Consider the following 288,358-nt stretch of genomic DNA (forward strand, 5'->3'; position numbering starts at 1 on the left):
TGAACACTGAAACCCAGATACACAGAAATACACTGAAACACACTCTCTCTCACACACACACACACACACACACAAATTCGAATGCATGCGATTTTTCCTAGATAAACGTGACTCCTGCCACCCAAGTCTTTTAGTATTATTATTATCACAAAGAAAAATTGGATGGCAAAATGTGATCTAGCAGAGATTATGTAAATGTCTATTTATCTATTGATTTTAAATACCAAAATTATGTCACAGGTCAATTTGACTCAAGCAGTACCAAAGGGTCCAAAATGTTAATATAATATATGGGTTAACTCTGTATAATACAAGGTTATTTTCTTACCATTGCTTCTGTTCTCAGTCTTACAAGTCCAACTCAATTAGGTATCTATCTTTATTTATGTTTTTCATGGCTTCTCTATATTTTGGTTTTAGTGACAGAGGAGCCCTCCAGTATCATCTGCCAGGTGTGTCAAACCGTGTGTCTCAGTGCCTGGAGCTTGCTTCAGCATGCACAACACACACACTCCTTCAACCTCTACCAGGTAGATGAGGATGCCAACGCTGCTCACCTTGCCCATCCACCCCAACCCTACCACCCTGCCGCGTTCACCTCATCCGGAGAATCCACCAGCCTGAACTTCTCTGAGCGCCTGCGGGAGTTAGCTGAGGTCAACGGGACGGCGGAGGATGGGGGAACGGGCGGTATGCTCCCGACCTCCGCCTCCCCCCAGGTGGCACCCCCCTTCCCCCACAAATCCCGTGCGCTCCACGCGCTGACCTGCGAGCGCTGCGGTCAGGGCTTCCGCTCGATGCGCAGCCTGCTGGCGCACCGCCGCTCCTGCGAAAGGCTGTACCCCTGCGGCCTGTGCCGTCGCACCTTCTCTCACAGCGCCCAGCTGGCACAACACATGAGGAGCCATCGCGGCACCCTCGCACCCACCGAAGCCTCAGTGTGTCCACAGGAAGATGGCAGTGCCGGCGACGGTCAAATAGAGCAAGGAGCGCTGAGGGAGGAGACGCCTCACCCTTCGGCCGGCCCGGGCCTGATCGTCCTGTCGTCGCGCTCCACGGCGCCCAGCCGGACCCAGCTGCAGTACTTCCATCCCCAGCTGGAGGCGGACGAGGACGGGCAGGAGGAGGCCCAGCAGCCCTCCCCGCTGGGCAACTCCTCCGAGGGCTCCGTGGAGAGCGCGGGCAGCGGCGAGAGCGGCAGCGGCGAGAGCGGAATCGCTAGCGGCAACTGCACACCCAAGGGCCCTGAGAGAACCGAGTGGGAGAGCGAGAGGGATGCGGAAGTGACGACAACAACGACGACGGAGAACGACCGAGGGCGACCCACCGAGGCTGGAGGAGGAGGAGGAGGTGGAGGAGGAGGCTCGCTGCGAAAGAAGAAGGAGGAGGCATGCGACTTTTGCGGCAAGTGCTTTCGGAACAGCAGCAACCTGACGGTGCACCGGCGCAGCCACACCGGCGAGCGGCCGTACCGCTGCAGCCTGTGTAGCTACGCCTGCGCCCAGAGCAGCAAGCTCACGCGCCACATGAAAACCCATGGCGCCCGCGGCACCCAGCCCACCTTTCAGTGCCAGCTCTGCGGCGTGCCCTTCACCGTCTATGCCACCCTGGAGAAGCACCTGAGAAAGATCCACGGCCTCAGCCACGCCAGCGCCGGCGCCTACACGCTCAGCAGCGACTGCATCAAGAAGGAGGAGAAGACGGACTCAGAGCCGAGCCAGACCCAGGAACAGACAAGTCCACGCACCAGTGAGGAGTGCACAGAGGAGAACGTGGATGTTCCAGTCACACAGGACATGAGTGTGCTTGCCTGAAAGAATGTGTGCAAGAAGCTCTCTGTTCAATACACACATATGCTGCCATACACAATACGCAAAACTGCCATTTGGAACACGGGGATAAATGTAATGTCTTGGTCAAATTCAGTGACTGCATGAGCAATTGGGCAAATGAATAAAATAAAAATGGCCACTGTTGGTGCCTATTGTTGTAGTATCTCACTACAATGAACTACCACCCTGTGGTAAACTGCTTTTGCAAGGAACTGTACAGGACCCAGTGGAAGTTAAAGCACTCGGTAGAACTTAAAGACACTCACCACACTGGAATATAGAATGCACTGAACCAGATTCCATGTGAATATCATGTGAATGTTTGGTGAGGTTCCCTCTCCCTGCTAAGTTGATGATTCATAGTAGGGGAGAAAACTGTAAAAATAGCCTAGCACTTTCTTTGTAAGGGTTATTGCTGTTGTTTTGGGGGGATTCCTTATATTTGACTTGTTTACAGGTACAGAATTCGGGTTTGTGTTTCATTACAGATAAAATAACTGTCTGGACCTCAGGAACTTTGATCTAGTTCCCACATACTTTTGTCATTAGTAGAATGAAATGGGTGCTCCATTTGCAGTAGTTTTCTGTGCTTTTTATTGTAAACCTTTTTTGCGGTTAGGTATTATATATTCTAGAATAGTCAAAAGGAAAACTGCAGTAATCTCAGGGACTTTGATGTGTTTACTGTGTTTAATGTGTTACTTTTGTTTTGTGTAAACAAAATGGTGATTCAGTTTTGATCACCAATAGTCAGTTTATGTTGCCTGTATACTTGTGATGTTTAAGCCACTCCTTCCTGTGCCTCTTTTGCTAAAGAGCTCTTCTTAAGTGTATTTGATCGTAGTGAGTACCCGTTTTACAGATATGAAAATATCTGAACTGTTTCATAGAAAACAGGGTGTTGAGCCATTTATAAGCACTTGAATGCTTTTGGTATATGAACGGTAGAGGGTCTGATGCTCACTTTATTTAGTCAGGGACAACATATCTATATATTTTGTTGCTTAGAACTTCAGGGAACTGATACTGTACTTATTAAGCTCAGTAGTTAGTATGGATGTTTTGCATATATTTTCTCCTTTTTTCAGGACAATCCTTTTGTACAGTAGTAAAAAAAAAGTTGTTAGTTGTAAATGTTCTTCATTTGTAAGTTTATATCAGAATTATATCAGTTTCTTCTTCTTGTAATGACGACCATGCTTGAGAGAATTATTAAAGAATGCAAAAAAAAATCTGAGCTTTACTCATGTGTCATTTTGACCAGTGCAGAGACCTGCCCCTGCTTGTCGGGACACTTCCAAGTTACAGCGGTTCCATTCAGCAGCTCAACATGTTTCACTGATGGTGTTTGCCAATTGAAGGGTTAGGCCAGTGGAAGAGACCATGTGAGTTTGATTGCACAACTTATTTTCCCATAAAGGACTTTCAGAGACATTTCTCTGTGTAAAAAGGTAGATTCAGGTGAGAGGGAGGTAAGGCAAGATTATGCAGGGGCATATCCCTCAGTTCTGAATCTGTAGCTGGAATAGTAGTATTGAGTTACCAGAAAATTACTTCATAAAAAACACCAAATCTAACTTGACACCGACATAACAAAAGCTACTTGCATACTCAGGTACTGTATGCTTATATGTTTATATGTATGCTTGATTTTATACACCTGTGGCAAGGGATCTGATGAAACCCATGAATACTTAAAAGGTCTGTGTGATTTTCTTGATTGCTTCTTTTAGCAGGTGCTACAAAAAAAAACTCACATTCCTCATTATTGTTTGCATCTATAACGAGTGTCTCATCTTCTCCCCTCCCCTCCTAATGAGAGGAAAGCTCTGATCTCAATCTCATTAACAGGGTTTGTTTAATTAGCATTCAATCGGAATGCGGAAAGAAATGGGGACCATAGCCCACAGTGATCCTGCAGAATCAGTCCGGTGACATTCCACCACCCCAATGCTTCCATGTAAGTGATTTACACGTTAGCCCTTAGGGATAGCCTACAGCTGCGATGTACTCAGTGACACACCAGTTGGTATCTGTGTGAGGCCCAATCACACGTTGTAATGTGAGAGCGCAGTCGACTGGCCATCCCCCCACCAGTTCTCACCAAACATTCTGACATGGGGGTGTTCCCAGAAGCTCCCGTCCCATTGTTGGGCCTTTACACCTTGGACACAAAGCAACAGCAGTTGCTCCACCCCCAGACAGACTGGCCTTTGACATGGTCATCAACCAATTAAGAAGTTCTTATTATCACTGGTATAGTTAATAAGTAGTTGAGTTGGTCTTGTTATCTAATGAAGCACTTCTTACATCCCTGCCTATTGTGATACAGCCCAAAGAGGATTTGACAGGAAAGAGAGCTGATTATTAGGCATTCTGATGGTAATGGTGGTGGTGGGCCATCTTTTCTCCACATTTGCTTGTGGTTTACCAACCCAATATTTATGCAGCATGTGAGCCATGGGTGCATCAGTGATTGTTCTGAGCTCGTGTGAATTTTTTTTTGAGGAATGTTGCTGGTCAACCACATAGTCAGTTCCATGTATTGTGATTGGATGATCATAACAATTTGCCTACTGATGATACAATTTGTCTACTGATCATAACAATTTGCCTACTGATCATAACAATTGGAAATGTTTTTCAGAAAAACATAGTTGCGCAATGTCAATGGGAAAGTGCCAGAATTATAATACTCAGGAACATTGACCAGCAACATTGCTCATAAAGTTGTCTTCTGTATCACCAGTTTAAGACTTTTCTCTGTGTCGTGCAGTCCCGTTGTCAACAACAGATAAGAGGAATATTGGCACAAAAATACATTAATGATGAAACTAAATTAATTATGAAAATTAATTAAATTAATGATGAAAATAAATTATGTCAGAGTGCTTAAATCTGTACTAATTAATTGTTGTTTTATGCTACCATACAATTCCCAACAACTTTTTCATTAGGTTTTCATTAATATTTTGTGACATAGGCTGAGAATCTGTGTGATCGTGAACCTGGATTTAGTGAGTGGGAAATGTACATCAGAAAATTGATTGAATTGATTGAAGATACTTTTTAAATTCATTGTCCATTAAATCCAAGTACATTGGATGTTATTTGTATCAATTTGGCATATTCGCAAGCTGAACATTAATAACACAAATGTCCTGTTTAGCGAGAGGCCTATCTTAGAACGAAGGATTAGAAAGTACAGATCGTGCTGACCACATGCCTTGCTTAATACCATTGGTGGCCTTTCCAGAGATAAAGAAGCTGTCAGATGCCAAACAAGGATGAAAGAGCCGAAACATATCTGTGTGCTTGACCCACGTTCTAGAAGTTGTGAAGGAACATATTTTATTGTCAACAACAGAACCTTGTGATACTGGACTCAATATTATAAGACAATCGTAAAAGAACATGGAGATCAATAATGTCTGTGTACACATGGGCTTTTGCGCCCTCTGGTGGTGCATGTGCTAACACAGGGAAGGACTATACACTGAAAAATGCTGCTGATCATCAGCTTTGACACTGCACTCAATTCCCAAGAATGTTATGGCATCATCAGTATTTTTTGTTGATTTGACATTTTCATCTTTTAAAACACAGTCGAGTCTGTGTAATACACAGCACTTTGTGTTGTGGGAACACGGCAACAATTTGTTAAAATTGATTAACATTAAAAAATTTTAAAAAATATGCAAATCTGTTCATTTCATATTTCACTCTTAGAAATATTTTTTTCCCACCCCTTATACAGACCTGCTCATACCAATGGTCAACCAGTCTCGATGCCACACAGAAAAGGTCACATCCTGCCTACCATACGCATATGCCCTGAGAGAGGCGGCCAGATGGGCACACGGAGCAGCAGGGGAGGGGGAGGAGGAGGCTGAGGTGACGGAGGAGGTGGAGGTGGTGAGATAGGGGGTGAGAGAGGGGGTGCCGGTGCCACGCAGGAAGGGGGGATTGGCGGCTGGAAACGAGGGCTAATTGTGGAGTGTGAGAACATGGCAGTTTGGTAACATGACAGCTGGCATGGTGAAATTAACAGGAGCGAAGATAGCTTGGGCAGAGACTTTCACAAGGCGATGCTCCTTAAAACGCCTCTGTTCAGACTATCAGACATCAAATGTATTGGAGACAGAGATGTAAGGTAACAAAAACCCAGCAGACAATCCAAGGTGCTGATCTTTCCTCAAGACGAAATATCCCTGCGGCATGCAGAAACCTTAGCAGAAATAGTAGTCATCAGGTGGGAAAGACAGGTAAAGTTGAGTATCATCCGCATAACAGTGAGGCAAATCTGGTTCACCTGAGCTAGTGCTCTGAATAACCACAGCATATAGACCAGAGAGGGTTAAAGCGGAGCTTTAATCAAGGATCTTTGATATAGACCCTTTCAAGAGAGTTCATTATCAGCATCATAGTTGGCCCCACAAGACTTCCTTTTTAACATTCCATATGTTATCTTAATGCAGAGGAAGTAGATTGGGACACCGTATTCCCCTGAACCATAACATGTCATTAATTTCATAGCTATTAAGAGTTATTGTAATACTAAATTGTACTTCACTGCACTGAAGACCTTCAAGTATATGATGTAAGTGGTACACACTTCAGTCTAAAACCTCAACATCTCTGATGTACACCCTGGAAAAGATTACAGTGATTTTAAATGGCACAAGCAAGGCTACAGCCCATAAACAATTCTTAAGTACGTCCTTCGACCATTCACCATGGATTAATCTGTTGATTTAGGGGTGGAAAATTAAACATTATTTCAAACTCTTTGCATATCAGTGTTCCTATGGTAAAATTCCCCTTACAATGGTCGTCCCTATGTCCCTATATACATATACACAAGGTCAAGGTGCATCTTTGTCTACTTCTTGATCTCTTATTTGTAAACATGTTATTTAACATGTCGAATAACAGTCCATCCATCAATAATGCTTCATTTCCAGAAACGCTGCATGCTGTGCAGGCAGATGGTATCCTCTGCTCGACCTGCAGTAATGATCGTGTCTGTTGAGCTTGCCATTCACTTACGTAAGGTTACGCCTCCTCCTGGCCAAGTATAGTAAAGCGCCATCAACTGGGTCAAATTCGAAGATGCCAGAGAGATGTCAGAGATGGGCCATGAAGGAAGATGATATACAAAGAAGTTTTGCTTTAATTTTACATATACCTGTAATCTTGGTAACCTCTACATACAAGTATTAATTCACACATAAATACTTTTTAATTTACCCAGTGATGTCTGTTTTCCCATATAAGTTATATTATAGATATTATATAGTTATAAAAATGGTTATTGTGATTTAAGCACTTAAAGACTATACATTTGCACCAAATTCAAGGTTTGTGGTTTAAACAAATGAGTCATTCCAGGCATATCTGGATTTTTTTGCATAAACAAAACAACATATTCAACCCAAAATGTGTGGTTTATTCCGTTTGGACAGAATTTAGATTATTTAGACTAAGGCTATAAACAGCAGACGGACTGATGGAAGTCATATGCTGTAACCTAAAACCTGTGCTTATACAAGCCCCCTCCTTTGTACATCGCAAGATTAAAGTGCAGCGTTCAATTGGCATTTTTGTGGATTACATTCCTGAATACAGCATAGAAATCCTCCATGTGTGCTCTCATAACAATATTGACGAGCTAAATATAAAAACAGATGATCAGCGTAATACTACTGACACCTTCATCTGCCCAGACACCCCCTTCTCATGCACAGGGGGGGAAACGAGCCACACTGCAGAGGGTGTGAGAGTGACTTGGGGTGATGTGTCAGCAGCACTGCACGCAGCGTCTCTATTCTTAACACACTGACGCCACACACAGCGTCAGCACGCACACTCTCACTCCTCCTCCTCCGCTAGACTCGTCCTCTTCCTCCCTTCCTCCCTCCCTCCCTCACTCTCTCCATCTCATGTCCACCCCCTCCCTTCCTCGCTCTCTCTTTTTTAGTAACAATGTGTCTCAATCATTTCCCCCTCAGCCCCTTTTATACAGTACATGTACCTCCGGAAGATCCTAACTGGCAAACTGGCAGTTGTCCTTCTCCGACAATTATAAACTGGCAATTGTCCTTCTCCGACATCTCTGAAATAGGGCTGCAGCTAACGATTACAATTACTTTAATAATCAATGAATCTGTTGATTATTTTCTCGATTAATCGGGTCATTGTTTGAATACCTTGTTTAGGTCACATGCCAAATATATAAAGTTTACTCCCATGTAAAGCAGAAAATAAATCAGAGGTAAAACCAGAGAATTTTGAGGTCATTTCCTTAAAAAAATTACACAAACCGATTAACGATTACCAAAATATGTTGTGATTAATTCAATAGACAACTAATCGAGCAGCCCTACTTTGACGCAACTCTAGTATTCAGTATATGATGAAATATTACTGGGTCTGACTGGGTACACATTTTATTGTTTGCTTGGTTGTGTTTGTATATTTATTCAACTTCTTTTTTAATGTGTATGTCATTATCCAATCTGTACTGTGGTTAGCTGTTTTTCAATGTATTCTATCAATAACCTTGACCTGATTCACATGAGCAAACAATGTGATCTCATTTAGAGAATAACTGGCATGACTTCTTTGACAAAAAGGTTTTTTTGAACAAAAAGTTAAAAGTCATTGATACTGTGACTGTGACTCAGCATCATAATTAAAATGCACCTGGATTTGCTGATGAAGGAAAGCATGCTCTGATAACTAAAGGTAAAAATATTTGAATGTCACTTCAAACTTATTTAATGTCTATATACATAACTTCTCTCATCACTCAAATAAATGTAAATTAATTTGTCTTAGTAACCATAAGATGTAGGATTTAATAATACCCCAGACAGATGTCATAGTCCTTGTGTCCACTGATTTTCCTCATACTAACTACGCACGTCTTGGTCCCAGTGTGGGCCACTTTTGACATGCAGTGATGCAGTCTGCTGTTGTAAGTCGGGGGTGGGGGCAAGATTAGCATCCGTGAATAGCATGTAGGTGTAGGTGTCTCAGGAATAGGGGGCTGTGGAAGTCATGGAGCCATAATAACCAAACAGATGCAGCCTTAGCCAATGGATTGTATGGAGGTCTTGGAGGATAATTCTGAGTTGATACAAGTCATCAGAACTGATGTGTATAATGGGGATGACCAGATATAAGTAAGTAAGTATAGTAAGTATACTTAGTATAAGTATATATACTATACTATACTTATACTAAGTATACTTACTATACTTAGTATACTTTAATATATAGTATACTTAGTATAAGTATATATACTCTTTTGATCCCGTGAGGGAAATTTGGTCTCTGCATTTAACCCAATCCGTGAATTAGTGAAACACACACAGCACACAGTGAACACACAGTGAGGTGAAGCACACACTAATTCCGGCGCAGTGAGCTGCCTGCTACAACAGCGGCGCTCGGGGAGCAGTGAGGGGTTAGGTGCCATGCTCAAGGGCACTTCAGCCGTGGCCCACTGGTCGGGGCTCAAACCGGCACCCCTCCGGTTACAAGTCCAGAGTGCTAACCAGTGGGCCACGGCTGCCCCAAATATACTGAGACATTGCAACTTGGACTGTCTATCTTGCCTTTAGACTGAATCTATGTGATCTTGCCTGTTTTGTTGTCATGAATGCAGTCACGTTTTGTTTCAATTTGCTCCAGGGATTTAAAAAAAAAAAATATTTAAATCTCAGTTGGACTCTAAATAAAGGACATTAAAAATGTGAAATCCTGGAGGCTTTTGGTACAGTGTTCTTTTATTCTTTATTCTACAATACATATCAAGCAGCATGTTTTGTCTGCTTATTTGTAGTATATAGATAACGTTATCTCGTGAAGCTCAATATGGCTAAGCCATGGAAAAGATTGTGTATGTTTGCGTAAGGACCTGCTCTGGTCTAGACTACATCACCTCTGACTGATATGTTCATGTGTTTCCGCTGCCTATCACAAGCAAAACCATCACATCATTTCTATTTAGAATTATGAAATAGGAGGGATCATAGGGTTATGTATGTATTTAGAAATAAAATAATTCACCACTCTTAACCCTATTCAGCAGATTCTGTTTGTTTATGTTTGCCTACTTTTACAATTATTGCTGCCTGCAGTTTATGTCAAAATAACTTTTTTCTCGAGACCAAAACGAACGTCAATTTCAAGAATTTCATGAGCTGCTGAAATTTTAAGACTGGGCAAAGACTGACTCAGTGAGTGAGTCTGATGTGTTGGACATACTGTCAAGAAATATGGTGAATCTTAATGAATACATCACCACATAGTCCTGTGCTGAAATGTCAAGAGATGACACCAAACAAAGACTCAACTATATGAATCCGACTAATCTGACAAAACTGAACTTTAGCACAATTTGAGTCATTTGCTAACATTTTCTAAAATGTCAGTTAGTTCCCTATCATTTATCAAACCGTTTTCAAGTTTGAAATTGACAGATGTGTACAGTCACATCATGTACAGAACTAAAAAAAAGACCACAAGGTGTCACTGTTGCCCACATATAAATATATTGGCTTGCATTTTTGGAAGCATATGTGAGATGCAGTTAGGGGAAATCACTCACATCCTGACAGGCCATCTGTACATGTAAATGGCCAGAACGGTATCAATGTGTATACGTGTTCTGCATTTCTGGTGTCTTCTAAAATGATGCTCTTCAGATTTACAATTTTGTTACGTGCAGAGTAAAACTGTTTGATAGCACAATGAGCAGATCAGATGGAAGTAATCACTGAACTGACAGATCTCTGATGTTTCCTAATCTGTATTTAACCACTGTTGATGCTATTCAAATGTACATGATGATGCTCTTAAAGATGGTTATGTGTTACTCAAACTATAAAAGGAACTCTTCATTGTAAGTTACATTCTCTGTTGTCTTATGAAAATCCAGGTCTTCTACACTTGATCAAACTGTCATAAAGGCAAAGAGATTGTTCCATGTACCCAGACAATGTAGTCAAAAAATGAATGGAGTTTGATGGCCTAGTTGATTTTTTCAACTAGCCTACAACAATCATACTTCACTTTTGGTCTTTTAGCTTTGTTTTCACAAATATAGACCAAGTGCCAGACTTTCCGATCAGCAGTTACAGAATCCTTTAGTCTTATTTAGACTTACCATTTCTCAAGTCACAAGATGCAACTTTATCACAGAGGCTATTTGGTCCACATCTATGTGGTCAGACTTAACTGGTGATATTGCATGCATGCAAAAAAATGTCCCACTCAAATAAATAGAGTAGTCAATGACACAAAAATAATGGAATAGATACTGAAAAGGAACAGGAGATTAAACTATTTATTAACACATTTTCATTGCAGTTCGGTACAAGTTAATTCTGTGCTTGAAATAGGCCTATACATTCCCGTAATTAGCACAGTATTACTAAAACTAAAACAATCCAAAAATAAAAAATTGTATTGTTCTAAACCATTCTTATTTTAAGTAGACTCAATATACTATCTCTGATTCAAAATGATGACTACTGATTCCTGCCCCTGGTGACAGTGCGTTAAGGTAGAGTAACACTTCACAACACACAACTGAGCCAGCCTAAAAACTATTTGCTGGGATCTAACATAATTGTTTATCAGCATTACAACATGAAGTTCATGTCATCATAAAAATACCCGTCCATGTGGCATGAACATAACATTACCACATACTTGTGCTAGAATTCAATACACAGCGGTGTACAAAATGCTCTGGAAGACGGACATATTGGCTCCATAAGGTATAGGCTCTTGCATACATCTCTGCCCAGTCACAAGGCTGCGTGAGAAACTCTCACTGAAGCCTTACTACTCTATTTATATATATGGTGCAGACCACAGCTGTCACCGTATAACCTGTGTGGATGGCATATTTTGTGAAGCCAGTAGCACAAAGCTGCTTGGGGGACCTTGTAAGATTCATTCAGCTGTTTTACTTATAGTATAGTCTGGCTGACACTAGACCACTTCTCAAATCTGAATTGAGATTGAGAATGGTCTCCCTTTCATTTCCGATTTCCAAGGGGCGTAACCACAAATTAAATTAAACTTAAATTGGTATAATAAACTATTAATCAAATCTTTTCAGTAGAACAGCACATATCTTTCTTGTAAACAAAGGTTTTAAATATGATGACACACTCTCTGTTCAAATGAACTCTCTCCATGTTAATCTCACCACCTAAAATTAATCTGATAAATGTGCTGTGTGGTACACTTTGTAAGCAGTGACTTGATCTGATGGTGGCAACTAAACACAAGTCCACACAGTCATTTCTGTCATTCTTGCACAGCAAAGGGTGAAGGCCTCTGATAACTTGTTACAAACAGGCATTTCCAATCGGGATATCTGAAGAGATAGACAAATTACTAAATTACTCTCCGGCTGGTCAGCACAAATTTGACTGCTCACTAATGTGTGTGTGTGTGTGTGTGTGGAAGGGGTGGAGGTTGAACAAGAAAAATATAGATTTTGATGTTTAGATACTATTACATGTGCCACAATTGAGGGTCATCAACATTAGCGGTATTAAAACATTAAAAACAATATGATAAAATAAAGTACCCACAAGTCACTGCTCATCAGCCACCTTGGTGTTGTAGGACTCCAAGGCAAGCATGTGGTGCAGTGTGGGGCAGGGGCAGATCTGTCTGGGCATGTCTTGGACCAAAACAAAAAACCTGTTTCCTGGCTGCTACAGATTTGGACACCTGAACAGTGTCAGAACAATTAAACTGCAAGTGAGTCAGACCGTAAAAGGCTTATCCCTATACCTTTGCCCAACTGTAGGGATCTGCCATTATCCTTTAATCTTTGTCCATTTTTATTGGTGGTAGGCCTGCAAATTGTGATAAGTGCATACCGCCACCTAATGCTCCTACCATTCCATTGAGTTAAATTCAAGAATTAAAAACATGTCTCCCTAAAAGAAAAGAAAGGACCACAAGCTCCAAATGGCCCCTTCATATTGCAATACTGTAGCCTGGTGAAACTCTGGGCAACCTTCCTCCTGCACCTCTTCGCTCCACCACACCTAGGGTACTAAAACAGGACATGCTGAACTGTTCCTTCTGATGAACATCACACACATTCCCTAACCCATACACATCTGTCTAAAATCAAAAAACACATTCCCCCATATTACAGGCTGTTCAAATGGAAAGGGGGTTTTGCTGGATTTAGGGGACTTCGGGGATAGCTCAATGAACAAGTCCACTCCACATTATATTAAAAATACTGAATCTAAACACAACACACCCTGTGGAGTCTAATCTTCTCTACCTATTCAAGGGCCTTATTTTTTGCGTTCTATTTTGTTTTGTTGTTAATAAGGAGGCACGGGCCACTTGGTGAAAATATTGTCATATAGCAAGATATCTATGTGCTATTACAATAACCTATTTTATCCAGGTAAATATTCCAATAACCGTTCCTTCTAAATGTCAAGTGTTCGTAATCTATCAGTGGAAGGTAGAGATTACTTGCATTCGTTGAGAACTGTTTAGGCTTTGCATGCTTTTTGTTTGGAGTGATAGAGCCTAAACGCAGCCCTAACTGATCACATTTGCATTTGCGTTGCAAACTACATAACATAAAGCATGTTGCTAGGCACTGTATCAACATTGCAATACCCCCAAACAAATGGTACATAACACCTGGCAAAATGCTTTCATGTAGTGACAGATTCTATGCTTGAATAACAAACGTGCATGTAGGGTAATTGAATAGCCGGGTAAGTGTTTACAGTACAACTATTTTCTAGGAACTATTCCTTAACCGGAAACGAGAAAATACATGTTTGACGTTGTTTGTTGGCTGGCCAAACATCACCACGCACAAGTTATTTAGCCAACACAATGATAGGTCGGTTACTATGTAGTACAATGAAACGTTAATAACACAGTGAATAGCTAACGTTACCTTGATAATAACTATTGGCAACGTAATGTATCACACACATGTCCAATAACCAGATACCCCTTGCCTTTCATAAGCTCACATAACAAGATAAGCTAACGTTAAAGTTAGCTGTCGAGACGAATTGTTGTATGTTAGCATAACGTTAGAGTATCATGCTAACGGTAACGTTAGCATTATCGACACTCTAGCTAACTGTTAACAAGCAATACTCGCAACCCGATGTTTCCTTACTGTTGTCTTAGTGTTCACACTTTAAAAACAGCTAGCTAACGTTAATGCTCAACTTTACGTTTAACGTTAACACTTTACGCAATGCGATGACAGCGAATTGCTCTCCTATAAACAAACAAATAATTTGCACTCTCAGTATTCTTGGCCTTCCGTCCAAAAATTCCGCATAAAATGCACAGAAATAAAACAGTGTCTCAGACCTACAGTCGCCTGCATTCAACTTTGATCTTCGATTCTGCTCGTATCAAACACGGGCCAGTAGGCAGAAACAGACAGAACAGGCCTCGGTTCATGTGTCTCCTCCCCTTGCAGTTACCACGGAAACCAGTTGCTAGGCAACAAAACACAAAAAAAGACCAAAATCTGAACGTCCTTCGTCAGACGTGCTGGAACGGCGTTTCCAAGGCGACGGAAAGCCATACACATATTATGCAGAATGGAAGAACCACACTTGCATAGCATGGTTTTGTAACTTTAAGATGACACGACCACATGTTTTCGCATTTGTTTTACTTTATGTACAAAGTTGAGTAGTTCACACATATATGAGACAATCAGCTAGCGAGATATTGTACAGGCGGGAGGGTATTGGTAGTGTTGTTTATTCTAGTCCTGTCACTAGCAAGTAAGTTAGCGATAACATTAACGTTAGTGTAGCCTACACACAAACACTGCTAGCAAGGTAATGTTAACTCAGCAATAATTAGCAGATTAGCAAAAGGTCGCTATGGAATTGTAGTTTTAAATTAGATATAAAAAAAATCTGGTAGCGATATTACTCATCTCCGAGTACTGGACAGAAAACACATCATTGCTGACGTCCTGTCGCTGAGTAATTCATACGTTCCTCGCGCCCAAACTTTGGTTCAGCATGTCCTCACTATGACATTTTATTATAAGGTTTTTGTAATGTCTCCAGATTTTGTTGTCGTATGTCTCTCGTAAACCCCCGTGCGAACTCCCACTGTACAGATTGTCTTTAATTCCCACATAAATGTATGGCAATGAATGAATCATGAGCTGATGATGCTTCCAATGACAGCATTTTTGTAGCCTACTCGTCACGACAGTCCATATGTCCTAGGCTACCGAAGAAATCCCCTTGCTTTGTAAAATAGTATCTATATCTATCTTTCTATCTATCTATCTATCTATCTATCTATCTATCTAGGCTATCTATCTATCTATCTATCTATCCTCTTCGAAGAACATAGGCCTACCTATTAGGTGACATCCAAGGTTGACGGATGGAGCTATCCATTTAGGCTACTGTAGTTCCCAAAGCTATGCACGTTCAGACAAGGGAAGTCCTCGTCGAGTGGCCTGGGAGAATTTTTGTTTGGACATTTACAGTGGGAGTTCCTGATTTTCAAGACTGCCCTCCTCTCGAAGAGTCGCCCAGCAAGCAGTTTCCCACATAATGTCAACATAGGGATATCCTAGGCTACATTCCCGTTGTTCAATATAAATTGCATTTTGCAATTGGTTGTTTTTTTATTTGGGATTTTTATATAGTCTAGTTAACCTAGGGTATGAGAGATCAATCTCGGCCCCTTAACAAGAAATATTACTTTAGACATACTTTCAAGACCAACGTTCTTTTTTATTAGGCTACTGATTTGTGGGAAAATATGTTTCAGGGGAGAATGTTATTGTTAGGCCGGTGATGCATTTAAATGCTACATTCTTTTCCAGGCTCGTGGGATAGACTATATTTTTAGATTTTAAGATAATAATAAGTCAGACTATTTCTTAATAGTGTCTAAGACAATAGTCATATATATCACTGCCGTGGTAGAAAAGTAGCTATTTCTGCCAGCGAGTACTCGATCGGAGAGGGATTCCCTCAACGTCATTACCTAGGATACAGAAAACAAAACAAAGCTAGACAATACCATATTTGGGTATGTACGTCACTTCGGAAATCCCGAGGGCGGGACTAGGGGATACTACTTTACAATAGGCTTACTCCAGCGCTCTCACACACTTTCATTCATAGTTGAACCGCTACAGAACATTGAAATCATATGCTTGCACAGACACAACTCGCGGAATATTATGGAGTTTTAAGAGAAGAGATTCTGAGAAGAAATACCGCGGACATTGAAACGGATGTCTTATTTTCATGCGAAGGGACGTTATCGCAGAGGGTCTGGAATTTTGAGCGAGATTGATTCAGCAAGGAAAGTGGATTGCCTTTTGGGTTGCAACTTTTCGGAAATAAAGCCAATATATCTTGACAAAGAATTTGAAGAACATTTGTCAGGGTAAGTAGCCTAAGTTATATGCAAGAGAGATAATGTGACTGTTGCGAAAACCAAAGACGTTACACTGCTGAAGCTAATGTGTAGGCTAAGCCTTTGGTGTTCGCGACTTAGTGCATGTTGAGTTTTCTTTCTTTATTTTATAAGGGGAGTTCTCATCACATTTACACCTATAATCATAGGCTAGGTGTCCCGGTCTCTCGGCTCCGCCGGGGAAATGTTCCAAGGGTTCCCCGGAGACCTTGATACCGGCTCCCGTGGAAGTTCCTCTCCTTCTCTTGAGTACCTGTCATCTGTGGACTCCTTCGGGAGTCCGCCGACCACTAGCGCTCCTCCTCAAGTGAGTTTTAATTTTTATTTTTTGTCTGATATGCATGTGGTATGTTTCCTGTTGCCATCGAGACTGGTCACTGTTTAGAGGCGAACGTTTGTTGCATAATTTTACATTTACATTAGCTTCTCTGTAGGTTTACCCTACTGTTTGCAAGAGTTGCACACTTCATAGTAAAGCAGTGCGTATTGGCAGCTTACATGGATAGCATTAATAAAGGCCTAGGGCTACAGTATACAGTTCATCAAGTTTATATTTTTGTTTCAAGAGTAGCAAGATGTTGTTTGTGAAATTGAGAGAAACATTTTCCAGGTATGTTAACTTATCTGTTAATCTTCATACAAGTCGCGCTTCGCAACTTCATAGGCTTTAAACACATAAGGTAGGATGACTAGACTGGAACTCCGACGTACTGTACGTACACACCACCCTCGCTGTCCTCGCTCGCGTTTCAGGCTGCGCTATGACGTAAATGCGTTCTATTTTGGAGTGATACGTCGGGTTGCTAAGGGGAACACCGTGGGTGTGACGATGGGAGGAGTAGAAAGGCAGTAAAGAGGAACTACTCCAGAGCAGCGATTGGCTATTGTGTATTCCTCAAAGCTGTACGTCATTGATCCTGACACGTTTTACATGAATATTAATTTAAAAACTGACGCTGGCATCGCCTCAGTTCTAAATAAAGCTGGGACATGTTTAGAAGGCTGTGTGCGTATTGTGTAGTAGTAGGCCTTGCAACCCAGTGGATGTGCCTCTATTTTTAACTGTTGTGCAGCCTGCTTTAATATCCGTGATTTAGGCTATTATATATTTATAATACATAATTCAATTAAGTGGATACATCTAAAATATGAATAAAATGAGATTTCCATATGATATTCTGTGCCATGAATAAACTGAGCTGTTACCCATTTAGATTTAGCAGTAGGCTAATCAAAATGTATTTTAATCAGCTATAATAATTTAAGCCATAACACCAGTGACTTAATAGGCTATTCATCCTCCACATATCCTTAATGTTTCAGTGTTACAAAAAATTGCAGTGCTGCTTTCAAGGTTCTTTGCTTATTTTCCTGTGTCTCTCAGGAGTGTGTATCAACTGCTAGTGGTGTTGGTGCTGGCAGTGGGACAGCTAGCAGTGGAGCAGGGGTGGAAATGCCAGGTTCGTTTGTGCCTACGGTGACCGCAATCACCACCAGTCAAGATCTGCAGTGGATGGTGCAACCCACACTCGTCTCTTCAGTTGCCCCTGGCCAGAGTGACGCAGGAGCGTCCACTATGACCCAGCCAGGGGCCCTGGACCCTTATGATCTACCGGGACCCAGCTTCTCTTCTGGGTCTGGATTCACTCCACCAAGTTCTGACACTCCGGGTCCAGTTCGTCCATCTCGGGCTCGCAGCCGACGCAGTCGGGAGGAGAGCGTATGTCTGACCTAAATGTTTAGGGATCACTGCAAGTAACATAGATGCTAATGTCTGTGACAAGTTAATGAAAGCAGAGGCCTACAGATCAAAGTTGTATTTGATTGTATTTTGTTTCAAATACGAGGGGGTTTATGCATGCATGTTGCTGAAGAAAGGGGGAAGAGGAGTGATGTCAAATGTCTTACTTTCAGTTGACACCAGAGGAGGAAGAGAAAAGAAGAGTGCGACGGGAACGAAATAAACTAGCTGCTGCCAAGTGTCGCAATCGACGGCGTGAGCTTACAGACCAGCTCCAGTCTGTAAGTGATATCGTTCTTTCTGCCAGATGACCACACACAAGTCACCAGAGTGTTCATCAGTAGAATTATTCATAAATACGTCATAAATTACACAAACATACTTGATATTACATAATTGGTAATAGAGGAACATTGTAATTCATGAGTAGTTCAGACACTGTATAAAGATGCTAATGTGAAATATAGATTTACATTATACTGACACTTGTTTGAAGGAAATACAGCCTCCAGTCCAAAAACTGTCCTTTTATCGCCTATATTTTAAATGTTTGCTTGAAGCATGACAATGCAATAATTCAGATATTATCTCTACACCACTGTTTTTGCCATTCCCTCAGGAGACAGACATATTGGAGGAGGAGAAAGCCGAGCTAGAGGCGGAAATATCCGAGCTTCAGAAGGAGAAGGAGCGCCTGGAGTTTGTCCTGGTGGCCCACCAGCCAAGCTGCAAGATCCCCTACCAGGACCAGCCATCAGTGCCTCTCCAGCAGACACCTGTCCACCCGCCACTGACCACCGCCGTCTCGGTGGTGGGCCTGACTGTGAAGGAGGACTCTTTCTACCTGCCCCCTGCCTACTCGTCGCACCACCAGACGTCTACGCAGACGCAGCAGCTGCAGCCGGGGATGATGCAGGAGGTAGCCTTTTCTAGTTCTTTCTATGGGCAAGTTGAGCTGGCACAGGGCAGCCCATGTCCTGTTGCCACTGCTGCTGCTGGTGGTGGTGGTAACAACCCAGACGCCGGCTGCTACAACTCCTCATATACATCTTCATTTGTGTTCAGCTACCCAGAGGGAGCTTGCGGGGCCAGCGCTAACCAGTGGACCAGCAGTAGTGATCAGTCATCTGACTCCTTAAACTCTCCCTCACTTCTAGCTCTCTGAATGATGCCCAGTCTACTTACTCCATATCCCAGAATTCATATGCTCCAGCATACATTATTTTAGCCACAGTGGCTTATGGGAGGAAAAGTGCTGCACTTGGTGAAATTTTAATCCAATGGGTTGATTTTCAGAACCCAATTATTACACCCTATGCCATTGCTTGGCATGCCTAGGTTGACTTCTAGGTTGTCAGGGTAACGTTAGTCCTCTCTCTATTCAGATTTAATTCAGATGCATTTCTGTGATAAAATTCATGGCCTCTCTTCTCACAAGCTGTAGGTACATACACACACAGGCACACAGACACAGACACACACACACACACACACACACACACACACACACACATCCATGTGCTCCTCTTGTTGCCATTTTGTGTTTTCTTCAGTTTACATTATTATCTCCAACGCTGCCTGTTAGCGGAATGTGTTTGATGAGAAGTGAGGAAAAGGGGACTTGTAATTGGGTTATATTGATTTAGGCATCACTTCAAACTTCTCTCTTTGCATCTCTTGATTTGTCAAAGGCTGGAACTTGGAATTATGGGAACATTTTTTCTGCCTTTTTTTCTTGTCTTTCCTTGCAGTTTCTATCTGCCGCATCTCCATCTGTTTCTCCTATCTCCTGTCTTTTTGTCTCTGCTTCTCTTTGAAGTCCTCCACATGTGAGAACCCAACGACTCCCGACAGCCCCTGGGATCTTGACTGAGCTCCAGCCTCCTCAGAACCACTCCTTCCCCAGCATGGACCTGCACACTGAGGATCCTTGGAGCTTTTCACTCCAAACTGACCAATTAGGAACATTAAACCAGAGAGGGGGGAATCCACATCCACAGCAACTGACATACAAAATAGTAGGACTCTGCTACACGATGACAGGTCAAACGGATGAGATGAGATGTTTTCTCTTCATCTCTGGGTCTGCTGGATAGTCACCTTATTTCAACCAGCCAAGCTGATCTGTTTTCACAGATGATGTGAGCATTCCCAAGAAAAATAAGGCTTCAGTAGACTTGGAGCCAAGAATGAAATATAGCAAAAATGAATATATTAATAAAACTATTTTTAAAAAGAAATTATCAATGTCCCTCAGTATCGGGAAAGGCTGAAAAGTTGTGCTGGTCTCTGTGATTTTGTGTATAGTTCTTCTGTGTTGTATATTACTGTTTTCTGTTGTTATTGTGTATTACAATGATAGTGTTAAACTTGACTGAAAAAAAGAGGCATAACAGATGGTTAGGTGTTTCTTTATTGTTACTTCACAAGAGAACCCCTATTTGCTGATTGATTTCATGCAGGTGACATGCTGTGACATGTTGGAAGACAAAAAGTATTTAAGGGGTCTGGGAGAGAGCCCCTTTGCCTTTAGATAGGTGGCCTTTGTGATTCTGTGGTCTATTACAGGTTGCTGTTAACCTTGCGAGTAGATTTTTGGCTCTGCAGTGATTTTCTGTTGCAGGCTTGTAGGCTTACTGAAGTCTATACTTGTCAGTTTATTTCCTCAGAATAATACTCCAATGGTAAACCTAAAAAAAAAACATTTAATTAGAATTGTTAAAGAAACCTTTCTATGTGTGTGTGTTTTGACAAATCCTTGGTTTTAGAACATGAGGTAAAACTGACCTCCCATAGACAGCAACATTATATTCTCGTATTAAACTTCTAATGGCAAGATGTAATATACACACAAACAGTTAGGCTCTCATCACGAACATCATGAGACCCAATCAAGAACTGAATGCATGTAACCTTATGATATGCTCGAGTATTCCTCTGCTTTGCACTCAAATTAATGTTGTGGGTGGTGATATGTGTCTGTATATCCCTTTCATTTGATTTGAGAAGGTGGAATTGATTGGTTGTTGCCAGGTAGACAAACCAGCATAGTAAAAGGTAATTGGAGCAATTAAGCTATGGTTAGAAGACTTTCTGATTCTTGTTTATGCTGCAAGTGTGTTAAAATGTGTATTAATAATTCTGAAATTATAGTCTACTGCTAAGCCATGTTTGAATCCTGTCAATTTTCTCTAACTCTAAAACCATGCATTTGAGAAACTACACCAGAACCATATTATTTTTGTCATGACCACAGAATGACATGTTTTACCTTTGTGTTTAAGATTTAACATTGGAATATTTCTTTAAGGAAGTTACTGAGGGAAAGCGCAAAAAAGTTAGACACAAGAAGGAGAGTGTCTTTAAATATGGATCCTTTATTTTCCTGTGAATTGTTATTATTATTAAGTTTATTTTGAACATTTAAATGTTTGAGTGTTGATATGAAATTTTGTAATACCTTTGTTCCATCCATTTACTTGCGCCATTGCTGCCGAATAGATGATTTTTATTTTTAGCCTTACAGTAGTTTCTTTGTCTACTGTTGTCATTTTTATTAAGATAATTTCATCTGGTTTGGTCTGGCAACTTAAGAGGTTATTTTGTCCACTAAGCCTTTTTATGTCAAAAATATAGGTTTATATGCATGTGTGTATATATTTATATTCACACAAATATGCTAACATATGGTATATATATATTGTAAAAAATGAATATTTGAATATATAAAATTGCTATTTTTGTCAATGAATGAAAAAAAAAATGGGGTAAACAGTTCAAGTTTGTCTGATTTCAATGAAGATATTTTTCTCACAGAAAAAAAGAACTATAACCTCCCCTTTCCTCAAAATGAGAAGCACCACTGCCTTATCCGTCTATGCACAATAACACATATAGCTAGCTATACATTCATGGTTGCATGACATTATTGTCAAAAGTTATAAATGTATATGTGATTTTATACTGCTATCTTTGTTCTCCTGTAAGTTTGGTTTACTGAAAATTGGTCCAGTAGGCTAATATATCTATAGCCTATAACAGAAGAATGGTTAATGACACCGTTAGAATGTGACTATTGTTATTGGAAGATGGGGGGTTTTACAGTGGAAAAATGGCATCCTATAAATGGGTCATTTTGGGTTGAATTTATGGATCAACAGCACACATGCTGACCAAGGTTGAACCCATGTTTTCAGATTGGGATTTTTTCTAGAGGGTTTGCCTCAGATGTTGCCATGTATTTTGGGGCAAAATAAACATAAAAAGACCCTCAATATAACGTGAAGAAATACAAATCCAATTTATTTGGGAGTTTTTTTTGTCAGTTTTTGGAAAGTATTTGAATGTTTTATGTTAAAGACAGTTATTTTTTTTTTCTTCTGTATTACTGTAAAGCATCCTGCCAGTAGGTGTTTGACACAAAAGGACTGAGGGGAAAAAAATGATCTGGGTTTGTTCATCATTATCATTACAATATCTTGGATGGAAAAATAAATACCCATGTCTGGGTTAACAGTACTGCTGATGACACCTTGATACTTCCCTCTCTTCCTATGTGAATAGCACTTAAGTGAACAGATGCCTATACTGTTAAAGGCCTTTTGATATTACAGTCAGAGGTTCAGTGCAGGCAGAAGATTCTTAAGTGGCGCAAAGAACAAAAAGCATTTAGCTTCAGGTGTGGTATCAGGCGCCAGATTGGTGAAGGTTTTAAACCCACTAATTGGTTCACCCAAACTCACATACAAAGATCAATGTGGACAAAAAAGTCCCCCATTTCTTATTTCAAGTCAACAGAAACACATGAGACCTAAGATATTGTGGGCACACAATGGCTACCTCGTGGTTCTTGGAAATCTGACAAGAATCGGAGCAGCCAGCTAATGTTATTTGGAGACATCCCCTTATTTTGAATTCAAAAGCCGATTTTCACTAATTTTCCTTTGATCTTTATTCGATCCCTCTCATTGTGGACCTACTCACATATGCCATCTGCTGCCTTTTTATAGTATTGCAGCAATGTATTTGCACATTTAGAGTGGTCTCCAAGCCCACAAACTAGCTCCCCACTTGTTTCTGAGTAACACAGTCACAGCAGGTAAACCTGAAAAAAATCCTATCAAATTCACACAGAAGGTGAAGGAGTTGAAACGAGTGTTAAAATGCATACAAAGCTTATTCAGCTGTTTTGGGTGGAGATGGGAATGCATGCTATACAATATAAAACATTAGGCTATCAAAGTAGCTTGTCAACGTAGCTCTTGGAGGAACAAAAGTTGGAGATTATTGATTTAGAACATCTTAGTTCATTGCAATTGGTAATGTTTATTTCCCTTATGAGATACTATTTTGTTCCACATCACATCTGGGACAGGATGATCTCTGCGCTTGTCCTAAGAAATGCATATTCTCCAGGCCACTTTGTATTGTCTACAGCCAAAACAATGCAGACAAGTCATACATCACAAGCCTTCAAACTATGTCCACAATCATGTTAAATTATGGTGCAACAAAACTCATAGACATTTTTTAGATTTTTTGCTAAAAGCTATTTTTCCTTTTTCCCTTCTCTTTTAGTTTCTTTTTGCAGGCTTCTTGTAGGCGTTTTAGTTTTTAGGCTTTTAGGCTTCTTGTATGTGTTTTTAGACTTTTTTTTTACTAAAATAGGCCTATGGAGCGTAGAAAAATAACCAGGGTTTACTGCAAGGTAAATTTCTGTATACTAAAGTCATCAGAAATTCTAAAAACTATATTAATATTCAACTCTTAGATCTGAATTTCGACATATAGAGCCTTGAGCCCTGAATAATGCATTCTAGTTTATAAGGGTATTACTGTAAGTGGTCTCAAGTGATGGACCACTGATGCTATTGAAGCAGAAAGTACAGGGAGTTGCTGAAGTGATGCCATTCACCTGAAGGATGCAGTGGTGAGCAAAGCAGTACAATGGACCGACCCAAGCTGGGGTGAAACAGGGTCATGCCCGGGGTGAGAGCAGGTTGGGGCTGAGTCACGTTGTAACAGACTATTTGTGTGGTCTATTTAGTTATGTGCAGTAATACAAATACACATACAACATGATATGTTATGTGCCCTATATCTGATGTTATGGGTATTAGTCTGCCACAGTAGAGCTAACTCTAAGTGTTGGTGCTACATCTTTGCAAGAAGTTAAATAAAGAGTTGAAACGTAACAGAAGACTTGTGAGTTTCTCTTAACTTCACAGTATTCGGATGAAGGGCTCCAGCCTTCCAGCTCAGTGGCAGTGGCCTCTTGGCAGGCGAAGTGATCTCTGTGAAGTGATCTTCCTCAGTGGTTCCTTGTTGGTGGAATGAGTTGCCCAGTGCTCTCTGTTCCTGTGTGAGTTTTGGGTCTTTCAAGAAGGGTCTAAAGACATGTCTGTTCAGCATACACCTAATTAAGCGGTTCTTATGAGTTATGGTTTGTATATTATAGTATTTATTTCATTAGGCTATTGATCAATATCATTGATATTGCATTGACATTATTGTTTATTATTGCAACTCCTTAATGTAGTCTGACCCATTTTTTTAAATTCTGTTCATTGTTCATTTTAAGTATTATATTGTTTTTATTTGTAAATCGATTTGGACAAAAGTGTCAGCCAAATCCCATAACAATAACCATAGGCCAGGGTGCTCACAAGACTTGGTGATGAGCTCACAGGCCTGGAGGTTGAACTTGATCATTGGATCACTGTAGGCCAGGGATGTCAAACATAAGGCCATGGGGTCAAATCAGGTCCACCAGCAGGTTTCGTACGGCCCCTCAGATGTTTTGGGTAGTAAAGGAAAATTTGGGGGAAAAAAAAAGATATTCATCCATTTGTTTTTCAACAATGTGCAATGGCAGTATTTTCATGAATTGATAAATTGATTAAACCTAGCACTATAAACCATCCTCAGGAAGAAAGAGGATGAATAAAACTGACATGGTAGTCGGGTATTTCAAGAGAGAAAGAGCAGTACAGTATATGACAGCAGTACATGATTTATACTTGTTTGCTCATAAGTGTGTATAAGAAGTCATCAAACAACACTCTGATACCCATGCAGAAAAATGATAAGGACCATGACAATGTAGGCCCCCATGATGTCTCACACCAACAAATCCGGCCCACTGACTAAGGGCCCGTCCACACGGAGACGCTTTTTAGGTTAAACGCAGAGGTTTTGCTTCGTCTTGGCGGCGGCCCAAAGCGAATCCTGTAAACGCACTGCCCGAAACCGCACTTTTCTGAAACCTGGTCCCAGAGTGGAGAAATCTGAAACTGTAGCCCGTTTGAATTCGTTAAGACAGCGAAACCGCACATCCTGCTTGCGTATCGATGATGTCATCGCCACACCTCAGCTGCCCTGGACTTGCACTTATAGTATTGCCTAACAATACTAGTTTTCATACATGACATTACCTACGATTACACTCCGTAAAATAAATATCACAACTGGTGCTGCGCAGCGCCGATAGCTTATGACTTGGTGGACTGAACACTGTTTTTTCCCAGTGTTTTTTAATGCATTCTAGCTACTGTCAGGGATTCACGTCAGTGAATATGACTTTGACACCCCTGCTGTAGGCCTTACCTCAAACAGTGATCTTCAGAAAGCTCCAGAGCTTTTCTAAGCTATTCAACATCATTCCATCATTTTTTGCAGGGAATGTGTGTGTGACTGGTCTGTCTGTCTACACTTTTCAGTTATCTCCTTTAACCCTTGTAAGGTGTTCATGTTTTTGTTACTTAGCCAATGTTCCCGGGTCTGGTGGGCCCACCACATTATTAGACTTCTTCATGCATTGTTCTCTCTCTTCATATTGAATAACATAGGTGGCATAGTGGCACTAACTGGGAAGGAGGTGTATTGCACTATACCACATGAATGATTTTCGTTTTTTGTGAGAAATTGAAGAGTAAACAACGTAACAAAAATAAAAACAAGATTTTTGATCGTTATTGATGCTTTTGCTTGAAAAGTAACAATTTTGTAACTTTGTGTGGGAATAGCAAGTGCAGAAAGACAACATTCCCGCACACAGACACGCACACATACAGACACACAAACATAGACACAGACACACAGACACACACACACACACACACACACACACACACACACACACACACACACACACACACACACACACACACACACACACACAGCGGAGGAGGACACGGTTAAGGTACACAACACCAACAGATCCTATGACAGACAATAATCTAGTTGTAACAATCTTACTACACAAGCAGGTTGGCCAGCTAACAGTGAATTAGGCCTACAAGAGTCCAGCAGATAACCATGGCCTGTACAAGAAGTTGTGTGGAATCTTGTGTCAGATAAGGTCTGATCTTGCTATGTTGTAAAGGATAAACCGACATGATTTTGCAATTGAGGCTAGGCTACATGCTCAGAGAAGTTAAGTTGGTCATCAATTAGGCTATGACGCCCAAGTTATATGTCAATCTAGTTGGGGTTAGTGAAGATGAGTTAAGCTGGATATTAATCTGTTGGGGAATAGCTGTTTTAGCTGGAAACACCAAAAATTCAGTTTTTGAGAGATTGAAGGTGCCGATCTTTCATCCAGACTGAAGTATCATTAAATTAAATTAATTTATAAATTATAAAATATGCACCAAGACCATTGTATATTTAAAAACAACCAAGCTGTCGATATGGTAATTAGTTGAAAACAATATTTCAGTTGATTGACACTGATGGGATAAAATACTTTTATCTTGTTCAACCGGAAGTTTGGTCGCTTCCGGAACTGCATTTTTAGCTCCACCGGAAGTGTCTGGGTGCATCAAAGAGTCACTGAGCATTGCAGTGAAGATGGCGTCAGAGAAATCAGGTTAGTGTGGAAAAAAAGGCCTGATTTTCAACACAGTCTCATGGTCAAGTGTTTTATTTGTGGGTTGATTGGTATAGCACAATATCTACACTGTTGAATTAATCTACAGCCATCCAGTTAATATCCAAAATCACAGTTGAAGTTTGAGTGAAACGTGCCATTATCCTGCTAGCGGACAAAGCTATGATACCTCGCTACTGAAAGTTGGTCGAAAAGACCGGCAGAAAAGTGACTTCAACGTTGAACTTTCATTTAGAGAGTATTTAGAATTTATTATTTTGCAGTAACTGCTAACGTTATTGACCTTGTTATCAAAGTTAAAAGTCCTGCCAAAAATCTGTTTATGTGGCTAATACATACAATTACAACTTGGCTAGTGTTAGCTCATTTGGCTGATGTTAACATCCTATTTTGATGACTGTAATGGCAGCTAGCTGGAATCATTTGTTTTGTGTTAATAAGTGGTATGTTAGCGTCAAATAGCAGACGACTAGTGATGCTTTGGGTGTCGTGGATTTAAGTAATAGTAGTAATAGGCCTGCATGTGTTAGTGTGACATGTTAATGGTAGCCTATAAAGCGCATTGTTGATGCTCTTGTTAGATGTGCTTTCATAGATACGTGCTGGGTCAGATCAATTGGTCAGATACGATTTAGGATGTTGGCAGGTGTTACATTCCTTTGGTTTAAAAATAGTCTACTATACTGGTTCTCTAGTAGCTCATGAGTCATGAACTAGCATGGGAGTGGTGATCTGGCAACTGTTCGTAACATGTAAGGGAGGGGGGTCCTACCACCAGTGTACCTAGAGAACAAATTTTGCGTGTATGTAAAAAGTGTAATGTTAGTCGTGAAATTTGTATGTTCCATTGAAACTGCCACAACCCACGTGTTGGTCATGTATCTTCATAGTTCCTTTCGAATGTGTTTGTAAAAATGTATATCTTGCCTCATCTATCACAACATTGGGGGTTGCTTGGTGATTGCTTCTGCTAGCATTTGTCTAGTCTGAAGATACATGACGTTTTGACGTCTTAAGTTTGTGCTGTAAATCCGAGCAGAGCTATTAGGAAGGGAAATGGTGTAGTACGAGAGGAGAGTAGTGTCACCTAACTTTATAAAGTTTATAGCTATCTGAATATTTCTGGGACAGCACAGCTAGCTAAGGATGTTCTCTTCGGATGCTTGTTTAGCTGGTTAGTTTAATGTGAGGTCATTCATTTAGATATCACTAAATAAAGCTTCACTAAATATGGAGTGCCATTTGAGTATTCTAGGGTTTCAACTGCTGTTATGACATTTCAAGACAGTCAATGTAGTATTTGTGTTGCTGTCAGCTGGTCGTTTGCAGCTGTCAGCAAAATAAGGATAAACACAAATTCAGAATTACGCTATGTAAACAACTTTTTCCACGTTGTTCTTCCAGCCACTTCGGAGTGGATTCAGTTCTTCAAAGATGCTGGGATCCCACCCAGTCTGGCTGTTACCTATGCAGTGTCCTTTGTAGATAACAGGTGAGTGACATTTCCCTCGTCACTTCCATCATTCTCAAAGTTTTCTCTGTGTGTAAGTAAACGTATTTTCCTTTAATGTAGGATACAAAAGAATATGCTCATGGACCTCAGCAAGGATATCATGATGGACCTGGGAATCTCTGCTATTGGAGATATCATTGCCATTCTCAAGCATGCTAAGGTGGTCTACAGACAGGTAAGACAACTCACTTTAACATAATTTACATGATGGTCATGTTTACATGATTACATGATAATCTGAATGGCCAAATGAAAATGGCATGGGATCCATTACTCACATTGTCACACAGGGACATGCAGAATGTTCATGTTTTTAAAGAGTTCAAACCATTTGTTGTTCCTCAGTGGTATTAAAATATCATGCTTAACTGTGATCGTTTTTCCACCAAAAAAAGCTCTGCCTCATGAGCCCGAAAAGGCAGTTTTTATGATGGAACATTTTCTCATAAGCAAACCCAGAACACAAACCTCCTACTTTGTGTAGACCAAAAGAAATTATAAGTTTACTAATTGTACAGGACAGACAGACCCTCATATCGTGCCATTCTTTTCTAATTAACGAAAACATCCCGAAGCCATTGTTCAGTTGGAGGAAACATCTGTTTTGTTTGATGATGATCCTACTGAAACAGCATGCCTGTGGAGAAAATGCATAATCGTGGTAAATTAAGAAGAGAAGCAAACAATAGTAGTGGTTAAGGAGCTGGGCTAGCGTGCAGTAGCCTGAAAGTTTTGGGTTCAGTTCCCGGCTTCCACCGCTGTGCCCTTGAGCAAGGCACGTAACCCCAAGTAGCTCTGTGGACAATGTAATCCCTTGTAATATAGTTGACATATATAAGTCACTTTGGACAACAGTGTCTGCTAAATGAATGAAAATGTGTAAAATTAAAAATGTACTGAAATTTCTATCAGCTGTACATCATACTAAACTCATTTTGATTGTGTACATGGTGTTTGCTTTTTATACTTGACATTCCTGTGCCACAGAAGATTGTTTTGTTTTGACCCTGGGCCACACAACATGATTTTGTTTGGACCCTTTTGCATCTACTTTCTCTAGAAGTGTGTTGTAGGCGTGAGGGACAGGAATTGACACTACTTTCAGTGAAAAATCAGAAATGGCAGTGAAGTGAGTAACTTTTGCCTTTCTGTTTCTCTTCTACTGAAGGATATGTGCAAGATGGCCACTGACGCCATTAACTCCGGACAGACCAGTGTCCAGGCTGAGCTGAGACGCACTGCGAACACACGTGAGTGTTTTTCCTCCTCCTCCTCCTCCTCCTCCTCCCCCCCTTCCACTGACTGAGAGAGACACCCTGTCCATGACTAATAGACCTCATTTAAAGAAAGAGGGCCCACTCATCAAACCCAGAGTATAAATAGAATCCCTTTGCACCCTTTTCTCCTCTCTGAACAGCTGCCACCCGCATGATAGCCAGTGCTCTAAGCAGGGATTCGCCACCAAGCACGCCTGCGCAGTGGCCTGACAACCGTCTCTCTGTGACCGTGTCCAACAAGGGGGCCAAAGGAGGTAAGGGTAAAGAGACACCTGCTTGGTGCTCTCCATTCATGACATTTGAAAAGGAAAACAAAACGTAAAAAAGGGACACAAAAAGAAAATTCTAGCCTGCTGTGCATGTTTTGGGAATCGGGATTAGTGATGACCATATATGCCTACAACATAAGAGATTTACGGTATTCTCATGTAGTCTGGTTTTTAACAGATAAACATTTTATGTGTTTTCCTCAGTTGCATCGAGTGAGCCAGCCGAGGAAGGGAATGGCCTGCCAGTGAAGCGACGGCGTGTTACTGCAGAAATGGAGGGCAAGTATATTGTAAACATGCCAAAGGGAACAACCCCACGCACACGACGCATCCTTGCCCAACAGGCCAAGAAAGGTACAATCCTTTTCTTGAGAGAATGAGCACAGACTTGTTCATAAAGTCACTGACATTTCTGATCTGTCAACACACAGATCTAGAAACCAGAACATTTAAATGTTCTTTCCACAAATTGATGTCTAAAAGTGTGTTTGGTTTGTCTTGGTGAAATGAATGTTTGGTTCATTGTTTGCTCTTGATACTCTGTACCCCACAGGGAAGGGCCTGAAACGCACCTCTGTGTTTGAGAGACTCGGGGCTGAGTCAAAGGCAGACACTACACCCTCAGCAGCTGCCAAGGTAAGCTAAGTCAACACATTCTTGAATTTCCCCTGGGGATCAATAAAGTATCTATCTATCTATCTATCTATCTATCTATCTACATTGATGCTGAACATAAAAAAAAAAAATATATTCTTTGAATTTCCCCCCATATCCATTGCGGAAACTGAAATATGTGCAGAAAAATAGCAAAATCTTTCACGTCATCTTGTGTCGTTATCGTAATCCTGAAGTCTGTCTTACCTCTTTTTGTCTCTCCTCTCCCCCACATCTAGACCACAGGCGTGTTCAGTCGGCTAGGTGGTGGCCAGGAGGACGCTGGCTGGAGAGATGGACCCAAACCAGGTGCTGCTGAGGAGGAGGACGACGATAGTGACGGTGAAGGCTCTGTGCTCCAGTACGCAGGCGTGCTCAAACGGCCTCACCTCTCCACAAAGAAAGAACTGGCTGCTACCAAACCAGCTGCTACCAAACTAGCTGTTACCAAACCAACCAAGACGGCCCTGAGCAGGCTGGGCAACAAAGTGAAGGTGCCCCCCAACGAGTCCTCTCCTCCACTCCCTTCGTCTACTTCCTCTGTTCTTGAAGGGGGTCCCAAGCGGAGCATACTGCAAAGACTGGGAAAGCCCCCCAAAAGTGGCTCTGGTTCCCTCAGTGCCTCGACCAAGCCGCTCCACTCCGACACTTTGCCCTTGGCTAGCCCCAAGGTCAGCAGCAGCACAAGTGCTGCAGGCTCAGCAGACTGCCCCAATGCCCAGATGGATGCCATGGTGGTCAGTGTTTTTAAGAGACTAGGTGCCAAGAGGACCTAAGTTGACATATAAAAAAAAAACAAATCTCAACTATTTCTCCACCACTCCTCACTTACCTCACGTTACACAGGCAAGACAATTTTGGGCAATGGGTTTTCTTTCAGATGTTCATTTGCAACAAATGAGATTCATTCAGATTGAGTCAATACATTTACAACGGAGTTAGTTGAAGGTGTGAGATGCAAAGTAAAATCTGAAAATAGTTAAAAAAGGTTATATGATGGTGGTTTGTTTCGACAACCCTGTATAGGCAACATAGCGATGTAATTTACAGACCTGCATTTTAATGGTGTGGAGAATGCAGCCCATACTAGCACCTGATTCCCTATAGGAGTTTTTATTGCCCTGACTTATTCCTGAATTCTCTTATGCTCCCTTCTAAAGCATGTCGTGCTAGATCTCACCATACCTCTCCATTCTCTGACACAATTATTGGATAGTGGGAAACCAACTCTCAACATTATGGTTGCAGTTTGCGTGGACCAGAGCTCAACACCTTGGTTATCTTTATGTGTGTAGAATGCTAACATTGCATGCTTATTTTCAATTTACATCCAATCAGGAAATGCATATCAGTGGCCAAGTGCCACTTGTTTATTGTTTGTTTGTTGACTGTTTGCTAATATCATGCAAATCATTGTTTCCCTTTCAACGCTTACCGTTTTTTGTTTTGTTTTTTTTTTTGCTCTTTTTGTGGCCAATTTTAAAAAACTAGGTAGCCCACATATTAACAGCATTTTTCAACTGCACCATTATAAGATACAAGATATTTTACACCAGAAAACTGGAAGATATGTTCCACTGATACCCCATTGTCAAATGTATCATCTGAGATATGGTACTGTTACTGGAACTTGGTTGTTGGACCAGCAGCACTGTTAGATAGTTTTCTGACATCCTGTGGCGCAGTGTTCCATTCTGTTTTGGCTATATAGACAGCCTTTATACCAGCAGCTCTGTTATGCCCCTTGGGTTTCCAACTCTGCATATTTCATATCTTTAGTAGCCCTCTTGGTTAGCTGAGCACATTTTATTTGGCAAGAAGAACATTTTAATTACCCTGCTTTCAGTGCTGACCCTGTGGCAGTATTGAAAACCTGGTGACATCGTTTTCCCACATTTGTTTTTTGCCCAACGACAAAGGAATTGGCATTTTTCGTATTATTTTGCCATGGCCTTGTCATTCATGGAGAAATTGGAGTTGTTTGTTCCGTCACTACCAATATGATGCTAACTGCCCTTAGCGTGTAAGCAATGTTAGCTGGAGGTCATTTTTTGTTAGCACAGTTGTGAGTCGTTTTTTATTATGGTGTGTTGAGAGTCTAATTTCCGTTAGCACATTTATGAGATTCTTTTTATGTTGCACCAATATTCTATGACACTCATTGTTCTCAATGTGTCTTATTGGAAGGGGAACCAGAGCTAGACCACCAGCAACCACTGGCTCATGTTTAAGCTTAAGAAAGTGCAGTTGAAGAATACCCTAAGGGTTTACACGTTTCAATTTTATTTTATTGTTTTTATTCGGTAGTCTTCTGTCATATTTTGAAATGTCTAAAAGAAGAGTTGTGTGGCAGTGGTTTTGGTATTTTATAAAAATCATGTATTGAAAACCTTGTGTAAATTGTAGATAAAATGTTCCCTGCCCTTTTTGTAGCGGTGTCTCATATTTTTATGTGAAAATGTTTTGGCGTTTCTATGGACATTGAATGCCATTTTTCACAAATTAGGTAATCTGCCCAAAATTGTCATCGGTCTCGATGATTTCAAGTAACTATTGAGTGATATGACGGACATTTAATCAAGTGATCAGCACGACAATGTACTTTTATTTAAGTAGATGAACAGTGATGAGTAACTTTGTAGCAGGCAAAACGCATGTCAAATTTTTATTACGCATGTTCAGTGTTGTAGGATACCCTTTATAGGAACAGGAAAGTGACAATTACATTCTTTTGTCTAATTATAATAGTGTGAGAACTGTAAAACAAATGATACATCATTGAAACAATATACGTTTAAATTCTTTTTTTTTTTTTTTTTTTTTAAATGTAAAATATTTTTTGGGCTTTTTATGCCTTTAATTAGATAGGATAGTGGAGATTGACAGGCAGAGAGTGGGACAGAGTCGGGGTGGGATCCGTAAAGGACCACAGGGCGGGAATCGAACCCGGGTTGCCGGCGTACGGTGCAGGTGCCCCAGGCTGGGGCCTCGTTTAAATTCTTACTAAACATATTATTGCAGCAATATTTATTGTTAAAGATCATACAAACGGTTATAAATAATTTACTTTCACTGGTTATATAATTCATGTCTTACTCCTGCTACTAAGCTGGCAAAATACATGGAGGTTCCTATCAAGGGAAATCCACCGGGTCTAGTTTCTTAGTAACCAATAGTCTCAGAGTGCATGTCTGTTTGTTGTCAGGATACTTTTTGTAAGTCAACACAAACCCCTGGTTACTCAAACACACTAGTTTTGATGGTAGGAATATTCTGCTTTACTTTTGAAATGAATATTTAAAGGCATGCAAATACCACTGTCCTTGCCTTTCCCTCTGACTGGAGGTACTGCGTAGTGGGTGAGTTGCATGTTTAACAGTGATCGTGACATTCAGGTAAAACATTTGAAAATCATTCTTTAAAACTTGCCCATGGTTTTAGGCCTTGCTAATGTAATAGTAACCAGCTGGTACATAGCAGTGCATTGTGTGTTAGGGTGAAACCTCGCTCCTGATGCCTTAAGAGACGAGCTAGTAAGAGACACTAGCACCCATGGGCTTTTAACTCCCTTGCTAGTGTGTTACACTAACAACCCATCAGAGACATATTTGTGTTGTACACAGCAACCTTCAGTGATTCAGAAAGTATTTGGACCCCTTCTCTTGTTTTGGTGTGTTGCAGCCTTCTGCTAAAAGCATTTGAAATTCATGTTCTCCCTCATAGCCTGCTATCAATACCCTGTAATGACAAAGCAAAAACAGAATTTTAGGAGGGGGGGTTTGCAAAAGGGCAACTGAGCTCACACTGACATTAATATTTAGACCCTCGACTCAGCACATAGTTGAAGCATCTTTTGCAGTAATTGCAGCTGCGACTTGGGCATATTGGGACAAGATTTTCTGCCATTCTCTGCATATCCTCTCAAATGGTCAGGTTGGTGTGAAGACATTTTCAGGTATCTTCAGAGAACCCAGATGTGACTGGGTTCAAAGTCCAATTGGTCTCTGGCTGGGCCACTCAAGGACATCCACCGAGCCATCCCTGCTGAAAAAAACAGCCTGACCAGCTTGAGATGGTTTGCTGGTTGACCAGCTTGTTTGACCACCATATGATGGTTGATCAGCTAGACCAGCAAAACACAGCTGGTTTACCCAGCTTACGATGGCAAATTAGCTTGTTTTGGTTGTCGTACCACCTCAGCCTGGTCGTTTTAGCTGGTGTTGCTGGTCTTATGTTGCAGGTTTAGCTGGCCACGCCAGCTTATGTTGGTCATTCTATAAAACCAGCATGACCGATTGCTCAACTTGGCTGGTTTGCAGCTCTTGGAAGTGTCCTGTTTGTGACAAACTTCTTTGATCTTGGAATTATGAAGGGCTCTGAAACTGTCTTTGGCCAAGCAGTGTCTATCTACATTGTGATTTGTGTGCCTTTCCAAATAAATCACAGGTGGATTCAAGCAGACTGTAGAAACATAATACATAAGACTTATGTATTAATAAGATCAAGTGAAGTGGGAGGCACCTGAGCAAGTGTCAAAGCAAAGGGTCTGAATACTTACCTTTATCATCAATGTGATATCTGGCTATTACATTTTCCGTCTACATTATTTTGCACGAATATCAAAATCCTTCTTAAGTTTTGTAATGGGGTAGGTGGAATAGTGAGATGTGTCTGCTACATCACAGCAGCACATGCTAGCCTACTGAATAGCCTACTTGAATGCACGGTATAGCTAGCTAAATGGCCTTGCTAGTTTTATCTATCTAGGCCATAGGCTTTTTGCTCTTGGAGCAATTATGGTAGTGAAATGTACTTATCCGACAGCATTTTATCATAGGGTTTATGTAATTGGAGAATTAAATTCTTTAACTTCAAAAGGTTAATGTGAGAACAAAGGGGTCTAGGCCACAATTATACTATTTTAATAGCCAACAAACTACTGAACTTGGTCTATTGTTGAAACAAAATGAAGTTAAATGACTGCTTCTGTTATGGATATTATTTTCCTTTCAATAGTTCAAATAGACTGTGGAAACTAAGGCCTTATTCATATGCACTTGTGGCCGTTTTCTTCACCGTCGACCAAATTCCGCAGTTGTAAACATAGCCTACAAAGGCTACATAGGCTATTCATTTCACAACCAGAAGGCTACCGTTCAAAAACGGGGAAATACGATGATGGTTGGAGCCTAAAAAAATTGTCATAGGCTCCAAATGAGTTCTTTTCGATAAAAAAAAAAAATCGCCATGCTGCCTGCTAACTGTAAATACATTTCGTGATAGTCATAGCCTACCCTTAAGTATTATGAGATTAGACATTGCTGATTTCAAAGCTGATTTCAAAATAATCACGGCGTTAAACATAGACAGATCGTGATGCGACGAATCCTCTCTTCCCACAATGCCGTGCAGGCGAGTCTATTTGAGCTGTCTGTGGTCCTGAAACTGCGCGTGCCGGCGGCTCGAGAGCAAACTCAACACAATCGCGTGATCCATCCTCAGTCCTCCAGCATCCTTCTCGGAGAGCCATCACACCGAGGCTAAGAGGACAATAGAGGAGCAGGTAACGTTTTAATTGAGTTTTTAAACCTATATATGAATATTTTCTAGGCTCTTATGTCGTGCAATTGGTTGTGTGTTTAAAATGATTTGGTGTTTCGATGTCTCACTGTCGGTAATTTTCTCCATCACCACTGGGTCCCAACCTCTATGTAGGCTACAGCCCGCCTCTAGTGCTACCAGAGACAACAGTCGTGGGCCTACTAAACAGACCAGCATGGCATTTCGCGGAACCTTCTACTGAACGATATGGAGGCCAAACAACATTCGATTAAAAGCTTGAAGAGCTATCCTGAGGCGGGCGGCCGAAGTCTAGCGGCGGCTGCAGGTGGAGACGGAGGAGGAGGCTATCGTGTCGTTACAGCGGAGATGGAGATGGAGACCAAAATACAGAAAGCCATTGACTTCAAATTAGAGGGCCATCGATGTTACAAAGAGAAGAAATTTCGGGAAGCTATCGGAAAGTATCACAGGGCTTTGCTGCAGTTGAAAGGAGTTCATGTTGTCGATGGGACCACGGGTTCCGAGGTCAGTCTGCTGAACCAAGCCGCAGCCAAGCTAACAGAGGAACAGCGGAAAGCTGTGGAAAGCACGGAGATCGAATGCTATGATAGTCTGACAGGTGAGTTTTTCGGTGCCTTTTCTAAGCTCAATTTTGGCGTCACGGAGACAAAATCTCCCCAAGCGTCACTGATAAGCCACAGATGAACGAGGGCACTTTACTTTAGGCGGGGATGGTAAGGGATGTAGGCCTATCTGGTGATTGTATAGGCTCTATCAAAATATAGTCCTCATCCGACCTTAGGCCTGGGCTTCAAAAACATTAACAGTGACAGACATAAATCCGAATATTACCTCATTATCAGTGCCCTTAAAATGTCCATCTTAAATGTAGCCTATAACTGCACAACCATAGGCATATGCATTCCTTCCTTGGGGTATATGTTGAGATATTGACCCCCCCCCTCTCACAAAAAAGCCCTATAGCGTGCATATGTCAACACATCACTAGGCTACCTAGCCATTAGGCCTAAGTTTAGCTATAGGATAGTGATGCTGTAAATATTGTGTATACATACATGCATATTCAAACCCAGTAAGCTTAATAGTTATCCTTCATGTACTATTATACAGCTGTCAATATGTACCTAATGCTCTGTTCGAAGAATGAATCTTGCGCTACTGTTACAATCTAGACACTACACAATGCTACATACTGTAAATGTTATATTTTGGACCCCAATCCCTCAGGTTTGAATTTAGGAGAGCATCCCAATCTTTCCTCAGTCAGGTTTCAGCTGTGTCTGTTGTTGATACGCTTCATTGGTGTTCTTCAAGGAGATATTACACTATTGCACATCCTACTGCAAAGACTCCCTTCCAATCTCATCATCTACACCTGATTTCTGCTCCCTATTGTGTGAAAAGATGCTTTTAACATGCAGTACAGAGTAATTTGGTCAGGTTGCACTTTGTAAATGTGCCATCACATATCCAAGCGACTAGTATACCGTTTTCGTGTTTGTTATCATAACAGCATTAAACCTGATAATGTAAGGTAAAGAGCAGAATTTGTGTGTGCCAGTGGATGTGTCAATTTGTTTTTTAATCTTAGGAAAATCAGAGGAGAAAGACTACAGTACAGACAAAGAGAAGTCAGTATTCAGAGAGAGAACAGGTTGCAAATTAAAATGAATCCAGCCACTTATAATGATGATGAAACTGTCTCTCTCTGCTATACCAGAGAGCTGAATAGTCTATGATTTCATCTGTAGTAGGAATAAATTCCCTGAAGTGATCCATTTAAAGGGTCAATGAGGGTTATGCTTTTATGCTGGCTATAGTTGTGAGTATCAGATATTACCGGTAATCACTACAAGCATCGAAGACTAATGAGTTTACGGATCACTGATCTGAAACCAATGCAACACCAGTGCATTAGGCTACTGTTGGTTCCCCCTCCTACACCCTACACACAGCTTGTAATGTGCGTGGTGGGAGTGGTGGTGTTCCCTCTGTTAAGCAAGGAAATCACATTTGAGTTGTGGGATTCGGTGGGTCAGAGTTAACCATAATTGTACTTTATCTATCTGTCAGAATCTCTTAAATGCGCTCAATTTGGCTGAGGGTTTCAGACAAAATGGCATTTACCCTACCCCCCTTATAACAGAAACTGCTTAGTTCCGAAAGTGTGAGTCAATGTTAGCTAAGATAAGTAGATAGACAAATGTTAGCTAAGCTTACAGTCTAAAAATGTAAAGGTGCCATGTCATGCATTGTTGTGGATGTAGCTTGTAATATAGGAAGATCCATTAGCTGTGTGACAAGAACTATTACATCCTTGTATTACTGTAATACTAAAAAATTCATGAATCACATCTGTCTGCATGTCTGAAAAGCTATTTATTTCAGCCTTTCTCTTTACATCTGACTTGCGTCTCCTTTTGGGTTGATGGAATTCTGCTCTGGTCTGGCACTTGATTTTGGTCGGGGTAAGGAGGGCACCATTCCTGTTCTTAATCACTAACGTGTGTTAAGGTTGTGGGTCAGATTTTGTTTTCTTACTTGGTTATTGCCCAACTATCTCTCAGGTGCGTTTTCAGTAGGACTGCAATCTAGATAGAGGAGAAATTGTAGACCACATTTCATAGTGGATAACAAACAGGGTGGCATGCACTATAGTGTATTCGTAAGTCATGCTTTAATTGGATAATCGCATATGTATAATCTGACCATACCAGTGCCTAGGCTACTTGTTAAGGATGTGATGGCTTATCTCTCCCTCAGCAGGTTTTTCTTAACTGTCCCAATTGCCTTGCACTACTGTGATTTCATCATTCGTGACATGAGCTATGGGCTGATCTTATCATAGCATAATTTGGACAGACGCTCCTTTGCACGCCCTTAGCCCAACTGAAATCCAACAGAATAGATTCAGACCACCATGAACCCAGTGGATGTGTGCTGGCGGCGCCAGGCTATATCAGATTGGTCCTCATGGTGGGGAAAATGCCAGTGCCAGGTCCACAGATGGCAAGGCTAAACTATGGGAGTTGCGCTTGGTAGTTTCCACGGTATGATGCTGCAGTATAGATCAGTGTTGTTTTCCCCATGATGAACACAAGTACAGTATTTGTTCCATTTTTAATGGCTGTGTCCTGTGTGAAAAATGGCGATTAGAGTTTTCCTGTTTGTCTAGGTAATACTAGGCCTACTTCTTTGCTGTTAAACCATACCAGTCTCGTAAACAACAAGTGATAGGCCTACAGTAAGCATACCACTTTTCTTTTTTCTATTCTGTTGTGGCCTATGTGACAACTCAAAGTTACATGTCACTAAATATTTCTAAACAGGAGAACACAGAGGGATTGTTACAGCAATGAGGTTTTATGTGTGATGACATGAACTGGACTGACAGTGAGGTTTCTAGCTGGATGTACAAAGCAACATGCATAGGGCCTCTGTTTTGTGATGCTGAGTCATATAGTCTGAAAGATGCAAATAGTGTATATAAAATGTATGATTTGAGTCTTTTTTGCTTCAGTATATATGTATAAATGAAATTATTTTAAATTCTGTAAATAGCTAATGTGTAATGTATTCTACAAACTGAAGATTGTTTTGATGGTTCTGCTGCTGGAGTGTTGCTGCTGCTGCTGCTGTTGCTGCTACTGCTGAGTTGCTGAGGTCCAGATTAGACTGGCGTGGTGGTGCTTGCGTCAGTGCTGTCTGTCAGAGCTATCTGTGTGCTGGAGGCGCAGGTCCTCCAGGTGTCTCTGTCCATGAGGCAGTCTAGGTCATTCAGGGACAGTCACCCGCCTCACTCCACCGCGCTGCAGCCCCCTGCACTAAATGACTGTAGAACTGATGAGTCTTCTTTTGTGTGCAGATAACGTGTTGTTACGTGGTACATTTTTGTGCACAGTGTCCTTAAATCACATATACGTGTACACTACTGTGTCCTCTCTGCAGTATCTCGGTAATATCTATGAACAAATGCTATATACCCCCTTTTCACATGAATGCTGTGCCTTGGGATGGTTGCATTTTGAAATACCTCCCTTGCAGGGTCATGTTACAGTGAAACCACTTGCATTAAGTGCCCTCCTCTGGGCAGTAGTCTTCCTCCTCATCCCTATATTTGAAGGGATGGAAAATGAGAACACTTTTCTAGACAAAACACAACAACAACAACAACAGCAACAACAACAACAACAACAACAACAGCAACAACAACAACAACAACAACAACAACAACAACAACAACAACAACAACAACAACAACAACAACAACAACAACAACAACAGCAACAACAGCTCTGAGAAACTGATGCAGACCCCACCACCACTGTAAAATGTCTCCGGTCATGACATAAGTGTTTGGCGGCTATCATGAAGAAGATTAGTGGTATTACTCAGCTCGGTACACGCAACTCAGAAAACATGGTTGGGGAGATCTGTATGCAGAACAGAAAACTGTGCACAGACCAGAGGGCATTTCAAAAGGTAGCAAACGAAATATGCACAACCTCATTTAAACTGCAGTTCATTAATTGTGGCTCAGTCATGTCAGGAGGACTAGTGAAGGATGAAATTATACATGCTAACTCTGCTACATGCTAACCCTCAAGGACTGGCCAATGGGGGAGGGGTGTGGGGTTCATTTCCACTTTTTAAAGCATGCCAGTGTATATCAGTATGTTTCCCAGGCTGTTCTGGTAACAAAATACACCCTTTTCACAACAACACGTTTGTGAAAGTAGAAAGAGTTTTTAGACTACATCAGAAGAGAAGGGAGGCCAAGCTAATGTGAAATTGGAAAGATGTCGGCCGGAGCACTCTGGTGAAATGCAGTGTCAGCCTTCTGTAGTATGTTGATGTCATTTAGTAAACAGAGAATGCCCACATCACAGAGATATGAGCATTAGTTCTGACTTACGAGAAGTCCACTTCCTAGGACTGAATGATGATATTAGGGCAGTTCCTTGTGCATCTTTGTCATTAACTTATTTTGAGAAGCATATTTAATAAAGGAACTACAGAGGTTCCTGGTTTCATAATAATTTGTTTACAGACCCAGGGGTGGATGCAATATCTACTCTGGTAAACACGCTTAAGCAAGAAATGTTTGCACAGGCTTGCTTATTATTGATTTCTTATTTGCTGCCCAAAAACACAATTACTTCAAAACATTGTAACCATAGAGAACCCAGAGATTACGGGTATACGAGAATTGCTACACCAGACAATGTAAGTAAGTTGTATGGTGTATGTACAATGTATGGTGGGTGCCATAATGAGGATATATGGTAGATATGTGAGGGTATGTATGGATTTGTCAGCACTGTTCATAAACGCTGACACCCACTGCTGTTTGGCTTATTTATGACAGCTTTTATTGTGTACTGTGCAGAAGTGTGAATAGGGTCCATTCGCAGTTGTGCGTGAAAACCTTGTTGTTTCCACCTTCCACAGTCTGCTATGTGCTTGAACAGTTCCCAAGCGTTGCCTGTTCTCCCGAATATTTTTTGTGCTTGCTGGTGTTGACAGTGGCATTGAATGAGAAGAAAGGTCCTATTTTATGTTAAATATTTTCACATATTGAATTGTGCTTGAAATGTACAGTTTTGAAGCTATTAGCAGTGATGACTTCCTTAATGGTGCTACTGGGCTCAAAGATCAGGGCATCCATTCAGAAAACGAGGCCTACTGTGGCCCACTGCTACACAAACTGACCCTGATTGGCAAAAGTGCCCCATAATTCATGAAATGCTTTATCTGTCTGTTTGCCTTCGACCTCAGATCATGTTTATTAGGGCAGGCTGATATGGCCCTAAAATAAAAGTCAATAGCTTAATGGCAAATGTGCATAATTATTCCTGGATTAGCAAGAAAACTGCTGTAAATGGATCCTATTCACACTTTTGCACCGTACACAATACTAATGTCAAAAAACATCTGTGGAAAATATTAATACAATACCTTTTCAATGGAGATTTAAATCGTTGATCTGTTTGACCTAGTATTAATGTTTTTATGTTAAATTATGAATAGCACAATATCAACCCATCACAACCACCACCATCACCACCTGATCGAATCATTTTAGTTTTAGTTGGTAAGAGTTAGTTTTTGGTTAATTGCCCATTTATATATTCATCTATATGTTGAGGGGCACATCTCTCTATCATTCAGCCATTGTTAAATTACATCTAATGACCCCTGACCACCACGGTCAACCAAGCCCAGTTTAACCATTTAGTATTTGCCTGAGACAAGTGTTATTCTGGAAATATCTGGCCAACTATGACCATTAATTACAGGACTAGATAAATTATACCCCTTCTCTTCTTCCAGCCTGTTTGCTGCAGTCAGAGTTGGTGAACTACGAGCGAGTGAAGGAGTACTGTCTTAAGGTTCTGGGACACCAGCAGGACCATTTTAAGGCTATGTATCGTGCCGGTATTGCCTTCTATCACCTGGGCGATTATGAATGTGCCCTACGTTACCTGCGTGATGCCAAGTGCCGTGAGCCCACAGGTATGTTCTACAGTGCTGGTGTGGTTTGGATGAGTGCACTTCTATGGTTCTGAAAATACTGTATACTGATGTGCAAAGTTGACTATCTAGCAGACACTTTTATTCAAAGTTATACAGACTCTCAGCAACAGGTTCGAGAAGCGAAACACGGATCAACCGATTGTCAGGCGGCGACATTACTGCTATGATGTATGCATGGCAAAATGCAGTAAAAATAGTAATAAATAGCATTTGCTATGTGAAAATGGAGGTGGTGAAATAATAAAAAGTCATTCATGTTTTTATTAGCTTCTGTCATGCATGTATACTAATGGTTCTAAATCCAAATGGTCTTAATCCTAATGCAGTGACCATGTGACCAGATAAAGTTGAAAAATGATTTATTGTTAATTTGTAATTATTGTAGTAATACCAGCACTTTACCAGGTGATGTCCAATGGGTTTCTTCAGCAGTCATCTTGACCAACCATTATTAATGTGGAGCATTTTAATAATAATGGAGGGACTATGGAAATATTAGGAAAATAATGTTTATGTTTAAACAATATGGACGTAAACAGCCGGACAAGAAAGTAACAAATCAACCATTTAAATGATAAATAGTTTAGTGTATTGTTTGCTCTCTACAGGTTCTGTAAGTTCTCTACAGGTTTATCTTACCATCTCACTGAGCTGACAAAATTGTGTAGCCAACACACTGTAGCTTAAAACTAGTGTTTGAACACAGAAACAATGTGGCAGAGGGAACTTCTTTGAAATCGATGTCTAGATTTTTATCTTTTTTAGATCATGTAGCCACTCACGGCAGTGTACTGAAACTTATCCAGCAATGACCACTTGTTTGCAAGATGAAAGGGACTCTCTTGTGACAGATTGTCACTGTGCAGCTCATGTTTTATTGGTGTGACATGATTCAGTACAAGAAAGGAATTCAATACAAGATTGTCTGTGCCCATTATATGTCTCTCTGAGTCTGTTGAGAAGATTCAGACCTGTAGTACCATCTCTCCTTTGCTCTGTCCCTCCCACAGATACAAACGTTCTTCGGTACATCCAGCTGACGGAGATGAAGATGAGCAAGAGTGGACAAAGAGAGAGAGAGAGTGGCAAAGACGTGCTGGGCTAACGCCTCTGCCCTCTCTCTCTCCCGTCCTTTTTCTCCTGACCAAGCGTCCTCCTCCTCCTCCTCCTCCTCCTCCTCCTCTGCTTCCTCTGCCCGTCGGCCATCTGAGGTTTAGCACCGCTCGCAGCTGGACACTTTCAGGGCACTGTCCCCCCCTGTACCCCCCTGTCCCCCTTTAGAACAACCCAATTCCCTTATGGTAAGAAGCCTGTTTTGGTCCCTTTAAAGCCCATTGTTCCCAGTGCTTCGATTTCTTTCCCAGGTACAGACTGACAGAACAACCAACCAACCAACCAACCAACCAACCAACCAACAAACCACCACAGAGAAGGAATCAGAAGGGAAGTAGTATACAGACATGGTAACAAATGCTAGAATGGCACAGCAACTTAAAAAGACACTGATAATACAAGATTTCACATCATGTACCAAGGGTGTGTATGAAAAAAAATCATGCTTTTTTAAGCCAGAAGACATTGGCTGAGCTATAGGACTGTATGGAGGTTTCTTGCATTATGGCTTGGCTTTGGATATGAAGGTTATGTTCTGTAATGCATATCAAGGCTTTAGTTCCCAATAAGACAAGCTAAACGAGTCATTATACATAGAGTAATGTATAGTACTTGATTGTTCCAGTGTCCCCTCACCCTGCTTCTACATAATGGTAAGAATAAGCATCGCTATAGATAATTCTCTTTCCTTTTTATCGGTCTTGGTATTCATCTACCTGCCTTTGTTTTCCTCTCTCTCTCTCTCTCCCTTCCTCTCGCTCTGTCTTATTTCAGACATGAATTAGATCTCAGTTTCTCAACTCTTTGTATTCAAGGGCTAATTCAAATACTTGTCATTTTTCCCTCTGTTTTCTCTCTACTTTGTTGATTTGGGGGTTTAGCGTCATTGGAGTTACTGATAGTGGTCGAAACAAGTGTATGTTTTTTCTCTTTCTTTAAGGACAAAAATACAGCTCAAGTACAGTCTCTGTTCTACTGTTATCAGGTGTGTTTCGTGAACCAGTGTCTTGAATTAGTTGTCCATTTCTCCTAGTGTATATTGTTAGAATGTTAAGCCTGACTTCCCCTCTTGCTTTGAATGGTGGTCCAGTCACAGGCAAGTGTTACCAACCTTCTGATGCTGATGAAACAATGGGGGGTACAGTACATGGGGTACATGCTAAAGGTACTCCAAACTCACAGGATAACTGTGTATTTGAACTGATATGGTAATCAGATAACACATAAAATTGGATTCCTTTTACTTTACTACAGACAAGAATGTAGTAAAACCTCTTTATAAATGATAACATTGTTATTGCGGTCAAACTCATAAAGCAGCCAAGAAGACCATTCATTTAAGGAATTGTATGCTTTGATTTTCTTGAAATAAGTTTAGGTGACAATGTCATCAATACCAGGCCAGGAAAAGGACAATTCAAGAGCATGTCTTGATTTTGAGTGTGCAATATGTGATGTATGTGTAAGTTGCGGACGTTTATGTTAGGTTTGTGATCGGGAATCTTACTTGACCTTTTGTCAATCATGTCCAGGTAAATTTTCATGATCCTTTTAGTGTCATTTCAATGCTGTCATTTTCTTCTGGATCCAGAAAAATGTTATTTAAATAGTCTTGGTTGATTCTAAATGGATGTCTCTCAGTTGATTTTCTCCTAGTGTTCCCTGCATGTCTACAAACGTTATGGGCATTTTGGAATGGTATGCAGTGGTCTTAATTTCTTGTCCTTTGTATCCAGTATTCTTTGGGCTTAAGGGATATGGTTACTATACAGCAGTGTGTATCAGTAAAAAGATACTGAGGAGGTTCTGAATTAACTCATTTTTTCTACTACCTTATACAAAGCAGACAGCTAGTTATGTCCGTGGGACTTAAGCCATTGGAAGAGAAAAGCTATAGAAGGATAAAGGATCTGAAAGATAAAGTGACCCCACCCACAGCTTCGGTGTTTTTTGATAGATGTCATTGATCAATATGAAATCTCTGCATTTCAAAATAGCTGCAGAAGCTAGTTATGGTTCTCTCTGGAATTTCTTAAAGAATCACATGAGCTATAATGTAATTTGAATTGGTTAGCTAGCTAGACTAATGTAGAAAATGGTGTGGATTTAGTTCTGTTTCTGTCTCTCTGTCAAAGAAGACAGAGAGAGTGCTGTTGTGGAGTGAAGTTATCTAAAAAAAAAGTGTATTTATTTCTCTGGTGCCTAATTATCTGGGCGATATCTTCTGGGCCAATGAATAGGACATACCATTGTGCTTGCAACTGCAGAGGCTTACTTCAGAGTGACAGCCACCCCATTAATCAAAGTGTGCAGCTCAGATCAAAACAAAAGCACAAACATAAGGACATGGATGAGGAAATAGTGTCTTTTTTTCTTTGATGTCATTTGAGATGTGTGTCTGTCAATGGTCGAAGTAGAATTTTGTGGTTTTGACAATTTTAAGGGGGGAGGGATTGAGAAAATAACAGTTGTAGAGAGCTTTACTTTCATTACTGTAATGATATTAAACTAAGAGAGTAAAATTCAAATTTGAGATTACAACCTCTGTGACCGTAATTCTGGAGATAAAGTTCATGTGTGTGTATGTTTGCTTGTATGTGTGTTGGGTCATTTTCTAATTTATTTTTGGATATCTGTAAATTGCTCCAAGGGTTTGGGTTGGTCTCTGACCTCTACTGGAGAAGGTCTGTAAATGTCCTGCATGAAAGAGATGGGAGGAGGCAAAGCGAAAAGAGGACATTAATTTTTTCCCCTCTTTCTTGCTTTAATTTTTTATGCGTTTTAAGGGACTCTGAACTGGAAATTACCCAGTGGTGGTAGGTTTGTCATCATGGATCATGAGTCTGTCCTAAGAGAGTATTGTGGGATATTGGATATTATATGACATTAAAACTGGTTGTACTGAACTGCTAGTCCAGGAATGCACTACTGATTGGTATTCAAAAATGATAAATAAAGTTTAAACAAAACCCATGGTGTGATATGGTTGTCATGGAAATATTTATTAATTCTGACATGGTATATCATACTTAACCAGTAACTTTGAATGGCCTCTTTTCAGTGCATTAGAGTATTCGAGAGTTGTCTATACCTGTAATCTATAAAGAAAATATGTCTTCATAATGGTAGTGAATAGGGCCCTATGTTTTAATAATAATTTCAAAGCCTTTAAAAGCCATATTGCATGAGAGTATTTGATGTTTCAGAATGTGTCTGCTGCAGCCTTACAGATTACTGCAGCCTTACAGATTCAGGGTTTTGATCTTGAACATCAATTGTCGTACATTTTTATTGTTGTCTCCTATAGACAGCTCATATTGGACTTCTGCTATTCTACCAGCGATGATAATGATTAATGGAAACCTCAGAGGTAACAGTTATTTTAATAAATACCATGGCCGTTCACACATAAAATACAAGAATGGGCCTAGTTCACTCCTTCACATAGCATCATAGTTTCCAAATACCCATAGTAAACAGACACACACGCACACACACACACACACACACCACAAGCATACAGCGGACAAATACAAACAGCGCCGCATAAAAATGTTTCAGCCATTTCTAGCTCTGTGCATGATCTCCTAAAGAATAGGATGTATGTTGGTATTGCGTCTGTCAGCGTAAAAGTCCACTCCATCCTTCAGAGTCACTTCAGCGGTTGATTGTATTCATGGATGGCTTGTAGTTAGTCCAGACCCTTCCCATCCTCATGAGGACATAATAATGGCATAATGATGAGTAATGAGGTTCTATTAAATAGGTGAATAGCTACGGATTGTTCAGACAAAGCAGGTAGTAGATGTTGATGTTGAAAAAACCCAAATTCCTCCTCTGTGTGATTTTCACTGTAGAACTGTTTGAGAGCAGAAGAAAGAGAGTGGGCTAGAGATAGATATAGCTGCATGAGAAGGATAGAATACTCTGACAGAGAGGATGCTGAAAACTAATGGATGTGCTATGCTACTCACTTGATATTCACACAAATAAGCATGCTTCCCAACATATAGATGCACATATTCACATCATGTATATTCATAAGAAAAATAAGAAGGCCTCTGCACAGTCCAGAAATAGTAGGAAATAGAACCTCAGTCCTATTTGGTATTGGTGCGAGAGAGCTTGTGCTTTGTAAATTAGGTTTGAGTAGGTCCTTTTTTCAAAATAAAAAAGGTAAAAATTAAATAATTTATGTTTATAGTTACATCTAAAGAATATCTATAGGTTGACAGCCATGTGAATATATTACACATCAATGTTGACAGTCATTTGGATATATTACAGATTGCAATGACAAATGCCCTATCAGTCAAAACATCCATTCTTATATTCACACACACACACACACACACACACACACACACACACACACTTACAGGCATTAAATAAATGTAAAAATATGCACACACAGTAAAGACTCTCAAGGTCCTTATCACTGTTGCATAAGAGAGCATGAATCCACGTCTTCGGTCGAGTCCACCGGAGTCTATCTGAGTCGGAGTACAGAAATATATTCTAAGAAACAACAAGTAGGCCCCTTAGAGGATCCATATGGGGGACCGGGATTGAAGGTGTGTGTGTATGTGATTGAGGGGTTGGGAGTTAGGGGACTAAGAGAAATTATGTCCACAGAGAGTGGGAGGGGGGTGCTGGCTGCACAAGGGCAGGGTACTGTCCTGGTTCTGCCCCTCCATGTCCATGTCCAGGAGCGTCTGTTGCGCAGCGCACACACTGCTGTCTCCAGAGCCCAAGAGGCTGTCGCTGCTGCTGCCAGGTGACAGGCTCAGTGTCCGCGAGAAGGACGCCAGCTTCCAGGGGTCCTGGCGGGCCCGAGACGACGGCCGGGGACGGGGCACGAACTCCAGCGTGGTGGGCCTCTCCAGGGTGGGCGTGCCGGACAGGCTCTCGTGGTGGTGGTGGTGGACTGCCGCTGCCGGCGGAGGAGGAGGAGGAGGCGCTAGAGTCAGAGGCTTGCGACGAGGCACTGACGGGAATAGGCTGGAGGGGTCGGGTAAATGGGGCATCTTGAAAGTGCCACGGGGTCCTTGGAAAACAAAACAAACATAATTATGAACTAAAATTTAGTTATAGTCAAATGATTTATGAAGAAAAGACAATATTATGTAGCCTGGTTTCACCAGACTCACTACTTCATTTCACTTTATGAAGATCTGTCAGTCTGGGTACTCACAATTGAAAAATGTTTCCAACCCTAACAACATAGTGGGCATAGACTAGGTAAACTTTAAAATTTTGTCCAGCCTAACCAGTCACATTGATTAGTGATTCCTAATGTTGCTTTCTACTTCGCCTTACCTTTACAAACTAATAATAAACTGCTTCTGCAGTCATGTATTTACCTTTGCTGTATAAATTTACACATTCTTCCGACTGCATTTTTCTGATGTTTGCAGGCATTGCTACTACCATTTATCACAGCCATTTTCGACTTCGAAACTAACGTCATCCCTTCTCGTCGCTGATTGGCCTGCCATTCTGGTGGCTGAGGAAAATGTAAATGCATTGTGAGGAGCCAGACTAGTATCTCAGTGAGATGAAAATAAGTGGAGATACTAGGCGGGCAGGGCCAGGTTAGAAATTGTGGCCAGTTTGCTTTTCATTTGCAACTGAAAACTGATTAATTTTGTCCTTCAAATTAGATATACACATTTTTATGTACATACAGTAAATGTACAAATGTGTATATAAATGTATGTTAAATAATTAAATGTATACCAATATTCCTTATTTGTTCATTTTCAATCTTAAGTACAACTCCGGTCTAAGAACAATCTAGGGTATTTTTGGATGATTTTTGGAAGTGTTAACGAGTGATAACTTTCATCGGGGACCATAACAACGTAACGTAATGACTAGAAGAAGAATTTAGATAATGCACTGACTGCACAGTGCGCATCAAATGTGTGATGATTTGAGCCTAGGTAATGGCTTAAAAGGGTGATTTATTGTGATGTAACGAAGCTGCCCCAAAAGGCTATGCTACTATATATGCTATTAAGTTGTACATGCATATTTCAGCATTACTCAAAACTGCATCTATTCGTGACGCTTTGGTCCCCACGAAACGAGTGTAAACTTTCGTTGAGGACCAAAACATAGACTCTAGGCCAGTGGTTTTCAAAGTGGGGGCCGGGTCCCCCTGGGGGGCCGCGAGGGGGTGCCGGGGGGGGCTCACCAAGTTGGATGGAAAAATAAAAGCAACAAATAAATACATTTGAATAATTTAAAATGTACCTATTACTATAAGGGTTGTTATACAATATCATTATAATAATGTGATGCATATACAGTATGAACATTATATTCCCCCTATTATGATAATGACTGGGAATAATAGTAAAGTGATAGCTCTTATATAGAAGAAAGCCCCAAATACAATTTTTACACACTGTATGCTCCATCGCGAAGTGCTTGTGGCTAAAATAATTAATGTATTTTTACATTTACCATAGTATTGTCGATGGGTTTAATAACACATCAAGGGGGTCCTTGGCCAGAACCTAGTGGTATTTGGGGGGCCTTGTCGTGGAAAAGTTTGGGAACCCCTGCTCTAGGTTGTTCTTAGACCGGAGTTGGCCTTTAAGAACACAGTGGGACACGGTCAGTAGGGACACTGGAAGGTCAGTGGAAGGTCAGTGGAAGGCCTCACCTGTGTGTGATGCGGTGATCAGTGCTTGCGTGGGGGGAATGGACACACTGCCGTCAGATGGAGTGCGCCGATGAAGCACCACAGGCGGAACCCTCGGCCCGATGGCACTGTCCGATGGCGTGCGGCGGTGCTTGCGGTTCAGGGTCATGGCGGCCGACACGTGAGTGGGCGTGAGCGACTGATTGGGCTCGCGCTTGAAGCTCTCGGCCCGCAGGTCCAGCAGGGGGTTGAGTGTCGGCGTGGGCGAGACCACGGGCAGGGCCGGCGAGGGCAGCAGGTGGTCGTCGGGGTCGGAGGGCAGAAGGGATTTGGTGGAGTTGCAGTCGGACAGCGAGGAGAGGGAGAGGAGGGTGACGGAGGGCGAGGGGTCCAGGCAGGCCAGGGCCGAGTCGTGGTGATGGCTTTGAGAGAGGGACAGCGAGAGCGTGTGGCTGGGCGGGGACGTGCTACGGCGGAAGCGGCTGGTGCGCTGGAACAGACCCTCCTTCTTCTTCTCACGGGCCTCCTGCTCATCCTGACTCACCTACAGGAGACACAAATAAAACGTAAGTATGTAACTAATATGCCTATTTGCATTGTGGGGTTGTGGCAGTCTAGTGGAACTAGGGATCTGGGAATCCAAATGGAACACCAGCAGGCTGTGAGTTCTGCCAGCATGGTGCCCCTTAGCAGAGCACTCAACCCTGTGTTGCTCCAGAGGACTGTAGTTAGTTCACTGTTAATCACGCTGGATAAAAGGGTCTGTTAATGACATGTGATACAAATGTGTTGTAACATGATGGTTTCTATAAAGGGCATCTGATTTGCTATTGACACACACACACACACCAGCCCTCAACTCACCTGCAGACGTCCCAGCTGCAGGAGGTCCTGTCCCAGAGCTACGGAGGCCAGCACCGAGGCACAGCCCAGCAGCAGCAGGTTGCTGTTTTTGTGGTGTCTGCAGCGCTGGACAGAGCCCTGGGCCCCGGTGGCCGAGGCTGTGGAGCCGTTACTGCTGGCCTCCAGATGCAGCTGAGACGGAGAGGTGTCCTCGCAGTTTTCCTCTGTCAGCAAGAGATGGATTCATTAGCCATCTTAATTAGAAGGACGAAGTTACACCTTATCTAAACAAACGTAAAGCTACCAATTTAATAATAGTACAAGCACCCCAGTAAAGGAGGTAAAAATTATAATGTGTACTATATTCAGCTATAAAATAATGAAAACATTAACAATCCATTTTTGTTGTTGTTTTGAATCCATTCATGACAACACATGAGGGCTTAGAGGGAACAAGTCTAACCACCCACACTCATTTGAACCTCATCACCTTTTGGATCTCAGTTGGCACAAGGGCCGGCCCTAGGCATAGGCGGTATAGGCAAATGCTAAGGGTACTCCATCCACGGGGGGCACCCTAAATGACAGGGACGTTTTTTTACGTACTTTTTCTTTACTTGTTACAATACAATACAATACAATACTACAATACAATAACCAAGGGGGAGGGTGGCACCAAAGTAAAATATTGCCTAGGGCTCCAGTGCAGTCAGGGCTGGCTCTGGTTGGCACTCAAAGCAAAGCGAGTGATCACAGCCACACAGCCACACAGACTCACCCATTTCATTTAAGCTGGAAAAACCAGCTGTCATGGGAATGTGCTTTGGGGATTTCCCAAGATTTGGGGCACTGGAGGACCATGTCTTGCATCCCTCGCCAAGGGACTTCAATCTAAGAGAAGAAAAGAAAAAGAAAATATCTTTTAATTATCTAGACATTGCTATGGCATGAATGGAGATAAATAATATCACAGTGTCAACATCACTGACAAGTATGTTTACTTAATAGCACTCTTAAAGCAAATGTTGCAGACATCACAAGTGGATTCAAACAAGTAGAAGTTACATAACTGTCAGGATTACTTCATGGCTCCTGCACATCCAGCATAAACAAAAAATGCTTTTTTTTAAAAAATATATATATTTGAGTTCAACAGCCGATTAAATTGCACTAATGTTAAATAACTAAAGAGGCAAGATATATTTGCAAATCTAATACAACGAGCAAGATCCTAAGTTCAAACCTCCGTGTATCACCTCAATGCTCCCACACACCACATAATAGCTTTAGTCAATGCACGAGACACTTTGCACATTGAGTGTCTTTGCTCTTTGCCAATCATTCAAATTAGGGCCCCCTGTCTTTTTATGCTCCTCCGAACCACAATGTTTGTTTCTCATTTACAGACATTTACATTTGCAAGGACTGGCTGTCAAACTGCTTTTGACACCAAACACGGAACAAACAGCTAGACGACTGTGAGACGGAATTAGCTGTCTTTTAATTATTCTACCTTGTGTGTTTTATGTTTTCTTTTTAATTATTCTTCATTTTTTAATTATTCTACCTTGTGTGTTTTATGTTTTCTTTTTTGCTGATTTAAACTATTCTTTGACAATTGCCCTTCTATCTTTTTATTTGCTATTACTGTTTGCTTTTGTTTATGTAAAGCACATTGAATGACCTCTGTGTATGATATGTACTATATAAATAGACTTGACTTGACTTGATTTGACTTGCTGAATTTGACAAACGAATGGGATCAGAATCTGTGAACTGTGCCTTTACAATGAGCCACAGTTGAACTGCAGACTCTGTAACAGTAAGTGGCAGACAGGGAAGGGGACTGGTTTTATACACCTATAAATTATTAAAGGCTGTAGGAAGTAGTCCTCTGTATTCCATCAGGAGGAACTGATAGTAGCTATTAGCAACCACCCACAGCCCATTTGTTGGTCCATCACACTCTCACTCCTGAAAGAATAGGAGTCTGAATAGGAGACCACACTCTACAAGGTACAAGCTTTTATCAGCAGTGTTTTGTTCTGGCTTACTGGCTCATATGTCCAGTGAGCTAATGCAGAATTTAGCCAAACAGAAAACATGCTGAATGGATGGGAAATAGATGACAACCCCACGGATCCCAGCCCCTGCGTCTGTTTAGATAGATAGATAGATAGATAGATAGATAGATAGATAGATACTTTTATTCATCCCCGCAGAGGAAATTCAGATGTACAGCAGCAGCAGCAGTGTGTTGTCTACCAACAAGCATTCTCACTGCAATACACTCATAAAAACCCTGACAACAACAGTTAATAAAATAAAAAGAGACACAAAAAGAGCTACTATCATTAGTAGTAAATAATTAATGCACTTCAAACAGGTCCGTTGTGCAGTCTTATGGCGGCCGGAACAAATGACCTCCTGAACCTCTCAGTCCTGCAGCTCATGGAGAGGAGTCAGTCACTGCGGCTGCTTTGCTGGGCAACCACAGTGTCATGCAGCGAAGGGGTAAGTGTGGTATGCTCTACCTGTCCTCCCCTCCGACTCTCTCCTTCTGATGGGTCGAGCTGGGGCCCCAGGTCCGGCCCTTCTTCTTGCTGTTCACCACCTCCTCCTTGCACACAGTCGTGCGGCCCCAGGTCTTCCTGCCATCGCAGGGGGTCACTGGGAGGGAGCCAAACAAAAGCCACAGCACATTTAATACAGAACACAACACACTGTTGCAGTCGCAATCTCCCGCTAACAGAAGCAAACACTGATGCAGCACACGTTTTCATATTACATGATGGCTGGTTGTGCTGCCAGCAGAGGGGGCTAGTGACCCTGTGTTGCCAAGGTGATAAAATAACAAGAGCATGAATACAGATTAGTGGCATACATTTCAGATAGACTGACAGGCCTAAATTAATAAACTACCCTCAATTATACCTATTTGGCCTTGAGCTCAAACAATACTAGAGAAAATGTAGTCTGATTTGTTGAATCATGCTGACCAAATACGTAAGGAGAATTTTTATCTAGAAAATGCAACCCTCTTCGCTGAAAATCTGTGCTTTCTGTGCTGTTTTTTAATCGATTGTCATATTAAATTCACATGACATTCACAGACATCCCAACCTGCAAAAAGTAATTTCAGGGAGGTATCACAAAGCCCTCCCCAAAAAAAGAATAAATAAATAAATAAATAATAATAATAATAAAAACTTTAGCCTACTTACATACTGAAATACAGATTAATATGTTTGTTCAATAATGTCTAGTCAGCACACCAAATAAGGAAGGCCTATAGATAGAAATTGTGAAAATAAAATATGTAGATTTTGGTAGTTTGGTCTTTTCATGTAGCCTTGGCAACTAGCCATCTAGTATAGGCCTGAATAATATGCACATGAATTGACACTAGTTAAACTCACCTCAACGTGTTTTTTGCAATCATTTAACCCGCCATGGGCAATGCTAAAGTCACTGTTACAAACAGTGCAGCGTGCAAGACTAGGCCTATCATTCTTTTTTACTCTTATGATTATGAGACAAGGGTACACTTTGAAATGGGTCTTACATTTTCCTTTTTTGGGGGCACTGATTCTACCATGACGCTCCTGTTCTTAGATACACTGAACTGATTAAGTTTGGGGGAAAAAAAGAGATAAAAAGCTCGCCTACACTGAAAACTGATTAGTTGATTTAGCGAAACAGGCCAATCAGGATGCTCTCTGTCTTGGATGCGCTCAGGCACACACGCCACACCACTCTCTCTCCCCCCTGTCGTGTGCGTGCTACACTCAGATGCACACGCGATTTTAAGTCTCGTCCTGTATGATCGCTCGCTCTAGATCGGGAGATTTTATCTAATTTGCGGGCGTCAGGGAGCCGCTATCAACATTCGGGAGACTCCCGGAACTTCCGGGAGACTTGGGATGTCTGCATTCACGTTGCCCAGTGTGAGGGGCAGCACTCACAGCGAATAGCCCTGAGGCGAGGGATGACTCCTGGGCTGGCTGGAGGAGTGGTGGTCTCAGCTTTCCCCTGCGCTTTTCTCTTGTCCACACTCGGCGAGGCCTGCACAGTGATCTTGTGCTCGAAACCTGTTGGAAGAGGGTTCAACATTCAGTAGAGTCCCATCGATGCATACATATAACCAAAATAAACCAATGTGTGCATCTCAACTGATCAGGAGGCCTAATCTGATGGAATTAATCTGACTTTAGTTTGACATCTCAACTCAGTACGTATCTGTTCTAACATCTAACATATTACATACTTCAGCACGGCCCTAGATATAGATGCATGGCCCTTGTGGGTTAAAATTAAATCCCATTTCGACCCACCAGAGGGCAAGCTGATGCTGTTGCTGTCTCGGCCCAGCTTGAGCAGGCGGCTCTTCTTGAAGTGGCCCTTGCGCTTCTTGACGTGTGGCTTCTCCTGGTACACCTGGTGGATGATGATGTTCAGCTCCCTCTCCACGATGTCGATCTCGCGCTCGGCCAGCTCCTGCTCTCTCTTCCGGAGCTGCTCCTCCTGTTCCCGCTGCTCCTCCGCTGCCCGGGCTAGCGCCTCCTCCCACGAGCGGAGCTCCTGCAGCGGCCAAACGCAAACAAGGAGTCACTAATGTAAAGACTGTGGTCAACATCATGGTCATACATACACGGTATTCTAAAACTGATAGTTCCGGTCCTTGATTGTGATTGTGATCGTGCCTAGCAACGCCCCTTAGCTGTTGTAGAATCAGTGTAACCTACGGCCTCTCGGGGCTTATTGCTTAAATAGCAATGTGGATGAAGGATGGATGAAACATCCTGACTACCATCATTTAAAAAGGGTGATTAAACAACAATAGCATTATATATAATTTCCCTATGGACCCTTTCAAGAGAGTTCCATTATCAGCATCATAGTTGACCCCCAAGACTTCCTTTTTAACATTCCATATGTTATCTTAATGCAGAGGAAGTAGATTGGGCCCCAAATAGAACGTTCAAGCATTGTTTTTGTTTTTATTGTTGAAAGGGTCCATTCATACTAGTTTAATGAATTCAAATGACTCATCTTCACTGCTGGATCCCTGATCCCTATTTGTAGCTTCTACACATGATATCACATCTCTATCAACATTCATTACTGTCTCTACTCCTCAATGCTTTGTTCACCTTTGTATGTTGCAACTGTCTGCCATCTTGGTTAAGTAGCTCCTACTATATGAAATATTGATGAACTTCATGAGTTGACAATGACTCGATGCCAAGACAACGATGAACGCATGCAGTTTCGGGTGGCACATGCCAGTAACTCCTAGTATGAGTGCAACTGGAGAAGACCCTCTGATTGAGACAGACCACAGGAGACTGTATACCAAAGATTCTAGAACAGAGCAGAGAAAAGAGCTCTGTTCTAGAATCTTTGCTGTGTACTGCACCACATCAGCTCCGCACACACAGGCTGAGCTTACAATGATGACTCTTGAAGTATTTCACACTTGTTTTTAGCAAGTCCTGAAATAACATCTTTATAAGCTTATCCTTTTGATCACTTTTCCTTAAAATAGATCTGTTGTGAGTCAAGATCAATGAAGAATTAAGAGGGATGGCTTACATAACTTGGGTGGTGTGGTATTTCAAGCATGCTCACAATCCATACCTGGACCATGCAAAACATGAAGGACATAACCTGCATCTATATTAGGATACATACTACCCATAAATAGTCAGATTTATTGACTAATGCATGTAATGCATTATATGCATGTTTCATATGGAACATATAGGCACTTAATAGATTATCTTTTTGTTTTTCTTGGTAACATCTCAGCTACCAAGCACACATTTTATATTTAGTTCGGTGTCTTATGCTGCTGCGAGTTTTACAGTCATGGAAGCACATAAAGGAAATTAGCTTCATGTGATGCTAAGATACCTGAATATATTATTTTGACCATATTTGCCTGTAAATGTGGAGTTAAAGTTTAGGTTAGGCTTATGATGTCTTGAAAGTATGGTGTATTTAAGGCTACTTTTAAAGGTCTCCAGACTTCATCATGGACCAGTTTCAGCACTCCAAGACACAATGGAGCTCATAATGGAGGCAAGACGAGTAAGTGAATGAGTGCAGTGAGTACTCTCAGATAAAAGTCCCAAAGTTCCGTTCAAGTATCTCCCATCTCCCTTACTTTTTCTTTTGCCCGCAGCTCATCAAACATCTGCTGGATCTCCAGCCGCCAGTCCTCCTGCAGAGAGTGGAAAGACTCCAGAGGCATCTGGAACATAGCTGACTGCTCGATGGCCAGCAGCCGCTTCAGGATGCTCCCAAAGGAAGGGCGGCTGTGAGGGTTATGGCTCCAACACTCTGGGCGCCAGACAGAGGAAAAATAGGACAGAGGAGATGAAATGAGAATGTGTGAGAATGTAAGGGAAGACATGGCCAATGAACACACTGAGAAATTTCAACAGAAATGTGCTGTAGGCTAATCAGAATTTGAGACTGGTAGCACGGCATTTGGATTTGATTGTGTTTCAACCTAGCCTGAAAGCAGCCTGGATTCACTCCGCCCACAAAATTTGAGGATGCCAAATGCCTTAATCGCTGTTTTCTGTTCATCTTGTAAAGTTATTGCGCTGCCAATATCTTGTATAACAGATGCAATAGTGGAATCTGATTATCTTGCTTCTCTAGCAGTAGCGATTATGTTGTCAGCTAAATCAATTCAAGCGCGCTCAGGTGACATGACTGCTACACTGTTGCTCATTTGTCCACCATCCCATAAAGCTCACCGAAATGATTTGACTGGCCTGAACACATCTTATCCGAGCATAGAGACGTCTCAATGAAGCGACCACTGAAATAATCAATGACCTCTTACCTTCAAGCAGGTGTGCGAAGGCCTCTGGGCAGGTGGATGGGATTGGAAGCGTTAGCTTATTCATGGCGACACCGTAGGCCACGGCCAGAGCATCAATCTCCCGATACGGAACCTCTCCCGTCAATAACTCCCACAACAGAACCCCAAAACTGGACACAGGGAGAGTAAATGAGTCACACAATGTCAGAAATGGCCTTAAGGGATCATGCACCATAGGTGCTGCTTACTGCTTAACCAACACCAACACTTAATCCTTTCAGTGTCTTTACTGGAAGTACATGTCTAAAGCCAATGTCTTCCTCTGAAGCTTCCTCTAAGAGGAGAAAAGCAGAGTACTACTGAAATCTCATCCCTCCTGATACACTGCAGACCTACCTCCAGACATCACTGCTTTTGGAGAAGAGAGACAGCTTGATGACCTCTGGTGCCATCCAAGCGTAGGTACCCGCTGCGCTCATTTTGGTGGTGCGGTGCCACTCCCGTGCCAACCCAAAGTCGGTGATCTTCAGGGTCCTCCCCCATACGTTATCCCTCTCCACTGGCTCCAGAATCAAAACTGATCATATAAGAGATAGAGTGACAAAAGAGTAGAGGACAAATAGGATGGTTAAAAAAAGAGAGAATTGCTAAATGCTAAGAATGGATACCAGCAATAATTCATGAATAGATATCAACAATACTTTCTGTCTTAGCCATCCTGTCACAGCCAACCTGTGAAGTTTAACATCCTAATTGGTTACAGTCTGGTGTTGATAAAGATCAGGGAGAACTTTAGGGGGAACTTGAGAAGGGGGAGAACTAGCTAGCATGAGTAAGAACAAAAACTACCATGTTTTGATGCCATTGGTTTTGACTGAGAAAAAATATGACTAAGCTGTTTTAACAATTTGCAGATAACAAGACCAGTAGACTGAAAACTGAAGAGAACAGGATGTTCCAGAGAAGTCCAACCTAAGGGAAAATTCATGCAAATGTCCATCTCTATATCTGCTACACTTGCTGGATCTGAAGCTAAATATCAAAATAAACTAAATTTCAGTAAGACACTAAACATCTAACACTATGTTGTATACTACGTTTCTTCCTGTCACACAGAACATCTTCGATCATCCCCAGTAATTAAGGGTGATGATTTCTAAGATGGGAAACATCACTCCACCCAGTGGTAGAGGGGTGATCATTCCAGTGCCACATGTAGAGAGAAAGGATGCCGGGAAGTGATAGCCGGGGTGTGTCGTCATGGCAATATATTCAGAATACCCCTTAACTTATCCTTCCAATCCTATATCAGGCAATAGACCTCTGAAGTTTTTTTTGTTCCGGATTTCTTTTTTTCTTCAGTAATTTTGTGTCAACCATTCCCGGGACACTGAAAGACCAGGGTGCACAAAACTTGTTGGGCATGTAGCTCCACAAAGATGACACAGAACCATGGCAGGTATCTTTGGCTGACAGGTTCAAAACTGCACTGAATTTGACATGTCTGATCATTATGACACCCTCTGAATGCATGCCAAGTTTCGTGGAATTTCATTCATGGGGGACCAAACAATAAATTTATATATGTGTACAATTAGTGACTATACATGCACACACACACACACACACACACACACACACACACACACACACACACACACACACACACACACTCATGAACACACACAAACACACACACACACACAGTAGACTTGTAGGCATATGTACGCACACACACACACAGGCACACTCTCACAGACTCACACGCATACACACACACACACACAGGTACACACACATAAACAAAAACACATACACGTGCGCATGCACAAACACACCAACACACACACAAACACACACACACATATAAAAACACACACATGCAGACAAGCAGGCACACACACACACACATACACAAACACACACACACTCCATTACCACACACCCACTCACAAGCGAACACACACACAAGCACAGACACATAAAAGACACACACACACACACTCCCCATTGGATCTGGTAAAAAATATGTAATCAGCGTCCCATATCAATGTAAACAATGATTGAACTGAAGCAGACTTTGCAACATTGGAATCAACTGTAACATAGCAGACTACCCACCATAATTTCCGTACCAATGAATGTAGTAGGCTACAACAAATTTAACAGGTCGGCCTCTTTTTAAACTAAACTGCATTCCCTTTTTTGTCCTATAAATGCATGCCTATTGCCTACATACATTACTGTACATGACTGACAAACAGAATAACATCATGTAAGGTGTCCCGATATACAGAATTAATTAACTTGGTGGAGAAAACATTTTTCGCATCGGGGAGGTCTTTGCGTCCATCTACCCCATTATTTCTGCATACCTCGGCAGATTATACAGTTTTTCTCGATTGCTTTGACCTGCTTAAGGAAACTGGGATTCACTATATTGGTTTTCCCGTGCTAAACAAAAGGAAAACATCTTTTCACAGGTGGTATAAATTCCTTGCATAAGTCTGAATCTCTGATACACCTGTGTGAAAAAATGCTTCAATCAGCAACCATTCATTATGCATATGAGATGCAATGTCTGTTCTGTGTTGCTATTTGCAAGTATTGATCTAATGCACATTTAGACAAAGTACTGTATTGCCTATTTTGTGAAGAAAACAGTACAAAAGGTGTTTACTGTAGTTCTATTTCGATGAAAAATTACAAGTTGTAGTTCAATGAAATTTGTCTTGCCTAGGTGTTTACTGTAGGTGTTACATGTTAGTGACAGTTACATCTTGGGAGGAATTAATAAATTATCTTTTATTCAGTACATTTGGTCTTTTCAGTTTTTTCTGATACCAGAAAAATGAGAAAGACATGGAAGACATAGCAAAAATGCTCATTTTGAGAACTAGATTTTGCATTTTGTTGTAATAATTGATTGAAATCACACAGTGATTTGACGACAGGGTGTGTTGTTTGAAGGCAAGATTTGCTTTTGCTGCATGTCTTAAGTGTTTTGAGAGAGTAACAGCCTTTTGCAAGTGACTTTTGGCCAGAGTGCTTTTGTTCAGACACAGGTGTTAATTGTTTTGAGAATGTGATGTCAGAGTTGACAAAAGCATCAAAACGATCGAGAAAAACTGTATAAATAAATAAATCCTCATGTCAAATCCATTAAGTGGCTTTAATACTGTCCTGTAGTGAGAATGAACATCAACTAATTGGTACTCAATGTCATGGGGTCCATGTCCTCATGTGTTGTGAAATTTTAAAATGTTTTCAAATTTTAGTTTTGTAGCATTTGACACACCTGACAATTCAAGCACCTGTTTTACTTAGTTACTTTTTAATTTTTTCAACTTTCAATTAAATGTTCTAAGATATAATGCTTTTAAGTTGTCTACAGGGTGACATTGGCGGCACAAAAAAAAAATTGGGTTTACAACCCATGTTGACCATTTTGGCTCCCTCAGTTGACTTTTATTTTATTTTTTTCCAACTTCAGACATGTCCAGAGGGGATTGTAAAAGAGAAAAGTTGGATCTAACACATTGGTCACAATGTGGCATACTACTATTTTTAAGTATTTGAAATACTCTAAATACAATCCCTCAAAGTATTTTGTTACAAACTACATTAGATTTGTTCCAATCCTGCAAAATACAAATGACAATATTTAAAATACATATAATAACAGTAAAATACTGTGCATGTCTGTGCATCTGTACGTCTGATGACATTTAGCTGATGATGATTAACAGCAGGTGTTTTTTTGTTTCATGTCACCTTATTTAGACAACCCTCCTAAGTCTCAGCTGGGAAATGTCTAAGAAGTGCATTTCAGTATTTAGACAGATACATAGCTCTGGTCTCTGTGTGTGTGTGTGTGTGTGTGTGTGTGTGTGTGTGTGTGTGTGTGTGTGTGTGAACATTCACTTTCCCTGGGTATTTCCGTGTGTTGGCTCAGCTATGGAAATGTTTGGTGTGTCAACAAGAGTGTGTATCCGGGTAGCTCCCAGCAAGGAGAGGCGGGCCCAGTCCTTTACCCTTATCGGCAGTATGCAAAGTCAGATGTGGAGAACACACAGCACAGCCTTTGTTTGATGTGCAAAAGAGCATGTCTCACCTGAAACAGCTGATTGCTGGATCACTCCTCCAGTGAGTGCTGCCTGATGGCCATCTTTGGCCACTATTGTGTACAGACTGACCTCCACAGAGGACAACTCCAGCAGACATCCGTGTCAGTAATCTGATAGCCGAATAGCAATTGGTTGGAGTGGCAGTATAATATTTTGTCTAAAACTAGCAAGCTAGCTAGCTAGCAGACAACAACCATTAGCCTTTTAAAAAGCTGGTAATGATAAAAGCTAGTTAGCCTTCAGACTGGTGAATTTCAGTGGCAGTTTTCAACATTTACACTGTGTTTTGGGCACACAACCACAACACGGTAGAGTGCTGATAGTGGGTTCGAGGGCCGATATATGCTCCCTTTCATGTAGTCCTACCATGAAAATTAATTTTGATAAAAACTGTCTCCCAATAATATACCAATAAAAAAATGAAAAGAGATATTATGTTGTTAAAAATATGACATACATAATTGTATTATGCAGTCTGTTCTGAGACCAAACAGAATCCTATAGTGAATTTAAACTCCACGGTAAAAACCACAGTTCACTTTTCCTGTCATAATTAAATTTGTTTACTAGACAAGTGCATCACTGGCACCACCATGAAGCATGAGAGTAGAAGCATGTTGGTTTGACCAGGGCCAGAGGAGAAAAGAAAAGAAGCTTAGTGGAGTTGAATTCCATCCAAATGAATTTGGCCCATGCGCCATGGCTACCTTAACAAAAAGCAGCAGGTCCTCCCATCTACTACAACTCAGAGTGATGAGTTCCAAGTGGAGCAAAAGTACCAATTATTTGATATTCTGCAGGCAGGCTGAGAAGCAGGTTAATATTCCTCATATGTCATGCCAACACATTGTTGATTCTGTGGGGTGTAATACTCCTCACTGAGGAGGCTGGATGTCACGTGTCTGTTTCACAGTGTGTTTTAAACATTGGCCACACTGGGCACACACTGTGTGTCAGTCAGGTAAACAACAAGGTTACATAAGCAAATTTTAGAGGCTAATCACAGACTTAAGAGTACGGAAAGTCCACGGAAAGAGAGCTCAGACCAGACGACCTAGGATCTGGTTAAGCCACTTTCCCAGTGGCCCAGAGGGCTCCACCCACTTGTTGGATCATATTGACCCTCACCTTTTATGCTCACCTGTCCTATTCGTTTTTCCTGTTCTCTTTGCTCTGTTTCATACAGAGTCTGCTTTTTCTGCCATATAGCTTATAGTTTGCGACTACATGCTAGTCTTGCATCACAAGACACACATTCACTGCATTTCGTAACGTCCATCTAGCAATGCTCCACTGGGATTCGTTTTCATCCATGATGCCTCTAAAGGCCATTGACCTGGAATAAAATCAGCCTTTAACCAATCGGAGGAGAGTCCCATTACTGTTCTAACTCTTGAATTTGAAAAAAAAAATAATAAAACAAAAATATACTGTTCTTTGGATGACATTGTCTAAACCTTTGGTAGCAAGCCACTGGTAGGCTTACAGTACAAGCCACTTCTAAATTCTGCTATCTGATGGTACATTTCATGACAAGCCATCTTTCTTGGAATTTCCTCTACCAGCATCTAATTCATCTGCTATGTATGAAGATGTCTGAGAGACCCCTAATTGTTTAGCATTCCAGGCCATGTTTCTAATTAACTGAATAACATTTCAAGCATCATCGTGGATAGGGACTTGACAACCAGTGTTCCCACTATATGCTTCTAAGATGGAACAGTGAGTCCCATGTCTGCATCATTTCCCTAGTGTGATATTACTTGCAAAGAGAAGAAGGTCGATTGCTTTACAGTTTGTGAGTATCTAGCCTCTATTTGAGATAATCTGGCTAAAAGCAATCAGGTCTTTGGAGAATAGCCGTGCTGGTGCACTCCTGTAGTCAATACAATGCTCCGAGTTTATTTACATTGGGTGTCAGAGCTTTGTCTGCAAGAAACTGGTATTTGGAGGCAACCACGCTTTGAACATTTCCACAGTGATTTAAAGAATGGGAAAATTTACACAAAGACACACACACACACACACACATAGATAAAAGCACATACATAAAGTACAGTAGGTGTACATGCATGTACTATTGACAGTCCCTACACACAACACACGGTCAGGCATGAAAAACCATAATGTGTGCTTTGCCATGCAAAAACACATGCACACACACACACACACACACACACACACACACACACACACACACACACACACACACACACACACACACACACACATATATAATTCCCCTTAAGTCATTTCAATTAAAATCTTAGAGGCTCTTATGCGCCTGTGGCCATTTCTGCACTCACTATCATAATTCTAACAAACAAGAGATAAATAAACAATCCAGAGTGGTATCTTTAGATAACATCCAAAAGGCCACATGACCACAGGTCTCTTCTTTGAAAACGTTAAACATTAAACTGGAGTTGTGTTTGCTCGATTGTAGGGTGAAGTTAGCTGCAACATACTAATCTATGACCTCGAGACCTGAATTTCAACTCAAGGTCCTGAAATGGGCTTAGTCCAGGTTTGAGCTTTTGAGTAGGCTTTTTAATTAATCTAAGGCAGTGTCCCATGGAGTATACTAACTCAGTACAGGTCAAATGCCTCTTCCTTGTTTTAGAAAACAACCTGAATGCTGCAGCGATGTCAGAAGTGGCTGCAGTTGAAGAAGGATGCTGGAGAGTTTAGAGCTGGATTATAAGTAACCGTGTAACTTTTTCAGACAACTATCCTATGTTGCCTGTGTCCTTAAACTTCAGTCCCATAAAGAAGAGATTCTTTAATGGAGACAATTGTCACAGTGTAGAATTAAGGAGTAAATGCACACAAAATCTATATTCAGCCCAAAACCATGATGCAGCACAATCAGGGGATGTGTTCCCTCTGATACACAATAGCAACTGCATCTTTAAACTGTAAGTGGCACAAAAGACCAAAATAGCTCTGTAGTCCAAAGGAGAGACAGTAGAGTATAGTAGGAGGAACAGAATGGCTTACTAAGGAAAATAAAATGCACACAAAACTGCAGATCTGTCTGAAAATGTTGATTGTTATTGCATCATAAATGCATATGCAAAACATTTCCATATTTCGGAAGGTTCTTTCATGCTGTTTGCTTGCCTTGATTAATCAGATCTGGGTGCATTCATTACAGGAATAAGAGTCTCTACTGTGTCACAGATCTACTGTTCACAGATAATATTGCTGACCTAAAAAAAAACAGCCACCATCTTTATGCCAGGTGTGAGAACATTTATGTGTACTTACTGTTGCTGGACTTGAGGTCTCGGTGGATGACAGGAACAATAGTGTGATTGTGAAGGTAGTCCATCCCCGTGGCGATCTGCACGGCCCAGTTCACCAGCACCCTGGGTGGCACCTTCTTGCCTGCCAGTGCTCGGTTCAGGCCTCCGCCGCGGGCGTACTCCATCACCAGGCAGAGATTGGGCTCCCGCAGGCAGACGCCACGCAGGGAGATGATGTTGGGATGCCTCAGCATCCAGAAGAGACGGGCCTCCTGCCTCACACTCTCCGCCGTCACGCTGATGTCCTCGTCCGGGTCCTGCCTGGCGGCTTTCACGGCCACCTCCTCCCCGCGCCACATACCTTTGTACACCTTTCCGAAGCCGCCGGCGCCAATCACTTCCTCCAAGCTCAACTCTGCAAAGTCAATTTCCAGTGGGCACTCCCCACACACCAGCATATGTTCGGGTGGCAGCTTAGGGTAGCTGGTACTCCGCCGCGTCACGTAGTTGCTGGGGAAGATGCCGACTTTGTCCTGAATCTTACCTGTCCACCAGCCCTCATCTCCGGACACCTTCGCGTCCTTGGAGAGCACCTCCAGCAAATCCCCACGGTGTAGTGTGAGCTCCTCGTCTGCCGTGGCCTCGTAGTCAAACACCGCTGTCCAGAATGGGGCTCTCTCTCCGGGAGGCGGGTGGACGTGCGAGTCCGGGGAGCTGCAGGATGACATCCGCGAGGAGTTCCAGCTGTTCCCGTTCTCTGTGTCACCAAAGCCAGGTGGCTCGGTCATGTTTGGGGGCCCTGATGAGTTTGAGGAGGAGGAGGTCGGTGGGTGGTAGCACCCCCCACAACTGGCGCAGGGCAGTGTGGCAGCGTCGCCACTGCTACTCAGTCTAGTATGGGGCTCCATGGCTACCGGTCGTCAGCGGTGGGGTCTCGACAGCTGGGGTGATTCCTCTGTCAACTCACACAAACCATCCATGCAGAGCCCACTGGATGCAAAACTCACAGAGGAGTCAAATGACAGAGGACTGTCAGATAATTTTCCACGCTGGATGGCTGCTTGATGTTTTTAATTGCACACAGTCTGTGTGTCCCCATTTATGATGTCGGCAGCATTAAAACTGCTCCCTCTCGGCCAACTGACATCCTGAATATACATCCAACAGTAAGACCATGTAGGGCATTTACTAACAATGGCCCTCCTGTCCATAGGACCACTAGCCTTGTAACTGATGCAAAATCTTCATGTACACAAGGCTTGATCTGGACCAGAGGGTGACATTTTCTCCTGAGTTGAAATGAGGGATATTATATTATTGGCTTTGTTCCGCATCCACAACATCAAAGTTCCTTTAATGATGTATGACAACTGCGCATAGTCTCCTGAGAAAAACTGTGTTACCCTGAATTTTAGATATGGCAGAAGAGAGTTGAAATATTACCATCATCTCTATTTTTTGGACTGCTTTGGAGTACTTTTAAGATACTGTATAGCAGCACTGTCCTCTCTTCAAGAATGCTGTCAAGCACCTCTCTCTTCCACATAGGTTATAACATAAAAGTGGCGAGATTAATCATCATTAAATAAGCAGACTTATGCGACATGGATTGTCAGTGCTTACATCTAACATTATTATATTGTTGTCATGCACAGTATTCATCCCCATGTCTACAAAAAGAAATCAATTCTTGCCTACAAAATGGCAATCCTTCAACCAGTTTATAATGGTCAAACAACAGCCTAATAATGAATAGCCTACTGTTGCTTTCTCGTCTAAATCCTGTAGCCCATGTAAGCCTGTGTAATGTCCTTATAGTCTTTAAGAAAATCACTTGTCCATTCTAAGATCAAGTAGCCTAAGTAGAATTGCAAAAAATACCATGACATCTGTTCATTTGCCTCGTTTAAGAGACATATAGTCGGATAGCCATTACTTTACTAAATCATAACAACAATCACTTTCAAACACGCTTATAACGTCAAAACAAGACGGCATTGCATACTGTCCATAAGGTAGCGTAGCATCCTACGTCAGTAGTGTTATTATCATGTGAATCAGCGCGTAATAACAATTATGTTATGCAGTTCCACTATATATTCATAGCCTACATCTTTCGCATGTCATACGGCAAAGTCTGCAATATTCAAGTTCAGTTCACAGAGATGATCTTACATTAGCGATGCAAACAATGAGCTCCTACTGTCACGGCGTTCTGTGTTGTTTCAGCTGGACGATGATGTCGAATGCCAGAAAACCTATCAAACCTAGGCTACACAATTCAGTCAAGCACAACGATTAAAATGTTGTTTCTTCTAATATGATAGAATCTTTCGCTTCTCATAGCCTGTTTGCCACGAATTAACTGTAATGAAATCCGTGTGGATTCAGGCGGTAACATCTCTTCCATTCCCGTCACCAAAATGAGCGAATAGCGATGCCAGCTAGACTAGGCTACTTCATGATGAGAAGCGTTCATGTAGCCTGGGATAGGCTAAGAATACACCAGCCATCCTGTAATATTATTATTATTAATAATAATAATAATTATTATTATTATAGGCCTAATTATTATAACAACAGCCCTGTAACAACATTAAGACCACGATGCATGACCCTGCCATAAATAGCCTATTAGGTTAGGTTGAGATGGCGGTCCAGTCCTCAGATAATAAAAAAAAAGAAAAGAAAGAGAAAATTCAGTCCTCGAGGCTTTTCATGCGCTGTTCAGAATGGTTGTTGTGGGTCAGCATAGCCCATATCACAACAACATCCGTGCATCGAGTCGTTTCAGTGGTAAATAAGGCGTCGATAAAAAAAATATTTACAGCCCAATTCCTCGAGCAAAATATAATTAATTGACAATTAAAATCAATCTAGCCCTTGTTATCGATTTGAGTTTGCAGGTGGTCGAGTCCCGAGTCTCAGGATCTTCCATTCCATAAGCCGGCTGTCAGGTGCGATGTTAACGATTGACTTTTTAACCAAATGCACCGGCTGGACAAGGGGTGGAACATAAGCCTTCTGGGTAATGCCGATTAGTCCCCCCCACTTGATCGTACGTCACTCACTGAACTAAGAAATGCACCATGGGTTTTGTAATAAATAATGGCTGTTTAGGCCTACTTCCATAGCAAACATTTAATATGACATTTGATGTAATACACCGAGATACTAATCATTATGTTGTTGTTGTAACATAGGCTGAAATAGAGGCCTTGGACTGAAAGTAAAGCTTTCACCTGAACATGCAATGAATTACAGTGCACAGATATGTTGCGACACAGACAAATGTGAGGCCCTCATCAAATTGAATGTAATTTCTATTGCAATGAGTTGCCAACAGAAAATCTGTTATGACAGACACATTATTATTAAATTAACTTATCATTACATCTCTCCCAAGAGCGACCTGGGTCTGGTATAAATGGACCCAACCAGGAATAATCAGGCATAACTAGCTTGATTTGAATTGCTCAAAGAAATGTTGAAGATGGGTCAGGTAACCCCGATCCATCTCTAGGGGCTGAAAAAGGTGTAATTGCTACACATTTTTTGCGCTTTGTTGACACCTGCTGGAAGAGTCTAGAAATTGACATGACTGCAACTTCATAATTTTTTATACACACAGGCATTATTGGAGGGATTACAGGCATGATCCTTTTAAAGCACAAATCCCATACATCTCCTGAAAATAATTAACTGGGTTTTCAACAACCTGTACTCTCATATCTTCTCAGTTCACATTATACAGACCTGTACTGTACCGATACACCGACCCATAAACGATGGGTTTTTCACAAAAGCAAATTAACTAGATAGATAGATAGATAGATAGATACTTTATTGATCCCCAAGGGAAAATTCAAGAACTAACAACAGTACACCTCCTCAACACACACACTTTTATCAAGTAGAATGGCAGAAGAACCACCAAGCACCATTAGATGTTAGTGAATGATCCACTGTTTCTTTCAAATGGCTAATTCACTTATGTGGAACTACCCAGACAACCATGAAGCATAGGGCAGTTCCAAAAAATGTAATCTGTCCAGAGATTAAAGAGTCTGTCATTTCTCATTAGTTCTACTAATAGTTCAAATGGATTTAGTATTGAAACATGCTGTAGCCTAATTGCCTTTTTAAAAAAAAAAATAGTTTGTATTTACACCAAAGGATTAATCCCTGGATTAACTCAACATCAAATATAGCCTATTACAATTACATCTGTGAAATTCTGCACATTCCAATTTGTCTTCAGTTAGCAATAATCATGCTGTAATGCACAAAATTAATAAACATTAAACCATAACACAAGAGTCAGGTGACTATAGACCCTCGCCCCTATAATTGGTCAATGAAGTGAAAACAAAACCCTTTTTAAATTACAGCACCCTCCACAATTACGGGCACTGATAAGATGGGGGGGCTTACAGTGTTCTGGGGCTCTATCTCCTCCAAAGGCCCTGGGAACCTTGGGGTGCATTGGCATCTGAGCACCATGAGGTATCTGGACATTTTAAATCAAAATGGCTGCCTCTGCCAAGACACTAAAAGTAAGTGATAGGATCATCCAGCCGGTCACTGATCCAGAACATATGCCAGATCAACTCATAAATGAACACAAAATAAAGCTTCTGCCATCATCTCAGTCCTCTGATCTAAACCAATGTGGAGAGTTAAATGCACAAGTGAGGATGAATGTGAAGTATCTGAAGATATTCTGTAAAGAGGTGTATTAGATTACATTATTGAACTTTATTGTCATTGTGCAGAGTACAAATACAGAGACAACAAAATGCAGTTTGCGTCTAACCAGAAGTGCAATGTCATATACACAGTATAGACAGGTGCAGTATACAGTATAAGACATATCAGTGTAGACAGTACAGTTAAGAAAGTGGTATTAGCAGTACAGTAAATGTATTAGCAGTAGCCTTATAAGAGCAGAATAGATATGCAGAACAGTGTATGAACAACATACAGACATGTGCAGCAGTAACATAAGTGTAGTAAAAATAATATAGATATTTGCAGTGTATTACCAATAACATTATAAAAAAAACAGAATAAATATGGATATTCAGTATGAACCACAGTATGTAGATATGTGCAGTGTAGTAACAGTAGGAATAGTAAAACATAAATAAGTGCAATTGAATATGACTATGTAAAAGTGTAATTACAGTATGTACATTTTATAAATATAAATATAATACTATGGATGGGATAGGGTAGTGCAATTGTCCGGGGAGGGGGCTGTTGAGGGGTAGAACGTCCGCCTCTTTGTTGCCCTTGTGTGTGTGTGTGTGTGTGTGTGTGTGTGTGTGTGTGTGTGTGTGTGTGTGTTGGGGTGCGGGTGGCTTCGATGGAGGGGAGTGAGGAACCGATGATGCTGTTTTCACCACCCTCTACAGTGCAGGAAGAAGAGACACTGGCGAGCCTTCAGGATCAGGGTAGAGGTGTTAAGGGTCCAAGAGAGGTCCTCAGAGATGTGGACACCCAGAAACTTGAAGCTGGTGACACGCTCCACCTTATTAGTCCCGTTGATGAGGATGTGTGTGTGTGTGTGTGTGCTTTTGACTTCCTGAAGTCCACAATGAGCTCTTTGGTCTTCTTGGTGTTGAGAGCCAGGTTGTTGTCGGTGCACCACAATTGTAGGCCGTCTTATTGTTGTTGCTGATGAGACCAATCACCGTAGTGTCGTCTGCAAACTTGATAATGCTGTTAGAGTCATGTACAGGGGTGCAGTAGGTGAAAAGGGAGTAAAGGAGAGGGCTCAGTACACAGCCCTGTGGTACCTCTGTGTTCAGGGTGAGGGTTGAGGAGGTGAGGTTATCTAAGCTAACAGACTGTGCTCTTGCTTTGTATTCTCCAACTTTATGAGATGTTATGGGAAAATATTTAAAGCTGTTATATATATTTAAAGTGTTAAATGCAGGAGTGCCAATAACTGGCATACCGGTATAATTTTTTTTGTTAAATAATATTTATGTGCTTTTTTTCTCTCAGAATAAATTTGCTTCTCTTCAAAGTATTTTTGAAAGATAAATCCCCCAAAAGAAGTTTTATAAATTTCTCTTTTTACACACACACACACAGCTAGCGGAAGGACAGATGACACAAGGCAGGAGGGGATAGGTTAACAGGCAGGCTATGCATCAGGAGAAGCAACACTAAATACAGGCTTGAATAGGCTAAACCTATAATAATATTGCTAATATCAAGGCCATACACACATCCCTTTATTTCATTTAGCCTAGCTGATTTGATTTGCATTGAGCTCAATGAGCATAAAAATAAAACCATGCCAATCTCTAGGTATGGTGAAGGGTATGTGATGATGTGGGGTTATTTTAATTCCAAAGGCTATTTCTATTTCCATGCTGCTTAAGCCTTCTTTCATTATTGAGAAGTTCATCTCTACATCAACTGACCTGCATGTCCAAACCAGTTCTTATCCAGTGCACACTTTTCGGCATATGACCACATCAGACACCTGGGATTTCCCTTTTGAGTTCATCTCTGCCATATGGGTTATCACTGCAAGTTTTTTTGTCATAAACGTTAATTGCAGAGGCTGACAGATTTATAAAATTAAACATATGTTTAGCAGGTTGAATAGGCTTGGTCTGCTTGATAATGGTAGCAAGCCATCCTTTTGTGGTTGTTGCAATCTATTCGGTTTGAAATTTCTAAACTTTCTAAACTTTTCAGTGGTTTTAGTTCATCGATAGCAATTGCCCATCCTAAAAGTATGACCGTGTAGCCTACAGCACTTTGCACTAGGTTGTCTGTGTGTGTAGCCTGTCTGTGTATGCACATGAGCGCGCGCGCGTGCGTGCGAGGTGCCGACCAGACCAGTCGGATTTTGTTGCCAGCAGTCAAGCCACCCAAGCTGGAAAACCCTGGCGAGCTACTGTGGTTAACTGTGCCACTGGCGTTGGTGAAATATCGGAATTTAAGCCCGCCATCGCCGTTTCAATTTAAGTTTAACTTGCAACGGGGAATACATATCTTACAAGGTAAGCTTTCACCTCCATAGCTTCGCATTTACTACACATCTTGGATCACAGAAAGCGCCTCAAAGTGTCGAGTTAACAAGCGAGGTGGCTAGCAAATAACTAGCCAGCTAGCTAGCGGCAAGATAACTTGGCTAACCCAGCTATCCCATCGTTTGTTCAGGGATGTTAATGTAGCGTTGGTCGTGTCAAGAAAGCCTGTATTATTTCTTCACTGTTGCGCTTTTTGGAAACATCTTGTACGCGTAACGTTAATCTCTAGTTGTAGTAATTTTTTTCGGACATAGCCTTGGATTTTATGTGTATTTGGGTTTAATGAATTGAATTCTAGGAATGAAGAGAATCCTGTTGTAGTCCTTCCTGATCTGCTTCATCCATTTGCGCACGCGTTGTCTGTAAGAGTGTGTTGGACATTTGTAGTTTTTACTTCCGCAAAGTTGCCATGATGGGAAAGCCATTGTTTCCATCTCGAAACTACAAGTTCCATAAAATTCCTCATTTGTCTAACCAAACTCAAGCGGTAAAAACACAGCTAACTAGCTGTGCTGATCAATATTATTATTATACAGCCTTGATACGGAGAGTCGTTATTCAGGTAACATATTTTGAAATTGTGCAATGGTGCTCTCCATCTGTATTTGAACTTTATATTGGAGAAGTCTGTAAATTCCAAAGTTTCTATATCTATATCGTAGCTACCTAGTTAGCAACGGGAACTAGCCTGCATTATAGTAGCTTCAACGCTAGTGACCTGTTGGTTTCAGTCAACATTCAGTCGCACATTGTTTGCATATTAACGTGATTTAACATGAAACAAAACAAACTATAAGGTGCATGATGAACCCTAGCCAGTCGACTGTTTTTTTTTTTATCTAACAGTAGACGAGAGTTGGAATGCAAGAAATGTTCGACATGGGGGCGAGAGGTGTGTGAGTGATTCAAATCCTGGGTTTCATCCACCGTGTCTGTAGGGAATAGACAGGAGATAACGTTAGTATCAGTCTTTTTGTTATATCTTAAGCGAAATCAAAAGCAAAACATGAAAACGAAACAAAACAAAACCAGGATATCGTTAACCTGATTCCCGAGTTGTTTGTCTAGTGAAAGAGAAACAACTCGCGAATGTTTGCTGGGCCGGTTCTGAGGTTTTGCATTGTGCGCTTACATCTGGAAGATATAACGTTTGCCCTTTTGCAATGTTTATATTTGTGGTTTCTGGCTTTGTACTATATTTTCTGTATTACAAAGTGCTACTGCGTATTGGCTTGGTGAATCCTGACATTGGGGATTTACTCTTTGTTAAAAGAAAAAGGACAATATTTTTGCTGTATTTACCATGGAAAGAAGTAGTTAGCCGGGATTCTACCCGATTAAAATTGTTGTTGCTTTCATGAATTATTGGGATGTTGCTGTAGAAAAGGAAAGTATAATTTCTATTACTGTTGTTTTGTAGACTACATCCAGTTATGTACACTTTCTACAAATTCCTTATGAAGGACAATCCCGAATTTTGAAAAGATAGATAGTATTTTCCAGTATTGTGTATTGCTGCTATTATTGCTAAAGGCTGCAAACTCAGTATGTGAAGAGCTTTCTACAATTACACAATTTAGGCCTACAATGTACATTAAACAAAAGCAAACAAAAGCTATTCTGTCAGGCTACCTTTTCTTTTGTTATATTACATTAGTGTTGGGTGCATATTTCTGCCCTTGTGTTAGTTAAGTAAATTTAATTGTTTTGAGGGAAAATCCAGTTTTGTGGTCTCACCTAAATAGGCCATTCTCAGTGGCAGATACAGTCTTATTCCTGACATCCTTGGTCACACCTCTCTGGGTGTATTGAGCCTATTAGGACAACACACCCCCTCAGCATGATGGCCAGTACTGCTGTTGCTGACAAAGAAATTGAATGATATTGTTCTGACAGCTCTGGCACAGTGGAATGCAGGGCTCCTCAGCATTCCCTAAATCCAATTTTAACTGGTGTGTTACGGTACTTTTCAGAAGCTTGGTTAGTTAGCTTTGTTTGTATAGTACAATATTAGAATGTGAGAGGGATGGTTTACCGAAATAATACAGATTTATTTATGCACATTGTTTCATAACTGCAGGTATATTCTGCTTGAGTTAATATAAGCAAAATGCAAAGACATTCTGACAGATTTAAACACAGATACATACAACAGGCTCATCTGCATGTGTTACTGACACCGTGGCTTGCATATGCATGCTTGGAAGTGACTTTTACATAGGCTACTTTTTGAACTAAGGCTTTGCACTTCAGTGTTACCACAAGTCTTAAAATGTTTAATTTAGTTTCCAGTGTCGGTTGTGTTGATAGTGACATCCACTCATTGTGTTGGAGGAAATCTTGGGTTCAGTGGTAGGACATTTTTACATGGTATGGCACACATGTGATCAGTATCCTAGTCAAGGCAGTAATTCTAACACTAGGCTACCTTTTGGCTAGTTTCAGTTAGATTAGATTCTTACATTTTTTTTAGTGGATAATATTCTGAATGTTTATTGGGTCATTCCACACTAAAGATTTTGCTGAAAAGTGTACATGTACATGACACCTCTCAGATTTTGCTGCAAAGCGGTAAATATATGCCTTATGTTACCAAACAAAGGAATCTGAAGTTTCAGGTCAATATCTCAAACGGTTTGCCTGTGGTGTCCATTTGAATTTCGGGTGCCACGGCCCTAATTGACACATTGGAATTTCATTTCATCTTTGGCCATTTTTGGAAGCCCATAACGTCAGTTCTAATAGTGGTAGAGGGCTGGGGGATCTCTTTCATGGGGGATAAGGGGTTAATCCGTGACAGTCTCAGTATTTAATTGTTTGCCATCACTGAGGATAATACTAAGTTACAAATATGTATCTTTATCTGGTATAAATCCGTTAGGATCATCAAGTGCCCACATGGTCATTTGAGGGTCCAAATATGGGGTTCCAAAAGAGTCACCTCTGCCGGAGAGGGTTTTTGGACCCCCATAAAACCCCCACCAGTGGTACCATACCCTTCAAATTCATTTTGGCAAGAGCAAGGTTCCCACATATAACAAATAATCCTGTTTAGAATAAATATGATCATTAATTGTGGTGCTAGGGCCACCCAAAAAGTGAAAAATCAGTCATGCCTTCAACATTTTTTAGGACTTTTTTTAGGAGCACCTCTCACCCAAACAGTAAGGAATGTTGATTCTGCCTCCAGAATTGTGTAGTACAGGCTACAATGAACTACCACACCAGTTTCCAGCCCTCTACCACTATTAGAACTGACGTTATGGGCTTCCAAAAATGGCCAAAGATGAAATGAAATTCCAATGTGTCAATTAGGGCCGTGGCACCCGAAATTCAAATGGACACCACAGGCAAACCGTTTGAGATATTGACCTGAAACTTCAGATTCCTTTGTTTGGCAACATAAGGCATATATTTACCGCTTTGCAGCAAAATCTGAGAGGTGTCATGTACATGATACCCACGATATTGGCTGTTTTAACATGGAATGACCCTATTGTGACTACTGACTACTTGGCTGCAAGCTGCAAGTAAACCACTTGAGTTCAACAGCTTTTAATGACAACTAAGCATGTGGGAAATGGGCTCTTCCCATGAGCCCCTGAAAACTGCTGTCTTCCTGTACCGTCTTCTTACACTTCCTATGCATGACCGACTGAGCTGAAGTGACCGTCTTTGATGTTTGGGATGCTTTGAAATTGTGTAATGCAGGCTAATTGAGGTACAATTACGCATTTAGCCCGGCCAGACACTACTGAATGACTAAATCAGCCTCTGAATGTTGTATTTCAGCCAACAGTAGTGCTATATTAAGACAGAAAATCTGATCTATCTAAAGGGCATTTCAGTGGATCTCCAAGTGGTATAACTGGTTACACCACCTGACAATGGCTTGCGGGGGATTTTATAGATAGGGAAGCAGAGCTGTAGAACCGCCACCCATTAACATTACCACATGCACAAACACAGAGAGAGAGAGAGAGAGCACGCTATCTGTGTGCATGTCAATTCAAGTAAACATTGGGAGTGGAGGGAAACTGAGAAGGGATTTCCAAACAGTGCACTACACACTAGATCAGCTGTCATGCTCCTGTGGCAGTGAATGGAAATTTTGAGGTTGACCCCTGTCTCTCCAGTCTACTATGGAAGTCTACACTGAAGAATAAATCAAGCTGCTATTTAAATATATACAGTATGTTATTAATAGAAAGATGTATGTATATTGGGTTTAAAGCAACAGAATGTAAGTATTTGTTTTTTGCCCTTGCTATCTAGTTTTAATGTACTGGGTACACCGTTATCATCATTTTCAGTGTGTAGGCTTCCATGAAAGTCCATAGGACTACCCTGTAAATGATACTGAAGGGGTACCCAGTGCGTTGACAAGTGATTAATAGGGTCCTAGGGTCGCTAACTAGAAGCAATTAATACTATCTAGGTATGCTAGGCAACAAGATAGCGCTGTTTGAATTTAATTAAACGAACAGCCTACTTTTAGTCACTTGGCAGACTCATGGAAATAGCTTACCAACAGCTCTGTGTCATGTTGTTTTTTTTGTAAAGTAAGTCAATTCAGTTGAATCTGCTAAAAATGGTGATGGGTGTTGATGGCCCATCCCTTTTGCATTCATTAATGATAGACCTTTCACTGGCATAAACAAACATGTGCATTCCTAAAGCATTTCCAGTGGCACAGAAAACATCATTGAGCAAATGGTAACATGTGGTCAAACAAACAAAAAAAAAAACATGTTTTAAAGTAGACATTTTGTAGAACATTAAGCTAAAGTCCGATACATTTTCATTTAAAAGTATCTGCTTTGGTTTTAAAGGTATTAACGGGAAACCCAGATTGAAAGAGTATACTAGTCATGTTGTCTGTCTGTATGATTCTATTGATATTGTCCAGCATTGAATTTGATGTGTGACAAAGTGTCTGGCTTTATTGGTGTAGCCAAGGATGATGTTTGTGTCTGGACGGTAGTATTCTTTTAAGCCTGTCCCCCATAGTAGTCCCCTTGGCTAAGGAACAATGTACCAATCCTGATGCACTGACAGCTTGGTGCATGCTCAGTGCTCACTCTTGACACTGAAATTGGGTAACTAAGTGGTGTGGTTAGAAACACTGGACTATCCTAAAGACTTAATGGAAGGGAAAAGTATAACAGTTGCCAGTTGTCTTGAAGGGTTTCATCCCATCTTATCTTTTGAAGCTGTATCACACAATATATATTAAATTGGACCGCCGTGCAGCGAACGTTTAGTCAGAGTTTTTTTTTCTCAGTAATTTTGTGTCAGCGATTCCCGGGACACTGAAAGACCAGGGTGCACGAAACTTGTTGGGCATGTTGAACCATTGTTTTTCGTTTTGATCCGTCACCCCCCTGCCTGACTGGACCCCCCGAAAGGAGGGTAGGGTGAACACAGTTTTCTGTGAATATCTCAAGAACCGTAGGGCCTAGGATTTTTTTTGTATGTTGATCTCAAGGGGCCATGTCAACCCATTCCATAACCACTCATTTAATGTATAGCTAGTTAAAAATGAAAAAGCAAAAATTAGATGTTGTAATCAGAGGTATCTTTGGCTTACAGGTTCAAAACTGCACAGAATTTGAAGTGTAGGATCATTATGACACCCTCTGCATGCCAAGTTTCGTGAAATTCCGTTCATGGGGGACCATACAATAAGTTAATATATGTAAAAATTTAAGTATTATGTTGTCTTGTATTTGTATGTCGCTTTGGACAAAGCACACACATAAACACACAGTAGACATGTAGGCATACATACACACAAAGGCACGCATGCACCCAGGCACACACACACACACCACACACCCACTCACAAGCCAACACACGCACACACACACACAGGCACATAAAACACACATACATGCAGACAAGCAAACACACACACACACTCCCCCCATTCCCCTCACACACACTCACAAGCGAAAACACACACACACAGAGAAACATACATATACACAAAAGCAAACGCTCACACTCATTTACATACACAAAAGTTGCAAGAGTAGGAGATGGAGACAAATTGACAATCATGATTTATTTTTGCAGGACTGTGCAGGACTGGCGGTCATATTTTGTGCCGCTTTGCGGTACATATGTAGTTATATATTTGTATACTCCTTTGCATTGTAACATGCTCTCTTGACACGGGTTTGTTGCTGGACTTTTGCGTATGAACCCAGGTATTTATTAACTCTTCAGGTCCATTGTCCTGTATGCCCTTTAGAGATGTTTCTGTGGTCACCCTCTGTGATTCTCCTGTTGGCAGTCCGATCCAAATGCTTTGATTATGTGTGAGTGTCTAATTTGCCTTCTGCAGACATAAGGGACCTCACTTGTGAGATTGAAACGTGGCCCCACTTGCTTTTCAATGACCTGGTGACTCGTATCGCCATTGTCGGTAAATGGCCTACTCCCGCCTCGGCCTGTTGTCTGGCCTCATGAATGGTGGCTGGCTGTTGAGTGTTGACTTGACATATTTGTGTTGGAATTATTATGTGCAAGTTCTATAGTCTACAGTTTTTCTCCTGGCAGGCCCTAGCCTGCGTCTTGTTTATTTCTTCTTAAGCGTTTGTTTTTACTTTGGAAGATTGGCTCTGGTTAGACTACAGCCCCTCTAGCTTGGGAGGGGTGTCCTCATGAGCTGGCAAACATTTAGTAAATAGAGCAGTGAGCATTCACAGGCTTTATCAAGCATACTTTAATACTTTAACTCATTGAATGCCAAGCTGTTTTCGGGAGCTTTGTCCTAGAGTGCCAGCAATCTAGACCATTGTTGATGATTTTTGTACAGCCACAGCATATTCTGTGTTATAGCTATGAACACATACAATGGCTCGATTGAAAGGTGAGACTTTAAGCTCTCGTGGGTACAAACCGTGTATTTCTACACGCCTCTGTTCCTGAGAAATCCCAAGCTAAACAGTGGCTAGTTTTCATCAAAATCGCTGTTTTTTTCTAGAAATGGAGATATAACGTCTTTCATGAAAGTGTTGCCTGTTACTTACTTGTGTAAACTTTCCGGGAAGTGATCAGCGAGACCTGGCGAGACTGCCACCTAGTGATAGACCCACGAAAATGGCCTGGTTTTGACCTGACGTGCATGCGTCACTGATTCGACCCAAAGCGGCAACCGAGTTATGATAAAATGTCCAGATTGTGCGTTTTCATGAGTTTTCGATCGTCATATATTTCATTTCCATTCATTACAGAGTTCCCAAAATCACATATAAGGTGTGTTAGAGTGTCTAGTTTTGTAATTAAAAAAAAGGCTAAAAACGTAATATTACGTTTTTGGCTCTCAATGAGTTAAGTGGTTTAAGACTTCAAATGTGAGATGATGTTTTTTACTGTAGGTTTTCCAAATCCCTAAGAAGTTGTAGGCCTACTTTTATTTTGTCACGTGTTTGAGTTGTTGGTTTTCCTTATGTATTAATGTATGGATGGCGCTGGGTCTGCTCATTGTGACATGTCAGACCCCCCTGTCCTGTCATCAGTTTTGACACCATTTCCGTATCTGTCTCCCACCAATGCTCGCCAGGCCTTGAATGGTGTATCAGCACAGCTGTGTCTTTCTCCCTTGCCCCCAAAACCTTCAGTGCTGTCAAGGCCAAGCTATAAATTGCACCAGTTGATACCGTTCTACTTTTGGCTTCTCCATATTCCTTTTAACGGTGACATTTTTTTGGTCATTGGAAGGATATTTTTCATTGCAGTGTATGTGCTAATCTGAATGTTGCAGTAATAATTTCGTCAGAGTCGTCAGATGACCTCGGAGTGGGAAGTGGTCAGCTGACTCATGTTCTTCTCATACCCACAATGCCTTGTAAGATGACCCAGTTTGTCAAGCAGAGTTAAGGTTACTTGTGAGCCAGCGCCCTTGTCAGATCCCTCCCTCTACTAATGCCCCCATCTATCAGCTTCCTTTATTGTGAGCAAGGCCTCGCTGCCTCCCACACAACACTTCATCATCATCTACCAGAAGCCTTTGTCTCGATTGTGGGAAGTGAATGGAGAACACTGGTTCACTAGTTAAAACTCAAGACTCGCTTGTCATGAAGAAAGGGCCTTTTGTTGCTGTGTGGTTTATGTGATGTTTGTGTGTGAGCTTTAAGTTGCTTTCTCCTCTCTTGTGGACTGCTGTGTTTTGTTGACCATTTCGTTAGCCCTTCGGGCGTAATAGGAAGGGCCATTGGTGGTTAGTGAGGTTCCCCTTTCACTGTAAAGCACTTGGGGTGTCCTGTTGAAGCGCTAAATGGCAGTTGTTGTTGTTGTGTTTGATTCACAGGTTGAGCTGACAGCTGAGCCAAACTGCTGTGACTGGAACAAACTCAGAGGTGGAGCAGCCTGGCCTCCCCATCCTGAACACCTCCATGTGGGCAGTGCGACCGGCGGTGGCGGCGTGGATCCTCAGCCCTGCTCCCCACTGCCCCCTCAGCCCACCATGCCCTCGGCCCGCTCCCTCCTAGCCTGTGCTGCGGCTCCGAGCGCTCGCTGGGCCCCCTAAGCATGTACACAGACTCAGGGGTGTGTGACACCCCCCCAATGCAACAGCCCTTGCAGCTGCTCAACGGCCACACACCCCCAGTCAATCACGCTGCCGCCGCCACCTCTGGCCAGCCTGGCCGCGTGTCCGTGCCGAAGATGGGCGTGCGGGTGCGGATCTTGGAGTGGCCGCCCCGGCGCGAGCAGTCCCACGAGTCCCTGGACAACGGCCAGTGCTCCTACCCGCTTGCTGATGAGCGTCCCTCGCTGGCGCCGCCCATGGTTGTATGCGTGGCCGGGCGGCGAGCAGCTTGGGCGAAACGGTGGCGGTGGGCTTCCGAGGGGGCATGGCGTCGGCTTTCGCGCCCCTGCGTCAGCGCTCCAGCAGCGAGGTGACCCTCAGCGAGCAGGACGAGGCAGAGGCTCAGAGCCGCGCCGGGCTAATCCGCGAGTACGGCAGCACCTCCTCCATCGACGTGCAGGGCATCCCCGAGCAGAGCTTCCTCCACATGCTCAGCCACTTCCAGCAGGAGCGCCCTGGCCAGCGCAGTGGCTCTGCAGCCCAGCCGGAGGACACTCCTGACTCCGGCACAACCACCGCCGCCAGGGAGGAGAGGGCAGAGAGCCGCGGGAGGAGGAAGAGCGGCGGCACAGAGTCCTCCCTCGGCACCTCGTCGCTCTTCCGCAAACTCCGCAGCTCAAGCCGCGGGGAGATCATAACGGGCCGCGAAGCCGACGACGGCCTACCCGCGGAGCACAGCGGCACCTCCTGGGTCTGCACGAGGAGCTTCGGCCACTACGACGCCCAGAGCATCCGGTTCGACCTGCTGGAGGCTGGCGCGCAGCGCGGCTTCCAGACCCAGCGGCGGAATACCGCCACAGGTGCGTCGGCCGCGTCTGTGTCCCTGTCGGCGTCCACTCGCACGCTGGACCTGGGCGGTTTCGAGGGTTCGCCCAGGTTCAGTGGCGCCGACGAAATGGCGGCTAGAGACTCGGCCTCCCCCGCTGGCCCTGCCGACCCTGGCAGTCCTCTGCTGCTCAGCTGCCCGCACTTCCTCAACGAGACGGGCGGGCACATAGAGCGCAACCTCAGCTTCCTCGGCTCGTTGGCAGAGCAGCGGGAGGCTGGCGAGGGTGGCGGTGCAGTGGGCAGGCACTGGCTACGCTGCAGTAATGCCAGTGTGTCAGTACTAGAAGTACCGCCAGACCAGCAAGCTTTACGCCTTGACAGACTCCGACTTCCCTGCATCGAGCATGTGGACCTTGGAGCACGCTATTACCATGACCACTTCCTGGGGAAAGGTAAGTTCACAAAGGCTCTTAACTATACCCCCACACAGGGCCTTTTATATGCTAGTCGCACAAGAATTACTAACAGTATAGCATCCACTCAAAGTCTCCAAATGTGGGTCAGTTCCTGTGTTGGGTCACTGTAGCGGCTTTGCCTCTCTTCACTTCCAGAGCACTGCAACTACTTTGGGACGGACGACAAGCTGGGTCCGGTGGCTCTGAGTATCCGCAGGGAAAAGCTGGAGGACACCAGAGATCTGAAGGATCAGTACCAGTACCGCCTCATAGTCCGCACTTGTGAGGTGTGTGTGTGTGTGTGTGTGTGTGTGTGTTTTCAGTAGGATGTTGAACTTTTCATGCATGATGATTGATAATTACAAGCCATGCTGCCATATTCTTAGACGTCTTGCATTTCCCTTGCCCCAAGTACACACACACACTCACACACACACACACACACGCACACATACACACGGACACACCCTCGCAGTGTGCCAGTGGAAATTTCCACCTGCTGCGGCCAGACGGGGTCAAGCCAAGTCAAACAAAGCACAGAGCTGCCTGAAAGAGTGGCATCTGTAAGCCCTTTGTTAGCCGGTCTCAATACTCCTCAACAGCACATAGCTGTGAGTATCCTCCCTCTCACACTGTCCCTCTAGATCTTCCTCTCTCTCTTCTCTCCCTGGCTCACGCCACACTCCTTACTCTCTCACTCACTCACTCCTCCGCTCTCCTCTCCTCCTCACTCCGCTCACTCACTCCGCTCCTCACTCACTCACTCACTCACTCCCCTCACTCACTCACTCACTCACTCACTCACTCACTCACTCACTCACTCACTCACTCACTCACTCACTCACTCACTCACTCACTCACTCACTCACTCTCACACACTCTCTCTCTCTCTCTCACTCTCTCTCTCTCACACACACACACACACGCTCTCTCTCTGTCTCACACACACAGAGCTAAAGAATCTGTGGAATGGAGCCTCAGTAAGATCTGACTCGCATAGTAAGAAGAAAATTGAATTCCAAGCCATGCACATTGCTTCAAGAAAAACATACAAAGATAGTAAATAGCATTTTAGTTGCAGTTATAGTTGCGGTATACACCCTGTAAAATATGTGTGAGAGAGACAGTGAGAATCCAAGTGAGACAAAGAGTGAATGGCCGTGGAGCTGTTTTTGCTGCTTTATTCTGTTGGTTTTGTTGGGATTTCATGGCTGCCTTGCCTCGTCATATTTGTTCTGCAGGAACAATGCAGCGCACACACAGACGGGCGCACACACACACACACACACACACACACACACACACACACACTCGGCCTCATTCACATTCACTCACTTGTCCCACTTGCCTCAGGACTTCTCCCTTTCTCACACGCCCAGGCTACACAATGCAGTCCAGTCACATGACCAGCTTCCCCCGACATCAGCAGCCTCCATTCACCTGTCATTTCCCTGGCTCGCCACACTCTCCCTCTCAAATCCACCACCATTAAAAAACACAGTTGCTCCTGAACAAGTAGAAACCCTCTCACTCATTGTCTCTTGACAATATACAGTGCCCTACATTTTATAGGCTAGGGTTAGCTGAGGGTTGACTCATAATTTTGCAGCCATCTTAGTGCTGCATTTGTTTATATGAAATGGCATATAAATATGTTTGTTTGTGCTCAGTTGTGCTTGCCATAGTGCAGGCCCAAGGGTTGATGGGTCACCTTTCCAGGGGTAATCTCCTGCAGTATTATTTTTAGTTGGCAGTGGCGCTAATCGAATGTGATGTGCGTGTCCTCCGGTGCAGCTGGTGACGTTGCGCGGGGCCATACTGGAGGATGCCGTGCCCTCCACAGCCAAGCATGGCACCGTCCGCGGCCTTCCACTGAAGGAAGTGCTGGAGCACGTTGTGCCCGAGCTCAACCTTGCGTGCCTGCGACTGGCCCTCAACACGCCCAAAGTGACCGAACAGCTCCTCAAACTGGACGAGCAGGGGGTGAGTGAGAGTGTTAAGATATGTGTGTGTTCGTTCGTATTGGAGGGTTTGCTTTTAGTGACCATGGGTATGTCTGGGCTGGCTAGAGAAAATGGACTTTGAAGTATGAGTGTGTAGCATTAAGCTGATTAGCACCGGGGCTTAATGGTTTTTGGCAGTAATCATGTTTGTTGCATGGTGACAAAGCCCTGAAGTATTTGTTTTATGTGTGAGCGTACTCTGTACTCTAACTCTTTGATGCCGTTTGCATGTGGGAATGGAATGAGGAGGCATAAAAATCCATCTGCATCAAATATACACTTCCTGATTGATATTGTGTGGATGTGTGCGTGTGCGTGTGTACCTGTGTGTGTGTGTGTGTGTGTGTGTGCATCTGCGTGTGTGCCCGTGTGCCTGTGCAGTTGAGTCAGAAGCATAAGGTGGGCATCCTGCTGTGCCGGGCAGGGCAAAGCACAGAGGAGGAGATGTATAATAACGAGGAGGCCAGTCCTGCCTTCAGCACCTTCCTGCAGCTGCTGGGGGACCAGGTGCTGCTTAGGGGGTTCACCAAGTACGCTGCCCAGCTCGACACCAAGAGTGAGTAGCACGCACACCTGTTCAGAAATGCACATGGAGTTAAAATAATAATAGAAGCCATACACACCTGTTATTAAACTGAGGAAATCACCTCTAAAATGCATCTACAGAGAAGAGGATTTTAGTAATGGCTCTCCATTCACAGCAATGTGAGAAAACATACAATAGGTCAACATGCCTAGACAAATATTAACCTCTGCTGTGTGTGTGTGTGTGTGTGTGTGTGTGTGTGTGTGTGTGTGTGTGTGTGTGTGTGTGTGTGTGTGTGTGTGTGTGTGTTTTTTGAATGCAGCCGACTCCACTGGTACTCACTCGGTGTACACCACCTACCAAGGCTATGAGATCATGTTCCACGTGTCTACTATGCTCCCGTACATGCCCAACAACCCCCAGCAGGTAAGACCTCACCAAAAGAATCACCACCCTGCCACGTAGCATTTAGAAGCTTTTCACTCCATTCATTGCCATTGTGAGGCATTCTTACTTAACTTGCTTACTTGGAAAAACTTGCGATGCAATTGTTCAGTTGTCAAATTTCAAAACAATGAGTGAAGAGCCATGACAATGAACAAGTATTTTTTGATAAACTGCGGCAAAATAGAACCTTCAAAAAAAATTTTTGCCATTTCTGTAGGCCTTCTCATAAACTCTAATCCCTATACCCTTACAGTGGGCCACTTAACTCCTTTTCTGTTTAACATTTAATACAGCAAATGCAAATCTGATGAAGCCCTTTGTTGTCCTACGTTTAGCTCATTGTCTTCCCCTGTCTCTCCATCCTTTTTATATCCATGTTATCTATTTAGACCGTAGAATTGTCCTGGTCCTCTGTTATTCATGCCTATTTATGCCACACAGCTCCTGAGGAAGAGGCACATAGGAAATGACATCGTGACCATCATCTTTCAAGAGCCTGGCGCACAGCCCTTCACTCCGCAGAACATCCGTTCGCACTTCCAGCATGTCTTCATCATCGTGCGTGTGCACAAGCCTTGCTCTGATAGTACCAGCTACAGGTAATAGTCTCTGCACACCCGCTACTAGCTCTTACTTTCTGCTACCTGCTACCAAGGATGGCAGACCTTTGCCTAATAAGTGAATTCGATGTAATACAGCAAGCATTTGAATCTTGGTAGAAGTAATATTGGCATATTATGGCAAAAACCGACTAACTAACACAAGATTGCGTACAATTCGTTATGTACCATAGAGCAGAGCAGCAATTTGAAGTGCTTGTCTGTCTCCGTGCAGTGTGGCTGTAACCCGCATGAAAGATGTGCCTCCGTTCGGACCGCCCATCCCTCCCAGCAATGTGACCTTCCGTGACCCCGAGGCCTTCCGCAGCTTCCTGCTGGCCAAGGTGATCAATGCCGAGAACGCGGCGCACAAGTCGGAGAAGTTCCACACCATGGCGACGCGGACGCGGCAGGAATACCTGCGCGACCTGGCCCAGAACTGCGTCAGCAGCACGCCGCTGGAAACCTCGGGTAAGCTCAACAACCTCATCTCGCTGGCGTCCAAGCGGCGTGAGCGGGTGCGGGCACGTGACGGCGCCGAGCAGGACTCCGTGGGGGCGGTCAGCTGGCGCGTGTTGGCGCAGGACTTTGCCGGTGGCGGCTCGGCGGACCTGCCGTGCGCACTGGGCATCTCCAAGGAGTTTGTGCTGCTGGCCGACCTCGGCACCAAGGAGGTGGTGTTCAACTGCTTCTGCGCCGACATCATCGGCTGGATGCCAGAGAGGCTGGCCCTGAAGATCTACTTTGGGCGCGGGGACCACGTCTCACTGAGAGTGCCTGAGGGCTGTGCACAGGACATCCGAGAGGTTGTTCAGAGACTTAAGGTGAGGCCTCCAGCTGTTTGTTTGCGCTGAAGTTGGCTTAGGTGTGTCTGGCTCGCCCTCCTGTCTGGGCATCTGGGAGGGAAAGTTAAGCCACTAAGGGAACGTGCACCTATCTTGCTGTCCTCGATAGAGAGGCTTGATGTTGGACTCTGGACATTGTTAATAAGTCAGTGCAACTCATTGTAGCAAAACAATAGCCAAAGAGCATGAAATCCCTTTCACATTATTCCCTTTCCCTCTCATTATCTTCTAGCCAAACGTGAAACTGAGGGCTTTTACATTTTGCCTTTTCTTTGTAAATGATGATGATTATATTGGAAGACAATTCATTCTATAGATTGAATTATATAAATTCAACATAAAATATGAGCCCAAAGTGACTTTTTTTTCTTACAGACAACTGTTGTTTATAGTTAGAGCAAGAAGGATGAAATTCATACCACCATGTGGCTTTCTGCCATACTAAGCAGTAACAATGGCTCCTTTGGTTGTGTGAATTGCTTAGCTGTTCTTGTGTTTATACATCATAGGAATTAATTGGATTGTTGAAATAACACTTACTCCTCCTCTCCCTATTTCCATCCCACTCGCTCTATCTTTCCCTCCTCTCTCTCCCTCTTTCTTTCTTTCTCTTTCTCTCTCTCTCTACAGACTCTGACGGTGGGCTGTGAGACGACGGACATGACGCTGCGGCGGAACGGCCTGGGCCAGCTGGGCTTCCACGTACGTGTGGACGGGACTGTGTCCGAGGTGGAGGAGTACGGGTTCGCCTGGCAGGCGGGCCTTCGGCAGGGCAGCCGGCTGGTGGAGATCTGCAAGGTGGCGGCCGTCACGCTCACGCACGAGCAGATGATCGACCTCCTGCGCACGTCTGTCACCGTCAAAGTGCTCATCATCCCACCCAACGAAGAAGGCGAGGCACGCAGGTCAGACAATCACAGCAGGCAGCGTAGAAAACGAGAATGTTTTGGGGTCAGGAGAGCTTTTGAACGTTGGAATTGGCAAGCACATTTATGAATATCGCAACAGTATTTATACTTTGTGTGTGTGTGTGTGTGTGTGTGTGTGTGTGTGTGTGTGTGTGTGTGTGTGTGTGTGTGTGTGTGTCACATGTGCAGGGGGTGCACAGAGGAGTATGAGATGAAGGCGTTAGAGCAGAGGGGTGAAGTGGAGCCCCTGGCCGCTGGTTACCCCGCCACCCTTCGCCAGCCTGTCTGGCGCTGGGACCGGCCGCCTGGCACCAGTCCGCTCCCCGTGCTGGACTCCCGCTCGCACAGCTGGACCCCTGTCGTTGCGCCCATGCCCCTACCTGGACGCCTTCACAAGGCCATGATGCCCATTCCCTACCGAGAGCCTCAGCACCCCTCCAGCAAGAGGTAGGACAGACTCCTCAGGGGCAGGGCCCAGAGAGATGGATCAGACAACATTGCTGCATTTGCTCTACACATAATCGCTTCATGGACAATTGCTTCTGTGTTAACACCCCTGCTTTGTCTAGTGTTATTGTGTGCTGCCTCATAGTAGGATTGGCTGCATACGTAGTAGTAGTCTTCTTACGTGCATACATAGTAGTAGTCTTATGTTTGTTTTGCTAGTATTTGGCAGACGGTTTTGTCCAAAGCGACTTACCGTATATAAACATAGCATTATTTGTTTCAAATAAAGTTGAAAAGCCTACATTAAGCATAGTAATAAAAATATCCATAATGATAACAATAAAATAGCAACAATGGAAAAAGAAGCATTTAAAGAGGCAAGTCTAATTTAAAGAAGCAAACGCCTGCCCTGGTCCTTTCAGTTAAGAAGTGTTGTTGCTGTGCTTTGGTCCCAGGCCTGTGAGCTACCCGGAGAACCATTACAGCATGTCTCCACCAGTAGGCAGTGACAGGAGCCTGCCCTTCCGAAACCCCTCCACCAGCTTCTCCAGCCCTGGCCCAGGGCCAGGACTCAGCAGGCCCTTTGTGCACTACAAATCCCCAGACAGGTCAGCGCCCTCTTTTCACAGCGCCAAACACAGACAGGTTTGGACAAGCAGAGCGACTGCTCGAGGTTACATGTGCGCTGCTAGAGGAGCAGCTAGAGTTCACTCTAGTTCCCGTTTCTTAATTCAGACCGTAGTCTGTTGAGAACTAGGTAAAAATAACACTTCTAACTTTTAGTCTGATTTAACAAGAGATTTCTGAAGACTATAAAAAGTATAAAGTGTATAACATTTTAACTAAAATTGGATTTTCTTTCATTCGTCATCAGAAAAAGGAAAACAGGGAAACAGTGGAGTTACAGCAAGGGTGTTTCCATATTTATAAAGTACCTGGTTGCTTATCCCAGTGAGGTGTCATTGATAACATATTACTGTCTTATTAATAAAATATTAACTGACTTGGATACATTACTAGGTAGGGTAGCATCTGGACGTTTATCTGTCCAGTCCGCATATGCCAGGAAGGAGGGATCTGAAACTAGCTGAGCATCCTAACAACATCATATGTTGTTGTCTAATAAGTTACTAGCTTCAGTCTGTGGGGGGAAAAAATAGATATACAAAATTGTGCAGTTGTTTGTTTGTAGAATCGGCTGTCTCAGTACAGTGTCTAGAGGTGCAGTGTTGTGTGATTGCAATAGCGTGTTGGATATAGCCATGTGTACGGTGACACTCGTGTAACGAAGCCCTAGGCATGCTGTTGTGCACACAGTAGCGTGTAGTTTGCTTGTGTGCTGGTCTTGCTCAACCTGTTTTACATGGCAGTGAACAGTGAAACCCAAAAGCAAACAAAACAACTGCAGTTGTCACCAACTGCAAGTCAAAACTAAGTCTAGAAATTAAGATGTAGCTGGGGTTTTGGGGTCCTATTTGTCGTCACTATATTCTTCTTACTTAATGCTTTAGTTACACACTTCATATTACATACACTTGAATCATCTGAATGTTTGAGTGGTGTCTGCTTGGCAAATATCTGCCAACAGAGAAACTGATCATTGTGGGTGTGTGTTCAAGACATGGAGCAGGAGGGCTTCGGCACTCCTCAAGAGGGTGAACTCACTTTGTATCCGAAGGTGCTCTTTGGTTAAATAAATCAAATTCTATGCAAAACAGGTTCTTCCAAGGCACTCTTCTTGAATTTAAAAAAAAATCGAACTCGTATAATAATGTCAACATGTTTCGGCCAACATGGCCTTCATCAGGGTAGAACAGAGAACGATGTAGTGTCCCTTGGTATTGAATTTTTAGGGATTTTGCAAAGAATGTGATGGCCGGAAGCCGCATGAAATAAAGAGGTTTAAGAAAATGCATTTGGTTTTAATAAGGTTATTTGACACAAAAGGGTGGTTGATCCAGCAGTCATTTTGTCTCAAATGTTCAAATCCAGTATTTTGTGTTTGTCTGTACATTGCTGCAGGTTTGGCACCCAGCGCAGTCTCATGTATGAACCACCTCTGAATCTAGACATTTCCAGTGGAGACTCCTCAGGCTTCACAAGTCAGGAAAGCACCATGGAGAGGGCCAAGAATGGTATGCATACACACACACACGCACATGCACACACACAAACATGTGGCCTGAAACCAACACAGTTTTTCAGCATAAATGCGTTTTAATATATGTTTGCATCCTAATGACTAGTTACCAACTATGTCAACAAATGTGTGCGAGTGGAGTAAACACAGAACTTCAAGCTGTGGTTATGAATATGCCCAATTAAGCTTTGCAGATAATTTCAGGACTGCAGCCTGAAATGTCTATTTTTATACATTTAGAAGTAAAGTAGCAGCATACTCCCATTCCAGAATAAGGAATCTGAAGCTGTTCCTGATGTTTTGTGAGGGTAAATCCAATAGGAGCTCTAGTCTTATGAGTGAACTTTGAGTCAACTTTCTGTATTCATCTACTAAAGCTACTGTCACGGTATGACTTATGAGAGTGCATGCCAAGTGCTACTTGAAGCCTGTGGATTCCAGTTCAAGTATGTTCAAGTGCAAAGACAACATCATTGATTGATTTCCCCCATAATCTTAGCACAATGGAAGAAGTTTTATATTGAGTGTTTGCTCATTGAAACCCAAAAAGTATTTCAGGTCTTTCCCTTTTGCCTTGATTGGTCTACCCAAAGGGCAACAACACCCACCAGATTTTGGATGGGGGGGGTATGATAGATTCATTCATCTTGTTTTACATACTGGGTGTAATTTCAATATGTAGCAACTGGATTTGAGCCTGATCTGTTACTAAGATGTGTATAAACAAAACAAACACACCCAGGTATGACGTTGGGGCTGTTGCTGCAGGCTGCATGTAGTGTGCAAGATGTATTGTGGGCAAATAAGAGCCCTAGAGAGAGATCTATAAGTCAAAAATGTTTTGGAATTTTTTTAGAACGGTATCGTTTTAAATCCAAGTCCTCTTGATGCGTTATTTTTGTGACCGTGTGTGTTCGTTCCCCCTCTCAGAACCAATGTGGCATCTGCCTGCCTACACTCGTGGTGTTTCCGTTGGCGTTGTGAACCAGAGGAAGCCTCGCCGCCAAGATACACCAGAGAATCAATCGCCCAACCGGCATTCAAAAGTGAGAGAACGGCACACAGCATAATTAACCTCAATAAACAGATCTTTGTTATGCAGTAACTAGACCAGAATTACACACAATTATCTCAAAGACCCTCTCAAGCACTTTTCACATGTCCATTAGGTGATCTAAGACTGATCTAAGACTCATCATGAGTGAAATAAACAGTGTACTTCTGGTGTAGCTGGACAGTGCACCAGCTACAATCCTGACTGTATTGCAGGGTGGACTTTTACAAATCATTTTGGAAAATAGCTTTAATCTATTTTGCATGTTTAGCTTTATCAGAGAAGCACGCTAACATGTCAGAGTTAGCTATCTTACATTAGCATAATATTGTTAGCCATTTAATAACATTATCAAACCATATTCATATTGGTCTATCCCACCACTGTGTTTCTAACAATTGTAGAAAGTGATAGAGAGCAGATATATTACCATTTTGATGCATCACCTTTTAGGCAAAAAGCTGAATTACTCCAGTATTACAGCTAGCATTGTGTAAATTGAAGTTAGACTCATGATAGCCCTGTGCCTAAACCAGGATGAGCTGAATGTTGGCAGGGGTCAATTAGTTCCCCACATAAGAGATGTGGCAGTGGGGGTAAATATACATACATGCCAATTCAAGGCTGCAAAGGAATTTGTTTCATGAAAAAATGTACGAAGATGTACCTTTGGGGAACTAATATGAGTTTTTTTTTTAGGGTTAATCAATGGCTGGAGTGTCTCTTTAAGGCTTTAAATACACAGTGCAATTGGTCAACACATGTTCTTACATGTTGTGTCGGTCTGTAAATCCTTGAGGATTTAGCTTGACTCAACCAGTGCAGCTTGCCTTTTAGTGAATAGTATGGAATGGCTTTTACCCCAGTTTCTTAAAAAAAAAGTCATAGCTCTTTAATCTGTGTTTACTGGATCTTTTAGTTATCATGTATCATGACTAAGCAAAGTTAAAGGAAGTGGCTTTCACCATAAAGCCTTCCTCTTGCCTTCACACAAATATTTATCTATGGACCCTTTCAAGAGAGTTCCATTATCAGCATCATAGTTGGCCCCACAAGACTTCCTTTTTAACATTCCATATGTTATCTTAATGCAGAGGAAGTAGATTGGGACCCAAATAGAACGTTCAAGCATTGTTTTTGTTTACCTTGTTGAAAGGGTCTATAAAACTTTGTTCCATCTGTTCGTCCACTCTTTCTGCTCTGCTCGCTCAAGGGGGAGGTGCAGTACTCCAGCCACTCCAGCAGCAACACCCTGTCCAGCAACGCGTCCAGCAGTCACAGTGACGAGCGATGGTTTGACGGTTCCGGCGGCAGCGCCGGGGGCATGGGGGGCCTCGGCGATCCGTCAGACCCAGACCCCGAGCAGCTCGGCGCCAAGGGCAGCTCCAGCGACAGCGGCATCGACGCCAGCATGCTGCACACGCCCAGCGCCCAGGGGGGCAGGGTCAGCCGCGGGCACACTGCCGCCTTCTCCAAGCCCCTGACCGGCTCGGCCACCTACAGTGGGCTGCAGGAGCTTTCGGAGGCCGTCAGTTTGGGGGAGATCAACAGGAGGGACTCGTCTCCCGGCATCCCGACCAAGAGCTACCGCACACGTACAGTCACAGCACCCGGGGGAGCCAGCAGCAATGACTGCTTCAAACCCAGGTGGGTGTGAGCGAATTAATGAGTCCATAATTATCGGAGTATGTGTCTTTTATGTGTTTGTACACTGATCACCAGAGAGGCACTTGGAGAGCACAAAAACCTTGGGTCAAGTCCTGGTAATGTTACAGAGAGTGAAACTTATTTCATTGAGCCGCTCCAAAATGTAATGTTTTTTTCTTGGCCTAATGTTGCACCTTTCCCATTTTTCAAAAATTAACTAAACATCTTTCAATTGGTGGACTCTTTCAATTGGTGGATTTGAGGTCATATAATTTGAGAGATCTTTTTTTATCATGGTTGTATTTGTGTGGATTTATGTTTGGCAGGGCCTACACCCCACAGAGGTATAAGACCCCCACAGCAGAGAAATCCCAGCCCTTCAGACCCTCCACTGCCACAGGCACTCTAGGCACAGCCCAGTCCTCACCCAAGGCCTTATACGGGAAACCCAGTAAGGCTGCATGGCAGCAGGAAGGCCCCAGCACAGTGGCCAGTACCACTGGAACCAGCGGTTCCGACAGCAGCAGCAGCAGGTTGGCCCAAAAGCTATATATTACACTGGTCATCAGCCTATCAGTGTTAAGCTCATATTGCTGATATATATGAGGGGATAGGTTTTTAATGTGTAACACAGTCCAAAACTATACCTAGTTTGAGAATTTGTGGTTTGGCATAAACACTAAGGGGATTTTTGTGTGTGTGTTAGCAAAAGCAGGCAGGTGGACATGAACAGTAAAAACGTGTTTGGGCAGCCACGTTTGAGGGCGTCCCTAAGGGACCTCCGCTCGCCTAGGCGATCCCATAAGAGCACTATAGAAGACGACCTGAAGAAACTCATCATCATGGACAACCCTGCAGACCCCACCCCTCCCAGAGAGAAGGTACTTCTCACTCTCCCAGAGTTTTAAGCTATGTGGAAATCTGTAGGTTCTGAGTTGTCTTGAACACAGCCACACGGCACTCTTCCAATGATGTGTACTGTATTTAATACAGCGGCCACATGTGGTATAATGTGGTATTACAAGAGAGCCGGGTCGCCACATAGCCCCTTTAATGTAGCCATCATTCTCTGCAATGCACATAAAATTCTTCATCAAAAGAAAGACATGATTGATTGACACTGCTGTATGATATTTAATATGTTGGCTATGTTGATGCGTGCAGAGTCAGCGGCGTAACCTGCAGCGCACCTTCTCCGACGAGAGCCTGTCGAGCAGCCGCAGAGGCCCCAGCTACCCCACCACGCCACTGTTTGACTGCAACCCCGCCTCCAGCGACCTCCTCTTCAGCTGCACTCTCCCCAGCCGACGGCACAACCACTCGCAACACATGGCAGTTGTGGGGGGGAAGAAAGGTACCCGTGCATGAACTCATCTGCCACATCTGTTGCTATTATTCACAATAAAGGGTGTCGTTAAATATCGGAAAATAAAGATTATTTAGTTGAAGTCCTACCACATTTCTTGTCCAAACCAGTGTGTGTGTGTTTAGTGCCACTGTCAGCGTCTGAGGTGTCCCTCTCAGAGATGATGGATAAGGTGCCTCCACTGCGGCGGCTGGACCCAGGGCTGATGCCGTTGCCTGACACTGCCTGTGGCCTGGAGTGGTCAAGCCTTGTCAGTGCTGCTAAAGCATACGAAGGTAAGAGTGTGTGTGTGTGTGTGTTTGAGTGGACCTACATAGAGGATTTGGATGCGTATGTAGTGCATTCAGATTAAAGTTGCTGCAGTTAAAAAGCTGGTGGTTGGGAGTGGGCTGTAGGCCTACACCATATAATCTGTTATGCCTTAACCCTTGTGTGTGTGTGTGTGAGAGCGAGTGAAAGAGAGAGTGTATTTGTGTGTGTTTACTGTTTGGACACCGAGTACTCCATTTGATGCACACATCATGGAAGCTGCCTTGTTTCCTACGACATCTCTGGGTGGGAATACCTCTAATTGTTTCCTTACTTGTTTTTCATCTGTGTGTGTGTTTGATTGTGTTCTAGTCCAAAGGGCCGTGTCTCTGTTCTCTCTGTCGGAGCCAAACACTGGACTGCAAGACAGCCAACCAGCGGCCAGCCCTGTGCACTTCCACACGCCACAGACACCACGCACAACCCCCACCTTCAGCAGGTACACATCTTCAGTCATGTAGTTAGCTCTTTGTATTTTGATTTTGAAGTGACTAAAGATTTTAGAGAGTAGTGCTCTAGAATCTTTGTCTATGGAATGCATTTTGTCATGATTGCCATCATGATGGTGAACCCTTTGCTGAACTACTCCATACCCCTATTGCGTACCCAATAAATGCACTCCCAACCCCAGCACAATGCAAAGCTATCACAATTGTCCTTTGCAATGCTATTGAACTGACACCCAGCTTTTCACAATACTTACACAGTAATTATTGTTGTGTAAAACCAGTTGTGTGGCAGTGGACATTGTGTACATACAGTCTTTTTTTAATGAAATCAGATTGGTATGCAATTGTGATATTGTATGTTTCTACTTGTGTATTAGTAGAGGAAGCATAGTAGGATTAATCTGAAGTACAGTATAGAGATGTTTGCACGACTGCACAAATTAAATGCAAGTTCTTTTACTTGAATGTTTTCGTGGAATCCCTGATGTGACCTGACAAGCCCCAGGTGAGAGTGCATGATGCATCATGTGTAGTTGTATGTGTAGTTGCGTGTGTGTGTGTGTGTACTGTAGGTGTAGATGTAAATACAGGCTTCCTTTTTTACATACCCCAGACTTTAGATAATCACAGTAGTTTGTTTTGCATATTCCTCCCTTGCTAATTTCTGGGGTCCAGGGTATCTGTTGATATTTGAATGTTCTAGAGACCTTATATAATATATAATAATCTGAGCTGTCATAACCAGGACCTCCTTACATTTATCTTGCCAGCAAAATCAAGAGTAATGCTGTGTGCTCTTTTTTAAAAAAAATGACCTAGAAATAGCAACAGATTGTGAATAAACAAAGGTTTTGACACCATGTCAAATGCCTATGCTCAGTGTTGTCCTAGTTGCTTGTGATTTTTTAATACCACTTGTAGTACCAGGTCAATAGAGGAGTGCTGCGTGGGTACTTTGAAGATGACTTGAATCCTACAGAATTTCACATAGCTCCTTTTAAGAAATCTTTTAAAAACAAAAAAATGATATTTAGTAAGTGAATTGTATAGTATTACTAAGCAATGTTACAAACTGTGCTGTATGTGTGTGTGTGTGTGTCTTATATGTTTGCTACAGTGATGAGGTGCAAGGTGACCTGTCTGGACGGTTATACCAACTGGAGGTAATGCTGAAGCAACTGAACAATGACCTTGAGAAGGTGGGTCACATTATGAATACACCTCAATAGGACTTTAAGAAAAAAGCTCTGCTTTCCCGGTAGTATTTTCAAGGATGTCTGTATTGTGTGTGTATATAATGTAGTTGTGTGTATGTATCCAGTTTTCTCTCTGCTGTTTCTCAATTTCTGTCTTATGTCTACCCTAGGAGAAACAGGATAAGGTGGCACTGCTGGCAGAGATGGATAACTTGCGGCAGAACAACCAACGTCTTCAACAAGAGTCCCACACCACCTCAGAACAGCTTCGCAAGTTCAGTCAGATGTTCACAGACACTGACTCAGATAGGAAGTGAAAGAACTTCAGGGGGAGAGAGTATGTGTGTGGGCAGAAAAAACAAACAAACAAACAAACAAAAACACAGGGACCGGTGAATACAGCAAAATGCTTATATTCCTCTCTCTCTGACATTGCATTCCATCTAAACAGATCCTATGGACATCTATAGCCACCCCTTCACTAAGCAGCTTTAGACCCACCTAGCACTGCTTGAGCTAAACCCCCAGCACGGTTGCTGAAGGTAAAGCCCTATTACTGGTTACTGGTTCCGGACCCCACTGTTCTGGCTGGCTACGTCCCGAATCACAGTGAACACATTCCTCTTGGAGCAGTGTCGCCCTGCTCCACCCAAACTGGAGTCAGTCTGCACTTGTTTCCCTTAATTCTTTTAGTTGCCTTTGGATGACTCTAGGAGTCTCTCTTTTTGTTATCTTTGCTTACGTACTGTTTGAACTGTGTAACTCTCACTGAGAGAGGCCTAATACTGTACCTGAAACCATTCAGCCAAAAAAAAAAGGAATAAGGAATGAAATAAAATGCAAAGTCAATATGACGAGTCATAGGAGAGACCGAGGTCTCTGTCTCGCACAAAGCTATGGTACTGTAGAATTCAAGTGTGCTGTGATGCTCTGAGTCTTCACAGACAGTACATGTATGCCACAACCATGCGAGTGTTCTGCAGTGGCGTGCACTTGGGGGAAGGGGGATGTCTGCAACGCCCAAAGCCCTTCTCTTATTGTCACAGAACCAGTGCCCCTTTTTTGTGGCCAAAAAACAAAACAAAAAACACTTCAAATGCTATGCAAAACCTATGGAATTCTATGTGGGCAGGCACTGCATGAATTTCACATGGGCATCATTTAGGAAAAAGGAGTACATACCTATTTAGCCCATCATCATGGATATTATTTAAGACATTTGCAAAAAAAAAAAAGTTACCAGAGGTGCCCGTGCATACCTCTACACCTGTAAAATTATATGCAAAACACAATCATGGCAAGATGAGGAATAGGTAACGATTACTAGTGCAATTGTTAAATAACCTTTGCAATCTTAATACAAGTTCTTACAGGTTGGATCAATGAAGTTACAAATGCTGATTTCTGAAATATTAATCAAATCAAAGATAATGTCAATGCTTCTTTACATCAATCTTCACTTGTACTTATGTGACCTAGCTAGAACTTGAACTAGTGTATTGTGGGCAGTTCTACAGAATGCAAAATTATTTCGGGGTTCAGAAAGGAGTAAGAGGGCCTGAACATTACTTTTATTAATTGTTAGCTATCATGGGCCATCTTGCCAAAGCTGTTTTTACTAGGCTGTTGTGCCAATGTTTGATGGGTTATATAGCTACTCCCCCCACACGGTGGCCTTTTGAGATGCGTTGGGCCCCTGCCCTTAAGTCTGTGCACGCCCCTGGCATAGTGCGTCGGTTTTTATAGATGCAGGTAACTGAGGCTTTCTGTGATACCATGTTGCACAAGTCCACTTTTTTCTGGAACCTTCCTACTGTTGAGTGAAGTAGGGTTTTTATGTACAATTTAATATCAGGGGGTTAGGATCTATTATGTAACACTAACCAAACACATCTCAACAGTCGTGCTTTTTTTTACTCTTAAGTTGTTTTGCTACAATTAAAACTATGTCTTTTACGTTCTTGACGTAATTAAATCACTTACTGTTCAGCCTTTCAGTGGGGGGCATGTTGTAAGAATCTCATTTCCCAAGCGAACTGGACTTGGTAGTGACTGGAACCTGCACTATATATGAAACACTTAGTCCCCATCCATTCTCCAACAGCATGCAGCATGCTAGCTGAATGAACCACCCCTGGTGATTCGAGCGAATCGTTTCTGTCTGACCTCTGAATGTTGCTGGAAATGGATGGAGCTACTTAAGTTTGTGTTAAGTGACTTCACTTTGCATTACTAGTTTTTCATTGTGCCCCACTGAGAAGGGTAGATATTCAGACACGAACTCAACCATAGCCAGGCACTGCTTTCTCAGAGATGACGCAATCATGCACACTTTGTATCAGTTGTATAGAAATACTTTGGCAGCAACTGGACCACTCTTTTTATACTGTGATTTCGTCAAGGATCCTTGCAACAAAAATAATGCCTACACTCTGTTTTGGCAGGACTTGCCCTTGTGTGTGCTGTGCTGTGATTTAAGCCTGTGAGTGTATGTGGAATCATGGCTGTTTTCACACTGTTTTCTCCAAATCCCAACTTGACAGCTGCTGCTACCTATAGATAAATTTCATAGTGGAACTCAAAGAGAAAAAACCCCACAAAAATAACCCTTATTTACAATAGAGAACAACTGTAATGTACTCAGTTTTGTGTGTGTGTATGTGGATAGGGGCTTAATTGTCTGTGATCTTTAATGAGGTATTCTAGGTGATGAGACTGGTTGAAAACCAATAGCTATTCTTAGAAGTGGTTTAGTGCCTGTTGTCATACTCCCCATGGAACAGTGGATGGCAGCATTATGCTTGGTTGGTGGATGATTATTTTGACTAAACCCATTCCTACAGGTACACAAACTGTTGTTGAGCCCGAGCATCATTCGTAATGTAAACCAACTCAAAGCTTTCGCCCTTTTTCCCCTAAGGACCCTGCCTGATATTTATAATTATTTATTGATTATTTGTACAAGGGCACGTTTGTGCAGTCATCTTGTTACCTGTGATGACAAGGTGGTTTTTTTATTTTTTTTATTTTGTTATTTTTTTTACTTTTGTTGGGAGTCATTACAGACTCCAAACCTCCACTTTACTCTAGATGCTGTTTTGTTAACTTTTCTGATCATGTTAGACTGGGCTGTTAGGTACAGTGTTAAATATGCAGTCTATCAAATAACTTCTCCCGTTTCTCACTGCAAAATTAGTTGGTGGCCGTCTTCACAGGCAGCATTTATTTGTTTTATGGCCCAAAAGGTGTTTTTATTTTTTTAAGATAAAACATGCTTTACTCATTTTTGCATTGGTGTTCTAAAATTCATAAGACAAACATGACACATCAAGCTTTTGTTTTTGCTGTTTTCATAATTTATTACCCATCAGCCACCGAAGAAGAAAGTTTGAGGGTACTTAATTGTATTATGATTTTTTAAAAAGTGTTTTGATTTCTTTCTTTTTATATATATATATATATATATATTTTTTTTTTTTTGTAAAAAAGTTTGGGTTGTAATTCCAATTTATTTTGCTGTATGAAATTCCAGTGTTTTGTGCTGATGACTCCATTTCCCCTTGGGATGTTGAAACAATGAGTGTATATTTTAAAACTGTAAATTATGTTTTCACTGTTTTATGAGAAAATATATATATATTAAAGACATTTTTAATGATTTGACATCTTGTTGTAAGTTTGTATCTAGATGTATCTGTGTGGCATGCTTTACACTCATCAAATCAGATTCACTAGATCTGAAACTTAAAGCTGTTTTCATGAACGCAAATCACAACTTGACCCAGCCAGTTTATTAAATTTGTAAAATACATATTCTACTTTTTGATTTGCTTAAACTCCATTTGTCAGTATTGTTGTACAGTGGACTTAACATGTAACACTAAACACATCATTCATGTAGGCCAGCTTTATTTAAACTGTATTTAAAATCTTTGCATGAATGATGTCTAAATAGAAGTTCCATCGCTGCATCTAATTTTTGTAGGGCCTACTGGATGATCAGGTAGCCTATTTGTACTGTTTTCATTTAAGTTTTCTGATTAGGAAATAATATAAAAACGCATAAGTCATATTATGTATTTATTGTAAAGGTAGGCTACTTTCATTCATCCAATGTGACTTGATGCATTACGCAGTGCATGGCTTTAAGTGGCCTATTTAACTGACCTCCCCGGAAGGTAACTATGGTAACAGCGATTTGTTTTCTCCATGGCTGGACGTTCTATTCTTTGCAGACTGTCGTGGACATTCTTTGGTAGGCAATCTTGTTGGTGCTGTGTGTACCAAAATTAGGCTACATGTACGTACTGCAAGTAAGTTTTGCGATTAATCAGAATACTAACGTTACATTTAAATCTGTGGTTAAGGAAGAGCGTCCCCGGTTTACAACATGACGTGAAAGCTAAGTGTTGCCTCCTCTGTGCAGCTAACTTCATGATTAGCTCAATCGTAAATTTAAATGTTTTTCGGTTTGTTGTGCATGATTCATTAGATTACCTTTACTCTGGTGATCTTTAGGATATGAATATAACAGTGTCCAACGCTGTCAGACTGAGTATGCTTCAGCTGATACCCAACAATATTCAACTTGGCTTGCTGCTAGCTCATGTTCGCAGTAAACGCTTCTAACGAAAAAAAGGCCTTTGATATGCATTCCTCCTTCAAGAAACATTTATTTGATCAGTTTGTCGTCAGGCAACAAAGACTATAAACTCTGCAAGTTTCATTGAGTTCATACATTGACCGGTCATCGTCCTGTTTGAAAAGGCGTTGTTACAGTGGGTAATCATGGCCTCCGCCCCTTCGTGTGCTTGTCTACCTGTGGGTGAATTAAGATTATAGTGAACATGTCATAATTCTATGACAAAACTGTCTCTGTAAAAGTTTTTAGGTTTAAACCAAAATCGCCATTTTTTGGTATTGCATTCGTTTTAATATCTATTCTATATGATCATAGACCAGATGTAATAGCCATGCATCAGGACCGCAATATACCTGTGTCTGCAAATGAACCACAATTTGTTGACCATCCTTGACTTGACACATCAGAAACGGTGGGATGGATTATGATGGGGCTCTGGAAAATGAACGGCAAATGTTGCTGCAAGAGCAGAGGGCCTGCAGAGCCCGTGTACATAAATTCTCTTCAGAGACCAGCCGACGCAGAAAGTAAGTTGACTTTTTGTTTTTTTGTTGCATTTTTTTCTCTCCAGTAAATGTGTTATCATTTAGACCACGCAAGATAGCTTCTGATAAAATGCAATATTCTAAACCCATAAACAACAAGCCATTCCCTGGTTGAAAGGCCATACATCAGTATGAGAGTGTTAATATCAGTGTTCACATTGGTCTTTAGACCATGAGGGTTTGTACAGCTGTCTGTCCTTGTTTCCATCAGAGCTCTGGAGGACCGCAGGAGACAGTGGGATGTCCAGGAGCAGAGGATCAGGGAGAACATCCTGCAGCTGCGCAAGCAGAGGATGCAGGAAGCTACCGAGCGCTTCCAGAGGGCGCACATACGCCCTTCTCAGAGGAGGCCAGGTCAGTCCTATCAACCTGTGCTCACATTGTTAGTGTTTTCCCATACCTTGATCTTTATGATCGTTTCTGGACCAACAAACTGACAATCAATCACATTTTCAGCATTTGTGAGAAAGGCAATAAATATGGATGAAGCACTCAGTCTTATAAATGCCCGTGGAACTTATGCAAAACCTTCTGCCTTACGTAGCAACACCTCCACGGGCAGGTAAGGTATTGTGCCTTTAGCACAATTTTCCCACATATTTTTGCATAAAGGCACAGGTTTTGTTTTTTATTATGTTGCATCATGGTTGTCATTTACAGCAGTGTTTTCCCAACACATGCCTTTCCTGTTTGTGTTATTGTTACATTTAGAAAGTTAGTGTCAATATTACTTTTGCAAATTATATTATATATATATATATTTTTTTTTTTCTCCACAGAAATTTTACCCCTACCCCAAGGCCTCACACATTTTCCAATTCTGCTGGACATCAGAGAGAGCCGTTGGCCATAGAAACCAACGCTAAGCAGGAAGAGAGACAGAGAAACCACAGAACCAGTCAGCAATTCTTTCTGAATGACTTACAGGAGGCCCAGGGTTTGCTCAATGATGGGGAAGCCACTCACCCTTGGGTATGCTCCTTGAGTTATCTTTAAGAAAAAAAGATTCTGTATGATCCTGAAAAAAGATCCTGTATTCATCCACACTGCTAATATACAGTTGTAGTTAACCAGATAATCATAGCAGACCAGCATTATGCAATAGCTAATCCATCTTAACCCCCGATATGTATAAACCCCTTAAAGATATAGGAATATAATCTAAAAGGTAAGAGCAGAGTGTGTGTGATGTGTGTAGAGTGTTATATTATGTTGTTTTTCTACTGTCTGTATGTTTAGGAAAATTCAGGAAAGCAAACTGTGATTCTTTCAGACGTTGACCTGCTTTTGATTTTTAAAAAACAGTAGTCTGTAGAAGCAGCCCATAGCATTCCAGCTAGTTGTGTGTTGTCTTAACATAGTTTGTGAAGTGTATTCAGACACAATGTTCAAACTACATATATTTTGAAGAGTTGACATGTTGTTTATTTGTTTTAGGAAGAACATGCCGATCAGCCTAGTCCAACTGAGAGCCTATCCAGTCAGGACAGTCTGGAGATAGAGGAGCTTAAACACAGGCAGCCCTCGAAGTATAGAGGATGTTTTCAATCTTCACCGGCAACCTCAGAGAAAGACAGCCCACAGTTACCAGAGTCATACCCCAACGGACTATGCCCATCATCGGTTATTGTCCCTCACCAAGGAAAAAAACGCCTTTCTGAGTTCTTTCTTCCACCTTCAACAAAAGTTGACTATTCTGAGGGGCACTCTCTTTTGAGAGATGAGTTTGCTGAAGAGATTGGGAGTCTCCATAGCCTCACATCAGCCATAGTGCACCACAACCTTAAAGACCCATCCCAGGACACCCATGAACAGGACATATTTGCCCGCCATAGTCTGGGTGCTCAGATGAGAACGGAGGATAATCCAGCCTCTGCCGCACATCATAATTGTAATAGAACTATTACAACTGCTGAGCTACACAAAGAAGCTGTGGTTAGCAATCATCATGGCAAAACGTCAGCCTGTCCGGGTTCTCGGTGCACAGAGCTTACATGTTGGGAACAGGAGTGCAGAACACTCTCAGAGCAGCTGAAAATTCCAGAGGAAGACCAGTCTGAGAATCAGTTCGCCACACAGGTCGAAGAGACATCTTCAAACATCTGTAAACAAAGAGATACCTTTCACTATAATGCTACTCCTGTCACAGATGCAATCTCTCACAGAGTGTCAGGACCAGACAGCCAAACAAATGAAATTGTAAACTCACATCAGTCAAATAAGCCACAGTCACAAGCAGATACCATGCACGAAGAAGAAACAAATGCAAGACTTTCCCGAACTGTGACTGTATATCCTCTGTCTGTGGCCGCTGACGTCAGATTTATGAAAAGCATCCTTAAAAAACGATCAAAATATGGGGCAGAAGAAACCAAGTATCTGTACAACTCCGGCCATTTGATCATCACAAAGCACATGGCTTTGTCTCTCAGAGACAGTTTGGAGTTGATGAGAGGAAAAACGAAGGAGCCAGAAAACGGCAAAATGGTAAAGAAGAAACTGCGTTGGTTTGATGAAGTTAATGCCGAAAACCATGATAAAACTGTTAATTACACTAGCGAGTCAACATCGACTAAAAGTAGACTACAAGTGGGCTACCAGCAGGGGTTGAACCAAACAGCTGGTATTCACGCTGAAGCAGTGAACACCATTTCCACGGACTCGCCTGGCCCTCAATGTCCGTTTGCCAGACAGGCATGGGCAGATGTTGCCGTACAGGACAGCAAACCACAGGAACACCCCCCTCAAGAGGGGCTGAAGACAGAGAGAGCTTATTTGTGTTTGGGTGTCCCCAAAGTTCCCAGGAGAGCACGGTCGGCGCGGGGCGGAACTGGACACGCTTCCTCCCGTGTCAGGAAGGACACTACCTTGAGACCCCAGTCAGCCACTGAGGCCAGCCATATGATCAAGCAACAAAGGAAGATGATGGTGCCTTGCCCCCCTCCTAGGCCCGAGGTGTCTGACCGAAGGCTGCCAGCCAGCTCGTCAAAGGCTGCGTACGCTGATGACCATAAGCATAGCAGGTCAGTCCTTCCCGTGGACAAGACTCTCTACAGGCCAAACCCAGATGGCCATGCTGGCCCTCCGCCTGATGAAGGTGCTACGTTTGCTCCATACCCTCCCCCGTATGGTTGCTCCTCATCTGAGACTTTGGCAAAGGGCAGAGTTTCCTTCAGCCAACACGGCCACCATGCCAATGTTAGGAGGTGTGGGGCAGCTTGTGGAGAAAATGGCATTTGTCTGAACCGCACACCTACAGATGATGAAATATCACAGCTTTGGAGTGGGGTGAGAAGTGCCTTGTCCACCAAAGATGGTAAGAAAGATGACATTATTTTCCAAGGTAACTTCAAGGCCACTTGTACCATGCTGCCCTTGAAATCAACTATATTAAAGCTGCAGTTGGCAAGTCTGACAGGTTGAGGGGACTTAGCCAAAATTTTGAATGTTTACAACTCTCATGCCCCTCCCCCACTACCACCGAGCACCCTCTCATTGAGTTTGTCCTCGTCAGTACGCACCAGACTGTTTGAACCAGAAGAACCGGGAGCTGTGGATTTTTGCAAAACAAATAACAGGCTCTAGGTGGAGGTAGAAGTGCATTTTTTTTTTTCTAAAACCGGCTGATTTATGTTGTTCTGTCGGAGCATAGAGTCGGTTTCAGTGAATATGGTCAAAACAATCTTGCCAACTGCAGCTTTAATGAATGAAATTATTTAATTTAATAAAAGTTCAATATTTTTTTTGTTGCTTTCTGAGGAGAAATTAACAGAGTTTTGTTTGGAACCGTACTGCATGTTTATATACATCTTTACATTTACATATATTTAATTTTCATTTACACAGATGTTCAGTTTGTATTTACTAGTTTGTTTTACGGGTAATTGCTTATAATATTTTGGGGACAACTGTGTTTCAAGATTGTGCCAGCCTGGCCCAACTCAACGATGATTGTATGAGTGGAGATGTCCGATCACTTGCAGGAATGGGCGGCTGTCATCTTTCCCCCTTCAATGGTAAGGTCTATGTTCGAAGCAATGTACTGACTTTTCTCTGTTCTGTTTCACTCTTAAAACAATGGTAATGGAAAATTCATAAAAGCAATGAATGAAGACAATCCACAATTATAAACATTATCGGGGAAGCCAGTAAAGTAGGATACTGAGCAAATTGGAGAACTGTTCTCAAGGGGATGGCACGCCCTTTCCCTAAGTGCAGATGCAGCAGTTAAAGGGTGGGTAGTGCTGTGCTTTGACTTGTATCTATATCTAATGCTGGACCAAGGGGTAATGAGGGATAGGATAGGAGGTGGCTGTCTTAATTCCAGTGGGTGTGTCGGTGAGAACACAGGTCCTGTCTAGTCAGATCAAGTCTATTGAGTCTTTGTTTAAGTCTGTATGTACTGTATGTGTATACCGGTATTTGTGGTCTCTGGGGAAAAACAAGGAAATGAAATCACATTAGGACTCAACACCACAACATTAATTTGGCCATAGAAAAAAATACCCCAGTAAATATTCCTTGAAGTATCACAATGACAAATAAATGCATACATAAGGTGGGGTTCTGTGCACAGAATATAGTACGGAACCTTTTAAAGTCTATGTACAGTACAGAACATAGGACAACACTGTGGAGTGGTGTGCTTCAGGTTGGGGATAGAGTAGACTGGGGAAATCATGTTGCAAACATTCAGTGTGCATTATCCAGTCTCCCTCATCCATTCTGAACCAGGCAGGCGTCCTGTGAGACGGGTCATGGCAGAGGGTAACGGGAGCAAAAAGCAGATGTTGGTACAACACACACTCCAGATCCCTGGCTCAGGGAATAAGAAGCTCTGCTTACCCAACCAGGTATTTATGAAATTCCTTCAAAATCTTTCTTCCTTTGTTCTTATAATTAGACACCTACAGGAAAGTTGAGCAGCTAAATGCTATTTCACTACATGTTTACAACAGTAACTCTATGTATGTGACAAATAAGAATAATTGAATCCTTGACATGCCTTTCATTGAAACAATAGCAACATGTCACCTTCCCACTGAAAAATGTAATTAATTAAGCTAACATCTTAGCTAAATACATCATGGATGTTGCCTAACATTCAACATATATAGCTACTTGGTAAAGACGACCTTTCCATGATGTTGGTGTAGTAAATGGTTAAATAGGTTATTAATAAATTATTACAGTGTGGAGCTATTCAATTTCCAGTATAGTTCGTTGTCAGGATAAAACTGCTGATCCCGAGGCCTACTGCAATAGATATCTATCCCCACTCTGTCATAATTACTTTGGCACAGTTGCCGTAGCGATCAGATTGTTCACTTTGGCATCACATTGCAGTTGTATGGTTTTTTATGTTTCAAACATGAACAAAAATGTCTGATATGATCACTTTAAGAGTCATCATGATGGCAGTTAAGTATTGAATCTTGAATCTTTGGTCTCCTTTCCCATCGTTCCTTAGTTGATGTAACATTAACTGCTCTTTCTAACTCTATGCACCTTGAGAATGTCTGTCAATATCAATTGCAATATCAGTGATGCAAATAAATGTAGTACAATTACAACGTAATAGGTATCTATCTGAATTTAGAAGTTACATTGTGCCTTGTTGTTTTGATGATGTATTGTGTTTCACAGGCAACTCTGATGACGATACCTTTGCCAAGTAAAGTTCAAGATCAAGGTATGCCAAAGGCATTTTTTCACAGTGGTGGTGTCATTTAAACACCACCTTAGTGAAAGTGTTAGTGTACTGATACCGTGGTTAAATGTCACCACTTGTTATTAAATAATCTGAGTTAACTTGTTCTGATGGTTCCTTTCCCATGTAAATTGTAACAGTCCTGGTTGTGGTCTATTGGTGGACACTGACAATCTGACCATGTCACATGTCTTCAGGGCCGAGCCAGAGGATGGGGCCACCTCAGTACGCTCCTATCCTGAGTCTCAGTGGCTTGTCCTTGGAGGAGCAGAGAGTCCAGCAGTCTCTGGACAGGCTCAACCAACGGCTTCAATGTAACTCTACTGTCCTTACACCGCATGAAGTCCTACCAGTTGCACAGATCTGACACAGATTAAAAAAGCATCATGTAATGGGATCATAACAACTGTTCTATCTACAATTGCAGAACAGATGCTAGCAACTACTTTGTATCCCATAGCAACCATCCATAAACACCACAGCAATTCATTAATACAACTTTATACACCATAGGCACTAACATCTCCATGCAAACCAACCCCATGGCAGCTTCTTAGGGATCATCATGTATACCATAGCAAACAGTCACCTTTATTTATAACCATAGCACTGATTACAATGGAACAACTACATCTCGGCAATCACTTTGTATAATATTGGGAGTAAATAGTGAGATGCAATCAATATGGTGTATATTAATGTGCTCTTGTTGTTTATATAACTGAAGTATAGCATTCCCAAAGGTCTGTTAAGTATTGTGGCTCTCTTGCTTACAGATGTGGTTGGAGGCAACCCGTCAGTTAAAAGACTTTTTCACACTGAAGCCACACATGTAAGTATGACTGCACATTTTAATTTCCCTAAAATTCTCTGGTTGATCTGTCCATGCTAAGACATTGTACTCTCCATTTTAGCAAACTGTATCTGTAAAGCAGGGAGAGAGAACAAACTCTGGCCAGAGAAGGCTCAGTACAGCATCCAATGCCCATTGATCCCCAACGAACAAATGCTACTGATACTGGGATTCGGCAGTCCTTACAATGGTTCAGGCCTCAAGCACTTTATATACTGTATGTATGTCTGTGTGTGTTTTGCATGATAATTAAACAGATTATTTTACATATATTTATTAAATTATTTATTTTTAGAAATAACACTAAATTCATTTTGAAATTTGTTTCATGTATCGTAAAAAAGTTCAGTGGCAATTTTGTTGCAATTTTCAATGAGTACAATGAAGTTATATTTTTTATACTGTTATTTAATATATCATAATTAAAATTTCTTCTTTCTAAAACTTCTGAACAGCACAGCTACTGAGATGTGTGAATGTTTTTCTGTGTTCCTGCAAATGGCTTCAGTATGACTGTTGGGAGTGGAAATAAATCTGTCATTGATAGACTCACTCCACTGGATGATCAAGGTCAAGAAGTCAAAGTGATGATGACTTACTGCTACATTGTAAGATTGTAATCTCACCTTGTAAGAGTTTACTTCATCGTATACAACTGCCTTCCTACAGCCTCAGCTTCTCATCCTGTAAGGCAGGTTTGTATAGGTTGTCAAACCCCAAACCAGTTCTTGTTTGCTAAATCTTTGGTTTTACCTGGAGTACTGGTCTAAGTTAAGGTTATAAGTAGAATGTTGAATCCTGATATAGAATTATTTCTTGTGCGTAACACTTTAAGCAATAAGCCCCGAGAGGCCGTAGGATCCATTTAGAATAAGGTGCTAAGGGGCACTGCTGCGAAGCAAGTAACTTTGTTTTTTTCAGTAACTTTTGCTTCAGCAATTTGTTTAGAGTTCTGAAAACCCAATTAAATTTTTGAGCATCTCATATTGTCTAACTGCTTAAATTAGAATGAGATTATTTGCAACATAGACAATTGAAGGTTTCTTGCAGAGGTTATTAGTGGGGTCTTTGCCTCTGGCCAGCTTGTCTTGACTTGTTAAAAGTGGTGGAGGAAGCGTAAGTACCACTAAAGAATCTGGTATTGGTTTACCTGCTTTGAAGTGATGAAATCTTTATGATCTGACCTGCAAAACCGGTTTAAGGATTAGTGATCCCAAAATGTCATTTCTCATTTATATATTTTCCTTTAATTTTTGATGGATATGTCCATGTTTAGCTGTTGATTTAATTTATGTTTTTGTATGATATTTTGTAATCATTAAGTTTGTTATGGAAAGAGTATGTTGAATGTAGTGTAGTGCCTATAGATTTTATTTTGGAAAGTGATGAGAAAATGCAAGAAAGCCACTGATGTCTATTGAAATCATCAGATGGAAGTAAAGGTTTTTTGAGTAATTTGTTACGAACCATGCCTGATTTCAGTGCTGAATTTGAATCAGGTTTTCCCATTGCATGCTTAAAACTAGATCCCTTCAAGTGTGAGCCAGTAGACATATAGCCAAGCAGTATCATGGATATTTGGATAACTGCTATTGCAAGAATGAACCATCTGCAGCTATTGTTTGTGTGAAGTCATGTGAGATAGAATCTAATTCCTTATGACACTTCCTTGTCCTTTTTTTTTTTTTTTCAAATATCAAAACACATCTCAAGTATTCAATTATAATGTGCTACAAGGATGACATTAGTGAAACTTCAAGTGAAACCTTCTCGAGTGAAACCTCTAGGTGGCTCTATAGTTAAACAGGAAGTGAGATCATTATCTGGGCAAACTTTTTCAGCCAGTTTATTGACAGAAATGCTCTCACCACAAGGCGGCACTAAAGTTCATGTCATTGGTTTCTTTGTCTCAAATAAGATACATTGAGATTGTGTTTTTTTGCAACAGTAGGCTAAATTATTTATGGTGAAATATCAAAATATAACCATGACACACTTACCATTGTCTGTTTTGAAACGTAATGCACCGTAGAGTTGGCAAGTCAAAGTTCAAATTACTTTTCTCTCACATCATTTTAATTTGTGCAAATGTATTTGAGGCTATTGAGTTCTGAAGGATATAGTGGAATATGCTATATTCATTTGAGGGGTAGAAATTAGAGACAGTAGATTCACTTTCAATAGTCTTTTAATAGGGTCTAGAAGGTTTTCCCTTTTTACTGGATTTAGTCCTAATTTGCAGGCCAGTGGGTTAGTGTGCAGGGAACTGTCTGACAGTACCACTCACGGCTTTTGGCCTCCTTGGCACTGATATATCAGGTCTGGTCAAGTCAGGTACCTCTATCAAAACAAAGTTAAAGGTCCTTGATTCTGGAGAAAGATTAGCTATTTGAACTCAGCAGCCTAAATGAATCCCTCCTTTCCATGCTCCTGAAGCAAAGTCTTTTATTGACTGTAATTGATCAGAGCTACTTCTTTTATTGTCAACAAGGTGCAAGAACATGCTCTGGATGGACAGAGGAGCATGAAGACAATTTGGCTGAACTCAACAAAAAGTATAAAGCTGATGATACACAAGGCAACTTTTTGAGCAACATTGCTGGAAAATGTTCTTAAGTAGGCTATTGCATGTTCTTGATCTTGACCAACATTTAAAGTAGGCTACTTTAATCATCAGTAGGCACAGTTTTATGACCTTCAAATCAGAAAACATGGAACTGGTGGTTGACCAGCAACGTTGCTCAAAAAATTGCCCCATGTACCTTAATGGATTGTAATCAATGTTCTCCTTTAAGCAAAATAAAAAAAAGTTGTTTCATTTGAGCATGCACACTAGAGCACAGACTAAGGATATAATGTTGAGCAAAATGAAAAAGGGTGCGAGGTTAAAATACTATAACTGAACATGGTGGGAATGAAAGAACATAACCTACTTTATCCCTCTTTTCATTGAAGGCAGGGTAAACCATGCTAAGCGATTTCTAACACATGGGCTCTAATACTTTCTCTACCACCGCGAGAATATCTCCTCACGATCAGCTCTCCATTCTCTGAAACACTGTAAAAAAAAAACAGTCTTCTTACACAGCCCTGGCTCGGTGAACTGGAAACAAAGTGGGGGCAGCCTGTCCCCCAAACAATAACAAAACACTGTGTGGAGTTTCTTGGGTGGCACTGAAGGGAGGAGTGAGCTACCTTTGTGGTGTGTTTCTGTTGGTCTTTGGGTTCAAATGTAAGTTGCTTTGGACAAAAGCATCTGCAAAGAAACATAAACAAAAGTGATGTCATCCATCATTGTTTACCCTTTAAATACAACAAATCTTTTCATCATGTAGCCAATCACAAAAATCCTCAACAGACTAGACATGAGCTGTTTGGTAACATTTACACTGTAGCATCATAATGCATACAGTTTCATGTTCACCAAGTTTTATTTCAATTTAGTTCAATATAGAGCAAGATCTGACCTCTGAGATCTATTCTTTATGCCTCTACCATTCGAGAGGGCGATTAATAGTCTTTCAGTCACTCAAAGTATGGGAAAGCTGCAGAGTCTCTGTGTCCACATGGGGTTGTGTCTTGATCAAACGATATCTCAATGGAAGGGAGGCATTAGCATAACAATATTGGGAGCTGCATGGAACTACTTTAGTATGACACAGCCAAGAAAGAAAAACAATTTATTACTTCATTCATGATGAGGGAATCTGTTAAAGAGCAGTTCTGTTGGTTTTGTTTAATGACAGCCAAGAGATAAACATGGGATATTAGGCTACATTGGACAAATTCTGGAATTACAATGTAAATATGAATATGGATATGCCAATGTTCTCAAAAGTAGTTTGGAATTAATCCACCAAAACACAATAAAAATAAAAAAATAAAATAATAGGGCCTATAAGCCTACACCATATTGTAACTTAATTGGCTGCAGGCATGCTGACACTTGATGGAGAAAACAGGGGAAAAAAGTAATTTTTCATCTATAGAACGATGACTCAAACAACCACAATGTTTATACAAAAATAGGCATAGTTTGCATAAAATATATGCATCACTTGAACTTTGTGTGCTTTCATGCATCCTGAGTCACACAGCTTCACACAGTTCTTGTAAAATGGGGACCTGGCTGCAAGCAGAACGAGACCACGCCTCATTCGCTGTGACTCAGATCACATGACTCAAAGTTTAATGTCCTGCCCAAAGTTTAGTACCAACTTGGGGCGTAAAAAAAATCCCGAACTGGGACTGCTGTGATTTCGCATTCGCGGCTACGGAGTCTTTAAGTTTTGGAAACGGATACTTAAGCATCGTTTTTGATAACTCAGTTAATATTGAGTTATTGTAATTTTTGCGTTTTAGTGAAGTTACAAGAGTATGTAGTTATGCGCGTAACTACATTTATGAGTTGGCTGCGTCCTTTCGTAATAGCCGAATAAAGTAGCCTGTACTTCGCAGGATTTATTTAACTAGGTTAACACGGACGGTAAAAGGGTAGACCTGTCGAATGAGCAGTTAAACTATTGAATTGCCTTTTTAAAAAGGTTTCTTTTGACAATCGGCTGCTGTGCTATCCAACATCGTGGATTGATATTTTTCGTTTAAGGACAAAGTATATTAATATATATATTTTTATACAGGTTAGCCTAGCAACATTTTCCGTTACAAAACTTTTTTACACTCTTTGGAACTATGGATCCGAGCCAGCACAATCCCCCTGTCGGCCACCAAATCGTCCATGTTCGGGGTGATTCCGAGACTGATTTGGAGGCTCTTTTCAACGCCGTAATGAACCCGAAAAATGCGATTGTACCCCCCTCTGTTCCCATGAGGATGAGGAAACTGCCGGACTCCTTCTTCAAGCCTCCAGAGCCCAAGTCTCACTCCAGACAAGTAAGACCACCCCGCTAGCCTAATAACCACAAGAATCCTTGGTTAAATAGGCTAATCAACCTGAAAACTTTGGTCGCAAAGACGTTGTTGTTGTTTTGTTTATTATTATTATTATTATTATTATTATTATTATTATTATTATTATTGCTGTTCTTGTGGCTGTTGTTACTGGTTTGCAAGGAAACTCTTCTGAAATTGCATCACTATGGCTTATTGCTGATAGTGATCATAGGCTGGTTTAAATAGATTAGATAGAAAACAGACTACACTGCTGAATTCTGTAAACTAATATGTCCAGTAGGCCCATGCAAGCCTAATGCATGGAAAGGCATAAACATTTTTGCACAGAGGCCTAGCTGTTCAGTGCATGTCAACAACAATAAAGATGATCATCCCAAAGTTAAGATAGCATCTTTAAAGGCAAATAGGCTATCTGTCCACTGCTGTGTCTTGGATCTGTGGTTAAGCCTTTGGTCTCTTGGTTAACCCTTAACTTTAATGACTTCCTTCTCACTCTTCCCCTTCTTGGTGTGTGCGTGCAGGCGAGTACTGATGCCGGGACAGCGGGTACTCTAACCCCACAGCACGTCCGGGCACACTCCTCCCCAGCCTCCCTCCAGCTGGGCACAGTGACTCCTGGCACTATGGGCATGCCCCCAGCAGGGGCGTCCCCACAACATCTCCGCCAGTCCTCATATGAGATCCCAGACGACATGCCCCTGCCCCCTGGCTGGGAGATGGCAAAGACCGCTTCGGGACAGAGATACTTTCTGAAGTGAGTTGGTTTGTTTATTCTTTGGCTATTTCCATTCGTCCACTGATGGTAATTGCAGCAGCATTACAGAAGTGCACTGAACTATTTAGAGACATTAACCTTCATATTTCTGTGACTGGATCCTGGCATAACAACTAAATATGTGATTAATCTGATGCTGGAAAAACTAAAAGTTGTTATTTGGTCAGCGTAGAGCCAATGAACCAAATGTTGACCTTTTTATGGATTTTCACATTTATTATGCTTGCACATTTTAGTTGTACTTTCCTACAGTGGATGTACTAACTAGAACATCAAGTGGTTTAGAGAAAGTCATAGATCATGACAATTGTTGTCAAAGTCATGAGCATTTGCGTCATTTAGCTACATGATACTTTAACCGATTGGAGTCTGTCACTCAACTCAAACTCCAACAGCAACAGGAAGTTATTGCATCTCCATTATGAATAGTCCTACCTTAACAGGATTGTCTGTTATAAAAAGTGGATAGACCTACACTTCCATTCAAAAGGGTAGTGTAGACTCAACACTAGCACAGAAAGTAAGTAGCACAGACTATTCCACATTGGACATGAGTAGACTATGGTGCTGCACATATTACACAGTCATGGAATGTTGTGGAGTCGTGGAAACCATGAGCATTGATTTGATCTATGCTGACTCTTGAAATTAAAATACTGTCAAGAGTCAAGACTAGCAAGAAATATGGCCTCATCATTTACCAGCAGCATGCCCCTCCTCCTGGAATGTAGCAGTCTTCTACAGAAACACAGACATTACATCTTATGAATATTCACACCGTAAATCTGAGGTCATTTAATTAAAGCAGTATGCTCTCAGTTTCCATATCAGTGGCATCTCTGAAGTGACAGCAGTCTTCTCTGCATCTTATCAAGTGAGGTTGAGCAAGCTAGCCGCTAAGTTAGCTTGCAAATGGTACACAATTGATTCACTGGATATCTAACTTCTTGACTGGGGTCTGGCATTCTTATGGTGATAATCAAACGTCAATAGTGTTATTGTTCCAGCATAAGTTCTAACAGCCATTACTTTTTCACTCCTTGTTACTTTGTAGTAAGCATACAGAAATGCTGAGATTATAATTGTATTGCTGGATGCACCTTTTCAGTCCAGTGTGTGTGTGTGCATCATCCCGGAGTGTAGTTTTATGTGTTTATTTCCTCATATGTAAAGCATCTAAAAACTGTCAGAAATAATCGAGCTTGTAATACAAACCACTCTACATTTCGTGACCTTTTTGAAAAGAGACATGCGCATGGGTAATCTTGTTCAGAGAATGGGCTTAAGTTGTCCCGAGTGTGGTTGGAATACACATGGCCAGGTTGCTGTCTGGTCTCAATAAACAGTGAAGGCCTCCCTCTGGCTGGCCTTGTCTGGCTTCCCCTCGGTGTGTGGTGCTGGGCTCTGTGTCTGTTGTGGGCTCCCTGGGATCGGGTTTCAGGGGGGAACAAAGGCCCACTGTAGGAGTGAGCGCACATAGTCCAGGCAGATCTGGTAACCTCATCTGCCAGTGGGATGAGCGTGAAAGAGTGGGTGAGTTAGTGAAAGAGAAAGAGTAACACTGCCCCAGACTGCAGTCGATCTCAAGTGAACTGGTGGAGAAGTCCCTTTTGGAGGCTGAGGTTGGGATGTATGGCCTGTAATTAGAGGGCTGGGAGGAGGAAGTTTTATGAGATACACTGAAGATGCATCTTTTAAAATGTGAATTGGGTTTCTTTTTGTATCTCTCTCTCTGTCTCTACATGTGACGACAGTTCTGAACGTAGTGTTGGTGGTTGGGTTGAGTTCTGTAGACTTTATACATGCACATCCCCCAGTTGAATGATCATCTGAAAACAGTTGCCCTGGACATGTTTTATGTAGAATAAATAAGGTTATTCGTCTGTTGATTGTTCCATGGCTGTTTTGACACAGCTTCATAGAAAAGTCAAACCTGTGAGCAGCTGATTTTAGACATTGGTGATTACACTTAAATATAGATAAAAGAGAGCTTTCAAAACCAGATGTTTTAAAAGCGAACATCTGGGGAACATCTGCCTGTTATGCCAACGTTTTGTGGAGAGATTGCGTGATTTGGAGACTAGTTGATGTCTACTTGTGAAAATGCTAATGCCATTCTATGGTGAAAAAAAAAGTTTAATTTCCTGAAAAAGAAACAAAACAATGAATTAACAAAAACAAAGTATTGATTAGATTTTCTATAGCAACTATCAGCTTACAGATTGAGGGTATTCGCCTTAATCTCAGTGCTTTAATGCTTCCTTAGACTATGTGTATGGAAGTAAGAAAAGAAAGAGTTTTATTTGTGTAGAGCAATCCACCAAGTACAAGCAGTATTTGGTTGATTGCACTACACTGCAGAATGGTATTGCTGCAGGATTTGCTTTGTTAACACTGTTGTTTGAGCTTCTCCATGATGCTACAGAGAGATTTCACAGAGGGTTAGATGTAGGCCAAGATGTCCTCTTACGATATGAACAAGCTCATAATTCTGGATGCAGCAATGTTTCCTGTTTTTTCGTCATTTCATGGTGACTTGTTCAAAAGTTTGTTGTTTTTGGGGTCGCGGCAGGGTCAGAAGTGCATAAATCCTCGGTTGTTGAGTGTATTTTTCCATTCGGTGTGGTCATGGGGACATCCTCTGTCTGCTTTAGATTGGAGTGCTGCAGACGCTTAGTCTGGACTGAGAGTAACCCCAGCAGAAGGGCTTTAAAGAGCCTCCTATTTATAAACAGGGCCTTTGCAAAGGGAGCAGGAGCCAGCCATCTTGTGAGTTTGGTGATAGCTCATGTTACACCCAGGTGATCCACTAACACTGGAGGCCCAGTAAACACATTTGTGTACTAACAGAGACACACAAACACAAACACATGCATGCTGCTGTGTGGTGTTTCTTTTAACCAGATTGCAACCAAAGTCATTTGAGTTTCTAGAAATAAATAAACCACTTTGGAGAAATGTGTCTTCAACTTCTGTGTGAGTTGCTTCAGAAAGACCGACTTATTCGCTGAATGTTACATGACTAAAAACGGATCAAACTATTCTCCACAGTGATCGTTACGCACTCCTGGCCATGGTCATATGGGTCATACTTGGTCATTTGGCTGTTTCAAGTTGATGTTTTTTTGCTGTGTGGCATGGAGATTTCACCCATGAGAGGAGAAGTGGCAAATAAAGGTGGTTAAAATGGTTAATCAGTGACCTCTAAAAAGACAACTGTTAACTAAGAAAAATGTTTATTTTGTAGTGGAATCTCATATGATTGCATGTACAGTATTATGTTAAAAGGTTTAAAGGGGACCCAGATAAACTTTTCCAATTAATGTCTGTATCCTTTAGGATATCCTTGATCGGTCTTTAAAAGCTTTTTCTGCCTTGAGATGTAACGCTGAATTCAAAATGCACAGTTGGCTGTTGCCTCAAGTAACATTTAAGATAGAAGAGTGATTTTGACTTGAAAGCAATTAATTTCCTACCTTCAGGTGCACCAATCTCCCTTTCACTTCATATTTATCAGGAGTATGTAGGCCTACATAAAACATGTTCGGAAAGGAAAGGCTTTGTCGTCCAAAAAATAATTGTATGTTCTTAGTGTTATCGGTTTGCTTTTGTCCTGGTGAAGGAAAATGGGAAGAACATGATTGTTAGTGAGGAAAGGCGAATATTTTTGTTTTCGTATCTCCAAGGAATTTCTCATGATGTACAAGCTTCAGGGCCATAATATTTTGTTTTATTTCTGAAGCAAAATAAGAACAGAGTTACTAGGTTTCTATAATTTTGTCAAGCTTTAGTGTTTAGTATTGAGAACAGAGTTACTAGGTTTCTATAATTTTGTCAAGCTTTAGTGTTTAGTATTGAGAACAGAGTTATAAAGCTTAATAGCTCAAGAACAAAAACATGTTGAATAGTTTTCAAACGCAGCAATCAGTGGATGAATGTTTTGATGGAATTTTCAGTTGACAGTTGAGGTTTATGGTTTGGTAAAGGCACTTATTGTGATAATATTATGACAGTTTGGATTAAAAGCTATCTGATCTGCTGGTTTTATAGACAGGCTAGAAGTATGTCTACTGCAATAGCTACCATTAAACTAAGTTTGGCTGCATTTGGCATGTTACTTAGTACCATAACTAGCTCATGGCAGAGCTGCCAGACTAGCTTGTTACCGAGCTGTCAGATAGACTAGGAGTTGAAACCATACACTCAGCACCCAATTTGATCAGTAGCACCATGTCAAGTCAAGGTAATTTTGCTGAAAAAAAGTGTGTTATGTTCCAGAAGGATATTCTATAGACACAAGTTTTCTTCTCCTTTCTGACTTTTCACAGAAGCACTGTTTTGATTGGTTTTAGAGTGTCCTCCTCCTCTGATGGATTTAATCATCTTGTTATAGCCAAACCAGTCTGGTAGTTTTTGGTTTGACAGTTGAGTTTGTGTCAAATGTGGATCTCTTCAGTTAGTGGATGGAATTCTGTAATTAGACACCATGAACACTTCAATTGAACTCCTCACAGAAACTCAAATTTCTCTCCCAGTTTTGCCATCATAGCATGCTGACACACAGCTGGGATTTATGGGGTACAGTAATCTATTCTGCTCTTGAAGTGTATTCTCATTTTCCGGGTAAGTGTTTCTCAGGGTAAACTACCAGAAGACGCAAACCTGTATGATGGGAGGAGTTACCTGGAGCTGGTGTCCACAGACTTCCCTGATTAAAATCTCAGTTGAATCTCTGATCTCTGTGGTTGCTTAACGGCTGAGCAAAAAGCACACAGACTTGTCAGAAGTCTACACCCCCACCCCCCTCCCCAAAAAAAAAAAGATTTCTAGCAAACAATAATATGCAACCAAATAGGAAAGTGTGGCTCTTTCTCCCTGCGCTTCCTTCAGTGCCCCTCTCTTCCCTTCTTTTCATTGAGTGTCATAGTTTCCAACAGCAGGAGGAGGGGGCGGAGCTCTTGGATAGTAACACGACCACTGCAATACAGTCAACCAATGGAGTTCTGAGCGACTGCTTCCGTAGTTGCTGTTGCCCCCTCCCCATGCCTTTTTCTTTCTTTTCTTCTCTCGTTTTTTTGTTCATTAACCCTTCCTCCCTCTCCTTCCCTCCTCCTCCTCCTGACCCTGTTGAAGGGGGCCTCTCTGGTGAGAGAGTCAGCCTGGGATGGAGCTGTTTTTCCTGGGCCAGTGTGTGTGTGTATATGTGTGTGTGTGTGTGTGTGTGTGAGAGAGTGATATGGTTGGGGGTGGGGCGGCTGCTTGGCTGTGGGAGGTGCAGAGGGTTTATGGAAAGGAGGAGAAGGGCTGGATTTAGTCCTTTGATCAGTAAAAGCACAAACAAGAGGGGGGTTTGAAAATGGGTGGCTTAAATGGGGGAGGGGAGGCAGATATGCTGACTCAGGTCTCAGGCTCCCATTCTCTCTCTTTTAGTTTCTTGTCTCCCTCAGTCTTACTCACCACTGGGAGAGCAATAGGCCCATCCTAGTTGGAAAGTGATTCACAAGTGTCACTTCTTGCAAATCATGAATAAACACTTCAACTGAATCTCTCAGGGAAACTCAAGTCTCTTTGCCATTTTTGCGTTGACCGCATGCTGACATACTGCTAGGGTTTATGTGCTATTATTATCTGTTCCCTCTCTTGGGAGTTTACTTTATAGTAATGTGAAAAGGTTTTATTTTTTCTGAAATCCAGGCCTGAAATGCAAAACAGTGGCCAGGGGCCAGACACGTCTGCAGCGAAGGCTCTGAGCTCTAAATAAAGCAGCAGTAGGGCTTGTGGGTTGTTGCTCAGTCTAGGCCTTTGTCAAGCAGGTGAAAGCTTTGTAAATGTGGCGCCAGATTGTTAAAGACCCTGACACTTCACAGCGTCCATAGTGCTTCCAGGAAAAGGGACCCCCTATGTTGAGCCCCCACCCTGACCCCCCTGAATAGGGGGGCTGGTCACAGGGGGAGGGGGGCTTTCCTGTATGCCCCCCCCACCCCACCCCATCCCAAGCCACACACAGCCACAAAGTAGTAATTAGACATGCCGTCAGAATGCTCACAAATGTGTCCAGGACTGTTCCCCCTGAGAAAAGACCTGGGACAGACACACACTAATAGAGTGTTTATTATAATAAAGTGCATTTAAAACGGCAGTTTAAGGAGAGTTTTTTCTTTATTCAGGACATATTTGTTTATCAATTTGGCAGCATGTAGAATTTAATTTCCAATGGCTATTGTAAGATAAAGATGATATTAGTATACTGATCATATAATATAATATATTCAGTGTAATAATACTAATATATTGAGTGTCTGTCTATGTCCGAGTATTGAAATTGGTTGTGGTCTTTCCATCAAACAAGGTCACAGTCAAGATTCTTTTCTTCTGTGATCTGTCGTGGAATGATTTACCTACTTCTCTTCTTTCTAGCGATAGGTTTGGGATTTATAGACTTTTTAAATATAACGACTTATATGTTTACATTATATATATAACTAATTAATTCTTAAATATTATTGTTTTTATTCTGTTAAACTTAATTTAGTCTATTACTAATATTGGTATTTGTTTATTATTATTACTATTTTTCTTCTGTGGCTATTTAACTTTAAAAAGACTTATATGTTTAATTTTAATGTTTTAAAACTAGCTTAATGTTTTGTTAATTATTACTATTTAGTTTAACAAACGGTTAATTTTAATTTAATGTACGGAAGCGTCTGCTAAGAACCATAAGCATAGACATATAGGTAAACATTAACATTTACATATACTATCATTATTTATTTTTACTTGTTTACAATTTACACAAACAAAGGCATTCAAAGAAACAATAGGCTAAACCACTTTACTTGCTTAAAAAACTGCAGTGATGACGTGGTGTCTCTTTTACTAAAATAACACAGAGGCAAAATGAGGAAGGTAAATGATCGAGGTGCAAAATAATGATCTATACTTCAAGCTAGAAGTTTCTCAAAAGATTCCTAGCTGCTCTAGTTTGTTTCTAGTAGTATATTTGGAAATGACTCTAAAGAAGAATTAAAACTGCATTGAAACCAAGGTCTGTAAAAAAAAAAAAGCCTGTATCAGCACCAAACACTGTTGCATTGATCTGTGTCAAGTCCCAAACAGCCAGACTCAATTAAATTGCGTATTCAAAACAGGAAAGATTTTATATTAAGTATAAGCAGATCCGGCATTAAGACTTACCTCCTGTGAGGTGTCAGCAGTAAACCCCCCATTTGCTGACCCTGTCTGGGCAAAATAAACAGCCCCATGTGTTTGAAATTAGCGCTGTGGCTCCCATAGTAAAGATATAATGATGTTTAATAAATTATGAATTTACAGGGTTTCACATTAATCCAATATCGTGTGCAATGAATGTGACTCTTTACTGAATGGCCTTTCCTGATCTTTTAGCATGCCATTTGTTTGACTTTCAACGCCTTTCTTTGTTTATTTGTAGCCATTTGGATCAGACCACCACCTGGCAAGATCCCCGTAAGGCCCTTTTGCAGATGAATCAGGCCCCTGCCAGCCCCATGCCTTTACCCCCACCACAACAGCAGCAGCAACCGCAGAACGTCATGCCACCAGCCACCGGTAAGGACACAGTCCTTTTCCTGGAATACTCACATCCTCTCTCTTTCTATGATCTCTCTGTTGGCTTGTTGCAGCCTCTGTAACTTTGAGTATATCAGTGCAATATACTCACCAATTACATGGCTGTGGTGTTGCAAAATTAATGGCCACTGCAGTATGTTCTTCTTAATATTAGGTGAATGTACAGTCAATTTGTACAATTACTTTGGGGCAGGGATAGATAACTTGGTGTGATAGCTGAACCAGTGTTACACTCTGTAAAACGATTCATTCTGTATTCATATCTGGATATGCTATATAATTGGGTGAATCCAGACGAATCAGTGAGCAGATTTGAATTTGCTCTGCAGATCCGTCTGGCCACCATCCCATTCAAGCCCATATCTGAATCACCAAAAACCCAGGAACCAATCACAATCGTTTATCCTGCTCGGGGCGGGTTTTATACGATGACAGACAGAGGCGGATGGTTAGATGCACTGTTGAATACACCCAATGGCTCCACTGATGGCGCCAGTATTAAATAACATAGATGTCTTCTTTGGAACTGAGTAAATAATTGCATTTAAACCCATTGTTTACAAGAAAGATGTGTTTGCTTTACTTCAGAAAGTTTAATGTACCAGTTTAAGTGTAATTTCACTGCTGGTTACGCTCCTTGGAGATTGGAAGGAAAGGAGTCCCCAGGGGAGGGGTCCCCAGACCAATAAACTGTGATTTGTCAGTAGAGTCTAATGCTGGATATTAGCGCTGTGAACTGAGTGTTTGGTGTGTCAGTGATATCCTTACTGGTTGCAGTATTGGATTGTCATTTGATCTGTTTGGCTGGTGCATCTCCTTTGTCATTTGTTTGTGTTCGGTTGAGTCCGAAAATGAGGCATGCTAGACCATTTTTCCTTTAGCTGTATGGCCATCACCACATTATGGACATCACGATCAAAAACACCACACAAACTAAGATAGTGAACACATAAAACTCCTTACTCGATTGCATTCAAAACTTCTATGGAAAAAGGAATAATACTTTGATATAAAAATTGTTATTTACCAACACGTGTAACCTAGAGATGCGACCAGTTTATGAGGAAATAACATGTTCTTGTCATGTAAGACTCACCTTTCGGTAATAGTTGTCTCTCCAATATCTGTCAGTGTCTTTTAATCACTGATTATAGAGCCATATTAACTTAAGATATTAAAAACTGATCCATTACAATGATCTGGATAAAGGAAAATAGTTGATTGCCTTCACACTGTCTTCAAGCAAGATAATGACATTGTTTGAAAGGAATGAAGGCCAAAAAGAGTGGAAATTTTGGAAATAGCGCTCCCTTGCTTAACATTGTGGCTGAATATGGCACAAACCATCATGTTACCAGGGAGGAATAATTCATCCGGTGTGTAGGCCAATGGCTTGCAACAAAGTTGGCATAAGCCATGGCCTGGGTATATGTCACATTTTGTGTGAAGGTGAAGTGTGATGGCAAGCTATGCTAATGCACAAAAGGTAGAATTCCACTGTGCCTCTAATTGCGGTAAAGCTACTATGTTGAGCCAAATTAAAACTCCCTAGGAAACATTGACATCCCTTATGGGCCTTCAATTAGCAGCAGTTGCATTTAGACATTGACGCATAAAAGATAATTACTTTATGTAAGATTACTATAATAATCTACTGATCTTTTTACGTTGCATTCCTGCACATATTTTAGCTGTATTCTGTGTCGTAATAAACCATAAGTAACTCATTTGGGCTATATGAATGGCCCTACCTATCAAGCATGGTGTGCATTTTAGATGCATGCTGTGCTATGATATTCATGGCCGTGTTGCTTATGCGTTTTTAAGCCCTAATTTTTTTTAATGTTAGGTAAGAAGACAAAGTCTCCTTTCCAGTCAGCTGCAGCTCATCCAACCACATCATGATGGCTGATGTCTCCTCATTACCTGGGCCCAACGCCAAACCCCTTGTGCTGATGCTGTTGCCAGTACATAGCTATATCTCTTTGTATATCCAAAACTTACCTTTTTGTACAGAGTAGAAACTGACATAATATGTGTCACCTGCAGTATATTATAAGTAGCATGGGCTATGAGTATGTTATGTTTATATTTGAATGCATACTTATTTTGATGCCTGTTGTATGTCCTTTGTAACATGGGCACTTAAGGGTTTGGTTGGCAAGATGGACTTGACAGGCGGCCAGTGATGAAGGGGGCTAGGTTGGAATTGTAGGGCCGGAGACAGGCAATGAGACCTAAATGTTTACACGTTCTTCCTGATGTCAAGCTGAAGACACCAATTTTCATGGAATAATACTTTCCTTGTGGATTACTTTTTTTTCCTTCTTGATATGCCTCGCCGGCATTTGGATTACACATGTTTTTTGGGAAATATCAACCGAAGATTTCTTTTAATGTTGATTTTGCCTGGATTTTACAAGTAGGAATTTGAAAGATTGGCGTCAGCCTGTGATATTTTCAAGGTCACATTTTGCTCGTGATATTACAGTGGTTATTGAAGAAATTGGATCATCTTGTCTCCCGAACTTTTCAATTCTCAGTTAGTCCTTCAATATGGACGGATTATGTACAGGTCCCATAACAGAGGCACTTAACAGTTTACTTTATATCACAAAGCCTTGAGATCTGTATTTTTAGGCTCCATGTGCAATATGTAAAACAACAAAGTTTGCAAGATAAATGAATTGACTCAATGCAGTGTCTTGTTTATTTATTGAACTGTTTAGAGACTAGAATGTTTGCAGCTTTGGAAAACACGTTTGTGTTCATGTGGTGAAGCCACCCTGTGCTCTTGTGTATAATCCTGAACTGGTGGGATAGGGCAAGCACTGCATTACAGTCTAATAACTTCATCTGACAATAAAAGAAATAGGTGGAACAAGCTGTTTATTGCCCTTGGGGAACAAAAGACGTCCATGCCCAGTGATGTAGGGATGGTTTGCAGATAGGCTGGCGGATAGAGTAGGGTAGAGAACAGAACTTCAAATAACAAAGCGCTCACGCGAGTGTCCCGCCCCATAACTTTTTTTCCCCCAGTGGGTTGTGCAGCAAAAGCAACATGGCGGCCAGCTGGAGCAAAGGCTAGAGCTGTGACTCACAATTCACTCCCCCCATCAGTTATTTTGCATGGTTACAGAGAACTCTCAGGAATGGGATGATCTGTTATCAAGTTCAGGTTGCAAATTCCTTCAAATGGCAAATTTTGATACGGGTCCGCTGTGCTACATGTGATGCATCCACTGTAGTCTGAGACAGGTGGCATTTCCCTGGAATATATTGAAAGCTACTGGATTAGGGTAACTCCCATTGTGGAGGGCAAGATCATTTTGGGGCAATGACGACAGCAAATCAAACTCCAGTTCCACGGCTCTTTACCAAGTGACGTTAATATATTTTGCGCACCCCCAGAATTTCAAAGCAAAGCCTGTGGTTGCATTCATGTACAGGTAGATCAGGCAGATTGCATGATCCAAGCAGGAAAACCGTTTTGAATCATCATCTCTGCTAATGAACTATAATAATGATGAAGAAGGACAACTAGTACAACAGCTATCACACCAAGTCTCTACCCTGTTTCAAAAAACAAAAATTGCAACATGTCTTGAATCTGTCACAAAACTGACACCAAATGTGAATGAAAACTGCATTATATATTTAATTGTCTTCTTCACATCTTATAGGAATACAGGGATGTATTAATAGCTGCCCAACAGTCAATTTAGTTAGTTGAATTGCTGCTTACTACATGGAACACTGTTACAGCCATGCCGAAACTTCTAAAAAAAATTGTTTTTAAATTATTATGAAGTTATATTATCACTGTTAATAATAATGCTTTGAGATTCATCAATGTGTGTGAACACAGCATACAATTAAATGTGCAAAATATTTAACTTATATTCACAACAATATATTAACAACAACTTCAATCACCTGAGATATCTTATTTGCATATAGTCAGTATGGCATCCATGGACAAAACAAAACCCCTTGCCTTAAATGTGCTGCTTTCCCTCAGGTCCTCTTCCTGAGGGCTGGGAACAGGCAATCACTCCAGAGGGGGAAATCTACTACATCAACCACAAGAATAAGACCACCTCGTGGCTGGACCCCAGGCTGGACTCGCGATATGGTATTTTACTTCTCAAACTGCGCAGTTTTCTGGCTCTCTGCTTTCTTTTCCAAAAGCCATTTTGGTGCAGGTCCTGGTGCTATTTTTATTTTATTAGTACTTCCATCTTCTCTTCTCTTCTCTTCTTCTCTTCTCCTCTCTTCTCTTCTCTTCTCCTCTCTTCTCTTCTCTTCTCCTCTCTTCTCTTCTCTTATCTCTTTGTTGGCCTAAGTTAATCCCTCTGTGTGGTAGTAAAGCTGACTGAAATTAAGGTAACTGCTTATGTCACTCTGATTTACTCACGCTCGAGGTGCTCCCATCACATCAGAGAGCAGTTCCCAGGGGAAGCGCTCCTCTCCCAGTCGTTCCCAGTTCCCAGTTGTATAAAAACCGCTAATTTGTGCTCCATTGGGGTAATAAGAACCATACTGAAAAGAATGCATAGAAAACATGCCAAGTATTTGTAAATGTGCTGATTTCTAAATCACTCATAGAATATCCAGTTTAGAGTCGAACAATATGCACGAATACAATGTATTAATAAACATTGACAGACTTAAGTACAATAGTTTATAGTGCATAAAATAACCAAATAACCAATATCACCATATTTTTCTCAAATATGTTGTTTAAAATATGTTTTTCTCTGACCTAGCCTCTCAAATACATTCACTGGATAATTCTGGAATTAGCATTGCAAAAGTATTATGATGCATTGTGTTTTCTTGTGGCGGGAGAGTGCGGCTCCAACCAGCTACAAACTGAGAGCCTGGTCACAATAGTGAAGGTCTTTGAAGATTTATAAGTTAACGCACAGGTCTAGTGGGGCACCAAATCGTTCACATAATGAATGTGAGAATGGGCAGGGTTAGGGTCGGGGTGCTCTCTGTGTGTGTGTGTGTGTGTGTGTGTGTGTGCGCTTGTGTGTATGTGTGTGTTGGGGAGGTGGGGGGGATTCACTCATATCCTGCCCTAGACAGGTCTTTAGGGAAACACTCTTGTTATGTTGACAGGGCCTTTTCCTCCGCATTCAGAAACCTGTTCACACACACACACACACACACACACACACACACACACACACACACACACACACACATTCACACACTCAAATGCACACTCAGGTGAAGGTTCCTCTGTGTGTGTTGCTGATATGTGGCTCAACAGTATGTCTCTCCGAAAAGGTTGCATTAGCTGTTTGCACCTCAGCCGAGAGCTGAAAAGTGACAGAGCCCCTTTAAGCAGGCAGGATGGCCCCACCGCACACCCCTCCCTCCCGTCTCCCCCTTCATGAGATTCAGAGCAGAGCTCAGCCCCCCCCCTCCTCCTGTAGTGGACTTCCAGACAGAGCTGAACCATTGCCAGGCCTCTTTATTCTGTGGTTCAGCTCTTAATCTGTTCCAGACCTTTTCTGTCAAAGAGCTTCAGTGTGCGCTGAGAAGAGGGGGCAAGGAGAGGCGTGGCGACAGCGAGCAAGAGAGAAAGATGAAGAGAAAGACAGAGAAAGTGAGCAGGAGAAGGGAAAGACAGGGAGGGGCATGAAAGGGAAATACCAATGGGATACGTGGCTTCCCCCCCCCCCCCTACTCTTTAAGATGGTAAGAGGTGGAGAGGGGAGAACAAGGAGTGGGTTGCGCTGGAGCCCCTTCATAGAGAGCATTTCCTTTTGTAGTGTGGAGGAAACAAACATTAAATATCCCAGCACACACACACACACACACACACACACACACACACACACACACACACACACACAAACACACAGTTCAGTCAGTCTCTAGGCAAATGTCTGCAACATACTCTGAGATTCTGCTTTGTTTGAAGCCAAATGTTACTTAAATTGTGAAAGTCTGTTTGCTTGGTGATGCCATCATGCGATATTTCTGGTACAATTGCGATGGTGGTGTCTGGTGTACATCCGTCAACTGTGACTGTCACGCTTTAGTGAGATCTCTTAAAAAGAACTGAGGAAGGGCTTATTTCAGGACTTGCAATGTCTGAACTCCCTTGGTCTACTTCTGAGTTTTAAACACATTCAGTGCTGGATTTCTGCCACTGTGCCAATTTCTGACACTCATTTGATGTCTTCTAAGAGAATCTGTTAGCTTACATGTGTCACTGATTTATATGCCAGTGGTTGCAGAATATTTTTTAACAATTGTGAACTGAATTTAGTTACTTCCTTGCCTTTGATTCATCCCTTTTTAGACAGACAAGACATCAATATCTGCACTTACAATATGTGTTTTGATTAATTTATTTAATGATGAGGTAATTTGAATGAACTGAATTGGAAATAATATAAATGAGTCTGTTTAATCCTCACGTCCGTTAGCTGTGGCTATAGTTTTCTGCTCCACAGACAGAGACAATGCAATAAAACTCAAGATTACCTTTTGAACTGTGGTAACTTGAAATCATCCTCTTCTTCAACCACACACACACAAACACACCTTAACCCCCTCTCTGGACCTTTAGATGTGTATTCCAAAGCAGATTACTATGTAACACTTTTGTCACACAACAAAGGAGCTAAATCTCTGGAAAGTGTTAGTCCTGCTGATTGTCTCATTAACAGACATTTACAGACACAGGGCTGTGGCTTCAAAATGGAAATGCCAGGGAAAAAACAGCAGGCCAATTCTTCAAAGTTGCCCATTTGACTCTGTGAGGTGAAGTTGGAAAAAGGTTGAGACATGGAGGAGACTGACCAAAGCTAAATTAATTAGCTCTCGGAGTGGTGTCAGGCATGACTAATAGAATAGCCTTATAATCCCCTCAGAAGCCTCAGATGTGATTAACACGACAACTTTTCACAATGCAAAAGATCCTAGAACATGTTTGCTAAGAAGGCCACTCAGTAAGAGACAAGTATTCCTGTGCCTCCTGTGCCATTCAGGCCCAATACCCTTTCACACTAGAGTTTTTATGTGATGCTCAGTTGACCCAGTTAAGCCCGACGAGAAGTTAGGAAAAAGAGTGCAAACAAGATATTCTGTTGTGGCACAGCAAACCTGATGGTTGAGAGTATTACTAGATACTGAACAGTCTTTTCGCCTTAGGATATGATTGTGATGATTTCTTTCTTTACAAATATAAACAAATACAATAAGGCAAACTGGCACAGAATCAAGAAGAAAGTGAATCATTCATTCCCTATTTTGCATGAGGGAACATTTGTAAAATAAATAAAAGCCATTAATTCGAGAATGATGCACTATGGAGCTGCAACAACAAACAAAACACCCAGAATACACCAATATATATTTCAAACTTGTTCTCCAGTGCAATGGCAGCCTATAAATACCTCAGCCATGTATGAAGACAATTACTGGAGCTTGTGTGGAGGCCACAGTGTCCACAACAACTTGAGCATTGGATGACCATCGGAAGTCATTTGTGGCATTTGGCAAGGAGGCTAAGCAGTATCTGTTGAGTATATGCACGAAGCAGGCAGTGATTTATTTGTGTCAGGGTTGTTGAGGAGAAAGCATTGGTTTTTGCTCACATAAATAGTTTGCAGGACCATTATAGCATTATGCGTATTGTATATGATTCAGATTTAGAATTGTCACCATTTGAAGTGTCGCCATTTGACCTAATAGTCATGCCTCTTCTTGCATGATGTATTATATTTTTGGGGGCCTTTTGCCTTTATTTAGACAGGACTGTGAATATCAACAGGAAGCGAGTAGGAGAAGAGAGATGGGGTTGGATCGGGACCACAGGTCGGACCGCTCAAACCTGATTTACCAACCTGGGTCAAAATTATTTGTGGTAAAGGTTCAGATATTTAGCTCCTTAACCCTTAAAGGAGTACCGTCACACCGGTGTGACGGGAATGTTGAGAAATGAACGTTCTAAAGAATATCTGGGTTCATTGAATTCAACATAGAATTTTAGAACCTTCAATTGTTGCGGAACTTAGAACGTTCAAAAACCTACACCTTTAAGGGTTAATGGCACTGTGGCCTATGAGAAGACCCGGGCAGTTATCGGTCATGTGCTGTTTGTCTGTGCCTCTGCTATCGTAACACTTGAACACAGAAGTTGGCACCTTGTTGGTGGGTGCACAGTGATGTCAGCTTTGCGAAGCACTCAGCTTTTCCAGTGTACTTGTGAGCCAGCAGTGAGTCATTACTGCATTCACTCCCGGCTGACTCCATTTAAGCGGACGCTTTTGACATAAAGAAACAAAAAAAAACGGATGGATAGTTTTCTGTGTCTGATATCAGTGTATATCAAGGCAACATAGAGCCAGGAAAGCACTGACTGTTCCAATAATACCTAGATAGACCCTTCGTAATTGTTGGTACTTGTTATTGTTGCTGAATGTGGTCAGACTGTTTTCAGCATGGGATCTTGTTGCCAAGCTAGACTTTCAAGCATTCTGCTGATTTTTTCCGGACCAAAGTTGGGCTCAGTCTGCCATTATTTTCTGTCCTGATTTTATATTCTTACCAGGCTCAAGACAAGCAACTCTAGAGTGCACTATAGACAAAAGTATTGGGAAACCTGCCATTAAACCCACAGGAACTTTGATGATATCCCGTTCTTAATCCATAGGTATTAATATGGAGTTGGTCCCTCTTTTGCAGCTGGAACAGCTTCCACTCTTTTGGGAAGGATTTCCACTATATAGTGCAGTGTTTCCCACAGAATTGAATTCTATTGGTAGGTTTGCAGAATAAACTCGAATGCAACAGTTTATAACAAATTACTGCAGCGCGGTTATGATTCTAACCAGATTTAAGCACAATTTAGTACAACCTGGAAAATCATTGTGTGGTGGTGGTCAATGTTGATATTGTGGTGGGCCGCCACAAATAAGTCAATGTATGGGAAACACTGTAGTGTGTGTGTGTGTGTGTGTGTGTGTGTGTGTGTGTGTGAACAGCCATGCACGTTAGGTGAAATATTTTAATCAGATTCAATCACTTATGTTGCATTTATTCATATCTGGTGCATTGAACATATTGGCAGCAACAGTTGATTGTTAGATATGTATAAAGATCGCCCCATTCCCCCGAAATCTGTGTTAGACTGGTGTTCTGGAAATGTAATATTCTGGTTAGGACTCTTTCGAATAGTCTGAAGTTAAATATTGGCTAAGGTGTTGGAGGAGCTCCCTCAGCAGCCTTGGGACCAGGGCAGTGCGTCGAGTCAGTCTGTCTCGCCTTTTCTCACAGATTTACGCTCGCAAACACCCCTGCATTGTGGGATTGCGGCCTCAGCGCACCCTCTGAGATTTGTGACGATAAAGTCTGTTGTTGCAAGCTCGTCGTGTCACAGCAGAGCGTGAACAAGATTATTGCAGGGCGGCTCAACCTGTGCTTTTCTGTGTGCGTTGGAGAGAGGAGGACCTCTCCCTCCCTACCTCGCCTGTAGTTTCCCTGCTCAGGGCCTCTCTTTTCAGCAAGCCTTCTCATGTCTAGAATGGCCGTGGGGTGAACCTGCCCTTGTGGCTTATCCAAATACGCAAGACTGACTCTGCCTGGATACTGTTTTGTTTTCTTTCTTTTTCTTTTTCCTCTCTCTCTTGCACTATCCCCCCCTCACCCTCTCCTCTCCAAAAAAGATTATTCAATCACGGAGAAAGTCTAGAAATGGCCTCTGGTGTTGCTGCAAGACTTCAGTTGTTGTTGTTGAACCGCAGTACTGTATTTGCCTCTAAGCGCTGCAGTTCCAAGAGCTACTTCGGCACTGAGCTGCAAGCCAGATACAGTGGTTTCATATCTATGGGAGATAAGGCCCAGAAAAGGCACACACTCCCACAGTGTAAAGCAATAGAGAAGGGGGTGTTGTGTGTGTGAAAGCTTGGGGTAATTTTGGAGGTGAGGGTCTGTTTGTGCGAGTGGAAGGGGCATTATGTGGGAAAGGGGTGTGAGGAGGGGCCCTGTGTGTTGGGGGAGGGGTAGGTACGCACAGTGCTGGTAAATGGGTTGAGGCTTATCCCAGCGTTCCCAGGCTAGCCCTGAGTGTTGCTGTATTCACAGTATGATAGTGTTAGTCCACTGATTGATGATGAAAAGAACAGGGAGGGCCAGTACAATATCCCTCAGACAACACGGTTTTGTATTGTTATATAACTTTTTATGACTCTCATTGATTTCTGCAGTCCATTTAATTTGTATTTCACACAGAAACTTTTGAATTTCTAGTTAAAAGCATTTTTCATAATTTTCCATTTTCATCAAATCTTTACTCAAACAGTGACTAATATTGTAAAGCCTTTAAGAGATGCATTATTAGCTTGTGAAAGGAAAGAAATCCCAATAGTTGAAAGGATTCACTGTACTTTTAGCTTTGTAGGAAAAGTGTAGGAAAAATGAATAGATCACCTTCTGCATTTACTACCACACAATTACCCAGTAATGTAAAAGAGAATATAAGAAAATATAATTGTCTGTTAATTTTGTAAAATATTTAATATTGTTATGTAAAATAATATAACACTATGTTAATATTTTGTGATTATTATACATTATGTTAGTTTCTTTAACGTCTAAAGATTAAACTTTGATCACCTTATGAGAGGGTCAGACATGTCAACAATAATTCTTCTAATAAGTTCAAACTTTTAATCAATATGTTTCAAGCAAAATTAATAGATTAATCTTTCTGTTATTGCATTCCACCTCATATACAACATTCCCTAACCAGTTAGGGCAAAACACCATGGCCAAAACAAGCATGCCATTGGTTCATTGGTTAAGTGTGAATATCTTAAGCCACAATCAGAGCCCTTGGCTAAAATGTTTTCTTCCACCATGAGCCTTAAAATGACAATTTCCACTCATGAAAAAATAATTGGTGTGTGTGCGCTTAGCATTCCTGAAAACATTGAGAAACCCAGGCTGTATAACTCACAGGAGCCGCAGTAACACCACTGGGCTACAAAGGAAATGCAGTCTTTCCGGGGCTGTCTGTCATCGGCTGTTTTAATGAAGTTCTGCATCCTCTTTCAGGCAAGAGATGGTGGTCCTCAACCCAGGCCTTATGACATGAATTGAGTCATTGTAATAGTATATGTAATAGCCCCTGGGCAGGATTACTGACTGGGCACATGGCTTGGGGCCCCATACCACCACAGGCTTCTGATCAGCCATTGTTTACTCATTTCATTATTATGCAGAAAGCTTAAGTGCAGCCCTATTAAACAATGTGCAGTTTCCAACAAAAACTTTTTGGTGTCATGTAGATACCACATAATTTTTGCCTGAGTTACCTACAGTATTTATATGCACGCCCCTTATTGGTGGTTTCATAATTTTGGACGTGACTCATTAGTTTATACTGGACAAACCACTTGGAGATGTGGAAAATCAAGACCTCAAAAATGGGAGTGCGAGTTTATTGTTCTGCATGACTGTATGACAAAAGCATGTGTTCCTGTCAGGAGTCAAGTTAGGTGACTTCGTCCCTCTTTGTCTTTCCAGTGCAGTTTTTGCCATAAAACTAATGAATATGCATTACAGCAACCGAGTAGTCACTTAAAGAAACCAAAGGGAAGTGTCTTGAACCTAGTGTTTATCTCCTGCTGAACCGGTTTGACTAGTAGAACTGTTAATACATGTCTCTGAATGAGGGGAGTTGGCTTAGGTGCCTTGGGCGTGTCTCCAGACTATCTTAAACATAACAATAGAGGGTGTTAGGACATGTAGGAAAGCCTTTGGCTAGCCATAAAGATGCTAATATCAGTCAGGACAGCACATGCAAGAAATAGACGCACAAAAGTTTCTTATAGGGGGGAGCTATGAACACTTTCCTCAAAGCGGTCATGTCATGATCCTCTTGTCAATCAGCCAATATTCATAAAGCCTATTTGACTTCTTAGAGCCTTCAGGCCCCTTTATTAGAGCATAAACGTGGCCCATATGTCTTTCAATGAAATCAGCAAGATGAAACTGAATTTGGATGTCAAGGAATTTACATCCATCAGCTAAGTGATGTCCCTGTGACTCACCAGTGATAATGAAGTTTAATTACGTGTTATTAAATATAACGTTGGAACATTGATTAGCTACAGTTCTGTAAATGTTGTGTTCCCCATAAAAGCTTTGTGATGGTACTAAAGGGGTTATCAAAGGTAATTTCTTTTGTATATTTCTGACCACAGTGTCAGTAAATGGACCTAAAATGCGATTATTAATGTCAGATTCAAACTGTGAACACTGTTTACGTTTGGAATCTAACAACGTGCACTGCTGTGGACATACTGAAGACCTCAGTTAATAATAGCACCCAAATATTATTGTTTCAACACAAAGTGTAAACATCATTACTTCAGCAGAGTAGGTATTTTGTGTTGTTTTTGGCCACTTCTCAACTCAAACACGGCTAGATGTCTAATCAAGATCAAACAAGCAGTGGAGTTAATGGAGTAAGATGCATTGAGTTTCTTTAGTTTCTTACTTTGATTATTACCATGACCAGTAAAAGGTGTAGGCTAGATGGAAAGTGTAACAATTTGTCAGGTGAGCAAGCGCTGCTCATTTCAGCAATAGTGGTTTACAGTGTTCTATAAGAATGAACTAATCGACCCCACGAGCACATAGGCTAAAGCAAGCTTTTACCTTAAAGTTGTGCTTATAACTTACAGAAAATGAGGACTGCTGCTTGACCAAAAGATGCTTTGAAGCATGCTATTTTTAAGCAATTCTTTGGTATTGAAGTTCAGTGGATTCACATGTCTCCATGTGATGCAGTAGGAGGATTTGTCATAGTTAACCTACTGTTTAGATTAGGATGACAACTTCCTCTTCTAACCTAACATGATGAATGGACTTCATGAGCTTATGACTATGTACTTGTATTATACAGCTGTGTGTGTGTGTGTGTGTGTGTGTGTGTGTGTGTGTGTGTGTGTGTGTGTGTGTGTGTGTGTGTGTGTGTGTGTGTGTGTGTGGCAAATATAACATTTCACTTGGTTGAATTACCCCTGTTCATATGGACTCATCTAGTCCCACTCATCTGATACAGGGTTCAGTAATGAGACAGAGCAGCCTCTTCCTCACAGATCTTAATGGATATTGTTTCCTTCCTTCCTTCCTTCCAGCCATGAACCAGCAGCGCCTGTCCCAGAGCACCCCGGTCAAGCAGGGCGGTCAGCTGCCCTCCAGCCCCCAGAGCGGCACGCTGGGAGGCAACAGCCAGATGCGTCTACAGCAGCTCCAGATGGAGAAAGAGCGACTGCGGCTCAAGCACCAGGAGCTGCTGAGGCAGAGACCCCAGGTCAGCACGCCCCACTGGTCCCTGAGCTTTGGAACATATATGTGATTTGATCGCAATATACTGTATTATATATTTATTTATGTATTTATTTAAATAAATCATGTTCATATTGTTTGTGTTTGGGTTAGGGTAGGGTATTGGAAGGTAGCTTTTCTTTGAGGGGGTGATGTTTTAGGTGCAATAGCTCTGTGTGTTCGGTCTGAAATATTTATGTTTCAGTGACTTAAATATAGCTGTCGTAGTAATGCAAACAGCAACCCTGACTGTGCAAGTGCACTCAAAGACATGATTGTGTTTGGGCTATAATGCAAGCCAAGACCCCTGAGCTTTGCGAGGCTTTGTCAAAACTAGTTCTGAACATGTTGAAGTTAACAACCATAGGAAACCTACGCCCATTCATGCTTTTATTAGAGATGGGGAGAGAGGTGTGTATGTTTGCTTCCTGACACAGAAATGTTCCATTAAAAGAACTCTGTTTACTACGACTGCAGACATTTCTGTAATGGAGTGGGCGTGAGATATGACTAGACGGTGTGTTTGTGCAGTGGGGCTGGAGAGTGGGGACTATAAGGAAAGACAGAGGTGTTTGGGGACGTGAAGAGTGTTCTATAAGAAGTCCCTGCAGGAAGTGAAATAGATCAAAGGTACTACAGGGATCCGCTGGGATGGTGTGGTAGATACTAGAGGTGGGTGAAATAACATACTAGAAAGTTAAAAGTTGCCGCCAATTCAAAGCCTCTTGCTCTTGTTCCTTGTTAGATTTTTTGAATGAATCCCTCGAGTTGGTTCCCTGTCTCATCACTCATGTTATTTCTGTAAGACATTTACACTTGCATTTAGTCATTTAGCTGATGCTTTTATCCAAAGCGGCTTACAACAATCAAGGTGTTAAACAAAGGTGCGGTGCCACTAGGATATTGTTCATGCAGCCATACTACTTACATGGAATAGTAACAGTTCAAGCAAAGTCAAGGGAGGGGGAAGAGGGATAGTCAGGAGGATAGGGAAGAAGATAGTGTTAAGTGCTAGATTAAGCATGTCAAGTTGTCCGTAGTGCTAGGAGTACATGAAGTATAATTTCCAAGAATATGCCGTGATGGTGCAGATAGTGGCAGTGGTGGTGATTTTATGGTGAGCTGTCCCTTTAAGTAATAATTTATATGAGCGTGACCTTACAAAGCATACTACCTCTGAGTCACAACTGCCTTTTTACTAAGACGTCCTGTACAGTGGTGAGATATGTTCCTGCTTGAAGTGTCATGAAGGATGTTTATAGAAAGTGTGTTTCACAATCATTCGTTGAAATGAGAACCAGATTTGTTACTCCTTGGCCAGGGATGGGCTTTGTGCTTGCATTCAGAAACGTCATGCCAGAAACCACGTTTAATTGTTTTGGTCTCTGGATTCTCGCCCCATTTTCTCTCTTTGAACGGGTTCCTTTTGTTTGGGGAAAAACAAGACTGGTAAGCCTTTTTTGGTACAACTGGATGTTTACAGTGATGACCTTTGACATAAGTGCTTGGCCAGGTTTTAAATCCTCTGTACCTGTTTTGCCTCTGTCCTTTCAGATATGTTTGGGAAGAAGGCCCAAGTGTATTGCAATCACTACATGCATTTAACACCAATATTTGGAACAGAGGGCTATTTCCGGTTACAATGTCTAGACCAGGCTTTAATTGATTCCATGTCGATTTTGAAGTGCCACAGACAAAAAATCATGATTTCAAGGGGGGTTGCAACCAATACTGCCAGCTAACCCCACAGAAACAGTCCATTCTAAGAGTCATGAAACCTCTCCTCAATGGAGGCTCTTCCCAAGCGCCTGTGTGTATTTTTCTCACTTGTCTGACAGGCTATTGCTTCTCACATGTTGGTTGCCTGGAACTGGAAAGTGATTTCCTCTCCCTGACTGTGTCTGCACACACAGTGAACGTACAACATAATTAAACTTAAACATTTGTGTTTGTATAACGTTTGTCCTGGAACTGTTTTGTTTGAACATGGCATTTGCGCCCACAGGAACTGGCTCTGAGAAACCAGCTTCCCACCAGCATGGAGCAGGACGGACCAGGCACCCAGAACCCTATCTCCTCCCCGGGCATGGCTCAGGAAGCCAGGACCATGACCACCAACAGCTCTGACCCATTCCTCAACAGGTGAGGGGCCAGGGAGGTGTTAGGACGTTGTCTGCATAATAGCAGACTAGTCTATTTTATGTAAAGATAGCAAATATTCTATTTTATGTATTTGACTTTTTAAACATTTTTTTTAAACTATTGCCCTTTTATGCTTTTATTGCTCTATTATTCTTTGCTTTTGTTTATGTAAAGCGCATTAAATTACCCCTGTGTATGAAATGTGCTACATAAATAAACTTGCCATGCCTAGAAGACATACATAATATAGTCGCCTTGAAGTTTGGCCTATGTATAATTGTACAATACTTTAAAAGCTTTATTGAATTTTAATATAAACTAGTACTGGCTTTGTAAATAACTTTGGAGCCAGAATCAGTCACTTAAAAAATGAATGAAAAGTGCTCAAATTTCAGTATAAAAATATGACGCATATAAACAGTATAACCAACTAGAAATCCAGCAATAAACTGAAAACTTTACAAACCCTCACATGGCAATGAATCATTTGGGGTCAGGAACACCTGCGTCCCTCTAGTGGACATTTTGTGAAGTGCATGTTTATTTAATCAACAGTGAAATTAGTCATTGGCCTCATGTGTTTTTTATTTTTTTAAAACCTGGGAACCAACAAGGAGGCAAAAAAGCATGGATCGGCAACACACTATGGCCTTCTGCCCTGTAGAGTGTGATTGCCACTCAGAACTCTTCCCCTGTGCTGAGGTATAAAGAAACCCCAGTGCGTTTCATCACAGTCCTTGTTTAACAAGGAGAAGGGCAAACGGTACGCAGAGCCAGCTGCGTTGGGTCTGGTCTGTGAACAGGACAGTGTGCCCTACAACCTCTCGCCCTGCCGGCCTACATGCACACAATGGCCTCATTCATGTTACCTCTCCTCCGTTCAGCCTGCCCTGCACATTTCACTCTGCTAGCACTAGTTAGCCAGTTAGTTAGCTAATATTTGTTATAGGCCCTTCTCATTTTATGGTTGCATTGGTCTGAGACATTGAGTCTCAGTCAGAGTCTCTTTAAAGTGACTGATTCTGCTTTCAGTAGAATTTTGTTTTAGAGATTTTGTGATTTTTAAAGATTGACCTTTCTCTGAATGTTGGCTCATTTTGTAGTATAGTCTTTAGTCCATAGTCTTTGGATAAGTTACCCGTATGAAATCTTTATCTCAGCACAATACTGTTAACTGAGCTTTGATCTTGGTTGAAAATGTAACCTTTGCTTTGTTTTGTGTGTGTGTGTGTGTGTGTGTGTGTGTGTGTGTGTGTGTGTGTGTGTGTGTGTGTGTGCGTGTGCGTGCAGTGGGACCTACCACTCCCGTGATGAAAGCACAGACAGCGGCCTGAGTATGAGTAGTTACAGTGTCCCCCGCACTCCAGATGACTTCCTCAACAGTGTGGATGAGATGGAGACAAGTAAGTTCCTCTGGAACACTTCCCCAGCACTGACACATGACTCAGACTCACATTTTAGCATGATTCAGTTAATGCGTTTCTAACTCTAACTTCTAACCTCAACTTGCCTGTAGTTTGTATTGACATAATTTGTTATTATGTTTTGATATTGTTGTCATGTGTTGTCATGTTTTTTACAGTCAACCTTTTAACTGCAGTGTTTTATGACAACATACTAATATGGCTCTCTGATTATAAGCTTTAACTGTATTAAAAACTGACATGAAGACAGTGGATTAACCGAGCCAGTTGATTGCATCAGGTGTGTGTTTATATCTTAGCTGTTTGATACTGACTAAGCCTCCATGTTTTGCCTTGTCAGGTGATTCCCTGGGACCTGCCTCCATGGTGACACAGCCCAACCGTTTCCCTGACTACCTGGATGCTATGCCCGGGACAGATGTGGATCTGGGCACCCTGGAGGGAGAGAGCATGGCCGTGGAGGGCGAGGAGCTCATGCCCAGCCTGCAGGAAGCGCTCAGCTCCGACATCCTCAACGACATGGAGTCTGTGCTGGCCGCCACCAAGATCGACAAAGAAAGCTTCCTCACATGGTTATAGAATCAGCATGGGGTCACAACACCGCCGACACTCTCTCTATCTCTCAATGCTCAGAACTGCTGCCGAGTCAATTTTGTGAAGGATGCCGAAACCGCTTTCACAATAGAACAAAAAAAGAGAGAGACTTCACTCTATGGATATGTTTGTTATTTTGTCATTCATCACTCATGGCCAAACTTGAGATATTGAGTTTAATGTTATGGTCTATCTTGTTTTCTTCTTTTCTATATTATTTAGTTTTGTCTGTATCCTCAAGGCTGGCCCATGAACAGACAATGAAAGGAGAAATGTCCAAATGCGTGCTTCAGTCGCAGAGGGGTTGGGCATTACCTGTCTCCAGGCGATAGCAGAAACATATGTCACGCAAAACACTACAAACACTTCTGAAAATACAACCTACAACTCTCTCTCTCAAGCACACACACACACACACACACACACACACACACACACACACACAGAGAGAGGTAAAAAAATACATACAAACACATGAAGATGGGATAGCTATACTTCATATCCTGTACTATCCTGTACTGTCTGCCATCTCATTTGTTTTGCATTGTTATTTCTTGAGAAACCAAAAGATCTTTGTCAATGAGAGACAGAACCTCCGTAAGGCAGATGAGGTGGAGTAAGGTTGTGGTCATGTCCGGCCCAATCGTTTGAATTAGTAACACAAGACAATGGAGGATGCAGCCGGTTCCCCTGTTTGGCAGTGCCAGCAAGGAGTTTGATCCAAGTCTTTTTTGTATTTCTGTGGAGAATTCAGTTCCAGATTGCTGCATTACTGTGTAAAGCATTATATTGTTTTATTGGTCGTATTGAACATTTGCCATTCAACACTACTCTTCTACTACTAATCATTATTTTCAATAATCAAATATACTTCCTTAAAGTTTTATTAAAATGTATTTTGGGAATTAGGGATGTTATATTTTCAAATGAAGCTTAGCCTCTATATATCAGTCTTATTTAAACCTAATTTGCTAGGTTACCTTTTTAGTACTGCTTTTATCAGTTAATGGCATTGCGTATAGATCGATGAGCTTTTCTGCTTGAAACACTAAAACACTAAATATATATATATAGATTTTTTAATAAACAGGGTCATAACTCCTATACAGTTAAGCAATACTGAATAGATCAAACTGAGAAGTTTTTCTCATTCACCAACTCATATGGAGTTATTGTCCTAGTATGCCTTTTTAAACGCTTTTCTGCCATCAGCCTGTTGCTAATTGCTAATATACTCCTTACATGTCTAGAAAATATTAAAACGCTAGTAGAAAAATGAAAGACATCAGACAATTCAGACGGTATTGGTTGTGTCAAAACTGAGCTTGTCTGATATAAACTCCTGGCAAGAGTAGTTTTAAGAAGATGGTCCTGATATGTTTATGTTGGTTAGGGAGCATGTCATGATGGGTAGTGGTGTAGAGTAGCAGTTAGCTGGAACTTGACTGGCCATTGTGATAAAGGATCATAGTTGGTCTGGGTATATTCATTGTGAACCATTAGCTATGATTTCTGTAAAAAGAAAAAAAAGAAAAAGTCCAAGCTTCCAAAGACTGTGTTTTGTTTTGTGTAGTCATATCCTTACGAACAAAAGTGAACGAATAATTGTTAATATTCTTCACAGAATACAAAATGCATAAGCTAATGAAAATTATATGGCCTGGGTACAAAAGAAATGTATCTACAACCAGAACCTGCCTTTCTACAAAGGCTGTAGTGAATGAATGAAGTGTAGTGAACAAGTTATTGATTAATTCAGAGATTCACAATGTAGTTTACATTTGGAGCGTGAGAACACTACAGCATCAGATCACTGGCAACAGTATCACAATTGCTTCCTATATTCAGAGAATATGAGTATTATGAAATGTCTGTTTACATAGTGATTTTACCCGTTGCATTTATTAATTATTTGTCTCAATTATGTGGGTGCATATTTGTGATTATTTGAACAGTCATGCAACCCAGTTATACTGCAGAAAGATTTACTCAGATTTTTATATTAACTCACAAAGAGGTGCAGCAGCAGCAGCATTGTGTCTAGGGACAAAAATGTTTTGCTATAAAAATGACATTTGCTTCCTGTTTGCAGCTAGAGCAAAATACGTTGTTGATGGACATTCATCAGTGTTGGAAAGAACAATGTAATGGAAAGTGATTTTTATAAATCATTGGTACAGTGGTGATATTTTGTGCTTGCAGAAAGTTTAAGTAAGAAAAGGTATTTGTCACTGAAACATGATTTCACTTCTTAGTTAGTATGTAACTTCCAGAATATAGTAATTATGGACTATTTTAGTGTATTAATCACGCAAGGTAAACGATTTGTATTTAGATGATCCTAAATGCACATACAATTCATAGACATGATCTCTTCATTCTTTTTTAATAGGCTTTGTGCATGTATGGTAGGACCTTAAGTTCTGTTACACTCTTTATATAATACTTTTTAAATTGGCCTGGAATAAAGTATATACTTTGTGTTAAATTCTGTTTGCTCTTGTTCAATCAAATGAATGTCTTCCTTTATTGTGCTGAGAGCAGTGGGTGAATAGCTACATTACTGCATTATTCTGCTTTATACAAAGGCTCTGGTAATATTTGGCTCGATGGTGTTTTAAGCTCTCACCGTCGACTTCAAGGCACCTAACCTTAACCCTAACCCTTGCCTAACCCATGCAGCGCTGCCTGGAAGACGACGTTGGGGGCTTAACACACCTAATAGGTCTGCTGACATATCTAATGATTAAGCCCTGATTTACTTATGGCTTAAGTGTTGAAACATTTGAAATTGTGATATCTTTTCTTTCACAAATAATATGTTGATTTAATACATTGTGAAACCAGCATCCTGGGGTTATCAAAGTCTTTTGAAAAAAAAATCATAAGTGACCTCCATGCTAAAATATTTTAATGGCCTATAAAAAGCAGTTCTTGTCACTTTGCCTGGAATCGCCTGGTCAGATGAAGTGAAAATTTAGCTTTTTGCCAACAAACACTCAAGGTGGGATAGGAACACATAGAAGGCTAGTGAAAAGAACCCCATGCCTACTGATAACCATGGTGGAGGGCATATGGGCTGTTTTTATTTCAAAGGCCCTGAGAACCTCATTACGGTAAATCATGAGCTCCATGAAATACCTGGACAATCAAAAACGGTCAAGACTCCAAAAGTGGGTCATGATAGGATCACCAAGCAGGTCAATGATCCAAAATATACAGTATGTCCAGATCAACAAAAAAATGGCATTATTGACTCAGGCTTCTGCCACTCCCATCCCAGTCCCCTGATCTGAACTCTATAGAAAACCAGTGGGGTGGCTTAAAGAGGAGAATGCACAAGAACCTAGAAATCTGGATGATCTATATTCTGTGAGAGGAGTGGTCTCAAATTCCTTGCTTTGAATTTTCTCTTAAGGGATGTCAAAGCGGAAGACTACAAGCTGTTTTATTGGTAAAGTATTAAATACAGGGTGCCAATAAGTGTGGTACGTGTTTCTGTTAAAAATAGTTATTTCCCTAGCCTGGCGGGCCATCCTATATCATTGAAATGTACAGGCTGAGCAAATTAATTTGCCGCCGCTAGGGTGCATCTAGATTTCTAGGCTATTTTTTCCCCTCATTGTTATCAGTGTGACACTAAGATAAATTGCTAAATGGTGTTTTTTTTTTTTTTTATCCCTTTTTACTCATTTTTGCCAGTGGCACCCATAAATGTGGAGGATCCAGTAGTTGTCTCCATCTCATTTGATTCCACTCCATTGACCTGCACATGGATAGTTGCCTTTCTTGTACGCTGACATGCTTATCCTGATCCAAGTATAAACTCAGCTGCCGACTCGTAATTTTCTCTTCTCCTTCTTTCCACATCTCATTCTCTCCATCTCTCTACCTAGTCACAGACAGATACACCCCCATCACCCTTAGGAGATAAGGTTCTGTTCAAGATTTCTTTCTGTTAAAAGAGAGTTTTCTTTGCCCATACTGTCTAAGTATTGGAGGTTCAGGCTTTAGTATAAACACCTTGACTGATCTTAAAGGTGCTTTTGTTTTGTTTCTGCATAGCCTTCAGAGCCATTGTTAAATGTATAAAGTAGAGAGCCATGGTAAAGTGTTATACAGTATATCCTAATTTACAATTTGGCACAACTGCATGTTCAATGTTTTAATTGCAATTAACAAGAAAATAAGATATTAACAGGGTCGAGGCAGATGATTATGTAGACAAATGAGCTCAAAACACCATTAACTTACATTGGCAAATCATGTACAAAAAAGACCCAGTGCAAGTTGATGTAAATATATTTTCAATAAAAAAAATCAATGTCATGTATCACCAAAATCAGAGCACGAGTCATTCAACAACACATTCAGTGAGAAGATAGTGCTAAATGGGATGCATAAAGAAGCTCATCAATCTGACTGCCGTAGAGCAGCGTCATAATTATGTTCATTGGATAGTTAGTGCACATTCATGAAAAGTTAATGAATAATGGGGCCGAGCCAACTCTACAGTAAGCCAAGGTCTTTATCATATATCAGAGACCTGTCTGTCTGGACTGCAGATGGGGCAGAACAAGAAGCTAACTGGTTTCGGGAGGGGATGGTATTTGGGAACAAAATTTAGTGGTGCAATTCTTAGAAATCATGTGATGAGCCTCACAAAGGCTAGCCATCATGCTCACGTTGATATTGACAAATTGTATCCCTGATCAAAATTTTGAGCAAATCTGATTACAATTCTTGCATGTTTCAGAAGATTGAATCAGTGTGCGGAAAGTGTAATCCTTGTAACACAATTAGAAGGTAAAAACAGATCAACTAGTTCTGTTCCACTCTAACAGCAGGGCTGTAGTTCTGTGGAACACTTACTGTTTACAGTCTAAACAAGCACACAAAAACATAGCTAATGTTACGTCTTTGTTACACATAAAGTTCATGCTTGAAGTCTTATGTTACTTTGAGGTTGCCTTAGAGCTTACTCCGTATACATATATACAGTATACACAACATATAGGAAAGGACCTAGAGGAATATGCAAAGAAGCACAATTTTGCTGTAGTGGATGAGCATTTTCAGGGTGCCCAAAATGTTTCTACCCATTCTGCCCGTTCTTCCAGGAAATCAAACATGGATTAATAGAACTGCAAAATCATTTCTGCTGATACCCTCTCAGCAATTTACGCTCAGAACAGATTATGAAAAATAACACAAGGGCTTTATTGGGTGTAATTATTATTAATTGTGAACACAGACTTACACTGACTTATTTTAGATAATCAGAAAAGGCCACACCTCTACCTTACTTACTTTAGGTTTCTAAAGAAAATGTGCACTTGTCACAGGGTCAGACCTCATCTTATTCCAAAAGCATTGAGATTTATTTCTGTTATAACAAGGGTAGCTCTTGACCAGCAAAACAAAGGAAAACAAAATCACTTACAATGACAGTTACATATAAAGCTCTCTCAGCCGCAATACAAAACTCCTGTCAACAAAGTCCATCCCTCCAAGCAAACAACTCCTCTGCCAGATGGTTTGGATATGTGATCATTCTTGACCTACATCTCATCCAAATAGTCTTCTTCTGGGAAATCTCCAACAGTCACTGATGTGGGCTTCACAAAGGCACCATACTTCGGCTCACATTCAAAATACCGTTTCCCATTCACACTGGAACACATAGACAGAAGCAGAAAAACACATAACAGGAATTAAGTCCAGAGTACACAAACAAAGGGCTCCTCAGAGGCTCATGCAAGCTTTCACTGCTGCTGGTGCAAAATCATATCGCTAAGTGACACAAATGCACCCGATAGAACCTTCCTTTACAGTGCTTACAAGGCATACTACTTATTCTTCTATTAACACCTTGGGGTATTCTAACATCTTAAGTAAGTAACTGTGGATAAACTTATTCAGTACTTAGGGGTGTGAAGATTATGTAGGAAGCTAGCAAACAGTTCATCACATCACAGGAAGCTGATGGGAAAGTTTGTCCAATGGGTAATCTGCCTTATTTCAGAGGCCTTACGACTACTACATTATCACAACTAAATGATTGCTGATAATTTATTCAGTTATTTGTATTATGACTGGTTAACACAAGTTTACGCAACAAGGCATTAAAGAAAGAATTAGAGGTGCTTCTTCCTCAAGCGCTGTTTGCACCAGGGGTGGGCAATTATTTTCCCCAGAGGGCCATACTGACTGTGATAAAGTAAGCCGCGGGCCACCCATTGGAAGCATTGTGGTGCATGTTGAATTACATGAGTAGCCTATCGATACACGACAGATTAGCCTACTTTACCGAATGTGATATTTGCAAGCCCATTCGTATGCTTGTTTTTTTTTTAACAGCTTTTTTGCCAATCAAATGTCTACTTTCTTAAATACTCAACTCATACTCAAAAGCAGTGTCAACTTTAACTTTACTCTGCATCTTGTCAACTGCCTCACATACTGTATGTAGCCCGTTTTTCTTATGCACGAAGATAACTTTATGGCATAACTTTGTAATTCATGCTTCGTCTCCAAATGTCGTAATTTTCTATTCTTTGAAGTTGATGTTAAACATTCCAATTTTAAACTGACACTGAGATGTCTCATGTGTTACACGCACGAAATTCAGAGTCCGCTATTCAATTCTTTGCCATATTTATTAAGATTTAATGGATTGTTTTTGCAAGCGTCATCATTGAGCTTGTCGTTTTGAAGTTTGTGAAGAATATGTTTAGGTCTTGATCAATTTAAAAAAAAGTGTAGACGACGCCCTCGGTTGGTTTGAAGTTAATAGCAGTAGGCTACATTTAGGTTTGCAGTAAAGAACAGTGTGGCCACAGCTTTTCTTTTTTTCCCCTCGACCATGTTGTGGGCTGGACAAAAGCAGTACGTGGGCTGGGACTGGCCAGCGGGCCGTATATTGCCTAGGTCTGGTTTACACAGCCATAAATACTGAGACAACAGCTACACATTTCACTGTGCAACACGCTCACCGAGATGTGAAATTTCAGTCACCTGTTGCAGCAATGAGTTATTTCACATTATGCATACCTGCCATCATGCTTTCCAAGTGGCTCATCATACTTGACTCCAACCCAGGAGCCTGGTTTGAAGTCTGCCGTTCCTGAAAACAATAACAAATGAGGGAAAAATCTGTTACATTTGATCTCTAATCTTAGCCTGGCTAGCGCCACCACTTCTCAATGAGACGTGGTCTGGGAACCAAACGTTCATTTTCTCGTATTTGAAAAAAAATGCCCAAATCCGTTTATTGGGTGCCACGGATGTCTATCAAATGCGTCTGTGCATAGCTCATCATCGTCTTGCTTTCCCACCTGTTCTGTGATTGGTTCCCTATCTCAGGCGAAAATTTGCTCCATGGTCCTCAGGCTGCCTTAGCAGCGTGAATCAAATCGCGCGCAAGGCAGCATGGGAACACCCAGGCTACTCTAATCTAGGGTCTATATTTGGATAATAATGGATAATGAGTGTTAATCAGAGTAATTTAGACTGGAATTTACAACAAAACAGTATAAAGGATAGCCTTTGGGGGCCATTTCGCTTTGTCAGTAAATGGCTCTTTAAAAGGTTGTATCAGAGATGGCGGGGTAACGTCACAGAGAGCTAGCTCGCTACTCGCCCCCCCCATGCAATTGAAACTCTCATCTCGTCGGTGATTGGTTGGAACACTATTTATTTTGGTTTTGAGTGGTTGGTAGCACTGTTGCGGTCTATTGTTTTTGTGTACAGGGGCCTATTGCACAAAAGCAGAATTAAGACATCTGGGATAAGTTACTGAGCTGCGCTCAATGAATCCAAAACAAGAGCGTACAGGCTTAATTGGTTGCACAACGAGCAAGCCAGGATGAGCAGACACGGATTCATCAAGCCAGGTGAAACCTATCCTGGATAAGTGTGCACTCACGGCTCCCTCAAATAGACCCTGCCACTGATCACAGATTCACTATTTCACCATGGCAACTAGAGCGGCTTCATTTCTTCTCCGGTGTGAAGTAGGTAGCAATAGCCTTTTCACAACAGCAACAAACAGCAACACCTCTGTTTAGGAGAATATTGCAACTAGTTCCGCGAACACCACGCGCAAAATGGTTAGACACTCCCGTGACATCACATTGTCGCATGACAGGTCGGGAATGGCAATCTGTAAAACTTAATTAATGATCACAAATGTTTAAATAATGACAGTAGGTCTAGTGTGTGATAACAATGTGTAGCGGGCAGTGGAATAACTATTGGTTTCCATTTGTGGTGACTGCTGACTGAGATAAGGGATGAGATTAAATAGATCCTGGAACTTAGCCTGGTCTGGAGCAGGCTAGCTCCACAGAATAAATCGCCATGGTAACTTATACCATAACATATCCTGCTGCCCCCTATGCCGCGTTTGTGCAACTGGATCACAAATAAATTGAGCCAGGATAACCAAGATATCCTGGCTTAATCCCTTATCCTAGTTTTGTGCAATAGGCCCCAGATCTCGGAGCCTAGGCTGCCTACAGAGACGTGTTTTTTTTGACGGCCTTCTGATGGGGCGGGCAGCTAGCGGATCACGAGGAAAGATCAGCTGAATGTGATCATTTATGTTTGGGCCTGCAATCGCTGATACAACCTTTAAGCCACTAAGTAGACTAAAGATTATTACCATTTTTAATTTTTTCAAAGCGAGTATGTGTATTTACTTTTGTGTACTTGCCGATATCAAGTCCCAATACCGATGAGTAAAAGAGCGACTAGTAGTTTGTGAGATATTTGGCTAGTTAGGTTTTTATTTGAGTGAGAATGAGATCAAGTTCTTGGCCAGCTTTGTGAGTAGGTGGGCTAGACATTGTAGGTCAAAGGAGTGTATAAGGAATATAATGGACATGAAGTCTATTGTGCTTGGGGTGTTCATGTCATCAAGGACAAGCAAGGGACAGACATGCTCATGGATGTCAAGCTTGTCCACAAAGCCACCCAGTTGACCTGGTGGACAGTTAATGACAACCACAAAGATTTTGACCAAAGCAGTCACCATGATTGCATGGTAATCAAAGTCATACTTGGAGTAAGTTCATGTACATGGAGGAACAACAGGAAAGCATTGAGGTATGACAGATTTTGATAAGTATAGGTCTTATACATCTTTATCAACATTTCAATATCGGATCCTTAAAGTCTTCTATTTGATACACCCAGTTTTAAGCATTCAAACTTAACTACAGTATTTTAAATGCATGGTTAATCTAAATATCAATGCTTTTCTAAACAATGATTTTAAAATTGCAACAGCGCTGTCATAGCTATGTTAAACTACAGTACACACATGTAGCAAAACTTGACAATATTCATGGGTTTCCATCAGGTCCCTTTCCACAGGTGTATAAAATCATGCATCTTGATTATCAATGCAGACTGCATGATGCTTGATTAATACACCTGTGGAAAGGGACCTGATGAAACCCATGAAAAGTGCTTCTGCTCTTCAAACTTCTTCAATCCTAATCCCAATGGGGAAAAGTCTGGCTTGCTTACCTACATACATCACAGTGCCGACCTTAGTAGGCTGCCCGACAACTTTGACTTGGCATCTACTACCGGTGGTGATGTTGGCACATGCAGCTTTCTCCTTCTCCTCTGCTGCCGCCTTCAGTTCTTCCTGTTTCGCTTGACCCTCTTCATTAAACCGGCCAAGCTTCTTCTTCTTTAAGAAGGAGCGTGCCGAGTCTGAGGGGAGAAAATTAATAATCTAATTAGACCATCTGAAGGAGCTTGATATCGCGGTCATGCTATGGCTGCTTAAGTACTGTGACTGTGCTTTAGAAGCAGCAGTAGAAGCCCTTAGTATGTTGTACAGTCGCTAATAAAAATAAATCTGTTAGTTTAGAGGGGGATCCATACCATTTCTCTTCTCATAGGCGTCTTCTGGCAGCTCAAACTTCTCAACCTTTGACAGATCGCTGAACTCGTTCTGACCTCCACTGCGGTCAATCACCTACATATTTTCAAAGACTTATTTCACAATCTCAAAAAAACAAACAAAAAAACATTTCATATCGGTCCTGTAATGTCATACAGAGTTTTACATTTTTTACGTTATTTCTATATGTTCGATCTAGGAGATATGGAACGAACTGGGTGGAGAGAACTGAGTATTCAGTCTTACATGTATCCTGCAATCATCATCCACAGGGTACGAGCCTAAGAGAGCATCACTGTCCTCGAGTTTCAGCAGGAACTTGTCTTGGGTGCTGAACAGCTGCAGTTCCATACATGATGATGGAACGCCTACCACCATCTCCAACTTACACTGATACATAGACAGACAAATTAAATACTGTATTCAAAGTCACAAATTTACAAAATAATTGTGCACAACTGGCAATCAAAATGGAATACACTAAAATGAATAGACACGGCATCTATACAAACCACATGTAGTTTACAAATTATTTGTGGCCAGTACAGTAATGAAGAACAAGATCATTTAATTGACCTTATTCCTTCCTATGCATCCTGGTTGTAAGGAAAAATCCATCAAGACCAGTGAGTTGATACAGTTGTGCAATATGACACAGCAGTAATGCAGCATACTGAAAGAGCATCCTCACATTTTTTTTATTTCAATGAGGGTTTCAATGAGGAAACAAGGATTTAAAGAAAAAGAAAATTGTTTCAATTTCAGCCAGACATTTGTGGCAAATTAGACTGTTCACTTCTTCAAGGCACACACATCTACCAGAGTACCAACATCCTCCCCTCTGCAAGTAGGCATGACATTTTCAACTTGCCATATGCCACTGTTGATACTTGTACCCCCAAATCTTAAGTAATACAATTTAAGGTCATTACTAAGCCTCAGTAAAAGAAAAGAAGGCTGGATAATGATGAGGGAGTGGTCAATGGCCATTGTGCAGCAATTTGTCTGCAGAGGTTACATCCCTGGCTCGTCAGGCTATACACCCCCCTCAGGGTTGGCAATAGCCACAGAATTGATCATATAAGCCCTTTGTATGGGTGCAACGCGACAAACGATGTCGTAGCAACATCTAAATGAGTCTACTGAAAAATAAAGTTTCCTAATAACGTCTTTGAAAGCACTGGATTTACAGCTGTGTCCAGGGGAAACATGTAACACTACGTTGTCATTCCATGTCAAAGCGAACGACAGAAATTGGTCAAGGCAGATGAAATAGCACATCTACCTATGCCAACCTCTAGGTTACCAAAAACGTATCAAATGGAAATTGCATGGTTTTACCAGCACGTGGCCATAAAACAAAACGTAAACAATGCCATCAGCATAAAATCAGTTTCAATCATGATCCAACAGCCTCTGCTTACCTTCCTTAATAACAATTCATCATAGTCTGAGGATATTACCTTAAATTCTGCAATGGTGATTCCCCGATTGAATCGTCGATTTGATTCAAACTCAGAAAGAGTGCTAGTCAAACGAACTGCCACTGTTGGATTGCTTATGACTGATATACCGTTGTCTTCCATCTTAATGTCGGATGCTAACCAACTAGGTAAGAAATTGCTAGCCAAATGTAACTGGAGAGAATAACGTTACGTGATTAACTAGACAACTATTTACCTTCCTGTTCACTAACGTAACACTTGAAACGTGTGGCTAATAAGAAGAAATTAGGTAGGCCTATGGCATAAGAACCCCTGATAACTCGGCTTGCTGTCCTGGCTAGGTAAAGTAACGTTACCTATGGAATGCTAATGCTACGTTTCTGCGTAACTTTGTCAGCATTTGCTAGTACTGTACACCGTAAAGCTACTACCCATATAGTTAGCCACCAAGATTTAACATGGAACATCCAAAGTGCCGCAGCCCGTACTGAGCTTGCATGTAAGTTAGCTATTAACCGTGCGCACTTCCAAAACCACCTAACGTAAGCTAACAACACACCGTACGCAGCAAAAAATATGGGTGTCTCCCATTTAGCTATCCGTAAACACGACTTCTGGAATATTCTACCCACCCACAATCAACCACGAACCAATCATATTGATGAATTATCAAACGGTTGAAATGAGAACCAATCAACAACGTATTTCTTAAACAGTAATATCTGTAATATGTTAATTTCTGCGAATCAGGGGAGGGCTCCGACCCGGAAATGTTAGAAGATGAGTAGCGTAGCAGAACCACGTGGAAGTATAGCTGGAACCTGGAGATACAATTTGACAATCTCTGATTTTTACTTTGAACTTGGATAAAAGTGTACAACAAATGTTATAAATATAGGCTTCTTATGTAGTGCGTATGCCAGAAGAGATTTGCCGTAGATTTAATGTAACCCACCCCCCAACACACACAGTCTATGACACACACACACACACTTTTCGCTTCTTTTTTTGGAAGGAAAACTGTAATTTTGTCGTATTATCTTTTATTATACTACTTTATATCACTTGGTGGAATGCATTTGGTTCAGTGCATTCAAATCAACCTGGTGTGTAGGGTTTACACAAAAAGAAAGTGTATGCCTAACAAGTCTGTTGGTTGCTACACATATTTGGAAATTATGCTTATTTTTATTTTATTTTTTCAATTGGTATAGTTGACTAACTGACCAACTAACTGAAATGCATTTAATGCAGTGTATTATGCATCTTGTGTGTATCAATTGCGCTTTTTGTAGATAGCTAAGCATTCCAATTGTTTGGGTGATTTTCCAATAAAAGCCCATCATAACTAACTTCATATTTCAATATACCAGTATAGGGGGAGGAGAATACACAGTTGCATAGCTTTAAGCTTCAGTCAGCCAAAACAATGCAATAATGGACATGGCTAAAATAATTGTAGTAAGCCTAGGGGATCAAGTGTATGTCCACACCTTATCAGATGCACAAAAAAAACATGTATGCACTCTTCCTTGAAAACCGAGAGCACAGAACTTTTTTCTTTCAAAAAATAGTTTTAGCCCACGTTTCCCAAGGTTTAGTTCTTCGCATTGACCAGAGAGGCAGCAATGTACTAAAAAGGTCTCTGAACAGCTGAAAAAAAGAGAAGAAGAAGACAACTACATTTTCAACGCTGTCATTGCTGTGGTCAGAGACATTGAATCTGACTGCTGTTGTTGTAGAGCCTGGGTTCGTTAAGACATTGGTCATTTTTTGTTGTTGTGAATAATGTACGTCTTGTGCGTATGGTTAAACATAACAGATGTAGCTTAGACGCTTTGGTTCACATCTATCGTTTGAGAAGTGCTGCTTGCTAGCTGAGATTAGCGTGAAGCTGGAAGGTTTAATGCATGGGCAGTTAGCATTTAATATGACTAAATTAATGGCGATTATGTCATACAGTGAGTAACAGCAACCCTATAATCATGGACCATCAGTGTGTAGGGGGTTTACACAATAATTTACCAGTGTTGAAACAAGCAGACTGAGTAAACGTAACGTGCACATTTTCTTTTCCAGTGAATTCTGAGTAGCCTGTCAATGACAAGGTTTTGGCTTCAAAATGGTCATGACTGTCAAGCAACCTCTGACAAGGGCTGTTCCGTTTCCCAAAATCACCTTGCCGTTCGTTCTGAAGTTCTACTGACGTGTTCAAAGCACACGTAGCTAGTCGAGTGGCTGCAGCAGCCAATGCAAATTTCCTTTGTGCTGTGTTTTGGTAGGGGAGGTTGTTCAGTGTTTTGTGTACAAAATGCCGAGAAATAGTTCTAGATACAAGGCACTACATACAGGTAACGGCGGTACGACCTCCGTTTGTGAACAAGTCCGCATGCCTCGTATGCGGGTTTTGGTCATCTGTCTCTGCGGTGCGTTTGTGCTTGCTATGATCTTGGGAATATACCTGTCAAATGAGGCAACCAACTCCAGAATTCTGTCAGCAGATCTCATTAAAGACAAGGTGAGATTTTCTTTTACTTGATAATATGTGTTTTGTTTTGCAGTATCCTACCTTGAAACTCACTCATAACTACAAGATAAAGTTGTAAACATGCATAGGCTATGAAGCACAAAGTGCAGATAGGGCCTGAATGGAATGGTTACAGCTGCAGCTTCATTGAATGACTTAACTGCTTTAAGTTCTCTCATATGACTATTTGAGAGTGGTATCCGTCACAACATTTAAGGTACCTGTTCTACTGGTTATAATGGATTTCACCAGTTTAGTAAATAATGGTACCAGGGAACAAAATCAGCTTTCTGTAAAGCGCCATGGGACATGTGTAGTGTTTTGGTGCTCTATAAGTGAAATTAAATTGAAATTGAAAAGTTTTGCAAAATCATTCCTACAATACCATGCCCGGGGGGAGACTGGACCTAGTCGATATCTAGAAAGCGTGTTAAACCATTTTCCCAAGTCTACTGCAATCCCCACACACTGATTGTGTATCATATATCTGTCCAAATATTTGTACTTCTTTGGACCATCACCATTACTTTTACACATCTGATATCACAGAGGAAAATGCCTCCTAGACTGTAAGGACACATCTTTTTAGGGGGGAAAGTAAGTCAGTGGATCATGCAGTCAACATAGTAGATCTGCTCTATATCTGTCAGCTTGTTTACAGACTTGGTAATTGTGCAGTGATACTGGCAGTCACAGAAAACAATCCCCACAATGTGTCTGTGGATCACCTAGCATGATGCAGTCTCAGATGAGGTTGCCCCCACTCAGCAACTTTTAACAGCCTGAAGAGAGGTTGAACAGTTGTCTGTGTGATCTGGTCAAACAGCCTGGAGGCAAACACCCCCAAAGCCTGAATAGATGATTAGTGTACTTCAGAAGGAATCTACCACCACAATCACCTCCTTGTTGCTTCCTTTATCATCCTGGATGCTGTACATGAGCGACAAATTTTTCTGAAGTCTGTGGCCTTCCAGCCATTCTCATGTCTGTGTGCTGGAGTTGGATGAGCTACTTCTAAACAGAGTGCATTCTAAAGCTTTGATGTTTTTTTTAATGGCCTTTTAAAATATACTTGAAAGATATTTAAAAACTATACTTTAAAAAATATACTGTGTTGTATAAACTGTTACTGACATTCTGTTTTCTTGGGTATAAACATAAAAATAAAGTATATGGTAGGAGCAGGCTTCACTCAGTTTGAGAGTGCTTGGCCAAACTTAAATGTTAACTCAGGAAAAAAAGGGACCGCACTTTGCATATATGTGTTTTATTGCACAGACGCGTTTCGGCTTAGCGCCTTCCTCAGTGTGCTCAAACCTTCCTCTTTTGAGCACACTGAGGAAGGCGCTAAGTCAAAACGCTGCCTGTGCAATAAAACACATATATGCAAAGTGCGGTCCCTTTTTTTCTGTATAAACATAAAAATAACATAAGTTGACAGAGATAATAATGTGCATCGTAAATTTGGTTTCCTAACCACATATTTTCTTTTCCAGCTCAATCATAAGCCTAGCAAGTTATCCCTGGCCCAGGTACGCAAACTAGCTGCCCAGGTAGACATATCACGTCTGTGGGAGAAACATCTGAGGCCATTCTTGATAGAGAGGCTTCCAGGAACGCCAGGCAGCCAAGCTGTGAGACAGGTGAGACTATACTGTGAGACAGGTGAGACTCATACTCATTCAGAGTTACAGTGACTGAAGGTGACCATCCTCAATACACAAAGCCATTTACACTCTGAGTAGCTTCTGTTTTCAATAAAATATAACAAATCTTATAATAATTGTTATTTTTAAGCAAAAAGTGAATCGAGTCAGGATCATTATACTTTATGTGTTTATATTATGTATAAGTCCAATGAGTATTTTTAGCTTTAAATGCCATTATTAGATTGTGCCACATCTTTTACACACAGGGTTTGTTGGCACTGTTATTTCTGGATCTTAATAACACCTCAGCTAGTGAGAATTATGGCTTTGAGAAGGTGAAACTGCATCTCCTACCTTTCCTGCTCTTGTTTCCTTGGTGATGTGCCTTAAGCACATCAAGTCTCAGCTCTCGTCCCTACTGACGGGCTGGACAGTCGAGGAGGACCTCTTCAAATCAGCCACTCCACGAGGCCTGGTCACCTTCACCAATGTCTTGGCTGTACTGGACCCCTCAGCCCCCCGACGCCTCCTTCTGGCCTGTCACTATGACTCCAAGTTCTACCCACCGGACCCAAAGCACCCCAAACATGTGTTTCTGGGGGCGAGCGACTCAGCAGTTCCCTGCTCCATGATCCTTGAACTTGTTACAGTTCTAGATGTGCAGTTGAACGCCCTTAAACAACAGGTACGGTTGTGTTAAGTTTATGTATTTAGGTAAAATGGTTTATGAATTTATTGACTGGTGTTTGTTGTGAAGGGTATTTGGTGTCTTGTGGAAATTCATTGCATCTTACACCGATTGGTAGGAAAATCTCCAGTGCAGCACTTTGAATTAATGATGCAGAAGTCTCGCTAACGTGTTGAAAATGCCTAAAATTCAGTGTCTCCTTCTTTCCTTCCATACTTGGATTTACTTCAATGTTCAATCAAGCAAATGAAACTACAAATGACTGAGAGATACAGACCCCAGACCAAAAGAAATAAGCACCACCCAGCACTGCAGACACACTCTCACCGTTTGTGTGATTCACATCCTGAGAATAGTTCACAAAATTCAGCACATCTGTGACAAATGACACACTTGGTTGTTGCATTGTCTTCAATATTTGTTTTCAGTGCTGGCACTGGACTGAACATGTGGAGAATATATTAAGAACATTGAGTGTTCAACCAGTTTTCAAGCCACAACATAATTACTAACATCTGGGACAGCCTTGTTAAACTAAAGTAGCTAGAACTTGGACAGACTGAAACCTGGATTTGTGCATATTGTACTGGATGCTTGTAGTCATGGTAGTGTTCTGAAAATCTGCATAGGATAGTTCTGTAGTATCTTCTTTCTGTGACTATAGCAATTAGCTTGGAAGTCCAACAATAAGAAAACATAGAAGTGGGACACCAGGCCATTTCTTGTCGAAGTAGAAAACAAAGGTTCTCCTTTAGCCAATGGATCCAGTAATGCGTAACAATGTTATGCCTCAATCACAAAAGTTTATTAAGGAGGAAATAGCACCAGATAACATATGATGTCTCTGAATTCCCCACAAGGGCAACAAGCATCTGCATTTGTTTCATTATCGCAAAGGAGAACTCTGGTGATTTTTCACATAGATCTCTGTTTGTCAAGGTCACAAGTACTGTTGGTACGAAATAAAACAAACAGTGTATCAACAATACTCTGTGACCTTGACAAACAGAGATCTATGTGAAAAATTGGCAAAAATTTCCTTTAAAGGTGCTCTAAGCGATGCTGGGTAACGTCACTTCTGTTGACTTTCAAACAAAACAGAGAGCTAGCTTGCTACTTCCTCCACCTCCCTCTCGTGCTGCTCCCGTGCAATTGAAACTCTCCTAAACGCGCATCTCGTCTGTGATTTGCTGGAACAGTTTGTTATGATTTTATAGGCTAGGTTTGCCAAGGTTTTGGAGCCTGGGCTGTTCATAGAGATTGCGTTTTTTACAGTGTATTCAGGACACAGACAGCTAGCAGATGGTTAGGTGATGTTTACAGTAATGATTTTATAGGCTAGGTTTGCCAAGGTTTTGGAGCCTGGGCTGTTCATAGAGATTGTGTTTTTTTACAGTGTATTCAGGACACAGACAGCTAGCGGATGGTTAGGTGATGTTTGCAGTAAGTGACATAAAATGTTTTAGCCTAAAAAACGTGTGGCGTTGCTTAGAGCACCTTTAACTAAATCTTTTGACCATCCAGTTCATTTGTGGAGAGGAAGATCAGCTGTATTTCAAAATGTAAAAACAGATTAAACAAATCCGATGTGCTCAAGTCTAACCAACCCCCTAATTCTCTCTGTGTAGCGGGCTGCTGTGACCCTTCAGCTGGTCTTTTTTGATGGAGAAGAGGCATTTGAGGAGTGGACAGACACTGATTCTATCTACGGCTCTCGCCACCTGGCTGAGCGCATGGCCCACACGCCGTATCCCGCCCCCACCTCTCGCACCAACCTACTGCAAGCAGTGGTACGGATCTGTTATTTGTTCACACTCAATACTTCATAGCTGCCTGTTGTGTCCTATATATATTTACAAGGACTTCGTATTTTTTTTAACTACAGGATTTGTTTGTTTTACTGGACCTGTTGGGTGGGCCTGATCCACTGATTGTCAATCACTTTGACAACACAGCTCATTGGTTTGACCGTCTCATAGCTGCAGGTAATCACCCACTCCTATATTTTTTAGCAAGGCTGTATAAATGGAATGCCCCATAACACCACATGCTCTCACTGTCTTTTCCCCTCTCAGAGAAGAGATTGCACAGGCAGGGCCTGTTGTTTTCCCACCTGTCTGAACAGAGCTACTTCAGGAAGGATGTGTATCTGGGCCCTGTGCAGGACGACCATATCCCCTTCTTACATAGGGGTCAGTATGAGAATCTTCATACCTCTCACTGTCTTTATTTCACTGTCAAATGAGGGTAAATAAAAAAAAAAAGTAAAAGCCAAGATGGTACTGGTTGGGGGACTAGTGCTGTTTTATCTGAATCACAAATGCTTCTGTTTAATCCGAATCAAAAGTCTTATTCTCTGGCAAACATTTACAATGGCTTCTGAAGTACGAGTCCTCTCTGATGAAGGCATTCTCTGTGAATCCATCAGGTGTTCCAGTGCTTCATGTTATACCCACGCCATTCCCACCATTTTGGCACAAAATGGAGGATGATGAGGAGAGGATGCACCGGCCCACTGTGGAAAACCTCACTAAAATCATGGCCATCTTCCTGGCAGAGTACTTGGGCCTTTAAACACACACACACACACACACACACACACAGAGCCTGACTCAGGAACACTGCAATACTGAAAGTACGTACCTCTCTATGTGTCTGCCAAGAAGTTGTGATTGGGGTCTGACTTTCATTTGGATGGACACATGTTCAGGGCGAATTAAGTTCAAACTTTGTGCACCAATTCTCAATCTGATTTATGGAGGCAGAACTATTTGATTTATGGAGGCCGAATAGTGGTTTCTGTTGTCAAGTTGTGGGAAGGTTGTGAACAGACAGTTTCCTTGTTTTTGGTTGATTTCACTTCATTGCACTAGCAGCTGTCCTCCTGATGTCTCCTCACAACGTGCCAGTCATGTCTCATCATGTCCTTGAGACTAGGATTGTGCTAACCTTTTTATGGTACTACAGCTCACAAAAGCACATACTGGAAAGTTACCAGCTAAATGGGAGGAAATACGCTGATTATTGTTTTCTTAAGATTGTTGTGTATACACTGAATCAGCATTCCCCACTCCCTTCTTTCCACAACTGAGCTACATGTGTGTTTAAGGTTAAAAAAATGAGAAATATTTAGAATAATTAGATGTCAACAATTTGCCCTTCTTAGAAGTACAGCGGGTCTTTTTCATGTTATTCTATGTGGTGGTGTAATCCCGTTTTTTTTTTTTTTTTTTTTTATACCTGTTTCACATTATTTAGACCAAGTGTGAACTGAACTTAAAAGAAACTGTGAAGATATCTCACACTAACCTCTGCTATACATTCTACCTTCTTGATATATGTAAGCAGTTTATAATTAATGGAGACATTTTCTCAAATTGACTCGATAAGTAGACTAAAATTGAATAGTAATAGAATGAAAAGTAGTTATGATGAATTAACACAGTGACAGTGCAATTACAGCTGTACATTATGCAAGAAGTCCATTAAGTAAGACATGTATACACTTGTGCCAACTTAGTCAAACACTGTTTGACTGTTGTTTTAATTGGAGCCTTTGTAAGTGTACATAGTGATCCACCACCTTTGCTTACAATTGTTGGCACATACATTTGGCATGAGTCTATGTACTTTACTTTGTCATTAACTAGCTGTTTTTAAAATAAATATGTTGGCAGCTGAAAGTTAAATGTACACAATAAGACTCTATACCCTGACATCTCAAAAAGTTATGATTGAGCAGTGAAACATATGTTTTTGGAAATTGCCCTCTACACTGATTTTGAAAGAATTAGATTCAGCATATTAGGTACTTACTGACACTTTCTCTCTAGGATTAAAAATGTAATATTAAGATGGTCTGATTTGATACTACATATTGCTTTGAACTCAATATTACATATTACACACGCCACTGCTCAGATATTCATATTTTAAGATTAATTAGGCAGTCTCCCTGCACTGTCATGACATATGCTGTTACCATTTTTTACATGAACACAGAAGTCCACGAATATGCTGTTCAGTACAACCATATCTTCGTGCCAGTTTCTGCGTTTGGAGACTATTGGGATTTGACTGGAATTTAGGCAGCACGTCAGATTACACAAAGGTGTTGTGATTTACTGGAAGGCTCTAGAAATAGGTAAACCATTTCAACATGATGCTGAGCTTTTGTAAAAGATCACCCCCATTAAGCGATGGTTATAAATGTTTATTACAATGACATAACTGTATATAAAAAATAAAATGCCTTTTAAATGTACAAAACAGCTATGTTTCAGAAGAAAAAACAACAGGAAAAATCCCTTTACTAAAACCGTTCAAATAAGTGTCTTTGGTTGATGGAAGTATATGTTTATGTGCATGTGTGTAAGATGTGACAATAGCAACAACCATGAAATGGACAGGAAAAAAAGAACTGAAGGGATGAATAAAACAAGACAAACATTGTAGACATGATTCAAGAACAGATGTACACTTTTTACATTCTGTAACAGCATTTCATTGTACACGCAAACACACACTTTCCCTTAATCTCCATACAGTATAATGAATGAAGGAGTATGATTAGACAAACATGCTTGAAGGAGTCATTTCCAATATAAAAGGCAATGAAACAACAACTTTGGCGAGGAAATGGTTCACATCCTATCACAAGCATACACTTACAGCATACCTAATGACTGACAGGTGTCCTTTAATTTTTGAACTATGAAAACTCAGACTGTAGTTTGACTGGAACCACGTGGTTATGGATAAATACAATGGTTCCTATGTAGACTTCCATTCAGTACATTCTTTTCCTGCACAGAGAACACAAGTGAAATATGACTACTACATATGCTAAACAAAACAAATATTTCAGGAAAAATAAACAAAATTATAACAATAAACAGCTGAGACAGGGGATAAAGAGGAGTGTCTCGGTTGAGCCACCTGGTCTTTGACACAGAAGAGAAAAATAGACAAGGCCACAGACGGTAGCACATTTGTGTAAACATGACATAAATAAAATGTGCAAAACACCCAACGGAGGAGTCCTCCTTGGAGCTGGTGAGAACAGGCTACTACTCTAGTCCTGTACAACATACAATGTTCACCTCTCAACTGAGAAAATGATTTGGCAAGACAGTTTGAGTCAATATTTTGTGTTGATATAACAAAATAACAATAAAAAAAACATTTAAGGAGCACATTAAGAAGCATGGGAGTAACTAATAAATGTAAATACGACTAGAATTGTATATGTGAGGAATTCAAATACCATCCTTTTGAGACAGTATAGTCCCATGACTTAACAGCAAAGCACTGTATTGCGTTTCAAGAGACCACAAATGGAGAAGACTTAACATTGAATGTGTATCACATGTGTTTTGTAGTGTATATGAAATAGTTTAACAGTTCCATTTTTTTCTAAATGTTTTAAACAATGTAGAAAATGATGTCTTTCTCCTTGTGTAGTAGTGAATGAAATGCTGTAAACTGATTTGAAGAGACTGCAGCATGCAGTAGCCTATGAACTGCAAGGCAATCAATGTTAAGGTCTCAGGTGCTTTGTTCTCCATCATTGAGGTCTATACTAGGACCAAATGTTGAATACCAGACACACTCACATCACTACTACCACACTGAATTTCTAATTTCTAATATATTGTCCATACTTTGGCAATCTCAAAGTCATCTCTCAGATATAGCCCTCTATAAAATGCCACATAGCACCACCATAACTGAAATCCAGGTCCCTGGGACAACCCAGATATTGCATAGAAAAAACATTTAAAGTGTTTAAAAATGTTCTAAAAATACATCTACCGACCAACCAGGAAGTTGTGACTGATTATTGACAATACCGTAATCATCCATAAATTTCCTGAATATCTGCATTGACTCTTAGTGCTTACTCTTTGCTTGGGTGGCTTATCAGCCAATTCAGCGTCAGTTGATCTGTTAGACTGAGATTTTATATCATCTTGAGTTACTGAATCCACTCAAATTTATCACATTAATCAGTTTCACAAAAGCAATTAACCATTTGTCTGTCTCAGCTCACTTTGCTTTCATCACAACTGCTTTGTTTTACTTGGTAACAGACCACTGCATGACTGGATGGCATTTTAGTGTAGTCAGAATGGATGAAACTAAACAAAAATGTTACCCTTTAACTTTTTTTACCCTCATTTACGACAGTATCTGATCATAATCTTGACAGCCTCACCGGCACTGTATTTAACTGCTAAGGAATTTGTTGATTGTCTACTGGATGTATTCAGCATCTATAATACATCCACTTTTTCCTGACAGTACAGTAATAAAAAAAAAAAAACTTACATGGTCACAGAAATTGATATGAACTGGGACGTGAGCAAAGTAAGCCTTAATAAAAAATTATTAAAAAAAAAAAAGTTTTAAAATGAATATCAGCTTTATGTTCCCCAAAATCTCGTTCATTCTCTCTCCCTCTCTCTCTCACTCTTAACACATACACACTTGAGGGAGTAAGAGGGAAAAGCAGGTTCCACACTATACCGAGAACCCCTCTACGAATGTAGATTGTAATGCATATTCCTCCAATATGTATCACAAAAAGTCTGTTAGGAGTGCTGATCTATAAACCCAAATCATCATCTACAGGAACAGACTGGAGTTGTGTGAGGATTTTAGAATCCCCGTCCATTTCTTCTGTATCATCCAACTGGGATTCTTTGTCCATGTCTCCACCAGGCGGAGGAGTCCCAAGTAGCAGACCATCACTAGCCGGCAGTCCCATCAGAGAGGGATCCTCTGCTAGGTCTCCCTTCCCCCGCACATCAAACAGACTGAGGGTGGCAGAGGAGGCAAGTGAAGCGGGGCTCCACGTGGTCTGTGGAAGCTGTGAGCCTGAACCGCATATGGGGCTGAGTGTCAGCATGCTCTCTGGGCTCAAGGCGTGCTGGGACGGCAGCACTGTGGAGGACGTCTGAGTGCTTGAACAGTCTGGCGTGTCGGGGGAAGCTACGGGGGTCGGGTTGGCTGGCGTTCCAGGCTCAGGGCTACAGTACAGTGCAGAATTGGTGTAGCTCAACGAGGAACACTGCAGGGAAGACGAAGCTGGCACTGCTGCAGAAGTGGCGGGCGGATTCTCTGCAGTAACGATGACCGGGGTCTGGTCAGAAGTCACCATGCTTTGGACAGGGTTCTCTGACATTGACTTAACAGGCACACTGGTGAACTGGATGCCAGCTGGAATGGTAAGAATGAGTTTGCCTTGCTGGAGGCTAAGAATGGGACTACCCCCCATGCCTCCTGTCAGAACAAAGTTACCAGTACCTAGAGAGAGAACAATTAGAAAAGAACAGCTGTTCATTTACTCAAATTAATTGAATCAATATCAACCTTAGAATATCACTAACTTTAACCAGCCTTACAGACCTGTGTTTATCTTACCTGGTGAGCTGGAGGGGATTTGAATGATCCCCGAATTGAGGATCTGAACCCCAGGAGAGGCACTGGCTGTGGGACCAACACTCTGGAGGGATCCAAGCTGGTTAACTCGCAGGGGTGCCTGAGCGACCCCAACACCTGCACTGGGGTTGGAACTGATGATCTGGAAGGCACCTCCAGCTGATGGTATAGAAAGGGTAGGGCTAGCTTGTACCATTTGGGGAAATGAAAGGGATCCATTGGAGGCTGCAGAGATGGAGGACACAGGAACAAGTTGAGGCAGAGATACGGGGACTAACTGGGCAAGGCCTAGTTCTTTCGACTGAGAGACAGGGACGACTTGTGTCGGGGAGGAAATAGGAATGACCTGTTGCGCAGGCCGCTGAGAACGAGAGAGAGAGTTTGAGGAAGACTGATCACTAAGCTGGAGGGTCAAGCCCTGGGACACCTGACTACTGGCCACCTGGGAAACAGACAAAATGTTGTCATCGCTGAGGGTGGTGGACGTACTACACTGCGGGACTTGGGCAAGGCGCGGAGCTATGTGGAGCATCTGACCTTGTAAAGGAGGGACAGAAACCTGTGGCAGCTGACTGGTGAGGGAAGACACAGGGACGAGCTGGGGACAGGAAGACACTTGGGCTCCCGAGTGGTGCTGCATCAGCTGAGAGACAGGGATGCCCTGGATAGAAGGCACCACCTGGGGGAGAGAGAACACCTGTGGCGTGGAGGAGGAGGAAGACGAGACCACCTGGCAGATGGAATTAGAGGGACTAAGCTGCGAGCCAGCGGTGGCAAACACCACAAACTCATGCTGCTGGGAGGTCAAAGGCACCATTGGGTTAGAGATAACCACTCCTGTCGGGGTGACAGCCAGAGAGGGGTTTAAGGTCTCTGAGGTTCGGCCACTCTGATTCACAGATAGAGGAGACAGAGGGGTGGTGGGGGAAATGGAGGATGAAGTGGTGGACGAGGGTACAGAAGTCAGTGATATAGTTTGCACCCCATCATCTGTCTTTAGTACCAGGCCCTCTGGGACACTGATGGAGTTAATGAAATCCAGCGTAGGCAGAGAAGAGGCTGTGCCACTGGATCCTTTCCCATCCTCTGTCAGTGGGAGGGTGATGGTTCCATTTGGGCTGGTGTGGGTGTTTAGTACCACAGTCGGGAGAGTAGCTTGTGTTTCCATTTCGCTAACAGACGGGACCTCCAAGCTGAGGTCATTGATTCCCACACCTTTGGGGATTACCTGTGCTCCATTCAGTAGCAAAGGCGGGTTGGCAGTGACTGGACTGAGAGTCACCGCATGCCTGTCGTTTAAGGTCAACCCGTTGATAATGACACTTGACCCCGTGCCTGAGAGCAGTGAGCTGCCATTGAGAAGCAGAGGATGAGGGGAGGTGAGGAACCCCCCTGTGCTGTTGAGAATGAGCTGGCCACCAGTGCTGCAGGTAGTACCAGAGATGGATATGAGAGGGCCAGTGGAACACGTGATCGAGTCCTCATTGATATGTTTGTCTGTGATGTCCTCCAAATCTCCCTTACTGGCTTCATCTTCAGTACTGTGGTTGCCATCAGATTCACTGTGGGTTAACAGAGAAATGGTGAGTGGTTAGTGGAAACTGACCAGAAACATATAGAGGAAATACTGTCCAAAGCAAAGGGTCTGAATCTCTATGTAAAATTAATAGAAATATTAATAATATTCTAATGACTGACAATGTTTTTTTCATGCATCTGAATAATTATGTCATAGGTCAGTGGATGTCCTTATATGTTGTGTGTATGTATGTAGGATTACAATGGTATGACCATCGTCACTCTGCACACATGTGATATTGCCCAGTAGGCCTATGTCTTTTAAACAGAATATAATTTGCATTGAAGGCATCACCAAATAATGGCATATTTCGTAGTGTCTGTATGTTGTGTTCCTCATTCCTGCCTCGATTTACAGAACTGTTGTATCATCTGTGTTATTTTCGTTTAATTTATATTGAATTTTACTTGCAATGTCGTAGTGCTGGGCGGTATGACCAAAAATGTATATCACGGTATTTTTCAAAATTCTTACGGTTTCACGATATATGTTGGTATTTTTCCCCCATGCATAATCAGATGTTCACAGCATTTTCTACAGGTTGAGAAAGGAATTGCTGCAGTAGGCTACATTGACTAAGTCATGATGTAGAATAATTCCACACTAGTGGTAATGCAGTTTTGCATGGCCCCAGAAAATGATGCTGTTTACAAATGATTCATGATTCTAATCAGAATGCAAAGACAATTGCAGTCAAAATACAGAACTTTTACTGTGCAAATTTCACAAACATCTTGTATAAAACCAATACAAAAAGTAGTGCAACTTGCAATAATTATACTTTTTTGGAAATTCTACAATTTAAAATAAAACCTCTCTGCTAATATGCTTACTCTGTCAAATAGGCCTATCAGAAACATGCCTTATTGTTATTGTGTGGTTTACATGACGTTAGTGGTAGGCTAATGTTAACTTCATGTGGATGTGGATGTCTTGTTAGCCTGCCATGAGCTTCGGTTCGGTTCGCTAGGCAAAACATTAACAAAAAAGTTCGTTTTAGTGCACTGATAACAGTCAGGATCATTTCTAACTAGCCAGCTAGTATTGCTCAGTGCATGTCTATAACATGCTTTACTTGCTACCTGGATAATTTCAGCGAATATTCTTAAGGTGAGATGAATGATAAGAACAATAAACTTCACTGTGTTCGGTGGGTTGCTAACTAACGACATCACCTAGGCCAGTGTTTCTCAAAGTGTGGTCCGGGGACCACTGGTGGTCCGCAAGCTATCCCAAGTAGTCCGCGAGCAGACGTGGTAAAAGATAATATAGATGAGTTGTTTGCCATATTGAACCGACATGTATGTAAATCCAAACAGTTCTGCAACGCTGCCTATGTAAATTATGCCAGTTTAAATCATATGTATCCTCTGACACAAGCAAGGTGCACAGAAAATAAGCAACGTGGCTCAGTGCTCAGTGAGTAAGCCTATTGTGTAAGTAACTATTTAAGTAGGTCTACTCTTTTTTTTAGCTAGGTGGTCCGTGGGTTTTTTTTTTATTGATTAAGTGGTCCTTGGTCTGAAAAAGTTTGAGAAACACTGACCTAGGCTACTAGCCAGCTAGTTACAGCTGTTAAACAATCTCAATAGAATTTTCGTGACGGTAAATCCAAAGATCCTTGATTACTAGCTCCGCTTTAACCCTCTCTGGTAAATCCCTTTCATTGCAGTATCCCTTAACGTTTTTCCCATAGACTGTATACAGTCTATGGTTTTTCCTTAACTAAAGAAACAATTTAAGGTATTCTGTGCAACACCCTTAAATAAACCCCTTAGCTAAGGAGAAATTAAGCCTTAAGGGTCATACTTCAGGGGAAAAACTTAAAGTGTTTCGTGTTTACCCTTACTATGCCTGGCAGTGGCACCATGCGTGCGTGTGAAAAAAGTCCCGTCGGAAACACTGTCGCGCGGCGCAGCGTCCCAAACGTTGTGTAGCCTAGCCTAATCAAATGCACCCGTATGGCGGTATATTAAAAATTCATATCATAACGAAAATATACACCGGTAAACGGTGTGAACCGGTATACCGCCCAGCACTACAATGTCATTTTCCCTTTCACCTTTCTTTTCACATATCTTAGCATAAATGATCTAGTCTTCAAAATATTATTTTAGTGGAGAACACTTTTGCATGTTAATATGGTTTATAATGTACCTGGCCATAATAACTGGATATAATGAAACGAGATTGAGAGGCTTTAGCCTAAATCCTCATATTCATTGCAGGATTATACTCTCACGAATCCACAAACTGCACTTATTTCAGAAATCACTATTGAAAATGTTTGCAAAATTATGCCGCATTCATGAATTCGAATCGAATAGAATGTATTCCTTCATGGGTCTCTTCCATAGGGTCTCTTCTAAATAATCCAATCTGTTACAGCTAACAACAGAGACTAAAATGAAAACACATGCGAGTATTTGCCTAGTGGCCAAATGTGAAAAGTTGTTTGTGTTTGTTTAGTAGGCCCTGGACATAAAAAGGCCATTCGCTTCAGGTCAACATTCGTCTGTCAAAATGGCACACGTTCAGGATAATAATAGACTACCAATCGCGAGAATAGTGATGTCTCACAGGAGACATTTTCGGTGCAGGATTTCAGGAAACTTGAGCCACGCAGGAACCTAAGATCACATTTCACAACAAAGCAACATGCTTTCGATCGTTACGTTACACTCCGAGACCTTCATGGCGTTGTGGTTGTCAAGTGCTATCAAAACCAAATCTGTCATTTGGCTAACTTAGCAATGCAAGTACTTGCAAAGTGGAAGACACAATGTAACGTTAACCTAATATAAAAATGTAACTTCGCAAGTTGAGTTAATCCTAGAGTAGACAATCCAATTCAGTGAAATGCACTTAAACACAAAACTTTGTTGCGTAATGTAACTTTGAACCCAACATGAGTTAACGTTACCTTCGAAAATAAAGTTGGCTAACCTAGCTGCTGTTGCAGTCAATGTCTTTGTCACACGAGTAACAGCTTTCAGTTCAACTGATGTATAGGTTAATTTCGAACGTTTTCAAGGTGCACCGATTTACAATGTGATATAGTCGTACAATGAGCGAAAGCTAACGTTTAAAATGTCTGTAAGGTAACACCAGTGTGCTAACGTTAACGTAAGCACACTTGAACGCCATTTGCCTTCCATTTATTTCTTGGGAGGACTTTGAATTGTAAAAGGAAAAATGCAGCTCAAAAGAACGATATGCTAACAACACATGCAGACTGAAATCAGGAAGCCAGGCCCAAAGGTTAACGCTGGACATGACTAAACATTATCGTTACCTAACCATCTCACCAACCTTTTGCTGTTGGTACCAGAGGGTGTTCGGTCTCTCTGTCGTCGGTTCTTGAACCAGTTACTAACTTGGGTCAGGGAAAGTCCGGTGGCTTTAGCTAAATTCTTCTTTTCGTCTGGGGTGGGATACCTGTTGATCTTGTAACACTCTTTGAGAGCATTGCGCGACTTTTCTTTGAAGCAATATACAGTCTCCTCTCCGTCCCAAATAGTTTTTGGCAAGGGAAACTTTTTCCTAAGACGATACTTGTCCACTGCACCCAGGCTCCGACCTCGGGACCTCTCTGCCTCCTTGTACCGTGCCTGTAAGTAAAGGTCCTGCAGGAACCCATGGTTGCTGGGGTGGAAATCGTGGCTCTCTAGTATTGCGTACAATTGTTTGAATTCTTCCCGGTGGAAAGCGACTAGTGCTTGGGCCTTCAGTAAAGTTTCATTGCCACGTAGCAGGTCAGCCGAAGGAGGGATGGTGGAGAGGAATCTCCACAGGCGATCCACATTACCCGCCTGCAGAAGTGCCTCGCACACACATGCCACTTGGTCACTTGAAAAGCTAAGCTCCGACTTGCGAAAACTTTGAAGCAGTTCCTCTGAAACCTCGTCAGGGTCTCTCTCTTCCTTTATTTTAGATTTTTCTGAGTCTTCTGTCGGCTGCTCAGTGCATATATCGTTTTGTTCTGAAGACAAGGAAGCCATTTTTAGTTTAACTTTTTTTCTTCTGGTTCCTCCTCCCTCCCCTTCACTCCGTCTACCATTCTCCCCGTCGACGAGACCGCAGCACCCACCAGACTGAAGCGTCACGCCCCTATCGTTACCTTCTCCAGGCAGCCCCCTAGATTCACAACGTATTGCTGTTCACAACTGATAGCCTAAAATGTATTTGATGTTGATCAGATAATTAAAGGCCGTCAGTCAAATGAAGAGAGAAGGTAGGATAATAGTTTAATATTTGTATGGAAAGAAAATAAATAACATAGCCTATCTTACAGCCATTCACATATGGACAAAAATAAAACACATAGGCGTAGTGGATTGGGAGATTGATTAGAAGAGTTTTCCTGTGACTGCCACAAATTTCGTTTGGTCACGCAGACACACACGCACACACACGTGGATGAAGTGGAGGCTAAACGCAAGTAAACGCAGTTGATCCACCTCTGAAATTTCAGAAATAGAGTTTATCCACCTTTTAGAGTTTATCCACCTTTCGAAAGAGTTTATTCACCAATTTCTAACATTCAAAAATCAACATGTAGGCCTACACTCTAGGAACCATTAATACCACTGATATCCAACATCATCAAACATGTACTGAATGCCTTTTTTAAAAATCCAATACCGCATGGCACAGTCCACCTCACCGTGACCAGTGACACAGAAATCATGGTTTACCCACCTCTTAATTTACCACTACATGCGCACACGCACGCACACACACGCATGCAAACATACACACAGGCACGCATACACAAAAGTTGCAAGAGGATGTGGTTGGAGATTAGAGCCCGACCGATTTATGATATTATCGGCTGATATTAGGCATTTTCCAAACTATATCGGCGGCAAATATTTTAAATTCAGTAAAGGAAAACCGAATATTGATCCTTCATTTAGGATGCATTTCCAGTATTGGCGTTATGTAGTTTGTCCACCAGATGGCGTCTTGCTGCAAGACACACAAGCAACAGAGTAGTTTATGTATTCATGGTCCATGGACGGATTATGAACTTTCGGGCCCCTGTGCCCAGATGTATTAAGGGCCCCCCAGTAATTGTCGCAATTTGTGTTGTGTTATTGAGACAATAATTCAATGCAATGAGCTTCAGGGCCCCCTGGGCCTGGTAGGCACGTGCAGTAATCCATCCCTGTTCATGGTAGGATGATTTTCAGGTGAAATGTAATTCCCATTTCTTCTTGAAGCCGAAATAAACCTGAGAATGTTTATCGGACATGCTTGGTTTTTACTGCAGGAACGTTAATCTTACACCAGCTTAATGTTATGTCCAGGTAAAATAACATTAACGTTAGAGTTGGTTGAGCGATGGAGGCTAGTTTCATTGGTGTATTGTCAAACCTGAATGCGGTTAGATAGATAGATAGATAGATACTTTATTGATCCCCAGGGGAAATTCAAGGTCTCAGCAGCATACAGACAACACAAACACATTCTTTAACAGCAGAAAGAGTAATTAAAGTATATAATATAAAAACACAACTAATCAATAAGGACAGTAGAAGATAAAGAATATGCTAAATATACTAAAATACAAATTATACTAACTAAACTTAAATACAATATATAAAAATATACTAAAATACAAATTACAAAAATACAAATTATACTAACTAACACTTAATCTAAATCAATTCTAAAAACAGTATCCACATAGTGGTGATTAATCAATCAGAGGCGTTTGCAATGACTGAGACAGTCTGTGCAAATTGATGAACAGCAGTGTAATTGTCTCTTTTGACTGTCATCCCATTCTTTTCCGACCATACTGACAGGATCAGTTAGCCACAACGCTAATGTTCGCGATAGCAGGGCAGGCTACTGTCTATGATACATCCTAAACACCGGGCTGCTTGCCAGTTTTTTTTCTGCTGTTGACTCGTTCACAGTCCTTGGTGGCCCTGTCAGTGCTTTGTAAAATGCATTTATTGACACCGCCGACAACTTGAGCTGCAAAAGAAGCTCTTGCCACCCTGTCAATGATGCTTGTCAAAAAGTACAGGGAAGCTTTTGATACTTTGGCCGCTCTGACAGCATTCTATGTTGCTGGTTGTTTGCCGCTGAACCGCGTCATAGCTCATTACCATGAAGTTGACCAACTTTCTGCTTGACACTCTGGTCGCTCAACACTCCCAAAACGCGACGCCAGCGGATTTGCTGCTTTTTGCAGCTGAGAAAAACCGGCTTCCATTGAAAATGAATGACTAACTTTGAAGTTCAAGTCGCCGGCGGTGTGCACATACAGTAAGACCACAAAAAGTCTACACAAAATATATGTGAGCATCTGAGCTAACGTTCATTCCCAAACAAACACCTACTAAACTACTCCTTAGTTTCAGTCTTCAATTTTGCATTTCAACAAAGGTGTTTCAAGTTAGCCTGGAAACCAGACTAGTTTCAAGTAAGAAAGAGCATAGCCTAGTTTAGGCTACAAAGGCTTAAAGTACAGTAAAGTAACTGACTAAAATGTAGGGCCTAAATACTAAAATGCTTTGCTTGCATTAAAGGGAGTCATTAAACTGCTCACAATATAGATTGTGACAATGTGACAAACATCACATAACACATAACTCAAATATCGAAATCGGTATCGGCTTTCAAAATCCCATATCGGTCAGGCTCTAGGACAGGGGTTCCCAAACTTTTCCACGACAAGGCCCCCCAAATACCACTAGGTTCTGGCCAAGGACCCCTTGATGTGTTATTAAACCCATCGACAATACTACGGCAAATGTAAAATTACATTAAGCTAATTCTAATAATTATTTTAGCCACAAGCACTTCGCGATTGAGCATACAGTGTGTAAAAATTGCATTTGGAGCTTTCTGCTATATGAGAGCTATCAGTCTACTATTATTCCCAGTCATTATCATGGAAAATATAATGTTCAGATATGCGACAAATTATTCTAATGGCATTGTATAACAACCCTCATAGTAATAGGTTCATTTAACATTTTTAAAATGTATTTATTTGTTGCTTTTATTTTTCCTTTCAAATTGCTGAGGCCCCCCTGGCACCACCTCGCGGCCCCCACTTTGAAAACCACTGGTCTAGGAGATGGAGACAAATTGACATGCACACACACACATGCACACATACACACAGACACACACATACACAGGCACGCACATACACAGGCACACACACTCACATGCACACACACACACACACACACACACACACACACACACACACACACACACACACAAGCATACACAAAAGTTGCAAGAGTAGAGAATAGAGTAGGAGATGGCGACAAATTGACATATTAACAAATATACAATTGATGTACAGGACTGAGCGGCGGTCATATTTTGTACCGGTATGCGGTACATTTAGTTATTTCTATCTAAGAAGGAAAACTTTTCTAATCAATCTCCCAATATTTGAACAGTAATTCATTATTTATCAAATTTGTTTGCTGGGCTGAAGGACTGAGACTGTCGTCAATAGTGCAGGCATAGGGCACTTCCTGTCTTATGCACCCTTTACACCTCCGACTTCAATTACAACTCATGCCTATTGTTGGGTGTGTAGGCTATCGAGGATGAACAGGAGGGGGAGTACAGGAGCCTACAGGTGTCTGGGACTGCACCAATAAACTGGACTGGTATGCAAACACTGATGTGGTTTACAGGAAGGGGCAGAGCCAGCTCTATTTCCTGAGGAGGCTGGGGTCATTTAACACCTGGAGTAAACTCCTGCTGATGTTTTACCAGTCTGTCATTGCAGCATTCTTATCTGGTGTGTTGGGGAGGCAGCAGCAAGGACTGAGTGACTGGACAGACAGGCTGGTATAAAGAAAGCATCAGTGGCAGAGAAAAGAACCCTGCAAGCACCACCTTTCATTGATATAGTGAATACTCTCACTCAGGCTCTTCAGAATGGCTGTTATGCCTTTGTGTACACAGCTAGAGTAACAGGTGTAGGTGTAAGGTTGATTTTTCAATACATGTTCTATATACAGCCTATACTTGCAGAATGCTGGTGAAGTTATGAGATACATCTATCTCAAAATGCTTATGTCTCAAAAGACAATATGCTAATCGACATGCCACTGTTATGAACAACATAGTCAAAATGCTTAGTCATGTTTCATGTAGTTTACTCTAGATTTTTTTGTCATGAAAATGTACAAGGCAGCAGGTTGGCGTAGCTTATATCAATTTCAACAGTTAAAAGTTACATACTGCATGTGGGTGATTGTAGGAGATCAGTCAGGATTTGTACTTCTAAAGTACTGTTTGAACGTAAAAATCGTACTGAGTACAGCAGTTCTTTCCAAAAAAGTATAGAAATGGCAAATACTTGACAGATTACGTATGAAAAATGGCTCAACACTTTTTTTACATAATGACCCAATCAATTAACTTTATCAAGTGTTAAAAACAGTTATAACTGACCAGGACCTTTCACTAAATAATCACATAAAACAGATCACCAAAACTTAATTTTACCATTTATGGAACATTTCAAAGATAAGGAAGTCCTAATCCTTACCAGATGCTGAGAAATTAATCCATGTTTTTGTCACCTCAAGGATAGACTATTGCAATGCTTTATATGCTGGCTGCAATAATACCTGTCTAAAGAGCTTACAGTTTTAAAATGCAGCTGCTCGCACACTCACTAGGACTAAAAAATATGAACATATTTCCCCTATCCTAGCATCTCTACACTGGCTGCTTGTTAAAAGTCGCATTGACTTCAAAATATTACTTCTAACAAAGCCATAAATGACCAGGCACCTGAATATATTAAAGATCTCCTAGTCCCATATAACCCACCTAGACCACTACAATCACAGAATACTGGACTTCTTGTAATCCCAAAAATCTCAAAAACTACAGTATGGAGGCAGAGCTTTATGCTACCGTGCACTCCTCCTCTGGAATAATCTCCTTCCCTCAATTCGATTAGCAGACACCCTCCCTATTCTTAAGTCTAGATTCAAAACATACCTCTTTAGTGCCTCCCACAGTTAGATATGGTGCAGTGTGGAACTTCACCTACCTCAGGGTTTTTTAGAATGGACCACCCTGCTGTGTCCTCGTGTGACTGGCACCCCATTCATGCGTGCGATGGTGATCACTGACCATACCTGCGCTGGTGTCGACTACCCTTCACCATGCCCTAGTTATGCTGCTATAGCATAGTGCATTCATGGACTTTTTATGTGTCATGCCATACAACCCCCCCCTCTCTCCTCTTCCCTCTCTTGCCTATTCTCACTATGGTATAACACTACATAGTACCATTGATATACTTATTGATATTAACCATTTTGATTTATAGTCATACTAACCCACTCTACATCTCTCTTTCTTCCCCCTTATACCTCACTTGTGAGGTATACCATCACCAGTCATCAGCCATCCGTGTGTTTGGCCCTTATCTCACCCATCTCACCTGAAGTCCCATGCCTACGACTGCCACCTATTACTGTCCCCCCTGCCCGGATTCCTGGCCCGTACAGCCTAGCGTCCCACCACTTGCCCTATGACAACTCATAATCCCCCTGGACAATTCCATTTCCTACATTGGACTATTTGAACTTTCTGACACTAAATAGGATTCATGCATTATCATACCGGATATGTAACCATACCACCTCTTGTAACATACACCTCAGGTGGCTTTAAACACCATGTTCTATTCTCTACATCTGACTAACTTATGCATTTATCATGTATACAGACCTTACTGTTCTGTAACTGACCCTAGGCAGATAGGTCAGGCCCTTGAGTCGTGGATCTGCTCGAGGTTTCTTCCTATATGTATCTTCAATTCTAGGGAGTTTTTCCTCGCCCCTCTTACCCATGGGCCTTCTTTTCTTTTCTCTGATTGTCTAACATTCTGTAAAGCGCCATGAGACATGTGTAATGTTTTGGCGCTCTATAAGTGAAATTTAATTGAAATTGAAATTGAAATTGACTTTAGCCTAACTATTTTTGAAGGAAGGACTATTCAACAGAGATCCTCTACAATGCATTTGACTGACATGACATCAGCAATTGAAAATGTAAAAAACATGCAATTGTACACAAGCATTTGTATGATGTGCAAAAGTCTGCTGTTTGTTTGAAGTCATAAGATTAATGATGACATTGCTCTCAAAGATGTGCAGGTGACTACAGTAAATGATGTGGAAGTTGACCTTGCAGTTTTGGCAAGGTCACTGGCGGCTGGTGTCTTTTATGTGTGAGGTGACCCACCACTGAAAAAAACATTAAAAGAGCTAAGCCATAGAGAAGAAGCGAGAGAGAGAAAGAGAGAGAGAGAAAGAGAGAGAGAGATAAAATTGCATGAAACACAGTTATGGAAACTATTTTGCAAAAGAAGACCTCATAATGAACACATTAGCCAAGTGATCCCATGATGAATCATGTTTAGTTGCAATGCACAAAAGATAAACAAATTTGACTCACTATGTGCACTATAGATGACCAAAGTGGAAATCAAGCACAGAATTCTAAAGCAAAAGCCAAAATGAGTAACGCCTAAGTGCATTGGTAACATTGGGAAAAGCACTTTGGAGCTGTTCTTGCTTGTCAGTTCATATGACAGTTCTAGGTGACAGGTTCAATAGTTTGAGTAGACTACTGTAAATCATGACAAACAGATGTATTTATAGTGCTGTTAGTGTTGTGTCAGTTAAACGCGTTATTAACAGCGTTAACGTAAACCTATTTTAACGGCGTCAATTGTTTTTAATGCGAGATTAACGTTCTTTTTGGTTAAACAAACTTTGTAGTTTTTTCACATGCTGTTGCAACAACTAGTAACGTTAGAACAACTACAACACCACACTGGGTTTAGCTAGACCGGAAACTAAACAATAGCACTGACCAGAGCCATATAAATTATTTATATGGCTCTGGCACTGACTAATGGAATGGAACGTTGTATGTGCTGCACGCACATGCTCCCTTTTAGGGAAAAGATGACTGATATAATGGAAACCTATGCTGCATCGAAGTGGGCAGCGAAAAGGGCTTATACTTACTAAATCTTTAAAAACAAACGTAAATAAAAGGCACAAAATAAGGTTGGTGTAAGAGTTATCTGTGTGTTTATGGGATTAATGTGACCATGTTCCTATGGTTTGCTCTTTAGTTTACAGGAGTGTCACGAATGTATCAATAGGCACAGTCAAACTGCCCGTGGCTGACTATAACTAAGTTCAGCAAGCTTAACTTTACATGTCATAACATCAACTAAACATAAGTCACACATTCATTCTATCACTTGTAATATGAACGTAGCCTATTTCCTACAACTACAGTAGGTGAGATAATTGGCTATGTTATACTGAAGTTCCACAGCTAGCTAGCAAGCTAACCGTTTTGCATGGGATATTATGGTAAGTGTACATGCTAAATTTGTTCTCAACATGGGGTATTGCAAACGAATTAGGTTGGTAATGTACGTAGTTTCGACATGAGTAAGTTACATAAACATAATTCTTCATAACTGCTGTGTTAGTAAAATGATTGTATGTCCTGTGAATTAAAAATAGATGTAACGTCAACGTGTGATTACTAGCTGTCTTTCCCATTGGAATCAATGGTATAATGTTAACTTGTTTTCCTCTAAAATGTATCTTTATGATGATGCGCTGTTAGTAGGCTATGTAAAGGCATGCTGCACACACTTGTTTGGGCTTATGTACGATGGAGTATTAGGGCCACACATGAAGGAAAAAAATATTTTTGCCATGACAAGATTAAACTCAACATGTCGACTTTAAAGTCGCCATGTCAACATTAAACTCGATATTTTGAGAATAAAGTTGAAATGTAATATCGACTTTAATCTTGACGTATCGACTTTAATGTCGCCATGTCGACATTAAACTCAACATTTCGAGAATGAAGTTGAAATATCACGTCGACTTTAATCTCGACGTGTCGACATGAAACTCAACATTTTGAGAATAAAGTTAGTTTGGAGAGAGAACGACCGCTCGGGACGATTGAAAGGGAGGACGAATGAAACAATGCAACAAGTGCAACAATGATTCAGAGTGTTCCAGTGCAACAATGATTAGACATAGGCCTATATCATGTGGACAAAACATAGAACATATTAACTTACGCTTGCTCAGCCAAATACTTTGCTGTTAGGTCCTTATCAATGGAGTTACAGGCTTATAAATGGTCAAAAGTAGCCTAAACGTCATAGCGTTTTTTATTTATTGTAGGCCTATTATTAAAAGTGTTGTTTTTCATCTAAAGGTTCAACTTCATGCTTATGCACTAGAGGCATACTAGGCGCTCTCCCCAATCCTAGACTTTCACGTTGCTTGTTTGTAATGGATGCAAAACAGCCTATTGCTGAATGTCTATGGAGGGACGAATTAAGCTGTCCTCCCGACCACCCCATGTAGGCTAGCCTACATGTAACCTGGCAATAGCCAGATGAATTTCGCTCCGCCTAGCTCCACTCATCCATCTGGAACCGATCCATTGAAGTGTTGCTTCAGAAGGCTGGGCCTAATCAAAAAATGCTTGCATATGATTGAATAAGCCACTTGTCCGTCATCTATTGACGTGCTACTTCAACCACTCACATCGAAGCCAACCCGTGACACTAATAACAGACTCACACGCTATGCTACGCTATGTCACATCTATGAAACTCCCGCCCTGCGTCCTGATTGGCTAAACCATAAAGTTGGTTGGAGAAATCACTCTCAATGGAAGAGGTCCCAGATGGATGTGAGTGAAGCTAGGCGGAGCTAAGCGGAACGACATTCATCTGGCTAGGGTCAGGTTAGCCTACATGCACACATATGCACACAAAGTGCATAAATAAAGTGCATGCACACATATTCTCTCACGGGATCAAAATAGTATATGCTTAGGCTATACCTGTGTTTCTAGCCTCCTATACGTATTGCAGGTGAGACATGGAAAAGCAGTTTTAGAAAAATGAGTTTTGCCATGTTATCCTGGAGAGTGACGGCCTGTGGGTCATGAAGGGCAGTTATTTGGATGTGCAGTGGCCTTAACCACGTAAAACAGAGTAAAATAACATTTTGTATAGAAACATTATATCATTGGATATTTTTCTAGCAATTTAGCCTAAACAGCATAGTGCATGGTATTTCCATAACCGCGAGACAGCACTTCACGATGACGGCAATGAGTAGTTAACAGACAAGACGCAATCTATCTGAATATCTGCAATCTAGCTGAAATAACACCTATTTGAAGCCCATTTTTCTTTTATGTAACATATTGTGTGTTAGTGTAGGCTACATAGCTTAAACTGTGTAGGTATATGTTTAAACAGTAGGGCCTATTGCGAGTTCAATGTCAGCATGTCGACTTTAAAGTCGACATGTCGAGATTAAAGTAGATATGATGTTTCAACTTTATTCTCGAAATGTCGAGTTTAATGTCGACGTGGCGACTTTAAAGTCAACATGTCGAGTTTAATCTCGCCATGGCAAAAATATTTTTTTTCTTCATGTGTGGCCCTAATACTCCGTCGTACTTACGAGCTGGCACAAGAGTAGTAGCCTAGGCTGACGCATTAAATGTGTGCCGCCAAAGATTCTTTCACCGTCACTTGTTCTGTTATCAACATTCCTCTTTGGCAGCTACCAGAGCCATATAAAGGTACCTTTATATGGCTCTGGCAGCTACTATTTGCGATGCACTGCTTTCGACATTCATTTACATTAGATTCCATTCTTTTCATTACAACTCCGCACACCAGGGCCCAGTTTCCCGAAAGCATCTTAAGCCTAAGAGTGTCGTAAAGTCCCTCTTACGAACGTCTTAAGATTTGCCGACTGTTTCCCGAAACCATCGTAACTTAAGAGCGTCGTGAAAATAGATCTACGAGTGCTCCAGAGTAGGCCTACTCGTTACCGGCTAAGAGCGCCTTAGCACTTCTCACTGAGGTCACCAACAGGACATACAGAGGAATTACAACTTAGAATACATAATCCATTTTACGTTCCCATTCTTTATTGTGTTTACCTGTGATGAATCAGATTTTAGCGTGCAAAATAGCCTACATTTAATGGTCATAATAATGTGATGAAAAAGGACAAAAATGCAATCAAGTTATGAAACGAGGCGTTGCCAGAATAGTTTGACATTATCTTTGCTAAGTGAATATTTTATTAGGCCTATGAGGTAAAAAGCAGAGAAAGCAACATGTGGTGTAGTCTGTAGCCTACTGCATCAAAATCTAAGCCTACACATTTCCTCTCTTTCTTACTCGACTTCTTTCTTATCTTCAAACGTGTTCTTAAGTGACACCGCGAAAAAATATTGCATGGTGCAACAATCTAATCTTAAAAGAATTACAATTATTTATGTCTCTGTGTGGTATATTGGGATGCTTACATGCAGATGTCAAAGTGTTTCTATTTTCGTATTAATGTGAATTAATGTGTAGATTCGAAGTTTAAATGGTAGACCTATAGCTGTGACGTGCAGTCACCTGACATCACCGTCAAATCAGAGGATATTTCAGAACTATTAACGTGGACAGCTCCCCTTAAGAGCATCTTAAGAGCAGTGCACGCGCCTACGAGCATGTTCGGGAAACAGTCGGAAAAACCAAACGAACGATCGTAAGATGAATCGTAGAAAACCCTCTTAAGAGCGTGTCTGCGTCGTTATCGGGGAAGTGGGCCCAGACTCTCTGCGAAGTCAGAGAGTCTGGTTTCCAGGCTACCTCATAATGTGTGTAGGCCTACATTTTGTGCACGCACTTCTGCGGTAGCATTTATTTCCGTTTATATCAGCTAAATTTCTAAAGAATATTGTGTTGCCTCAGGTCTGCTGCACATCTTTTGAAATTTGATTTGAAATAATCAAATAGACCTACATCTTAAAGTTCAGTTAATAAAGTAACTTGCTTTGCTTTCATTTGAATCCCAATCAAGATACACAATAATTGCTTTATTGTTAATAAGCGTCTCTGTAGTCGTGGTGATGAGAGAGATGAGATCAGATAAAACTTTGAGTCGAGTTGTGTTGTATCTGGTCGTGTGGTGTGGTGTGGTCCTGGAAAGTTCAGAAATGCAAAATAATAGAATTTTAACCATATGATAAAATATGTGATTAATCGTGATTAACTATAGGAATTCAGCGATTAATCGCGATTAATTAATCGTTTGACAGCACTAATTTTATAGTCGGCTTCCTCTTCCTCTGTATCTGTTGTTTCTTCCTTTTTTTATTAAAATATTGTTCAACTTTAATTAAACTATTATTTATATTTAGTGTATAGTCGTTTATGTGTGCCAGGTGGATGTTCTAGAATATATTTAGAATACAGATGATTGTGCCCACAAGATGGCAATGTTTTCTCATTTTTGTTACCATGTGCATTTCATATTCTGACAAAAATCAAATTAAGGATCCTATCACATTCTGAATCTATTACTATAAAATAACTATAAAAGAAACATCTCTGAGGGTCTGAGACATATGCTGAGATGATATGACCGTATCATGCTTCTTCCATAAATTGTCCAGTTAAATGTACAAAACACCTCATGCATCATGATAAATGCAATTATTATGAGTATTGTGTTCATTACATTTGGTCATTACATTTACATTTCACCTCACATTTACATTTCCTGTGAGTTTATGAGAGGGGAGCCTTGACTCATCCAATTGCATGGTATAATATGCCTGTGAGTGTGACATTAGCTTTGCCATAGCACCCATTCCTCATCACAGTCTGGGGGGGTGATGTTTCACAGAGTGTTCTGACCTCTCAGGCACATTAACAACTTACTTACAGTACCCATCTCTTTCCTGCCCACTGTGGGGCCACCCTTCTGTTTCTGTTGTGTGTGCTTTACACATGTGTGTGTGTGTGTGTGTGTGTGTGTGTGTGAAAGAGAGAGAGAGAGAGAGAGAGAGAGAGAGAGAGAGAGAGAAAGAGTGTGTTTGATGAAGGGAGAATTTGCATCACTGACCTAAAAACTTATCAAAGGTAGAAAAACAGCAATATTTTTATCCAATACGTAGCTCATAATTACAGAACCAACCTTTTGCCTCAGTTTTGTGATCTTATTTTAGATTACATACTAAACAATATAATTTTTATTTCACACATAGGGAATGATCAAGGTGCAGTAGGCCTAAATTATGAATTAGGCTTACACATTTTACAACACATCGCATTTCATGGAAGTCTAGTTGTCAAGGTGACTAAAATGGTCCCTAAAAGGATCGCTCTTGGTCATCTCGACCTCCTCAGCTCAGACCGAGAAGCCAATCTCCTATAGAGATACAACAAGTCATAATAGGCTATACAAAGAATGCCTCAAAAAATGATTTTGGGTAGGGTTGCTTCGAGTAGCCTAGGCCTAAACTTTTTTTTCTCAACCTCATTTTGTTTAGCTATATGAAGCTACACGAGGTATTTTCATATGGTGGAATTACATTTCACAAACCTTAAAATGCATATAATGCATAGCCTATAATGGTTAGGTGGTCAAGTCAAAAATCTCTGAAATAGACTAAGCTGGTCTCCAATAAATTGTCAACCAATATTCTACAGTATAGGCTATTCATTAATAAGACACACTCCCAGGCCTACCAACAGGGTAGGCTTATTGTAAACAGTGATAGTGGATGAGCCTTTAGATATGATAAATTATAGGCTTAGGCTATAATAATCAATATTATTTCTAAACAATCTCATATGGGTGTAGTCCTAGTGCAAACACTAGTGACAGAAAATGCTAATTGTAATTTCAAAAAAGAGGCTGGTCTGAAGGGGGTGTTGTTCAGTGGCATGCCTCTTCATAGTAGCCTAAAAGTGAGTCTAGAATGTTTAGCACGTTTATTCTCCTTAGTCGACCTTTATTGTGTTCTGAAATTAATTTCATAGCCCATTTAATTGAAGAAAATCGGTATTAGCCTACTCATGGAGTCGCAACTGACTAATAGGCACATTTAAGGTAGGCTAGATACGTTTCTGTGCAGTCCTTGGCCGCAGGGAGTAATCTGTAAACGAGGGGTTGGATGGAATAGACGGCGCCAATCACAAGAGGAAGCGGGTTTTTGCTACAGTGCGCTCTGGAGATTTTCAACTATATTTTCAAAACGGAAAACGGAATCTTGTCGACAGAATGGAAAGTATTAATTCCACTGTAGATTCATGTACTGGCAAAAGAGTAAATGACTTCATAGAAAAATATCCGGACGCTGGAGGCGACAATGCAACTGGCTATAAGGAGACGACGGTTTGCTTCTCCACCGGTCTGAGTAGTTTCGGAAATGTGACAACTTTATGCACAGAGCCTGAATCAATCAGCGAGAGCGTCGTCCTCAAATGCGTAACAGACAAAGTGTTTAACAAAAAGTACAGCGATCGTACGGAAGAATATATTAAATCCGAGCACGACCCGTGGAATCTTAGCAAATCATTTCAGATGAAGCAGTCTGTGTCTCCTGAAAGTTCGCAAAGCTCATCTGCGTCAACTGCATTACAGGGAGATATGTGCAAGTTTATAAAAGATGAGAAAGAACCGTCTCTCATAATGGATCCTCACGGTTCCGATCTTGATCTTACATCAAACGTGTCTGCCACGAACAGTTGTTACAACAATGGCAAGAAACAGCAATTCGACTTTATGGTCGACGTGCCATCGTTCCCAAGCCACAGCAATGGCCAACTCAGCAGTTCTCCGAACATATTTGTCGATTTGAACCAGAGTAACGCACGACAACCATTTCCTGAGAGCGTCTCTGGGAAAGGTATGGTTAATTATGATGTGATAAACCAACAGGCATCTCAGCAGCATCTGTTCATTTGCAAGAACGAAATGTCCAGATGGCCGCTTCAGTCCTCAACTGCGGACAGTCAAGTTTGGGGTCAGCCCATGGGAATGACCGAAGAGCAGCACCATCAAGCGGCATATTCCTCAACTGATGGGATCAACACAGGTTTTCTTCAGAGGCCCTCGAACAACTACACCACATATTCTGGGTAAGGACATTTCTCAAAGGGTATCTCGTTGAGCGGAGCCCATTCAGTTATACCTATTGCCCAGGCATTTCTTGATACCCTGATGGTGTTATAAACCAAACTCTGTTTTAAATTCTGCTCAAACATAATGTCCCCAGATTGAATGGGCAGGAGTTAATTGATGGGTGTTACGCCTATGGTTTCTGATACCAATGGACTGTCTTAAATTTAGCAGTGCAATTGTCAGTATGAGTTGATTGTATATTCATACCTAATATAATGGAAGCATATGTGTAGCTTAATTAAAATGAGAATGCAATCTCCAATATGCATTTCAAAAAGACATTACATTAAGTATAGTATAAGTATATATACTTTTTTGATCCCGTGAGGGAAATTTGGTCTCTGCATTTAACCCAATCAGTGAATTAGTGAAACACAAACAGCACACAGTGTGGTGAACACACTAATCCCGGCGCAGTGAGCTGCCTGATACAACGGCGGCACTCGGGGAGCAGTGAGGTTAAGTGCCTTGCTCAAGGGCCACTTCAGCCGCGACCCACTGGTCGGGGCTCGAACCGGCGACCCTCCGGTTACAAGTCCAGAGTGCTAACCAGTGGGCCACGGCTGCCCAACCGAATGACAATGAATGACAGAAGCGTTAAATGTCATAAACGTTTATGACTTGTTTATAATGTTTATGCAATGGCCAATTATGCAATGGCCAATTACATATGTAATTTAATATTGCAATTTGCAATAATTTCCAACAAATTGTATTTTAATCTGCAAAGTGACAATGCAATCCTAAAATCAATTTGAATAATTTGGGTTAAAAAATAAAATAAACATGGATTGAATTGCATTCCATTTTGCCATGGTACTTCAGTCTCAAAATTCAAATGGCAATTAATTTTGCATTTCAATATTCAGTTTCATCATTTAACTGTCAATTCGTTTTGCAATTTAATATTCAAGGTGCAATGTAGGATTGCATTTTGAAAACATATTTGGCAAAACTGACAATGCCAGCCTGAAAACAATTTGGATTATTTTGGGCAAAACGTTTTGCCATTGTTTTGAGGCATTTTATTCAAATGGAAAAGAAATAGCGCCCCCCGTGACGCTCTTTGTGTTGCAAAATTCAAATGGCAATTCGACCCCCAATAAAAAAAAAAATTGTGCCCCCTTGAAAATCGCAAATGCCCCCTTGGTCACTGTACTCTACACTTCAGCCGTTCTTACTGGTCGGGGTTCGAACCGGAAACCCTCCGGTTAGCCTACAAGTCCGAAGCGCTAACCAGTAGGTCACGGCTGCGTTTGAAAGGATCATATTGTCATAGTAGTTTGTAAAATCTGTCTTACGAGTTTTGGAGCATTCCTTAACACAAACTTCTAAACTAGGCTACTTTAATTCACGAGCATGACATATAGGGAAATTCCAGTAGCGTAACCTACATTTATCAATCTTACCAAAGATTTTCATTTTGTAATTGTAGTGAATCAGCTGAAAAAGCTACATAACATTAACATTTGATTACAAACACACAGTTTAAGTGGCATGTTATGAAACTTGGCAGAATAATTTCCCTTAACAATACCCTCAGCCTCCATAGAGTTGAAACAGTCATAAAATGTAGGCTGATTATAAAAGGCAGTGATAATTCCTAGTTGGGATTAAAATGTTCTTTACTGTTTACTGTAAATAAATATTAGTTAGCACTTTACTTGAAGGTATCTACATAAGAGTGACACATGAACCCTAACTCTAACGCTAACCCTAACTTGTCATGACAAAAACCGAATGACAATTAATGACAGAAGCGTTAAATGTCATAAACGTTTATGACTTGTCTATAATGTTTATGACACGTTCATGACAGTGTCATGTCACTCTTATGTAGATACCTTCAAGTAAAGTGCAACCAAATATTTATTCTTATTATTTATTCTTTGGCAGTGTTATGATATCTAATAATATCACCATGATATCAATAATATATGATATTGTATACTACCTTCTTGACTTGTTATGTTATATGTATACTGGTCATGTCAACTTTTGGTTTATTCCATATTCCAGTGATTCACAGTCTTAGAACGTATCACACAAATACACACACACACACACACACACACACACACACACACACACACACACACACACATTATGTCACTCTCTATCTCTCTCTATCTCTTTCTATTATGATTTATAATAGAACACATAAATTAACTGCCCTATCAGTCAATTACACACGCACATGCATGTCAGTGACATCAGAGCTCTTTTGATATCTCGTGTGGAAATGTATGAGCTTTTACATTTGTTTTGATTTCTCTTGTATTTTTGATGCTTGATACTATAATCGTACTTAGTATAAGTAAGTATATATACTTTTTTGATCCCTTGAGGGAAATTTGGTCTCTGCATTTAACCCAATCGGTGTTAGTGAAACACAAACAGCACACAGTGAACACACAGTGAGGTGAAGCACACACTAATCCCGGCGCAGTGAGCTGCCTGCTACAACGGCGGCGCTCGGGGAGCAGTGAGGGGTTAGGTGCCTTGCTCAAGGGCACTTCAGCCGCGGCCCACTGGTTGGGGCTCGAACCAGCAACCCTCCGGTTACAAGTCCAGAGTGCTAACCAGTGGGCCACGGCTGCCCTGAAGAAAGGACTGCGCTGCGAGCAGTGTGCGCTACTTTGTGTGGGGAAATTCATCTAGTTACTTATTTACTTCTGAAATAATTATTTTGACAATCATAAATTTGATTTTTGTTTGTTTCACAGCATGCCTCCTCAAAGAGTGTGTGTCATCTGCGGAGATGAGGCCTCTGGTTGTCACTATGGGGTTGTCACATGCGGAAGCTGCAAAGTATTTTTTAAAAGGGCAGTTGAAGGTAAAGTGAAATAACGTCACCTAAACACCATCAGCATACGATAACCTTGTTTTCAGACAGCCAAATGGTTTCATAGTGAAGACTATTTTTCCCTACTTATTTGAGATGTTTTGGCTAAGTTTAGCATGTACCATGCACATAAAAATGATATGAAATCATGTAAATTGGATCAGCAATCCGCAATGCAATGCCTTTTATCATTTTGGTTAAAGCACACAATGTTCTAATTTTCTTACATGCTGTTCTCGTTATCTTTCAGAGGAAGATATATAAGAGCCACTGTGTCTGACCATGACCATGTCACTATGTCCTTAGCCTCGTTTCAGTTCTCCGCCTGTCTTCACTCCTCTTTCTCTCTCTCCCCTACCACCCCTTGCCCCCATGCACACCTCCCCTTTGGTGGGGTAAAATACAGCACCCATCTCTTCCCACTGCCATTGCCTGTCCTCACCAATGCCTTTTCTCTTTCTTTTCTTCTTAGAGACAAAGGGATGGCTTATGTTTCAATGTATCCTAACAACCTTTCTCTCCTCTCTCTGATGTCCAGGCCATCATAACTATCTTTGTGCTGGGAGAAATGACTGCATCGTGGATAAGATTAGAAGAAAGAATTGCCCCGCATGTCGTCTCAGGAAGTGTTACCAAGCTGGCATGATGTTGGGAGGTACTTTTCCTCTGTATGATTCTTAATTCCTATCTTAGTAGGTCACGGTAGTAATGTCTGACTGCTGGCTGTGTAGTTGTTTTTACAAATATTTTTTTCAGAAGAACCTATTCACATAGAAGACTAATCAAACATTGGTGTTTAAACTGCTCAGCGAAGTCATTCATTTCTTTGTATTTTATATGGATACCCATTGATCCTATACTTTTAAAATACAAGAATACATCAATACAACATTAATGGCTGTATGATAAATTATTCTATAAAGTATTAAAGTGAACAGCCTTGCCTTTCAAACAAAACCTCTATAACTAATGATTCATCAACATACAGTACAACATACAAAATCACAAATGGCACTGATAAGAGGCTGTTTGTCAACAAATTACCTAAAAGCTAAACATCTATATATATATATGTTTGTTTTAATACATTTAAAGCAACACAGTATATACCATGTTTCATGTTTGACACTCCAAAATTAAACCAAAGATGTTAACCATATCCATATTAACCATAACAATAAACTAGAGTATGAGGTCGATTAGTATTAGGATTTAGTCCTCAATCCATATGGTATCAGTGTAATTATTGCTGATTTATGTCTTTTTACAGGACGAAAACTGAAGCGATTTGGGGCCATGAAGGCCATGGGGCTACCCTCGTCCCTGATGTTCCAGTCCCCCATGGCTCTCGCAGGGGATTGCCAGACCATGACCACGATGCCCTGCATGCCCAGCTTAAGAGAGCTCCAGCTCTCCCCGCAGATCATCAGTATACTAGACAGCATTGAGCCAGAGGTGGTCTACTCTGGCTTTGACAACTCCCAGCCTGATATGCCTAACCAGCTGCTTAACAGCCTGAATCGGCTTTGTGAGAGGCAACTTCTGCGGATTGTCAGATGGTCAAAGTCACTCCCAGGTAACAGCTACTGGACAACCACATATACTGCACACAGGGGGTCATTGTTGGAAAGATATACAGGAAATTGGGTAACACTTTACTTGACGGGTGAGTTCATAACACATTCATAGCAGCTGTCATAAACTGCACATAAAGCATTCATGACTGTTTCATGAGACATGACTTAACATTCATACCAAACCTTTCATGAATGTGGAAGACAGAACAACGACAACTTGTCAAAATAAAAGCCAACATCGTATTTGTGTAACCTGGATACTATTAATTTAATCTCTCCAGCCTTTGTAAATATTTCATGAATATCTTATGAAGTCTACATTGAATGTCACTTTACTGTAAAAGTTGTGAAGCATTCATAATCACTGAGTTTAACACTTGGAGGTAAACTAGCCTACATTCAGCTGACCCGTATTTGTGTAACTTGGAACGGTTGGACATTCCCAATAGCAAAAGATGAGAAATCATCTGCAAAGGTTACATCATAAAACAAATACATTTTTATGAAACAAAAATGATTTGCTTGACCATGTTCTGTCTTTTTGGCACGGGAGTAGCCCATTGACTCAGATGTGACGTGATCAGGTAAGAGGTTTGGACAAAAAACAGCAATGCTGCTTTGCGACTTTGGACTTTTATTTTGACAAGCTCTCGTTGTTCTGTCTTCCACATTCATGAAAGGTTCGGTATGAATGTTGAGTCATGTCTCAACGGAAAATAAGGTTAATTAAATGGAAAGTCCTCATGCATAAATAACGTTTCCAATACAGGCAGGTGCACAGGTTAATCATGTCTGAATTCTGAACCCTCAAAACCATATGGCTCTTTTTTTCATAGTCCTACCAAGTGCATTCCAAATCTACTATGAATAATATAATTTAAAACACTGTCTGAAAGAGAAATCCTCTGATCATCTGTTATATGTTTGTAAAAGGATTTCGTAGTCTGCATATTAGTGACCAGATGACGCTGATCCAGTACTCTTGGATGAACCTGATGGTTTTTTCTCTGGGCTGGAGGACTTTTCAAAATGTTACCAGTGAATACTTATACTTTGCCCCTGATCTCATTCTCAGCCAGTGAGTAATTTTATTATATCAAAACATGTTAGTATTTATGTTGGCGATTAATGAAAAAATTCATTGAAATATGCCTTTTTGATCTCTTGCTTATAGAGAGCGGATGAAAAAGTCACCAATCTATGAGCTGTGCCTGGCAATGCAGGTCATCCCACAAGAGTTTGCTAATCTTCAGGTGACCAGGGAAGAATTTCTCTGCATGAAAGCCCTGATGCTTCTCAACACTGGTAAAATGACCTTTTGTCTGGCTGAAATACCAACTCTTTCCTTCTGGTTTGGCCAATATGCTTTTTGTTTCAAGTTATGAATTGCATCAATTGTAGCCTGCTGTTGTTTGAACAATAACAGTAATCTCCTCAAGGATGAGAAATATGTTGTCCTTGAGGAGAAAAAGAATTACATGGTAATTACAACACACCCTGCATGGTTCCTCTACAGAATAGTTCTCATGCCAGAACTACAACACAGCATCAGAAACAGGCAGCTCTCCACATGCCTACAGCTATGAATGGCCGATTTGTCATAATTGTATTTGCCATAGGTGAATTAAAGGTGAAGTGTCCAATTCTGGGTAAAGATTGTTGACATTGTTGAGTTCAACAGCCAATCAAATCATACCCATATGCTCCTAAAGCAACGTAGAATTATCGGTTTCTCATTTACACAGCCAGGTGTACAACCACTTGAGTTTTTTTTATCACATGCATTAAACAGACAGCTGAAGGACAGCAAGTTCCTTAATTTGCCAGAAAGTGTATTGGATTAGATTCACATCATCGCTAACAATGTGCTACACAATAATGGGATGTTTCATTTAGTAATGTAACAGGTGGTTTTCTTTTTGTCAATTTTTGTTCTGCAGTGCCACTAGAGGGTCTAAAAAGCCAAAACCAGTTTGATGAAATGAGACAGAACTACATCCATGAGCTGACCAAAGCCATCCACATCAAGGAGAAAGGGTTGGTGGCCAGCTCTCAGCGCTTCTATCACCTAACCAAAGTCATGGATGCCATGCATGAGGTATGAAGTGCTTGTGTCAGTGGTTACAAAATATGTGACATTATTAGTAGTGAGCTCTGATCACATGTAATAAAATGTCCATAAGTACCAAACAGAAAAGTAATATATACTTTTGTTCTATCATCTCTACTTTTTGGTCTACATATAGGCCATAACATTATGTAAAAATAAGACATTAAGCTTGACGTATCAAATATTGATTCAGTTGTTTGTTATTTGGCAGACCTGGACTGGAGTTTAGTGACTACAGACGTTAGTGAGGGTCCGCCATAATCAATAATCAACATTAGAGATAAGGGCATTACCCTCATTTGACAAGGGTTTGAAAATCACAGAGTTGGTAGGAGATGGTTGTGTGCACCCATGCCTGCCCCTAATGGCCAAAGCAACCCAGTCTGTCCCCACCTAATGTGTTAATGGCCTCTTCAACTCTTAAGGATACTTTCAACAATGTCAAATGGGCTTGCTTTTCTCAGAAGTCAGAGGCCAACAATGGTTTCGTGACTGTTACTCATCCTTAGTATGACCCATTTAGAACCAGGTAAATTGAGTTGAAATGTGTGTTTTAGTTATTGTGACAATTTAAATCTTGTTATTGTCGAACTCATTGTGCTTTTGTTAAACTTGTATTGAAAGGCCAAGATATTAGGCCTACATATGTTTACTGATTGCACAATATGATAAATTTACCATTACAGGGGATGTGATATAACGCATGCATGTCTGTAAAGGGCAGTCATGACATTTTTTTATTAATCTTTTTATACGCAAGCTCTGGATTTGTGGATGGAACATGTGCCCACATCAGTTTTGCAAAATAATTTAACAAGCATTTGAAAATACTTTTTATACATCTTTACGTCCACATTCTACTACTACATACTGTCTTTATTTGGTCCAATATCAGTGTCAGTCGAGGTGAATTAATTACATTATTTTATCATATCAGTGATGATGGCTAATAAAGATGCTTAGACAGCTCTGTGGTGGCTGCACATGGCCATGATAATACAATAGAACACGGACTAGGGTACCGTCATACCGAATTTACTGTAATAACTCCATAGAATTCTTGAATTGAGTTTCATGTCCACACCACATAGAGTTCATTCTTTTGTAACATGCTGACAACTCAACAATATAACAGTATGTGCACAAATAACTAGGTGCTCAACAAAAACAGCAATGATGTATGTACTGTCACTAGCTCACTATTTACTTAATAGTTAAAGTGTTTCAGCTGGCCTCTCCTGGTTAAGTAACTTCTCAAAGATTTTAGTGTAATTTTGAGGATTGAAGTTGTATGGAAAGGAAAATGGATTTGAAAGTGAGTGATGAGCTGGTCACTGGCAGGAAAGTCCTGGAGCGCTTTTCCTTCCTCTCATTTCCCTGGAACTCACAGGTGCAAGTAACATGTAACAAAATCTATCGGCTAAAAAACAACACCCATTTCATTGTCTGAATTTAAAATTGTTGCATTTTACTTTGATACTTTAGAATCAGCTAAATCACATGCCTAATTCATGGTTCTATTGTAGTTATAGTGTTTTTTTTTTTTCAGAGCTTCAATAAGACAGTAAATAAGTGCAGTCTTAAAAATGGTTATTCTAATACTTAAGCTGCAATGACTGGAAGTAGTTGTCTCCTGATGTAATTTATTGGCTAAGCACTCTTACTGAAGGCCTAATCTCAGGGATACTGGCTTGGAGATCACCTTGACCAGCAAGGCCATACTGGGCCTTACAGGCTATGGGTCTATGCAGGGCAGAAACTAATACAGACATGCCAATAACACAGTGCAACCCTTAACTGGTTGGCTCACAGTCTAAAATGAATGCTTCTCAGGGAGTATAATTTTGTAACACCCAGCCAAAACCATTTCACATCACCTCCTAGATGGATCAGATAGTGTAATAAGTTAGTTTTTAGTTCATTTGAGTTGTTTCCATCTCTATTTCAAAGCTACTGTCTTGTGTATAAAACAGTTTTTGTTGAGTTCCTTGTAGGCTAGTGTTTGCCTGAAGATAATGTTGGCTTCCTCTGGCTCTACCCATTTAGATTGTGAAGAAGGTCAACCTGTACTGCCTGAGCACCTTTATCCAGGCAGACGCCATGAAGGTTGAGTTCCCAGAGATGATGTCAGAGGTGATTGCTTCACAGTTACCAAAGGTTTTGGCAGGTATGGTGAAGCCTCTTTTGTTTCACAACAAGTGATGCTTCCTGAAGACTGAGTGAGGATGACCTACAATATCTTACCTAAGAAGACATCCTTGGACTTACTAACAACCTTGAATGGCAGCACCGTACAGTGTGCCCTAGGTTTTTTTTTACTATGTATGATGCCTTGTGTTAGCAGTCAATTCCATGGCTGAAGTTACTATTGTTTGATCAGTAGTTTGTGACAGCAGTAATATTATTATGCCCAGATCTGCACTATTTTGATTTCATTTTTTGTTACAGTGAGAGAAGGTAGGGACCCTTTCAACAAGGTAAACAAAAACAATGCTTGAACGTTCTATTTGGGCCCCAATCTACTTCCTCTGCATTAAGATAACATATGGAATGTTGAAAAGGAAGTCTTGTGGGGCCAACTATGATGCTGATAATGGAACTCTCTTGAAAGGGTCCAGATAGAGATGAGAACCACTTCTGGCAGTTCATCAGAAAAATGTGAACCACTTTAGGGATTTGCCAATGTGGTGTCTTCGGGTGGGGAGGGCTAAATGGGGTGGCGTGAGGGATATGGAACAGGGTATAAGTGTCAATATTTTACATTACGTTTTTATCGTCATTGTTGTAATTATTACAGGATATTTGGCAACACTTTCCATTACACAGCCCAAGTTACAGTATATCTTATTGGATGGCAACCAGCAGGTGGTTACTTTGCAGTGCTGTAAGGTTAGAATTAGGACTAAGTTTAAGGATTGGGGGTTGGGGAAATGAGTACCAATGTGCTACAGTTATACTTGTATTTCCTATATTTCATTGTGTAGTTACAAAATAACAAGTAGTAACAGTGGCTATGTAACAGAAAGTGTTATTGAAGTATTGTTTTAAAAATTCAACTACTAGAACATTCATTTTATTTATATACATCTGTCTGATTTAGATGAATTGTTTAGTGCAGACAATTACCTTTGTCCCAAGGTGTTAACTAAAACCAAAAGCAAAAATATCCAGTAGTTAAAAATGTAAAAATGGTAAGGAACGTGCAAAGTATTGCGGAGTAAACTGGAGATTGTTGTGTTTTGGCAGTACATTCCATGACTGTAGGTATACATATTTCAGCAGAACACTGTAAAAAAGGCTTGTTTGCTTGGTCAGACATAGAGGTTTGCTGTATCAAAGAAATCAGTAATGTCAGTTTCCCTAATTTATTAGTTATCAAATATGTATACATGAGATAACAAATGCACTTATTGTATTGGTAACATTAACACATAAGTGTATTTTTTTAATTGTCCCTTTATCTTCACATTCCAGTAGATGAAAAAGAATAAATAACATATTGTTGTGATGCTTTGTAGATATACTGCAACTAGTTAGCATGTTTGAACACAATAGAATAGGATGATAGATGTTACATTTTTGTGGTGAGATATTATTTCCTTAAAATGTCCAAAATGCAGGGGAGTATTAGTTCACCATCAGAACTCAAGGTCATTTTACATTCTCTTGTATTTAAATGGAAAAAGAACACCCTGATCTTGGCAGGCAAATACTTCGCTATCAAATACTTTGGAGTTTTCTTTTGGACCAGTGCTTTCACAGCTTAATATCAACCTGAAAAATTAAATGTTTATTTCCCAATTAAGCAGGCTCTTAATTTTTTATGCTTTTGTACATAACAAAAAACAACTCATTTGGTACATATATTATAAATAATACACAGAGAGAAGTTATGAATACACAGAGAGAAGTTATGAATATTGTAGATCATAGCACTAAATTTGAAATAACATTTCAACACCAGCACACCAGTTTATGCCGAATGTACATTTGATAGGGTAAGTTTAATGTGAATTCAGTTGAAACTAGTAAATGGATTAGGTGGTTCGATAGTAAATGATGGCCAGTTGAATGTTTGTTTGTCACTGGATACTAACTATCTCTGATTCACAGGATAACAATATTTTTTACATCATAGTAAGTTAAAGGTCAAGGTAGGTTGTGATATTACACTTTGCGTTGGGGCTCTGCTCGCCCTGACGGTAGGCTACTTATTTTTCGATACTGACTGGTGGACAATACATTATCCTTTACCTAATGTTACTGACAGGGTAAAACATCATATTCAACAAGTAGCTGAAAAGCTAAACTTGTAGACCTTTAGGCTTTCACATTTGGAACAGGTTGAGCTCAGGGATAGCCCAGTTTACCCATTTTACTACAATTTGTTCCTTAGTACAAAAAGGTATCACTTGCTTTATTGGTTGAAAGACATTTGGTCCTGATGTTTGGACTACTACAAATATAAAATAAAACATGTCATAACACTGTAGGCTATTAAATAAGTTTAATGTGTGTTATGTCCGCAGACCGCAACATTGCTTAAATTAGCTTAACATGATTTTTGAACATGAAAACTATGGATACGGTTAAAACTCGCGGTAGCTTTCATGGACGTCACCATAAGAACATAAGTTCTTTGTTGTCATAAACAGTCAAGAACCCCCATGGCAAGACTGAGATGCCCTCAGAGGGTAGAGAGGAAACAGTAGGCTACACTAAGGTAACATAACACTGACTGTTGTTTTCTATATGGCCAGGTTATTTTGACCTGTGTTTGTTTTGTTCAATAATAAATCGGGCTAACATGGTAATAGCCCATAGTCATGACGGTATTGTTGACTTGACGGTAAACACTGACTAACCTGGTTCTGTGATTTGTAAACCATAACTGCGTATGAGACTACTAATGCCTATCTCTTGCAGATCAGCCTTACAGGCACACAGAAACCTAAGGGAGACCTTAGAAGACTGCATGAGAAAATGAGGGATTCGGGTCACAGTGTTCTTTTAAATTGCCCTCATAAAACTGAGAAGGAACTACACTACATTCAAAAGGCATGCACTGACTCCCTAGTTCAGTTGGTATTTCATTGTAATTCATTACATGTCAGACTTTTACTATACAGTGATCTTTATCATTTAGCCAAATCAGTAGTAGTTATCAAAATATCAACATTTCTTGAAAAGCAAGCACTGCAATAAAATCAGTCTGTATGAGATTATAATGGGACAGACGCCCGTGTTGAATGTTTATTAGGTTGAATAGCTCTCTCAGATGATGAGAACTGGTGCCTTCCATCACTGGGTTACAGTGACCTGAACATTTGCCCTGATTCAGTGCCAGCTCATCCTGCTTTGTGGAAAATTCAAAAGGCAATAAACCCTCTGAGCTGTCTGGATGGAGGACAGGAGCACAAGTCATGTCAAGATTTCTTGCACGAACACATGCTGTTTTACGTGACAGGGCTACAATAAAACATGCCATGATGCAGATTCTGAGATTTCTGAGAATATGCCATTGTGACTGCTGTGAGAAAGCCAACTGAACCATCAGATGAATATGTGCTTTCCATGTCCCCCATGTCTCATATTACTGTTTGAGAAGACCAAATGGAGGACACTGAGCTCATATCTATTCCCCGCCTTGCAACAGTACGTAGCTGTAGCTATGCTGTAGTGGTTTCAATGGCTCCGTACATCCTGTGATTCATACAATCTCATTGCCTACATTTATAGATTTGGGTTTCATGATAGATTTGATGAGGTTTCAGTGTGCATATTGGTGTGTAATACACATTGCATATGTCTGGAGATAGCTGTGCATGGATTTGGCTGAGATATGAGTGGGAATAATTGGAGGGGTAACTGAGAATTCTAAACCAATCCCATGCCTACCTACCATAGTGTAACTCACAGTAGACATGGTGATACAAACTTGAAATTGGAGAGGTGCTTTGGTGAAGGTTGGCACTAATCTTTAAGCACAGCCTTCTTAGTGATGGCCATGCACTAACCACATTTTTATATCTTTTCTCTGGATGCGTAGCCTTGTAATGAAGTAAAAAAGTGTTGCTGGAGTTGCAATGTGTGCAATAACCATATTTAAACCCAGGTTACAGACACATACTGTAAACAACAGTATACTACTACTACTACTACTAATAATAATAATAACAATAATGATAACAATAGTAATAATTACCACTTCTCCCTGCAGACCTTACCTCTTAACATAAAACATACAGGATGCTCAATCAAGAGAGAGTTCAACTAAGAGTTGGAGAATATTCAACATTATATCATAACTACAAACAGCCTACTGTGTATGTTTGACCATATTCTGTCCTCCAAAGAACAACGTGGTGCATTTTCTGAGAAACAGGACTCCCTGTATGGTTGTGAGCAGCAACACATCTCTGACACGCACAGTCAGCAGGAGACAGACTTCCTTCTTGGAGGTAAGCCAAGCTCCCTCAGGACAATTTTTTAAACAAACATTGTGTGCTCCACTCTCAGGGCAAGAGGGTCAGTGACTAAGGTGAAGGACGGAAAGAGCAGGAGACGGTAGGCAGGCGTTCCAGGGGCTTAGCCTGAAGAGACGAATGAGACAGCATGGCGTAGGGTAGGGTGCTGAAGCGTGTGCCATGAAAACCCATTTTATCCTGTTATCCTTCATGACAGTAAGATAATGTATCTGTCCCTGGAGAGGGAGCAAAAGCCAAGCACCACTGGGTCACAGTAACCTCTCAGCACTGGCTTCGTAATTAGAGGGGGGGCATAAATCTCCACTCAAGTTTGAGCTTGCAGACTACCCTGAGAATAGAAACCATATGTCAAATAATCTGAAGCAGCGAGATGAAACCCAGCTCGGAAAAAACGTTCCCTCTACACTTGATACATAAATTATTTAATTTATGAAAGAGGGGCTAAAGAGATTATATTTGTAATTTTAAGTGGTATCCAATTGTAAACACTGAAACCGGGAGGTTCAAAGTAACAGTTTACAACCGCAGGAGGATGAGTGAATTATGTAGATTATTTCATTGCATCTGTGTTTTGTAAAAAAAATGATCTACAATGACCAATCAACATGAAGGTGTATTTTAACGGTGCATTTTCTTTTCACAATTCGAGGTCTTTAAAAGGTCAGAATGATTATAAAACATACTGTAATACACTGTAAAATGTTGGACCCTTACAAGGCTATAGTGTCCATGATGGTGCACATAAAAAAATAGGCCAGCTGAATGTCTTTCATCCAACGATACATTGTAGCATTATATGATAGATATTTCTTTTCAATCAAAGCCAAGGAAATGTCACCAGATAAAAGTTAGGCTAGTTCCAGACAACAATTACTTTCAGTGTGAGGTCTCTGATGGCCTGCTTTCCATTTGCAATGTTTCAGTGTTTTCCAGCTTGCCAGACCTAACTCTGTGTTCCGTCAGACCTCCTGTCAGCCCAAACTATGCAGTCTGACAACGTGGTAAAAAATTAACTGCACTTCTTCATTATTATGCAATGCAGCACCACACTAAGTACAGAATGATTGTTACAGCTGAATTTGACAGTCATGATTATGGACTCTGTCACTTATTTATACAATTAGTTATCAGAAATGACCCATCAACTGAGTGAACTAGTTGTGGCCTGAGTAAGTGGCCAATTTGATTGTCTGTTAGCAGTATATGTTTTTTGTTTTGTTTTTTAGGTGTTGATAAGCCACTCTGTAACCCTTCTAACATTTATTAATAATTTGAACTGATCAGATGATTATTCATTAAAGGTTAATTTTTACTTTCTTCAATTCTTTCTTCTTCTGCAAACTTCTCAACTGTGGAGACAGGAAACTCCTTACTTGGCACTGCTGTTGTCTTATGGAAGCCATTTCCAATTCTCTTGCAGTGGGATGTAATGTGGGGTCCAAGCAGCAAGGCTGCTGGAAAAGACAGGCTGCTGGAATAGACCTTTGTTTTTATTATTTTTAGGGGACCAAGGATAGGTACTGAGAGCCTCTTGTGTTTATTTTGATTCTCTGCATGCAATATACCGAGGGGTGTGAACCAGAGGGGTGTAAGTGACATTTTTTTTTTTTTTTTCAAATTTAGATATATTCATCAAATGAAAGCTCTTGATCAGCTTTTTACTGTCAAAGGGATGCCACCAAGTAGAGCGGACTATAAATAAGTGTCACACCTTTGTGTATGGTTTGCACTGATGAAGGTCTGAGGACCAAAACGTTTGTACATCACCTCACTTGGTAGCACCTTGGCTTGATGGATTAAACACTTCATTTATTTATTTTTCAACGGCAAATAATGGTGTGCAAGTTTTTTAAGTTGACACTAACTTAACACTGAACACAATGAACCAATTAGTGTTGTTTTGGCCCTCCTGTAAAGTTGTGAAATGTTATTTACGCACCTCTGGTTCCAAGCCCTCGATATGCTCCTCAAGTCATGTGTCATCTGATTATTGATTGTTTTACTATTTGAAAGGAGGTGATGCACAATGTGGATTTTTCCAATGAGAGGTTTTCCAATGCTGAGCATGACTGCTGAAGACGAGTGTCAACCTTGTCAGATTTTTAAATACACAAATTCTGTGGTGACGATCAGTTGAATTTGATACAAACACGAATGTGCATATGTGGAGGTGTTTACAGAAGTCGTGATGTCAGTCAAAGAGAATTCAGACAGTGAGGCAGCCAACACCATGGCTACATTCTAAACCCCTTTCAGTCATAAAGGACACATCATGTGAGGTTTTGTACCAGCAGCTCGGGGAGACATCTGGTGGAGAAAACAGCACACACACACACACACACACACACACACACACACACACACACACACACACACACACACACACACACACACACACACACACACACTATGACTCATCGTTGTGAATGTGAATGCATGGCTAGCACTCAAGTGTCTTTTAAGAATCCATTCACAGCGTTATACTGTGACAAGTCAAAGAGTACAGTTTTGGAGCACACTGACCTGAGGTAATTCTTCAGACCACAGATGATGGTTTTATTGTCCCATATACCCAGGTGGTTGTCTTTGCCAGCAGATGTCATGGCGAAGAATAGGAAAAGAATATGCAATTATTTAAGAAAATATGGTTGAGACTTGTATATTTCACAGTATAGGGTTTTAGGTAAGTAGAGCCATTTTTTAAAGCACATGAACTCTACCAAAATAATGTCAAACTAGACTACAATATATCACTTAAAAGGCCTCTGGGGTATTCAGAAACATAGGGTTTATATTTAATAATCAGAATAAGTTCATTTAGCCTATATTTTACTTATATGTGATTTGTTCTCGTAAACATCACATATAAGTAAACGTTTTTTTTATGTCATACCTTGACAGTTTCGACTGCTGACTCTGCAATAATTTTCAGAAGAGTCACATGGTGTTACTGTGACGTCTGCTGTGTGTGTGATCTAGTATCAGGTTGTGTCATTCCACCTGTGTGATGGAATGATGGTGCCCCCGGTTCCAGGTGCCAGGGGGTGTGTCTCCCTGCTGTCCAATTGTCCATCCGACGACAGGGTGTGGATCCCCCTTGCTGTCTGACAGTCCTCCAGATGGCAGGGAGCGTCTCTGTAAAACGGCGTCCCAGGTGTGGGAAAGTTGGTATGCTCCTTCATCCCGGTGTACAGTTCTGGGGGCACGCTTTCGGATCTCCACTGGCTCAGCAATCCAGCGATGGTACTTGTTGCTTTCGGTTCGAATGATCTTGGCCTCCTTCCAGTTCATGATGTGGTTCTCCCTTTTGCACGTTTCATCACTGTACTCTGTGCTGTTCTTGTTGTGTTGGTAAGGTTTTAGGCAAGTCTTATAAATAGTTCTCATCACCCTTTGAATGTGCTCTGTGAACCCCCTGCATTATGGTGACCATGCCCTTCTTTCCCCCCTTCTGTCTTCTGTCTTTGTTGTTATTTTTGACCCCTCTTTTACCTGGGTATTGACAGTGTGTGAGTGCATTTTTGTTTATATTTAAGTACGTAAAATATAAGCATATAAACAATTAGATGTCGGGGTACACTCCTCTGGGCTACAGTCCCAGAGGAGGGATCCCAATTCCAATCCCAATTGGAGTTCCCTTAACCACTTCATATATTTAGTTAGGCCTGAAGGTATTGGTTGATTGTTTATATATATATTCAAGAACCTTTCAGTATTGAAACAACAAAATGGGAAAACACAACACCTAAAGGAAAGCCAATATATGATTAATCTAAAATATCACTGAGAGAGCTGAAAAGACAGATTGTAGACACACAGCGATCACATGGAAATCACTTTAAAGATTGACCAATAAAACATATTTAAGAATGTGATAGGTAATTGTTTTTCAAGGCTAAAAATAAACACTCTAGGACAATAAAAGAGGTCAAGCTTCATAGAAATGGCATTCTGTGTAACCACCCCCACCAAAACAAACACACACACATCTTTCTTATATTAGAGAGAATCTAAAGTCTAAGTTGTTTGACATGTTATCAAAATGCACTATAGTGTATAGCTCATCAATTAGAAGCCAACACTACCACATTCTGGGGTTGACTTGAGTGACTTGTGTACAGCAACCCATACACAGTGGGTGGCAGTATTCCTCTAAAGGGATGAGGTGCCACTGAAACATGCCCCAAACGAGAAGAAGATGTTTACCCGGAAGTGAAACAAGCTATCGTCGCTTTACCTCTGGCTTTACTGATAGACCCGTGGAACGCTGCTGTACCATAAGTTCGGTAGAAAACAAATTGATAGTTTGTAACGCTGCGAACTGTTTGTAGCGCAGCGGATGATACTTCTAGATACAGGTAAACGAATGTTGCAAGATTCGAATATTCTAGCCTGTTCAGTCTAAGATTTTACGTTTTGCCTTACTTGTAACGATAGTATTAACCCTAATAGCCAGCTTCATTCCCCATTAGGCTACTGTACTGAGATGCCATGAACAATACGCTTGAAATGTTACAGCTAACGTTTTTTAAGTATTTGGTTGTGTTTGTTGGTCAAGTGAATTTGAAGGACTTGTTTTTGTTGTTAACGTTGTCCTGCTTTCAAGGTAATCTGATTGTCTTGTAGGAGAGAGCCAATTTGAGAGGAGGATTAGCTACGCACGCTGGCTGTAGATTTAGCCTGATACATAAGCACATCTGTGGACTGTCAACGGTGCACAGAAGCTTACAAAATATTAAACTTTGTGTTTCCTTACCCCGCGATGTGTCCTTGTTGATGTAATGGAGCGAGCGTGTCAGATACGCGTTTTAGTTTTAGGTAGGCTACACTTCAGAAATTGAGGATTTGTAGCCTACTATGAGCAACATGCTAACAGAATACAGTCGATGAGATGGTTTCAGGGAATGAGCACATAGGTAGTGTTTCTTTACACTTCTGAGCTGCCTAAACAGGAACACGTTGTCAACGATGTTGTGCATTTTGTTAGGTTATTGACTGGTGGTGGGTTTGGTCTACATAAACCTGAAATTAGCTGCTGGTTTGGTAGTCATTGCAGAGCAACTGGGTAAAGTTTTAATGCTTTGTCTGTGTAATTCTGTGCTAGTGTCTACTACACGAACTATCCAAGAGATACCTGAGCAACACTGGAAGAAAAATCGGCACGCCAACAAGGGCTGTTAGCCATGGTGAGTTCTCCATAGGCTGCCTGAAGGTAGTAACACGTCACTGTCTAACTACGTAGGCTACCGTAGGTGTCTGATAGAGTACCATAGGTTCTCAGGTGATAGAGTTACAGTGATTGGGGAAGGCCTTTAATCAATTCAATTCCTTAGGTTACAACCCACAACAACATCATTTACCATTGCACATGTCCATTTCCCAACACTGCTACTTCCAACTCCTATTATCCAAGTGAACAGTTGCATTAGTGAAGATATTACATCGTATAATTATTCCCACATATGTTCAAGCCACATTTTGTTCACACAAACATTGTAGTGTATAGTCTAACTAGTTGTACAATACTACTGAACAACAAGCTTTCTGCTAAATGTAAGTCGCATACATCTCAAATGTCCAATGACTTGCTGATGAGTTAATACATCGTTATGTTTTTGAATGGTAATTGAACTGTATTTGTGAAATTCACTGGCACTTGTTGTGTCTAGTCTGCTGCCGTTGAAATTAAGACAAAGGAGGAAAAGGATGCTGAGCTTGACAGACGGATCGAAGCACTTCGTAAAAAGAACCAGGCTCTAGTCAGGAGGTATCAGGTGAGTTTAATTAAAACTGCAGTCAGGAGTGTTGGTCTAAGACAGTGTTTCTCAAACTTTTTTTCTGGGGACCCACTTTTTAAAAATGACAGACTATCGCGACCCAACTTGTGACTGTGGTAGTTAACAAACTAGATCAGTGGTTCTCAAACCTTTTTTCTTTCATTCCCCACTTTGATCAAGGGGGCATTCTCGAGCCCCACCTGTCCCTCATCGCTCTAAGAAAGTGGTAGGTCAAGCTTAAAATTGTCAAATTTATTGAAATAATGACAAGTTCTAAATATATCCTCTTCAACAGAGTTAAAATCAGCTGGTGCTGCAGATATAATAATAAATAAATGCATAACACACATATTTCTGTTATACAGCAACATATTAGGAAGCATAGGCCATTTTACAGCATTGTACAATATATTCAATGAAATACCAACATGCAGCATTACATGGATCCATAATCCAGTCATAATGAGCACTTCTGGTTGGGAAATATTTTTGAAATAAACTTTGCAGGGATGTGATGTAGGCCTACTGTTTAATACATGGGATCACAAGAGTGCCTCCCAATCAGACGTTTCAGCGATTTCCCTCAGAAATCTCAAAGGCATAATACTGTCGCGATCGAGGCGCCTGTCCCATACTCAAGTTTTTTTGGTGAATGCAGTAATCTTATTTGCTAGGTGAGGTAGGTGCATGTCTTTGCCTTGTAACTGGACATTTAACTCAAATGTATCGCTAAGATAGGCCAGCTTCGTCAAGAAATGTTCATTAGTGAACGTGCTTGCAGATTCAAACATGCTCTTCCTCCAAGAAGAGGCGACTCGGAGCTCAAACACGCGCGTCAGCAGTTTACCTCGGGAAAGCCACCTTGCCTCGCTGTGAAACAGTAGCCTACAGCCTTTTGGTCAGCAAAGTGCGGAGAATAGACGCGGTTTTAAGGGCCGGGTTTTGATTAAATTCACCACTCTCACAACAACGTTCAAAATCTCATGTAGGTCGCGACTAACTAAGCTGCCTTGACACAAGCGCTTCCTTGTGAATAACACAGTGCGTCCATTGCGCATCGGGTGCTACCTGGGCCCAGGCTACAGAGAAAAAAAATAATCTGTTTTTCACGTCAGTTCGCGCCCCACAGTTTGAGAAACGCTGGTCTAAGACCTAGTGAGCTAACTATTTATAAGACTTGTATAAAACCTTACTAACAGAACAGCACAGAGTACAGTGATGAAACTGGTGTGATGTGTAATTTAACATTGTGGTGCTGTAAAGTATTCTTACATTTTTACTGGGTTGTTAGTTATGTACTAGATTATTTGTTTATCTAATCTTAATCGACCCATTTTTTAGTTAATTGAAACGTTAACGAAGAACATACCTCTGAAAGTGTAGTATTCATTAAACACTTTTCTCAGTGGTTATTTGGTTGTGTTACACTTGATATCCATCCTAGCTCCTCAGATGATCATTACCTGTAGTTTGTAGTGTGAACCTATAGCTTTCAGTTGGTTTATGTTGTAAAAATAAAAATAGGACTGCTGATGAATTTGGTTTTCATCAGCAGTCCTATTGGAATTATATTAGTGTTAATTTTGTCACCTATTTTTAATTTAGTCTTAGTCTTAGTCTTGTGACGAAATGTCCTTTTTAGTCTTTGTCATATTTAGTCATTCAAATATCATTTTTGTTAGTCAAGTTTTAGTCGACTAAAAGTCTCGCCATTTTAGTCTAGTTTTAGTCATAAGAAAACTAAAGGTATCTTAGTCTTAGTCAGTTTTAGTCAACACATTTTAGTCTTTTTTTTTATAACAAATTATTTCTGATTACCATTTCAGTCAAATAGTGTTTCACACATCTCAATTTTCCAACAATATTGTGTGTCCACAGGGCTACTCGCCTGTTATAATTACTCATTCTGATTTTTTTGTCAGTCAGTATGTTTACATGCACAGGTAAGTCGAGCTACAGTTATAGCTCGGCTGGGATTTGACCATAGACAGTAAAAGATTTGACTGGACCACTGTCATATTCAGAGACCAGTGTTTCTCAAAGTGTGGTCCGGGGAATCACTGGTGGTCCATAAGCTATCTCAAGTGGTCCGTGAGCAGACGTGGTAAAATATAATATAGATGAGCTGTTTGCAATATTGAACCAACTTGTATGTAAAAACAGTTCTGCAACACTGTCTATGTAAGATATGCCAGTTTAAATCATACAGTATGAATACACACAATAAGCAAAGTGCAAAGACAATAAGCAAGGTGGTTCAGTGAGTAGGCCTATAGTGTAGACTAATTATAGGCTACTGTTGAAGTAGGCCTAGGTCTAATCTTTTTTTTTTTTTTTAGCTAGGGTTAGTTAAGTGGTCCTGAAACTGAAAAAGTTTGAGAAACACTGTCGTGAGACCAAAGTATTAATGTTTTACTCCGCTTCGCTAGATGGCTTATATGCTAAAACACAACACATTCCCCAAACAGACTCTCCATCTTAGCCATAGCTAACTTGCTAGCTTAACTTTCCATATTAGCTTAATTGCTAGCAAACTTTGCATCATCAGTCTAACTAGTTAAATAGTTGACATTACATGATGAACATTTTCGTATGCACATTCTGGTGGATGTTAATTTGTATGAGAGAAGCTTCAACTTCTGGGTATGTAGCATTGTGGCATAAAGCTTAGGTAGTTAGTTGGTAACTCTGGCAGAAATCTCCAGTGTTCTTGTTCCATGTAGTTTCGTGTTGCAGCCACAGGGTTGCAGCAACAGCACGTAGACTAGCCTACAGGAAAGCTGTTATGTATGAACTCATTCGAATATTTTTGAAAAACGTAACAGCTAGAAATTTGTCTTCTCATTTTGTAGACGAAAATGAAGAGAGATTTTATCTTAGTTCTTATTTCATGCAAAACATTTTAGTCTCTGCCTTTTTTCACAACAATAATTCATCTTAAGATAGTCTTAGTCAGTGTTTCAGGACATTACTGCCGTCTCGTCATCGTCTCGTCTTAGTCATGAAAAAAAAGGTCGTTGACGAACATATTTCCTCTCGTCTCGTCTGACGAAATTAACACTAAATTATATCGGTGTTGCCTTTTTTTTTGTTATTTCTAAATAGGAAATAGAGGAGGACAAGAAAAAGGCAGAGGATGAGGGCATTGCCGTGACACTTCCTCGAAGGACCCGTGGTGGCCATGAGCACGATGACTGGCCAAAGCCTGAGAAGGAAAGCTTCACTGTGACCGTAGACCTCTCCAAACCTGGAGCGGTAAGACCCCCTCCTACAGCATAAGCATTAATGGCCAAACTTGCTTGGCTATGTTTTTGTGCAGTTATAACATGGATGTACAGTGGCACCAAAAAACATGTCTGTGGATGGTGATGGTCAAGCCCATAATTAACATCTATTAACTTCTTCTAACTATAATGCAACTATGCATATTACTTTTACTCCCAAAGGTCAGGTTGTGACATGGATGTTGTTTCTAGTTGTTTGTATGTTTACTAATACTTTCCTGTGCCCCCGCAGGTAAACCGCGTGGTAAATGACCGGAGAGCAGCAGCTCCGCACGTCTCAGAGAAGGGCGATGCTCCCCGGTCAGGTGGTGAAGGCCCGTCTCACAGGCCTGGGATGGTGTGGGCAAGGGGTGGGCAGAGAGGTGGAGGTCCTCGGCCAGAGAGGAGGGACCCCCGGCCAGAGAGACACGACCCCCACTCTGACAGACCACCGAGAGACGATGAGGGGGGAGAAAGGCCGGCCCGAGGGGGTCGCGGTCCACGTGGTGGGAGGAGAGGGCGAGGTGGCCCAGGCCCAGGCCCAGGCCCAGGCCCAGACACAGACAGAAAATCTAAGGTTAATCTTTTCTCATTTGCAGCCCTTATATCTAGGAAAACACAAGATGGAATAGCAGAAAACATATTAATATTTAAATCATTTAAATAATTGTTTTGCAAGATCATTCAGAATATAGGGTAAAAGGGTAAAGGATTTCAAAAGACATAAGTCCCAACTTGATAAATGTTCACCTCTTAGTTCTCCAGTTATTTTGTGATTACTGATGGGTTTTTGCTCTCTGTCAGGAGTGGGAGGAGAAAAGGAGACAGAACATTGCTATGATGAATGAGGAGATGGAGAAAATCGCTGAATATGAAAGAGGTCAAAAGGTATGTGTGTGATTATAGACCCTTTCAAGAGAGTTCCATTATCAGCATCATAGTTGGCCCCACAAGCCTTTTTAACATTCCATATGTTATCTTAATGCAGAGGAAGTAGATTGGGGCCCAAATAGAACGTTCAAGCATTGTTTTTGTTTACCTTGTTGAAAGGGTCTATATGGAAAAAAAGGAACAGGGTTTTAAAACCATAGTTTTGATGTGTTTTCTAAGCGTGACGTTTCTTTTTTCAGGCCGATGGTGAAAAACCCATCAGAAACTTTCTAGATGACCCACGTCGCTCTGGCCCAGTCCCAGACATGGATCGCAAAGAGGGCAGCCGCCGGCACGTCCGCAACTGGGGTGGGCTGGACTTTGAGAGTGTGAAGACAGGAGCTGAGATGGAGAAGGAGTGGATGGTAAATGAAGCTCTCTTATCACCCAGAAAGAAGAAATACTCTTTTCTGATTGGCTGAAGGGTGGCTATTAATTCAGAATATCAGGACACCTATGACGTAGATCTGGTTAAAAACTTGAATCACTGTACCATATCAATGCTCATGAAATGGTAAACGACGGTTAAGTCTGGAAGCAGGCTACGCAATGGAATCAACTGTAAACAAGCTAACTGCCCACCGTTGTCACTGTCAGGACCAAAGAAAGTACAACAAACTGAACAAGTTGGCTTATTTTAAAACTGAACCGCTTGTTTCTTTTGCATGCTATAAAGGCATGACTATTGCCTATAGTGGCAACTTTGATAAGCGGGATAACGGCCTTCGAGGTGTCCCATTACACGTAATTAACAGACTTGGCAGAGGCGTAATTAATGGACTTGGCAGTCTTTGCCTCCGCCTCATCCATTAATTCCGTACAACGGCATACCTCGGCGTCTGTTATCCCTTATATGTGCCTCTTATTCATTCTGTTGTTCTCGACAGGCTTTTTTGTTAAGGATGATGCAGAATGGATGAAAGTAGTATTTCATCTTGTTCTCTGATGTTAACATAGAATTTATGCAACTTTGATCTGTGAAATACATGCTCAAATGCTATTTCAGAAGCCCAATTAAAGCCCTATAATTAAACCAGGGAATAAAATGGTCCGTTTTAGCAAATATTTAGCGCCCCCTTGTGGTCACTTGGCACCCAAGTGAATAATTAAGTGCTTTAATCTATTGAGCTCTATGCTGATTGCCTTGCAGGTTTCAGCAACTTCTTTTGACCATGCACTAAACTCTTTATTCAACAAAGCCAAGGAAAAACATTTTCCTTTCTATGTCATCTTTAAGGGACACTGGTGCTACCAAGTTAGAATTTTTTTTTTTTTCTAAAATCTTCAAATTTTTTTGGCCTACAGATGCATAGTGTTCATGAGGTTTCTGACTGCGGTTGCTTGTAATTGTAGCCCACTGTTGATATTTTGGAAGTAAACTGTAGACTGAAAGCCGACTTTCTTTGCTTTTCCATTATCAGAGTCACCGGTCAGGAGGCAAAGGCTCAGTAGACATGACTCTGTCCATGACGGGCCGAGAGCGTGCCGAGTACCTGCGCTGGAAAAAGGAACGGGAGCAGATTGACGAGGAGCGGCTGGCTCGTCATCGTAATGCCACGGGTCAGTGGAGACGAGAATGGGACGCTGAGAAGACAGACACTATGTGAGTGCAGAGTTGAACATTGCACATTTACTTTTTCTAATTTCTTATGAAGAAAATTATATTGACACTATTTATAAGGATATATTTGGGTTGCACTCTGCATAAAAAAATGCGCTATATAAATAGAACTTAGTTACTTGTCTCATTGTGTTATTGTCCTCATTCTTAAAGGTTTAAGGAGACCCCTGAAGGAGCTGGTGATCTCACGCCCAGACAAGGTGGCAGAAGAGGCAAGTTATTAGTGGCACACGTAACACAAACTGAAACTGATATTGAACATTTCTGCATAGTTGCGGGTTTCTGCTGGGTTTTTTAGGACATTCCATATATTAAAAACTATTTTTTTTCTAATTTCTCCACAAATAACATTTGTTACAAATGTACAGTGATGAAATATTCTTTGCTATCTTTTGTGTGAAGACATTATTTTATTGTATATCGTCTTATGTTGTCTCTGCCCTTTCAGATGAGAACAAAAGAGCCCCCAGGGCACCGAAGTTTGGGGATTTCTTGGGAAGCGGCTCTCGAGATGGGGACCGCAAGGGTAGAGTCCCCAAGAAGGGACGAGGCCAGGACAACTATAGGTTGGTGCACCTCATCATCTAATGACCCTAAGATCTAATTACCCTAGCCTATGATAGTGTGTATGCGTGTGTCAAGCTGTGTGTCTTACGTAATTTCAAAACCAGTAGTTTGATTTACTTGAAAATGTCAGGGTACAGGTTCACCATATCTGCTACTACAGGATCATCCAGGTCCAGAACCTGGAATTTGCTTTCACTTTCATTGCAAGATCACGCCTGACTGCTTTTGTTGAACTTTTGGAAAAATAAACTAAATCAGTACATGAAATTTTCCTTGATATTTCCGCAGCATGCACGATAATCGCTGGAAATCAGAAAAAGAGGAGGAGAAAGGGCAGGAAGAGGAACATGAAACAGGAAAAGAAAAACCTTCCAATGAGACGACTGAGGTGACTCCTAATTTCAACATTTTGGGTGTATTTTACGTTTTGGGTTTGGGTTTTTGATAGGGCTGTCAAAATAACTAAATGATTAATTAATTTGAGAAAAAATAACTGATTTAAAAAACATAGTGCAGATTAATCGGTTCCGTATGACCTTTGACCCCGAGCCTTTCTAGTTAGTAACCATTAGCCTGTAAAATGAAGGAAAGAGAAGAAAATGTGCTGCCTAGATCATTGATTGGAACATTTACTTTTAAAAAACGGCCTGATGGTGTTGATGAAAATAAAGTGTTGATTAAAATAAAGTCCTCTGCAATGTCTGCAGCAAGGAATATGCATATCACTGGAGTTTGTCAACTCTAAAGTCGCACATCAATGCAAAGAAATAGTGTTGACATTGAGGGGAGTGTTAATTTATTTTCATTATGTCCCCTAGGTTAAATCTGTGGCCTGAAATGCCTTGTATGTGAAAAAAAACTTCTTCCCGAAGCACTTTTGAATTTATTTCCTCAGCATATTAGGTCATATCATATATTATTATGGCCATTATTTGAACAGTGAAAATAATAATAAAAGATTTTTTGAACTTTAATGTCACTAATGCTGATTATTCAATGATTAAATATTTAAAATACTTTCACAGCAAAAATTGTATATGATATATGTGATTAATTAATCACAGAGTATGTAATTAATTAGATTAAATTTTTTAATCGATTGACAACCCTAGTTTTTGACTTGTTGGCTGATTGGGAGTGTGGCTATCATGGGTTTCTATCACCAGGTGAAGGATGAGGTGGAAAAACCAGCTCCCGCAGGGACTTCAGAGGCCGGCACAGCAGAGGAGGACGAGGACGAGTGGGAGGACGCCAGTGACGGAGACGATGAAGACGAATTGGAGGACGCCCCCGACACGCCGCCACGGGCGCCCGCCACATCGAGCCCAAAAGAGAGGCGCGCGCCGGTGGTCCACATCCCTCCCCCGCAGGATGCCCAGGCGTCTCCAGAGGGGGGTAAGCCACTCAGCCCCTTCTCTCCTCTGGAGGGCCATCAGCCCGTCACTGACTGGGGGGAGGAGATGGAGATGCAGTCCCCCCGCACCAGCATGGAGGAAAGCCCACTCAGGCCTAGCAGCAGCTCAGAGACTAACACCAGTCAGGAGAACAAGGGACAGGACTCAACAGCACACACAGGTACATGCTGATCTGGGTACTAGTCAAAAACCGGTTCTTCAGATGCAAGCCCAAATATTAAGTCCACTCTTTAGAGGGACATGCTGAGGTGAGTTTGTGACATCCTAGTTACTTATTCCAATCCCAGAAACACACTAACAGTATTTATGGGAGGTGTATGAGAGAAAAACGGCTGCAAGCAGTAGTCATAAGCAGAAAAATGTCACAAGAACATTGCCCTTAGCCGCTGCATAAGTGGTCAGCTACACAGGTTGGAAAAGTTGATCGTGCCCTTTTGCCATTTTTAAGGGACACAACTAGCTTTTACTCATTGTATATGATAACCTTAATTTTATTTCAATTTGAATACTTTTTCTTTAATAGACGACTTTGCAGTCGCTGCAGAGGTGGTGGATAAGACCACTGAAGCACCTGCCGAAGAGGCCATCCAGCAGTCCGATTCCTCCTTGCCACCCAAGGAAGAACAGACTGATGACGCACAGGCACCCAACGCATCAAAGGGTTAGAAGGCTTGTTCCTTTCCCCTAACTACATTGTTGGTTTACTGCAAATGCAATTGATATCTGTGCTTTATTCCAAATATTGTTTTTTTTCTGTTTGTATATTTAAAAAAAAAAAAAAAAAAAAAAAACAGACGCTGAGGATGCTGAGGATGTTGTGTCCCCCACCACAGAGCCACCACCGAATGAAGCAGAAGAAAATCCCCCCGATCAGCCTGCCTCAGGTACATTCAGTATACAGTACAGTACAGTCATATACAGTCAGTTGATTTGTAAATTATTTAAAACTTCTAGAAGGAAATAGGCTAAACAGCTTAACAGTTATTTGATTTATTTCCTTCATTACCAAAGGGAAACAAAACAGGTGACTAATGATTGACTATGTCTTGTTGGGAACATTTTAGAATTGCTTTCGAGGTGGTTTTTATTTGTGCTTCTTGTGAGTTCTGTGAGGATGTGGTGGGATAGTGAGACTGTGCCAGCTGTGATCGTCCTGATTTGAAAAAGTTTGGATTTTAAGAATCAAAATTTTTTTACCTTTTGCTTTTTCTCTGCTATATTGTTTGTTGACAGGTTGAGAAGATTTGCTGCAATCAGGTATACCATGACAAAGGGATGTGGAGAACAAAACGGGTGGGTTCAGATGGAAGTCAATCATATGTGACAACAGCCGTGGACTAATGAGAAAAGAGGTGAAATCAGTCATTGTCATAGACTACTGCTGACTATCACCACCACAAGCGTGTTTGGCAATTCTCATTATAAATGAAATGGCAGGGCTGGATTTTGCAATCAATATAATTTCAAATCATGTGTTACTAAATGTACATACTGCAGTCTCTGCTCAAAGATTATGGCTTTAGCAATGGCTACTATTCCTAAGCCTTGTGTAACTTTTTAATGTGTTCTCTGCAACTCTGAATGGATTTGTGTACTATGTATTCGTGTTACATGAATAGCACTATTACATCCACTGAGTGTATTTGTAAATTGCATCATTGTTTATTGTAGGGTGACTGTAGGGACAATCTGTGCCCCTTTAAGGCATAAATTGATGCTTACCTATAGGTATCCTTTATACTGTGGCCACTTTTTGAATTGAAGCTTTTCTTTTTTCCCCCGAAGAGTTATACACACAGAAATCTTCCATTTACAGGGCTAAGGACATTGTTTACCTCAGTTGGAATAGCTATTCAGTTTTAAAAAATTAAGTTTGAAAGATTTTGAAATGAGATTGTTTGGTATTTTTTCTATGTATGCGGTCTGCATTCCTTTCAGTGTGCGAGTGTGTGTATGTGTGAGAACATTTTAGTTTTTAATAATTTGTTTTAGCAATTCAGACTTTATTTTTACTGTAAGCAAAACACCTATGAATGTGTTCAAACTGTGTGAGACTCGTACATTTTAAAATAATAATAAAAAAACGTCCCTATAATGATTTTTATTTTTACGTTTTTTTAAAATAGGAGCTTCAACTAGGCCTGACATTTTTGATTAGCTATGCTTGAAGGTTGCATGTTTGTATCATGCTACCAGATGTATTTCACAATCAGGGTGAGTGCTTGAGATTACCAAGATAAGTTATGTTTGACCTATGTCTGTGTACCTCAAAATACATGATCATGTTTGACAATTGTATGTGTATTATTGAGTAGAATTAACAGAACTTGGACATTTTGGGAAAAGTGCAAAAACACCATATTTTGATATAAAAACACATTTTCAGAAACCTGGAAAACACAAGCAGGTGTTTTAATTAATAGTAGCAAAAGTTTTAATTACATTAATGTTATCACTTATTCAGGGGATGTGGGTTGATAAGGCATACACATACATCACATCACCACAAAGATCCAGGTGGTGGGATCAACTGAAATAGGTGAACTTCAAGATGATCCTTCACAAGCCTCCCTTTCTCTAAAGCACTTTTCCACATGTCTAAGGAAGAATCAATATCTCAACCCGAACTTAAATGCCTAATTTCTCACGGCCAGCTCTGTTAACTTTAACCTTCCTGAAGATGTGAGCTCCAGGCTCCTGACACCAAGCTATGGTCAGGCTTTGTTTTCCGTCCGTCGCAATTTTTGAGCGTCTCCAAAATACCCCACGGCAGGGGTTCTCAACCTTTCCTGCTTTCTCCCTATTTATACTTGTACCAGGCAGGGTATAGCAATAGCCCATTAAAAAAGATCCCCAATATGGGCTAGATTTTTTCTGTGGCTGAAGTCCGTTTTCTAAGGCTGAAATGCAAAACAACAGTGTCTCTAATCTGGCCAAATTCGCCTATTTTGCTGTCATGACTGATATTCAGGTTCAGAGACCATTGAGACATCATGACTCCTACTACTACCACATCGATGCTTTATTCAGCATGTGCTGATTAACATGTAAATGGGAATATTCCATTTCTGTTACAGATGGATATATCTTATTATGAATATTGCGATATCCAGAATATGGCCTTTAATCGGAATATGGTGTGCATGGAAATGTAGTCACTGTTATTTCATCATGCACTTGCATACAATCAAGAAGGAAGCATTTCTCTTTGACCAACATTGTGCAAAATAATAATATATCATTTTTTATAAATGTTTAGTTGCAATTTACATACAACCCAGAAAGGTTGGCAATGAAGCCATTTTTACAATGAGCACACAAGCCACTGCTGGTACCTCGCATGGTGGTGGTGCTGTCTGCTAGGTTTTCAACCAACTTTCTAAACATTATATTACATTATATGACAGGCCCAAGACCTAGAAAGTCTTATATCTATTTTTTCTCTTATTTATCTCTTGTCCACCATACTGACTATTACTAATAATTATGTAGGTTTTTTTCTTTATTATTGCCTACATTTGGCAAGCATTAATAATTGCTGCTGAATCAAAGGAAATCCTGAGAAGGAACTCCTCGTTTCAGTACTATTTCATGCTTTCATAGAAGCACACACAAACAGGCTTGAAGACAGTTTAATCTGTATGTAAACGTATTTATTTGATGTTGAGTCTTAATGAGATATCAATGTAATACAGTAGTAATGAAAATAATGTAATAATGTAGGTCAGTTGAGGGGCTGTAGATGTTGCTTGACAGTAGATGTTTCTTGGCTGTCCACAATGATAAGGCCTGTCCTGCTCCCCATGCTCTACCTAACAATGTTCACAAATCCCAGCCACCCTGGAGCATTAACAAGATATTGATTAAAAAAGACAGAAATTATAATTCTGATTATGATTATTTTAGTTATTATCAATTGCTTTTATATTTGTATTGTATTCTTGGTACAATGCCAATTGAATGCTATGGTTGGTCACCCAATGATTTGACAAAGATTATCTTAGGCTTACTATAATTAGAGGTGTTCCCATGATCATTTGCTAGGTTAAGCAATTAGGTGGTCAAGGCCCCATTCAGCTGGGACGGTAACTGGAGCCAGAGCCAGCTGTGACAACAACAACAACACTTGAGTCAAACATGCAGCAACATTCAACATATTTTCTCAATATCAGCATCAGTTTACGCAATTTAAGGACATTTCATAACAATGTCAGATGACCAAAGGGCTGGTTTCCTATACATGGGTTGAGCCTAAGTCTATACACTACAATACTTTATTCTTGCACTGTTGCACTGTTGGACTTACTCATTTGCACCATCACCATGACACTCACTCACACAGAGCACCTTACCTTACTATGCAAAGAGAATCACAGGCTCAGTCCCTGCCTCAATCATTGCAAGCGCCTCATGATTAATCACCCACTATGTGGATACTGTTTTTAGACTTGATTTAGTGTTATTTAGTATAATTTGTATTTTAGTATATTATTTATCTTCTACTGTCCTTATTGCTTAGTTGTGTTTTTTATATTATATACTTTTCATGACTTTTTTCTGCTGTTAGTGAATGTGTGTGTGATGTCTGTATGCTACTGAGACCTTGAATTTCCCCTTGTGGATCAATAAAGTATCTATCTATCTATCTAAGATAACTTCAATGAAGAACTCCATTGAATATATAGTTGCATTTAGTATAACTAAAAACATTTTACTTACAGTATTAAGGGCATGTTGCTGCAAAGTACAGGACCATGCTGCTCTATCATTTCCCGCCACATCTGGCCATAGGCCACAACCCAGCCTGTTAGAAAAAAAAATAAACAAGTTAACTGTGGCTATGACTAAGCAGTTTATGGTCTGTCTATGCTATTCCCATAAAAGGTAAACTGTGGGTATAAGTTAGCAGTGTGAGGTCTGTGCTATTTGTATTCTTGCTTGCTGGTTCACCAGGCTGCACATCCTCTCCGGCCTCAGTCTCCTCCATGTTTGCCCTCTCACTGACTGGTCCCTCCTTGTTTGCAGATGAACTCTGCTCCACCATCAGGTGGTCAAGAGTCCATTCAGCTGGGACATGGTAGCTGGAGCCAGAACTGGCTGTGACAACAACAACAATAACAACATTTGAGTCAAACAGGCAGCAACATTTGAAATGTATTAATCTTTCTCAATATCAATGTCGGTGTTAACTGTGGGCATGAATAAGCAATTTATGGTCAATGTTATGCCCAGTATAGTTTGAGGTCTATGTTATTTGCATTCTCATTGGCTGGTTCAGCAGGCTGAAGATCCTCTCCGGCCTGAGTGTCATTCATGTTTAGTTCATCCATGTTGTTTTGTCCCCAGCCTCTCTGGAGCACCCAGTGTGGCTTGCGCCTCACTCGAAAAGTCTGTAGAGAATATTTTAGTCTTTCTTTGAGTTCATCTTCCTGCACCCTTCTCTCAGCAGTGTCCATGTTAGCAGTTCTAACGTTAGCTGAGTGTTTTCTCTTGGTCAACCTGGTGTTCAGCCCAAATGACTGTTTCTTCAGGTTTCTGCGGTCCTCTGTCGTCCTCTGTCGTGCTCTCTTTGGTGTGAGCCGGTTTCTGATGGTGTTGAAGATGGCTCTCATTGCTTTCATGAAGCAGCCACGTTCTCCTCTCAACTCTCCTCTCACCTCCATCTTCAAATAGGCTTCTATTTGGTCTATAGATGTTTGAAATAGACTTCTCTTTAGTCCTTTTGTAGTAATAGACGAAGGAAACACTGGATTAACAATATCAAACAATTATGAAAACAGATGATGAATAAGTACAGAATCTCCAGCAGGAAGCTCCCTCACAGTGTTATCGCTGGTGTAGCCAGGTCAAACTGATATGGGGTTCTACATCAGTGTTCTACTTTGCGCTACTTAGATTGTTCAGAAGATTCAAAATGGTGATGTCGGCAGAGTTCTAGAATGCTAGTTGTAATGATTTAAATCCACACATTCAACACAAGATTTCAAGATTTCTTTAAGTCAGTTTATTTTTATAGCTAGACAGGGTTGACCTAAAGTGCTTTATAAGTAATTAAATAATAATAATAATAACAACAGTAATAAAAACAATACAAAATGGCTACATGAAGAGATAAAACAATAATAATCATAATGATTTGTTATTATTACTAATTTGCTTAATGCAGGGTTAACAACTTTTTAAAAATGGTTTAGGCCTAGGCCTACTGTCAATTTTAACTATTGTAATGTGCATATTCTGTAAGTTGCTTTTTTTAAACAAGCATCTGCTAAATTCCATAACCATAACCATAACATACTCTAAAACATCTATTCCATTATAAATTAGATATTGTACTCCACTAAAAAAAAATCAGTTCAATTTGAAAACATTTCCTGGCCCACTAGGTGGCTCTGCGCAGCCAACTAATGGCAAAGCCAGTCCACTCCTTTCCCTTGAAGTAAACAGCTTATTCAAACTGATCCTGGGCTTCTTCCCATCCCACATATACTCTCTGACTATACCATTGTACTGCCTGATCAATGAATCAGGAATAGACAGAGGAATCATCATGGAAATATAATTAATCTTTGAGGAGACCATAATTTTAACTGTATTTATTTTACCCCATAGAGATAGATTTATCATTTTCCACTTGTCAAAGTTGGTCTTGATATTAAAATCAGAATCAAGTAATCAAATGTAAAAATACACATGCAGCAAACATGTTCATGTATAGTACAGTAATTGCAATCATGGTACTGTAGATCCAGGCCATGCCTAATAAAACCTGTAACAGCACAAACCTGTTACTCAGTTTAACAGCACAAACCTGTTACTAAATTTAATTTTATAATAGATATTACAATTAAAAATTGTGCCATTTTATGCTGTTCACAAGGTCTTTCCTATTAGCCTACACGTGTTGCAGTAGGCTAGGCTATTTTACAGTGAATCTACACTTTTTCTGAAACAGTTACAGTAGGCTACATTAAATACCATATTCCACAATTTATATACAAAGCATGGACATTGCCAGGTATATACAATATTCCTTAATCTCTTCACAAAGCAAGAACATTGAGAGGTTACTTATTTGAAGAATATATACTAAAATTGAAGGACCACCATATTTGTATTAGATATCAACTGATCCTCATTCTGTTATTGTATTCACTGTCTTAAGTCTTGGTTTTCCCAAAGCAGATCTGTGAAATATTTTGTGGTTGTATATCTGTTTTATCCTCTGCTTTATCTCTTTAGTTTTTGTTCCATATATGATCGGATTGAGACAGGAAGGAAATACAACAAATGACATTGCCAAGAACTTCCTCAGATTTACAGGGCTTTGAGGAATTCTGTATACAAGAACAATTAAACCTGAAGAGAATTCATAGACTACAAACACAAGGAAGTGTGTAGCACATGTATACAAAGCCTTTGATCTAGCATCTGAGTCCTTATTTCTGAAACATGCAATTAGAATAAATGTATAGGAAAACACAATAGAAGACAGAGCAATTCCATGATAAAAACCTGTGATAAATAAACCATAAATATTGTTTATGGTAATGTCCTTTGCACAAGTCATCCTTAGTATTGTAATATTGTCACAATAAAAATTAGTGATGTGTGTTGAACAAATTGGAAAACGCAAGGTAAGCCCAAATACAAAACCCACCAGAAGGAAATTAATTAACCAACATAATATTAAGATATATTTGACTACAGTTTTAGACATAATTGCATGATATCTAAGAGGGTGGCATATAGCTATATACCTATCAAAAGCCATTGCTGACAAAATGAGGTAGGAGGCACCAGCATACAAATGCAGGAGTAAACCCTGAAAGAAGCATGCAAGGAAACTTGTGTATCTGTGTTCTAACAGCAGATTATAGACAACTGGTGGAACCATTGCACTGAGCCCTACAACTTCATTGAAAGATAAACTGAACAGCAAAATGTACATGGGCTGATGCAGATGTACATGGACAGCTATAATTCCTAGAAGAAGCAAATTAGCACACATTGCAAATAGATATATTAAAATTCCAATGACAGCAGTCACATAGGCCACTTTGGGTGCTAAGTCCAAGCTACCCATCGTAAACAATGACACAAAAACATTTACAGTTCTGTTGTCCGTCATATTTCATAGTTTTCTCACTCAGGCATTTAACAGAGGTTTAACAGTTCTGTTACTCAGGTAAGTATAGTTTGTACATTCATATAAAAGTTGAAAAACAGCAGAACATTATAACAGATGTTCTGTGACTCCAATAAAAGTCATCAGTCAGGTCTTGTTCTTTTAATATGTGATGTAGTCAGTGGTTTATCAAAGTCACTCGTCAACTCTCCAAAGACAAACACAGGAGAGCAAAATGGAATACGTCATCTAATTTCATCATCGAGCACACACCACTGAACTGTGTTTCTATGGGAGCCCACTAATCTAATGTACATAACTGTAGCCTGAGCCCATGGCTGAAACTTAAAGACATCTTTAGCATTCCAATAATGTTAATCTAGCAGTTCTAAATTCATATAAAAAATAGTGGTTCTGTGGCGCTTGAACCCGAGTGTGGGTTTCTGACAGGACACAGTGGCTGCACATTGAAAGCAAGGACTGTTTAAACACTGAGGAAACAAGAGGAAATTAATCAAGGATTTTAAGTTATTAGAGAATTTTACTTGACAGTATCAACATAAGAGTGACATGACACTGTCATGAACACATGACACTATCATGACACATGAACCCTAACCCTAATCCTAACCCTAAGGGACTGTACGATACACTTCAAAACAGAAGCGTTATGTCATAAACATTTGACTTGTTTATGACACATTCATGACAGTGTCATGTCACTCTTATATCGATACTGTCATGGAAAGTGTAACCAGTTAAGGTGTATAATCTTATGTCAGTCCAATTAAACAGAGAAAATCATTGTGGAAATATGCACACATCAAATACATTATTCCTGTGTTTTGAGTTGACTAAGTTGATGGAGTTTGAAAGTTCTATGTAAGCAGTATGTTAAGATAAGATGAAACACTTTTATGAAAAATAAATACATAAATAGTGGGCTATAAATACCATTAAGATTAAGATGTAGACAATAATATCGTCTACTGTAGGACAATACCCTCTCCTAATACCCCATGGTCCAAACAATACATGGACTGGCCTACACACAGAGCCTTGACCTTCACCCCATGAACACCTTTAGATGACTGCTGCCATATTGCTGCTGATCACCAAAGTTGTTGCAAAGATATTTGATATTAAGATATTTTAAAACCACTAACCTCACTTGATTCCTATATATATTACATAGTGGTTTTAATGTCTTAATATCAAATATATTTGCAACAACTTTACCATGAGTAGCTTGGACTTAACACCCGAAGCGACCAATGTGACAGTTGCCATAGGAATTTTAATGGATCTATTTGCAATGTCTGCTAATTTGCTTCTTTTAGGAATCATAGCTGTCCATGAACATTTTACTGTTCAATATACATATATATATATTGTGTAGTGCTGCCTTCTGCATCACTACACGTATACTTGTAAGATTGGCTGTTGGTGAGAATGTCTCACCGTAATCTATCCCTGCTCTCTGACTGTATTGTATCTTTTCGCTACAAACCTACCTTTGTACTGGTCAACTGCATCACTTCTGACTAACTGCATCACTTTTTGCTTTCAGGAAGTAAACAAACACTGCCCCTGTCTACACATCTGTGAAAGACTGCATGTACTTGAAACCATCTATGGACTCATTGTTTACTGGGCCAGCTAGATCTGTGTTCACCAGCTCAAGTGGTATCCTTTCAATTGTGTGCTAATTTGCTCGGTTTGCAAGTAAAAAGTCAAAAAAGTCAAAGTCAGCTTTATTGTCAATTTCTTCACATGTTCCAGACATACAAAGAGATCGAAATTACGTTTCTCACTATCCCACGGTGAAGACAAGACATATTTTACCAATTTAAGTCCACAGACAAACATAACATTCAAGTAAACAAAAAAGTAAGTAAATAAGTAAATAAGAGGGCACATATAATAATGAAAAAAATAAGAGCAGCAAAATTTGGTTGAAATTGTGCATAGACAGTCAATAAAATACTAGTGCAAAGTCAGGCCAATAAAAGGCCTGGGTAGTTCTGTTTGACCTAAGTAAGAAAGAAAGTGGCATAGTGGTGCAAGTTATGTAAGAGCAGCAGAAGTGTTGTGTTTTCAGGACAACAACAACAAGTTGTAAAGTGTACAAGTGTGCAAGTGTGCAAGTGGAGTAGTGCAGGCGGCCATTGTGGGTCCAATGTCCAGGATGTTATGTAGCTGAGGGTGGAGGGGGGAGAGGAGGGAGAGAGTTCAGCATCCTTACAGCTTGGTGTATGAAGCTGTTGGTGAGTCTGGTAGTCTTGGGGGGGCGCAGGCTTCTGTACCTCTTCCCAGAGGGCAGTAGATCAAACAGATTGTGGCGGGGTGACTTGCATCACTCACAATTTTGGTCGCCTTTGGCGGGTGAGGTGGGTGGTGTAAATGTCCTTCAGGGAGGGGAGTGAAGCACCAATAATCCTTCCAGCTGTGTTCACTATGCGCTGCAGGGCTTTCCTGTTGTATTCAGTGCAGCTTCCATACACACAGCGATACAGCTGGAGAGGATGCTCTCAATGGTGCCTCGGTAGAATGTGGTCATGATGGCTGGTGGAGCACTTGCTGCGCCTGAGTTTTTAGCAGGAAGTACAGGCGGCTGAGCTCTCTTAAGCCAGTGATGCAGTGTTGGTGGTCCAGGAGAGGTCTTCACTGATGTGCACCCCAGGAATTTGGTGCTGCTTTCGCTCTCTCCACCACAGCACCGTCGATGGTCAGTGGCAGGTGTTGGGTGTGACCTCTCCGAAGTCAACAACAATCTCTTTGGTCTTGCTGGCGTTCAGCAGGAGGTTGTTGTCCCTGCACCACGTGGTCAGATGGTCGACCTCCAACCTGTATTGAGTCTCGTAAGCCCTTGGTGATGAGACCCACCAGAGTTGTGTCGTCAGCAAATTTCACTATGTGATTGTTGCTGTAGGTTGCAGTGCAGTCATCGTCAGCAGGGTGAAGAGCAGCGGACTGAGCCACGCAGCCTTGGGGGCCCCTGTGCTCAGTGTGATGCTGCTTGAGGTATTGTTGCCAATCACATTACTACTTGGGGCCTCTGACAGAGGAAGTCCAGTAGCCAGTTGCAGAGGTAGGTACTGAGTCCCAGTTTGTCAAGTTTGCAGATGAGTTGTTGTGGTATTATGGTGTTGAATGCAGAACTGAAGTCTATAAACAGCAATCTCACATATGAGTCTCTTTTTTCCAGGTGGGTGAGGGCTGGATGGAGGGCAGAGCAGATTGCATCCTCTGTAGACCGCTTGGCTCGGTATGCAAACTGGAAGGGGTCCAGGGTGGGGGGGAGAATGGATTTGATATGTGACATGACAAGCCGCTCATGTAGTACATCCTCTTACATACATAAATGTCAAACCTCGTGCCGTCCGGCAACACTATGACATCTTTACCTCCTTCAAAGAACACTTTGGCACCGTGAGCAGTAGTAGACTGAGAGGAGTTCTTAGGGGTATGAGGGGATGTAGAGAACGTTCTTTAATGTCATTGCACAACGGCGCCCCTTGCTGTTTAGGAGGCATACCTGTGCATCTCCCTGGCCTTGCGCCACCCTGACAGTACGCTTCCCGTCTGCCAGCTCCATGCTGTGTCTCTCCTGCCTGAAGGTGTTATCGAAGCTCTTGAACTTGCTCCTGTCATTGATGATGTGAGATGACACGCCTGCCTCCACGATCAATCCCTTTCTTTGGATCTACAGCTGTTGCCTTGAGAGGCTGACATCTTCTGTTTGTGCCCTAAAGGTGTAGTCTTCTCCTCCCGCGGCTCCCATCTGGTTCACGACCTGCTCTACGGCCACCGCTGTTGACACCGCCATCTTGGACACATGCACACTGGGCGTTCCGTACACGCTCCAATGTGCAATCCTTGTCTGTGTGCCCCCTGCTTTTGCAAAAACTACACCAAACGTTCTCTGTGCAGTCATCCCTTCTGTGGCCCTTTTCTCCGCAATGCCAACACACCATCTACACTGGCCCGGTCCTTTTCTTTGGCACCGCATGGGCCCTCTGCACCCTTTCTCTCGCCTCTTCTGCAACTGGGTCTGAGTCTTCTGAAGCCTCGAAATTTATCAACTTGTCTGCTGTACCATAGTCATGTCTAGTAAGACAGCTCTCTATTTAGGCAGCGAGGCAGCTGTCTTCCGTTACGAACAGATTCAAAGAGTAGTAGGTTAAATTCCGTGTTCATGCTAACAAATTGCATGTTTGTTTGGTGGATGTTTTGCGGGTGATCCACTAATAAAAGTACAAACATAATGGACACAGCAGTATTTAAGTGATGGTTTTACATGTTTTACTTGTCACTCGGTGTAGTTTACACAGAAGGCAGATTGACTGAGGGCAAAAAATGAAATTTGATTTAATGAAATTAGTCTTAGTGGAAGAGGCAAACAAACTATTTTGTTAGATTCAGAAGAGAAAAATGACAATTACAACTGAATAGTGAATGCTGTTAATGTTCAGTTACGTTTTGTTTGAAATTTGTGGAAAACAACAGTTTGAAATTCAAATATTATGTTTCATTTACAATTATCATAGACAAAAATTACAGAGAAATCAGAGAATAAACATGGACATACACTGGCTTCTGAACTTTAGTAGCCTACTTTCCTTTGTGGAAAGACCATTTTGACAAAACAGTTTGACAACAATAAAAATTGTCATTTTTTTTACTCTTAACATGGTCCTCCTTCCTATTACTCAAATTGAAGTAGATTTTACAGTATGCATGATCTGAAACACTTACAATATATTCCATATTCAGAAAACATTTAAAAACTCATCTGTTTAGCCTACCTGATTAGATTATCTAATGAATTAATTCTGTGTACAGAGTCGTGACTTTTTAACTTTAAACTGTTCATTTAAATGATAATGTAATATTTATTGATATTGTTGTAAGTCACTATGGACCAAAGTATCTGCCAAGAAACAAACACATAAATATAAACACATAAACATACTCTCTATACATAACAAGAATGCCATGACAGATCTTACAGGGAAGCTACACCGGGTGTGTAACTGAAATGGTCTGTAAAGCATAGAAGACGTTTTTTAAACGTAGGCATCGCTATCACGTATGGTATAGCTACTTCCATTGATTATATTGGAACCTAATTGTTGCAGCAGGCATAACACAAATGGAACAGCTTCGATTTACGTGCCCAGTGTGTTAGATAGTCACTTATTAGAGAAGAATACATGCTAAAATCTAAGGACCATTTGCTATCTTTGTATAAGATGTCAAATGAGGCTCACCCAGTTATTGTGTTCACTGTGTTCAGTCTTGGTTTCCCCAAATCATTTCTGTGAAATATTTTGTGGTTGTATATCTGTTTTATCTTCTGCTTTATCTCTTTTGTTTTTGCTCCATATATGATTGGGTTGAAACAAGAAGGAAATAATACAATTGCCATGAACTTCTTCAGATTTACAGGGCTTTGAGGAATTCTGTGTACAAGAACAACTACAACAGCAGAGCATTCATAGACCACAAACACAAGGAAGTGTGAACTACATGTATACAAAGCCTTTGATCTAGCATCTGAGTCCTTATTTCTGAAACATGCAATTAGAATAAATGTATAGGAAAACACAATTGAAAACAGACCAACTCCATGATAAAAACCTGTGATAAATAAACCGTAAATATTGTTTATGGTAATGTCCTTTGCACAAGTCATCCTTAGTATTGTAATATTGTCACAATAAAAATTAGTGATGTGTGTTGAACAAATTGGGAAACGCAAGGTAAGCCCAAATACAAAACCCACCAGAAGGAAATTAATTAACCAACATAATATTAAGATATATTTGACTACAGTTTTGGACATAATTGCATGATATCTAAGAGGGTGGCATATAGCTATGTATCTATCAAAAGCCATTGCTGACAAAATGAGGTAGGAGGCACAAACGTACAAATGCAGGAGTAAACCCTGAAAGAAGCATGCCAGGAAACTTGTGTATCTGTGTTCTAACAGCAGATTATAGACAACTGGTGGAACCATTGCACTGAGCCCTACAACTTCATTGAAAGATAAACTGAACAGCAAAATGTACATGGGCTGATGCAGATGTACATGGACAGCTATAATTCCTAGAAGAAGCAAATTAGCACACATTGCAAATAGATAAATTAAAATTCCAATGACAGCAGTCACATAGGCCACTTTGGGTGCTAAGTCCAAGCTATCCATTGTAAACAATGACACAAAAACATTTACAGTTCTGTTGTCCATCATATTTCATAGTTTTCTCACTCAGGCATTTAACAGAGGTTTAACAGTTCTGTTACTCAGGTAAGTATAGTTTGTACATTCATATAAAAGTTGAAAAACAGCAGAACATTATAACAGATGTTCTGTGACTCCAATAAAAGTCATCAGTCAGGTCTTGTTCTTTTAATATGTGATGTAGTCAGTGGTTTATCAAAGTCACTCAAATCAACTCTCCAAAGACAAACACAGGAGAGCAAAATGGAATCGTCATCTAATTTCATCATCGAGCACACACCACTGAACTGTGTTTCTATGGGAGCCCACTAATCTAATGTACATAACTGTAGCCTGAGCCCATGGCTGAAACTTAAAGACAACTTTAGCATTCCAATAATGTTAATCTAGCAGTTCTAAATTCATATAAAAAATAGTGGTTCTGTGGCGCTTGAACCCGAGTGTGGGTTTCTGACAGGGCACAGTGGCTGCACATTGAAAGCAAGGACTGTTTAAACACTGAGGAAACAAGAGGAAATTAATCAAGGATTTTAAGTTATTAGAGAATTTTACTTGACAGTATTAACATAAGAGTGACATGACACTGTCATGAACACATGACACTATCATGACACATGAACCCTAACCCTAACCTCTAACCCTAATCCTAACCCTAACTTGTTATGACAAAAACCGAATGACACTTCAAAACAGAAGCGTTATGTCATAAACATTTATGACTTGTTTATGACACATTCATGACAGTGTCATGTCACTCTTATATCGATACTGTCATGGAAAGTGTAACCAGTTAAGGTGTATAATCTTATGTCAGTCTAATTAAACAGAGAAAATCATTGTGGAAATATGCACACATCAAATACAGTATTCCTGTGTTTTGAGTTGACTAAGTTGATGGAGTTTGAAAGTTCTATGTAAGCAGTATGTTAAGATAAGATTAAACACTTTTATGAAAAATAAATACATAAATAGTGGGCTATAAATACCATTAAGATTAAGATGTAGACAATAATATCATCTACTGTAGGACAATACCCTCTCCTAATACCCCATGGTCCAAACAATACATGGACTGGCCTACACAAAGAGCCTTGACCTTCACCCCATGAACACCTTTAGATGACTGCTGCCATATTGCTGCTGATCACCAAAGTTGTTGCAAAGATATTTGATATTAAGATATTTTAAAACCACTAACCTCACTTGATTCCTATATATATTACATAGTGGTTTTAATGTCTTAATATCAAATATCTTTGCAACAACTTTACCATGAGTAGCTTGGACTTAACACCCGAAGCGACCAATGTGACAGTTGCCATAGGAATTTTAATGGATCTATTTGCAATGTCTGCTAATTTGCTTCTTTTAGGAATCATAGCTGTCCATGAACATTTTACTGTTCAATATACATATATATATTGTGTAGTGCTGCCTTCTGCATCACTACACGTATACTTGTAAGATTGGCTGTTGGTGAGAATGTCTCACCGTAATCTATCCCTGCTCTCTGACTGTATCTTTTCGCTACAAACCTAGCTTTGTACTGGTCGTATCCACCCTTGATCGAGTACACCCACCTTCCTCCCACTGTCTTCCTGCCCTCTGGTAACTTAGTCAGGGTAAAGGTATGGTTGTCCTCTAGGGACTTCATTTCCTCATCCATTGCTTTTTTCCACTTTCCTGACTCAGTTGATGTTATGGCCTCTTTAAAGATCAGAGGTACAGTACACCGCAAACTGCTCGGTAGCAATGATCTACACTAGTGAGTGTATTGTCATCATCAGTATCTTGTATAATCTCTCAGATAACCCAGAGGTTTATGCTCTCTGGTGGGATATCTCCCACTGTCTAAGGCATGTGACATCACCCTAGGGTGCTCCTCGCCATCATCCTCAGGTGCTGACTGCATCACTTCTGACTAGCTGCATCACTTTTTGCTTTCAGGAAGTAAACAAACACTGCCCCTGTCTACACATCTGTGTGAAAGACTGCATGTACTTGAAACCATCTATGGACTCATTGTTTACTGGGCCAGCTAGATCTGTGTTCACCAGCTCAAGTGGTATCCTTTCAATTGTGTGCTAATTTGCTCGGTTTGCAAGTAGTACATCCTCTTACATACATAAATGTCAAACCTTGTGCCGTCCGCCAACACTGTGACATCTTTACCTCCTTCAAAGAACACTTTGGCACCGTGAACAGTAGTAGACTGAGAGGAGTTCTTAGGGGTATGAGGGGATGTAGAGAACGTTCTTTAAAGTCATTGCACAAAGGCGCCCCTTGCTGTTTAGGAGGCATACCTGTGCATCTCCCTGGCCTTGCGCCACCCCGACAGTACGCTTCCCGTCTGCCAGCTCCATGCTGTGTCTCTCCTGCCTGAAGGTGTTATCGAAGCTCTTGAACTTGCTCCTGTCATTGATGATGTGAGATGACACGCCTGCCTCCACGATCAATCCCTTTCTTTGGATCTACAGCTGTTGCCTTGAGAGGCTGACATCTTCTGTTTGTGCCCTAAAGGTGTAGTCTTCTCCTCCCGCGGCTCCCATCTGGTTCACGACCTGCTCTACGGCCACCGCTGTTGACACCGCCATCTTGGACACATGCACACCGGGCGTTCCGTTCGCGCTCCTTCTTCGTGCAATCCTTGTCTGTGTGCCCCCTGCTTTTGCAAAAACTACACCAAACGTTCTCTGTGCAGTCATCCCTTCTGTGGCCCTTTTCTCCGCAATGCCAACACACCATCTACACTGGCCCGGTCCTTTTCTTTGGCACCGCATGGGCCCTCTGCACCCTTTCTCTCGCCTCTTCTGCAACTGGGTCTGAGTCTTCTGAAGCCTCGAAATTTATCAACTTGTCTGCTGAACCATAGTCATGTCTAGTAAGACAGCTCTCTATTTAGGCAGCGAGGCAGCGGTCTTCCGTTACGAACAGAGCCAAAGAGTAGTAGGTTAAATTGCGTGTTCATGCTAACAAATTGCATGTTTGTTTGGTGGATGTTTTGCGGGTGATCCACTAATAAAAGTACAAACATAATGGACACAGCAGTATTTAAGTGATGGTTTTACATGTTTTACTTGTCACTCGGTGTAGTTTACACAGAAGGCAGATTGACTGAGGGCAAAAAATTAAATTTGATTTAATGAAATTAGTCTTGGTGGAAGAGGCAAACAAACTATTTTGTTAGATTCAGAAGAGAAAAATGACAATTACAACTGAATAGTGAATGCTGTTAATAATAATAATAATAATAATAATAATAATAATAATAAAGCTTTATTTGTATAGCACCTTTCATACACAGAATGCAGCTCAAAGTGCTTTACATTTGAAGCATGTAACACAATAATAGTCAGTCAGTCATTATCAATCACTTTTCTTTGCTGTTTATGTTATACTCAGCAACATATCAAAAATATAGAAAATGACATCATAAGACTGGCAGCCTTAACCCTCTTACCCCCACAAGCAGCCATATGGCAACTGTGGCAAGGAAAAACTCCCATATTCCAGGAAGAAACCTTGAGCAGAACCTGACTTAATAGGGGAGCCCATCTGCTTCTGGCTGGCTGCGCCCTCAATAGTAGCAGATGTAGAATAATCTGAAAATGTAGTCTACAGGATAAGATGAGTTAACTAAAAGCTTTCCTGTACAGATATGTTTTCAGATCTTTTTAAAAATATTTACTGAACTTCGCCTGCTTGATGTACAGAGGCAGGGTGTTCCATAGTTTGGGGGCATAATGGATAAGCGCAGCTTCTCCACTTTGTTTGTGGAGCACTTTGGGTACGATTAAAAGATTAGAATTGGATGATCTAAGTTTCCTTTGTGGTTGATAAGATATTAAAAGCTCAGAGATATATGAAGGTGCTATGCCATTCAGAGCTTTGTAAGTAATTAACATAACCTTAAAATCAATTCTATAGGAAATAGGGAGCCAGTGCAGTTCAGCCAACACAGGGGTGATGTGTTCTCTCTTCTTAGTCTTAGTTAAAAGTCTAGCCGCAGAGTTCTGTATGAGTGCCAATTTCTTTAGATGTTTTTTGGGAAGACCAGTGAAAAGTGCATTGCAGTAGTCTAACCTGCTAGTGATAAAGGCGTGAATTAGTTTTTCTGCATCTTGTTGAGTTAAAAGGGCCGCACTTTGGCAATGTTTCTCAAGTGGAAATAGGCTGTCTGAGTAACTTTACTGATATGGGGCTTAAAACTTAACTCTGCATCTAAGATGACACCGAGGCTTGTTACTTTTGGTTTGACCTGGTGTGCCAAGTTCCCCAGATTACTAAGAATAATATCTCGCTTTAGTTTTGGTCCAACCAGAAGTACCTCTGTTCTGTCATCATTTAGTTTCAAAAAGTTTTTGCTCATCCACTGATTAATGGAGGTTAGGCATGCAGTGAGGGAGCAAAGGCCATCTGGGTTAGTTGGCTCCACAGAAAGATACAATTGGGTATCATCTGCGTAGCTGTGGAAGTTTACATTATGCTGACTTATGGCGTTTCCCAATGGAAGCATATATAGAGAAAATAGCAGGGGACCAAGGCAGCTCCCTGGGCCACACCAAAAGGCAAGTCATGTTTTTCAGATACATGATCTCCTAGACTGATATAAAATCTCTGCCAGTAATGTAGGTTTGAAACCAGTTTAGAGCATTATCAGAGAGACCCACCCACTTAAGAAGGCGGTGAATTAGGATGCTATGATCAATGGTGTCAAATGCCGCACTCAAATCCAGAAGAATAAGGATTGAGACTTTGTTTGAGTTGGTAGCTAGTCTGAGATCATTGACTATCTTTACTAGAGCCGTTTCTGTGCTGTGATTTGATCTAAAACCTGATTGGAATTTTTCAAGGATACTGTTTTTCGTTGAGGAAGGTATTTAACTGATTGCAAACAACTTTTTCAAGTACTTTGCTCAAAAACGATAGATTTGATATAGGCCTGTAGTTGCTCAGATTGGTATGGTCAAGATTTGACTTTTTTTAGTAAAGGTTTCACAACAGCGGTTTTAAAAGCAGTTGGAAATATACCTGTTTCTAATGAGGTATTTATTACCTTGAGAAAAAAAAAGGAGCTAAGCCATCATATACTTTTTGAGGAATGTAGTAGGGATTGGATCTAAAACACATGTTGAGGAGCCGGTTTGAGTTATAATTTTACCAAGCTCAGATTGAGTAATAGTGCTAAAGGACCTTAATTTTGGGGGGCTGTTTTTGGGTGTACTATCAAACATATTACTTGTGTTACCAATAGCCTCCCTTATAGAAATGACTTTGTTTTGAAGAAGTCTGCAAATTCTTAGCATCTTAGAGAGGATGCCTGACTGAGTGTATCAAAAGGTGTTTGATGCAATAGCCTATCAATGGTAGAGAACAACACCCTAGAGTTTCCACTGTTTTCAGCAATTACCTTAGAGAAGTGGTTCCTCCTCTCATTCCGAATAGCTCTATTATAATTTGCAATTTTTTCTTTTAGAATGGCACGGTGAACCTGTAACTTAGTTTTTCTCCATGTTCTCTCAGCTTTCCTACATGATCTTTTTAGATCATGGATATTTTCGTTCATCCAAGGTGTCAGTTTGCTACAGGGCCTTTTTTTTTTTAGTCTTTAAGGGTGCCACTCTGTCAAGCAGAGCGCCTAATTCATGATTAAGAGCCTCTACCATTTGATCAATGGGATGATGTAAAATATCTAAATTTATGGAGTCTATAAGAGCTATGAACTGCTGTTCTGCTCTAATGTCCAAGAGTCGCGATTTGATTGCAATTTCGGGATGAATTTTTTGGAGTATGTAGTACAATATTAAAAAGATACACAATGATGATCGGACATATTTATATCATTTACTGATAAGTCTGTGACTTCTATCCCTCTGGAAATGACTAGATCGAGGGTGTTGCCAAGGTTGTGGGTGGGTCCTGTAACATGCTGCTTTAGCTCTAAACTGTCCAACACATTAAGGAACTTACTGGCTTTAGCATCAGTTGTCTTATTGACATGAATATTGAAGTCGCCATTTACAATTATCCGATCATAGCTAGTGATGATGAGCGACATAAGTTCAGAAAACTGGTCGAGAAAGCCAGTCCATAGTTTAGGAGGGCGGTATAAGGTTAATAGAAGTACAGCTGAGTCAGCCTTCAGAGTGAGGGCAATATACTCAAAGGAAGCGAATTCGCCAAAGTTGACTTGTGTGCAACTATATTTGTTTGAGAGAATGGAGGCAATTCCACCACCTCGTTTGCCTTGTCTAATTGAGTGGAAGAAATTATAATTTGGGGGACAAGTCTCAACAAGAACAGCTTCGCTGTCTGAAGTCAGCCAGGTTTCAACAAGAAACAGAAAATCCAATTTTTTTTCACTAATAAAATCATTGATTGCAAAGGTTTTGGTAGTAAGTGCACCTATATTTAGTAAACCCATGTTAGCTGAAAATGCCTCTGGCTTTTGAGGAATATGCTGAGGTATGGAAAGAATATTTGTTAGGTTTCTAGTTTTAAATTTGTCTTTTCTTTTTACTATACGTTGGGTAGAAATCAACGTTGGAATAGAACTATAAGCATAAGTCATGCTATTGCATGACACAGCTTGATCTATGGTAGTAGTATTGTATGTTACCCTGCAGAAAACATTCTCAGACTCATCCACATGTATAATGCCATTCGAATCAATACCTGGGGGGCGTGAATCTGTAATATTTTCTACAGAATGTCAATGTCTCAGTGTGGACGCTGTTAATGTTCAGTTACGTTTTGTTTGAAATTTGTTGAAAACAACAGTTTGAAATTCAAATATTATGTTTCATTTACAATTATCATAGACAAAAATTACAGAGAAATCAGAGAATAAACATGGACATACACTGGCTTCTGAACTTTAGTAGCCTACTTTCCTTTGTGGAAAGACCATTTTGACAAAACAGTTTGACAACAATAAAAATTTTCATTTTTTTTACTCTTAACATGGTCCTCCTTCCTATTACTCAAATTGAAGTAGATTTTACAGTATGCATGATCTGAAACACTTACAATATATTCCATATTCAGGAAACATTTAAAAACTCATCTGTTTAGCCTACCTGATTAGATTATCTAATGAATTAATTCTGTGTACAGAGTCGTGACTTTTTAACTTTAAACTGTTCATTTAAATGATAATGTAATATTTATTGATATTGTTGTAAGTCACTATGGACCAAAGTATCTGCCAAGAAACAAACACATAAATATAAACACATAAACATACTCTCTATACATAACAAGAATGCCATGACAGATCTTACAGGGAAGCTACACCGGGTGTGTAACTGAAATGGTCTGTAAAGCATAGAAGACGTTTTTTAAACGTAGGCATCGCTATCACGTATGGTATAGCTACTTCCATTGATTATATTGGAACCTAATTGTTGCAGCAGGCATAACACAAATGGAACGCTTCAGTTACGTGCCCAGTGTGTTAGATAGTCACTTATTAGAGAAGAATACATGCTAAAATTTAAGGACCATTTGCTATCTTTGTATAAGATGTCAAATGAGGCTCACCCAGTTATTGTGTTCACTGTGTTCAGTCTTGGTTTCCCCAAATCATTTCTGTGAAATATTTTGTGGTTGTATATCTGTTTTATCTTCTGCTTTATCTCTTTTGTTTTTGCTCCATATATGATTGGGTTAAAACAAGAAGGAAATAATACAATTGACATTGCCATGAACTTCTTCAGATTTACAGGGCTTTGAGGAATTCTGTATACAAGAACAACTACAACAGCAGAGCATTCATAGACCACAAACACAAGGAAGTGTGTAGCACATGTATACAAAGCCTTTGATCTAGCATCTGAGTCCTTATTTCTGAAACATGCCATTAGAATAAATGTATAGGAAAACACAATTGAAAACAGACCAACTCCATGATAAAAACCTGTGATAAATAAACCGTAAATGTTGTTTATGGTAATGTCCTTTGCACAAGTCATCCTTAGTATTGTAATATTGTCACAATAAAAATTAGTGATGTGTGTTGAACAAATTGGGAAACGCAAGGTAAGCCCAAATACAAAACCCACCAGAAGGAAATTAATTAACCAACATAATATTAAGATATATTTGACTACAGTTTTGGACATAATTGCATGATATCTAAGAGGGTGGCATATAGCTATGTATCTATCAAAAGCCATTGCTGACAAAATGAGGTAGGAGGCACCAACGTACAAATGCAGGAGTAAACCCTGAAAGAAGCATGCAAGGAAACTTGTGTATCTGTGTTCTAACAGCAGATTATAGACAACTGGTGGAACCATTGCACTGAGCCCTACAACTTCATTGAAAGATAAACTGAACAGCAAAATGTACATGGGCTGATGCAGATGTACATGGACAGCTATAATTCCTAGAAGAATCAAATTAGCACACATTGCAAATAGATAAATTAAAATTCCAATGACAGCAGTCACATAGGCCACTTCGGGTGCTAAGTCCAAGCTATCCATCGTAAACAATGACACAAAAACATTTACAGTTCTGTTGTCCGTCATATTTCATAGTTTTCTCACTCAGGCATTTAACAGAGGTTTAACAGTGATGTTACTCTGGTAAGTATAGTTTGTACATAGAAGTTGAAAAACAGCAGAACATTTAGTTGACAGATATTCCGTGATTCCAATAAAAGTCATCAGTCAGGTCTTGTTCTTTTAATATGTGATGTAGTCAGTGGTTTATCAAAGTCACTCGTCAACTCTCCAAAGACAAACACAGGAGAGCAAAATGGAATACGTCATCTAATTTCATCATCGAGCACACACCACTGAACTGTGTTTCTATGGGAGCCCACTAATCTAATGTACATAACTGTAGCCTGAGCCCATGGCTGAAACTTAAAGACATCTTTAGCATTCCAATAATGTTAATCTAGCAGTTCTAAATTCATATAAAAAATAGTGGTTCTGTGGGCACATGAGCCCGAGTGTGGTGCAGGCACTGTGGTCAGTTGCGCCACAGCATCCTCCAGTGATGGTTTCTGACAGGGCACAGTGACTGCACATTGAAAGCAAGGACTGTTTAAACACTGAAGAGGAAATGAATAAAGGATGTTAAGTTATTAGAGAATTTAAAAATGGATAAAGTTAATCTATATAGTCTTATGTCAGTCCAATTAAAAAGAGAATATCATTTTGGAAAATATGCACACATCAAACACTGTATTTCTGTGTTTTGAGTTGACTAAGTTGATGGAGTTTGAAAGATGTTGTATTTTGTACCTAAGCAGTATGTTAAAATGAAACACTCTTTATGAAAAAAAAAATAATAACATTTTTTCCGAGACCTAATGCCGTTTTGTCTGAAGATGACAGGTTTTTCTGAGACTGACTGACTTTTAGGTTACTCTGATGCTGATTTGCCTGTGACCTGATGCCTTTTCATCCAAGACCTGGTGCCTTTTCGTTTCAGTCTGACACCTGAGACTGAGATCTCAGGATGTCCTAAAATGAACACCGTAGAGGTGATTTATTGACGGTATCAATACACTTCTGACAGTGCATCCCTCAATCACAGCACCCCAGCCACAAACAGGGGGCTGACCAGCAATATCGTCCACTGTCAGCCACCTGTGTTTGTCTCGAGAAGGGTTGACACGGTGGCTGGCAGGCTTGGAATACGTGCATGTGCAGCAGGCCGAGTGGCACTGTTGCTGAGGCTGCAGCTAGCAGACCAGTTTCAGGCATTGAAGCATGGAGACCGTGTGGCCCTTATGAAAATGTCTCAAGCACTGTGATATGTCTGTCTGTCTCTTCAGAGAGTTTGGCTAGCATGCATTCCAGATCAAGTCCCTCTGAATGTCAGCTTTTGACTGGGTTTGAGCCCACATCCAGCATAGTCAGGAGCGAGCCTGAGCAGAGCCATGTGATGTGGATCTGGACAGCTGATGTCAACGTCCTCTCTTGACCATGACCACGGCCCAGATTATTGTATCCTATATTCGTACTTGTATCTCTTTGAGGCCAAATTCCAAATCATAAAAACTAACTAACTGGCTCTTATTTTCACCTCACAGCGAATTATCGATCCAGCCTTCTCCAATCCCTGACTGATTTGAAATAATAGTTAACAAGGCCTCATTTTGCTGCACCTGAGTGCTCAATGGTGTTTTAAGCCCCCACTGTCAACTTCAAGGCAGCACTGCAACCGTCGACTTCAAGGCTCCTAACCCTAACCTTAACCCTCTCCATCAAAAGCTGTGGGACCGCCGGAGACACCCAACCCTCCTATCCCTTCCACACCCCACACTGCACCACACACCATCTCCAACCTCCTCTTACAACCCACACCACCCACTACACACCTCTTCCACCCCACTTACCACCGTGCCCTCAGAAACAAACTGGAAGAATGGTCAATTTCAATACACAAACCACTAGCTTTCATAGGAGATTCCAATCTCAACAGGATTCCCCCCTTCACCCATCCCGATATACAAATTGACAGTTACCCTGGAGCCACCACCTACCACTTTGCCAAACTCTTACAGCAAACCACCCCCCTTCCCCAAGTGAAGTCGGTGGTCTTGTCAGTGGGCCTCAACAACAAGGACCACGACCCCAAAAACACCAACATCAGACAGTTCCTCATCCTCTACAAATATGCTTCTACAGTTTTCCCCAATAAAAATATAGTCATCAAACCGGCGGACAAGGGTTCCAAAATTGTTATCATGGACACCCATCACTACCTCACTGAAGCACACAGACAGCTCAACAACACCCAGTTTTATACACCCATAGCACAGTCCACCCAACCCGCAGCACAGCCTGAAATCCGCCGGTTAGTCACCTCACTTTATCAACAACACTTAACCATAAACAAAGTATATTTGGTAACACTTTATTTGAAGGGGTCTACACAAGGGTGACATGTAACCGTCATAAGAATGTCATGACACATGTCATGCACATTAATGATATAGTATTGCTGTTTATGACTGTTGTCATTAAGTGTCATTCGGTTTTTGGAATGTCAAGTTGACATTGTTTGGGTGTCATCATTATAACAACTTGACATTAGGCAAGATGACATTATTTGAGGGTGTCTCCGTCATGACAACTTGACATTAGCCAAGAAAGAAATGCAAAATTGACATATAACTGTGTTTGGCCTGACTCATCTTCTAGGTTCGTGAAGTGGTGGGCCGGAATAATTGATTGACATGACACCATTATAATTGTATCATGAATACTTTCCTTGGCATGATATTGTCATGACAACTTGACATATAACTGTGTTTGGCCTGACTTATCTTCTAGGTTTATGAAGTGATGAGTCTGAACAATTGGCTGTCATGACACCATTATAAATTAGATATACTCAACATATTGAAGGTGCATTGCAGATGTAACCCACTCGAAAATAGCCTACTAATAGGATTACATTATTCTAGTTTAATATCTAATTTCTTGATTACTTTTAGTTATGTTTTCCCTGCACACCGTATTTGTCCAGTAGGTGGCAGTGGTGGCGCTGCAAAGAGGGGAAACTGCTACACTGATTCTTAGAGAATAAGACAGAAATAGCAAACAGCAGAAGGACAGCAGAACAAGTGAGCTGAAGCCATATTTAGATTTTCCACACTGAGAAGAAAAGTTAAAAATAACATTGAAGAGCTTGTTAAAAGGGGTTTTCCCACCAAACCTACTTTTAAGGAAGGAATAACAGCAAAGGGTCGAAATTACGACAAGGAGTTTACTTACTTGTATGAGTTTTCTCTGGTGAGTGTTTTACACGTGTTCGTCATTTATGTTAGTAGCAGAAATGGCGTGATAGATGTGTTTAATGAGTTAAGCACGTAAAAGTTTTATTTTGCTGTAACTCAGTTGTTTAATGCATTGTGTGGAAATGAATTGATGGTACTGCATAAGCTAAAAACCAATCGGAGTTGAACATGAGTTTAATGATTTGAAGTGCTATTTCATGCTATGTTGAAGCCTATTACTACGTGATATGCTAGTGTTGAAGTTTCATGTAGGCTATGTAGTGAATGTATAGATTAAAAATAAGAATAAGCTACTACAGTTCACGAATGAGTTATATTTCGAGATCTGCTAAAATGTATCGAGAGAGTAATTGAATTGAATTGTTGCCCTACTATGCAGGTTGTTTTTTTGTTTGGATGAATGATTTGAGAGAGTGTTCCATTGGACAAATTAAGCCATTGGACTCGGGAGGCAGAAGAGCAGAGGGCGCGAATGATAATCTTGCCTGCGACATGAACTGCTTCTACTCAATATTTCTTCATTTCATCGTAGCCTACAGATAAGCGCGAGATCTCACCACTTAAAAAAAAAAAAAAAAAAACCCGGGTAGATGGACTTTGGTTTATTATTTTGGGGTTATTTTATCAGAGCTCTGAGGTCATTTTACTTTATATTTTTCTCAACTTGTGTGAAAAGGTTGAAAACTAAGAGAAATACTGATTTTCACAACTAAAAGGACAGAAAAGAGAAACAAGGTCATACTGTTTGATATTTGATGTTTAATAAATGCGCACTATATGTTCTGGGTAAACTATTTTGGTACTTTCATTTGTCTACTCCTCTTGTGAAAAGTTCCTTAGAAAGGCAGCACTTCACTCTACATTAAAATAAGTGCCCCTTACACAGACAAATATGGCGTCTCAAGGGGAATCGAACCCCTCAGTCCCTCAAAACACACCTTAAAATGATTGAATGGTACTACTGGTTAGGAATCCGTCATCGTAATGATGTGTTGTGTAGACTCGTGCATGATTTGAAAAAGCTGCAGAAATGATGGCAATGAAATGGTGCTTAAAGACTAGTATGTGAATAGTTGTTGAATGCATGTTCCATGTATTATGGTTTTGCAAAATGCATTGCTGAAATAAACTCTTAAGTTACTGAGTATGGTATTTGTTCATTATAGTTGAAATTAGACTCAATGGCATGGTAGGACCTACATGATAGTGTAATGACATGTCCATCTCAGATGGTTCACTTATGGTTTTCATGCAAAAACTGCATTGACAAGTCAAAACTGTACTGAAATAAACCAATTTATAATGGCTGACAGCCAATTGTTCAATCACTTCACAAACCTAGAAAATAAGTCATGACTTGTTCATGTATGGTTATTTGTTGTCATTATAGTTCTTTGTGACAGCTTAATGACAAGTCAAAACTGTACCACTGTAGTTGAGGTCAAGGAAAGTATTCATGACACAATTATAATGGTGTCATGACAGTCAATTGTTCAGGCCCTTCACTTTACAAACCTAGAAGATAAGTCAGGCCAAACACAGTTATATGTCAAGTTTTCATGACAATATCATGCCAAACACCTTGCATTTCTTTCTTGGCTATGTCAAGTCATCATGACAATATTGTAAACGGGTTACATTTTCTTGGCTAATGCCAGGTTGTCATGACAAAGACCCGTCAAATAATGTCATCTTGGCTAATGTCAAATTGTCATAATGATGACACCCAAACAATGTCAACTTGACATTCCAAAAACCGAATGACACATTATGACAACAGTCATAAACATCAATAATGTGTCATTAATGTACATGACATGTGTCATGTCATTCTTATGACGGTTACATGTCACCCTTATGTAGACCCCTTCAAATAAAGTATTACCGTATATTTTTACAAGGACCGGACCACCCCCGACCACGACAATTTTATCTACTCCCCAAAATTCACAAACCCCCACACACTTGGACAGTTCCCTCTCAGGTTCCTCCTGGTCGTCCCATTGTGTCAGACTGCAACAGCACCACATACAACATTTCCATCTATATTGACTCCTATCTTAACCCCCTTTCCAACAGACACCCTTCCTACCTCAAGGATACATACCATTTCCTCACTACCAGTGCATAATGGTCAAAACAACCACTCACCAAAACTAATTTTAATTCTAATTTCCTAACCCTAATCCTAGTGCCTTCCAAGCAGCGCTGCCTGGAAGACGGCATTGGGGGCTTAAAACATCAAACACCCACCCTGACCACCAGAGAGAAGCACAGACTACTGGTGTGGAAACTGTCTGGCCTTTACCTAGGAATGGGGCCCATTCAGGATTCTTCTCTCTCTAAAGATTGTATTAATGAAACGTTATAAATTGTTTACCAAGGTCATATTACTGTAGAGCTATCAGATTATCTGAGATATGGACACTGTGCATTGTTTTATGAGTTATAGAGGGACATGCATAAGAAATATGCCTTTGGCCAACATCTTTTTAAGAAGCAAACACAACTAAGGATAAGTATATATACTCCCGTGAGGGAAATTTGGTGTCTGCATTTATCCCATTTAGCACAGCCAACCCCGCATCGCTGTTTAAACATTTGTAGAGACTGGTCCAATCCGGTGAAAATATATGGCCGCAACCAAAGGAGCCATTGTTGCAGAACATCTAGTTAAGATCTTTTCGGCAGCCTACTGTCCGAATAACACTTTCAGAATGACATGTATTTTTCTTTATTGCATTTTGCATTTCACATTATCCATCATTAAGTCAACATTGTCTTTGTACTCCCTGGAATATGTCAAAATACGACATCATTTTTATTTAGCAAGTTAATATAGAACCTCAAAAAGTCACATACCACTTGTTTTTTCATTTTCCATTTAACTTTAAATAAGAATACTGAATGAACGCAAAAGTACACGGACCATGGAAGAGGCAAACAAACAATTTTGTTAGATTCAAAAGAGAATTGAAAGAGAACTGAAGAATGAACGCTTTTAACGTTCAGTTACATTTCATTAAAATATTTTGAAATTCAAATGTGTTTTTTTAAAAGTTACATTTCATTCACAATTATCATAGACAACAATTACAGAGAAATCAGAGAATAAACATGGACATACACTGGCTTCTCTGAGATGACATTTAGTATTTCCCTCTATGGAAAGACCATTTTGACAAAACAGTTTGACAACAATGAAAATTGTGTCATATTTTCTTTTCACATGGTCCTCCTGACTATTACTACCCTGGAAATCAAGAGTTCTCGCGAGAGCACAATGTAATTGTCTCTGCGAGACACTCTGGCAATGAACAATGATACACGTTACTTTTACCCCTTGCATCTCGGGGAACCAATCAAATCGGTATCATAGAGTGATATACAGCTAAACTGATGACGACAGCGCTGCAACGTTGAAGGTCAGTAAACATTGGTCGTAGTGTTATCCAATTGCGTCGAAGTCCGGAATCATTCAGAGTAAACATTGGTCTAGTGTTATCCAATTGCGTGCAGTGAGATTTTCAAATGCATGCTTGGTGACGCTCCTAGAGTTGGGCCATTACATTGTTCGTGGCCAGACCCTTAATCTTTCTAGATTACTAGGGTCTGGATTTTCCAGGCTAGCCTATTAAACAAATTGAAGTAGATTTGACATACATTATCTGAAACACTTACAGAATATTCTGTATTCAGAAAACCTAATCTAATTATTAGATTATCTAATTAATTAATTCTGTTTACAGGGTCATGACTTTTTAACTTTAATGTGTTAATTTGAATGACAATGCAATATTGTATTGATATTGTTGTAGTCACTATGGACAAAACTATCTGCCAAGAAACAAAGACATAAACATAAACATATGAACATACTTTATACATAAAACATACTTTATATATGCTAAAATGTAAGGACCATTTGCTATCTTTGTATAAGATGTCAAATGAGGCTCACCCAGTTATTGTGTTCACTGTGTTCAGTCTTGGTTTCCCCAAAGCATTTCTGTGAAATATTTTGTGGTTGTATAACTGTTTTATCTTCTGCTTTATCTCTTTTGTTTTTGCTCCATATATGATTGGGTTGAGACAAGAAGGAAATAATACAAATGACATTGCCATGAACTTCTTCAGATTTACAGGGCTTTGAGGAATTCTGTATACAAGAACAACTACAACAGCAGAGCATTCATAGACCACAAACACAAGGAAGTGTGTAGCACATGTATACAAAGCCTTTGATCTAGCATCTGAGTCCTTATTTTTGAAACATGCAATTAGAATAAATGTATAGGAAAACACAATTGAAAACAGACCAACTCCATGATAAAAACCTGTGATAAATAAACCGTAAATATTGTTTATGGTAATGTCCTTTGCACAAGTCATCCTTAGTATTGTAATATTGTCACAATAAAAATTAGTGATGTGTGTTGAACAAATTGGGAAACGCAAGGTAAGCCCAAATACAAAACCCACCAGAAGGAAATTAATTAACCAACATAATATTAAGATATATTTGACTACAGTTTTGGACATAATTGCATGATATCTAAGAGGGTGGCATATAGCTATGTATCTATCAAAAGCCATTGCTGACAAAATGAGGTAGGAGGCACCAGCATACAAATGCAGGAGTAAACCCTGAAAGAAGCATGCAAGGAAACTTGTGTATCTGTGTTCTAACAGCAGATTATAGACAACTGGTGGAACCATTGCACTGAGCCCTACAACTTCATTGAAAGATAAACTGAACAGCAAAATGTACATGGGCTGATGCAGATGTACATGGACAGCTATAATTCCTAGAAGAAGCAAATTAGCACACATTGCAAATAGATAAATTAAAATTCCAATGACAGCAGTCACATAGGCCACTTCGGGTGCTAAGTCCAAGCTATCCATCGTAAACAATGACACAAAAACATTTACAGTTCTGTTGTCCGTCATATTTCATAGTTTTCTCACTCAGGCATTTAACAGAGGTTTAACAGTGACGTTACTCTGGTAAGTATGGTTTGTACATAGAAGTTGAAAAACAGCAGAACATTTAGTTGACAGATATTCCGTGATTCCAATAAAAGTCATCAGTCAGGTCTTGTTCTTTTAATATGTGATGTAGTCAGTGGTTTATCAAAGTCACTCGTCAACTCTCCAAAGACAAACACAGGAGAGCAAAATGGAATACGTCATCTAATTTCATCATCGAGCACACACCACTGAACTGTGTTTCTATGGGAACCCACTAATCTAATGTACATAACTGTAGCCTGAGCCCATGGCTGAAACTTAAAGACATCTTTAGCATTCCAATAATGTTAATCTAGCAGTTTTAAATTCATATAAAAAATAGTGGTTCTGTGGGCACATGAGCCCGAGTGTGGTGCAGGCACTGTGGTCAGTTGCGCCACAGCATCCTCCAGTGATGGTTTCTGACAGGGCACAGTGACTGCACATTGAAAGCAAGGACTGTTTAAACACTGAAGAGGAAATGAATAAAGGATGTTAAGTTATTAGAGATTTTTAAAAATGGATAAAGTTAATCTATATAGTCTTATGTCAGTCCAATTAAAAAGAGAATATCATTTTGGAAAATATGCACACATCAAACACTGTATTTCTGTGTTTTGAGTTGACTAAGTTGATGGAGTTTGAAAGATGTTTTATTTTGTACCTAAGCAGTATGTTAAAATGAAACACTCTTTATGAAAAAAAAAAAAAATAAACCATTTTTTCCGAGACCTAATGCCGTTTTGTCTGAAGATGACAGGTTTTTCTGAGACTGACTGACTTTTAGGTTACTCTGATGCTGATTTGCCTGTGACCTGATGCCTTTTCATCCAAGACCTGGTGCCTTTTCGTTTCAGTCCGACACCTGAGACTGAGATCTCAGGATGTCCTAAAATGAACACCGTAGAGGTGATTTATTGACGGTATCAATACACTTCTGACAGTGCATCCCTCAATCACAGCACCCCAGCCACAAACAGGGGGCTGACCAGCAATATCGTCCACTGTCAGCCACCTGTGTTTGTCTCGAGAAGGGTTGACACGGTGGCTGGCAGGCTTGGAATACGTGCATGTGCAGCAGGCCGAGTGGCACTGTTGCTGAGGCTGCAGCTAGCAGACCAGTTTCAGGCATTGAAGCATGGAGACCGTGTGGCCCTTATGAAAATGTCTCAAGCACTGTGATATGTCTGTCTGTCTCTTCAGAGAGTTTGGCTAGCATGCATTCCAGATCAAGTCCTACGAATGTCAGCTTTTGACTGGGTTTGAGCCCACATCCAGCATAGTCAGGAGCGAGCCTGAGCAGAGCCATGTGATGTGGATCTGGACAGCTGATGTCGACGTCCTCTCTTGACCATGACCACGGCCCAGATTATTGTATCCTATATTCGTACTTGTATCTCTTTGAGGCCAAATTCCAAATCATAAAAACTAACTTTTCCTGACATCTTCTACTGTGGTGTGGATCATGAAAAACTCCCTGTCACGTTTAAGGAACTGGCTCTTATTTTCACCTCACAGCGAATTATCGATCCAGCCTTCTCCAATCCCTGACTGATTTGAAATAATAGTTAACAAGGCCTCATTTTGCTGCACCTGAGTGCTCAATGGTGTTTTAAGCCCCCACCTTCGACTTCAAGGCTGCACTGCAACCGTCAACTTCAAGGCTCCTAACCCTAACCTTAACCCTAACCCTAATCCTAGTGCCTTCCAAGCAGCGCTGCCTGGAAGACGGCATTGGGGGCTTAAAACATCAAACACCCACCCTGACCACCAGAGGGAAGCACAGACTACTGGTGTGGAAACTGTCTGGCCTTTACCTAGGAATGGGGCCCATTCAGGATTCTTCTCTCTCTAAAGATTGTATTAATGAAACGTTATAAATTGTTTACCAAGGTCATATTACTGTAGAGCTATCAGATTATCTGAGATATGGACACTGTGCATTGTTTTATGAGTTATAGAGGGACATGCATAAGAAATATGCCTTTGGCCAACATCTTTTTAAGAAGCAAACACAACTAAGTATAAGTATATATACTCTTTTGATCCTGTGAGGGAAATTTGGTGTCTGCATTTATCCCATTTAGCACAGCCAACCCCGCATCGCTGTTTAAACATTTGTAGAGACTGGTCCAATCCGGTGAAAATATATGGCCGCAACCAAAGGAGCCATTGTTGCAGAACATCTAGTTAAGATCTTTTCGGCAGCCTACTGTCCGAAGCACTTTCAGAATGACATTTTATTTTTCTTTATTGCATTTTGCATTTCACATTATCCATCATTAAGTCAACATTGTCTTTGTACTCCCTGGAATATGTCAAAATACGACATCATTTTTATTTAGCAAGTTATTATAGAACCTCAAAAACTCACATACCACTTGTTTTTTCATTTCCATTTAACTTAATAAGAATACTGAATGAACGCATAAGTACACGGACCATGGAAGAGGCAAACAAACAATTTTGTTAGATTCAAAAGAGAATTGAAAGAGAACTGAAGAATGAACGCTTTTAACGTTCAGTTACATTTCATTAAAATATTTTGAAATTCAAATGTGTTTTTTTAAAAGTTACATTTCATTCACAATTATCATAGACAACAATTACAGAGAAATCAGAGAATAAACATGGACATGCACTGGCTTCTCTGAGATGACATTTAGTATTTCCCTCTGGGGAAAGACCATTTTGACAAAACATTTTGACAACAATGAAAATTGTGTCATATTTTCTTTTCACATGGTCCTCCTGCCTATTACTACCCTGGAAATCAAGAGTTAGACCCTTAATCTTTCTAGATTACTAGGGTCTGGATTTTCCAGGCTAGCCTATTACACAAATTGAAGTAGATTTGACATACATTATCTGAAACACTTACAGAATATTCTGTATTCAGAAAACCTAATCTAATTATTAGATTATCTAATTAATTAATTCTGTTTACAGGGTCATGACTTTTTAACTTTAATGTGTTAATTTGAATTGTTGTAAGTCACTATGGATAAAACTATCTGCCAAGAAACAAACACATAAACATAAACATATGAACATACTTTATACATAAAACATACCTTATACATGCTAAAATTGAAGGACCATTTGCTATCTTTGTATAAGATGAATTGTGTTCACTGTGTTCAGTCTTGGTTTCCCCAAATCATTTCTGTGAAATATTTTGTGGTTGTATAACTGTTTTATCTTTTGCTTTATCTCTTTTGTTTTTGCTCCATATATGATTGGGTTGAGACAAGAAGGAAATAATACAAATGACATTGCCATGAACTTCTTCAGATTTACAGGGCTTTGAGGAATTCTGTAAACAAGAACAACTACAACAGCAGAGCATTCATAGACCACAAACACAAGGAAGTGTGTAGCACATGTATACAAAGCCTTTGATCTAGCATCTGAGTCCTTATTTCTGAAACATGCAATTAGAATAAATGTATAGGAAAACACAATTGAAAACAGACCAAGTCCATGATAAAAGCCTGTGATAAATAAACCGTAAATATTGTTTATGGTGATGTCCTTTGCACAAGTCATCCTGAGCATTGACATATTGTCACAGTAAAAATTTAGGACATTTGTTGAGCAAAATGGGAAACGCAATGTGAGCCCAAATACAAACCCCACCAGAACAAAATTAATGAACCAGCATAAGATTAAGATATACTTGATTGCACTTTTGGACATAATTGCATGATATCTAAGAGGGTGGCATATAGCAATGTATCTATCAAAAGCCATTGCTGACAAAATTAGGTAAGAGGCACCACCATACCAGTGTATACATAATCCTTGAAACAGGCATGCAAGGAAACTTGTGTGTCTGTATTCTGACAGCAGGTTATAGATGACTGGTGGAACCATGGCACTCACACCTATAATGTCATTGAAAGATAAACTGAACAGCAGAATGTACATGGGCTGATGCAGATGTGCATGGACAGCTATGATTCCTAGAAGAAGCAAATTAGCACACATTGCAAATAGATAAATTAGAATTCCAATGACAACAGTAACATAGGCCTCTTCGGGTGCTAAGTCAAAGCTACCAATTGTAAAAACCGACAGGAAAACATTCACAGTTCTGTTGTCTATCATATTTGGTCGTTTTCTCACTCAGGGATTTGAAAGAGGTTCAACAGTCTGAAGTGATGTTAGAATTTCTACATTCATATAAAAGTCAAAAAACAGCAGTGATCAGTCAGTTCCAGTCTGTTCTTTTAATATGTGATGTAGTCAGTGGTTTATCAAGGTCACTTATACATTCAACTCTCCAAAGACAAACACAGGAGAGCAAATCGGAATACGTCATCTGATTTCATCATCAGGCACACACCACTGAACTGTGCTGTGTTTCTATGGGGGCCCACTAAACTAATGTACATTACTGTAGCCTCATGGCGAAAATAAACATTATTGCACTATACACAGCAAAGGGGAAATAAATCATTGACCAAAGTATCAGTTTTGAGATTAACCCTCCTTGAAGGGTACCTGTCAGATGATCTGACCTCAACCGGTAACACCAAGGCCATTGTCAAGAAGGCCCAACAGCGGCTGTATCCACTCAGCAGGTTTAAGTGGGCTAGCCCATCCACTACAGACCTTACCACCTTCTATAGCGGGACCATTGAAAGTGTTCTGACCAACTGCATCAGTTGCTGGCCTTTTTTTTATTCAATTATGACTTTTTCCATAACCAATTTCTCTGCCTCATCTACTTTTTCACAATATATAACAACCCTGGGTTTTTGAGAGGTGCAATATTATTATTATTACTGCTGGTTGTGTAGTCCATGGAACCAATGTCAATGACATTGACTACATCATGTTATTACTAGTGGATGTTACATGTTATTGCATGTTATGGGCCCTAATTTTAATTATTTCAGTCAGGACCACTTTAGTCAAAATAGTTTATTGATATCTAATAAGTTACATTTGGCGGTATGGCTCTGTTCTGGGACCTCCCTACCCTTCCGTGTGCCAACACAGAAAGCCTAAGGCAGGGAGAGCAGCAAGGTAGATCCCCCCATAAGCAATACAGAACAGAGCAAGCATCAATGACAACAACATTGAATAAGACAATAACCAATCAGGTGGAGTTGGGGGTGGAGGTGGGTAGCAGAGTGGCTTGCAAAGGGAATGGCAAGCCCAGCCATGTTAGAGCAGCTTAAAAGTAGGGCCTAATCGCCTCTCAGCCAATGACGAGCTAAGGGTACTCTCAGCTGACAGGCCAGCTGATCAACCAGCTGATCGGCCAGCTGATCAACCTGGCTTGACTCCGTGGCCTGCCAGAACTAACGCTGTGCTCAATTTAAATGAAATTGTTAAAATGAGATTTTTTCATGGCTGTCGCCAAGTCACATGAGACAATGACACATAGAACGGAATCAATGTGGACAGAGAGGACATTCAACAGTCGGATGCAGTGAGGATTCTCTCTATACACTGTCAATCTTGTGTGTGTCAAACACACACGTCGGCGCAGGCCACTCATTTGATTCTCGCAGCCACCTTTTGGGGAACCGTGTCATAAGGAAAACACAAGATGGGGACAACAAGGGGAAGTCATCCCTGCATGACGTCATTGATCGGAACCAATTACCAACCAACTATTTTAGGGAATTTTTCGCAGGCCTTTCACTATATAAGGGCACTCCACAATAAACTAGTCCTCTTTTAGACCATCTCATGTTCTTTTTCAGTCAAGTTCTCACAACGTTAACCAATGGGAAAACATTTTGCAGTCCTCATTGTGGCGATGGTCACGTAATTCACTGAGAACCATCAGTGGGTGCTATTGCACACAAATGACTGATAAGCTACAAATGGTAGCTGTAGGGTACATGGTAGCTGTTGGGCACATTTCCTCTCAGTTCACCTGTAAGCCAAGGTGACTAAGTGTGGCCATCAGGTGGTGCCAGGGATGGATTACTGAACGGGCCTATAGGGCCCAGGCCCAAGGGGTCAGGGGGCCCTGAAGCCCAAGCCTTTGCATGGAATCATTGCCTGAATATCAACAAGTCAGGATATAGGCTATGAATCTGATTGAATTTAGTATTGGCCATCCCCAAAATGCACCAGAATACAGGAAATCACATCAAACAATTTAAAAAATGTTAAATTAAAAAAAAAAAAAACACCCACATATACGACAATTAGTGGGGGGCCCTTAATACATCTGGGCCCAGGGGCCCGGAAGTTCATAATCCGCCCATGGGTGGTGCTACAGGATTGTTGGAGAGGGAGCCATCAACATCCAGTCATCTAAAAAAATGAATATGCAGATGCTAGCTTGTCTCAGGAGAGCTAGGGCCCCATCTATGCATTTCAAAAAAGGGACAGTCTTGGCCTAACTGGTTAGGGCTTCGGGCTTGGAACCGAAGGTGCATACCGCACTAAGAATAATAAACTGCTTGCTATTGTGGCTGAGACATCATTCCTTTGAAATACTGGAGTGAACCTGTTACGGTCTTTCCAAAAGTATGTGTACAGACATCCCAAGTCTCCCGGAAGTTCAGGGAGTCTCCCGCATATTGATAACAGCTCCCTGATGCCCGCAAATTAGATAAAATCTCCCGGAATCTAGAGCAAACAAACAGGAGCGCGCACACGAGACCGAAACCTCAAATCGTGTGTGCATCTGAGTGTAGCGCGCACACGACGGGGATGAAGAGACAGAGAGAGAGAGAGGGAGGTAGTGTGTGGGTGCCTGTTCAAGACAGAAAGCATCCTGATTGGCATGTTTCAGTTCAGTTCAGTAGGAACAGGAGCGTCATGGCAGAGGCAGAGTGCCCCCCTAAAAAGACCCATTTCACATCAGACTACACGAAAGTGTACCCTTGTCATAAGAGTTCAAAATAACGATAGTCTTGCATTTTGCACTGTTTGTAACAGTGACTTTAGCATTGCCCATGGCGGGTTAAATGATTGCAAAATACATGTTTAGGTGAGTTTAACAAGTGTCATTTCATGTGCATATTATTCAGGACTAGCCAGCTAGATGGCTATTTGCCAACATAAAGACCAAACTACCAAAATCTACATATTTTATCATCACAATTTCTAACTATAGGCCTTCCTTATTTGGTGTGCTGAGTAGGGACAAATAATTAACAAAAATAGGCGCGTGTTTGGTCACAAGCGGTCCACGGTCGCCCGATATTTTAATCAACCCGACCGCAACTCGGACCGCGAATATTAATTAGGACAAAATTATACCCGACCCGCGATCCGACCCGCTTATTTACAAAATGTGTGCTTTTGGTTATAGCCTGCATGCAGTGTGACAGTAGGCCATTTCTGTAAAACAAACTAATTTATTTGCGAAACTTTATGCAGTAGAACTACACGCAGTAGGCATGCAGGACATAATGTTTGCGCAGGAGAGAGAATGAGAATAAGAGCGCAAGCACGCACGCAACCACCAAGGATTAGAACACTAGAATAAGATTTGAAGGCCATGCACATACATTTTTCTTTCGAAAACAGAAATGGTGAGGCAAGGTAGGCAAGAGAGATACATTGCTGGTCAAAACGTTAGCGTAAGAACTGGTTTATAATGCTGAATGAAGCACAAAGCTTTACTAAAGCACATTCACTGTTTAAAGGCACAAACACAACGAACTAAGGTAACTTTTATGCATGCGCGAACCTATACATACCGGTAGATATGGCTGTGTAGTCTGTGCCATAACATTTATTCCTGCAGGCTGCCCGTTTTGGCTGTCATACTTTTAAATGGCTTCGCAAGAAGTAGGCCTACATAGACCATAACTTGTACTACTGTCATCTTCTTTAAGAACTTTTCCCAATATTTCTCATAGCCTATATCGCTTTTCCTGAAGGGGTGTCTTTATTATTTTAACTTGCGTCTTCAGCTTCTTTACTGTTGACTTTACTGTATTGTAGTGATGGCAGTCTGACACTGAAGCTTCAATACGTGCTTCAAACCAGTAACTAGTGATGGGCAAATGAAGCTTTGGTGAAGCACTGAACCACTTTGAACAATTGATTCAAAAATGGGTTCATTACTCGAAGCTTCAGTAACAGCGACTTCTCCTGGTGAAAAGACAAGACTGCATCTAAATTCCCGGCTAGATAGTGGACAGGAAGCTTTACTAGTGAAATAAATCTAGTGCACGCACCTAACCACCCCAACCCCACACATACGTAGTGCACATGAATAAGAATGGGATATCATTATTTATACAAATAAAGATTGATCAGGAGCCATCAGAATAAAGTTTTCCCACGTAGCCTATCTCTTACATTGTAATAAAAATAAATCGATATGAACAAACTATGCTTGTCACAGTAGAGGCTATGAACCAAACGCAATGTTTTGCATTAGCCTAAAGTGTTTATGCTTTGAGCGTGCTACAATTCAGACTAGAAACGAGGCCGTGCCAGTTGCAGTGGCAGCACGATTGGTTCACGAGGCGGTGGCGCTGCGAACCACTCAGGTGATTCTTTCAGAGAATGAAGCAGTTTCTGCTTCGGACGTCATATATCACGTGATTTTTTCCGTAGCAAAGCAAGCTTCTGAGCAGTGGTTCAAATAAAATTGTAGTTACTGGTTTGAAGCACGTATCGAAGCTTCAGTGTCAGACTGCCATCATTACCAGTAACTACAATTCCATTCCATTCCACTCGCCCACTCTGTCAAAGAGACGTGAATCATGTTTTGGCCTACAAACCTTTTAAAATATCGAAAACGGATCATTGGTCGGAAAAAAAATATCATGGATCAGGAAAAAATAATTTTCCTCGGCCCTCCCCCCAGGCCAAAAAAATTCTCCTGGGCCTTCCCCTAAGGCTTAAAAAATTCTCTTAGGCCCTCCCCCCCCCTGACGACCGGCCTTCCCCCCCGGTAAATATCGTACAGTCCCTTAGGGTTTAGGGTTTAGGGTTAGGGTTCATGTGTCATGACAGTGTCATGTGTTCATGACAGTGTCATGTCACTCTTATGTCGACACTGTCAAGTAAAGTGTTACCGGGGATTTTAATGCTGATCTATTTGCTCACTATTTGCAAAGGATCTGACACTAATCTAATTTCGTCTAGTCAGTTGTTTCTGCCGAACAGTTTTACATACGTTAGTGATGCCTGGCATACAACCTCATGGCTTGATCATTGCATATACAGCAGATGCTCATTCCTCTATAGTCAATGTAACGCTAAACTATGAGATGTCCACTTCTGATCATGTATCAAAATAGTGCCCCTAGGATTCCCATTCCATTTCACCCAAAAACGACAATGCGGACAAGCTTAAAAGTGACGCTCGGACGTAGCCTAATTATGCTTTTAAACTAAAGTTCGACTCAGGTGCATTCACAAAAACACCCTAGGATGCATTTTGGCGAGAGTTTTTCTTTAAGGTACACTATGCAAGATTTTCACCTTTATGAAGCCAATTTGATGGCAAACAAACTTGTAATAGGTGAATCATTCACCTAACATAGCCATACAGCATAGACGTAATAAATGAAGGCACAATACAAAAAAATATGTTCTGACCGTTATGTAGGCTACACAGAAAAAGTGCTATAAATAGCAGTCATTCGTTATAAAGTCGTTATAATAGGTAGGTCTCCCACCCGGCAAGAATGGATATTGACACTAATTGTGAACCATGTCACATCATCACGTTACAACCAATTGCATTCTAGTGAGTATGGATCAAATGAGGACACCGAGTGAACTGAAACAATCGGTTTTACCTAGCTTGAATTGCTACAGCCAGCAGCTAATGCAGCTAGGCATGCTACAGCACTACAGTCTGGGGGCATGTACATGGGAATTCACAGACATGCCCCCAGAGGGTCAAGAAATGTAAATCCATGTGGAAACTCGCCAGATTTTTCCTTTAACTTATTACATAAAAAGATAGCTTGAATATAGAACATGTAGAAAGGATTGTGTCAGGTTACTTTTAACCACATAGATCTCAATACAAATTTCAAGCCTGAAATTGCACTGTGCCTATTTACAAGGGCATTGTTCCCACCTCTTTTGGGGCCTACCATCAAATGTTGGACCTCTATAGAAAGCTGAGAACCTGTAGTTTTCATAGGAAACAGTCAAAATAACTGTGTGATGTACACAGAGTTACAGAGGCTAGAATATATTTTTTTCTTTCTGCCGGATTACAAGCATCTCTGAACTGACCACATTTCAGCCCTCTGGGTCACTTGGTAGCCCTTAGAAACACAACTGAGCCCTAGCACCAGGTCTTGTGAGGCTGTGTGCAAAAGTAGTTTTGGTTTTTTCCCCCCACTCCAAGTTTTTTTGTAGAGCACTTATTGTTCAAAAGCACTTTAAAACAATTTTAGCACTTATCTGGACTTAGCCCCTATCTCCTACTTATCCCTCTCCCCCAGTCCCAACTCCTGACCCTAACCCAGTCCCAATCCCTAACCCCTTCCCCCAGCCCCATTCTTTAACCCTAACCCTTCTCTAACCCCAACCCTTCCCTAGCCCTTACCCTAACCCTGTCCCAACTCCTAACCTTAACCCTAGTCCCATTTCCTAACCCCAACCTTCCTCATTCCCCAGTCCTTACCCCAACCCCTCCCCCTGTCCCAACTCCTAACCTTAACCCAGTCCCAACTCCTAACCTTAACCCAGTCCCAATTCCTAACCCTAACCTTTCCCCATTCCCAATTCCTAACCTTAACCCAGTCCCAATTCTTAACCCCAACCCTGTCCCCTAGCCCTAATCTCTAATCCTAACCTTTCCCCAGCCCTAACCCTAACCTCTCCCCCAGTCCCAATTCCTAACCCCTACTCCTCTTAGCCCCAATCCCCTACTACATGGTTATTACACAGTTATTACACAGTTATCACACATTTCTCAGTTATTACACATTTATTACACAGTTTTTACACATTTATTACACTTATATTACAATAATATTTTATTTTTTGTACACATAGTCTACACCAGTTCCCACCTTCTTGTTTGTTTCCTCTATGTTCCTTTTTGTTTTATACTACCCTCCGACACAAGACAGTTTTCCCTCACTCCCAGCACCAGTCTGTTCCGACCCAATTGGCCAGCGCACTCTAGGCGATCTTGCCCCCAAAAGATAATTTTCCCTTCACCTAACCCTAACTTGTTATGACAAAAACCGAATGTCACTTAATAACAGAAGCATTATGTCATAAACGTATGACTTGTTTGTGACACATTCATGACAGTGTCATGTCTCTCTTATGTCGACACTGTCAAGTAAAGTGTAACCAATCCTTGTTATATAACTTAAATTATTTGATACCATTACAGGTTAGATACCGGGAAGATGAGCTCTTGTCAGTTAACTGCTGGGACAAGCGTCTCCTCAAGAGAGGCCAATCCTTGAGGCAATAGGGCTCAAAACAAGAGGGTTTTAAAATCGCTAGCAGCAACCAAATTTATAGGATATGGAGTGGTATCTCAATCTAGCATACAGTACCAGATATTCTGACAACGTTGTTGTAATTGCTCTAATGTCATCACTTTGTTTAGTTTTATCTAAGACACAGACTAAGTATTGTAAGTACTTTTAGTGTCAAACCAAACTGATTTTATTGTTGATTTCCATCAGCAATGGTATGCCATTTCATTTCCTCAGTCAGAAGCTTTACAATAATCCAATATTGGAATATTGAAATGACAAAATAAATATGTCTTTTTCTTATCGGCTATTCTCAAATATTTTACAACACACTTATTTATGTACAGTCTGTAGTAAGTGTAACACACATTTTTTTCTTTTTTTTTCTTTTTGCAATCAAATGTTTGCAGGCATTGCTACTACCGTTCACCACAGCCACTTTTGATTTTGTAACTATAGCGTCATCTGTTCTTGCCGCTAATTGGGTGGTACTTTTCTGATCTGATGAAAACATTAGTGAATTATGGTGTTCCAGACTAGTATCTCCCTGAAAGTAGATCTAGGAGGGCGTAGTCAGGCTATGAGAGGATAGCCAAAGTTCTTTTTAGGCAAGTCCCTCCACTCGGCGGCCATATTGTATCACTTCTTGGGCACTTATCCTGCATCTATTTCGGCAGAAATGCGAGTGCGCAAGGCTTCACGACACCAACCTTGCTCCAGCGGCAAGATCACAACACATGACAATGTATTCACGTGTCGACTTTGTTGGAAGGGGGGGGATATGTGTAGACAACTCGTTACAAACTAACCCCATGTATTTCTATGGAGAATTTTTTGAGTGCTGTGTCTCCTCATTAGAAAGTCTCTGGGATAGCTTAGATATAGAACATATTAGGACCAGTTTGAATTTAGAAACAGTCTTTGACGTAGGCCCCCATCACTGATGAATCTAAAGGCGAGCAGATCTCTATTCCTGCCATCGGAAAAATGCAGGGGCAAGGAGCCTACCCCCAGATGTCGAGACAGGGAACAACTAATGGCAGTGGCTGAAGGGGGAGACGACGATGTCAGCATACAGCAGGGGTCAAGACAGAGACCACTGGCAATGGTGGCTGGAGGGGGGTAGGAGAAGATGTCAAAGTCGGCGTACAGAGGGAGCAGAGAGAGGTGTTAGATGAAATGCAGACAGACTTCCTGTCACCTAATATTGATTGTATTAATGAATGACATAGATCACAGGTTTCCTGGAAAGACTGTAATAGATGATGGCATAGATTGTGGAGTACAATTGTATTCTTTGCATAAAAAAAACACTCACAACTTGTCACACAGTCAAGAAAAACAGTCACAATTTGTATTTAAGAGGAACTCCGGCCATTTAAAACCCTGTTGTTTAATGTCACCAAGGGTCCGTCCCATTTCTCCCCCCTTAAAACTTCCACTTGGTTTTGATTGCCCTCAACATTAAAGCCCCCTCGACAAGGGAAGTGGAGGTGAAGATCTTTCCCTATGAATTGGGACACCACTCTTAGGGCCCGTCCCAATACCTCCCCTACCCCTAGATTTTTGCACTAACCCTCTTTTTTGCGCGCGCACGTGTAGGGCTAGGGTGTCCCATTACTTTAGGGAGAAAGGGGAAGTCCTATTTTCCCCTTAAAATCGACCCTCAAAATATAGCCAGGATCGATGCAGGCTTAAAAAGAAGTGGGAGATGAGATTACCCAGGATACCGTGCAAGCTCAGCAAGCCGGACAAATTTTTCATATATTTTCGCAAATAAGCATATTAAAATTTCAAAATATGTTGGAATATGTTAGTTTGATGCACATCTGATGGACTGTTGAGTATTGAACACTAATGTTAGAAAATATCTCACAAAGCTATCTGACGATGTTCATGATATCTGCTGAGTGCTTTGAGAGAGTCTGCCCATCAAATAACGTTATCTGATCTGGGTAGTTTCGTCAATATTTAAGGTGTGTGTTCTGGCGTTCACATGAACACGAATATCTTTGTTGATTAACCAGACGTAGATAAACCAGCACAGCCCACACAACAATGACCGCTGGAACGGGCATGTTCCTGAATGAAAATAGTAGCAGGCTACTACCCGGTGAACACGTCAGCCAGCTGCGTGTCGTAGGTGAGCTGCGTTAAGCTACGCTAATTTGCATATAGTGGTGTCCCAATTCATAGGGAAAGATCTTCACCTCCACTTCCCTAGTTGAGGGGGCTTGTTGAGGGCAATCAAAACCAAGTGGAAGTTTTAAGGGGGGGAGAAATGGGACAGGCCCTTATTAACGCACCCGTGATGATCTACATCTCCATTTAAACCAAATGTTTTAGAGCGCATGTTGAGAGATGTATCCAGGGCAGGGCTGTACCTACACATATTTGTTGCACGTGTTACAAAAATCATTCTTTGCGATGGATGATTTAGTACCAACGTTACACCGGTCCGATACAGTTTTGCCTATGGCTACCGTGAGACTGAGATACTTTTTGGTGGGTTGGGTTCCATTTAGAAGTGTCCACTTCATTCGCGCTTTCCGTGATTAACCCTTACAAGCCCGACCGTTCTAATTTCGTTAAAATTTTAACGATGACCAATCATCTAATATCTCAGCTGTCCAATGACTGATTTTATTTCTGAAATCTTCCCCGTAATGCTGACAACATAAGCTTCAATTTGATATGATTGGTTAAGGGGTTTATGGCGCGAAATGTTTTGGATACTTAAAGATGAGTCGTGAAAAAAACTTTTCACTTCAGTCTTACATTTTAACATGGACCGCCAGATGCCACCTGCACTTCATTGGAGTTTACCTCGACTGGAAACCACACAGCTGGATAAACTGAGGTAATATATATTTTACATCGTTTCTAGTTATGGTTAATCTTAATTTTTAGTCATAAAATCATGTTATTTGACAGTAATATGCTTTCTCATCAGCGTCAACATTATGGCATAGCGGGGGCTAAGTGCATCGTCATGTAACTTTAGCTAGCTGCATTACTCTGAACTGCTTGCAGTATTCTCGTTTGCTTTTGATATCAGTTATTTTCATTTGACAATTTCATTTAAAAACCTGTTAGTATATAACCTGTAAGTAAGTTTGTTTTCTAGTACCAATTTGCTTGTTAGGTAAGCATTATATTGGCAAGTCAGTATAGTATACCAAAGCTGAATAAATCAATGGGCCAGCGTTTCTAAGTTGGCGTTCTCTCACATGAAATAAGTTGAGCGATATTTTTACTCCTCTCAATATGTAGTTGTAGAAAACAAGATGTGAAATCACGGATTCTGTCAGAAATGTAGTGCTAATTAACGTATTGCCTCTCATCGGGTTGTTACCTCGCTAGGCAGTTTGTAGTGAACTGTTTTACCTTGCTAACTTCTAAATGACAAACATCAGACGTGCTTGTCTCAACATTTTCTAAGATGGCATGACTTGATATTCTACTCTTCTCAATATGTAGTTTTATAGAAAACATGATGTGACAGAAATGTCATTATTGCATTTAAGTAGTTGGTTACTAGGTGAAATGTAATCTGTCTTTATCTTAATGCCAGCCAGGCAATCAGATTTAGGGTAGCTAAACCCATGTGTAATAAAATGACTTTTCATACTTCTAAATATTTTTGAGTTACTCAAAATGCTTCAATAGTTTAGGCTACCTCTTCTTGTGTATGTATGTGCACACAAGCATCTGTAATTTTGTGATTTTATTTTTTAAATTAATAAATGTATTACATTTGTATGATTTTACTGTTGTTTCAGATGGAGGATGACAAGACCTACACAGACCTCCTTGCAGGCCTGAAGAGGTAGCTGACTGCTGATGAGCTTGCGCTCACAATGTTGAAGACCATGTGAGGATGGAGGAAGAAGGTATAGATTTAGGTGGCGTGCGTAGGGTGGTGTAGACTGCCACTAAAACACTGTGAAATAGACTTGTTGTCCCAGGCATATGTGGTTTTACCAACCGGAACGGGTGGGAGGTTGTGCTTAGTAGGCGTCAGATGCAAACACACAGTGCAGGGGCATGGGGCGAAGAGACCCCAGAAGAGTTTCACAGTTTTCTGGGATTGATCATTGACATGGGACTTCACTTCCCTCCCTAATATCCATTGCTACTGGGGAACCAAGTCTCTGAAGGGATCAGGGAGCGTTGACCAAATGAGAAATACATATTGTGTGCACTTTTTCTCCATTGACATTGCTGTTTCAGTAGTTTCTTATTATTTCAAGTTTGGCAATGCAGAATCTGGTGTTGAACCTAGGTTTGGTAGATACAGCCAGAAAGACTTTGGCGAAAATCTATCACAACAGCTGGCAGGCATTTCCGTCAAAATTTCAGCCTCGCCTTCAGCTGCTCCAACTACTACTCTGTCGTCTTTTCATCAAGTACATATTCCTGTACAGCAGGAGCCAAAGAAAAATTGTTGGCTTTGTTATAAAACAATACATAATAACACTAAAGTAGCTTGTATGGCCTGGAGTTTAGCGGTAGGTGACTGCTTTTTTGGTAAAACAAAATTGCTGTCAGATTTGGCATTCTACAGAAGGGGATGCGTTTAGGTTATGAGTCATAGGTCTTGGTGTTTAACCTTCAGGTTCCCCACCCCACCTTTCCCTATCCTCCTCTGTGTGTGTGTGTGTGTGAGTTTGTGTGTACATGTGTGTATGTGTTTATTCTCAACAGGCTTGTTCTATGTAATCCACTTTCAAATGTTTAGACACATTGATTTGATTGATTTTTGAGTGATGTTGAAGTTGATTGTATTCCTAGCTTTTCATAAATAATATATTTTATAGATGTATATCATTTTCATATTACACTAATTTATATAAGGAAGTTGTATCTGTTGAATCAAATGTATTCTATGTCTCTATTCAGAATTGATCTTCAATAAATATACAGTATACTTACTTCCTGTATTACTGGTAAGGTACATGTTTTTCTTTTATATATCATTATTGTTGACTGTAGCATTTGCTTATATACAAATAAATGGTTTATTCTTATGGACCAAATATATCTAAACCATTGTGTCTGACTTCATTATTAGTTTTTATGCATACTTTTATGTTTTTGGTGAGAAAGAGAATGTGAATTCTGTCAACATTCTAAATCCGTTTCCTGCATTTTTTACACTTATCACTTAATTTATCATAACTTTTGAAAGGTTAATGATATTCCAATTCAGTCTTTTTGTTAAATAACCCACAACTTGCTGAATATGTCATACACTCTATATTTTTTCTCTATCTCGTATAGAAATATGATGAAAATTCATTTTTATGCGAAAAAGAAATTCAATTTTAACAATTTTGGTATACATTTGGAGAGGATTTTCAAAGACTGTTCATTACTATATCAACATTACCATATGTATTTTACATCATTTGATAGAACTGACCCTTCTGATTACAATGGTATGTATATCCCATTATATATGTATTATACTCGAGAAATAAGGTTTTTTGTGTAAGGAGGTCATCCAGCACCAAAAATGGAATGTTCGGCACGGGCACGAAAGGGTTAACACAGCTGCGTGAAATGTATTACTACTGATATGCAAAACGATTAACTTTTCGCCAAGAGGTGGCAGCTTGTGAAGTCCGCTTGATAATGCAAACATGCGTGCAATCAAACAACTGTAGATATAGGCCTATGCCATGTAAAAACGTGACATTATTGCGAATTAAATTTAGTTTAGTTTGCATGCATTTTTTTTTTAAACTCATGTCGTAGGCTACGGCCCGGTTAGGAATGTCCTGCGGCCCGGTACCGGTGGTTGGGGACCGCTGAAATAGATGACTAAACTTATGCATATGTAGAAGAAGAAACATTCACAAAAATCCATGACATGACCTCTCTTCTTGATAGCTGTTGAAAACTGCATGGAACTGACAGGGATTGTTTTGTTTTACCCTCTACTGCAGCGGTCCCCAACCACCGGGCCGTGGGACATTCCTAACCAGGCCGTAGCCTACGACATGAGTTTATAAAAAATGCATGCAAACTAAACTCAATTTAATTCGCAATAATGTCACGTTTTTACATGGCATAGGCCTATATGCAGTTGTTTGATTGCCCGCATGTTTGCATTTTGCAAGGTCTATTTTCTTACGTCTGTCTGTCCCGCCTTCAACACTTTACATATTGCCTTCAGCACTGCGCAGCCTCAGGTCAGCTCACTTCACTTGATCAGTTCTTGGCGAATGGTAGTGTCACACAAAGTTAGCTAAACTGCTAGAATGAGCAACAAAAAACATGCATCTTTAGCAGGTCACTGGTCAGAGTGTTCGAGAGCCGCTGCAGAGATTTCTTACAGAAAAAAAGTCACAGCTGCACATTTTAGTGATGAGGACTAGGTGCCAAAACTCGCTTACCTGTGTGGCATATTCGGGTTGCTTAATTACCTCAACCTGTCACTCCAGGGGAGAATGACGACTGTCTTTAAACTGGCAGATAAAGTCGCTGCATTTAAAGCCAAGCTTGATTTGTGGGGACGAATGGGGACGGGTGTATTTGATATGTTCCAAACAGTAGTGGGGGTTTTGGGAGAGACTGAGGCAGGGCCCTTTCTCTCGCAGCTGGTGCGCGATCACCTTGTTGCACTTTCAAATGAGTTTGAGCGTTAGGCTACTTCCCATCCTCCAAAGATCCACGGCAAACCAATGAGTGGGTCCGCAACCCATTTATCAATATCCCGAATAGTCATAACTTGTCAGCGCAGGAGGAAGAGCAGTTGATCGAAATTGCAAATGACGGTGGTCTTGTGTATGAGGAAACCTCTCTGGCGGGTTTTTGGATCAAAACCAAAGCAGAATATCCCGAGATAGCCGTAAAAGCGCTGAAAACGTTGCTGCCATTTCCCACCACGTATCTATGCGAGGCCGGGTTTTCTGCAATGACTGCAACTAAGACCAAATTGCGAAATCGACTGGACATTTCAAACACACTGAGGTTGTCACTGTCTTCCATCAGCCCCTGATGGAACCTTCTTGTTGCAGGGAAACAAGCACAGGGCTCCCACTGATTATATTCGTAATGCACGTTTAGTTCCATTTGTTCCCATATTTTGTGAAGCATGTTCACACTTGATAGATGTAGCTTCAAGTTGTTCAATTTTCATAGTTCATATTGTTCAATTTTCACTTCTTCAAGTTCACGTTTTTCACATTTTTAAGAGTTCGTTACCTTCACTGTTAACTGGAGCTAGTTCTTTTCAAGTAATGCATGCACAACACATATGGAACATGGAACCCCGACCCCCGGTCCGTGAAAAAGAAATGGGAATCAAACCGGTCCATGGTACATAAAAGGTTGGGGACCCCTGCTCTACTGCACGGTGTTGCCATATGGCAACATACCCTTTCTTTTACCATTTCTTTAAATTTGAAAATAAACATGAGCTATGATTGGTCTTAAATTCATGGTAGAATCTGGTGGCAACCAATGATATGCTTTGATTACATCACATGACACTATGCTGCCTTGTACTGTCAGTCTTTCCCCACACTTTTGATGACTACAGTCGCTGCAAAAGCTGCTTCTGAATATGTGAAGATTTTCCTCAATATTTCATATTTCTGCAGAATTTTAAAAAAACTTTATGCATCTGGGGTAAGTTCTTATCTTTTTTTAATCATTGTCACATTGTTTTGATAGGATTATTACCTTTTTATTCAATAAAATAGGTATGTTGCCATATGGCAACATTGTGCGGTAATGGAACCATATTTGCTCATGCTAATGCAAAAGCATAGTAGCTTTGTTTGAATGAGACATTTAGATGTATAGGTGGACTGATATAGTTGAATGGTTGTATTTTGCTCATTTATTTATGTTTTTTGTTTATTTTTATAAAGTTTAATAGTAAAATAGAAAATGAACACGGCAGTATTCTATGGCAAGGCTAAGAGGAGGGTGGCTATACCTTCCCATGAAAGTGAGGATGAGTTTGGGATCAGCGACGAGGAGTTTGAGAGGCAGACAGAATTAGGCCTAGTTGAGTCAGAGGACGAGGGGACAGGTGGGCTTTTCTCAATACAAAGTACGCTAAAGAACGGTCTCCCGTTCTTGAAAGTTTGAACTTGAAAAGTTAAGATCGTGAGTCCAGACTCTGGAGAACGCGAGGACACAGGACGCTCAATTTGCAGTTTGAGACAGCAGCGCTTTTGCCAACGGCAGCTTCTCTCGAACAGCTCGAGTCTAGTCATTTACCTATTGCTCTATTGGTCTACTCAGTATTTCTGACATTTACTATAAAATATATAATTCACCAGCTTGTTTAAGTTTGTTTCTCATTGATTTTTTTTTTTTTATTAAATATTAATAACAATATATTCACTTGCCGATGGCGGGAACAACGTTTGAAGTTCGCAGTGACAGTTATGATTAACGTTAGTTGTGAAGCCTGTAGCCTACCGTTTATAGCCTAAACATGGATCGGATTGTAGCAGCAATTATGATAGGTAGGCCTATTATGTATCAATGCTGCCATTTCTCTTATGTGAGTGTCATGGCTGAGCTGACGTAATGCATTGTGGAATCTTCAAGCCACCAAGTCACCACCCGATGCATCCTTGATAAAAACCAACGATTCGCTTCTGGGAATGTTATGCGTTCTTGAATAAATGTGAACTTGTGAATTGGAACAGTACTTCGGCGGTGATTGATGACGTTTCAGAACGATTTTCAAGTTCATGAGAACACAAGTATAGGAAACAACGCATATTGAGAAAAGCCCAGGTATGTATCTTGTTCTATTCCGGTATATTCAGCATTCAGGTTACATGTTGTTTGTGTGGTGTTAAGCTGATGTTGGGAAGAGTGTAAGGTAGGTCAACAATTTGAGGTTGTTGTCATTCCAAAATCTGTATGGTTAACAAAAAAGCACATACACAAGTCATTGTGCAGTCCCCATTCAGACAAACAGACACACACACACACACACGTTTTTACCATTCTATACTTGACAGGAGCTGTATCTAGTATTTCATTTGAAATGCCAATTGTTCATGCACACTAGGGTAAAAAAGGTTACAGTGTATCATCTTTTGCCTCTTTTCATGTATTTCAGTTGAAGTTCAGGAGGAGGCACCACCTCAGGTGGAAACTATCCAGAACCTGAAGTGGCAAAAGAGGCGAACCATCCTGCCCCGTACCTAAATGGAAAGGTGCACTACCGTGTCCAACGATGGTACGTGAGCCAATTGAGTACTTTGAACGCCTTCTTGGTAGAGACGTTTTTGAAGATATGGCGACGCAGACGAATCTATATGCTGTACAAGAAGATCCCAACAAGCCACTTAATGCCTCAGTAGGGGAGATTCAGCAATTCTTTGGCATATGCCTTTACATGTCTGTTTATGGCTTACCGTACACCCGTATGTACTGGGGCAAAGATACCCATGTTGATAAAGTGGCAGATGTCATGTCCCTGTCCCGCTGGGAGGCGATGAAAAGGTTCTTGCACTTAGCCGATAACAGTGACCAAGTTGCTGAGGGCCAACCTGGATTTGATAAACTGTTCAAGGTGAGGCCTTTCTTGAACGCACTTTTGAGGAGCTTCCAGGACATCCCAATGAATGAAATGCTCTGTGTTGATGAACAAATTGTCCCCTTTAAGGGTAGAAGTGGGCTGAAAACGTACAACCCCAAAAAGCCCAAGCGATGGGGATACAAAGTCTTTGTGTTGGCTGATCAACATGGAATTGTCCACAATTTTGAATTTTATACCGGTGCTGTTCCTGCTGCTGATGGAATGCCTGACATCGGTGCAAGTGGAAATGTAGTGTTAAGACTGGCCTCAGTCATCCCTCCCAACATGTCGCACAAACTGTTCTATGACAATTGGTTTTGTGGGGTTGACCTACAGGTTACACTTGAGAAATCTGAAATCCACAGCGTGGGTACTGTGAGAAAGAACAGGCTTGCCGGTTGCATCTTCACAGAGGACAAAGAGATGAAGGCTAAAGGTCGGGGAACATTTGAGGAAATGGAAGCAAAACATGACGGCGTCACACTGAAAGCCGTAAAGTGGTATGACAATCGTTCTGTGATCCTCCTCAGCACCTTTGCTGCTGCAAACCCTACTTCCCCAGTGCAGAGATGGGACAAGAAGGCAAAGGAGATGGTGACAGTGCCACAGCCCAACATTGTCACCATCTACAACAAGAGCATGGGGGGTGTTGACTTACTAGACTCCCTCATTGCCCTGTACCGTACCAAGATCAGATCCAAGAAGTGGTATCACCGGATTGTATATCACTTGTTGGATCTTACAGTGGTGCAGGCATGGTTCCTCTACCACAGGGATTCTGATGCCGTGGGAATTCCACAGAAAATGCAGCTGAGCTTACTTGACTTCAAAGTCAATGTGGCACTTTGCCTTACACAGGTGAACAAAGGAACCACGAAACGAAAAGGGAGGCCCTCACTGGAGTCTGGAGATCCGCACCTACTTCCCCCCTTCCACCAAGCAACATCCGTCTTGACCGCCTTGATCACTGGCCAGAGATGGGTGCACCGAAAGGAAGATGCAAGAATCCTGGCTGCAGGGGCATTATCAGAGTGGTTTGCTCTAAGTGCAAGGTGCACCTCTGCTGTAACGGAGAGAACAACTGTTTTAAGGCATTTCACATTGAGTAACAGACAAGACACATGAGAATAAGAATGTCAGTGTAAATGCACATATGCTTTTTAAATGTGTTTTCCATGTTATAAATATCTATCTAATACTACATTTTGTTACATTTGTACATTTGTACAACATTACATTTGTTACATTTTGACAACAGTTTGCATTTGTTTTGTTTGTTTGTTGTTTTGTGTGTTGTAAACAACACATTAAAAATATTTTTGTTGTTATATGTTTGATACACAAACCTGGAATAGATTTCAAGTGATTCTTACACATGTAATGTGAATGTATGCATGCTTTGTGAATGTATTTGCTGTTAGGATGTAACTATACCTTTTACTACCTCTTACCATTTGACAACAGTTCTTATGAATTTGCATCAGATGTTTTCTAAATGGTGTTAAAATAATGCTTTTGATAAAGCTCTTGATAACATTTTAACATTTTAATAATAAAACAATATAATTTCTAAAAGAAGGGTCTGTAATCATTTATGAAATTCCTGCAATTTTGGGAAACAATACATTAGGCTGCTCCATTGTCGCACAATGTTGCCAAATGGCAACATACCCAAAAGTACCCCCTAAAAAATAATAATAATAAAAAAAATTATAAATATGTTCATTTGAGTCCATTTTATATGTTAAAAAACACTGTAACATTTTTTTCCATGATTGCATAATAATGTGTGCAGTAGAGTTAATAATAAATAAATAAATAAATAAATACATTATGCTGCTACCTTCTGCTTTTCCCAAATACATTGTAGCCTACAGGTGTACCTTTCATCAGTCCAGTTGCAATGGATGGACTGTGATGAACTGCCCTACTTGTGATTGTTTAGAGATTTTAAAAGTTTTATAACAATGGTACAATTTTTTTGGCAAGTGCTACAAATCTATTCACCTTTGCAGCGCCAGTAGGCGGGCGACTTTTAAAAGGCCCCAAGACACACAAATTCCAAACAAGCATACACAAAAGTTTCAAGAGTGGGGGATGGAGTAGTAGAAGATGGAGACAAATTCATTAATATGATTTATTTTCGCGGAATGGATGTACAGGACTGAGCGGCGGTCATATTTTGTACCACTATGCGGTACATCTAGTTTTGAGTGAGGATTTGCATCCTTTGCAGAGTGAAATGTAATTGTGTGATGTGCGGCGCTGCATTTTACGAATACATTTACTGATGTTTGCAGTGATCCTTGTTGTGTAATCCTCAAGAGATGTCAATCCTTGAGGCAATAGGACTCAAAACAAGAGGGCTTTAAAAACCCTAGCAGCAACCTAACTGTAGGAAATGGAGTGGTACCTCAATGTAGCATACCAGATATACTGACAACATTGTTGTAATTGGTCTAATGTCATCTGTTTGTTTAGTTTCATCTAAGACACAGAATAAGTATTGTCAGTACTTTTAGTGTGAAACTAAACTGATAGTATTGTTGATTTCGATTTACTCAGTCTGAAGTTTAGCAATAATGTAATGTGGAATGACAAAATGTATTTTTCTCATGTATAATCTTTAATCTATTTGCAATCTTTCATTTAACCACAATAGTTTCTTGATTCATGAAACTTGAAATTTTACATTTTATGTGTTTTCATTATTGCACACAGTATCAATGTCAGTGTAAAATATTTTAAATGTAAGTTAAACTTCAAAAGAAATGTTGTTTTAAGGTTTGTTGAATGATATGAAATGATCATATTGTAAAACCAATCTATCTACAAGCATATATCTGCAATAACATTTCTTATAGGCCTGAAACAGAGGGAGCCTACTCTATGAAGATGGACAACGTTTCAAATGTATCGTCAGTGTTGACACTTCAAGGCTTCGATGTACCACAGGAAACGTCTTTCCTGGCTTTTCTTCTGGCCACACTAGGATATATGGTTATTGTGTTCTGCAACCTTCTTCTGCTCATTACCATCATTCTCAACAAGAATCTTCATCATCCAATGTACTTTATTCTGATAAACATGCCAATCAACGATCTCATTGGCTCATCAGCCCTATTTTCTCAGATCTTCAGGGAGTTTTTGTCTAACTCCAAATCTATAGAGTTCCCTGCCTGTGTCACTCAAGCCTTTTTCATTCACATCTATGCCACAGGGGTCGTGTTTATTTTAGCAGCCATGGCCTATGACAGATACATTGCCATATGCAGACCACTGCAGTATGCCACGATAATGACCAATGCCCACCTCATGAGGATCATTGCTCTAGTCTGGGGTTCGAATTTGATTTTGATTGGAGTGCTTTTCATCCTCCTTCTGAGGCTACCTCGCTGTAGAAATAATGTAACTCACACTTACTGTGACAATCCATCATTGCTAAGGCTGATGTGCGGAGACACAACCATTAATAACATCTATGGTCTCCTGACTGTGTCTTGCACACAGCCAATAACTGTGGGTCTCATTCTGTACACTTACCTGCAGATTCTGATCACTTGTTTCAGAAGCAAAAGCACAGACACAAGAAGCAAAGCCATGCAAACATGTGCAACACATCTTGTTGTTTTTCTCCTTTTTGAGTGTTTAGGGCTTTTTACTATAATTTCTTACAGGATAAAAAACATGTCTCCTGGCCTTACAAAGTTTATTGGTGTTTCAGCTTTAATATTTCCGCCTACCCTGAATCCAATTATTTATGGAATCAATACAAAGGAAATCAGGAAAAGAGCTATCATGCTCTTTAAGAAAAATGTATTCCCAATGTGAATATAGCATGTATGTAATACTGTTTCTCGGTTTTAAGAGTACTGATTTACTGAATTTGACTCTAATACTGATTGACAACTGATATTGACTGAAATTGATTCACTGAAATATATAATACTGGAGGATATTTTTCATACAAATATGAATATCTGTACATATGATAGAGAATATGTGTAACTTTACAGTACAGTATATTCAGGGTTTCTGCATAAGGTATGACTTGCAGTATGAGACAGCACACACTGTTATATTTCTGTCTCTTCAGTTTGTGAGTCTTGAGGTGGCCATAAAGATTCTGTATCATATACCTTTCCATTTACATGTTGAATTATGGTTCAAAAGTTAAAAAAAAAAATGTTAATACATTTTTTTAAGAAAACCTTTGTACATCACATTATCCATTCATGTCTATGACCATTTATGACACAACCGAGAGCTGAGGAGTATAAAGAAAGTTTACGGATTCCATAAAATGGGTTATTTTAAACTACCGTACAAACCGTCTATCTCCTGCCTATGCTTTCATAGTCATTAAAAGTTACAACTCTTAATGCCTCTTATCATTGATAATCTCTCCTACCCCTTTGGCTAAATTTCAAGGAACTAAATCACAGTCATTTAAGAGACAAGATAGGTGACCAGTTATGTAATCTTCATGTCACAAATAGAAAAGGCCATGCCATGATATGTAAGAAAAGTTTTTATAACAGATGATCTGAATCACTCTCTTACAGATTATTAAAACAAGGTAAAGGGAGGAACAGTATCAATCCCTTTTAATTAGACTGTAATACCAATACAGTTGGCTCCCTTTAGTGTGACTGTGAGTATGGGGACATTTTTTCAACCACTAACTAAGTGTCATATACAGTACTGCTCATATAAAAAAAGAAATACACCTTTATTTTATCAAAGAAATACACCTTTATTTTTTTATAATACATTTAATAAAATGCAGTCCCGTAATGTATCATGTAATATGAATGTTAGTTTTACTATGATTTTTTCCAATGGCATTTTCCACCACACATATCAGATAAAAGTGTATTGCTGTCAGGAAGAGCTAGAATAATCCAGAGAAAAATTCCCCAAAAGGCATGTAGCCTACAATGTACAATACATTTAATAATTGTGATCTAATCAGTAATGCCTGGTACTCCAATCAGAGGATCCTAGAATATGCAACCCAGTCTCATTATGACAGAGAGGATTCCAAGGTCTTGTAGGCCTTGTAAGGCGTATTACCATACTGTAGATATAGCATGGCATACAGGTAGTACACTAGGGCTAGGCTATTATTACAATAAGCTCAAGTTACAACCTCTACTTATTTGCACACCGGAGTGCGGCTAATTAAGTTAATTATAGTGTTTTCTTATGAGCAGGTGTTCAAACAATAGAGAATGGATAATTTTACCAGTGCCTGATCAAAGTCACAACAGCAACAGCAACAGATTTGCTCCCCAAGCACCTGGCTTACTCACTGCTAAAGGATAAATGACAATGAGAAAATCATCATCACATGCTGCTGGCCTGTGTTGGATACCACATCACCAGGGAAGCCACAGGTGTGACCTACATCTAAAGCTGGCACAATCAGCCATGGGAGTCATGGCAGATGACAAGCCATATAGCTGGGAGGAGGCCCCCTGAGCTGATTGTGTTACAGGAGACCCATGAGAACCCCCTTTAAATCTATAATTTTGTACAGCAGAGTACAATGACATGTCCATAACTGCCCTAATGGCTGGTTCCTTAAGATTGGTTTGTTAAGACTGTGACTACAGCACAGAAACATCAAGGAAATGCAACTACATGTTCTACAGAGTTGGAAACAAAAGTGCATGCAATTGGGAAGGAAGAAGAAAAACAGTCGGTTGCTGAGAACTGTAAAATCGGCTTGTGGCTCACAAATATAATCAAGGATTGAAGTAATGATGGGTGGTTTATTAGACAGGGAGGCTCACAGTATAATCAAGGATTGAAGTAATGATGGGTGGTTTATTAGACAGGGAGGCTCACAATATAATCAAGGATTGAAGTAATGATGGGTGGTTTATTAGACAGGGAGGCTCACAATATAATCAAGGATTGAAGTAATGATGGGTGGTTTATTAGACAGGGAGGCTCACAATATAATCAAGGATTGAAGTAATGATGGGTGGTTTATTAGACAGGGAGGAAGAACACTTGAAGTTTATCTACGCATCCAAAGTTTGCAAGTTCATTATGAACTTTCATTAGCCTGACGAGCCAGACCCACATTAAAATGTAGGGTCTGGGCACTCACCGTTCGCAGTGCTCAGTCCGAGGGGCGGGATAATCAGTTGTCTTTCAAATTCCCTCTGCACGCAATAGGACAGCGACAGCACTATGAGTCCCATGCGTTTCCCACCAGCGGAGCTAGTTGGCTAGTTCAAACGTTTGGCAACTTAATAAAAGCTTAACTCGTGTCACACTGTTCACCAACAGCAACATCCATCTATAGGTTTAGGCAAATTTCCGTCAAGGATTCCCGGGACACTGTAAGACCGGGGTACACGAAACTTGGTGGGCATGTAACCCCATATGGATAGCATGGAACCACCTTTTTTTGCTTTGATCTGTAGCCCCCCCGCTGGACTGGACCCCCCGAAAGGAGGGTAGGGCAGACACAGTTTTCTGTGAATATCTTGAGAACCGTAGGGCCTAGGATGACCAATTTTTTGCGTATGTTTGCCTCCAGGGGTCATGTAAACCCTTTCCATATGCACACATGTGCAAAAACAGATCCACACACACACACATACATTCACAGTAATCCTACGTATGACACATACTCACACAGTAGACATATACTGTACGCATGCATGCACATTCACACACACAGGCACATAAACAGGCAAACACACAAGCACATGCACATGCACATGCACATGCACGCACACACACCCACCCACACACACACACACACACACACACACACATAAACATAAACATGTACACGCACACATGCACACAATTCAAGAATTTCTCAGAATTATGAACAGGCAAGATGGGGTGGGGTTGTATAAAATGTATTTTACATGTGAAATCTAAGAACTAATCATGTTTTGGTACTTGTTGTCTAGCAGATACCAGTGAGAATTGAGTGTGTATAATGCAATTCAGTGAGACAGAATCATATATGCCTTTCAGCGTGACTTATTTTTGTGGAAAACATGTGCTGGACTGGGCGGCGGTCATATTTTGTACCACTCTGCGGTACATCTAGTTTGTTTTCAAGTAGCAGGGAATTCAAGCCAAACCGTTGCAACTCTGCCATCAATCATTATGTTAAGCCTACCTAACGACTCTATACACGATTTCATTGGCCTGATTGAGTTTCGATTTCTGGAGCTCACAAGCCAACGGAGAGTTGCTAGACTAGCCCTCGCTAGGGGCGTGTCTAGATTTCTAGGCTAAACTTTCATGCCAGTTTGAATGCAATGAGCCTACATTTTAATGAAATATTCCTAATGTGATTTTCAGGCAGGAATTTGTGGTGGCCAATTTATGTGTGGAAAGGATTTTTCATGAACTGCTCCCTGAGCCCCTTTTCATAATATGAGCATTCTGACTTATTTCTGAATTAATGCTTGAAAATCCATTGATGGAATTACCTGGTCATTCATGCAGTTAATTTGACAGACACAAAACATTTCTGTGTCCAGACCAACTGATACCCCACACCTTGCTGTGGGCAGTACCCATGAGAGGTGCATCGCCTTATACTGTATGCTCCCTTTCATACTCTCATACAGGGGCGCCTGCAGGAATTAATGTTATGTTACGCACACCCATCACTACCCCCCCGGGCAAAAAAAAATTCACGCGTGGACAATATTTGTCCGTTTCCCGGTTTACATAGCATAGCAACATTCACATGCAATAATACAACAACAACGTCTTCAATGACCTATTCATTTGGACAACTTGATACAGCCCTATACAGGCTAAAGTTCTAAAGTTACCTTTAGTTTTGTTCTAGCTTACCGTGAAGTCTGGCTTTAAACAGCTGTCTAATGCAGTCTAACGTTCTGACAAGCAATTGCCTACCTTGTTCTTGCCCATCTGGAATAACTCCTAGCTTTGCTGCGTCCATCCTTTCTGTTTTCGTTGTTTAAACTTGTGATATCCATGATGAGTATTGAGTTAGTGATAGCTCAACATTGTGTGCTGATAACTATAGATAGCCGAGTAAAAGAAAACAAGTAGCCTAGTTGCGTGCCTGCATGCGTATTCTCTCTCTCCTGCTCAAACAAAATGTGTGCGCGTTAATTTTGATAACGTGTTCACTAACTTCAATAGAAAATTGTAAATTGTAGCCTGATGGCATGCAGCTAATGGGATACTGTCCATAGTTGGGAAGGTATGGTGGGCCAAAACACACACACACAGGACACCTGCAGGCGCGTCTGCTCTCATATGCCAATCACTCTGGAACAGGGTTAGTCTGGAGTCATCAGACCACATTACCTTTTTCAAGAGACTGACTACAAAGTTCGATCTCTATTCTCCCTTCATTCCAATATGCCTAATAAAAAAGAAGTTGTCTGGCCCCAGCTGTGGCGCAACTGGCTGGGGCACCTGCACCGTACGCAATCCCACCCCTGCTCTCTCTCCCATTCGCTTCCTGTCACTTTCCACTGTCCTATCATTAAAGGCATAAAAAGCCCCCAAAAATATTTTAAAAAAATAAATTAAAAAAGTAGTTGTCTTATGGCCACACAGCTTTTAGGTTCCAGTCCGATGACTTTTTTTGCCCCAAGGTGTGTGTTGAAATCCATCAAGTATAGTACCCACTGCACAAAGCCTGTGGAAGCAATGTTGGCTTGTTCAGCTGAATACCACCTTCAGTGGCAGGCTAATCTACCATGTTACACAGAAGGTAATTCCTTCCAATGCCCATCAAACACTACAATTATTCACCTCTTTGCTGCAGTGATGCAACATTTTAATTTTTCCCTTCTTTTTAACTTATTTCACGTTGACGTCTATGTTTGTTTGCTTTTACAGGACGGTGCTGTTGTGACAGTCAAATTTCCTTCAGGATAAATAAAGTATTTCTGATTGGTAATCGTGTAAGTTGCTTCAATCTGTTCTTCCTCGATTGCATTGGCATATTGCAGGATGATAATGCCAGGATTCATCTGCCTCCAACTATGAAAGAGTGGTTCGGGGGAGGAATCATTTTCAAGATGAATTGCCACCACAGAGTCCTGACTTGAACCCTATTGAGTATTGAAAGTCTGTGGAATATGCTGAAAAAACTTTTATGTGGTGGGTCAAGAAGACTCCTGTCATTAATGCAAAATGTTAGCAAAACATAATGCAACTCTGGACAAAAACAAATATTGTCAGGCTGTATGGGGTTGTCAAAATGAAATGCCATAGTGAACGCATGAAAGTGTGCCAAAATCATAGTGAAATGCAACCCAATTAAATCTTACAGTTGGCGACTTGGCTGGGCAGTGTATAAAAATGATACTAAGCAAATGCTCAGAACAATGTTTTAATAAGTTAAAATAAGTTAACTATGGTTAGTTTACAGATGTACACTTTATATCCCACAGGCACAAACAAATTAAGGCTCTCCTCTACTGTATCACAACATGACCATATACATATATTAATAGATTTCTTTCACAAATCAAGATGAATTTTGCAGAATTAAAATGAGAAGAAAAATATATGTGCTTGCATATGGGAGCTGAATTAATAAATCATCTGTGAGTAGACAGTATAGGCTATTTCTTAGGATTGCATGGGTCATAATTACTTTATCTTCCTATATTTTGACATTAATTTATTAACATTGAAATATTGTCACATGCGATTGTGTAGCAGCATTACAAATTCATCAGTGCTCAACCCTTACCTGGGAGAATTTTAGTCCTAAAAAAATTAAAGGTTTTGTCTTTGATTTCTTTAGTCTTTAGGCCATAAATAATTGGGTTTAAAGTGGGAGGAAATACCATAGTTAAAACACCAATGAATCGTCTTGTTTGAGGGGAAAGATTTGGTATCCTGTAAGAAATAATTGTAAAAAGACCCAAGCATTCCAAAAGCAGAAACACAATTAAATGTGTTGCACAAGTCTGTAGAGCTTTGGTTTTTGTATCTGCCCTTTTACTTCTGAAACAAGCAACAAGGATCTGAATGTACGTGATGAAAATGATTGCAAGAGCTACCACTTGTGTTATTGCTACCAATGCCAGCCCATAAATGTTGTTAATAGTTGTGTCAGCACAGACAAGCCTAAGAAGTGAGGGATTGTCACAGTAAGAATGTGACATTTGGGAGCCACAGCGTGGCAATCTTAAAAGAAGGAAAAACAGACAACCAATCAAAAGCAAGTTACAAAGCCACACCAACGTAATTATTCTTATAACATGAGCATTACTCATAATTGTTCCATATCGTAATGGACAGCATATAGCAACATATCGGTCATAAGCCATGGCAGTCAATATGAACACAGAGCCTGCTCCATAGATATGAATAAGAAAAGCCTGGATAATACAGGCAACGTATGATATACGCCTAGAGTCAAACAGCAATTCATTTATAACCTGTGGAAAAAGAGCAGTAGAGCCTATAATATCATTGATGGGTAAGTTCAGCAGCAACAAGTACATTGGCTGATGGAGGCTCTTGTTTAAGAGAATGGTGAGGAGGAGTACAAGGTTGCAGAAGAGAATGAGCATATAATTCAGACTGGCAAATAGAAAGGCAGGAATAACACTGGCAGAAGGCAGATTGAAGCCTTGCAAAATTAAAACTGAGGACACATTTGAGAAACCAGTCTGTAATATAATTTCTTTCAGTGATGCATTTGAGACGTCCCCCATAATTAAGTTTCCTCCAGTGCTCCAACTGTAAAAAAATATTGAGACATTGAAGATATTAATGTAAGAGTTAATTGTAAATGCCTTGTAAGCTATCACAGGCATAATGACATATAAAACTGATGATACACAATATTTAATTATTAAAATGTCTAAATTCTCTGATTTTTTTCTCGGATTTTAAACTAGAGAGATGCATGAACTTGAATGCTTAAACTTGAAATACCACAAAATATTTTTCAAAAGTGGGTGGTCATATACACTTAATCAGAATCACCTTATATCACACTGAAATACTGAAAAATAATACCAACAGAATACCTTACCAGTAATTGGTTCATATTAAATAACACAACTACAAGGCATATGTCTAAGTAGACATTATTTGTGATAAGCTTTAACAATTTAAATGTAATATTTTCCCTGACTTGAATATGCCCAGGGATCAATACCTGCCCTAACCTTCCTCAGCCTACTAGTTGTGTCTGGTACTTATATACTTTATCTTCTACAATCACATTGGATGCTCTGAGAAAAAAAACTTGAGGACCTCTCTCTTGGGAAAACAGAAGCAACATGACTGTGTGTCAGCTGTGTTACCAGTCCGTTTTCATTTTGGTGCCCATGTTAACAGGTTAGAGTGTTGTTTCCATTTGTTGCTCTCAGGTTGAAATGTGAGGAGCTCCGGATTTGTCTTTTGACATCCGAAAAATTTAGCTAAAAGGTTTAGTTTGTAAGTGCAATGCAGACTTTACTAGAAAATATGACCGCCGGTCAGTCCTGCACATTCAGTCTGTGTGTAATGAGCAGAGGTGGAAAGTAACACATTTACTCATGTTACTGTATTGAGTAGTTTTTCTGTGTATTTTGTATTTTTTAAGTAGTTTATAAAATTGGTATTTTAAATTTTACTTGATTACATTTTGAGTGAAGTATTGTACTTTGCTACATCAAAAATCCCATCCGTTACTTGAGTAAAAAAAAAAGTTAAGACTAACAAAAACAGAAAGGGAGAGAAAAAAAATCGCACCCTAAACCACTAGCCTAGTGATAAAGATCAGCATGTAGCCTACAACAGGACTGAATCAAGCTGGCGCCATGCAGTCTTTCTGAAAGTGATGGAGATGGAGCTGGATCACAAGATGCCTCAGATTACATGTGTAGCCTAACCTATGAAAGTGTATTTTCCGCTATTTCAATGGGTTGTCTCAGTTCGTTTTAGCACTAATGATTGCGGAAATAGCCTATTCAAGCAAACACCATGGGTTTCGTGTTTTGACGTTTGTGCTCACCTTTCTTTGGAAAGAAGTTTATTAGTTGTTTCCCCTCATTTTGATGTCTCTCTTTTTCCTGTTTCGGCCTTTGTTTTTGGTAACCTGACTTGGCTTTCTTGGAGAAAGACATTGCACCAGCAGCACAACAATTAGCGGTCCACTTCTAGCGATGCTCAACTAAATAAAGAAAAGATAGACTATCGTGCAGGCGGACTAAACCATTTAGCTCTATTAGAGTGAGCGTGACCTTAGACCGTTTTCACTATGTTTTGCATACAAAATCCAGTAAGTCAAACTTTACATTTCGTCTGACATTCATTTTGACATTTAATTTGGAAGTTAAAATATTCAGGTAAAATAAATATATGGTGAAAATAAGTATTGAACGCTTAATATTTTTTAATTAGCCTAAACTTCCAGTGAGTCTATTCAAATTTTTCACCACACATTATATTAACACACATATAAAAAATCCAAACATAAGAGTTATGTGTAATAAAGTGGAATGACACAGGAAAAAAAGTATTGATATCAATACTTTGTAGAAAAGCCTTTGTTTGTAATGACAGCTTCAAGACATTTCCTGTATGACAAAACGTATTAGTCGCAGTATCAGGTGTGATTTTGGCCCATTGTTCCAAACAGATTCCAGGGGTCCCTCTTGTGAATCCTGATCTTTAGTTACTTCCAGAACTGTTTAATTGAATTTAATTGAATTGGCTGCCTTCAAGTCTTTCTGGAGCTTTCTCAGAGAGGCCCTTGGAATTGACTATCCTTCTGACTCCCTGGTCAGAAATATTGCGAGGAGATCCTGTGTATGGCTGGTTGATGATGCAGTGATGTTCCTTCCACTTGCAGATAATGGCTTCCATGCTGCTTGGAAGATTCTGAAGTTTTGAAATGCATCTATAACCAGTTTCATTGATATGTTTTGCAACAATAAGGTTGCAAAGGTCTTGGGAGAGCTTTTTGCTTTTATCCATCATGAAATGTTTCTTGTGTGACACCTTGGTAATGAAAAAAACCTTTTATAGCCCATCAATATGTAGGCTACTAACCAAGCTTATATTAATTTGCACAGATAGAAAGGATAACTACTCTCTAACTACTTACAGATTCCAGCTCGTTCCTTCCCTTTCCTTGCCTTAGTGCTTTTTCTTAGCGTGTTCAATACTTTTTCCCTGTGTTATTTCACTTCATTACACATGACTCTACTTATGGAGTTGTTTGGATGTTTTATGTGTGGATTATCTGAGTTATTACTAATGCCCCCCCCCCAGTCCGACACCCTTTAATCTGCTGAACCTTCTGCTCGTTTCCAAATCGAAAAAACTCTCTGCAACTCAACATTGGCCTGCCTGCCTCAGCTGCCTGTGAGGGGCTTTTCAGTTGTGCTGGATTACTGTTCACTGCAAAGCGATCAAGGATGAGTGCAACTAACTTTGAAAATCAACTACTGCTCAAACTTAAAGGAGAACTCCGGTGATTTTTCACATAGATCTCCATTTCTCAACGTCACTGAGTACTGTCGGTATGAACAAAACTGAAACAATCGGTTTTACCTAGCTCGAGTTGCTGCAGCTACAGCGCTACACACTGGGAGCATGAACATGGCTGCCTTAGCTGCTGGCTGCAGCAACTCGAGCTAGGACCAAAGTCCTTTTAGGCAAGTACCTCCACTCGGCGGCCATATTGCAACGCTTTTTGGGCACTTATCGGGTATCTATTTTGGCAGAAATGCGTGTGCGTAAGGCTTCACAACATCAATCTTGCTCCAGCGGCGAGATCACAACAGATGATTGGCACGATGTCTTCACAGCACACCACATGATTGGCTCAATGTATTCACAACACACCACATTATTGGCTCAATGTATTCACATGTTGACGTTTTGCCGCGGAAGGGTTGTGATATGTGTAGACAACCCCATGCATTACTATGGAAGATTTTTTGAGTGCTGTATCTCCTTATTAGAAAGTCTCTTGTAAAACTGGTTGTTCTGGTACCCCCACCCCCCCAAAAAAAGTAACTAAGTAACTTTTACTTAAAGTACATTTTAAATGAACTACTTTTTACTTTTACTTGAGTACATTTTCAGATCGGTATTTTATCTTCAGTAATATTTCATCAAAGTATTGGTACTTTTACTTGAGTACAATATTTTCATACAATATATTATACTTTTTCCACCTCTGGTAATGAGTTTGTAGATGTGTGTATATGTGTGTTTGCTTCTGTGTGTATGTGTGTTTCTGTGTGTGTGTGTGTGTTCACTCGTGACTGTGTGTGTGTGTGTGTGTGTGTGTGTGTGTGTGTGTGTGTGACTACGGAAGCGTATTGCTGCCACACGAAAATAAAATAAAAAGGCTCGGTATTATGTTATTACGTGAAAAGTTTCTTGTTATAACAATATCTTTTTCACGTTTTAACAAGATATGTATCACGTTATTACATGAAATTATCATGTTATTTCACGATAATCACGATATCACGAATCACGATCATGTTATTTAAAGATATGATATTTCCACGTTTTTACAAGACATTTATCACGTTTTTGCATGAAATTATCACGTTATTTCAAGATAATGAAACTAAACGAACTAAGGTCACGAGAGCTCATGGCTGGCATAAATAATAACTAGTGGTGAACTTGCACCCTGACTGCTATTACACAGTGCTGCTTGATGAGTGTTTATTTTTGTGCATGTCTGTATGTGTGTGTAGGCTACGTGTGTGTGGTCTCTTCCCAGCTGACTGAGGAGCTGTGAAGAGGGATGTGTGTGTATCGGCAGAGAGCCGCTGAAAAGGAGGGCGAGAGAGAGGTTCTGTGAAGAAGTAGCCTGCTCACACAGCCTGATAGTTCTGCTTCATCTTCTTATCAACACAATAAACAAAACTTTCGCTAACTTGACGCAAGAGGGAGAAAGGGCTTTGATAAATATGCGAATCTTCACACAATGTGGGTGAATGTATAGAGCGCTCTGGCTCAGTAGCCTGTATGTCAGGTCATCGCAGTCATTTCCAGGGCTGTCGGGAGGGGACGCGGGGAGTGAGAAGTGAAACGCTGCAGTAATAGCATGCAATAGCTATTACTGCAGCGTTTCAATAGCAATAGCATGTATTTTTTGAGATCACACTACAGTAATCAGCCCGGCCCCACCGGGAATCCTCCCGACTCTCCCGATTGCCAGTCCGCTAGGCTACTGCATGGACGGATTATGAACTTTTGGGCCCCTGGGGCCAGATGTATTAACCCATTTACTCCTAAAATGCCTGCTAAAAACACCTATAGAATCCTATAACATTCTAGACTAAATAACCTTATTTCCTGAGGGTTTTCTGAAAACGTACAAAATATTGTCAACGTCTACCAAAATGTAATATCTAAGCCTCTGTAGCACCTAGAAACATGAAATAAAAAGCATGCTGCGCTACACAGCATCCAGCGGGAGGGTCAATGTTGCGCTATGCAGCATCCAGCGGGAGGGTCAATGTTGCGCTACGCAGCATCCAGCGCGAATGGGTTAAGGGCCCCACATTAACTGTCGCATATGTAGGAGGGGGGAGGGGGTTTGGGGGTCCTCCCCCAGAACATTTTTAATTTGTTTGATGTGATTTCCTGTATTCTGGTGCATTTTGGGGATGGCCAATACTTTAATTCAATCAGATTCATAGCCTACATCCTGATTTGTTGACATTGAGACAATGATTTCATGGAAAGACTTGGGCTTCAGGGCCCCCTGACCCCTTGGGCCCCTGGGCCTGGGCCCGGTAGACCCATGTAGTAATCCATCTCTGGGCTACTGCACACAGGTGCAGAATATTCTGGACAATGCTTGGGTGTTCGCATAGGCGATAGGCATAGGCTATAGGCCTATAACAATATCATCCACCGTGTGAATATCATCTCACCATGTCTTAAACCGAGCTTAAAATAGAATTTGATTGTATAAATGAGCATAGCCTTGAAATAACGTGATAATTTCATATAATAAAGTGATATATCATATATATTAACGATTTACGGCTCCCTCATTGTTTACATGTGTTGAATGGAAGTCATTAGGAGCCATAAATCGTTAATAGAGGTGATCAAAGAATTTCTCCGGATAGCGTGACTGCGGTGCTGGTAGGAGGACAGTTGGTAAGTGTAAAAGTCTTCTGTAATAAATCCAGGCATTAAAAGAATTGGTTGAAAAATGAATGATATCTTTGTTTACCAATCACTTGTTGGCACCTGTTACACTTGTGAATGGAGCAAGGTAGACCAGCCAGCCCATTGAGACTGATCATTGAGGGTCTAAGTCATTATCATGCAGAACAATAAAATACGGACAGAACTGCTTTGATTGAACTTTAGTCAATGCATCTACCAAAATACATCTTTCCTCACGGTCATAAAATGAATGTACTTTGTTTGTGGCTAAAGTGAGACATTCTAACATGTACTGCTCTTTTTTTGTCCAGCTATGAGAGAGAACTGAGAGCAGTCACATCAACACCAATGAAGGGAAAGCCCTCTAGTATTAACTACTCCAGAAGTGTCCAGCATTTCTAGTGTGACAGACAGGTCAGTCACTGCATGAAAACAATTGTTGATTCTATGTGATTGTTGTTTGATAATAACTGAAAGTATATTTTTAATATCTTGGTGTTTACCATTTTATGTACTGTCATATGTTGTGAAACGCTCTGCTTATTCATTTCAGATGAGCATCTTGGCGCAATTGCAGAAGCCCTTGAAATTGAGAACCTTGAACAGAGGTAGCCCATCAATGCTCATAATGTCTATACCCTAACCCTACATGACATTCTCTATTGTATATTTTCATGATATAAGCATTTATATATATTTTTTACAAAGCCTACATGACATGAGCATCGTGGAGGAGGATGTGGACGAAATTCAAAGGTCTTGTTATGTGATGCACGTGCATGCCTTCATTGTAACCTTGCCTGTAACTCAGTCTAGGCAAAATAGCACTATACAGATTAGTAACAATATGTTGAACTATATAAAATGGCGTGTATGTCTAACGACACTGCATGTTTTCCACAGGATCAGCTTTCCAGGAGACTGCAAATTTAGAATGATGGCCCATGTTGCTTCAAAGGCACCATAGAAAAAGGAAGGGTTCATGTGTAAATACCATAATTTGTTAATTTCTGTAAATAAATATATTGCAAATAACATTGTTGACCATGTTACTGTCATTTAGTAACATGGTCTAAATTCTAAAAGTTTTTATTTTCATGAAAGCAAAATATAGCGATGTACCGGTGTAAAATAAATTAAATACCGTTTTAAAAGGAACAGGCAGTACAAGAACACTAATACAAAACAATTTACAATAACACAACATTACAACATTATAGGAAGGTGATATAAATTCCAGAGATGTCCCTGAGGGTCAGGGAATTTATCCCTTATCCTACACACACAGCTTGGGATCACTCTTCTAACCCTGTCCTAGAGACCCATGCTGTCAGAAAATGTGAACTCTATTGTCATCACCTGGCTCTCTTACATGGCCTAATGCTGTGATGTCTGATGTACTGCCTGTGAATCTGGAGAAAACCTTAATCTAGGCAGTGCTGTGTGTAGTGAGGCAGAAGGCTCACACAGGTGGCAGGGTTTTGTCCACAGCATTTTCTCTCCTGATCGGTTGGCATGTCTCTGCAGTGTGTACAAGTACACCAAGGCATCCCTGGCACAGGTGGGGGGACGACATGTCTGCACTAATGCATCAAACACCAGACCTAGCTGCCTCACTAGCAACTGTGTGGTGAGGTTCCTGTGCTCTTGCAGGCTCATTCCATCCACAAGTCTCTGAAGAAATAAGACACAAGAAATAAGATCAGATAGGCTTGTTTAGGTAGCAAAGTTAGATTGTTAGCAGAGTAGTAGTAATAGTACTCTGTGTCATTTTTTAAGTGTTCACACAAAATTATGAATACTATGTGTATGGACAATGAAAAGGTGAAAATGTGTAACATTTTCTATAGACCATTATGTAATTATGTGTCGTGATTTCACTGGCAGACAACTCGCATCATGCAGTTGACTGGCAACAGCTAGAAATTGCTACATATAAACAATGGAGATACAAACAGGCAGGGAAGCTACACCAAGCGCGTAACTGAAGCGTTCCGAGAAATATATTAAAAACACAAACCTCCGTTGCTTCTCTCCTTTGTCTTTGAAGTTCTTCCACTCTCTCCTCGTCATCTTTGGAGTCTTACTTTTTCTTTGCCTAGCAGGTCTCACCGATCCTCTGCCACCGGCTCATCGCTTTTCTTTACCTTTCCCTTGCACCTCCGTTGCATCGACTGATCTCTGACTCTGCTCACTGAGAAAAATAGTAGGTTGCGCTGTAAACATTGCCTTTACACTATTAATCTCGCACATACAGAATAACGATAGCACTGATACTGTACTAACATTAGCATGCATTCGTTTGGGAACCTGATAGCTGATGCTAGCAATGAAATAGTAGCCTACCAAAATAACGAAAACGTAAAACTATTAGGCTGTTCACTTTACATAGAGGTCATACCCAACATGTTTACTGGCTATATAACTAAATGCAATGTGTAATTGTTTTCTAAAGTAACCTCATCACTGGAAGGAACACTGGACCAGAGCCCTTATTAGACATTCTCTGACTGGATGAAGTCGTAGTACTGGAAGCCATGTTAACCTTGGCATGAAACGGCCACCGTAGGAGTTAAAATGCGCTCGGAATGGGAGGGGCTAGAAAGTAATATTCAGTTGGTTGTCATATAGAATTTCACCGCTAGATGGGAGAAGTTCTTACACAAGGTAGCTTTAAAAATAATCAGAATTGACCTGTCGCTAAGCGCCACCCTTAGAACGCTGATGAGCCAATGACAGTCCAGCCTCAATGGGACTCGGACATCAGCTCGGACAACTCCATAGGAAACAACAGGGAGCAGGCATAAAATGACAAATTAATGGTTATTTATGGAGTTTATTAACTCAAAAAACCCCGACGGATAACCATGGTCAAACGTTTTGCATGGGGGACATGTAATTCTCATAGCTGGTACCCCGAGAGGCTAGAAAACGGGGTATATTTTCATCAGCAGTAGCCTACAGGACGTCTCTCGCGTTTGCAACAGCTCGACGTAATGTAGGTGTCAGGATCTGGCCCGGACTGTTGGAGTTTGTGCCACCCTGGTGGCCATTTTGTATATTGTCCTGTGTTTGTTTTTGCCTGTTCCCCATGTGCTTTGTGTTACCTGCCTGTCATCTGTCTTTGTCTCCGCCCCATCTCTTTATTTGGTCTGTGCTTCCTGTCTTGTTTGTTTTCCCTCCATTTCTGCCTCCTCACCTGTTCCCTGTTATTGTCTCGTTGGTTTCGTCCAGTCCTCTGTCTCTCTGTTAATTGCTCTGTGTATTTCTACCCTCCTGTTTCTCTGTTCCTTGTCAGATCGTCTCTCTGTTTCTCCTGGTCTAGCCCAAATCCTGTTTGTTGTAAGTAAGTCTAATTGTTAAGTTCGTGTTAAAATAAATCGTGTTTTGTCTGTAATTCTGCCTCTTGGAGTCTTGCACTTGGGTCCTCCTGCACAACCCTGACAGAACGATCCGACCAGAAATGGACCCAGCAAACTCTGACTTCCCAATGGAGGAGCTGAGTCAAGTGTATTACACTCTCAGCAGGCTCAACTCTGAGCTAGTGAAGTCCACTGACTTGGAGCGCCGGTATGCTATCGTTACCTTGATGGAGAGGACTATTTCCTCAAGGCCTTGGCTACAGAAGGTTCCAGGAATGGCTACCCTGGCTGACCAGGTCTGGGTAAGAGCCTTCAGTCGCTCCTTGCTCCCTCCAGTGAGGCTGCTAGTCTCCCGCCGGACCCTGCCCCTCCAGCTCATTGCCAGGAGCTTAGGGTGGGCGTGCTTCGCCTTCAGCCGACCGCTTCAGGTCCAGAACCCCAGCCTGAGGAGTTCCAGTTCCCCCCAGAACTCCTCCAGGAGGAAACGTGCCAAGCGTCGGCCAACCCAGTCATCCGACACCATACCGTGCCCAGCGGCGCCCGCTCCTGTGCCCAGCCCAGAGGCGCCCGCTCCTGTGCCCAGCCCAGAGACGCCCGCTCCTGTGCCCAGCCCAGAGACGCCCGCTCCTGTGCCCAGCCCAGAGACGCCCGCTCCTGTGCCCAGCCCAGAGACGCCCGCTCCTGTGCCCAGCCCAGAGACGCCCGCTCCTGTGCCCAGCCCAGAGACGCCCGCTCCTGTGCCCAGCCGAGTCTCCCGACGCCGCGCCGGCAGCCCAGCCTCTGCCTGCCTGTCCAGCCCCACTTCTGCCTGAGCTGGATCCGCCTCCCTCTGACTTTCCGGTCCCGCCTCTGCCCGAGCGGTCCCCGCCTCTGCCCGAGCCCTTCTCTGTTCCTGTCTCTCCTGAGTGGTCTGTCCCTGTCTTTTTGCCAGTCACCGTGCCCGTCTCTGTTCCCCTGACCGTCTGTGTCTCTGTCCCAGTCACCATTCCAGTCACCGTCCCAGTCACTGTTCCTGTCACTGTCTTTGTTCCTGCCCCTGTGTCGGAGTCTGTTGTGTCTGAGTCTGTCGTGTCGGAGTCTGTCGTCCTGCCCGAGTCAGTCCAGTCTTTGTCCGTTTGTTCCCTGCCCAAGCCGTCTAAGTCTGCCCTGTCTGAGTCTGCCCCGTGGTCACAGTCTGTATGACCAGTCCCTCCGTCCAGGCCCCCTCCGCCCACCCTGGTTGGACTTCTCAGGGGACGCCAGGAGGCGTCCGTAGAGGGGGGGGGGTACTGTCAGGATCTGGCCCGGACTGTTGGAGTTTGTGCCACCCTGGTAGCCATTTTGTGTATTGTCCTGTGTTTGGACTCTGCTTAGCAGCTTTCAGCCATAAGGCTACTTTGGGAACATTTCCTCACCCGACACTAATATTCAAAATGTTAACTATTTCGGCATAGCCTATAAGCAGTTTAATTAAATGTAATGTTAGTTGTAAACAAACGGCCTCACAGATGAAAAATCTTCACAATATAGGCCTATTAACTGACCACCTGACCGGGGGTCTATGAATTGTTATTCCGGCCCTGCCCCTTCACACCTTTTCACCTCTGTGACAGCTTAAAAGAAGTCGAGAGGACTCCTAACTCAGACCTATTTACAAACGGGTTTTTCTGGCATTTCGCCATGTTTTGAAATCCTATGCGGCTACAGAGCTGCAATCGTGAGGAAGCAATTTTGCATTGTAGGCATAACTAACATGCAATAACGCCACCAACAACCAAAACTAGGCTACTCATTGTCAACATGTAAATTAAATGTAACGTTATTGTGAATCACCTTAAAATGTTCTCTTTGCAAACATGGGCATAGTAACAGATTAATTTAATGTTACAAAGATGCATCAATCCGTATGTTTCATTAGGCTACTAGGCTATTTGTTTTGCCTTACTCTTGATTAATTTAGGCTACATGTAGGCCTTTTTATTCAGTTATTCATCATCTGTCCTTGTGTAGCGCACGCATTCTCAGACCTGTCACTCATCATTGTAAGGGAGGTGTTTGGAATCATTCCCGCGTTACAATCATCAGCCAATCAAGGTGGTTGACTTCAGACTACGTTTACACGAAGCAGGGTATTTTCCTAAACGAATATTTGGCCATCTTTTGCAAATAAAACTGCATTTACACGATCCCGTGTACATACATGCTGTCATGAGCACGCCAAACCACAGTGGCAGTCTAACGATAAGCTCAAGCTCACATTAACCAATCAGAACCCTGAAAAGTCGCACGTGAGAACATGTAAATGTAAACATTGGTCGCACATTTGGTGTACTACTGTGACGTTGGCTGCCCAAAACTCTGTTTACCACAGTTTACAACCAAACGCATAAACGAAGTTTTCCAAAAAAATCACTTTAGCCGGAGTTTTTTTGGATAACCGTTTTACGGGGCGAATTCTCCGTTTGCGTCTAAATGAAAGGCTCAAACGTAGGGAAATGTCTTCGTTTATAAAAATACACATGCTCGTGTAAAAGTGTAATGAGCTTATTCATTATCGAAGGTGCATTGTGAAGTGAAATTCTTACTTTGGAAAACAAACATTTGCCGATCTCATTGGATGGGGGATACTTGTTTACAGGGCTGGACTGGGATCAAAAAATGGCCCTGGCATTTTTGGCCATGGCGGCCCACCATGATTATTTATACGATATGCTGAGGCACATGACATACCAGAGGATATATGCGCACATTGTGTTTCAAAAAGTGAAAATAAAGCGCAGTAGCCTACATGGTTAAGAGTTTAACATGTTAAAATGCATACGCTCTTTCACTACTTACAGTGACTTTCATCTTGGGAGAGATGGCTACAGTGCCACAATTCCCATCTTAAAGTGAAAGTGGTTGTCAAAGAGACACTGCTAGAAAAGTCTTTTCAGTATTAATGAAATATACTGTTTATACAAATACAAATAAGACAATTAGGCCTACAGTAAGACCATACATCCATGTAAAAAAAGCTCCTCAAAGTGGCACCATATGCTGAGACAAAAGGCTGCTAGACCTTGGTGCTAATGAAAGAAAAAGAACACATGTGAACTCCACATCAGGGAAAGGCAAACCCAAACCTTCACTCCAAATATGCTAAATGTGAATAATGCCTGTGAGCCACACCAATGAAAGGCACATCCCAGGAACATCCCTGAGGGACAGGGCAGCTGGTTGAGAAAATGTTGAATGGCCCTCCAATAATCCTGAGAGGAGAGGAGAGAGCAAAGCAATAATCACATTACTTTCTGTCAAAACGTGTAATTAAATCACTAATTTAACACAAATGTATTCATTTATCATAAATCTCACTTTACAAAAGCAGTTTCTTCAATAATTTGCTCTTCTCCGCAACTCTGTCAATCACTGTGTCAGTTTCAAGGGACACAAGTACATCCTTCTCAATGGCCATCAACATAAAGGCTTCCAGATTGCTGGCAGACAGGCAACTCTGTTTTTGATGTAGCGGAGGGTTGAAAATGACCGCTCACAGGACACATGAGTTATTGACAGGGTCAGCAAAAACTTGTATGCCAACCCAAGTAGGGGGTATGCTTGAGTCAGCATATTAAATCTGAGAAGGATTTTGTAGCAGCACAGGGGGCACTCTTTGCAAGAGACACTGGTTTTGCTTATTATGTCCATCTCTTCTTGATCATCTGATTCCTCTTCAACTGCTCTAGTTGTGTAGTCGGGCGATTGTACCAGCCTGTCCCATTGCTGTGCCAAGTTTCTCAGTTCAATTTGTAGATTGGTAACAGTTGCCCTGCTGTCATACACAACTAGGCACTTGCTGAGTTCTTCAAGTGCAGATTCAGGGAGTGCACTGCCACTGGTCTGGATAAGTGGGAAGTTTTTGGGATGTAGGAGGGATAAATCTGCATACAGGGTGCCATGGGTGAGGAATCTTTGGTGCATGCCCTCAACAGCTGTATCAAGAATCTGGTGGTGAACATTCACCTCATAGGCCTTTTCTGAATCACTCAGGCTTTCATCCTGGGCCATCTCTCCTGGCAAGACGTTCTTCCTGCTCACCCTTTTTTGAGGCAGTGCAGCCTCCACTTCCAAATCTAGTTCATCGTGCTCCTCTAACTTTTCATTTGCCCAATGGACAAAACAGTCAGCTGCCGAGACTGTTGGGAAATCTCTTGCTATCTTTTTCAGTGAATCCTGTGTTGTGGTGACCATCCTATGTGCTGAGAGGATGTCCATTCCTCTGGTCTGTAGGTATTTTGATAGTGGTGAAGTGAACTCAAATATCTGGAGGAATAACTGAGCTGTTAGCACAGTTTCATATCGGAGTAAGCCATCTCGGTATCCTCTGGCTTTGGTTCGTCCATTTGATGCAAATGTATTCAGGTTCATTATGGCAGAGAGTGTGGACACCACTTCAACAAAGAGGCCACCAGGTCTGCCATAGTTTCCGAAAACTTTCCTCAGGGCATGATGTTTAGCCCACCATCTCGTCTCTCCAATTGTTGAAATGCGTGTGTGCCTCTTGTCCTGGCTCTCGGTCTCCCACACACTCACCCTTGTATATGATTCCCTGATGAATACAGCAACGTCATTCAACAGGTTTAAATAGTGATCCACTTTCAATAACACTATGGGTGGTATCGGACAACACGAGGTTCAGGACATGTGCATAGCACCACACATGCTGATGGGTGGGGTATTTGGATGCCATTAATGCAGAGAAACCTCTGTATCGCCCCTGCATATTAGAGGCTCCATCGGTGGAGTTGCCAATGCACAGGCCTATGTCCAATTTCAGACGTTCAAGGACTTCAGTTAACAGAGTCACAAATGACTGTCCTGTAGTTGCGCTGCATTGTACGACTGCAACCAGCCTTTCATGAACTGCATCCGTGACAAACCTCAAAATCACAGAACACTGCTCTTTCCCTTTAATATCTTGAGTTGTGTCTAGTTGCACAGAAAACATCCCTGCTTTCTTAATGTCTGTAGAGATGCTCTCTTGAATTAAATGTTTGATAGCATCGATTACTGCATTCACAGTTGTTTTGGACAGGAGGGTGATCAGAGAGCCTCTGCCTTGTGTGCCCGAAGCTGCTTGGATCTGCTTGCTTCTTTCAATTACACTGCTGAGGTGCTCTTTTAAGAAAACATCATATTTCCCCAACAATATAATTAGTTCTAGGAAATTGCCATGGTCGAGACTATCAATGTCCAAGGTGTACGCAGCTTCACTGTGCTCCTGTCTGTAGCTTAAGCCTATGACTTTCACAACCTCCACTACACGTTCCAACACCTGGCGTCTCTTCTTAACCTGCTCACGGTGTCCTGTCAACTGTCTTCCCTCAAGGAGGTGACCAATGCTTGCTCTGGAGCAGTTTAAAAAGTATGCCTCAGCACATTTTCTGTGTGTCATGCCTCTCTCATGCTCCTCTATTCTTTGGTGCACATGCCTCCAGTCTGTCATTCCTCTAATGAAAGTACTTGGATCATTGGGTTTGCTAAAAGCAAGGCAAAGAAAACAAAATAAAGCATGACGTTGACCACTATAAGTCAGCCATTTCCATGCCATGTCGTCCGTTCTAGTGAAGAGCCTCTGGACGACAGGATTTGTGGCATCCTCTTGTGGGTGAAACTTAAAGAATTCCTGCCTCTTTGTGGAATGAGGGCGGCTAAAATAGTCTACATCTGCCTGTGACTCCTCCACTTCTATTTCAACAGTCTGGCTTGTCAATCGAAAGCGGAGGAGCAGGTGGTCACCCAGCCCTCCACACACACACACAACAGCCCTCTCTGCATGAAACGTCCCTCTTCATTCTGCTAACATTTACAGTAGCTATTCTGAATCTGACCTCTTCCTCAATTTGTCCCTGCTGGGTAACGTCTCTCTCCTCCTCCTCCTCCGTAAAATCTCTCTCCACCTCCTCCGAATCCACCTGTACTTTTCCCTGTGTGTCACTACACTGCACATCAAATGACGGCCCTGCACCCGCTGTAGTCGTCGGCCTTGGGGTGAACATTTCAGTGATTTTTGCACATTTTGCTGCGTCCACTTGTAGGCTTTTCAGCCTTTTGTCTCGCAGCTTCTGTGCGCCCCCTTTGCGCTTTTGTGCTTTATTATCCATTTTCAAAATGTCACAGACGGAAACAAACTTCTCACCGCGGTCAGACAGCTCAAATGGCAAAATTTGATAACCCTGTGAGGTGAGGGGGAGGGCTGAGAGATGTCATTGGACTAGCCCAATGTCCGTCAGGAAAATCAACCAATGGGCCGCGTTTCGTGTCTCAAATACCGTCGCAGTGGATTTAAAAAAAAATAAATACATTTATTATTATTATGACAGCCCCGGCCTAAAAATGTGCGTCGGCCCACCAAATGCCGGTACGCCCGAAGGCCAGTCCATGCCTGCTTGTTTATTTTTACGTAGCCTACAATGGCCAGTTCTGACAAAGCCAAAATTACTCCTTTTGAAACAATGAGTGTGCAGGCCGCGCATTTGTATGGTTATATTGCTTGACCTAAATTCCAGAGAGTAGGCTACGACACCCCACAGTGATGGGCCTAACAGTCTTACGCGTTCAGTGTGGGGTATAGCCTAAACAAACTGAGAATTTAGCGGTGTCACGTCTGCCTGTCACAGACGTGGGGAGCTCTTTGAAACTTGGGATAATGTGGTACAGTTACTACAGTAACAGTATTTTATTTTACTTCTTATGGAATATTTTTTCACTATTATAAAGGCTTTGTTTGAATGCTGTTGGAACAAATAGTAGTTGATTATAAAGGCAACTTTCTGTTGCAATATTCTGTGTGTTCTGGACTGCAGGTAACTTGTTAAGCCAGTGGTTCTCAAACTTTTTCTTTCATTCCCCACTTTGATCAAGGGGGCATTTTCGAGTCCCACCTCGCTCTAAGAAAGTGGTAGGTCAAGCTTAAAATGGTCAAATTTATTGAAATAATGACAAGTTCTAAATATATCCTCTTCAGCAGAGTTAAAATCAGCTGGTGCTGCAGATATACTAATAAATAAATACATAATGTGCCATTGTAAATTAAACACACATAAAAACGTTGCTAGATAGTATTAAATCGCCACCAACATTGTTTTCTGCAGAAGCCTACCCAAGGCTACAGATTCATTCTGAACAGTTATTTCTCTACTGACTCAATTATCAAAAAGGTGCTTTCTCTTTGTCCTCAAATTAAGCAGGTAGTTCCGTATAGGGACGTTAGAATAAATTAGCGCTTGCAATTGACAACGTTGTGATAAGTAGTCTATAACACTAACTTTGCAAAGTTAACTTGAATGCATCAATTTTGAACAAAGTTGGGTCACCAAGTTAATTAATTGGTTCATATAGGCTGACCTTGTAAATTAACGACTGCTTTGAATTAACGTTTAACGTTTTGCATTGAGCTCAATGATCATCAAACCAGCTAATAGACTAACTGAAATAACACCATGCCAATCTCTAGGTATGGTGAAGGGTATGTGATTATGTGGGGCTATGTTTGTGCTGGTTAATGGTGCTGGATTTCAAGGATTGTTTAGTTGTACCTAAAATAGCCATGTGATTTCAGTATTATTCAAATGTCAATTGTTTGGTTTGTAAGTTGGGATCTTTACTGATTCACCCCATTCACTGATTAGTCAATTTTCTGTTTACTTCCTCTTGGATGCAGCACAAATTAATTAAAATTCAAATAAATAAAATAACCGAAACCTGCTATCTCCGTGTCATCACTCCATACCATTGAGCCTCCTGACCAAGGCACCACACACTCACTCTATCTCGACCCACATCGCCCCTACAGTTCCTTCAATGGTCCTTTGAGCCGGAGACTGAG

The 288,358-nt window shown here is 41.0% G+C and overlaps 15 protein-coding genes across 27 annotated transcripts in view; 11 read left to right on the plus strand and 4 right to left on the minus strand.

Annotated features, from left to right (window-relative positions):
- Nucleotides 1–3,033, plus strand: part of znf296 (zinc finger protein 296) — a 6,617-nt gene extending 3,584 nt beyond the window's left edge. The window contains exon 3 of the mRNA XM_048264679.1: nt 421–3,033. Coding sequence (XP_048120636.1) covers nt 421–1,814 — 1,394 coding nt within the window. The 3' untranslated portion in view covers nt 1,815–3,033. The remainder of the gene's footprint in view (nt 1–420) is intronic.
- A 10,522-nt stretch (nt 3,034–13,555) lies between these two features.
- Nucleotides 13,556–22,372, plus strand: fosb (FBJ murine osteosarcoma viral oncogene homolog B). 5 transcript variants are annotated; one of them, XM_048265057.1, is made up of 6 exons: nt 16,004–16,301; nt 16,481–16,638; nt 17,716–18,051; nt 18,246–18,353; nt 18,692–18,991; nt 19,138–22,372. In XM_048265057.1, the coding sequence occupies exons 2-6, from the start codon at nt 16,516–16,518 to the stop codon at nt 19,168–19,170; spliced, it is 900 nt and encodes a 299-aa protein (XP_048121014.1). In that variant the 5' UTR covers nt 16,004–16,301; nt 16,481–16,515; the 3' UTR covers nt 19,171–22,372. The 5 variants fall into 5 exon arrangements, with proteins under 5 accessions (XP_048121012.1, XP_048121014.1, XP_048121011.1 ...); XM_048265056.1 differs by having other exon boundaries at nt 16,005–16,301; nt 19,892–22,372; XM_048265055.1 differs by lacking the exon at nt 16,004–16,301 and adding an exon at nt 13,556–13,615 and having other exon boundaries at nt 18,692–22,372.
- Nucleotides 22,373–26,869: 4,497 nt separating this feature from the next.
- On the plus strand, nt 26,870–33,101 carry c15h19orf47 (chromosome 15 C19orf47 homolog). 2 transcript variants are annotated; one of them, XM_048265595.1, is made up of 8 exons: nt 26,870–26,941; nt 28,367–28,454; nt 28,536–28,650; nt 29,644–29,725; nt 29,893–30,006; nt 30,226–30,375; nt 30,575–30,657; nt 30,915–33,101. In XM_048265595.1, exons 1-8 carry the CDS (start codon nt 26,923–26,925, stop codon nt 31,449–31,451), a joined length of 1,188 nt encoding a protein of 395 aa, XP_048121552.1. In that variant the 5' UTR covers nt 26,870–26,922; the 3' UTR covers nt 31,452–33,101. The 2 variants fall into 2 exon arrangements, with proteins under 2 accessions (XP_048121552.1, XP_048121553.1); XM_048265596.1 differs by having other exon boundaries at nt 30,226–30,300.
- A 2,865-nt stretch (nt 33,102–35,966) lies between these two features.
- On the plus strand, nt 35,967–46,889 carry ttc9b (tetratricopeptide repeat domain 9B). The gene is made up of 4 exons (XM_048264496.1): nt 35,967–36,238; nt 36,391–36,856; nt 42,592–42,774; nt 43,806–46,889. Exons 2-4 carry the CDS (start codon nt 36,484–36,486, stop codon nt 43,898–43,900), a joined length of 651 nt encoding a protein of 216 aa, XP_048120453.1. The 5' UTR covers nt 35,967–36,238; nt 36,391–36,483; the 3' UTR covers nt 43,901–46,889.
- A 383-nt stretch (nt 46,890–47,272) lies between these two features.
- On the minus strand, nt 47,273–68,601 carry map3k10 (mitogen-activated protein kinase kinase kinase 10). Of its 2 annotated transcripts, none has more exons than XM_048264495.1 (12): nt 67,792–68,601; nt 65,639–66,905; nt 58,638–58,818; nt 58,263–58,411; nt 57,573–57,748; nt 55,738–55,984; nt 55,369–55,494; nt 53,938–54,073; nt 52,182–52,294; nt 51,425–51,627; nt 50,582–51,104; nt 47,273–48,955 (listed from the first exon to the last, which is right to left on the minus strand). In XM_048264495.1, the coding sequence occupies exons 2-12, from the start codon at nt 66,522–66,524 to the stop codon at nt 48,522–48,524; spliced, it is 3,174 nt and encodes a 1,057-aa protein (XP_048120452.1). In that variant the 5' UTR covers nt 66,525–66,905; nt 67,792–68,601; the 3' UTR covers nt 47,273–48,521. The 2 variants fall into 2 exon arrangements, 1 of the variants encoding a protein (XP_048120452.1); XR_007195856.1 differs by adding an exon at nt 49,272–49,414 and having other exon boundaries at nt 48,833–48,955; nt 65,639–68,601.
- Nucleotides 68,602–72,483: 3,882 nt separating this feature from the next.
- On the plus strand, nt 72,484–100,089 carry sipa1l3 (signal-induced proliferation-associated 1 like 3). Its single transcript, XM_048264546.1, is given in 22 exon segments — nt 72,484–72,641; nt 80,989–81,462; nt 81,465–82,487; nt 82,647–82,777; nt 84,285–84,473; nt 84,875–85,049; nt 85,342–85,445; nt 85,908–86,065; nt 86,301–86,889; nt 87,541–87,815; nt 88,008–88,265; nt 88,721–88,873; nt 90,288–90,400; nt 91,336–91,451; nt 92,673–93,106; nt 93,433–93,639; nt 93,813–93,987; nt 94,271–94,460; nt 94,598–94,747; nt 95,094–95,220; nt 96,348–96,429; nt 96,597–100,089. Coding segments are annotated over 21 exon segments (5,049 nt in total). The 5' UTR covers nt 72,484–72,641; nt 80,989–81,209; the 3' UTR covers nt 96,744–100,089.
- Nucleotides 100,090–100,641: 552 nt separating this feature from the next.
- Nucleotides 100,642–109,087, plus strand: cep126 (centrosomal protein 126). 5 transcript variants are annotated; one of them, XR_007195794.1, is made up of 13 exons: nt 100,648–100,739; nt 101,384–101,595; nt 101,825–101,967; nt 102,070–102,175; nt 102,393–102,585; nt 103,051–104,929; nt 105,534–105,629; nt 106,348–106,466; nt 107,260–107,305; nt 107,521–107,637; nt 108,100–108,155; nt 108,238–108,393; nt 108,685–109,087. XR_007195794.1 is itself a non-coding variant. In XM_048263887.1 (12 exons), the coding sequence occupies exons 2-12, from the start codon at nt 101,486–101,488 to the stop codon at nt 108,313–108,315; spliced, it is 2,943 nt and encodes a 980-aa protein (XP_048119844.1). In that variant the 5' UTR covers nt 100,642–100,681; nt 101,384–101,485; the 3' UTR covers nt 108,316–108,575. The 5 variants fall into 5 exon arrangements, 4 of the variants coding, with proteins under 4 accessions (XP_048119844.1, XP_048119840.1, XP_048119842.1 ...); XM_048263887.1 differs by lacking the exon at nt 108,685–109,087 and having other exon boundaries at nt 100,642–100,681; nt 108,238–108,575; XM_048263883.1 differs by lacking the exon at nt 108,685–109,087 and having other exon boundaries at nt 108,238–108,575.
- Nucleotides 109,088–112,378: 3,291 nt separating this feature from the next.
- On the plus strand, nt 112,379–141,486 carry yap1 (Yes1 associated transcriptional regulator). Of its 2 annotated transcripts, XM_048265278.1 has the most exons (8): nt 112,380–113,069; nt 113,612–113,844; nt 121,319–121,455; nt 125,498–125,611; nt 134,649–134,824; nt 136,844–136,980; nt 138,271–138,383; nt 138,745–141,486. In XM_048265278.1, the coding sequence occupies exons 1-8, from the start codon at nt 112,869–112,871 to the stop codon at nt 138,981–138,983; spliced, it is 1,350 nt and encodes a 449-aa protein (XP_048121235.1). In that variant the 5' UTR covers nt 112,380–112,868; the 3' UTR covers nt 138,984–141,486. The 2 variants fall into 2 exon arrangements, with proteins under 2 accessions (XP_048121236.1, XP_048121235.1); XM_048265279.1 differs by lacking the exon at nt 125,498–125,611 and having other exon boundaries at nt 112,379–113,069.
- A 1,662-nt stretch (nt 141,487–143,148) lies between these two features.
- Nucleotides 143,149–151,072, minus strand: tbcb (tubulin folding cofactor B). The gene is made up of 6 exons (XM_048265280.1): nt 150,381–151,072; nt 149,164–149,307; nt 148,899–148,992; nt 148,533–148,724; nt 146,052–146,124; nt 143,149–144,671 (listed from the first exon to the last, which is right to left on the minus strand). Exons 1-6 carry the CDS (start codon nt 150,501–150,503, stop codon nt 144,560–144,562), a joined length of 738 nt encoding a protein of 245 aa, XP_048121237.1. The 5' UTR covers nt 150,504–151,072; the 3' UTR covers nt 143,149–144,559.
- Nucleotides 151,073–152,001: 929 nt separating this feature from the next.
- qpctla (glutaminyl-peptide cyclotransferase-like a) lies at nt 152,002–160,190 on the plus strand. The gene is made up of 7 exons (XM_048265282.1): nt 152,002–152,880; nt 154,386–154,532; nt 154,930–155,223; nt 156,855–157,016; nt 157,112–157,211; nt 157,302–157,418; nt 157,655–160,190. The coding sequence occupies exons 1-7, from the start codon at nt 152,674–152,676 to the stop codon at nt 157,798–157,800; spliced, it is 1,173 nt and encodes a 390-aa protein (XP_048121239.1). The 5' UTR covers nt 152,002–152,673; the 3' UTR covers nt 157,801–160,190.
- Nucleotides 160,191–160,736: 546 nt separating this feature from the next.
- Nucleotides 160,737–168,314, minus strand: six5 (SIX homeobox 5). Its single transcript, XM_048265281.1, has 3 exons — nt 167,561–168,314; nt 162,652–164,231; nt 160,737–162,534 (listed from the first exon to the last, which is right to left on the minus strand). Exons 1-3 carry the CDS (start codon nt 168,247–168,249, stop codon nt 161,834–161,836), a joined length of 2,970 nt encoding a protein of 989 aa, XP_048121238.1. The 5' UTR covers nt 168,250–168,314; the 3' UTR covers nt 160,737–161,833.
- A 12,780-nt stretch (nt 168,315–181,094) lies between these two features.
- pgr (progesterone receptor) lies at nt 181,095–191,341 on the plus strand. The gene is made up of 8 exons (XM_048264710.1): nt 181,095–182,267; nt 185,037–185,146; nt 185,694–185,810; nt 186,426–186,731; nt 187,666–187,810; nt 187,907–188,037; nt 188,673–188,830; nt 190,889–191,341. Exons 1-8 carry the CDS (start codon nt 181,408–181,410, stop codon nt 191,042–191,044), a joined length of 1,983 nt encoding a protein of 660 aa, XP_048120667.1. The 5' UTR covers nt 181,095–181,407; the 3' UTR covers nt 191,045–191,341.
- An 8,166-nt stretch (nt 191,342–199,507) lies between these two features.
- ccdc9 (coiled-coil domain containing 9) lies at nt 199,508–211,196 on the plus strand. 2 transcript variants are annotated; one of them, XM_048265430.1, is made up of 15 exons: nt 199,508–199,688; nt 200,435–200,516; nt 201,000–201,104; nt 204,213–204,362; nt 204,624–204,947; nt 205,175–205,258; nt 205,501–205,665; nt 206,722–206,903; nt 207,075–207,133; nt 207,370–207,487; nt 207,777–207,876; nt 208,655–208,883; nt 209,427–209,564; nt 209,698–209,787; nt 210,137–211,196. In XM_048265430.1, exons 2-15 carry the CDS (start codon nt 200,514–200,516, stop codon nt 210,139–210,141), a joined length of 1,752 nt encoding a protein of 583 aa, XP_048121387.1. In that variant the 5' UTR covers nt 199,508–199,688; nt 200,435–200,513; the 3' UTR covers nt 210,142–211,196. The 2 variants fall into 2 exon arrangements, with proteins under 2 accessions (XP_048121387.1, XP_048121386.1); XM_048265429.1 differs by having other exon boundaries at nt 199,509–199,688; nt 208,655–209,063.
- A 52,712-nt stretch (nt 211,197–263,908) lies between these two features.
- LOC125308673 (olfactory receptor 52E4-like) lies at nt 263,909–264,844 on the plus strand. Its single transcript, XM_048265235.1, has one exon. The coding sequence runs from the start codon at nt 263,909–263,911 to the stop codon at nt 264,842–264,844; it is 936 nt and encodes a 311-aa protein (XP_048121192.1).
- A 4,946-nt stretch (nt 264,845–269,790) lies between these two features.
- Nucleotides 269,791–271,716, minus strand: LOC125308675 (olfactory receptor 52Z1-like). Its single transcript, XM_048265236.1, has 2 exons — nt 270,783–271,716; nt 269,791–269,846 (listed from the first exon to the last, which is right to left on the minus strand). Exons 1-2 carry the CDS (start codon nt 271,714–271,716, stop codon nt 269,791–269,793), a joined length of 990 nt encoding a protein of 329 aa, XP_048121193.1.
- Nucleotides 271,717–288,358: the final 16,642 nt, after the last annotated feature.

Source organism: Alosa alosa, chromosome 15 (genome assembly GCF_017589495.1).
Source record: "Alosa alosa isolate M-15738 ecotype Scorff River chromosome 15, AALO_Geno_1.1, whole genome shotgun sequence".
Taxonomy (NCBI): Eukaryota; Metazoa; Chordata; class Actinopteri; order Clupeiformes; family Clupeidae; genus Alosa; species Alosa alosa.

Bases quoted from the DNA above. Each gene is read 5' to 3' on its own strand.
- fosb (XM_048265055.1), top strand. From the start codon at position 16,516: ATGTTCCAAGGGTTCCCCGGAGACCTTGATACCGGCTCCCGTGGAAGT. The intron at 16,639-17,715 runs GTGAGTTTTAAT...TGTGTCTCTCAG, and splicing joins CCACTAGCGCTCCTCCTCAA to GAGTGTGTATCAACTGCTAG. The intron at 18,052-18,245 runs GTATGTCTGACC...TCTTACTTTCAG, and splicing joins GACGCAGTCGGGAGGAGAGC to TTGACACCAGAGGAGGAAGA.
- c15h19orf47 (XM_048265595.1), top strand. The intron at 28,455-28,535 runs GTGAGTGACATT...CCTTTAATGTAG, and splicing joins GTGTCCTTTGTAGATAACAG to GATACAAAAGAATATGCTCA. The intron at 29,726-29,892 runs GTGAGTGTTTTT...CTCTCTGAACAG, and splicing joins GAGACGCACTGCGAACACAC to CTGCCACCCGCATGATAGCC.
- ttc9b (XM_048264496.1), top strand. From the start codon at position 36,484: ATGGAGGCCAAACAACATTCGATTAAAAGCTTGAAGAGCTATCCTGAG. The intron at 36,857-42,591 runs GTGAGTTTTTCG...CTCTTCTTCCAG, and splicing joins ATGCTATGATAGTCTGACAG to CCTGTTTGCTGCAGTCAGAG. The intron at 42,775-43,805 runs GTATGTTCTACA...TCCCTCCCACAG, and splicing joins CAAGTGCCGTGAGCCCACAG to ATACAAACGTTCTTCGGTAC.
- map3k10 (XM_048264495.1), bottom strand. From the start codon at position 66,524: ATGGAGCCCCATACTAGACTGAGTAGCAGTGGCGACGCTGCCACACTG. The intron at 57,749-58,262 runs GTAAGAGGTCAT...TCTGGCGCCCAG, and splicing joins CTTCGCACACCTGCTTGAAG to AGTGTTGGAGCCATAACCCT. The intron at 48,956-50,581 runs GTGAGGCCTTCC...TTGTTTTCCAAG, and splicing joins GATCACCGCATCACACACAG to GACCCCGTGGCACTTTCAAG.
- cep126 (XM_048263887.1), top strand. From the start codon at position 101,486: ATGGATTATGATGGGGCTCTGGAAAATGAACGGCAAATGTTGCTGCAA. The intron at 104,930-105,533 runs GTAAGAAAGATG...CTGTGTTTCAAG, and splicing joins TGCCTTGTCCACCAAAGATG to ATTGTGCCAGCCTGGCCCAA. The intron at 105,630-106,347 runs GTAAGGTCTATG...ATTCTGAACCAG, and splicing joins TCATCTTTCCCCCTTCAATG to GCAGGCGTCCTGTGAGACGG.
- yap1 (XM_048265278.1), top strand. From the start codon at position 112,869: ATGGATCCGAGCCAGCACAATCCCCCTGTCGGCCACCAAATCGTCCAT. The intron at 113,070-113,611 runs GTAAGACCACCC...GTGTGCGTGCAG, and splicing joins CCAAGTCTCACTCCAGACAA to GCGAGTACTGATGCCGGGAC. The intron at 136,981-138,270 runs GTGAGGGGCCAG...GTGTGCGTGCAG, and splicing joins TCTGACCCATTCCTCAACAG to TGGGACCTACCACTCCCGTG.
- tbcb (XM_048265280.1), bottom strand. From the start codon at position 150,503: ATGGAAGACAACGGTATATCAGTCATAAGCAATCCAACAGTGGCAGTT. The intron at 148,993-149,163 runs GTAAGACTGAAT...GAAAATATGTAG, and splicing joins ATGATGATTGCAGGATACAT to GTGATTGACCGCAGTGGAGG. The intron at 146,125-148,532 runs GTAAGCAAGCCA...TATTGTTTTCAG, and splicing joins CGGCACTGTGATGTATGTAG to GAACGGCAGACTTCAAACCA.
- qpctla (XM_048265282.1), top strand. From the start codon at position 152,674: ATGCCGAGAAATAGTTCTAGATACAAGGCACTACATACAGGTAACGGC. The intron at 154,533-154,929 runs GTGAGACTATAC...ATGTGCCTTAAG, and splicing joins GCAGCCAAGCTGTGAGACAG to CACATCAAGTCTCAGCTCTC. The intron at 155,224-156,854 runs GTACGGTTGTGT...CTCTCTGTGTAG, and splicing joins TGAACGCCCTTAAACAACAG to CGGGCTGCTGTGACCCTTCA.
- six5 (XM_048265281.1), bottom strand. From the start codon at position 168,249: ATGGCTTCCTTGTCTTCAGAACAAAACGATATATGCACTGAGCAGCCG. The intron at 164,232-167,560 runs GTTGGTGAGATG...GTTAACCCACAG, and splicing joins TCTGGTACCAACAGCAAAAG to TGAATCTGATGGCAACCACA. The intron at 162,535-162,651 runs GTAAGATAAACA...TTCTCTCTCTAG, and splicing joins AATCCCCTCCAGCTCACCAG to GTACTGGTAACTTTGTTCTG.
- pgr (XM_048264710.1), top strand. From the start codon at position 181,408: ATGGAAAGTATTAATTCCACTGTAGATTCATGTACTGGCAAAAGAGTA. The intron at 185,147-185,693 runs GTAAAGTGAAAT...TCTGATGTCCAG, and splicing joins TTTTAAAAGGGCAGTTGAAG to GCCATCATAACTATCTTTGT. The intron at 188,831-190,888 runs GTATGAAGTGCT...CTACCCATTTAG, and splicing joins TCATGGATGCCATGCATGAG to ATTGTGAAGAAGGTCAACCT.
- ccdc9 (XM_048265429.1), top strand. The intron at 207,134-207,369 runs GCAAGTTATTAG...CTGCCCTTTCAG, and splicing joins CAGACAAGGTGGCAGAAGAG to ATGAGAACAAAAGAGCCCCC. The intron at 207,488-207,776 runs GTTGGTGCACCT...ATATTTCCGCAG, and splicing joins CGAGGCCAGGACAACTATAG to CATGCACGATAATCGCTGGA.
- LOC125308673 (XM_048265235.1), top strand. From the start codon at position 263,909: ATGGACAACGTTTCAAATGTATCGTCAGTGTTGACACTTCAAGGCTTC.
- LOC125308675 (XM_048265236.1), bottom strand. From the start codon at position 271,716: ATGGGGGACGTCTCAAATGCATCACTGAAAGAAATTATATTACAGACT. The intron at 269,847-270,782 runs ACAAAACCTTTA...CGTCAACGTGAA, and splicing joins AAAGACTAAAGAAATCAAAG to ATAAGTTAAAAAGAAGGGAA.